At 41.2% G+C, this 288358-nt stretch overlaps 8 protein-coding genes and 1 long non-coding RNA gene across 9 annotated transcripts; 6 read left to right on the top strand and 3 right to left on the bottom strand.

Moving 5' to 3' along the window:
- Positions 1-1617: 1617 nt before the first annotated feature.
- On the top strand, positions 1618-24473 carry LOC139155684 (vomeronasal type-2 receptor 26-like). The gene is made up of 9 exons (XM_070730928.1): positions 1618-2190; positions 5215-5225; positions 8134-8425; positions 9602-10441; positions 13978-14226; positions 14434-14535; positions 20724-20942; positions 22721-22850; positions 23569-24473. Exons 1-9 carry the CDS (start codon positions 1618-1620, stop codon positions 24471-24473), a joined length of 3321 nt encoding a protein of 1106 aa, XP_070587029.1.
- A 27797-nt stretch (positions 24474-52270) lies between these two features.
- Positions 52271-65906, bottom strand: LOC139155683 (vomeronasal type-2 receptor 26-like). The gene is made up of 5 exons (XM_070730927.1): positions 65643-65906; positions 64449-65267; positions 61596-61787; positions 57493-57622; positions 52271-53175 (listed from the first exon to the last, which is right to left on the bottom strand). The coding sequence occupies exons 1-5, from the start codon at positions 65904-65906 to the stop codon at positions 52271-52273; spliced, it is 2310 nt and encodes a 769-aa protein (XP_070587028.1).
- A 16902-nt stretch (positions 65907-82808) lies between these two features.
- Positions 82809-102196, bottom strand: LOC139155682 (vomeronasal type-2 receptor 26-like). The gene is made up of 6 exons (XM_070730926.1): positions 101915-102196; positions 94546-95382; positions 92821-92916; positions 91040-91258; positions 84785-84801; positions 82809-83733 (listed from the first exon to the last, which is right to left on the bottom strand). The coding sequence occupies exons 1-6, from the start codon at positions 102194-102196 to the stop codon at positions 82809-82811; spliced, it is 2376 nt and encodes a 791-aa protein (XP_070587027.1).
- A 5964-nt stretch (positions 102197-108160) lies between these two features.
- On the bottom strand, positions 108161-135311 carry LOC139155681 (vomeronasal type-2 receptor 26-like). Its single transcript, XM_070730925.1, has 6 exons — positions 135048-135311; positions 133953-134105; positions 133391-133448; positions 114271-114314; positions 114021-114150; positions 108161-109065 (listed from the first exon to the last, which is right to left on the bottom strand). The coding sequence occupies exons 1-6, from the start codon at positions 135309-135311 to the stop codon at positions 108161-108163; spliced, it is 1554 nt and encodes a 517-aa protein (XP_070587026.1).
- A 19454-nt stretch (positions 135312-154765) lies between these two features.
- LOC139155686 (uncharacterized) lies at positions 154766-158174 on the top strand. Its single transcript, XR_011557111.1, has 3 exons — positions 154766-154841; positions 157153-157279; positions 157770-158174. It is a non-coding gene; the product is annotated as an uncharacterized lncRNA (long non-coding RNA).
- Positions 158175-166167: 7993 nt separating this feature from the next.
- LOC139155680 (vomeronasal type-2 receptor 26-like) lies at positions 166168-173628 on the top strand. The gene is made up of 4 exons (XM_070730924.1): positions 166168-166284; positions 168781-168999; positions 169573-169702; positions 172724-173628. Exons 1-4 carry the CDS (start codon positions 166168-166170, stop codon positions 173626-173628), a joined length of 1371 nt encoding a protein of 456 aa, XP_070587025.1.
- Positions 173629-181880: 8252 nt separating this feature from the next.
- LOC139155679 (vomeronasal type-2 receptor 26-like) lies at positions 181881-195279 on the top strand. Its single transcript, XM_070730923.1, has 4 exons — positions 181881-181997; positions 183802-184020; positions 187598-187727; positions 194384-195279. Exons 1-4 carry the CDS (start codon positions 181881-181883, stop codon positions 195277-195279), a joined length of 1362 nt encoding a protein of 453 aa, XP_070587024.1.
- Positions 195280-205942: 10663 nt separating this feature from the next.
- On the top strand, positions 205943-220981 carry LOC139155678 (vomeronasal type-2 receptor 26-like). The gene is made up of 4 exons (XM_070730922.1): positions 205943-206596; positions 217178-217396; positions 218969-219098; positions 220077-220981. Exons 1-4 carry the CDS (start codon positions 205943-205945, stop codon positions 220979-220981), a joined length of 1908 nt encoding a protein of 635 aa, XP_070587023.1.
- Positions 220982-247636: 26655 nt separating this feature from the next.
- LOC139155677 (vomeronasal type-2 receptor 26-like) lies at positions 247637-281766 on the top strand. Its single transcript, XM_070730920.1, has 8 exons — positions 247637-247764; positions 248459-248599; positions 274688-274979; positions 276908-277087; positions 278630-278848; positions 279199-279254; positions 279401-279504; positions 280862-281766. Exons 1-8 carry the CDS (start codon positions 247637-247639, stop codon positions 281764-281766), a joined length of 2025 nt encoding a protein of 674 aa, XP_070587021.1.
- The last annotated feature ends 6592 nt before the right edge of the window (positions 281767-288358 follow it).

Raw genomic sequence — 288358 nt, 5'->3', positions numbered from 1 at the left:
AGAGCATCTTAGTTTATTGAGCTAAACCTACCTTCCCCCACAGGCCAAATTTCCTGCCCTTAACTAATGTAATGCAGGGTAATTTCAATAAAGAGCTTTTGGGAAGCCTTTCTTTCCCTAAATAAATCACTCCAAACTCGATTGCAGAAAATAACTTTAGCATCAGAATAGTCAATGCTCGGAATGCACTACCTGACTCTGTGATTTGTGCCCAAATCCCCCAAACTTTAACCTTAATCTACTTTTGACCTCACCCCATTGCTAAGAGGTCTGTTAGGGGTGTGCATACGTTCACCAATGTGGCTACCATCCTACTGTCCCCATTTATTTGTATCCTTATCCTGTATTCATAATCACATTTATACTTATATCTGTTATCTTATAAATGCTTGACAAACAAAAAAATAATATGGAGACTGTAGAAAGAGTGCAGAGAAGAACAACAATAATGATTAGGGGACTGGATGCCAAAAGATATGAAGAACAGTTGCAGAAACTAGGTATGTATAGTCCAGTGAAGAGAAGGTTTAGGGGAGACATGATAACAGTGTGCCAATATCTGAGGGGCTGCCACAAAGAAGAGGGAGTTGAACTATTCTCCAAAGCACCTGAGGGTAGAACAGGAAACAATGGGTGGAAACTAATCAAAGAGAGAAACAATCTAGGACTAAGAAGAAATTTCTGATAGTTAGAACAATTAATCAATGGAACAACTTGCCTCCAGAAGTTGTAAATGCTCCAACGTTGGAAGTTTTTAAGATGTTAGATAACCATTTGTCTGTAGTGTTGTAAGGTTCCTGCCTAAACAGGGGGTTGGACTAGAAGACCTCCGAGGTCCCTTTCAAATCTGTTATTGTAAACTTATAAAAAAAATAGCAAGGTTCCTGGCTTACAAAGCTATCAGAATTCTGGAGGATTCAGTATAAATTGGGTAATAAACCATATTTCATAATTTCTCTCTCTCTGAAATGTACAGTAGGCATTGGTGTGTGTATTGATTGGAGAGACACTTTATACCAGAGCAAACTGATCAAACAGCTGAACCTGAACAGATTCTTGTCTCTAACTTCTCCTCGGTGTCATCATGAAGGATTATTTGCCCTTTTTGTGCCCTTATATAAAAGACAAAGTTCATTCCATCACTGTGGGTTGGTCACAGCAGAAAGGAGGTGGTCATATCACCCTGAAAGGAAGGATAATACTTATAGCAGATACCTCTGAAATTTTAAACAAATATTCTTGATCCCAGATTCAGCCCATTGTGACCTCTGCCCAGAAGACCGATACCCCAATGAGTACAAGGACCACTGCATTGTCAAGAGGATCCACTTCCTTGCCTATCAAGAGACCCTGGGATACACTTTATTATGTCTTGCTCTTTTCCTCTCTATGATCACATTGGCAGTCCTGGTGATTTTCCTGAAACATCATGAAACACCAATTGTCAAGGCCAACAACTGAGATCTCACCTACATCCTCCTGGTCTCCCTCCTGCTCTGCTTTCTCTGTTCCTTCCTCTTCATTGGAAAACCAAGAAGGTTCACCTGTCTCTTCCGACAATCTGCCTTTGCCATTCTCTTTTCCTTTGAGGTTTCCTCTGTTTTTGCAAAAACTGTCATGGTGGTTCTTGCATTTATGGCCACCAAACCTGGGAACAAGACAAGGAAACTCTTAGGAAAACCACTGACCAACTTCATTGTGTTAGGCTGTCCCCTGATCCAAGCAGTCCTTTGCACCATCTGGCTGACAACCTCTCCCTCATTTCCCAATTTGGATTTCCACTCTTTGGTTGGAGAGGCTATCTTGGAATGTAATGAAGGCTCAGCTTTGATGTTTTATGCTGTCCTTGCCTACCTGGGTTTCCTAGCTCTTATCAGTTTCACAGTGGCCTTTTTGGCTAGGAAATTGCCAGATAGCTTTAACGAAGCCAAATTCATTACTTTTAGCATGCTGGTCTTTTGTAGTGTTTGGATTACTTTCCTCCCCACCTATCTGAGTACCAAAGGAAAATCCATGGTGGCTGTGGAGATCTTCTCCATTTTGGCCTCTGGAGCTGCTCTCTTGGCTTGTATCTTTTTCCCGAAATGCTACACTATCTTACTTAGACCCAATCTGAATTGTAGGGAAAATATAATGAAGCATAAAAAACTTAAATTTATATGGGATTTGGGAGCTTTTATTTTGACTTGGGTACATTTGGTCAATTGTCCCCCGAGAAGCCTTTGTGATATATATGGAAATCAACATTGAGATTAAATATATGGCTAAGAATTTTCAGCAGTACAATGTCTTCATTTATTTTTTTATCAAATCAGTTCTTAAAAAGGGTTGGATTCACTATCAATGTTTTTAAACATATTTTTTTCTGTTGATCTACAAGGTTTTGCTAAGTGCCCTACTAACATTTTCATTCGTTTGACTATTAGGGGTTTTTTAATTCTAGAATTTAAATGAGTCATTTTTACTCTATGAATAGATATGAATATTTCTTTGGACTGTTATTCTCACTAGTACGTGTATGACCAAGACTGTTTGTTGGGTTGTGGTATTTCTTAAAGTAAACTTTAACTCAACTTATTCTATCTGTGTGTGGCTGAATAATTATTCATAACTACTCTCATAAATGTTTCCATGTGCATATCAGAAGTCGGCTCGTACCGGAACGGTAAAGGACACTGCACCGGTAGCAAAAGTTGAGCTGCACACGCAGCTTCAGGTGTCTTGCATGCGTGCATGTGCGTCCCTGCATACTTTTTGCTTCTGCGCATGCACAGGAAGCAAAATCTCATGAGAGGTTGTGTACATGCATTAGATTTCAACCATTATTTTGCTCCTGCACATGCGCTAAAGCAATTATTTTTTTACCAAAATCTCTCGTGCGAGGTTTTCTTTACTGTGCAGGAGCAGAAGTAGAAAGACACTGGGACATGCGCATACGTATGCAAGGCCCCAAAAGCTGCACACACAGTGCACCAGTAGCGGCAGTAGAAGCAATCCACCGCTGGTGCATATCCTTGTTATTCAAAGGTTACTTTGCACATACATTAACAGCCTTGATAAGCAATTAATGTTTATTTAGCTGAATAAAGATGGGCCTCTCAAAGCAAGAAGGAACCCCGAACACTGTGACACTCATTTATTTTATTTTGTTTTTTGTTTGTTTGTGTGCATGTGTATGTGTTTATTACTTATTCATTCATTCATTCATTCATTCATTTTTTTTATTTTTTATTTTTTTATCTAATTTTCTATGCCACTTTTCCCCGAGACTCAAGGAGGCTTACAGCAAAAATTAATGCAAACATGTTAGAAATTTAAGTTAAAATGCAATGTTGCAACTTGGGTATGTTTTGGGTGATCCATTTGATTCCACACTGCATCCATTCTTGTTACTTCATCCAGTTTATACTGAATGATGGTGTCAATAATAATAATTTGATAATAATTATAATAATTTATTAGATTTGTATGCCACCCCTCTCCGAAGTCTCTCCGAAGTCAAGCATGTTCCATCCTTACCATTTAAAAAAGAAAGACCATCAACTCCATTTTTTAAATTAAAGGTTTACTTTTACTAAGGTCAAGTGGTGATAGCATAAGGAAAGCTGGCTTTGAATATTGCTAGGGAAGGATTACATTTTCCCCTTTCCTGGGTCCTCCTCCACTTGACAAGTCCATCACTGCCCAATGATCAGATATTTAGGGATCAGCTCTGAGGGTTGGCAATGCTTTGGTGGAGTTATACATTCCAATCTCACAGCTCCATCCTTGATCAGCTGGCCTGTTCCAAATTGATGCCTCTGTTCGTTACATCCTACTATTCCCCCCTTTACATTCCCCCCTTTACTTCACCAATCTCCATCCCCCCTTTTTGCTTTATGGCAGGATGTCAGTGAAATGAAAAAAGCTGAGGATTACGGACCTGACATATGATATTTTTAGATAGATGTCTTCAGCTGACTACCTGGAGTTTACAGTGAGGTGTTGGGGTTTTTTTTTACTTCCCCTTGGATTTTGCTTTCGAGATTTCTGTTCTTGTGCAAAGAGCATGTATCCTATTGCCTTTGGTAGGGATTATTTAGGAGTCATAGCTGGCTCTATGGGTTGTCAGAGCTACATTTGGTTGAAATTAGGAACATGATGCAATGTTCCTAGGTGATTGTGCAATTTAGTGAGCACTGTGTCTTACTGGGTTAATCCTATTATGTCCTGAAGAATTATACCTTAACCACATCTCCTGGAGCTGAAGAGCTTTTGTTTTGTAGATGGGATGGCCTGGTCTTTCTTAATGGGCACAAAATTGCCCCACTTTGGGCAAGGAGGTGGAATTCTGAGTTATTTTATTTATTTTATACCTCCATTCTCCTTAGACTCAGGGCGGCTTACAACATGTTAGCAATAGCACTTTTTAACAGAGCCAGCACATTGCCCCCACAATCTGGGTCCTCATTTTACCCATTTCGGAAGGATGGAAGGCTAAGTCAACCTTGAGCGGGTGATGAGATTTGAACCACGGACCTGCAGATCTCCAATCAGGTTCAGTGGCCTGCAGTACAGCACTCTACCTGCTGCATCACCCCGGCTCTTTCTTTCTGTCTCCCTTAAGATTTTTATTTTATTTTTAAGGGAAATATTTTATTCTGCCTTTTAAAATATTTCTCAAAATATTTCATTCTTCTAGGAGAGGGCTGACTTTCCCACAGATCATTGGAGAAGTTGGAAACTAACTTTTCATCCCTTGTCATGTGGTTACATAGTAACCACAATTCCATCCAAACATTCATAAAAGTGCAACTGTGTGTCATGTTCCCCCATGCCCCATTAGCATTCATACTAACTGAACAAACTATGGATCAGGACAAATTCTACCTTGTGAACAGGTGCTCACATTCATGTATTGACTCTCAAGTCCAGCTGCTCTGTGGATTGGCAACAAGAGACATAAATGTGCTTTTCCCTTTCTGTGCAAACAAAATGGAGTGCTAAGAGGCCGGGACTATTGCTTTCCCTTGCAATTATCAGGAGCACAATAGTTGTTAATATAGTCCTAGTGGATTTCAAGCCACGGCAATCTTCCAAGATAAAATCTACTTTAAAAAAATGCTTCGAGTTCTCCAGATGGGGGCAGGCAATGCTACATCACCTTGTCTTGCAAAGAGCTAATTCTTGGGTTTGAAGAGACTCAAATACCCTTAATTTTCTCTTTGGTCAAAGCCCAAACAAAGGTAAGAGGAAGCATGTTTGATATATTTTCCCCAAATTCATCCAGGTATCATGCCCTAGGTTTATCTATTAAAATTTAAAGTGATGCCTGCAATTCAACCTCTGCCTTCATTGATTTCTTGATTTCAAGATTTGCTACAAAGCACTACACATCAAGACAACTAGAGAGAAGAACAGTTTCTTCCCAAATGCCATCACTCTACTAAACAAATATTTCCCTCAACACTGTCCAACTTTTACTAAGTGTGCACTTCTATTTCTACTAGTTTTTTCTCATCATTCCTATCATCCTTTTCCTCCCACTTAGGACTGTAGGACTGTAACTTGTTGCTTGTATCCTGAGATTTTTATTAATATTGATTGTTTCTTCATTGCTTATTTGACCCCTCTGACAATCTTTAAGTGTTGTACCTCATGATTCTTGACAAATGTATCTTTTTCTTTTATGTACACTGAGAGCATATGCACCAAGACAAATTCCTTGTGTGTCCAATCACACTTGGCCAATAAAGAATTCTATTCTATTCCATTCTGATCTAGGAGGGGAAGTGAAAAGCATGATTTGGCTGCCTCTCCTGCTGTTGCTGCTCTTCTGGCTCCTGCCTCCAATTATTGCCAAGAGGATGCAAACCCTTTGTGTGCTGCCACAACATTACAAGATTGAGGAACAGTATTATAGGCCTGGTGATCTCATTATTGGTGGGAATCTGCATTTGGGGAACTATTGGGACCCTTACTTATACTTTAACAAAGACCCATATCCATTTTCTCTTCCCTATTTGTAAGTTTTTCCTGGAGCACAAGTATCTAGTGCTCTAGTTGCTGTGTTTTCTCAGGAATACTTTTGTGATATTTGAACTTTCCAGTGCAGTTTGGAAGGTTTTTAACTTAGTGATGAGGTTGAGGTACAATGCTAATTTGGACAGAATATCATGATGAAAGACTCAAGGAAATGAGTAACACTTTTCTGGAATGGGGTGCTGCAAAGATATAGACAAACAGGCAGGCAGGCAGGCAGGCAGGCAGAGAGATGCATATACATATGCAAAATTCAATTTTGCTTTAGAATAATGGTTCTCAGTAAACATTTTCTTTTTTCCCACTGGAGTCTTGTGTTCAGCAATGGTTGCCAGATGTGAAGAAGCTGCTCCAAAGAGAACAAAATTAGTTTACTTTGTCAAAGAAGAAATTGGATAGGATAGCAAACACTGAAGCAAAATGAAGAAATGGGTAATGATAGAAGCATAGAAACATAGAAGTCGGACGGCAGAAAAAGACGTCATGGTCCATCTAGTCTGCCCTTATATTATTTTCTGTATTCTATCTTAGGATGGATGGATATATGTTTATCCCAGGCATGTTTCAATTCAGTTACTGTGGATTTACCAACCACGCCTGCTGGAAGTTTGTTCCAAGGATCCACTACTCTTTCAGTAAAATAATATTTTCTCATGTTGCTTTTGATCTTTCCCCCAACTAACTTCAGATTGTGTCCCCTTGTTCTTGTGTTCACTTTACTATTAAAAACACTTCCCTCTTGGACCTTATTTAACCCTTTAACATATTTAAATGTTTCGATCATGTCCCCCCTTTTGCTTCTGTTCTCCAGATTATACAGATTGAGTTCATTAAGTCTTTCCTGGTATGTTTTCTGCTTAAGACCTTCCACCATTCTTGTAGCCCATCTTTGGACCCGTTCAATTTTGTCAATATCTTTTTGTAGGTGAGGTCTCCAGAGGGAGGGATATAAAATGGTCTATTCAGTGGTTCTCAACCTTTCTTATGCTGCGACCCCTCAATACAGTTCCTCATGTTGTGGTGACCCTCAACCATATGTCTAGTGCCAATTCTCTCAACAGAGCTTTAAGTTGATTGGCAGGAAGGTCAGAGGGAAACCCCCACTGTAAACGCCTGATAGGTCCAGTTGTAAAAATATATTCCAAGGCACCAGAATAGAAGCTTTAGTTCCTAACACCATTAAAAATTTGTCTTTTCCAATGATCTTAGGTGACCCCTGGGAAGCGGTTGTTCAACCCCCAAAGGGGTCACGACCTCCATATTGAGAACCATTGTATTATATAAGAGAAGGATTTAGGGGTAGCGATTTCTGACAGTCTCAAAATGGGTGAGCAGTGTGGTCGGGCAGTAGGAAAAGCAAGTAGGATGCTTGGCTGCATAGCTAGAGGTATAACAAGCAGGAAGAGGGAGATTGTGATCCCCTTATATAGAGCGCTGGTGAGACCACATTTGGAATACTGTGTTCAGTTCTGGAGGCCTCACCTACAAAAAGATATTGACAAAATCGAACGGGTCCAAAGACGGGCTACAAGAATGGTGGAAGGTCTTAAGCATAAAACGTATCAGGAAAGACTTCATGAACTCAATCTGTATAGTCTGGAGGACAGAAGGAAAAGGGGGTACATGATTGAAACATTTAAATATGTTAAAGGGTTAAATAAGGTTCAGAAGAGAAGTGTTTTTAATAGGAATGTGAACACAAGAACAAGGGGACACAATCTGAAGTCAGTTGGGGGGGGGAGATCAAAAGCAATGTGAGGAAATATTATTTCACTGAAAGAGTAGTAGATCCTTGGAACAAACTTCCAGCAGACATGGTTGGTAAATCCACAGTAACTGAATTTAAACATGCCTGGGATAAACATATATCCACCCTAAGATAAAATACAGAAAATAGTATAAGGGCAGACTAGATGGACGATGAGGTCTTTTTCTGCCGTCAGTCTTCTATGTTTCTATGTTTCTATATGGATAGGCAGCCTTTTCTTCTTTCTCACAAAGTCATCCACATTTAATCATTTTTTTTTAAAAAAACAACCATTAATAAACAAACAAAGAAGACAGCACACACAAGCTTAGGTGTAATGTTTCACAATGTTTGTCTCTCTATAGACCAACACCCAAAAACTACCTGCAGTTCCTGGCCTTGGTGTTTGCAGTGATGGAGATCAACAAGGATCTGGGTCTCCTCCCCAACATCACTCTGGGATTCAACATGTATGACAACGCCAACTGGAATAAGAGAGTTTCTTTGATCAGCTTCTTTCTGCTCTCTACACGGGATCAAATGGTTCCAGGCTATAAATGTGACCGGCGGGACATTCTAGTCTCTGTGATTGGAGGTGATGACCCCAAATACTCAATGCCGATGGCCTCCATCCTCAGTATCTTCAAGGTCCCACAGGTAAGGGGGCTTCTTGACTTAGGGAATTTATCTTATATTTGGACAGATTATTATATATTATATGTCAAAATGTAGTTGCATGATAATAGTTACATAATGTAATATTTCCATAGGAATTCCATTCTAATGTATTATTCATACCTGTATAGATACTCTTTCATTGCATTTTATCTTCCACATAAGATTTATGGGTTTTGTATTCTGACATATCAAACCAGTGGAAATATATTATTTGATAGCTCTTTCTAAGAAAGGAAGAAGATCATCAGTCAAAATAACTTAGTTTGACTCTTGGGGTGAATATTTATTTATTTTATTTATTTGTCAAGCATATATAAGATCACAGATAATATTATAAACATGATTGTGAATACATGAGATGGTTACAAATAAAAGGGAACATTAGGACAGGGACAGTAGATACATTGGTCCACTTATGCACATCCTGTACAATATAGCTGGGATTGCGCAGTGGTTAGAGTGCAGCACTGCAGGCTACTCCAGCTAACTGCTAGCTGTAGTTCAGCAGTTCAAATCTCACCACCGGCTCAAGGTTGACTCAGCCTTTCATCCTTCCGAGGTGGGTAAAATCAGGAGCCAGATTTATTTATTTATTTGTTTGTTTATTTATTCATTCATTCATTTATTCGTTCGTTCGTTCGTTGGTTCGTTCGTTCGTTCATTCATTCATTCATTCATTCATTCATTCATTCATTCATTTATTTATTTATTTATTTATTTATTTATTTATTTATTTATTTATTTATTTATTTGTTGGATTTGTATGCCGCCCCTCTCCGGAGACTCGGGGTGCCTAACAGCAATAATAAGACAGCGTACAATAATAATCCAATATTAAAAACGATTAAAAACCCATTAATATAAAAACCAAGCATACATACAGACATACCATGCATAAAATTGTAAGGGGCAAGGGGCAGAGGTGGGTTTTAAGTAGCTTACGAAAGGCGAGGAGGGTGGGGGCAATTCTAATCTCTGGGGGGAGTTGGTTCCAGAGGATTGTTGGGGACAATATGCTGATTCTGTAAAACACTTAGAGAGGGCTCTAAAAGCACTACGAAGCATTATATAAGTCTAAATGTTATTGCTATTGCTATAAAATAGTCACCATCCATCTTTACTTTTCTCTTTTAAAGATATTCTCACTTTTTCCAGCTCACTGTTGGCTTTGAGTTCATTCAGGGAGATAGAAGATTCTATCCTTCTTCCTTCCGGATTAATCCCAAGGAATTTCCTCAATTTGTGGGTTTAGTCTGGATGCTCCTGTATTTCCAGTGGAACTGGGTTGGGTTTATTTCCTGCGATAGTGACAATGGAGAACGATTCATTTCAACTTTGAGGTCAATGCTCATGGAGAAGGAGATCTGCATAGCCTTCACTTATATGGCGAAACATGATGCTTCTCATTTGGAAATCCGGAAATTCACTTTACATTCCAAAATGTGGGCTAATGTTGAAGTTATGCTTTCCTTTGCAGACCCTGACATTCTTGAAAGATTTCTAAGGACTCTGAACTTATTTGATAAAACTCCACTTCCAAAAGTATGGATCTTCACTTCCTTTTGGAAGCCACATACAAACCATCTTCAAGATGGTTGGAATGTTTTAAAGCACATCCATGGGTCCCTGCATTTGAGGGAACACACTAGTGATATCTCAGAATTCCACAATTTCCTCCTCTCTTTAGACCCTTTGAACCCACAAGGTGATATGATTCTCCCATTGTGGTGGGAAAAGGTCTTTCTATGTGAGTTCCTCAAACCAGGTAATTATTTGGATGGAAGAAATACTGTATGGAAGAGATACTGTACAGGAAAAGAGAATTTACAGCATCTGCCATCTTACGTGTTTCAAACAAGCATGACAGGTGAAAGTTACAATATCTACAATGCCGTTTATGCTCTGGCACGCACATTACATTCAATCTATGGATCTGGATTATTGCCAGCACTGATGAGACTTGGAAAGAGGATCTCAAATGTTAAATCTTGGCAGGTAATCTCTGTTCCTTTTTATTCAGTCCATAGATCTTAGAGTGGAAACTTCCCATATGTATTATCTGAAATATTCATGTCTATTTGTGCTGTAGCATATGCTTTACATGCAATGTATTTATTTGTTTATTTATTCATTCATTCATTCATTCATTCATTTATCTATTTGTTTGTTTGTTTATTTATTTATTTATGTATCTGTTTATTTATTTATTTTGTCCAATACAAAATACATATTAAAGAGAATAGATATGTAATCATATAAATAAAGAAAAGAATAGAAGAAAAGATATAAAAGTATAGGTGAACATATTTGAAAGGAAGAAAAGATAAATGAGATAAGGAGAGACAATTGGACAGGGGACGGAAGGCACACTGGTGCACTTATGCACGCCCCTTACTGACCTCTAGGGAACCTGGAGAGGTCAATCGTGGATAGTCTAAGGGAAAGATGTTGGGGATTAGGGGTTGACACTACTGAGTCAGGTAATGAGTTCCACGCTTCAACAACTCAATTGCTGAAGTCATATTTTTTACAGTCAAGTTTGGAGCGGTTAATATTAAGTTTGAATCTGTTGCGTGCTCTTGTGTTGTTGCGATTGAAACTGAAGTAGTCATTGACAGGTAGAACGTTGCAGCATATGATCTTGTGGGCAATACCTAGATCGTGTTTTAGGCGACGTAGTTCTAAGCTTTCTAGACCTAGGATTGATAGTCTGCTTTCGTAGGGTATTCTATTTCGAGTGGAGGAGTGAAGGGCTCTTCTGGTGAAGTATCTTTGGACATTTTCAAGAGTGTTGATGTCTGAGATGTGGCATGGGTTCCAGACAGATGAACTGTATTCAAGGATGGGTCTGGCAAAAGTTTTGTAGGCTTTGGTGAGTAGTGTGAGATTGCCGGAGCAGAAGCTGCATAGGATCAGGTTAACAACTCTAGAAGCCTTTTTGGCGATATTGTTGCAGTGGGCTTTGGCACTTAGATCATTTGATATTATTATTCCAAGGTCTTTTACTGAGTGGGGGTTGGCTGTGAGATTTTATTTATTCAGTTTATATTATGAGTTTATATATGTCTTAGGAGTTAGACCAGCCATAATGAATCTTGGAAAAAGGATCTCACATGTTCAGTCATGGTAGGTAATTTCTGTCACTTCTTGTTCAGTCAATACAGAGGGAATGTACTTGGAGTATTGTTTGAAATATTCTTTAAATACAGTATTTGTATACTAAAAGATGTTGAGACTCTAGAAAAAGTGCAGAGAAGACCAACCAGGATGATTAGGGGACTGGAGACTAAAACATTTGCAGAACAGTTGAAGGAACTGAGCATGGTTAGTCTAGTGAAGAGAAGGACAGGGGAGACATGATAGCACTCTTCCAGTATTTGAGGGGTTGCACAGAGAGAAGGGAGTGGGGGCAGGCTATTTTCCAAAGCACCTTAAGGCCAGACATAGAATAATAAGGAGGAAAGAAAGTAAAAAGGAAAGAAACAAAAAGAAAGGAAGAAAAACAGACAGACAGAAAGAAAGAAAGATGGTAGATAGGAAGGAAGACATACATAAAAAGAAATGAGGGAGGAAAGGGAAGGAAAGGGAGGGAAGAATAAATAAATAAATAAATAAAGAAAGAAAGAAAGAAAGAAAGAAAGAGGAGGGAGGGAGGGAGGAAGATGGTAGGTAGGAAGGAAGACAGAATAAGAAAGGAGGGAGGGGAGGAGGAAAGAAATACACTTTCTGCTGTTCCTTCTGATACAGTGAAAAAAGCAGTAACTGATTATCAGCAGTCTGCAGATTACTAAAACAATGCAGACTAATGAAAATAAATGATTTAGAAATTGATCAAAATGGACTTCTGGTTTCGTTGAGGACCGCAGCAGAGTCTCTTGGCAGGGCTCTGCCTTGAGACTCCTTTCACCCTCCCAGAGGTCGCCTCAACGCGATCGGATCGAGTCTGGATGGCTCGATCCTAGAACAGGGGATTTCCCTCTGTCCGAGGAGCCATCGCCGAGGCTCCGGGGGCAGGGGGTCTGTCCTGCAGCTCTGGAGCAGGGAGCACCGGTCCTCTCGTAAGAGGACGCGGCCATTGCGATCCCACCAAACCAGAGGGAAGCAAGAAACATCTGAAAAGTGAAAGCAGAGATTAAAGCAATCCTCATTGAAAAAGGAATACACTAAAGAAGCTACAATCAAGGTAAAAAGATTTTTTTTCTTCTATGTTTCATGTTAAATAAGAAGATTGAAGTAAAAGAAAGCAGAGAATAAAAAGTTTTAAAAAAAGGCGAAAGAGAAAGTTGTTGAAAAACATTGTATCCAGGCGCAAATCAACAGCCGGAACTTATTTTTACTACTTTCACTTATTTTCTTGAATTTGGACTTGAATTGTCAAATGCTTGAAAACAAGGGGAATTTAAAGGATTTCAAAATGAGACAATAAAAGGTTTAATATATATAAAATGACATTATTTGGCTGAATATTTTTTCACCTCTTGAAGCAATTGGTTACAAAAATATTAGAAAATGAAGTCCGGGCTCGGATTTTTCTAGCGGAAGAATTAAGACTGTTTACTATCTAGTCACAAAACTTGAATAAATATATAAAAAAAATATTTTCCTCCTATCTGGGATTTTTTATATTTGGATTATCTGATTGACCCTATTTGGATTACTTCGTTGGATTATTTCGTTTGGATTAACGGCGGTTTTGTCGGATTCGCAGCGGAGAGGCTTTACAATTTTCCTTAAGCTGCGAGAGACGGATCGACTTCATTCTAACATTGGATAATTAAATCGCAATCGTTTGGAAAACTGAGATTTTATAAATTTTGAGAAGATTAAACTTTACTGTTTCTATTTTTTAAATCAACGGGACCTTCTTTTAACCTACGCTAAAGTGTTTTCTAAAACAGATTAGATCTTCAATCAACAAAATCATTCCATTACGACTGGAATATTAACAATTGGTTTTTTTGCTTCTTCCTTCTTACAATTCTAAGTTTTGAATTTTAAACCCATATTACATTATAATTATCTTGGTTTTGTATATGCATTGTTAAAAATCCTTGGTCTCCTGCTCCTCCTTAATTGAATAATATTCTTTCTTTTCTTCTAGATTGCCCTCTTCTTTTTACTCTCCTTTTCTTTTTTTTTCTTTATCTCCTTTCTTCCTCCTTCTCCTTTGGTTTTCCTTCTTTCTTTTCTTCTCCTGCTGTGCCAAACCAATTTCTTCTTTTTTGATATAATTTTGGACTTAGAGTAATAAGAATTTACGAGTTATATCCTGAACATTGAATTTTAATCGCATTTGTACTTGAACTATATTCCAAATTTCAGTTTGTATTTGAATTTTTATTGTGGTTTGCCTAGGGTAATTAATTGTGTAGGTTTGGAATTTATAGCAATTTTCTACATACTGCTAACATAAAATAATATTAATTTCAAATTTTAAAATGTCAAGTACTTCTACCTACACCAAAACAATCAAGAAGCAGACATCTGTTGCATCGTCCCCCCAAGGCTCGCCTCATCCATCCCCCGCACAGCCGGTCTTATCAGCAACTATGTTTACCAAGGAGAAGGACAAAGAGAAACCACAACAACCTTCCCTGGCCTCAATCCAAGAGACACTAACTGCATTAAATGATTTTATGCTTCAATCTCAACGCGATGCAACCCAGCAGAGAGACGAAATAAAAGCAGAAATGGCTGACATGAAAGTAGACACAGGAGAGATGAAAGACCAGATGAAGGAGATCAAACAAGCCTTGAAAGATAGTGAAGACCGAATGAAAGTAGCTGAAGAAAAGGCGGAGAAAATGGAGAAAAGAATTGATCACCTTGAGGACAGAGCGGATTCACGCTACAGAAGATATGATGAATCAATCACACATCTGGAAATGCAACGTGCGTCATATGGGCTACGATTTCAAAATATAATAGAAGAAAAGGATGAAGACTTAAAGGCCATTATGGCTGACATTATTGGGAAAATCCTCAAGATGGACCCACTTGAAATAATAAAAGAAATCGATGAAGCTTTCAGAACTTCGAACAGCTACATACGCCGTTTCAACCTTCCACGAGAGATTCACATCAAATTTGTAAGAAAAACCTTGAGAGATGACATATTGCACTGGTCAAGAACTGGTCAATTACAACACAAAGGTAAAGAAATAAAAATATTAAAACAAATTCCAAGACGTGTTCGAGAGACTAGAAGAGACTACCATTTTTTGACCAAACTCTTGATCAAAGAGAACATAACTTTTCGCTGGCTCATTCCACAAGGACTGTCATTGACATGGAAATCAACAAGATATAAGTTGGAGAATCTGGACCAAGCAAGAGACTTCTATGAAAATAGTGGAATAAGCGAAATGGAACAGTTAACAAGAGAACTGGAAGCAATGCAGGCGGAAGCCATGGGGGCATCTGCACAAGCGGAGGAGCAGGACCACGGGGCCAGAAGAAAGCAACCCCAGCGGGAAACCAAGAAGCACAATAAATGACCACATTGAGAGACTTAAAAATTTTCTCTGTAAATGTCAATGGACTAAATGAACCAAAAAAAAAGAAAACAAATATTTTCTAAAATTAAGAACCAAAAGGCTCAAATTGTTATACTTCAAGAAGTACATATAAAAAAAAGTAATCAGAACTTATTGCTAAATAATAAAATTGGAAATATGTATGCTGCATTAGCAGATCAAAGGAAAAGAGGAGTAGCAATGTATGTTGAGAGTTCTATAAATTCCAAACAATTATTTAGTGACAATGAAGGTAGAATTTTGATTGTCCAGGTTAATATTGAACCTAGACCTCTTGCTATTGTTTCTATATATGCCCCAAATGATGATCAAATTGCATTTTATAAAAAACTACACTAAAAAATTATAGAGTTAAATTTGGAAAATATGTTAATTATTGGAGATTTTAATGCCATAACAAACAGGCAATTAGACCCCTCGGGGGAGAAGAAAAATAGTAAAAAGAAAAAAAGGAATTTACTACCCTCCACTTTTCAAAAAATGAAAGCAGAACTGTTATTGAATGATATCTGGAGGGAACGACATCCTCAAAGAAGGCAATATACTTTTTACTCAAACCCCCACAAAATTTGGACTAGAATAGATATGGTGTGGGCTCCTAAAACAACAGCAGAGTATATACAAGAGGTGGAAATAGATGTTAATACTTGGGCGGACCATAATCCAGTTATAGTCTACATGAGAAATAGTAAAAAGCATTACAACTGGCAAATGAATAGAAATATTTTGAAAGAGAAAGAATATAAAGAATGGATTGAAAAGGAATTAAAAATATTTTTCGAAATTAACAAAAATACAGATACTACTCCCCAAAATTTATGGGACGCAACTAAAGCATACATAAGAGGATTAACAATATCCTACACAGCAAAATATAACAAAGAAAAGAAAAGAAAATATGAACAATTAACGAATGAATTAAAACAATTAGAATTTATATCACAACAAAATATGAAAAATAAGGATTTGGAAAAAAAAATAAATTTAATCAAACATAAAATTATACTGGAAGAACAAAACCAGACACTGGAAAAAATAAAAAGAGCTAAGCAACAATATTTTGAACATGCCAACAAACCAGGTAGATGGTTAGCATATAAACTGAGAAAACAGAGACAATCTAAATTAATTAAATATTTAGAAGACAAAGACGGAACAATAAAATATGACACAGAGGGAAAAGCAAACATAGTACAATTTTTTTTTAAAGAATTGTACAAAGATGATAATATCGAGGAAGATGAAGTATTTAAATACTTAGAGAGTTCAGAGTTACCACAATTAACAGAAGAACAACAGGAGAGGATGGAGAGTCCCATAACAATGGAAGAACTCCTTATAACTATTAAGAAGCAAAAAAACAACAAAGCCACAGGGCCAGATGCTATCCTAGCAGAGTGGTATAAAATAGAAAATGAAACATTAAGAAATAATATGCTGCAAATCTTTAATGAATGCAGGTTAGATGGTAAAATTCCCAAATCATGGTCTGAATCTTTGATAACTTTAATTCACAAATCAGATACAGCAAAGGAAAAAATTAAAAATTATAGACCAATATCATTATTAAATGTAGATTATAAAATATTTATTGCAATATATGCAGACAGGTTGAAAACGGTAATAAATAGTAAAATCCACTCAGACCAAAATGGTTTCCTGCCAGGTAGACAAATTAAAAATAATCTTAGAACAATTATTAATGTATTAGAATACTATGAGCAACGTTCAGATAAAACATTATCATTAATGTTCTTAGATGCTCAAAAAGCTTTTGATAACGTTAATTGGACATTTATAAAGATGCAACTAAATAGAATGAGATTTGGCCCTAAATTTGTTAATTTAATAGACGCTATCTATTCAGAACAAACAACAAAAATTATATTAAATAACGAGCAATTGGAAGTGTTTAAAATAAATAAAGGAGTTCGGCAAGGATGTCCTATTTCACCCCTCCTGTTCATTATGACTTTAGAAACACTATTAATAAAAATAAGAGCAGATTCAAAGATAAAAGGGTTAACAGTTGGAAAAGAGATATATAAAGTCCAGGCTTTTGCAGATGATCTGACCTTTATAATGGAAGACCCGATAGTCACAGCACCAAGATTAATCCAGACAATAGAACAATATGGTAAGGTAGCAGGTTTGAAAATAAATAAAAATAAAACAAAATTTATAACCAAAAACATGAATAAATCACAAGAAAGTAATTTAGAATGTATTACTGGAATACAAATAGTTAAAAAAGTAAAGTATCTGGGAATATGGCTAACAGCCAAAACAATAACATTAAAGAATGATAATTATATAAAATTAATTAATGAAATTAAAAAGGATTTAGAAATATGGAATAACTTAAAAATATCCTTTCTGGGAAGAATTGCTACAATTAATTATCTTACCTAAGGTATTATTTTTATTTCAAGTGATCCCAATAAATCCAGGGGCAAATTTTTTCAAAAATCTAACAAATGTGGTTAGAAAATTTTTATGGCAAGGAAAAAAGGCAAGAATTAAGATAAATATGTTAGAAGATATAAAAGAGAGGGGGTTTTTTGCCCTCCCAAATTGGAAATTATATTACCAGGCAGCCGCCTTAACATGGATTAAAAATTGGATAACCCTAGAGGACACGACAACATTAAAATTAGAAGGACATGATCTTATGCTTGGCTGGCATGCCTTCGTTTGGTACGATAAAGACAAAAATCATTCTTATTTTAAAAGACATACATTAAGAAAATATTTATTTGATGTATGGAAAGATATAAAGAAAAACCACTTCTTAACAAATTCCATCAAGGATACAAGAAAAATAAGATATAAAGATTTGTTAGATGATCAAATGAAATTAAAAACTAGAATTAAATTACAAGACGAAGGGATACAAATCGATTGGTGGCACTATGCACAGATTAGATCTAGATACCAGAAAGACAATATACTTTATATATTCAATAAAAATAAAAATTTGTTAAGTGATTTAATTACTAAAAATCAAAACAGGGTAATTGGGAAAATATACACATATCTGATTGCTCACAAGAATATTGATTTAACATTAAAAGATAGTATCATACTGTGGTGCAGAAATATAGGCAAAGAAATAGATTTAGACACATGGGAGAAAGTTTGGATGTGCAATTGGAAGATGACAAAATCAGTTTCTTTGAAAGAGAATCAAATTAAAATGTTCTATAGATGGCATCTCCCACCAAGTAGAATAGCAAAAATGTTCCCTAAGACATCACCTTTGTGTTGGAAATGTAAGAAAGAAATAGGATCCTACTACCACCAATGGTGGACATGTAATAAAGCCAAAATGTATTGGAAAATGATAGAGAAAATGACAAAAGAGATTACAAAGCAAAAAATAGAAATTACCCCGGAGTTCTGTTTACTAGGAATTACTAAACCAAAATTACAAAAAAGAAATCTTGTACTTAATCATACATATTTTTACAGCGGCAAGGATTATTTACGCGCAAAATTGGAAAGGGGAAAATATCCCCAAAGAAGAGGGAGTTATTACAAAAATATTAGACTGCGCGGAGATGGATATGATGACAAGACGCTTGAATGATCAAGAAGAAACGAAATTTTATGAAACATGGAACAATGTTTATGAATGGATAGATAAGAAAAAAAATAGAAGATTAATAATAAGTATAGATATTTTGGTTTAAATCTTTCTTTTCTTTTTATTGAGATTAATATTAGATTTAGTTTATATACATAGAATTGACAAGATTGTTTGACTTTATATTACTTATAACTATTTTTCTTTTTTATAATATCACCTTTTCCTTACTAGATATTTTTGTATTAGTAGTATTGAATTACGCATTTAACCATGTATTCCTTTTTCTGTATCTGCATTTATACTTTTGAGAAAAGCGGGGATGATACATCCCCACATTCTATGTTGAATGTTTGTAAGTCTGTCTGTTATTTTAAGAAAATTAATAAAAAAATATTGAAAAAAAAAAGAAATTGATCAAAATGACTGAACTTTAGCTTCATTTACTTCCATTGTGCGATTTACAGTAATGAAAGTTTGCGAGCCCATGATAACCAATTGTAATTCTGCAACCCTGTGAACAAAGCATTAACAAATACAGTTGCTTAAACAAATGTTATCCCCAGACAATTCACTACATAATATCTTCAGTGTTGTGTCCAGCTGCCTTGGACACAAGACTGAGGAACATGATGGAGTTACAAGTCTTAGGTAGGATGCCCGTCTCATGGTGGGTGCAATTTTAGGATGACCGATTGGGTGGGGTGGGGGCTGAGAGGGCCATGAGATGGGTGTCCTACCTGGGACTTGTAGCTCCATCGCATTCCTCAGCATTGTGTCCAGAGTAACCCATTCTAAAAGAAAAGTCTCAAGAGTTCAATCAAGCTTTTCTTTTAGAACAGGCTACCCTGGATGCACAATGCACAACATTGAGGAACATGATCGAGTTACAAGTCCCAGGTAGGATGTCCGTCTTGTGGTCCTCCCCACCGTGAGATGCCCATAGCAGGAAGGAGGAAAATCAGGACAGGTAGAAGTCGCTGGGTAAAAAATGCTTGTCCAGAGTGGCCTCTGCCCTGGCTGGATTTGGAAGCTGAAGATCCAGAGCATGGGGCAAAGAAAGAAAAACCTCTGCTGCTTTCCTTCCATGCAGCCAAAAGTAAATGCAGCAGAAGTTTAAGGGGCTACGGTCTAATGGCTCCAAGCCTGGGGGCACAAATAGGTCTTCAAACTTTTTGTTTTGTTTTGTTTTGTTTTGTTTTGTTTGCTTTGGTTTGCTTTGGTTTGCTTTGGTTTGGTTTGGTTTTTATTCGATTTTTATGCCGCCCTTAGAAACATAGAAATATAGAAGACTGACGGCAGAAAAAGACCTGATGGTCCATCTAGTCTGCCCTTGTACTATTTCCTGTATTTTATCTTAGGATGGATATATGTTAATCCCAGGCATGTTTAAATTCAGTTACTGTGGATTTACCAACCCCTTCTCCTTAGACTCAGGGCAGCCTTCAACATGTTAGCAATATCACTTTTTAACAGAGCCAGCATATTGCCCCCACAATCCGGGTCCTCATTTTACCCACCTCGGAAGGATGTAAGGCTGAGTCAACCTTGAGCCAGTGATGAGATTTGAACCGCTGACCTACAGATCTACAGTCAGCTTCAGTGGCCTGCAGTACAGCACTCTACCTGCTGCACCATCCCGGCTCATAATAATTGTTGTTGCTGCTGCTTTTGTTGTTGTTGTTGTTGTTATTATTATTATTGTTGTTGTTGTTGTTATTATTATTATTTATTAGATTTGTATGCCGCCCTTCTCTGAAAACCCGGGGCGGCAAGGGGGGGTATTACCCACTTTAGGAACCACTGGTTTACATCATTCTCTTGCTATATTTCTCTAGAAATGTAGTTATTACTTATATGTAGTGCAACTCCACCTTCTCTTTTATTAGTTCCATTTCTTAAATCTCTCTAGTTGTGTATTCCATGCATGGGTTTCATTCCACCAAGTTTCTTTAATGACAAAAGTATCACATCTATTTTCATGTTATTGGATTTCTCATTCAACTTGTCCCTCCTATTTTGGGCATTGACCCTCTGTTTGTTTTCTACATAACCTGTTTCATGTCTGAGAGTCGACAAAATGATAGAAGCTGGGATGCCTTATGTGTGGTTTTCAGCCTATGATTCCAATTTCTGAAGGTCTCTTTTGTTTCAGCTTGTTCCTTACTTGATGAATGTCCAGTTCAATAATGGTATTGGAGAGGAAATTTCCTTCTCAGAAACAGGCCTGGGATCTGTTCGTTATGACCTTCTCAATTGGGTTCTTCTCCCCAATCGATCAATTGTCCTTGAGAAAATTGGGCAAATAAATCCCAGCGCTCCTCCAGATCAGGTTGTCACCATGCGCTCCAATGCAATTACCTGGCCTACAAAGGTGAGGTTGAAGATTCATTCTCTCTTAGAGTTGCAGAACTTCTTAACTAAATTATTGAATCAGGACATATGACATTATGACATTTGGCGAAAAACCTGCTTTTCATGTAAGACATTTGAGATAGAAACATAGAAACATAGAAGTCTGACGGCAGAAAAAGACCTCATGGTCCATCTAGTCTGCCCTTATACTATTTCCTGTATTTTATCTTAGGATGGATCTATGTTTATCCCAGGCATGTTTAAATTCAGTCACTGTGGATTTATCTACCACGTCTGCTGGAAGCTTGTTCCAAGGATCTACTACTCTTTCAGTAAAATAATATTTTCTCATATTGCTTCTGATCTTTCCCCCAACTAACTTCAGATTGTGTCCCCTTGTTCTTGTGTTAACTTTCCTATTAAAAACACTTCCCTCCTGGACCTTATTTAACCCTTTAACATATTTAAATATTTTGATCATGTCTCCCTTTCCCTTCTGTCCTCCAGACTATACAGATTGAGTTCATTAAGTCTTTCCTGATACGTTTTATGCTTACGACCTTCCACCATTCTTGTAGCCCATCCTTGGACCCGTTCAAAGATCAGATTTTTGTTAGGATTAGAAAGAACTTCTTGTAACTGAATTGGTCATTAGGCAACAGTGATTTCTATGGATCATTCCCATTGTTGAATCACACTTAAAATCAATAAATGAGGCTCAGTGTAGTTTTAACATGTTAACAGATTTTGAAAGGATTTTGCAAGTCATCTAATCCAACCCACTGCCCAAACAGGAGACCCTACACCTGTCTCTGCCATAGATACAACTCACAACCTCTTGATTGTGAGGCAAGAGCTCCAGTTTTAGGACACAGCAGCTGGGTGGTAGTTGTTGTTTTTATTTATTTATATAAGAGTATGTCCTCCAGGAAGCGATAGGATACACTCTTACTCAAACATTTCAAGATAGATGGAGTTCTAAATGATAGTCATAGCTACAAACAGGTAATAGAATATGTAAGCATAGATATTCATAATTGATAAAATCAAATGTATTCCTAGCCCTTCTACTGTTACTATACTCAATAAAAATGTATTATAGCATTGTATTAATAAAAGAAACATTATCAACAGAGACATTGCTAAATCACACTGAGAACCAAGTTCTTCATGGTTGCCACAATTATCAGAAATTTCTTCTACGTTTCTAATTTGCTAACACATTCTAATTCTTCCAAAAGGTTCTTTTCTACACAGGCAGCAAAGTTCTGTCTGTTCTGTCAAGTTTCCAACTGATGCCCTGATTAACTCATGAGCCAAATTTCTCAGTCATCCAGGTCATGGTTGTCCCAAAGGTGCTTTTTCAAGAGGCAATGGACTTTCTGGATTTTCTTTGGAGACATTTCACTTCTTATCTAAGAAGCTTCTTCAAATGAGAAGTGAAACGTCTTCCAAGAAATGTCTTCACAGAAAACCCAGAAAGTCCAGTGGCTTCTTGGAAAAGCACCTTTGGGTTTCCAAGAACTTGTTTTTTTCACACCGTTCACTTGGATCCTTGTGTGTCATTGTTTCATAGCAATTCAGTGTTATTCATTTTCATGTCCATGCCAATGTCCTAGTTTCAATCTCCAGCATCCACTGGTGGGTCAGGAATGCCACTGAACTGAATCTCCCAGGAGCTGTTCTTAGTTTCTGATAGACCATGCTGGACCAGATCTGGTCACCAAATGTGGAAATGGATAAAAGAATAATTCTCAATGCTTGATTTGTCTACAGTATTTCTCTTTTCTAATTTAGAAGGCACCCTTTGGCAGGTGTGGCAAGAAGAGATGCCATGGAGGAGAGAGGAGGAGTGTCCCAGAGGGCAAGCAACTTTGCTGCTACCGATGTACCCCTTGTTCAGATGGGAGCATTTCTGATCAGACAGGTAGGACATCCTTCAAATATAGGGTTTCCAGAATAAGTGAACCATTCCCTAAATCAAAATATTGATTTTTAAAAAAAACATAATTCATACACTAGACAGGTTTCAAAGTTTCAGGGTAAAACTTATGGACTTTCCATGTAGATCACTTTTTTTCTCTTTTCAGAATACTTGGTGCATAATTGTATATCCTTCTTCCTGTAACCAATTCTTTATAAATCAATTTGGATCAATGAAAGATGGTATTCTCTCTCATGACATTCAGTGTGTCTTTTTATATTTTCTCCGTTGTATTTTGGACATTCTCAGGATCATGAAAAGATAATGTATGAATGCCTAAAAGAACAACGTTTCTGGCAGATAAATAAAGCAGTCTTTTGTAGTTATAGTATCAAGTGGGGAAGACCATCACTCTGTCATTGAAAGCCACAGTAGCCATGGAAATTCCCAGTGAATGGAAAGCACCTTTTTTCTATAGCAAACTGACCAGCCCAGCTTGAGATGAACAGATGCGTGTTGTTGGCAAATGTATCACTGGATCATTAATAATGAAGAAGGGTTGGTCTTTTTTGATCCACCATGAAATGCACAGTTGTTCATTCCATTATTTCCATTGGAAACTGGCCCTAGAATAAAGGGGACAGCAAAGTCACCTCTGAAGGTGAAATAACATTCATGGTTGATGACTCTTAAATACTTACATAAAAACTCTTTATTTCAGATGCAGCTGAATGTGATCCTTGCCCACAAGGTAAATACCCCAACAAGAATAAGGTCCACTGCATTGCCAAGAAGCCCCACTTCCTTGCTTATGAAGACCCCCTGGGATATGCTTTATCCTCTTTAGCTCTTTTCTGTTCTCTGATCACAGTCGCTATCCTCATGATTTTCCGTAAACATCATGACACACCAATTGTCAAGGCCAACAACCAAGATCTCAGCTACATCCTCCTCATCTCTCTCCTGCTCTGCTTCCTCTGCTCCTTCCTCTTCATTGGTCGACCTGGGAAGCTCACCTGTCTCTTTCGACAAACTGCCTTTGCCATGGTCTTTTCCATTGCAGTTTCTTCTGTGTTGGCAAAAACTGTCATGGTGGTTCTGGCGTTCATGGCCACCAAGCCAGGGAACAAGACAAGGAAACTCTTAGGAAAACCACTGACCATCTCCATTGTCTTAGGCTGTCCTCTGATCCAAGCGGTTTTGTGTGCCACCTGGCTGGTAACTTCTCCCCCATTTCTCAACATGGATTTCCACTCCTTGGTCAGAGAGACCATCATAGAATGTAAGGAAGGTTCAATTTTAATGTTTTATGCTATCCTTGCCTATCTTGGTTTCCTGGCTCTTATGAGTTTCACAGTGGCTTTTATGGCCAGAAAATTGCCTGGCAGTTTTAATGAAGCCAAGTTCATTACTTTTAGCATGCTGGTCTTCTGCAGTGTTTGGATCACCTTCCTCCCCACCTACCTGAGCACTAAAGGGAAATCCATGGTGGCTGTTGAGATCTTTTCCATCTTGGCCTCTGGGGCAGGTCTCTTGGTTTGCATCTTTTTCCCCAAATGCTTCATTATCCTATTGAGGCCCAATCTGAATCGGAAAGAGAATATAATGAGGCAGAACAATTGCTGATTTATGTGGAGATTAAGTAGCCACTGCGATTTTGGGATACTTTTGTATTCAATCTGATTTCTAAAATAAATCATGAAATCTGAGGAGGTGTTGTCCATTAAATAATTGGAAATAAACATGATATGACTAATCATAAAGTATTTTAACTGAATGTTAGCAAGCAAAACAGATGTTGCCCGTTTCAGCAAGAAAAAAAATCAAAATTATTTTATTCTGTATTTTATTTTCTCATATACACAGCATACCAAAAATCATTCCCCTTATCAATTGTGTCAGGTAATTTACATAACAAATTATCTATGGGACACCTGAATTTGGAACAGTGCACAAACAGACTTACAGGCAAACACATATAAACTGTATATGTGCCATTCCGTATGTCTATTCTATTCTTACACTCCCCTTTTCTCGAAAAAAATATATTTTCCTTATATAGCCTTAAAACTCATATGCATCTTCTCCCCATTCCAAAAATGTCATTTTCAGTGGTTTGTGTGATATGTTCAGAACAATTATCAATGCTACCTGCTATTCCTCCATTAGCTCATCTGCTGTAGCAGATTATCTAAATAATAAAGGCAGGATATAAACAAAGTAATAAATAAATTTGTACATCAGCTTTTTGCCAATATTCATTTTTTAAAGATGCTGTTTTGGGGATCAGTACTCTCTCTGCTGATGAAAAAGTAGCACATTTTGCGTGTCTCCATCCTGATTTTCTTTCATGTAAAAATCAGAATAAACCCTGGTTTAGATTCTGCCCATTTAGGTAACCTGGTAAAGTGGGGTTGGACCCATGGAAATGAGAGCAAAAAATTCCACAAGTGAATCACTGGTTAAAAGGTTGGTGTTGCCAAAAAAACTTTGGATTTGTATATCATGGACTACATTACCTCCAAGATGGGCTTTTAGCAAGAGAAGGGTTACACCTCACTAAGACTGGGAAGAATCACCTTGAAAACCAACTGGCCCAACTTTTCAGGAAACAGGATGAACTGGAAATGTTAATGCACAAAGTTGAACATGACATAGTTGGAATAACAGAAACCTAGTGGGATGAAACACATGATTGGAACACAACAATAGTTTACTATAGGCCACAAAATCCAACAGAAACAATGGGCAGCTCCTTTACTAACCAGCTAACACACATATGTAGGAAACACAACACAGTAATAATGGGAGACTTTAAGTACCTGGACAACAATTCGAAAACTATCTCTGCACCAAGTGAGAAATCAAACAGATTCCTAACCCACATTGCAGACAACTTTGTTGCCAAAAAGTGGAAGAGGGAGCTAGAGGGACATCCATACTTGATGTAATACTCACAAACAGAGAAGAAGTGATAGAAGGAGTCAAAACTATAGAGCTTCTGAATGAGAGTGACCACGTCATACTAAAATTCAACATAATGCAAACACAAACAATTGGACCCAACAATACCAAAGTCCCAGACTTTAGAAAATTGGACTTCACTAAACTCAGAAAAACTGGGAAAGATTCCTTGGATGGAAGTCCTAAAGGGCAAAACTACACAAGAAGCTTGGGAGACTGAAAAACACAATCACAAAATCCCAGAACAAAACAATTCTGATGAAAAAGAAAAACATGAAAACCAAAAAGAAACCAGTGTGGCTACACAAAGACCTCACAGACAAACAGATTTTTTTTAAAAAAGGACAAATACAAAAAATGGAAAGAGGTACATATAACAAAAGCAGAGTACCAACAGACAGCCAGAATCTGCAAAGAAAAAAAATCATGACAACAAAGGCCCAGTACAAACAAAGTCTTGCAGCAAAAGTCAAAGGCAACAAAAAAGTTTCTCCCAATACCTAAACAATAAGAAAATAAATCAAAGAAACAGTTGGTCCACTAAAAAGAGAAGATGGAAAAGAAATAAATACAGCAGAGGCAAAACAGAACTGTTGAACATATTCTTTGAATCAGTCTTCACACCAAAAGAAATTGCAAACCAATCAATCTGCAACACAGATGCAAAAAAGCCAGAACTGAAACAAAACTCAATATAAACAAATACAAAGTAAGAGGACACATGTAGGAACTTAAGAAGTACAAATCACCAGGACCAAATGGACTACACCCCAGTCCTAAAGGAACTGGCTGATGCCATCTCAGAAACACTGTAACTCATCTTCCAAACATCCTGCACCATAGGAGAACTACCAGAAGATTGGAAATGAGCCAACGTGGTCTCAATCTATAAAAAAGTCAAGAAAAGCAGACCCAGGTAACTACAGACTAATCAGCCCGACATCGATATCTGGTAGGAGAGTACCGGAAGACTGGAAACGAGCTGATATAATCCCCATCCACAAAAAAGGTAAAAAGACTGACCCAGGCAAGTACAGACCAATCAGTCTGACTTCTATACCTGGAAAAATATTGGAGAAAATAATTTTTAAAAAACTTTGCCACTACCTAGAAACAAACAACATTATATCCAACAGCCAGCACGGGTTTGTCAGAAACAAATCATGCCAAACCAACCTCATATCATTTTTCAACACCATAATCAAATCAGTGGACCAACGCAACACAGTAGATCTCATATCCTTCAGCAAAGCTTTTGATAAAGTTGACCACAATCTCCTAATCCACAAATTAGAAAAAAAGCGGGGTAAATAACAACACATGCAGATGGATAAACAGTTGGTTGACCAACTGCACCCAACGAGTTGTCCTCAACAGTTCCAAATCTACATGGAAGAAGGTAGGCATTGTGGTACCAAAGGATTCTGTCTTGGGCCCTGTACTCTTCAACATTTTTCATCAATGACCTGGACGAGGGCGTAGAAGGGGAACTAATCAAATTCACAGACAACACCAAGCAGGCGGGGGTAGCCAACACCCTAGAGGACAGGCTCAAGATACAGAAAGATCTGTACTGTCGATCTGGCTGCTGATCAGTTTCCGGTCACAATTCAAAGTGTTGGTTATGACCTATAAAGCCCTACATGGCATCAGACCAGAATATCTCTGAGACCGCCTCCTGCCGCATGAATCCCAGCAGCCGATTAGGTCCCACAGAGTGGGCCTTCTCTGGATCCCGTCGACCAAACAATGTTGGCTGGCAGGACCCAGTGGAAGAGCCTTCTCTGTGGTGGCCCTGGCCCTCTGGAATCAACTCCCTCCAGAGATTCGAATAGCCCCCACCCTCCTTGCCTTCCTTAAGGGCAGGAAATTTGACCTGTGGGGGAAGGTGAGTTTAGCTCAATAAACTAAGATGCTCTGCTGAAAACTATGAATACTTTGAAGCATGTCAATCCTATCAAAAATTAATCGGAAACTTCAGATCGTGCAGAATGCAGCTGCGAGAGCAATTATGGGCTTCTCTAAGTATGCCAATGGAGATTGGGGATTGGAACGCGGAACTCAGTCTTGAGAGAAAGAGGAAAACCTTGAGCTTTGTTTTAAAAAAATATTCATGAGGATCCAACTGAACAGGAATGGTCTATGGAAATTGTTCTTGTCTCCTCCAATTGCATCCTGGGTTTCAAGCAGAAGGTTTTTCCAGTCCTGAACCTTTGAAGATCTGCCACATGTCTGACCTCAGTTGTGTTACATGCAAAGAATATTTTCCACCAAATGTCTGCATGTTTTCAAATTCAATAGTTCCATTTCCAGTTAGAAGGTTATTCTGCATCCCCAGGAAAGAATAAATCTTTCCCTGAATTTAAAGCAATTCCTTCCATCTCACCTTTGTGGCCCAGATGATTGCATCAGACCGGATGGTGAAATCTTGACCTAGGGGAGCCCCAGGATCTATTTGCCCAACTTTCATAGGGACAAAAGATTGATTGGAAAAGAGAACGGCAAAAGCAATTTGTCGTAAGAGACAGTTGAGCATCCTGGGTCGACCAATGAAGAGGAAGGAGCAGAGGAAGCAGAACAGGAGAGAAACCAGGAGGATGTAGGTGAGATCTCGGTTGTTGGCCTTGACGATTGGTGTGTCATGATGTTTATAGAATGTTACCAGTACTGCAGATGTAATCAGAGAAAGGAAAAGAGCCAGAGAAGCCAAAATGTATCCCAGGGTGTCTTGATAGGCAAGGAAGTGGATCTTCTTGGCAATGCATTGGTTCTTGTCCTTGTTGGGATATTGATCTTCTGGGCATGGGTCACAATGGGCTGCATCTGAAAAGAAGAGTTTTTGTGTCAGGATCATTTACCATGAGCATTATCCCTCCTGAAGGATTGACATGTCGGTCCCTATTTTGCTCTGGCTAACCCATAAATGATGTGGGTTGTGATAGAATCATTAATCTTTAATCTTTTTCTCTTGCACTTGAAACTGAAACCTTCAGAAGATGACTGGATCTATCAGTCAGGAATTCTATTTTACGTTTGTTCATTGTTGGTTACCTCTTGCTCTGTAGGAGAAGACCAGGCTGAGTTGGAAAAAGGGGTCAAATTCATCATTAAGCTGTCTTCTCATATCCACAAGAGATCTAAGTCCAGGTTACCTTGAATTCCACGGACTCTTATCTAGCGCAAATTTGCTTTTACCTTTAGTAGTTCAGCTTTTTGTAGGGAGCTTAAGATTGCAGTTATATTGCAATCTTTATATAAGTGGTGAAATCCATTTTTTTTTTACTACCGGTTCTGTGGGCGTAGCTGCTGGACATGTTGTGCATGGCATAGAAAGGATACTGCAAGATCTCCACTCCTGGAGAAAGGATCCATGTGCAGCAGCAGCCAAAAAAGCCAATGCAATCTTAAATTGCATTAACAGAGAAGCACAATCTAGGACTAGGGATGTACTAATACCTCTCTATAAAGAGGTATAGACCACAAATATTGCATCCAGTTTTGGTGATCACACTACAAAAAGACATTGAAACTGCAGGAGAGAGCAACCAGGATAATAAGGGGACTGGATATGAAGAAAGTTTGCAAGAAGTGAGCATGGCCAGTCTGGCAAAGAGAAGGACTGGGGGTGACATGATAACAGTGTTCCAATATTTAAGGACCTATCACAGAGGAGAGGGGGTCAGGCTGTTTCCCAAACACCAGAACGCCCGAAAAGAAATAATACATGAATGCTGATTAAAGAGAGATTTGACCTGGAAATAAGAAGGAACTTTGTGATGGTGAGAGTGATCAACCAGTGGAATAGCTTGCCTGCAGAGGTTGGGGGGGGGGGGGAGTGCGGTAACCTGCCTGATTTCCATTGTTTACTGCTGTTTAGCTTCTGAGGAAAATCAGGTAAGTGACAGGTGGAAATTGCATATCCTTGTGTTATATTTGGCTTCTGTGCATGCATGTGGAAATCGCGTGTCGTGCATATGCTAACACAGAACTGCCAATACAATACTCAGATTGACGATTCCTTTTCCCCAAGTGCATTATTTTACATTTGGAAACATTAAACTGCAGTTTCCATTGCTTTGACCACTTATCTTGTAAAGCTAAATCATTTACCATATTACAGACGCCTCCAAGAATATCAACCCTATTGCACACTTTAGAGTCATCGGCAAATAAGCAAACCTTCCCTATCAAACCTTCCCCTATGTCACTTATAAACATATTAAAAAGAATAGGACCCAGAACAAACCCTTGTGGCACACCGCTTGTAACCTGTCTCTGCTCAAAATACTCGCCATTAACAATAACTCTCTGATGTCTACGCTTCAGCCAGCTGGAAATCCATTGAACTATCCAGGGATTAAGTCCAATCTTCACTAATTTATCTATCAGCTCTTTATGTGGAACCGTATCAAAGGCTTTGCTGAAGTCCAGGTAGGCAATATCCACGGCACCACCTTGATCCAACACCTTTATGACATAGTCAAAGAAATAAATGAGATTAGTCTGACATGATTTGCCTTCAGTGAAGCCATGCTGATTTGGGTCCAATAAGTTATTGTGTTTTAGGTGCTGATTTATCCTCTTTTTGAGTAGAGTCTCCATCATTTTAACTACAACTGAGGTCAAGCTAACTGGCCTGTAGTTACCAGGTTCTTCTCTACTGCCCTTCTTGTTGATAGGCTCAACACTGGCCATTCTCCAATCCTCAGGAACATCTCCTGTTAACAGGGATTGGTTAAACAAATCAGTCAGGGGGGTAGCAATGACAGATCTGAGTTCTTTAAGAACACAGGGGCAAACACACATCACCATTCCATGTTAACAGCCCACCTCTGGTTCCCATGCAGAATGTACAAGTCTATTAATTCTCTATGAAACCGATAATTCATTAATATACATCAGCTGAAACCACATTCCCTCTTTGTGTGCTGAAATCGCATTCCTTCTCCTAAGTGTCTACCTCCATTGTTGGCCAGATCCTGTGCACAGAGATCATTATGTTGTACACAGAGATCATTATGTTTATATGAATTGTGAAGCTAATATTATGAATTTTTTCCACATGCATCTAATGTGAAGTTATTGTACTGATTGACTATAATAGTATTTGTGCAATTGGAAACAGGCCATTTCTGGATGTGAGAAACTATAAAATGAGACAGACTTTCAGTGATTAACCATGTACATTACCATAAACACTATGCAAGTATTTTAATATTACAGACTTGCAGTATTATAAGTGATACCTATATAACAATTCTAATTAAGAAGTACATTGAATAAAGATAACTTTGAGTTTCAAATAACAATAGATTTGTTTTTGCCTTGGGTGAGACCTGTGAAACAAATTCAGGTGCTCAGGCAGGAAAAAGTGTCCCTTGGACACTATAATTTTTCGCCTGTCCTGAAAAAAAATTAGAGAGAACATTGCTTCCAACTCTAATAATTGAATCTAATCGAATCTAACAAAAATGAAAAAAAATTAACACCTTTTCTATTGAATGGCTTCATTGATCCTGGAAGGTTGATATTCGAAAGTTGCTCTACCTGTCTGATTAGAAAATGTCCCCTCTGGACAAGCATCACATTCATAGCAGCAAACCTGCTTGCCCTCTGGAACTCTTCTCCTCTCTCCTGCATGGCACCTTTTCTTGCCACACCTGGCAAAGGGCACCTTCTGAAAGAGAAAAGAGAAAGAGAGTGTTATTATTAATCATGTCGTTGCAGGGGTTCTGCACTGCAGTGGCCATAATTTTGAGGACCAGGCATAACTAACATTCAGTTAGTGCTTAAATAACTTCAAATCACACCTGGTAAATGGCATCTTTTAAGAGAGAAAAGGGAACTGATTGCAGTAACCTAGGCAAAGAATAAACCTCATTTCCACATTCCTGTTTTTCTGTTGAGAATGTCTAAACTTTGGATCTTGAACCACAATGTGCACAGGAAGGCTTTGAGCTAAAGCTTTTCTAAAACAAAGAACGATGACGATCTAACTCAACAGGAAAGGTCCATAGAAATCACTTCTTATTCTAATTGCATCCTGGTTTGAGCATACGTTCTTCCTTTTCCAACCCATTGCTGGACCCTTCACAAATTAGACCTGATACTTCACCAGAAGAGCCCTTCACTCCTCCACTCGAAACAGAATACCCTACGAGATTAGACTTTCAATCCTGGGCCTAGAAAGATTAGAACTAAGACGCCTTAAACAAGATCTAAGTATTGCCCACAAGATCATATGCTGCAACGTCCTGCCTGTCGGCAACTACTTCAGCTTTAAACACAACAACACAAGAGCACACAACAGATTTAAACTTAATATTAACCGCTCCAAACTTGACTGTAAAAAATATGACTTCAGTAACCGAGTTGTCGAAGCATGGAACTCATTACCGGACTCCATAGTGTCATCCCCAAACCCCCAACACTTTACCCTTAGATTATCTACGGTTGACCTATCCAGATTCCTAAGAGGTCAGTAAGGGGCGAGTACAAGTGCACTAGAGTGCCTTCCGTCCCCTGTCCTATTGCTCTCCTATATCTCCTATGCCTTTCTTCTATTCCTACATCTCTTCTTCTATTCTTTCATTGATATGTTCTATTACTATGTCTTCTTTTCTATTATTTCTTAGATATATTTTACTATGAGTATCTCCTCTATAACCTTCATCATGTATTTTACTATGTGTATATAGATATATACCCACTAAAACCCTCATTGTGTATTGGACAAAATAAATAAATAAATAAATAAATAAATTTATTTATTAACCTCAAGTGTAGGAAATTCACCAAATTCCAAAAGTATTCCTGATTTCATAGACCCGTTTTCACTTTAGCAGGATGTTCAGCACCCCCAAGAGAAAGTAATATATTTACAGAATTTATTTATTTATTTATTTTTATGGAGTTGTATGCCGTCCCTCTCTGAGGACTCAGGGTGGCTCACAACATGTACAAAAAACAAGAATCAATAATAGCAATCCAATTAATACATTAGGAAAACAGTCTTTAAAATTCTAATTAAAAAAGAAGAAAAATTTCCATTTCCTTTCAGCTTACCTCTGAGACCCAGACAATTGAACCAGAGTTAAGGGTGAAATCCTGGCCTGGGGCAGCCCTGGGATCCTTGTGCCCAACTTTTACAGTGACTAAACATTTATAGGGGTGGGCAAGCCAGTTGACGATATCATAACGAGCAGATCCCAATCCACTTTCTGAGAAGGAGACTTCATCTCCGGCACTGTTGTTGAAGTGGACATTCCTCAAATAGGGAAGAATCTGAAATGAAAGAGCTCTTTGGAAATTGGCTCAATTAGCTGAAAGGCAGAAATGAGACATCATGGCTTCTGTCATTTTGTGGTGGCCATCATCTTAAGAAACAGGTGTATATCTGAAAAGCTCCGGTTAGTCCCTTGGTTGAAACATGAGCAGTCAGGGTAACACCAAATATTTGGCTAATTTGACATAACAACAAAATATTCTTGTTATCATTGAACATTTATATTTTGGCTTCCACAAGTTTTAACTGAAGATAGAATTTGCTACATACATAAACTTTAAGCCCATATTCCAAATTTTTATTGTACAGGTTTCCTCGTGTGATATTTGACTGTACAGTATATTTTTTTAAATGGACATTTAGTGGCTTGTATATAACAAGTGAATAGTTTGAATGATTAAATAATTTATTATTATTATTATTATTATTATTATTATTATTATTATTATTATTATTATTATTATTATTATTATTTATTGTTGTTGTTGTTGTTATTATTGTTATTATCTTTATTATTATTATTATTATTGCACCAAACAATATCACAACATATTTTATTACAAGACAATAATATTTCATGCAATGAGTCCAATCTTTGCACGGAGTCTCTCGAAGCTTTCTCTTGGAAGTGGCTTCGTCAGCATGTCTGTAGTCATCTGGTCTGTCGGACAATATACAAGTTCAACAGTTCCTTCGTCACTCAGCTCCTTCAGGCGGTAGGCTCTCACCCCAATGTGTTTCATCCGGCAGCCAATTTTCTCATTTTGGATTAGCTTGATGCAGCTTTGATTGTCCTCATACATGATGATGGTTCTTATCTCACCTAGCCCAAAGTCTAATAGCAGTTTGTCCAGCCAACACATCTCTCTGCTTGCTTCGCTGGCAGCACAGAATTCGCTTTCTGTGGAAGAAAGACTGACCAAACTTTGTTTAACAGTAGCCCATGAAATAGGTGCTTTGCCATACATAAAACAATACTCACTAGTTGATCTATATGTTCTTGGATCACCACCCCAATTGGAATCTAAGTACTTGTGTTCCACTGGAACTTGTGCCGGAACTACCATTTACCAGTGGCAAAGAACTGGTGGGATCATAAGCCCGAAAAAGTGGTCGAAAATGAGCAAGCAAAACTACTGTGGGACTTCCAACTTCCGACTGACTGAATTCTGAAGCATAACACACCAGACATCTTGATTGTGGAGAAAAAGAAAGTATGGATCATCAACATCGCAATCCCAGGGGACAGCAGAATTGAGGAGAAGCAGCTAGAGAAATTAGTGAAATACGAAGATCTAAAAATCGAGCTGCAACAACTCTGGCATAAGCCAGTGAAAGTGGTCCCAGTGGTACTTGGCACGCTGGGCGCAGTGCTAAAGGATCTTTAAATTGACAAAATCTCCATCTGTCAATTGCAAAAGGCCGCTTTACTGGGATCAGCAAACATAATTCGCCGCTACATCATGCAGTCCTAAGTGCTTGGGAAGCACCCGATTGGTGAAGAAATACGAAATCCAGCATAGTGATCTCGTTTGCTGAGTTGTATTGACATAATAATAATAATAATAATAATAATAATAATAATAATAATAATAATAATAATAATAATAATATAATAATAATAATAATAATAATAATAAAATAATAATAATAATAATAATAATAATAATAATAATAATAATAATAATAATAATAATAATAATAATATTTGTATACCTCCCTTCTCCGAAGACTTGGGGCGGCTCACAAGATACAAGAGTGTACAATTCTGCTGATTTTCTCTAGTATACAAGAGAAAATAATGCAGGAATCAGGTATGACCCAGTGGGGTCCTCTGCAAGCAATTACCAGGCCTGAATCCTCTCTTCACTTCACACTCAGATCCAATTTTTAGCTGGAACAATGCAGCATTTTTTGAAGAATTTCAGACCAGGGACTCATTAAGTGCACTTTGAGTCTGTTCTATCAACTCAGGTTAATGAAGGTAAATGTCACCAAGAAAACAGGACAAGACGCAATTGATGGGAAATAACCAAGGAGAGAAAAATATAAAATAAATGTTAAAATCAGAATACATTCTTCTGAAGGCAAGTTGATCCACAGGTTAATTGTTCTCACTCTTAGGCGGTTCCTCCTTAATTCCAAGTTCTTCTCTCTTTGATTAATTTCCATTCTTGCCCTATGGTGTTTTGGGAAATAAATTGTAAGATTTTCTCCTCTTTGTGGAGAAATTTACTGAGAGTGAGAACAATTAATTAGTGGAATGACTTGCCTCCAGAAATTGTGTTTGCTCCAACAATGGAAGTTTTAAACAGAAGCTTGGACAGTCTTTTGTGTCAAACTGCCAGTCAGAATTCAGACAAATAAAACTCAGAGTAATAATAATAATTAATAATAATAATAATTTATTGGATTTGTATGCCACCCCTCTCCGTAGACTCAGGGTGGCTAACAACAATAAAAAACACAACATGTACAATCCAATAATAAAAAAACAACTAAAAACCCCTATTATAAAACCAAACATACACGCAAACATACCATGCATAACTTGTAATGGCCTAGGGGGGAGAGCTATCTCAACTCTCCCATGCTTGGCAGTATAAATGAGTCTTGAGTAGTTTACAAAAGACAGGGAGGGTGGGGGTAGTTCTAATCTCTGGGGGGAGTTGGTTCCAGAAAGCCGGGGCCGCCACAGAGAAGGCTCTTCCCCTGGGGCCCGCCAAATGACATTGTTTAGTCGACGGGACCCGGAGAAGGCCAACTCTGTGGGACCTTATCGGTCGCTGGGATTCGTGTGGTACCAGGCAGTTCCGGAGGTAATCTGGTCCATTGCCATGTAGGGCTTTAAAGGTCATAACCAACACTTTGAATTGTGACCGGAAACTGATCGGCAGCCAATGCAAGCCACGGAGTGTTGAAGAAACGTGGGCGAATCTTGGAAGCCCCACGATGGCTCTCTCTGCTGCGTTCTGCACGATCTGAAGTTTCCGAACACTTTTCAAAGGTAGCCCCATGGAGAGAGCCCTTTTATAAAGGTTCAAAAGTGAATTTATCCAAATCAGAACTTGAAGCATCGAAAGAAAAGAAAAGTCTGAGGAAAATGCTGCAATACAACATATATCAAAAAACCCTTTTCCACCCCCTGTTGGACTTTAGCCCAATCTCCGTTGTCCAGATTCATCAGGTGGCACATGTTGCCCCTCCCGTCACTCTTCAGGAATTTTCCATCTAACGGTCTCCTCCTGGCACCTGCACGCTTTCCCCCCCCCTGATCTCTAATATGACCCTGTCTCTATGACAACCAAGCGAAAGGATGCAGCAGCATAGCGAAGGTTGGCACTTTGTCTGAAATGGGATAGGGTCTTCCACATGAGCAAAAGATTGGACTAGAAGACCAATTCTTTGAGGTCATATAGGAAACAGAAAAGAATGTAAAAATGAATTGAGCTGAATATTTTTTGGTTAACAGCTAAAACAATAACTATAAAAAATGAGCTGAATATTTTTTTACAGGTTGAGTTCAGGCTACCTATTGAGGGAAACTGAGGAGATTCTACAAATATGCCCATTAGGAGGTTGACTGCCCTGGAAACATCTTGCACAAATGTACTCTGATCATCTTCTTATGGGGTGAACTCTCCCGGATGCCCTGCTGAATCCCAGGGAAGTGTTGAAGACCTTTCAGGGCCGTATGTGAAGATTTTTCCTAAATAGTTATTGTGCACAATTGGTTTAAGTTACTTATATTGCCCCCACCTTAAACAAAATGTTTTTAATTTATGTTATTATTTTTTAGAAAAATAAATGTTGCTTTAATCTGTTCCAAGATATACACATAAGAAATATTGATTTATGGACTGGATAAAATGTTGTAGAGATTACCTGCCATGGCTCCACATTCGAGATCCTCTTTCCAAACTTCAGCATGGCTGGTCGTGCTCCTGATCCATAAATTGCATGCAGTGCGTGCGCAACAGCATAAATGGCATTGTAGATATTGTAACTCTCACCTCTCATCTTTGTTTCAAAAATAAAATCTGGAATATACTCAAAACTCTCCTTTCCTGTACATTGTTCTACCCCTTTCAGAGGGTCCTTGCCTGGTTGGGGGATATGGCAGTTAAAGAGTGTTTCCCACCAAAACAAGAGAAAGCTGGCCTCTTCTTTGATCAAATGGTATAAAGAAAAGATGAAATGTCTGAATTCTGAGACCTCACCACCATGTTCCCTAAACTGCAAAGCCCCATGCAAAGTCTTTAAACCTTCAGAAAGGTCTCCAACCACACTAAATTTCCAATGAGATGTTAGGATCCAAACAACTTGAAGTTGTATCTTTTTATATTTTACACAAGAATTAAGAAATGACCAAAAATTTGCAATATCAGTGGAGTCTCCAAACAGAATAATAACTTCAGCTTTAAACAAAATTTTGAAAATTAATTGCTTTAATAAAACACGAAGTTGATCAGGTTTCAGCCTTTCAGTGAAGGCCAGGCAGATCTCCTTCTCCTTCAGCATTGGCTTCAGAGTTCAGAGGAAATGTCCTCCACTGTCATCTTCAGAGGTCACAAGCCCAACCCAGTTCCACTGGAAATGCAAAAGCAGCTGAACTAAACCCACACACTGAGTAAAATCACTGGGATTAATCTGGAAGAAGGAAGGATAAACTGCTCTGTATTCTCGAGGGACCTCAAAGTCAACACCAAGCTGGAGAAAGAGAGATTCCGCTTTCAAAGGCAAAGTAACATTTTGTGCAGACTTTAAGGAGTCACGATTGCATGCCTTTCTACCTATCAGTCAGGCAGATTGACTTGGATGAACTTCTTCTCTTCCTAGGAAGAGCTGCTAGTTCCATGTTTTTTCTGACATGTCAGAAGCCGAACAAAGAACCCTGCTGTGCTGTTCGGGTCTGTGCGACCCGAAATCAAATTTTGAGACCCTGTAAAAAAATTTCCCTGCATATCTGAAACTTGAAATTTCATGACATTTCATCATTTCAGGAGTTCTCTCTATGAGAATTTTTTAGAGGGGTGGGGGTTTTCTTTCTTGCTGAAAAAAAAAAGTCACACTTGTACTGTTCCCGGGTCACCCTGACCTGGACCGAAAACTCTTCATTTGAAGTGCTTATTTTTGGGCAAATTGAAAACTTTTTTCACTTGGAAAGTAGTCTGAACATTTCTGCACACAATGATATGAAACTTGAACGGAAACAAATTATGCATATTGCTTTATTTTGATTATAAAAGGCAGACACACACACCCCATTTTTGTGGATTTTTTTTCAATTTACAGATAGTTTAGCTTGCAAAATGTGTTCAATTTTACTAAAGTTGGTGTGGGCTTGGTAGTTTGAACATTTCTGAATCTAAGAAAAATATAAATGAACTGAAAGAAATGATTCTTATTGTTTTTTTAAAAATCAGAAATAAGCCCCCCCCCCCCCCCTGGCTGCTTGCAACCATTTTCACTTTATATATTTTTAGGCTCCAAATCCGAAATATTTTTAATATCTTAGGCATTCATTTACTCAATTTAACATTGCTGATCATCATAAAAATATTTGTGGGGGTGGGGGCTAATTTTTTTCTGGGCAAAGATAAAAATCATGTTGAGTCTGTTTCGGGTCGTATACGAACCGGACCAAAATGATTTTTTTAGGTACTTGAATTTGGTCTTTTTGAAAACTTTTTTCACTGGGAAACATGTGTGAACATTTCTGAACATAATGATATAAAAATTGAACTGAAAAAATTGAGGCTTATATTTTTATTTTGATCAAAAGGCTCCCCATTTTTTCTGAAATTCGTGTAAATTTATATTTTTTTAGGCTACAAATCTCTAAGGAATTTCCCCCCAAAAGTTTTGATATACTAAATTGAACATTCCTGATCATACGAAAAATAGAAATGAACTGAAAAAATGATTTTTGTTTGTTTATTTTGGCCACAAAAGGGCCACCCCCTCCTTGCTGTGTCATTTTCACTTTTTATATATATTTGGCTAGAAATATTTGGAATATCCTTTTGAAAAGCAAGCACATGATAGCCAGACAACTACTTTTATGAAAGAAATCCATTTTACTAAAAACAAGTATGTAAGTTTGAAATTAACAATAAATAAATTGAAATAATTGAACACGGGGGGGGGGGAGAGTTTTATGTGCAAAATAAACAAATATGCATCAATTTTTCCAGTTCAATTTTCATATCATTATGTTCAGAAATGTTCAAGCTACCAATCCCACACCAACTTTAGTAAAATAGAACGCATTTTGCAAGCAAACCTATCCATAAATTGAAAAATATTTCACAAAAACAGGGGGGGCGGCGTGCATTTCATCAGCAAAATAAACCAATATGCATCAATTTTTCCAGTTCAATTTTCATATCATTATGTTCAGAAATGTTCAAGCTACCAATCCTACACCAGGTTTAGTAAAATAGAACGCATTTTGCAAGCAAAACTATGCATAAATTGAAAGCAAATTCACAAAAACAGGGGGGGGTGCACATTTTATTAGCAAAATAAACCAATAAGCATTACTTTTTTCATTTCAATTTTCATTTCAATGTGTGCAGAAATGTTCAAACTTGTTTCCAAGTGAAAAATGCTTTCAAAAAGACCAAATATAAGTACCTAAAATGATCAATTTGTGGTCTGGGTCAAATAGACCCGGGAACATACCATTAGGGTGTTTTTGTGAATAGCACAGCAGGGTTACACTGATAAAAAGTAATAAATTGCAATGAAATGCTGCTAAACTTTTATGAAAGTTAGAAATTAATTCTCGGCAAGTACAGCATTACAGAATCATTTCATTATCCATCTGTTTGGATTTATTTTTATTTATTTATTTTGTCCAATACACAATGAGGGTTTTAGTGGGTATATATCTATATACACATAGTAAAATACATGATGAAGGTTATAGAGGAGATATTCATAGTAAAATATATCTAAGAAAGAATAGAAAAGAAGGTATAGTAATAGAACATATCAATGAAAGAATAGAAGAAGAGATATAGGAATAGAAGAAAGGTATAGGAGTTATAGGAGAGCAATAGGACAGAGGACGGAAGGCACACTACTGCACTTGTACTCGCCCCTTATGTATGAAAATATACATTGAAACATAAAATATAAAAATCAGTTCAATTGTAGAATATCCCCTTCAGTAACATTGTTTTCATTCTTGACTTGTGTGTGAGCTTCAATGGATCTCCCTTACCTGTGGGACCTTGTAGATGCTGAAGATGGAGGCCATCTGCCTTGAGAATTTGGAGTGGTCACCTCCAATGACAGAGAGCAGAAGGTCCTGCCTGTCACATTTATAACGTGGAATCATTTGGCCCCATGTGGAGAGCAAGGAGAGGCTGATTAAAGAAATTGCCCTCTCCATCTGAATATTGTTACAAATGTGGAAGCCAAGGGTGATGTTGGGAACGAGAGCCAAATCTTTGTTGATCTCTGTGATTGCAAAAGTTAATGCAAGAAACTGCTCGTACATCTTGAGTGTGGGTCTATAGTAAAGAAAACATTGGGAATATTACAGAGAAAATGTGGTGTGCTTTTTAAATTTGCCTGGGCCATATTTTGATGGGATTTGGAATAGCAAGTCCCAGATTTCATTGAAATTTTTTCATAGATGCTTTTTGATTAAACTTGTATGGCTTAATGACAAAGAAGAAACACAAGCTGTTCCATTGGTTAATTGCTCTCATCATTAGGAAATTTCTTCTTAGTTGTAACTTGTTTTTCTTGTGGTTAGTTTCTAACCACTGTTTTTTATCTTCATTCTTTGGAATATAGCTTGATCCCCTTTTCTGTGTAGGAGCCCCTCAAATATTAGAACTGTGTTATCATACTCCCCACCCCCAGTCCTTCTTTTCATTAAATAGATATAACTCAATTCCTGTAACTATCCTTTTAGCCTCCAGCCTCCTAATCATCTTTGTGGCTCTTCTCTGCATGCTTTCAAGTGTCTCAAAATCTTTTTTGTTTAATTATGATGATCAGAACTCATCACCACAATACAAAATTGATCTTATTATAAAACCATACCATGAAAAATGACTAGGGTTTTCTTTGAGCTTTCTACTATGCTTTTCTGTCTGTATTAACATTACGTCAATTTTGGGGGGTTAGCAGAATTTCAAATTAATTTTCCCTTCTCACTTTTTATTGTGGCCTATTTTCTTCCTGATGTAAGATTACAATGACTATTACAATTCTAGCCTGTTTTTATGATCAAGGACAAGAACTATCCCTGAATCAACAAGACAGTAAAAAAATGAATGCATCTTTCCCTGCCAGGTGAAACTTACAAAGATTGATAAAAAAGCCCAAATGGTTTTTTCTGGAAATCAGGATCAGAAGAGAACATAAAAGTTTCCAGGGGTAAATTCCCACCAATAATGAGATCACCAGGTCTGTAATAGTGCTCTGTTCCTTTAGGCTTGAAAAATTCCCTCAACACACATACAGTTTGCCTCCTCTTAGCAGTAGTTGGAGGGAAGAGGCAGAAGAGCAGCAGCAAGAAAGGCAAGGCAGGCATTATTGTCCTTCATAAATCAGAAATCAAGATTCGTGGAGAAGCTGAATTGCATGCATGAACAAAGAGAAAAGTGAGGAGAGCTGAGTCTCAACAAAGCCAAGCATGATTCTTTTCAAGACAAGACAACAGAACCTAGGAACATATTTTCAAAGCAGGTTTTGTCCTGGAATAATTTGAGGGACAGAAATCCAGAGGGATTCATTAAGAATTGCTCTTTTGATAATTGTAATTCATAGGTATTGTGCAAGAAGTGAAGTGCTAACACGGAGACAAAGCTGGATTTAAAATTGGGTCACTTTATTAATTAACATTAATTAATTAACAATAACTGGGACCTGCAGAGGTCAGTAAAAATTTCGGGGCGGAAATGTCATAAAACCTTCCTTGGCAACTATGGACGTAGCTCCTTGCTGATCTAGGTGAAGGGACCACGCCCTCACCTGGATCTGAGCCATGCTACGCATGTGGGGAGGCTTGCTGTCCAATCCCTGGCTGGGAATTGGCTGGGACGAGACCCAGGGGCAACCCCTCCCCAATCGCTTAGGCCGGTGGTGACACCATGAGCTCTTGGAGAAAGTCTGCCCTTCGTCTCCAAAGATACCTAAAGGAGAACAAGCAATTGCTAACCACCTCCCAATTTCCACCACTAACCTGCCAAGGAGGGGGGCAAGGTCTCTATCTTGGCCCCCTGACTCCCCCCTCAACCTGTGCCAGCTCTCACAGGGAGCCCTGCAGGTCCTGAAAAATATGGTGTTACCTTTCTCAGACAGGTTTACACCATCGGCACGATAAAGCCATGGCTTTTGAACACTAATACAGGGGTGGGGAACAACTACGCCACCCAACTCTAAAACAATTTTGCCTACGGACTTATTCATCTTCCTTCGGACCCTGTGAATAGCCCTCGGGGAAATGGCATCTCTCCAAATGATCCTCGGAAGGATCTCAGACCAGACCACTCGCGTGGATGCCCAAGCAAGAGAGAGAGCCCGCTGATCCTCACGGGCCTGACAAATCAATGCCAGGCCATCCAAAACACAAGACCAAGCACTTGGTGCAACCACATTGTGGCGCCCGCCCAAAGCAGGCCTCTCTTTCTGAGCCAGATGACGTTGACCCAATAGCCCAAAGACAGCTGGGTCCCAATGGTTGATCTTGCCGCGCTCCATCCAGCCCAGAACACCATGCTATGGCCGCACAGCAGCGCTGAGGGCTTTTCCCTGAGAGGTCTATCTAAGGGTAAAAAAGAAGGTTAAACATGTTCGGTGTCCAGGTCCCTGTGAGCTGGCATCCGTACATAAGTTCTAAAGGCTGCAGATCGCCAACAGCCTATAGCCTGGATCCTGGAATCCTGAAAACCTGATATGGCCGCTGTAGTGATGGCTCCAATCTGGAATGAATGAGTTCTGTATAAGGCAGGATTGAGCCCTATCTCCCTCAGCACCCGTGATGTAATGGCCCCAAAATTGATATCTAGTCGGGGGGAACCATCTCTATGGCTAAAAAGGTATCCCGGCTTGTTCCCCGTAACCTATAAAAAGAGGCAAGTGCTACCATAGGACAGACAGACTGATCCGAGTCGGCTGAAAGTAATACCTTAATTCCTTTGCCTAACTGTCTTGGACCTCCTAACTAACAGGGATACCCCAGCTCCTTCAAAAGTGACATCAGAAAACTGTAGGGCCCGAAGTGACCCATCTGCTCGGGAGGAGGTGAGGACCTCACTCACACGGAATGCCCCCCAAAACAACTGTGGCTGCTGCATGAAAAAGGTGGGCCTTGAAATCAGAGGCACATAAAGCTTGGGTTAGTCTTACTAAGGTCAACGAGCTGCTGCAGTGACAGCACTTGCCTGCCATCTACAGGGGGCTCCACTTGTTCTCTCACCCAACCCTCTAACATCTTTCTAATATGGAAATCCCCTGAAGAGTCAGGAAAATCCCTGAGACTTGGTGATAAATGCCAATCCTGCAAGCCTGCTCCTGATCGTTTTGACTGAAAGACCATGCTGCTTAAGCAGGATGCAAAATTCAAGTAGGTGGTCAATGTGGATGGGCCAGGTGTGGGTGTAGCCCTTTGCCTGACGAAAATCCTGAAACTCCTTACCTGAGTTTTGGTAGTACTAGGCGCTAAGGAGAGGGACAAAGCCCTACCTGCCTCGATCCTCCAGTATTCAGAAGCCCACCTAGGCTCCATACATGCTGTGGGAATGCATCTGGTGCCCCTCGAGCCCCCGCAGCCAGTGTCTGGAACCTGGACAACTGACCACGTGACAGGGCGTCAGCTTTTCCATACTCCAGCCCAGGGACGTGGTGGGCCAAGAACAGCATATTCAATATCAATGCTCCTTGCACAAATTGGCGAACCAGGTGCATGACCCTATCACTCTTGGAGGTCAATAAATTGACCGTGTGTACTACAGCAGGATTATCGCACCAAAAGTGCACGATTTTATCTTTATTTTTTTAAAAAAATATTTTTATTATTTTCAAAAATAAAGACAAAACAGTACAAACAAACAAACAAACATGAAAAGGAGCTACAATTGCTCTGCTCAGGATAGAAGTCTTCTTAATACAAAAAGGAAAAACTATTTTAGGTTAGATCAATTCAGAGCAATAAACTCATCTATTACAAAACTCTATCTAAGAACATTCCAGTATAATACATTTAACTATTATTTTAACATCATTAAAGAATGTGATATCATTAAGCATTTTTTTTGTTCCATGCCAAGCATGGGCAGCTGTGTGTGATGACTAGGTGTACTTAGCTCACCTGCAGTTGTAGATGCACTCCCAGGTGTTCTCAGGGGTGGTTCCCCTGATGAAGCCACTGCAGCTGGGGAAGACACCCCACTAAGACTCGGTTGAGACTCCAGTTCACTGGGAGGCCTGCCCAGGGAGCCCGAGGCCTGGGACGGTGTGCCCCCTTGCCTGTAGACTGACCTCCAATGGGCGCTCAATGATCCTAGACCAGGAGTGAGCGGGTAAAGTTGAGTCAAAACCGGGTTTCCTCCTGGGCCTACGGCCGGCCCTTTTGGCCCGATCTCAAGCCTCCTCATTTGCTGCCCAGGTCCTGGCCGAAGGCCTCACAGCCCATCTAGGCCTAGGCACCAGCTCAAAGGGGTAGATTAGATTAGATTTATTGGATTATATGCCGCCCCTCTCCGCCGACTCGGGGCAGCTCACAACAATGGTGAAGAACAGTACATAGTAACAAATCTAATATTTAAAAATCTAGATTACAGTTTTAGATTAAAAAGTCCAAAAAAGAAACCCCAATATATAAAAAAACAACACACAATCGAATCATACACAAAAACTACATGGGCAAGGGGGAGATGTTTCAATTCCCCCATGCCTGATGGCAGAGGTGGGTTTTAAGAAGTTTGCGAAAGGCAAGGAGGGTGGGGGCAATCCTGATCTCTGGGCGGAGCTGGTTCCAGAGTGTCGGAGCCACCAAAAAGAAGGCTCTTTCCCTGAGTCCTGCCAGACGACATTGTTTAGTCGACGGGACCCAGAGAAGGGGGAGATGTTTCAGTTCCCCCATGCCTGACGGCAAAGGTGGGTTTTAAGGAGTTTATGGAAGGCAGGAAGAGTAGGGGCAGTTCTAATCTCCGGGGGGAGTTGGTTCCAGAGGGTCGGTGGGTCCCGCCAACCGACATTGTTTAGTTGACGGGACCCAGAGAAGGCCCACTCTGTGGGACCTAACCAGTCGCTGGGATTCATGCGGCAGAAGGCGGTCTCGCAGATATCCTGGTCCAATGCCATGAAGGGCTTTATAGGTCATAACCAAAACTTTGAATTGTGACCGGAAACTGATTGGCAGCCAATGCAGACTGCAGAGTGTTGGAGTAACATGGGCATACTTAGGAAAGCCCATGATTGCTCTCGCAGCTGCATTCTGCATGATCTGAAGTTTCCGAACACTCTTCAAAGGTAGCCCCATGTAGAGAGCATTACAGTAGTTGAGCTTCAAGGTGATGAGGGCATGAGTGACTGTGAGCAGTGACTCCTGGTCAAAATAGGGCCGCAACTGATTCACAAGGCGAACCTGGGCAAACGCCCCCTTCGCCACAGCTGAAAGATGTTTCTCTAATGTGAGCTGTGGATCGAGGAGGACGCCCAAGTTGCGGACCCTCTCTGAGGGGGTCAGTACTTCCCCCCTCAGGGTAATGGACGGACATATGGAGTTGTCCTTGGGAGGCAAAACCCACAGCCACTCCATCTTATCAGGGTTGAATTTGAGTCTGTTGACACCCATCCAGGTCCCAACAGCCTCCAGGCACCGGCACATCACTTCCACTGCTTCATTGACTGGACATGGGGTGGAGATGTACAGCTGAGTATCATCAGTGTACTGATGATACCTCACCCCATGCCCTTGCATGATCTCCCCCAGTGGTTTCTTGTAGATATTAAATAGCAGGGGGGAGAGGACCAAACCCTGAGGCACCCCGTAATGGAGAGACCTCGAGGTCAACCTCTGACCCCCCACTAACACCGACTGCGACTGACCGGAGAGGTAGGAGGAAAACCACTGAAGAACAGTGCCCCCCACTCCCAACCCCTCCAGCCGGCGCAGAAGGATACCATGGTCAATGGTATCGAAAGCCGCTGAGAGGTCAAAAAGCACCAGGACAGAGGATAAACCCCTGTCCCGGGCACGCCAGAGATCCTCCATCAAAGCGACCAAAGCAGTAACCCTCTGCTTCTTAGGAGCCATCCCAAAGGAAACATGGCTAAATGTAAGATAAATTAAAAACCACCCTCACCCTATGACTTGAAGGGCCAGAAATGGGCCCAGTAAAACCCCTAGGGAAGTAGGCCTCAATAAGCCTCGAGGAAAAAATCCCTTTCCTAAGACGTTAAAGAAGCGAGGGGGGGGGGGCGTGGGCCTAAAGGCCAAAGAAAAAGGCCGAAGGCCTAAGAAATAGCCAGGGCCTACAAAGGCTGGTCCTAGCCTAATCAGGCTTTGAATAGGGGGAAGCCCGAAGCAGGCCCAAAACAGGCCTAGGCCAAACCGATCATTGGGCCTGATAGGCCGCGCCATGTGGCTCCCACTTCAGCAGCTGGGGTGAAAAGGAGGCCCAAAAACTGTGCAGCAGGTGGGCCCACCCCCGACTGCATCATTGGCATGCACCAGTCACACGAGGCCTGGGGCCGGGATCTTGTGAAATCTCATGAGATCCGGGCCAACAAGATACAGCTATGCCAAAAGCTGTGTTCCCTGGCTCCAGCGCAAATCCCAGCCAGCCAGTATGTCGGCCAGCAGGTAATTCTACTCAGCAATAGATTTTATTTACACATCTGAATGAGAAAAACATGAGACTTGAGATTCAAGATGAAATTGGGTATTTGACCTACATGAAAGTTTGTCCCTGGATGCAAGATGGAGTTTGGTCTGAGCCATAGGTTTATTTGGATAGTATTGAGACCTAATGGAGTGTACTGGCACAGGACAATCAGTTCTAATAGGTTTGAACTATCATTCCAAAATTTATACCAAATATCTGGTTTAGTTTTACTTGGCAGGGGGTGAAATTAGAAACTAACTTCTTCCATTGAACTTAAGAGAATTATTTATTGGCCAAGTGTGATTGGACACACAAGGAATTTTTCTTTGGTGAATAAAATAAGTAGGTGGTGCATGAAAATAGGTAGAAAGATCTCTCAAAATGCAACAGTAATTTAAACTTGTTTGACCCAGATAATGTGTTCTGCTATATTTTGCTGAAATGAATCACAATTCTACAAAGCCTGGGAAAAACGGGTCACCTGGCTAGACCAGAAAAAGGATCTCAAAACCTGACTGAATGACAAAAGAACTTAGAAACGTTCGCATATGATTTCGAAACCATACAGAAATGATTTTCTAGACAACTCTAGGGGGATAAAGCTTTAATCTTAGAAATTGAATTTTCTTTTATACAAACCTATGACCCCAAAAACTTCAATGATCAACCGAAACACAACAAGACTATAATGGCTGTGAGAAACAGAAGTCACCAAAGATGTTGACTTGTCTCTCTTGTATATATGTACAGTTGCTTTTCATTTTTTTCCTCTTCTTTTCCTTTTTCTTCTCTTCTTCCTTTTTACTTTCCCCCTTTTTATTATACCAAGTTCTAATGCAAAAACTATATATCCGTATGTTTGCTTGTCTTTATATATTCTCCATGTTTAAATTTTTCCTTTATGATTTCTACTTGTAGATACATTTGTACTGTGGTGTTGTTCTTTCTTTAATTAAAAAATATTTATTAAAAAAAGAAAAAAAAGGAAAAGGGGATTAAACAGAATCTTGCGGTTACTTTCTGATTGATACCAAAGAGTGACACTAACTTCTACAATAGAGCAATGGACAATTATGAAATCATAGTTACAATTTCTGCAAAGGAATTTGGATTCCTTTGCTATTCATTTTTATTTTTGTCTTCTGCACTTTGCCCCCCCTTGCTTTGATTCTTTTACTTTTTTATATCTGGTGTTTGCTTTTATATATGCATAAGTTTTAATGAAAATATTTTTAAAGGTAGAGGTCAAACGATCAAGGAAACTAGGGGAAGAGGGAAAAAATACAAGAGGTGGGGCTAATGGTTTCTGATTGGCAGGGATCCCTCCACCAATCAGGATGTCCAGCCCAATCAGGGGAAGAGAAACATGTTGGAGGGGAAGATAAGCATGAGAACAGGGAGCCACTGGCCCCCCTCCCCCCCACACAAAGGGATTTCCAATTAACATATCTAAAGTGTCCATTTGATGTAGTGGTGAAAGTACCAGACTAGAAACAGGAAGATCATTAATTTGTAGTTTGGCTCAGGCATGATTGGTTGACTTTGGGCCTGTCCCTCTCAGGCAAGGCAAGGAGAAATAATTTCTGAAAAACTTGCCTAGGAGGACTACAGGGACCAGCAGTTGCCAGACTCAGGACTGTCTCCTGGCAACAGACAAGAGTCATAATAATATATGCATGCTAAGACTAGCCTGAATGTGCCATAATTCTATGGAGCTAGGAGACTCTTCATCTGGGCCTGTTTGGTTGCAAAAGAACAGAGACTTACAACCACCTGATGCTTTTGCAATTAATAAATCATAAATTTTGTTTCTCTCTGCTTATTGTCTCTATTAAGTGAGCTTTCACATCAGGATGGAAACTTGGAGTTCATTTTGCATTGAGGTCCTCAGATCCCCACAGGTATCAGGTCAACATCTGACAGCTGTGGCTAAAAATTCCCCTGGCTGCCCTGGTTAGGTGAAACAGTTTGGATCTGTGCCAAAGAAGGAATAAACATGGTTAGCTCAGTCCATAAGCAAGAGTCTGCTGCAGGTGCACAAATAACTTTTTCTCCTGTAACATGTCCAAGGAGCTTGGAACTGTGCCAGAATTTCTCACCTCTATAATTAAAACAACACTTGGGTGTTTTTTGCTGCTGTAAACTTGGCCAGCTGGCACCGTAGGGATTAAAGTAGAGAACTAAACTCTCCTTACTCTCTTCCAGGCTGTCAACAACTGATTTCTCTGCATCCTCTTAATTAATACTCAAAATAATACTTACTTACTTACTTACTTACTTACTTACTTTATTATTTATTTATTTATTTATTTATTTATTTATTCATTCATTCATTCATTCATTCATTCATTCATTCATTCATTCATTCATTCATTCATTTATTTATTTATTTATTTGCATGCCACCCCTCTCCGTGGACTCGGGGCAGCTAACAACAGTGATAAAAACAATATGTAGCAATCCAATAATAAACAACTAAAAACCCTTATTATAAAAACCAGACATACATACTGACATACCATGCATAAACTGTAGAGGCCCAGGGGGAAAGAACATCTCAGTTCCCCCATGCCTGACGGCAGAGGTGGGTTTTAAGGAGTTTACAAAAGGCGAGGAGGGTGGGGGCAATTCTGATCTCTGGAGGGAGTTGGTTCCAGAGGGACTGGGCCGCCACAGAGAAGGCTCTTCCCCTGGGTCCCGCCAAACAACATTGTTTAGTTGACGGGACCCGGAGAAGGCCCACTCTGTGGGACCTAATCGGTCGCTGGGATTCGTGCGGCAGAAGGCGGTCCCGGAGATAATCTGGTCCGGTGCCATGAAGGGCACAGTATAATTCTGCCAGGGTGGTGCAGCAGGTAGAGTACTGTACTGCAGGCCACTGAAGCTGACTGTAGATCTGTAGGTCAGCAGTTCAAATCTCATCGCCGGCTCAAGTTTGACTCAGCCTTCCATCCTTCCGAGGTGGGTAAAATGAGGATCCAGATTGTGGGGGCAATATGCTGGCTCTGTTAACATATACTTTGTGATTAATCATATCATGTTATTTCCAATTAATCAACAACAAGCACAACAACCACAACAACAACAGAGTTGGAAGGGATCTTGGATTTCTTCTAGTCTTCTAGTCCAATCCCCTGCTTGGGCAGGAGACCGTACACTACTTCAGACAAATGGTTATCTAACATCGTCTTAACTTCTTAATCATTCACAACTTCTGGAGACAAGCCATTCTACTGATCAATTGTTCTGCATAAATTTTCTCCTTAGTTCTAAGTTTCTTCTCTCCTTGATTAATTTCCACCCATTGCTTTCTGAATTTTGAGCCTGTCCTCTAGGGTGTTCACTACCCCCACCAGTTTGGTGTCACCTGCAAATTTGATTAGTTCCCCTTCTATTCCCTCATCTAGGTCATTGATGAAAATGTTGAAGAGCACAGGGCCCAGGACAGAACCCTGTGGTACCCCACTGCCATGTGGATTTGGAGTCATTGAGGACAACTCGCTGGGTGCAGTTGGTCAGCCAACTGTTTATCCATCTGCATGTGTTGAAATCTACCCCGCTTTTCCTAATTTGTGGATTAGGAGATTGTGGTCAACTTTATCGAAGGCTCTGCTGAAGTCCAAGTATATGAGGTCTACTACGTTGCGTTGGTCTACTGATTTGGTTATGATATGAGATTGGTTTGGCATGATTTGTTTCTGACAAACTCATGTTGACTGTTGGATATTATCTTGTTGATTTCTAGATAGTGGCAAAGTTTTTTTTATTATTTTCTCCAGTATTTTTCCAGGTATAGACTGATAGGTCTGGAGTGGCCTGGATCAGTCTTTTTACCTTTTTTGTGGATAGGAACTACGTCAGCTCGTTCCCAGTCTTCCGGTAGGTCTCCTTTGGTCCAGGATTTTTGGTAGAAGAGGAGAAGTGGTTCTGCTAAGGTGTCTGCCAGTTCTTTTAGGACTCTGGGGTGAAGTCCGTCTGGTCCTGGTGATTTGTACTCGTTGAGCTCCCACAATTAGTCCCTTGTTGTGTTTTTGTCTATGTTGAGTTCGGTTCCGGGCCTGTTTGTTGCAGTTAAGTTGCAGGTTGGTTGGTTGATGGTTCCTTTTTGTGTGAAGACTGATGCAAAGTAGGTATTGAGCAGCTCTTCATATGCTTTAGCCTTCAGTTCCTTAATCATATTTGTGCTCTTCTGTGCACTCCTTCCAGAGTCTCAGCATCGTTTTTGCATTGTGGTGACCAAAACTGAATGCACTATTCCAAGTGTGGCCTTACCAAGTCTTTATAAAGTGGTATTAACACTTCATGTGATCTTGATTCTATCCCTCTCTTAATGTAGTCTAGAACTGTGTTGGCTTTTTAGGCAGCTGCTGGGCACTGCTGGCTCATATTTAAATTGTTGTCCACTAGGACTCCAAAATCCCTTTCACAGTTACTAAAGTTGAGCAAGGTACCACATATACTGTACCTGTGCATTTTGTTTCTCTTCCCTAAATGTAGAACCTTACTTTTTTCACCACTGAATTTCATTTGGCTTGATAGCACCCAATATTCAAGTATGTCAAGATCCTTCTGAATCTTGAGCCCATATTCTGGAGAATTGGCTATTCTTGTCTGTTAGATTGCAAATAAGCACAGACACCATTCTAACACGATTCGTTTTATTAGGAATCGGTAACAAAATAATGAAGAATAAACAGTAACAAAGTAGTAGATAAGAATAACTTGCTCACGGCTATGCTGCACTTTTTAACTTTTTTTCAGCTAGAGGCGTGGCTTAACAGCCTCTTGAATTTCCAGGCTGTGGTATAACCAATCTGGGGCCAGTATGCATATTAACTCATTTCCATAACTATTTAAATATTCTATTTACATACACAACAGTTTGGTGTCATCTGCAAATTTGATGAGTTCCCCATCTATCCCTTCATTGATGATGAAGATATTGAAGAGTGCTGGGCGTAAAATACAGCCTTGGGGGATTCCACTGCATACTTCCCTCCCTCCAACAGAATCAGTTCTGTTGAGCACTACGTGCTGAGTGCAGTTGGTTAGCCAGTTTTCAGCCCATCTAGCGTTGTTGCTATCTAACCCACATTTTTCAACTTTATCTAATAGTAGGTTATGGTCTACTTTATCAAATGCCTTGCTGAAGTCTAAAGAAATTAAAACAACAGCATTTCTCTAGTCCACTAATTTAGTCACTTTGTCAAATAAATACAATTTAATGGACAATATTCTTTTTGTCATGATGTACTTTGGATATTAGGTTGACTTCAAAAATACCCCAGAATGACAGTGCCCAATTTTAAATTGCCCAATCAGCAATTCTTCTGCCTCATTATATTCTCTTTGCAATTCAGATTAGGCCTGAAGAGGATAATATAGCATTTGGGGAAAAATATGCAAACCAGGAGACCAGCACCAGAGGCCAAGATGGAGAAAATTTCCACAGCCACCATAGACTTCCCTTTGGTGCTCAGATAGGTGGGTAGAAAGGTGATCCAAACACTGCAAAAGACCAGCATGCTAAATGTAATGAACTTGGCTTCGTTAAAGCTGTCAGGCAATTTCCTAGCCAGAAAGGCTACCATAAAACTGATGAGGGCCAGGAAACCCAGGTAGCCAAGGACAGCATAAAACATTGAAATTGAACCTTCCTTACATTCTATGATAGTCTCTCCTACCAAGGAGTAAAAATCCATGTTGGGAAATGGGGGAGAGGTTACAAGCCAGGTGAGACAAAGGAATGATTGGACCAGGGGGCAGCCTAAAACAATGGAGATGGTCACTGGTTTTCCTAAGAGTTTCCTTGTCCTGTTCCCTGGCTTGGTAGCCATGAAGGCCAGAACCACCATGACAGTTTTTGCCAAGACAGAGGAAACTGCAAGGGAAAACATGATGGCAAAGGCAGTTTGTTGGAAGAGACAGGAGAGCTTCCCAGGTCGATCAATGAAGAGGAAGGAGAGGAGGAAGCAGAGCAGGAGGGAAACCAGGAGGATGTAGCTGAGATCTCGGTTGTTGGCCTTGACAATCGGTGTGTTATGATGTTTACAGAGAATCAGCAGGACAGTAATTGTGAGAAAAGAAAAGAAAAGAGCTAAAGAGGATAAAGCATATCCCAGGGGGTCTTCATAGGCAAGGTAGTGGAACTTCTTGGCAATGCAGTGGACCTTATCCTTGTTGGGGTATTGGTCTTGTGGGCAAGGATCACATTTAGCTGCATCTGAAATCAAGAGTCTTTATGTAAGCATTTAAGAGTCTTCTGCCAGGAGTACTATCTCATGCTTAAGGATAATTAGATAGACAACAATATAAAAAAATATAGTTAACAATAAAAAGAAGTTAGGGATGACATGAATATCCCCTTAATCCTATGGCCAGCCACCTATGGAAGTATTGGAATGAACCTCTGTGCATTTCAAGCCTCGGTGGTGCAGTGATTAGAGTGCAGTACAGCAAGCGACTTCTGCTGATCACCAGCTGATCATTGAGTGGAGTCATATGTGAGTGAATATGGCCATTTGTTCCCAAGAGATTGAATTTTGGAAGGGATAAATGAAGGGGAAGCGGCAGAATGGATTGCTGAACTACACAATGAGGTGGGTCCTGAGCTTGATGATGTGGCTGATTTCTTTGAACTGATGAGGATGAGATTCCTTGATGTTGCAAGCCAGCAGGGAAGAGGGGTTTAAAAGTATTTTATTCTATTGTTTCTGGAGTTGCTTCTTTGTTGCGAAGGGGGGCAGCCTGTCAGGCCGAAGCCATCATTTGGAGTTAGAGACTTTGGCCTGCCACAGTAGAATAGTATTATGGGAACTGGGAGGGGTATTAGCATGAGAGAGAAAGTTACTAGCCACAACAAATCCCTTTCTTAGAGTCCAAGGTCAACCTTTGCTCTGCACCAGCGGATGTAAGAAGGAGGTTGTGAAATCCCTGCACTCAGACTAGTCCTCATGATGAAGTTGTGGGTATGGGGATGGGGGATGAACCTTAACCTGGATGTGGTACTGGAAGAAAATTAGTATCGGGATGGCAACGGTGTGACCAACATGGCTCTGATAATAAATCAAACTTTGGATAAGAGAATTGGAGTGGAATCTGATTTATTTCTCAGATGCTATTTGGGGAGCTGGCAAACTGGGCCTGAAAGTAGACTGATAAGGGTCTAGATAATCAGTTTCATCCAAGGACTGCAGGAACTGGAGCACCACCAACTTCTGAACAACTTTCTCTAAAAAGAGAAGGTTGGAGACAAGATGATACCTATTCAAAATAGCCGGATCCAGGGAAGGCTTCTTGAGGAGGGGGCACACCACAATCTCCTTTAATGGGGATGGAAAGAACCCCTCTCTCAATGAAGTGTTGATCACCATCTGGATCCAGTCTCGATTCACCTCCCTACTGGCCGAAACCAGCCAGGAGGGACACAGGGCCAATAAACAGGTGGAGGAATTAACATCTCCCATGACCTTGTCCACTTCATCAGGCATCACCAGATCAAATTCATCCCACATAACCAGACTAAGACTTGCTCCAGTCATCTCTGTCAATACTGCCCAGTCAGAGTCCAGGCCTTTCTGAATCTGAGCGACTTTATCTTTGAGAAACTGGCTAAATTCCTCAGCTTTACCCTGCAGGGGCTTGTCCACACCTCCTGTATCCAAGAGGGTTGAGTCACCATAAACAGGGCAGCTGGATGAGATTCTGCAGATGCAATCAAGGCGGTAAGATGCAAACATCTTGCCGCCTTGATTGCCAATAGATAAGTCCTAATAAAGATCTTAATAGTGTCTGGACAGATCCAGATTTACTGGCTCTCCAATGCTGCTCTAGACATCTCTTTTGGGGTTTTATCTCCCACAGCTCCTTGAACCAAGGAGACTTCCTGGGTCAACTGCCACAGAGAGGTTTGCAAAGGCACAATCCAGTCCAGAGCCCCTGCTGAGACCTTATTCCAGGCCATTACCAGGGACTGTGTATAAGCGAGTCCAGTATTTCCTCAAGTGCTCTCTGAAACCCTTCTGGGTCCATTAGGTGTCTGGGGCAGAACCACCTAATCAGTTCTCTCCCCCTGCGGTGGAGGTTTGGCACCTGGAAGTCAAGCTGTAACCGAAAATGATTTGACCATGACAAGAGCAAGATGTCTAAGCCCCTTAAATTCAGATCATCACTCCACTGTCCTGAGAGAAATACCAAGTTGAGTGTGTGCCCCCCTTATGAATAGTACCCCATATTACCTGGGTTAGGTCCATGGTTGCCATGGAAGCCATGAACTCCTGTGCCAACGCCAAGGATTCACCAAGCATTGGTACTGAAGGAGTCTCCCAAGACCATGAGTCTGGGGAAGTCGACCACCAGCCTGGCTACCTCCTTGAGTAGCACATGCAGGGCTGTGGCAATGCACATGGGAGGCAGGTACATAAGTAACAAGCCCACCTGAATCCCTAGGTTCAACTTCAAAAGGAGAGACTGACAATCGACTATCTCAGGAGGAGGGTCCCTGGGTGGGCTGAGAGTCATCTGGGCTATAACTGCTACCCCTCCACCACCGTTCCCTGTAAGCTGCGCGCATGGGCACGCATGCACCCCAAAATACCCCCGTGCACCCTTTTTGAAGGGCGTGCAAGGAGCGGGGCATTGGAGTTGGGGGCGGGGAGCAACGAAAGTGTGGAGGCGCCGCGCTCACTCACCATCCCCCTGCCAGCCCAAAGGGACTGCCGCTCAGACACTATGCTTTTCCACCCACACCGAAAAAAAATTAGAGGGAACACTGCCCTCCACCCCTTCCCTGGGATTGTGGCTGGTGCAGAAACTGAAACCTGTCTGGGCACATATCTGAGAGGGGAACACACACACACCTTTGGGACCCAGCCTGGTCTCAGTCACACATGCCAGGTCGGTCTCCTCATCCAAAGGTGAATCTTGGATAAGGCAGGCTTTATTCATAACCAACCAGGCATGAGGCAGGAGCAGCCTAAGCCCAGGGTCCATACTTTGCCTATCACCAGTTATACGGGTTGAGCTAGGTGACTCTGAGGAGCCAGAACAAGGAATCACTTTTACCCCCTGGCTCCCATGTATCTGCCTTTCCCAGTCAGAACCAGTATGCTCTGGTCCTCTCCCATGCCAGAGATAGTATCCCCCACCCACCTCCCAGGTTTCACTCATACTTGGCAGATCAGTACCATTCATACCAAGCCAGCGGTTATAACTGGATCCTCACTGCCTCCGCATGCATATTTTTCAACTCACTCTTCCATATAATCACTCCCTAACTCACAGTAACATAGTAATAAAAATGATTTAAAAATATCCATCAATATATACAATACAGTTAATCTAAACAGCTGCAACCACCCTTGGAATGGTGTAAGCATACATAGGAAGATCCATAGTCATTAAAAAGCTGTTGATACTTGATACTGTTGATGTGCTGAGATGGATGAAATGACTAGAGATATTAAGGGCATAAAAGTCAATTAAACAGATCAACCATGGGAAAAATGGTACAAATGGATCCAAAATAGAACAATTCAAAGAAATATCAAGAGAAATATTCAAACTTAGTGTACATACAAATATATACAAGACTCTCTCATTAAGATCTGCACAAGTAAACATATAATAATATAAAGTAATATACCCTTTTAAAGTCTTTTATCAATTTCATAATGATGTGTTTGTAATCAATAGAGATGTAAGAAATATACAAAACGAATCTGAAATGGGCAATGATCTGCATATTATTATTGAGATTTTTTTAATAGAATTGAAAATTTTAAAAAGGTGGGGTTTTTTTAAAAAAAAGCTGTTGATCCTTATTTCCCCGCTTTAGGACTTTAAAGTCCTCTCCAGGACTTTAAAGTATCATAAGTTGTTCTTATCCTCCTAATGAGAATAATCAGCAGAGGGATATTCTTAAAATGGTCCTCTGCAGGGATCCTTTATAGTTCAAGATAAGACCAGTAATCCAAGCATAAAATATTGCCCAGTCTAAAGAAAAAGGCTGTCTCCTGCTGTTGCTTCCCTTACTAGTGTCTGCAGTCACCAATGGAGATTAGAAGTCTGAGTCCCAACAGTCTCAAAAATCCCAAGAGAAAGGAGGCCCCTGGCATACTGAGAGTCTTCCAATTGTCCCCAGCATCCCAAGATCCTAGGTTGTTTCCTTCCAAACAACCTGAGCTCAGTTTGCTGTGGAAAAAAGGCACTTTCCATTTACTGGGAACTTCCATGATTACTGTGACTTTCAATGTCAGAGTGATGGTTTTTCCCCACATCATACTGGAACTCTCAAAAAGACTGACATATCTTTCAGCCAGAAATTAGTTACAAGGAAAAGGATATAGAATTATGCTCCTAGTATTTTGAAAAGTGAAAGAAGGGATTTACAGAGAAAATCCATAAATTGTGCTCTGAAATGCAGAACAATTATTCTATGTAGAATTATTATTCTATGAATATTTATTTTTAAAAAATCAATATTTTCATTTACGGAATGGTTCGCTGATCCTGGAAGATCTACATTTGACGTCTGCTCTACCTGTCTGATCAGAAATAGTTCCTTCTGGACAAGGGGCACATTGGTAGCAGCAAACCTGCTTGCCTTCTGGGACTCTTCTCCTCTCTCCTGCTTGGCATCTCTTCAAGCTACACCTGGCAAAGGGCATTTTCTAAAAGACAAAAGAAAAATGTTTCAGATGACTAAATTAAGCAACAAATCCATTTCTTCGTTTCCATATTTTGTTTCCATTTTCAAATACTATTATTATTATTATTATTATTATTATTATTATTATTATTATTATTATTATTATTATTTATTCTTTGTCCAATATACAATACATATGAAAGGGAATAGACATTAAGTGATATATAAAAGATAGGAAGTGAAGAGGAAGAGAAGTAGGTGGGAAGGAAAGAATATATATGATAAAATGGAAATAAAGACAATTGGACAGGGGACGAAAGGCACATCAGTGCACTTATGTACGCCCCTTACTGGCCTCTTAGGAACCTGGAGAGGTCAATCGAGGAGAGTCTGAGGGAGAAATGTTGGGGGTTGGGGGTTGACACTATTGAGTCAGGTAATGAGTTCCACGCTTCGACGACTCGATTGTTAAAGTCATATTTTTTACAGTCAAGTTTGGAGTGATTAACATTGAGTTTGAAGCTGTTGCATGCTCTTGTTTTGTTGCGGTTGAAGCTGAAGTAGTCGTTGACCGGAAGGACATTACAGCGAATGATTTTGTGGGCAATACTTAAATCTTGTTTTAGGCGCCGCAGTTCTAAGCTTTCAAGATCCAGGATAGTTAGTCTGTTTTCGTAGGGTATTCTGTTTCGGGTAGAGGAGTGGAGGGCTCTTCTGGTGAAATATCTTTGGACGTTTTCGAGAGTGTTGATGTCTGAGATGTGGTGAGGGTTCCAGACAGATGAGCTATATTCCAGGATGGGCCTGGCATAGGTTTTGTAGGCTCTGGTCAGTAGTGTGAGATTGCCAGAGCAGAAGCTACGTAGAATCAGGTTTACAACTCTGGAAGCCTTTTTGGCAATATTGTTGCAGTGGGCTTTAGCACTTAGGTCATTTGAAATTAGTATTCCGAGGTCTTTTACTCAGTGTGGGTTTGCTGTGAGAATTTGTTTGTTCAGTTCATATATGAGGTTTGGGTTCTTTTTGCCGATGTGCAGGGTTCGCCACGGTCTACAATGATCCCTCACCATTTCGTGGTCCACCACTCACGGCTTCAGTGCATTGCGGGTCAGGGGCTCGTGGTGTCTGCCAGGATTCTAGGGCTGTCCGGAGGTCGAGAGGATGTGGTGGAGCTGAGAGGGAGGTGGAAGGCTCATGGTCCTCTGCCTCGGTGCGTAAGAATGAAATAGGGGGTCGGTGGCAGGGGTGGGCTACTGCCCGGATGGGGGAGAATGGGGTAGTGAAAATGGAGTTCCACACCAGAGCATCCAATTTGCACTTAAAGATTTTGAAAGAAAATGCAGGGTGTCTTGCATAAGCCACGCCCACAGTGTGGTAGTAAAATTTTGGTATCCCTTCACTGGGTGGCGGGGAGGTCTTGGCGGCTGGGATTCTAGGGCTTCCTGGGGGTCAGGAGGCTTTGGCGGAGCCAAGGGGGAAGAGGAAGGCTCACCGTCCTCTGTCTTGGTGGCTTTACTACTCTGGACGGGATGAAGGGAAGCAAGTTTGCGGAGAGAGGCAACATATAAATCCAATAAATCTTTCCCTCGGGATCCCTGTGTGCTTTCAAGGAGGCGGTTGCAGCGGCCAGGGGCATTGATACAACAAGATTTCTCATTTCTCATCTCATCTCTGCCTTCAGAAGACCCTTTAATATTTCAAAAAAGTCTCATCCCTACTTTGTGGTTTTTCATTTATCGTGGGTGGTCCTGGAACACCCATGCTAAATGAGGGATCACTGTACCAGAAACCAAGTTCCTATGATCTTCAGTTCAGTGGTATTCTTGGCCCAACAGTTTGTTTGTTTGTTTGTTTACTTACTTACTTACTTACTTACTTACTTACTTACTTACTTACTGTTGTGGTTCAGCCTGAGGCTGCTCAGAGACCAGCTGTGTCTCTGCTGGCTCCATGCCCGGAGGAGGAGGACAGCGAAGAGGAGGGGGCTGAGCAGTCGGACGGGGGAGGGGAAAGTCAGGAATGGGATGAAGGAGAACAGCATGAGAGCCCTGAGGGGAGGCTCTCCCCAGCCAGTAGCTTGGAGTCATTAGGGGATGAAGCAAAAGCCGTCATTGACTTGCCACAGAGACATTCAGATCAAAGAAAGGAGCAATTAAAGAAGTATTATCAGCACTGAATTAGGAACAGCTGGGCTTGGGTGTGGTCCTCCTTAGCAGGGTTTAAAAGGCAGGCAAGCCCTTGACGCCATGTGGAGTGTTATCAGTTGGAGTTACGGTGACCTGCTTTGTTCTCAACGTCTCTGTTCCTGGCTTGTGGCCCAGCAGTTTGGAAGACCCGTGGGAGGTGTAGGTCTGCTATCTACAGCCTCGTCTTCGCAGCAAGAATCCTGTATTGCTGCATGGACTTTTGCCTTGGTGGATATATTTGAAGATACAGCGTTTTCCTGTTTGTAAGGACATTTTCTGTTACCTGTGTTTTTCTTGAATTTTATAAACTGCCTTTGCCTTTTACCGGTGTGTCTGGCTTCTCTTTTTGGGTTGGTCTTGGCTTCCGGAGTGACCCAGACAGAACACTTACTTAATTACTTACTTACTTACTTACTTACTTACTTACTTACTTACTTACTTACTTACTTATTTATTTGATTTTTATGCCGCCCTTTTCCTTAGACTCAGGGCAGCTTACAACATGTTAGCAATAGCATTTTTAAACAGAGTCAGCCTATTGCCCGCACAATCTGGGTCCTCATTTGACTCACCTCGGAAGGATGGAAGGCTAAGTCAGCCTTGAGCCGATGATGAGATTTGAACCACTGACCTACATATCTACAGTCAGCTTCAATGGCCTGCAGTATAGCACGGTACCTGCTGCACCACCTCAGCTCTTGGATACAGGAGATTGGAGCACAGACTTTGGCATGCAAAGAAAGACTCATGACATTGAGCTACAGCTATTATTAAAAAAATAAAACATATCAATCCAACTGAACAGTGTGAAGAAAACAAGTTATTGGAAGAATTAGTGTATGTTAACAAAGAAGAAATTTGAGGGAGTTGAAGCAACCATGAAGAAATTGGTTCACAGTACGATTTAACAATGTTTCTGTGGCATATAATTTTTTTAAATTAATACAATACAATAATATAGTTTTTATTGAGGATAGTAACAGAAGGTTGGCTGGTAATAAACTAGAGTTTACCATTTATGAATATCTATGCTTACATTTTCCCTCATCTGTTCATAGGTATGATTGCATCATCTGTCTTGAAATGTTTAACGAGTGCACCATATGGCTTCCTGGAGGAAATGCCTCAGGTGCAAACAACTTATTTTAAAGTCCTGTCTTTTGAATTGGTAAATTTACTGTTAATAAAATAAATTATTGCAGTGAGCCCTGAGAATAGAATAGAATAGAATTGAATACACTGCTCAAAAAAAATAAAAGGAACACTCAAAGAACACATCCTAGATCTGAATGAATGAAATATTCTCATTGAATACTTTGTTCTGTACAAAGTTGAATGTGCTGACAACATGTGAAATTGATTGTCAATTAGTGTTGCTTCCTACGTGGACAGTTTGATTTCACATAAGTTTGATTTACTTGGAGTTATATTGTGTTGTTTAAGTGTTCCCTTTATTTTTTTTTTTGAGCAGAATAGAATAGAATAGAATTCTTTATTGGCCTAGTATGATTGGACACACAAGGAATTTGTCTTTATTGTATATGCTCTCAGTGTACATAAAAGAAAAGATACATTTGTCAAGAATCATGAGGTACGACACTGAATTATTGGGATTTGGGTACTTAGAAATCACTGTTGTCTGCTCTAATGGCCAATTGGATTACAAGACGTTCTTCTCCATTGTGAAGACCTCAAGTGTGTTCCATGCAAAGCACAATTTTCACCCAATGTCATGTTTCCTTGTTCAATAGTTCTATTTAAAGTGAGGATGTTCTGCATCCCCAGGAAAGAGTGAATCTTCCAGCTCACCTTTGTAGGCCAGACAATTGCATTGGAATGAATGGTGACATCCTGGCCTGGGGGAGCCCCGGGATTTATTTGCCCAACTTTCTGAAGGACGGTTGATCGATTGCGGAAGCGAACCCAATTGAGAAGATCATAATGTGCAGATCCCAGACTTTTTTCTGAGAAGGAGACTTCTTCTCCAACACTGTTGTTGAACTGGACATTCATCAAATAAGGAAGAAGCTGAAACAAAAATGACCTCTGCAAATTGGAGTAGTTGGTTGAAAATCAGATATAAGGCATTCTAGCTTCTACTATAAGGCCTTTACAGGAGCAGCTCTGGCACAGCTGGTTAAGACACGGACTAGAGGGGAGAATATTCTAGATTTAGTTTTTCCGAATGGGAATTGGGTTTCAGAGGTTAAGGTGGGAGAACATTTAGGTTGCAGTGACCATCTATGTTTGTATTTTGATGTAAAAACTGATTGTGAGCAATTCCATACTGCAACCAAAGTATTGGATTTCAGAAAAACAAATTTTAATGCAATGGGGGAATATTTAAATAATGAATTAAAGGGGAGGGATAAAATGGCAGGAGTGAGCACCCAGTGGACTGTATTAAAAAGGCCATTTTAAAAGCTACTGGACTGTAGGTAAGGCAAATGACTAAAGGTAAAAGGAAGAAGAAACTGCTATGGTTTAGCAATGATGTAAGGGCTATAGTCAATGAAACAAATTACGGTACATAAAAAACAAACACAGGGTCAGTCAAAAAGTTTCAAATGCCATTACACCAATGCCCAAAATATGAGGGATAAACAGGATGAATGAGAAATCCGACAACATGAGGCAGATACGATACTTTTGCCATCACAGAAATTTGACGGATGAACAACTGAGGGGATTTAAGAAGCAGAGTTAATAAATGAGAAAGTGAAGTTGTTCTACATAACTATATCTCTACAGACATACAAAAATATATTGATGAAATCTGTCTTGAATGCACTTGGATCGGGGTAAAGGTACAACGTGGCTTAGAAACAGAGAGGAGCACTGCTGCCTAGATTCGAGAATGACTAGCATGTATGTTTGAGGGGAACTTTTACCTAAAAGTAAAAAAAAAGAATGACATTGAAAAGGTGTGTACTTCAGGCCAGCCAACTAAACAGAATAACTTTTTGTCAGAAATTAAATAAGGTATGTTGGAAGTACATCACCATAATCATGGGGGTACATCACAATTTCTGCACCTACTGGAAGATCAAACACATTCTTAGCAGACAAACTTTGTCTACCCTAAGGTAAAGAACTAGAGGGTCAGACATACAGGACTCACACTAAGACATGATATGATAGAAGGCATTGAATTTGCAGGAACCTGGAGTGGAGTGACCATAAAATATTGGAATTCTACATTATGAAAGCTCAAAAAATAGAACAAAATAAAAACAGAAGGTTGTTGAAATTAATTAATTCCATACTCTTAGAGAGAGTTTGAGAAGGATTCCATAGATGAGAATCTTCAAAGGGAAAACAGAACTTGGGAAATTTTTCAAAAATGAGATAATAAAAACTGAATTAGAAAAATCCCAATGAAGAACTAAAATAAAGAGGTCACAAAAGAAACCAGCATGACTACACAATGGATTCTGGTAAACTGAAAGACCAAAAGGACTTGTATAAAAAGTCAAAAGAGGGGCACATATCTAAGGGAGAATAGTAGTAAATAGCCCAAAGTCTGTAATGTTTAACTTGACAAGCTAAGGTTCAAAATGGAGAAATGCATGGCCGACACTTTAATATGCCGGCCGAAATTGACCCGGAGCTGGGCGATGCTGCCTGGAGCTCTGCGGAGGTCCGAACTTCCAGTTTCTGGTGAAACCGGAAGTTCAGCTTCTGACAGCGTGCCAAGGTGGCACACTGCCTCCTGGGCCTTGGGGGAGGTCCTAGACCACCCTATTTAAGGGCGGTCCAAAGCGGACCTCCTCCTTTCCCTCGGGCATCCTGAAGAAGCGAACACCCGCCTGCCCTCCTCTATCATGCAGTGTGCCTGAAGGGGTCACTTTGGGGCCAAATAGGAATTTTTTGCAGCCTCTCCTACGGGGGCGGCCATTTTTTCACCTATTCCACACTGATGGTAAGCATGGACTGGTTAGGGGGTGCGGCGCTATGTAGATATACATTCAATCAATTTGGCTTCCCTCTGATCACTGGAGTTGGCAGGTTAAGCGTGGAAATGGGCAGTAGGAGCAACTGTGCATTGTCCTTTTGGGCATCTTTTCAAAAGATGATGGACCGCCTCTCTCCATGAACTATAGGTTGGTGCAACTTCGGGGATTGGAGAGAGGATGCCCATGGGACTCACCGGATCCAATTTCCCTCGGGGATTGGAGGGTGAGCTCCTCCCACATGCTTATTGGCGTGGCTCGGATCCAGGTGAAGGTGGCTACCTTCACTTGGTTCAGCAAGGAGTTATGCCCAATAGTTGCCTAGGAAGGTTTTGATAGGAATTTCCGCCCCATTAGTTTTTGGCCTCTGTAGGTCCTTTGTTTACAGTTGATTGACGTTATTTAAATTGATGTTATTTAAATTGATGTTATTTAAATTTATGCTAATTTAATAAAGTGACCCTATATTAAAATCCATATACTGTCTCAGCGTCTTTACTCCGCTTCCAGGGCAAAGACCTGACACAAAAGTTTTGTAAAACTGCTTTTCTCAACATGTAAAAAACAAGAAAATGGTCAAGGCAACAATTGGTTCATTAATTGGAGAAAATTGTAAGAAAGGAGACTGTCACAAAGCTGTTTAACTTATTTTCTGCATCAAAAGGAAAAACAGTGCAAACTATCAAAAATAAAGAGTGATAGAAATTACCTGCCATGACTGAATGTTTGAGATGCTTTTTCCAAGCCTCATCATGGCTGGTCTCACCCTGGAGCCATACATTACATGTAGTATGTGTGCCACAGCATAAACGGCATTGTAGATGTTGTAACTTTCACCTGTCATGCTTGTTTCAAACACGTAAGGTGGTAGATTACGTAAATCCTCTTTTCCTGTACAGTATTTTCGAAAAGAGTGGCCCGGTTTGCGGAACTTACAACCAAAGACCCTTTCCCACCACAATGGTAGAATCCTATCCCCTTGTGGTTTCAAAGGATCTAAGGACAGGAGGAAATGGCTGAATAGTGAGATATCACCAGTGTGATCCCTAAGATGCAGAGATCCACGTAAGTGCCTTAAGGCTTTCCTTGTATTTAGAAGATGGGTTGTATGTGGTTTCCAATATGAAGTTAAGATCCAAACTTTTCGGCATGGACTTTTACCAAATGTCTTAAAGTTCAGAGCCAAGAGAAATGTTTGAACAATGTCAGGTTCTGCAAAGGAAAGAATAACTTCAACATTAGCCCATGTTTCCGAATGTGAAGTGAATTTGAACACGTCCGCATCAGAAAAATCATGTTTCACCATTTGAGTGAAGGCCAGGCAGATCTCCTTCTCCATCAGCATTGGCCTCAGGGTTGAGATGAATTCTTCTCCCCTCTCAGAGGCAATAAACCCAACCCAGTTCCATTGGAAATAAAGGAGCAACCGGACTAAACCCACAAATTGAGGAAAATCCTTGGGATTAATCCGGAAGGAGGAAGGATAAACTCTTCGGTCTCCCTGGATGTATTCAAAGCCAATACTGAGCTGGGGGGATAAATGAAAATCTTCTTTAAAAGACAAATGTAAAGATTGATGGTGACTTTAAGGATTCCCATTCTGCAGTTTATGGACTCCATCAGTCAAGCTGAGTCATTTTGAGAAAATGCAAAAAGCACCAACACTTCTGTCAATAATACATTAAGAAGGAATTCCTCTTGGCAAATACAGAAACATGACATTATGTACCTCCTAGAAGTTATATAAAATATATCTTGACCCATAAAATATAAAAATAAATCCAACTGTAGTATCAATTCACTATGTCATATGCTATTGATGTCCCCACTCCCTTTTGGTGTCATCTTGGACTGCTTCTGTAGTTTGTCTATTCCATAAGTGAACCTAAAGGAGCCTTCTTACCTGTGGGACCTTGAAGATGCTGAAGATGGAGGCCATCAGCATTGAGAATTGGGACTGGTCACCTCCAATAGCAGAGAAGAGAGTGTCCTGCTGGTCGCATTTATAACCTGGAACCATTCGGTCACGGGTGGAGAGCAGAATGAGACTGATGAAAGAAACCCTTCTCTTCCAATTGGCATTGTCGTACATGTTGAAGCCAAGTGTGATGTTGGGGAGAAGAACCAGATCCTTGTTGATCTCTGTCACTGCAAACACCAGGGCCATAAACTGCTGGTAGTTTTTGGGTGTGGGTCTACAGAGGGAAACATTGTGAAATATTGCCACAAAACGTGCGAGGGCTGGTGTAGTTTGGCTTGTCTTATTTATTTGTGGCATTTTCTTTGGAGCAGGAAGTCTCTAAGTTTAATGGTTTTTTTTTTTTAGAAGATGCTTATTGTTTTGATGGATTTTTGCCTGTCTGTCCATATCATGGACTATTTTATATCCCTCCATTATCCCTCCCTTCTTCTCTTTGCTTCAGTACCTGTAATCCTACCCATGTCAGGACGAAGCCAGAATGCTTGGAGGTTTTACCTTGCCGCATCATGCTATGTTCTTTTGGAATATTTCTTGCTGTGGGAACTTAGGGGAACTTAGGGGACGGCTAAATATCAAAGAAAAATATAGGAACCCCCCCGTTGAGTCAGCAACTGCTTTGAAGTTCTGGGGAGGCGAAGTGTCCCCGTTTCCAGAAATCCTAGATTCGGCGGTGTTCGTGGCGGTGGCGAGCTGTTTGGCCACGAACACGCCTGGAGTCGGGTTGGCGGAGACACGGAGGAATGGCGGCTGCTATTTACAACTGAGCCGCGCTGCCGAGAGTGAGTCGGGTGAGTCGGAGAAGGGAAGAGTGGAGGACCGTGACGGCCAGGGAGAGGGAGAGGGAGCAAACCAAGAAACAACTGGCTTGGATGACCCAGACTCCGGGGGAAGCCTTTTTTGGAGGAGGTCTCCTGAAGCTGATGGTCCCCTGGAGGGGTCTCGAGTGTGCAAGGAAGGACAGCTGACGGGAGGAGAGAACGTGCACCGAGAGGAAAGGAGAGAGGGGAGAAAGAGGGGCGACGTCTGAAATTGCCCTCCCCCCACTGCATAGACCCGAGACGCCAAGGAGCTGTATGGTGGGAGCACCCGGCGCCGGAGGGACTATGGAGGAATGAACTAGTGGGAGGAAAGAGAGGAAAGAAAGAGGAAAGAAAGAGGAAGGAGGAAAGAGGAACTGAGACTGAGGCAGTGCCTGAAGCTCGCCCCATTGAGCCCACATGGAGTTTCTATTAAGACCTCATAAGACTGCAGAGGGTCTGGAGACCTGGAAGCATTGTAAGAGCAGAGGAGACGAAGTGACTGAGAACCCAGAGAAAGACCTGAGAGTGCCAGCCAGTGGCAGTGGCTGGCACCAAAAACTTAACAACAATATGCCAAGATTTCTCCCTCAACAACATTTTTCCCCTGATCAATTCTTTTTCCCCCCAGAACTCACCTTTAAGAACTGGTGTCAGTATTGCTGGCTTGATGGATAGTTGATTTTTAATTATTTCCTATATTTTTAGCACTTTAGAACTTTGCACTTTACCAACTTTAATTAATAGCTAAGCTCTGATTTTATATTATTAACTATTAATCTATGAAATTTTTATTCCTATTTTATATTGTGATATATATTATTAGTATTTTAATTATTATTAATTTAATTCATTTTAATATCACTAGGGGGTTTTGTAATTAATGGATGATTGGGGTAAATATAGGACGAATGATTGGTATGAATGCAATGGTTGGGGCGGGTGGGATTATGGTATGAATGTGATAAATGGAAGCAGTATGAGTGATAGACTTGGCCCACCTGACGCCGGAGAGGCGGGAGGGGAGGGGGCACTAATCTCTGGGGTGACAGAGGGTCAGAATATTCCTGTGTTGCTGGGGAGAGGCAGATATGGCGGGGGCCGCGGAGTTAGCCATTCCAGGGGAACGAGGGACCGTTGCTTAATAACGATCCCTTGTTCTGGCTCCGTGAGCCCAATCTTGGGTACTGGTGATGAGTGTAACTCTGGCCCTGGGCTCAGGTTGCTGCTGTTTAATGCCAGGTCGGTGGTAAATAAAGCTCTCCTCATCCGGGATCTGATCCTGGATGAGGAGGCCGACCTGGCATGTATTACTGAAACCTGGCTGGGCCCAGAGGGAGGTGTTCCTCTCTCTGAAATCTGCCCAACTGGGTTTCAGATATGGCATCAACCTCGACCCCAGGGAAGGGGGGGAGGAGTGGCTATTATAGCCAGGGAGAGCCTTTGCCTACGTGGACTCATTGCTCCGGAAATTGCGGGTTGCGAGTCACTCTTGATGAAGTTGACTTAGGGGTTCAGGTGGGCTTATTTCTCACGTACCTGCCTCCCAGCTGCGTGTCAAAAGCCCTGCCTGTGCTACTCGAGGAGGTAGCCGGGTTGGCGGTGGAGTTCCCCAGACTTATTGTCTTGGGGGACTTCAACCTGCTGTCACTCGGCGAAACCTCTGGGTTGGCACAGGAGTTCATGGCCACCATGACAGCCATGGACCTGACTCAAGTAGTACAGGGTCCGACTCATGAGGGGGGGCACGCACCCGACATGGTATTCCTTTCCGAGCAATTGAGTAATGGTCTGAGACTAAGGGGCTTAGAAGCAGTGCCTTTGTCATGGTCAGACCATTTTCTACTACGGCTTGACTTCCTGGCTCCAATCCTTCCCCGCAGGGAGGCGGAACCAATTAAGATGTTCCGCCCCAGACGCCTGATGGACCCAGAGGGCTTTCAGACGGCGCTTGGGGTTATTCCAGAGGCACTTGTCCACAGTTCAGCAGAGTCTCTTGCGAAAGCCTGGAACGAGGCTGCAGCAGAGGCTCTTGACCGGATTGCGCCTTTGCGACCTCTCCGTGGCGCTAGACCCCGTAGAGCTCCATGGTTCAACAAGGAGCTCTGGGAGTTGAAACGCCAGAAGAGACGTCTAGAGAAGCGATGGAGGAAGAGTAGGTCTGAATCTGATCGAACACTTGTAAGAGCTTTTATTAAGACTTACAAAGTGGCGCTCAAGGCGGCAAGATGCGCGTACCATGCCGCCTTGATTGCATCAGCGGAATCCCGCCCGGCCGCTCTGTTTAGGGTGACCCACTCCCTTCTTAATCAGGGGGGAGTTGGGGAGCCCTTGCAGAGTAGTGCCGAGGACTTTAACACGTTTTTCGCTGATAAAGTCACTCGGATTCGGGCCGACCTCGACTCCAATTGTAAAACAGAGTCGACTGACAACGAGTCAGTCGAGGTGACTGGGGAACGTACTTGTCCACCTGTCTGGGAAGAGTTTGATCTGGTGACACCTGATGAAGTGGACAAGGCCATTGGAGCTGTGAGTTCCGCCACCTGTTTACTGGATCCGTGTCCCTCCTGGTTGGTTTCGGCCAGCAGGGAGGTGACACGGAGCTGGGCCCAGGAGATTACCAACGCTTCCTTGGGGAGGGGAGTTTTTCCATCACTCTATAAAGAAGCGCTTGTGCGCCCCCTCCTCAAGAAGCCCTCCCTGGACCCAGCTGTGCTGTCCAGTCTCCAACCTTCCCTTTATGGAAGAAGCCGATTATCTAGGTTCCCAGCAGTCGGGTTTCAGGCCCGGTTACAGCACGGAAACTGCTTTGGTCGCGTTGATGGATGATCTCTGGCGGGCCCGGGACAGGGGTTTATCCTCTGTCCTGGTGCTCCTTGACCTCTCAGCGGCTTTCGATACCATCGACCATGGTATCCTTCTGCACCGGCTGGAGGGGTTAGGAGTGGGAGGCACTGTTCTTCAGTGGTTCTCCTCCTACCTCTCTGGCCGGTCGCAGTCGGTGTTAGTGGGGGGACAGAGGTCGACTCCTAGGTCTCTCCCTTGTGGGGTGCCTCAGGGGTCGGTGCTCTCCCCCCTGCTATTTAACATCTACATGAAACCGCTGGGCGAGATCATCCAAGGACATGGGGTGAGGTATCATCAATATGCGGATGATACCCAGCTTTACATCTCCACCCCATGCCCAGTCAACGAAGCGGTGGAAGTGATGTGCCGGTGCCTGGAGGCTGTTGGGGCCTGGATGGGTGTCAACAGACTCAAGCTCAACCCGGATAAGACGGAGTGGCTGTGGGTTTTGCCTCCCAAGGACAACTCCATCTGTCCGTCCATTACCCTGGGGGGGGAATTATTGACCCCCTCAGAGAGGGTCCGCAACTTGGGCGTCCTCCTCGATCCACAGCTCACATTAGAACAACATCTCTCAGCTGTGGCGAGGGGGGCGTTTGCCCAGGTTCGCCTGGTGCACCAGTTGCGGCCCTATCTGGACCGGGACTCATTGCTCACAGTCACTCATGCCCTCATCACCTCGAGGTTCGACTACTGTAATGCTCTCTACATGGGGCTACCTTTGAAAAGTGTTCAGAAACTTCAGATCGTGCAAAATGCAGCTGCGAGAGCAGTCATGGGCTTACCTAGGTATGCCCATGTTTCTCCATCACTCCGCAGTCTGCATTGGCTGCCGATCAGTTTCCGGTCACAATTCAAAGTGTTGGTTATGACCTTTAAAGCCCTTCATGGCACTGGACCAGAATATCTCCGAGACCGCCTCCTGCCGCACGAATCCCAGCGACCAATTAGGTCCCACAGAGTGGGCCTTCTCCGGGTCCCGTCAACTAAGCAATGTCGGTTTGCGGGCCCCAGGGGAAGAGCCTTCTCTGTGGCGGCACCGGCCCTCTGGAACCAACTCCCCCCGGAGATTAGAACTGCCCCTACTCTTCCTGCCTTCCGTAAACTTCTTAAAACCCACCTTTGTCGTCAGGCATGGGGGAATTGAAACATCTCCCCCTGGGCACGTTTAATTTATATATGGTATGCTTGTGTGTGTGTCTGTTAGTATATGGGGTTTTTTAAATCTTTAAAATTTTAAATTTTTGATTACTTATGATTTGTTTCTACATGTTGTGAGCTGCCCCGAGTCTTCGGAGAGGGGCGGCATACAAATCCAAGTAATAAATAAATAATAAATAAATAAAACTTGGCTGCATACCGTGACACATCCCAAAAGGTCAGCTTTTGTTTAGCAGCTGGCTGGAAGCTGCTGGATGTTGTAGGATATGCTAGCAGAAAGTGTGTGGTTCATGTGCTAGGCTTGTGGGAGAAGATCAGGGTTGGGCTGCTGCTCGGACCTGAGGGGTTGGGGTACGCAGTAGGGTAGCGAAAATTGAGTTCTACCCCAGAGCACCCAATTTGCATTGAAAGATGTTGAAAGAAAATGCAGGGCATCCTGCATAAGCCACGCCCACAGTGTGGTAGTAAAATTTTTGATAGACCTTCACTGGAGGAGATGCAAAGAAATGAACTCTAACCCTAGTGGAGGTATCTTTGTAACTTTAGAATCAGGTTTCTCCAGTTGTGCTAGCATAGCTCTGTTAATAAATTGGAATTTTGAAGAAGGTGAAGTCTTGGACTCTGATTTATTTGTCGGATGCTATTTGGAATTGTGACAGCCCAATTTTTCCTCCAGCAACCTACCGTAATCAATTTAGATCTTTCTTGGAGCAGCTTCTTCAGATCCGAAGCAGAAGACACCAATGGAAAATATACCAAATATTTATTGACGGCTATTATTCATAAACATTGCTGATTCCAAAACTGAATTTTACATTTTGTGCAGTACCTTACACCGGAAAGGTGTTGCTCTTTTCCTTGAACTTTCTATTTCATTTTTAATTCTTATTTATTATTACGGTTGGAAGCGCCTTTGTAGGTCATCTAGTCTATCATGTAGGTCATCTAGTTCTATCATGACATTATGTCCAAATTAACATTTGAAATCAACTTCTTCACTAGGCTAGTAAAATTCCTAAAGTGTTGTCGCTGCTTACTCTTCATGTGGTTTGTTGTGAGGGATTTATGTCCAAAGCATCCAAGGGTAGGATAAGAAGCAATGGGTAGAAACTAACAAAGGAGAAATAGCAATGGGCGCTATCTAACAAAATGAAATTCAGTGGTGAAAAAAGTAAGGCTCCACATTTAGGCAAGAAAAACAAAACACACATGTGCAGTATATATGGTACATACCTCAACAATAGTAACTGTGAGAGGGATCTTGGAGTCCTAGTGGACAACACCAGGTCTTATACACCAAAAAATACAGAAAATAGTGAGTTGGACTAGAAGACCTCCAAGGTCCCTTCTAACTCTGTTGTTGTTGATGTTGTGATGGCTATTATTATTATTATTATTATTATTATTATTATTATTATTATTATTATTATTATTATTAACTTAGCACTAAGGAGAAATTTCCCAACAGTTATAACAATTAATCAGTGGAACAACTTGCCTCCAGAAGTTGCAAATGCTCTAACACTGGATGTTTTTTTTAAATTAATATTTTTATTGATTTTTATAATATAAAACACACACACAACATATAACATATAACATGTGATCAGTGATTGTGCCCACCAGCAGACAATCAATCATACCCCACCACCAGTTGGGGGTATTTTTTGTATAAATCATTTAAACCCAAGAGTGAAATATTTCTTTACATATTATAGAATGATTCCAACTTGTTTCTTATAGCTTGGTCTCAGATCCTACTCGCCATATATCGTCTTACCTTGTCCCATCGCCCCATCAGCTGTTGCTAATCAGTTTCATTCATCAAATTCATCCTTTTATCCATAATCTTGAATTGAATGTGGTCCACCATATACCTATACCAATTTTGTATTGTCCATTTTGTTGCGTCTTTCCACTCCAAGACTCTTACCACCTGAGCGCTTTCTATTGCTGCTTGTTTTATTTCTCTGTATTCTCTCATCTCACTACTTTTTACTAATACTGCCATTTCCTTAGTAATCGTCCATCTTATATTTAATATCCTATTAATATCCTCTTGCACTTTTTGCCAAAAGTTCTGCACCACTGGGCATTCCCAGAGCATATGCATAAACACTCCTTTATCTTGGCACCCATGCCAACAGATACCTTTAACGTTCTGCTGAAAGTGTGCAAGTTGAAAGGGTATGTAATACCACTTATGTAGTATTTTTCTTCTCATTTCCCTAACTCTTGTATTCTTGATTTTCCTTATATTCTGTACTGTATTTTCCATCTCTTGCACCTCTACTTGTATCTCATTTTGCCACCATTTAGTCAATCCTTGGATCACATCCCTGTCTGACTTCACTAACATTAAATTTATTTGACTCTATTTGGATTTGTACAATTTGTTTATGCTTTGTTGTGAGCCGCCCCGAGTTCGCGGAGAGGGGCGGCATACAAATCTAAATAATAAATAAAATAAATAAAATAAACATCTTATATATATTGCTTGCTTGCGCCTTAGTTCCCTCAGTTTCTTCTCTTATTATTTTCTCTAGCTCTATCTCCTCCCTAAATAGTGCTTCTTTATTCTCCCTTTCATTCAGATATTTACATATTGCATTTATTTGTAGCCATCTTCTCTTACCCAGCCACCATTCTATATGATTTCTACTTGGCCTCCCATCCTTCTCATATAACTGTTCTATCTTAGTTATCCCTCTTGCCTTCAACTCTCCTATACCCCTATTTAAATTTATTTCATTATCTTTATTTATTACATAAATCAATGACAGTTTTGATTTATATAATCCTATTTTCCCCTGCCATTTTTTCCAAATTTCCATAGTCCCTTTCATGGGACTTATTAGTTTATTTAAGTCGCTCCTATTCCACTTTATAAAGATTAGTTCTCTATTCTTCATCCTGTTTATCTGTTTTTCCAGTTTCACCCATTTATTCTCGAAGAATTGCAGCTCCATTAATCTTTCAATTTGAAATGCTCCCCTATACAACTCCAAACAAGGAATTCCTCATCCACCCTCTTTTTCGTTCGCTATTAAGCACTTTTTTTCTTATTCTTGGTCTCTTATCTTCTTCAACCCAGTAATTAGGTTTTTTATCCCACTCTCTAAACATGGATGCTGATAGCCCCCCCCCTCCCAGCAGTACCTGAAACAGATACATCATTTTGGGAATTATCATCATTTTCAAGGCTCTTATTTTAGAGATTCTCCTTAGCCTTTTCTCTTTCCAGCTGTTTCAACATTTTCCTCTATATTAATCTATAATTCACCTCCTCAATTTTCGCTGGATTTGTCAATAACCAAATTTCCAGATATTTAATTTTCTTTAGTCCTAACTTCAACCCTGATTCTTTCCTAGTTTCTATCTGCTCTCTTGGACCTGTATTTAAACACATAATCTCTGATTTTTCCATATTGATCAACAATCCTGATTCCTGTTTAAACTTTTGTAGAATATTTCTTATACCTTTAATCATCTCCATCGGGGTCTGGGTCAATATAATTGCATCGTCTGCAAATAGGTTTAATTTCATTTCTATTTCCCCTATTTTTTATCCTGCCCAAGTGTTATCTTGTCTTATCCTATTAGCTAACATCTGTATTGCTATTACAAATAACATTGGAGATAAAGGACATCCCTGCTTGGTGCCATTTAGTATTTTAATTTTCTGCGTTCTTTGTCCATTCACCCTTATATACACTTCATTCTCTTTATAAATCTCTTTTATAGTTTCACAAAATATATCCCCCATATTTAATTCCTTACATAGTTTATATATGGATTTGTGAAACACTGGACATTTTTAAAGAAGAGATTGGATAACCATTTGTCTGAAATGCTACAGGGTTTCCTGCCTAAGCAAGGGGCTGGATAGAAGACATCCAAGGTCCCTTCTAACTCTGTTATTCTATTCTAATCAGTGTGGTTCTTTATTGAGAAAAGCACAAAGATTTGAACTATACTGGGAAGTTCAAATACTGCAAAAAGAAATATTTCAGAGCAAGCACAGTGGTCACCTAGATATTTGTCTTCCAGCTAAAACTTACAAATAGGGGAGATAAAATGGGTATGGGTCTTTGTTAAAGTCTAAGTAAGGGTTCCAATAGTTCCCCAAATGCAGATTCCCACCAATAATGAAATCACCAGGCCTATAATAGTGTTCAGGAATCTTGTAACGTTGTGGCAACACACAAAGGGTTTGCATCTTCTGAGCAATAATTGGAGCCAGGAGCCAGAAGAGCAGCAGTAGCAGGAAAAGATGCAGTCCAGTCATTCTTCTTTCTAGATCAGAAATCAAGATTGTGCAGGAGCTAAATTGCAGACATCACTTTAAACTTTACCCTAGTTTAACAGGATAAACATAGCACATGCCACCTGGATGGCTTCAAGTCATTTACAACATACAACCATACAACCTGGGAGAAACCCCGCTTAGCAGTAGCGACTGCGAAAGAGACCTCGGAGTCTTGGTGGACAATCAACTAAACATGAGCCAACAATGCGCAGCAGCAGCTAAAAAAGCCAACACAATCCTAAGCTGCATCAACAGGAGAATACACTCCAAGACCAGGGAAGTCATAATACCACTCTACTATGCCCTGGTCAGACCACACCTGGAGTGCTGTATTCAGTTCTGGTCACCACACTTCAAAAGAGACATTGAAACTCTGGAGAAGGTGCAGAAAAGAGCAACCAAGATGATTAAGGGATTGGAAACCAAGACTTACGAAGAGAGACTGAGGGAACTGGGCATGGATAGCCTAGAGAAAAGGAGGGCCAGAGCGGACATGATAGAAGTCTACAAGTCTACGAGGGGATGTCACAGAGAGGAGGGGATCACTTTATTCTTCAGGGCACCAGAGGGCCAGACGAGGAACAATGGCTGGAAGCTGACCAAGGAGAGATTCAACATGGAGATAAGGAGGAACTTCCTGACGGTCAGAGCGATCAACCAATGGAACAACCTACCAGCGGACGTTGTGAACTCCAACACTCTGGACATTTTTAAGAGAAGATTGAACTGCCACTTGACTGGTGTGCTATAGGGTTCCTGCTTGGGCAGGGGGTTGAACTCAATGGCCTTCATGGTCCCTTTCAACTCTAACAATAAATAAATATCAAATACCTTCCTCTTACCTGTGTTTGGGCTGTGACTAAAGAGAAAATGAAGGGCAGTTGAGTCTCTTCAAATCCAGGAATTAGCTTTCTCTGCAAGACAAGGTGAGGTGAGGTGAGGTGAGAACTCCAAGCACATTTTTGAAATAAGGTTTTATCTTTTCGTGGCTTGAAATCCACAGGGGATATATTAAGAATTGCTGTTATTCTGATAATTGCAAGGAACAGGCCTCCATTTTGGTTCTTCACCAGAAGGGGAAAAACAATCCTATGTCTCTTGTTGCTAATCCACAGAGCAGTTGAACTTTAGAATAGTTTGAAGTGACAGTTTACCATCACTCATCATAAACCTCTGGGGTGGGTTAGGGTTAGGGTTACAATGGACGCATGCTGTGGAATCAAACAGAGGGCCCAAAATAAATAACCAGCATGTGCTGGCTGGACTCCTTCCAAATACAGAGAGAGACCCCACCCAATTAAAGGATGCACTCATACATCTAAGAACTGCAGGGGAGACTAATACATAAGCAATAGAGGATGTAAGGATACATATTCATAGACAGGGATTCAGAGGTGGGTTTCAATTTTTTTACTACCGCTCTGTCGGCATGGCTTAATTTTGTGGGAGTGGCTTGGTAGTCATGTGACCGGGTGGGAGTGGCTTGGCAGTCATGTGACCGGATGGGAGTGGCTTCATGGTTATGTGACTGAGTGCGTGTGGACAACTCAATGTCACTCATGTAAAGGGGTGACTTGCCTGGCCCCTCCCATCCATTCCTTGTCACACCCAGCCTCAACATATCTGTAGGTCTGTAAAAATGTTGTTCACTCTTTTCAACTTTATTATCTGTACACTACAGATGGTCTTTCATGAACTACTGAAAGGAGGAAATGAGGCCTTCTGGAAGCCAAAAACACCCTCCCAGACTCTCCACATAAACCAAAAATCAACTGGCTGGCATGCACATGCATGGTGGAGCTAAAGTCAGGCAATGGCTCATATGCCAGCAGATATGGCTTCATCAGCGATGGGCTACAAGCCGGAACACCAAATTGTGCTCGCCGCTGCAGCTCGTAAGTTATTGCGAACTTACGAGCTGCAGGTAGCAAAATTGTGAAGGTAGCAAAATTGCACCTGTGTTTCAGCGAGGTTTTACCTGCGGCTCCATGCGCGATTTTGCTATGTTCACAAGTGCAGCAGCAAAATCGTGCTGGTCCCGCAAAAACTTATGAGCCGAGGTGGCAAATGCAATTTAGCATTCCAACTTGTAGCCCACCACTGGTTCCAACCTATCTCACTCCTGGTTTGTTCCTTCCCTCACTCAGTACATGGGTGTGCCTCGTGGGTGCGTGGATGTTCAGTAACAAAAAATCTGGGGGGAAAACTAAACAGGAATAAAAGGTGGCCACCACATTCTGCGTATGCTCAGAATAATTAAAAAAATAAAAATAAAAAGATGGTGGCATCCACGGACCTCAATATAACGGGTCTAAACTGGAAGGAATCCACTCCTGCAGGGATTTCAAGGGGCCATAATTAATGGAGTTCAGCTTATTCAGTGAAGGGCTACCAAAATTTTTATTTACCACACTGTGGGCATGGTTTATGCAGGATGTCCTGCATTTTCTTTCAACATCAATTGGGTGCACTCAATTTATTGCACTCAACTGACAAGTGATATTTGGCATGTAACCAGTGATGTGCTACCATAAATTTTACTCTCACACTGTGGGTGTGGCTTATGCATTTTGTTTCAACATCTTTCAGTGCAAACTGCGTTCCTGACTGTTCCCGTAGGAGCCCATCACTGCACGTAACAGATGTACAATTTCTGTGGCCACCCTTTGGCCCATTTCCTAGAAGACGTTCAGTGATATGAGACCCTCTTGAGCTTCAGGAAAATGAAAAAGGTTTATCTCTTATATAGGAAGAGGATGTGTTGTAATTGAAGTGGGGTGCCCCTTATGTAACTGTAGTTAGAATTGAAGTGGGGCACTTCAGGTGTTGGAGATGTGCAATACCTTGAATTATTTGTAAAAATTAACAAAGGCAAGATACAAATAAATAAACATCTAAATATATTTTGTGGGGGTTACCTTGATATTAGAATATGTATTTGGTGTTATCAAGCCTTTATTTGATAGGTTGAAATTGTTAGCTGGGCAGAGACTTTGGGAGGGGCCAACATACAAGCAAAGTAAATAGAAAAATATTTCATGAGTGTTGAACAGAAACACTATTTGACTGCTAAAAGAAACTGGGGCCGAGGGAATTGGCAGTCCAGAAACAAGACATTTCAAGCTTACTGCAGCCAGTCTGAAAGGAAGCTTTGTCTATCAGGAATTTGTATTTATTTTGAAGTACGGCTTGGCTTATACCCATTAATATCAAAATGATGCAGAACTATTTTTGCAATGTCCAAATATGTCCATTGCTAATGAAGACAATTGTAAAGTTTGTTTGTTTGTTTGTTTATTTGTTTATTTATTATTTTTTCCAATACATAATACACATTGAAGAGAAAGATATGTAATAATATAAGTAAAGAAAAGAATAGAAGAAAAGATATAAAAGTATAGGTGAACATATTTGAAAAGAAGAAAAGATAAGTGAGATAAGGAGAGACAATTGGACAGGGGATGGAAGGCACACTGATGCACTTATGCAGGTCCCTTACTGACCTCTAAGGAACCTGGAGAGGTCAATCGTGGATAGTCTAAGGGAAAAATGTTGGGGGTTAGGGGTTGACACTACTGAGTCAGGTAATGAGTTCCACGCTTCGACAACTCGGTTGCTGAAGTCATACTTTTTACAGTCAAGTTTGGAGCGGTTAATATTAAGTTTGAATCTCTTGCGTGCTCTTGTGTTGTTGCGATTGAAGCTGAAATAGTTTTGCCTCATTTTACTCGCCACAGTTGTTTAGTGAATAATTGCATGATTTATGTGTCAGGAATTAAAAATCCTGAGATAATCTCTTAATGCAGAAGGTAGGCCTCTGTTGAGAATGCTGAGTCATTCTGAGGCAGCTGAGCATGCAGCAACCTAGTAATTATGTAAATAGTATTTAACTATGCAAGAGCTTTCTGATCCTGCTCTGTGTCAAGTGTGCCGTGAAGCTATTATATTGCTATATTGATCTGTTGGTTCCTGTGAGTTATTATAACTGAGATAGTTGTAGTGATACTAATGAAATACTAGTATGTATAGTAAAGGAAGAATACAGTTAGTAGTGTAAATCAGAAGTAAATATATTTTTCCAAGACTTCCTACTCCTGCTGTATTTCATTGAAGACTTCATATCTACTGGTCTGTGGCTGGCTGTTTGGGCTGGTTTTCTGCTTGGGCTGGCTAGTTTCTGCAAATGCAGCTCTGCTATTATGTTAGTGACATGGTTATTAAGAGAATCTGGCTTCCCCAATGACTTTTCTCATCAGAAGGTCCCACAAGGGGTTCCCATGACCATCGTAGATACGGGCAAGTTGCCAAACACCAAAATTTTGATCATGTGACTATGGTGATGCTGCGATGCTCATAAATGTGAAAAATAGTCATAAGTCACATTCTTTCAATGCCGTTGCAACTTTGAGCAGTCACTCAATGAATGATTGGAAGTCAAGATCTACCCATAAATACATACTGCAATGAAAACATAAAGATGTGAAAACGATGTAAGAAAAACCCCAGAGTTCTGTACCATAAAAAACTTTATTGTCAGTTATTTTCAAAGAAGCTTCAAAAAATACAGAATAAAGAAAAATACAGGGGGGGAGGGGAAGAAAAGAAAGAAAAGGCCGATTATTCATAAAAGGGACGTTGGATCAGGCTTGCTGATTCTGAGACATCTTGGTTACAAAGGATCTGAATATATATAGTGTTTTAAAATATAAAAACCTCCTATTTCCGCTTCCCCATATTTGGAGTTGTTTTTCACATAACATTATTTCATTCTGATATTTCGCCATCCTTTCTTGGGGGGTTTCCATATTATTATTATTATTATTATTATTATTATTATTATTATTATTATTATTATTATTATTAATATTATTATTATTATTTATATTTGTTTGCAACCCCTCTCCGAGGACTCAGAGCGGCTCACAATATCATCTATCATGTTGTTTTCCTCTCTCTTTTGAATGTTTTCTGGCTCAATTTTGGAAGTCAATATGCCCTTATCTTAGTATCAAAACTATTCTTTCTTCTCTGTCAACAAGATTATGAAAAATAAGATATGCCTGAAAGATAAGTCTGCGGAGAGGGGCGGCATACAAATCTATAAATAAACAAACAAACAAACAAATAAACAAACAATCTCAGATTTAAATGTTTGGAGTTTGGGGAAGAAACCACAGAGTCAGGTAGTGCATTCCAGGCATTGATCTCTCTATTGCTGAAGTCATATTTTCTGCAGTCAAGTTTAGAGCAGTTTACATTTAGTTTGAATCTATTACATGCTCTTGTATTGCTGTGATTGAAGGTGAAGTAGTCATTAACAGGAAGGACATTTTGGTATATGATTTCATGATCATGTAGACCAGATCAGAGGAGACGTAGTAGTAAATTGTCTAATCCCAATATTTCAAATATGGTGGAATAAGATATTTTGTTGTGAGCGGAGGAGGGAAGGACTCTTCTTATGGATTATTTCGTGTCTCTCTCAATTATATTAATGTCTGATATGCAATGTGGGTTCCAGACAGGTGAGCTGTATTCCAGAATTAGTCTAACAAATGTTTTCTAAACTCTGATAAGCAGATTAATATTGCCAGAGAAGAAGCTACATAAAATTAGTTTAACAACTCTTAGTGCTTTTTTGGAAATGGTGCTACAGTGGGCTCTCGCAGTTAGATAATTGGATATGAGTACTCTAAGGTCTTTGACAGAATGAGGATCATCTACAAGTTCATTTCCTCCAAGTTTGTATTTTGTATTCTGATTCTTTTTGCCAATATGTAAGACAGAGCATTTGTTGGTTAAGATTTGAAGTTGATGGTTGTTTGATCATTGTGCTACATGATCAAGGTCTTTTTGAAGGGTAGTAGCATTGTCAGTGGTGTTAAATACTTTAACATCATCAGCAAAGAGAACGCAGTTGCTTATAATATGATTGCAAATATTGTTTATGTAGAGTATGAAGAGTGTTGGTTCTAAAACACTGCCTTGAGGGACACCACTATTTAGCCACCCTGAGTCCTTCAGGATTTGGCACCATAGAAGTCGAATGAGTAAGTAAGTAAGTAAGTAAGTAAGTAAGTAAGTAAGTAAGTAAGTAAATAAATATTGACGTATGTTTATTTTGTTGTGAGCCACCTTGAGTCCCTAAGGCAGTGATGGCGAACCAATGGCATGGGTGCCACAGGTGGCGCATGTGCCAGAGGTGGCACATGGAGCCATATCTGCTGGCATATGAGCCGTTGTCCTAGGTTAGCTCCAACATGAATGTGTGTGCCAGCCAGCTGATCTTTGGCTCGCACAGAAAGTCTGGGAGGGGTTTTTTGGCTTCCAGAGAGCCTCTGGGGGATGGGAAGAGGTTTTTTAACCCTCTCCCAGCTCCAGTGAAGCCTTTGGAGCCTGAGGATGGAAAATCATGAGCTTACTTAGCCCACCAGAAGTTGGGAATCATGCCATTTACTTTTGGGAGAGTCCAGAGGTTATTTCTTTCAAGCAGGTTTACCTTGGAAAAGTTTTGTGAGTAGAAATACATAGGTGTCCTTGAGGTGGACTTGAGAGTCAGGGTGCAGGTGCTATTCCAGGTTCCTAACAGGCCAGTAAGGGGCATACATAAGTGCACTGGTGTGCCTTTCGTCCCCTGTCCAATTGTCTTTCCTTTCTTTCACCTATCATATATAATCTCTTCCTTTCATATATCCTCTCCTCTAAGTTCACTTTTACCCTTATATATATTACCACATGTCTATTTTTCTTCCTATGTATTTGTGTATTGGACAAATGAATAAAATAAATAAATAAATAAAATATTCAGCCTACTTGAAACTGAGCATCACAGAAACTGTGACTTGTGCCACAGTTTGTTCAGATGAGTGAGGGCTGAGGGCCAAGTTGCTAGCATGTTGATCAATTGTAGCCTCATAAGCAGTGTTCCCTCTAATTTTTTTTTGGAGTGGGCGGAAAAGTATAGTGTCTGAGCGGCAGTCCCTTTGGGACTGGGCAGAACAGAAATAATAAACAAACAAACAAACAAACAAATAAAAAACCCACCCTGTTTTGCCTCAGAGAATTTCAAAATAAAATACAGTACTGTGTGTCTATAACAGTGAGTTCATAATAGGGCAACTCTATCAATATCAAAATGCCACTTAAATAGTTGAGCTAGTTTCAAACTAGATTTTGATTTTCTTTCTCTCTTCCTTACTCCCATTCTTTTTCTTTCTCTTTTCCTTCCTCCCTTTTTTCTATCTGTTTCTCTCTCTTCCTCTCTTCCTCTCTCTCTCCTTCCCTCTCACTCTTTCCCTCTCGGCTTCTGGGCAGGTTTGGAAAACTCTGAGTTGATGATGATTTTTAAGTGAGCGATTGCTCACTGCTCAGCTTAGAGGGAACTATGCTCATAAGTGTGATCAATAAAATCAGTTTTTATCTGGAAGAACTGATTTATTCTTGCATGTCAAGGAATGATATTAGAGCTCATTTGTGATCCCTTCAAAATAGAGAGGTGTGTTATTCAAGATATGAAGCTAATTTAAACTTTGCACGAGTATTGCCTAACAATTGATTAGAGCCTGATAAATTTGTTTGCTCTAAAGCATTTTTTTAAAAATTCTAAAAGCCAATTGAATGTAAATCTTAGCACAAAATTTAGGAAACCTCAGGAAAACTGCTGAAAAATACCGATAGTGAACCCAAATTAAAATACTTTTAATGACTCTTTTGCTTACAATAAATAAAGTGTGAAACTTCATGTTGGAATATTATCCACGTTTATTTAATTTTAAAATAGAATAAAATATTTCCAAGTTGACCCTAGGATACTTTCTGGGACAATTAGCCTTAATGAAGGATAACAATTGGACAATTGTTACTGATTAATAAATACTTGGTGATCACATCACATTATTTCCAAATTGATAAGTCCTTGTCTCCTTTTGGATCAAAAGCAAAAATGTCCTAAAATCAAAGTTTCCAATTCCTCAATCACAGGTTCTTTTGCCTCATTATATTCTCTTTACAATTCAGATTGGGTCTCAGTAGGATAATATAACATTTTGGGAAAAAGATGCAAACCAAGAGACCAGCCCCAGAGGCCAAAATGGAGAAGATTTCCACAGCCACCATGGACTTCCCTTTGGTGCTTAAGTAAGTGGGAAGAAAGGTGATCCAAACACTGCAAAAAATCAGCATGCTAAAAGTAATGAACTTGGCTTCATTGAAACTGTCTGGCAATTTCCTAGCCAGAAAGGCTACTGTGAAACTGACCAAGGCCAGGAAACCCAGGTAGGCAAGGACAGCATAAAACATCAAAGCTGAACCTTCCTTACATTCTAAGATGATCTCACCAAACAATGAGTGGAAATCCAAGTTGGGAAATGGTGGAGAGGTTGTTACCCATGTGGCACATAGTACTGCCTGCACCAGGGGACATCCAAAGACAATGGAGTTGGTCAGTGGTTTTCCTAAGAATTTCCTTGTCCTGTTTCCTGGCTTGGTGGCCATGAAGGCTAGAACCACTATCACAGTTTTTGCTAATACTGAAGAAACTGCAAGGGAAAACAGAATGGAAAAAGCTGTTTGTCGTAAAAGACAAGTGAACTTCCCGGGTCGACTAATGAAGAGGAAGGAACAAAGGAAGCAGAGCAGGAGGGAGATCAGGAGGATATAGGTAAGATCTCGGTTGTTGGCCTTAACAATCGGTGTGTTGTGATGTTTATGGAAAATAATTAGAGTTGCCAGACTGATTACAGAGAGAGAAACAGCTAAAGAAGCTAAAGTGTATCCCAGGGTATCTTGATAGGAAAGGAAGTGGAGCTTCTTGACAATGCATTGGTCCTTGCCCTTGTTGGGATATTGGTCTTCTGGACACAGGTCACAGTGGACTGCATCTAAAATCAAAAATCTTTCTCTAAGATCAAAACAAGCAAATATTTTTAATGACGATTCAACAAATAATGAGAAATTCAAAATGGCCCAAGACAAGGAATAACGGAATACCACAGTTGGAAGAGACCATGAAGGTCTTCAAGTCCAACCTACTTCTCAAGCAGGAAACCCTTATTTTGAAACCTGGAACAATATATAATTAGATAAAGAGGAGAACCAAGATTAAAGGCTAAAAGTATGAAGGACAAATTATAAATAAATTAAAACTCAAGAAGATATTGGAAAATTAATAGGGGGAGGGAACAACTAATGTAAATACTGAATAGACTGTAATCTACTCTCTTTTTTTGTTATCCGTCTGTATTATGTTATATTTATTTACTTATTATTTATTTATTTATTAGATTTCTCTGCTGCCCTTCTCGAAACAGCTCATGTTGATATTCTTATCACTTGGAACCTTGACACCTGCTTTAAGTTAGTGAGAAAAGGAAAAAGTTGCCCTTTTGGGCAGAACACTTCAGATCCATGGCTAAAAGTTTGTAAAGATTCTCAATCATCTGAGTCACAATTGTCCCAAAAGTGCTTTTTCAAGAGGCAACTGGACTTTCTCGTGTTTTTTTTCCTTTGCAGATGTTTTGTTTCTCCTCCAGGAAGGAAGCAAATCTAAAAGTTAGCAAAATTACCAGCAGTTTGCAAGGTATATAAATCCTTCCATTCCGCATGATCCAATCAGACCTGAAGAAGATTTTTGGATGAGAAGCGAAATATATTCAAAGTAAAAAACCAAGAAAATCCAGTTGCCTCCTGAAAAACTTTAGATCCATGAACTGAGAGGATCTTCTGAGAACTATGAATGTTTTAAGCATGTCAATCCTATTAAAATTACAGAAATTAACATTTTAATGTACTGGATGGCTTGCTAGATGCTGGAAGTTGTACATTGTAAGTATGTGCTACCTGTCTGGTTAGAAATGGTTCCTTCTGGGCAAAGGGCACATTGGTAGCAACAAACTGGCTTGCCCTCTGGAACTCTTCTCCTCTCTCCTGGATGGCATCTCCTCATGCCACACCTGGCAAAGGGCACCTTCTAAAAGAGGAAAGAGTAATGTTTGAGATGGCTTAAGTAATGGACATGCTTCATTTATTCTTTTACATATTCTTATCTCCACATTTAGAATGCCTCCAAAAGCAATTATTCAACAGGGTCTATCAGGAGCAGGAAAAGCTCTTGAGAGATTCAGGCCAGTGGCATTCCCAACACACCACTTAGATGCTGGAATTTGGAACTGGAATTTTAGAAAACCTCAAACCTTTGTGTGATTGAGCTATAACTTTTTTTAAACAAAGAACCATGAGGATCCAACTGCATGCGAATGATCCATCGCACTCACTGTTGCTTGTTCTAACTGCATCCTGAATTGGCAGCAAAATGTTTTTTTCTCTTTGTGGTCCTGCCACAAATCAGACCTCAAATGTGTAACGTGTAGAAAGTTAGCATGAAGAATGAAATTATCTATCGGCAGAGCTCATCACATGGCATAATCAAGCCGTCTTATTACATCAGCCCAAGGTTCAAACAAACCTGATTCGGACAAGCATGACTCCACATGGGAATCTGACAGACAAAAATACATGCCCTTGACACAGGAACAGGAAGCTCAAGTTCAAAGCCCAAGAGAGGGTGTAAATAGCACTCACTCTCCACTCCATGTGGTCAGCTACCCAGGATTTTAAACTCATCTGCTCCTATTTTGCAGTAAACCATCTTTCCAAGCAGCCTCCCTGTTTCCAGTGTATTTCTCCCCACTTGGAACTCAACCAGATAGATATTTCTTCTAACACATACAAACTCTTATATTTTTCAACAAATGCCTGCCATGTTTTCTGGCTATTTTTCATGTCAAGGGGATGTTTTGCGTCCGTGATTCGGTGATGTTTTTTGCTTCCTTGGGAAGCAAAAACACTCACCCAAATGCACTCATCCCTGTGCGCGATTTTGCTACCAGCACAAGTGCAGGAAGCATAATTGAGCTCAATCCCGCACTTGCATTCCAGAACCATGGAGCTGCATGCAATTAGGCGTTCTGGCAGCATCTCACCACTGCATATGGCCACCAATCAATAATTCCGTTTTGTTCACGCAGCTCTTCTCTACTTTTAAGATTTCCACTCCCATCTAAAATCTCCTTATACCTTTTTCTTTATATCAATTGTATTTGGATAAATCATTGCTTCCATTGTTGAAAACCAATTTGGAATTTTAATATAGTGGATTTTTTTTCTCCAACCAAGTTATAATTAATGTCTCCCTAATATTTAGGATTTTTTTTCTTTATTCCATAGGAAAGAGTGCCAGCCAGTTAATAAATTGTGACCTTCTAGTGTCAGGAGTTGAGTATTGTTTAGATTTACCCAATCTCTTACCCATACCAAAGTTGCCACTGTTTGATAGTGTTTCCAGTTGGGGAGTCCAAGGCCACCCCTACTTCTAATAATCTTGTAAATCTATCTAGATTCTATTTGTGGAATCAGCTTTTGATAATTATTCTCTTTTATTTTGAGCATTTATTTGTTAGGTTGATACTTAAGTATTTGATTTTTTTTTAAACTATTTATACATCCAGTTCTCTCTCCAATTTCTCTTCTTGTTGGGATGTTATGTTTTTTTCTTAATAATTTAGTTTTTTCTTTATTTATTTTAAGGCCTGCCACTGAGCCATATTTTTTTCTAATTCATTAATCAAGATTGAGTCCTTCGGAATTGGGCGGCATAGAAGTCAAATAAATAAATAATAAGATTGGGCCTGTTTTGTGTGGGTCCTCTACAAAAAATACTAGGTCATCCGCAAAGGCTTGTAGTTTATAGTCTTCCATGTTAACTTTTCGTATCTTTGATATCCACATAGAAACATAGAACATACAAACATAGAAGACCGATGGCAGAAAAAGACCTCATGATCCATCTAGTCTGCCCTTATACTATTTTCTGTATTTTATCTTAGGATGGATATATGTTTATCCCAGGCATGTTTAAATTCAGTTACTATGGATTTACCAACCACGTCTGCTGGAATTTTGTTCCAAGGATCTGCTACTCTTTCAGTAAAATAATATTTTCTCACGTTACTTTTGATCTTTCCCCCAACTAACTTCAGATTATGTCCCCTTGTTCTTGTGTTCACTTTCCCATTAAAAACACTTCCCTCCTGGACCTTATTTAACCCTTTAACATATTTAAATGTTTCTATCATGTCCCGCCTTTTCCTTCTGTCCTCCAGACTATACAGATTGAGTTCATTAAGTCTTTCCTGATACGTTTTATGCTTAAGACCTTCCACCATTCTTGTAGCCCATCTTTGGACCGGTTCAATTTTGTCAATATCTTTTTGTAGGTGAGATCTCCAGAACTGAACACAGTATTCCAAATGTGGTCTCACCAGCACTCTATATATCGGGATCATAATCTCTCTCTTCCTGCTTGTTATACCTCTAGATATGCAGTCAAGCATCCTACTTGCTTTCCCTACCGCCTGAATGCACTGTTTACCCATTTTGAGACTGTCAGAAATCACTACCCCTAAATCCTTCCCTTCTGAAGTTTTTGCTAACACAGAACTGCCAATACATTATTCAGATTGAGGATTCCTTTTCCCCAAGTGAATTATTTTACATTTGGAAACATTAAACTGCAGTTTCCATTGCTTTGACCATTTATCTAGTAAAGCTAAATCATTTACCATATTACAGATGCCTCCAGGAATATCAACCCTATTGCACACTTTAGAGTCATCGGCAAATACGCAAATCTTCCCTACCAAACCTTCCCCTATGTCACTCACAAACATATTAAAAAGCATAGGACCCAGAACAGACCCTTGTGGCACACCGCTTGTAACCTGTCTCTGCTCAGAATACTCGCCATTAACAATAACTCTCTGATGTCTACGCTTCAGCCAGCTGCAAATCCATTGTCCCTTATTTTGTTTAGCAGTATTACAAATATGACATTCCTAATAAATTCATACTTTGAGGAAACCCTGGGCTGCGGAGTTTTGATTGTTCTGGGTTTGTTACTTGGAACCCTGACAGAATGACAACATTGACTTTCTTTTTTAAAATACTTTTTATTGAATTTTTTCCACACTAAAAAGACACAACATAATTTCACTAATACAGTTTGTTGCTATCAAATGTATTTTCTTCATTCTACATTTTCCATATCTAAGGATATTATTCTTAACTTAAACATTCTTATTTCTATTTACAGTTTTATACTTGTTGTGTATTACTTTATATCTATTTGCATTTAGATTTATTTTGATACATCATTTTATATTACTTTACACATTAATTTTACTTTCCCTTTCAAGCCAATCATACCAAGCCAATGTATTTATAATACATTGTTTACTCTCTCTCTCAATTCCATTGTTAATTTACTCATCTCTGTGTATTCTAGCACCTTTTTTTTTATAATTGTTGAGTTGGAGTTTTTTTCCCCTTTCTTCCAGGTTTGGGTGAATGTGATTCTCGATGCAACAACTTTGCAACATCCTTGTGAAGTTGGATTCAGGGGTTCAGGTGGGCTTGTTACTCACGTACCTGCCTCCCAGCTGCGTCTCAAAAGCTCTGCCTGTGCTGCTCCAGGAGGTGCCCGGGTTGGCGGTGGAGTTCCCCGGACTTATTGTCCTGGGGGACTTCAATCTACCGTCACTCGGCGGTTCCTCTGGATTGGCACAGGAGTTCATGGCCACCATGACAGCCATGGACCTGACTCAAGTAGTTCAGGATTCTACTCATGAGGGTGGACAAATACCCGATATGATATTCCTCTCGGGGCAATTGAATAATGGTCTGAGACTAAGGGGCTTAGAAGCATTGCCTTTGTCATGGTCAGACCATTTTCTACTGTGGCTTGATATCCTGGCTCCAATCCTCCCCCACAGGGAGGCGGAACCAATTAAGAAGTTCTGCCCCAGACGCCTGATGGACCCTGAGGGCTTTCTGAGGGTGCTTGGGGCTTTACCAGATTCACTCATCCACAGCTCGGTGGAGTCTCATGCTGAGGCCTAGAACAAGGCTGAAGCGGAGGCTCTTGACCGAATTGTGCCTTTGCGGCCTCTCTGTGGCACTAGACCCCGTAGAGCTCCATGGTTCAACAAGGAGCTCCAGGAGTTGAAACACCAGAAGAGACGTCTAGAGAAGCGATGGAGGAAGAGTAAGTCTGAATCTGACTGAACACTTGTAAAAGCTTTTATTAAGACCTACAAAGTGGCGCTCAAGGTGGCAAGATGTGCGTATCATGCCGCCTTGATTGCATCAGCGGAATCCCGCCCGGCCGCCCTGTTTAGGGTGACCCGCTCCCTTCTAAATCAGGGGGGAGTTGGGGAGCCCTTACAGGGTAATGCCGAGGAATTTAACTCGTTTTTCACTGATAAAGTCGCTCGGATCCGGGCTGATCTCAACTCCAATTGCATAGCAGTATCGGCTGACAATGAGTCAGTCGAGGTGACTGGGGCTGAACGTCTTTGTCCATCAGTCTGGGGGGAGTTTGACTTGGTGACACCTGATGAAGTGGACAAGGCCATTGGAGCTGTGAGTTCCACCACCTGTTTGCTGGATCCGTGTCCCTCTTGGTTGGTTTCGGCCAGTCGAGAGGTGACATGGAGCTGGGTCCAGGAGATTGTCACTGCCTCCTTGGGAAGGGGATCCTTTCCGGCCCTTTATAAGGAGGCACTTGTGCGCCCCCTCCTCAAGAAACCTTCCTTGGACCCAGCCGTGTTTAATAACTACTGTCCAGTCTTCAACCTTCCCTTTATGGGGAAGGTTGTTGAGAAGGTGGTGGCGCTCCAACTCCAGCGGTCCTTGGAAGAAGCCGATTATCTAGGTCCTCAGCAGTCTGGATTCAGGCCCGGCTACAGCACGGAAACTGCTTTGGTCGCGTTGATGGATGATCTCTGGTGGGCCCGGGACAGGGGCTTGTCCTCTGTCCTGGTGCTTCTTGACCTCTCAGTGGCTATTGATACCATCGACCATGGTATCCTTCTGCGCCGGCTGGAGGGGTTGGGAGTGGGAGGCACTGTTCTTCAGTGGTTCTCCTCCTACCTCTCCGGTCAGTCGCAGTTGGTGTTAGTGGGCAGTCAGAGGTCGACCCCTAGGTCCCTCCCTTGTGGGGTGCCTCAGGGGTCAGTCCTCTCCCCCCTGCTATTCAATATCTACATGAAACCACTGGGTGAGATCATCCAAGGGCACGGGGTGAGGTATCATCAATACGCCGATGATACCCAGTTATACATCTCCACCCCATGTCCAGTCAATGAAGCAGTGGAAGTGATGTGCCTGTGCCTGGAGGCTGTTGGCGCCTGGGTGGGTGTCAACAAACTCAAACTCAACCCAGACAAGACAGAGTGGCTGTGGGTCTTGCCTCCCAAGGACAATTCCATCTGTTCGTCCATTACCCTGGGGGGGGGGGAACTACTGACCTCCTCAGAGAGGGTTCGCAACTTGGGTGTCCTCCTCGATCCACAGCTGACATTGGAACATCATCTTTCGGCTCTGGCGAGGAGGGAGTCATTGCTCACAGTCACTCATGCCCTCATCACCTCGAGGTTTGATTACTGCAATGCTCTCTACATGGGGCTACCTCTGAAAAGTGTTCGGAAATTTCAGATCGTGCAGAACGCACCTGCGAGAGCCAGCGTGGGGCTTCCAAGATTCGCCCACGTTTCTTCAACACTCCGTGGCTTGCATTGGCTGCCAATCAGTTTCCGGTCACAATTCAAAGTGTTGGTTATGACCTATAAAGCCCTACAGGGCAATGGACTAGATTACCTCCGGAACCGCCTGCCACCTCACGAATCCCAGCGACCAATAAGGTCCCACAGAATTGGCCTTCTCCGGGTCCCGTTGACTAAACAATGTCGTTTGGCGGGCCCCAGGGGAAGAGCCTTCTCTGTGGTGGCCCCGGTCCTCTGGAACCAACTCCCCCCGGAGATTAGAATTGCCCCCACCCTTCCTGTCTTTCGTAAACTACTCAAGACTAATTTATACCGCCAGGCATGGGGGAGTTGAGATAGCTCTTCCCCCTAGGCCATTGCAAGTTATGCATGGTATGTTTGTGTGTATGTTTGGTTTTATAATAGGGGTTTTTAGTTGTTTTTATTATTTGATTGTACATGTTGTGTTTATTATTGTTGTTAGCTGCCCCGAGTCTGCAGAGAGAGGCGGCATACAAATCCAATAAATTATTATTATTATTATTATTATTATTATTATTATTATTATTATTATTATTAACAAAATTGCAACATTAACCTTCAACTTACCTTTGTAGCCCACACAATTGCATCAGAGTGAATCATGAAGTCCTGATCTGGAAAAGTTTTGTGATCTATTTGTCCAACTTTCATGGGGACAAAAGATTGATTAGGGAAGAAAATCCAGTTGAGAAGATCATAAGAAGCAGATCCCAGTCCATTTTCAGAGAAGGAGATTTCATCTCTGGCACTGTTGTTGAACTGGATGTTCCTCAAATAGGAAAGGATCTGAAAGAAAAAGAGACCTTCAATCATTGATGTAAAATAAGATGAACGCATACAGAGCACACCGAAGAAAAAGGAAGGCAGCAACCAATCATAAAATAGATTGCCTCACCCAGCAACCAATCATAAAATAGATTGCCTCATGCAGGAGCCGGCACTCTCAACCAATCAACTACAACTGGCGATCTGGACCATTGTACACTTAACAGATTTAATTTAATTTAATTTAATTTAATTTAATTTAATTTAATTGTTTAGTTTAGTTTAGTTTAGTTTAGTTTAGTTTAGTTTAGTTTAGTTTAGTTTAGTTTAGTTTAGTTTAGTTTAGTTTAGTTTAGTTTAGTTTAACGTAATGTAACTTAATGTAATTTAACTTAATTTAATTTAATTTTATTTTTATTTAATTTTTTAATTTATTTTTTTAATTTAATTTTTTAATTTAATTTTTTAATTTAATTTAATTTAATTTTTTAATTTAATTTAATTTTCTAATTTAATTTAATTTTTTAATTTAATTTAATTTTCTAATTTAATTATATGCCTTCGAATCCCATAGGATTCAGGGCGACTTTAAATTCAATATATTAAGTGGTCAGTTGAATACAAAGATGGAAAGCCTTATGTACTGAATATATAGTGCATGCTTCTACAAATGTCAGACCGTTCAGATAATTCATTATTTAAAATTATCATTTGTATACGTCTGACTTTTGTTATATTACGGGTATGAGAAAATATAATAGAAAATAAAATATTTATTTATTTATAAAATGTATTTATTTATTTATAAAATGTATTTATTTATTTATAAAATTTACTTATTTTTTTATAAAATTTACTTACTTTTAAAAAAGGTATAAATGTTAAAATCCTGACCTGTATTCAAATTGCTTTAGGCAGGGGGATGGAGGACCAAGTCTCACAGCTGCAGTGAGGAAATCACACTACACTCAAAACAAAAGCACATTCCATCCATCTCTATGTCAAGGCATCTCCACACCTACCTACAGTGGCCAGAGGGTGAGAGTCTACAACCTGCGAAATTGCTTTGTTGGGGAATGTGACTGATGATATACCTTGAGGGGAAGGGGAAACAGGGTCAGAGTCAGGGTGTGATTTAATGGAGGTCAGAATTGGCTTCACTTAGAACATGTTGACATGAGGCTCCTAATAAATAAGTGTATTTCTTTCAAAGCTTGGCCCAAGGCTCATTATTTTATTGGGGCATCAGTCATCTACCTCTTTAAAAAATATACGTAATTTACATATTATTGTTTTAATAATTGCTGTTTAATCTAGAAAATCAGAACAGAGCTGGAAAATCAGAATAGATCTGGACCTTGGAGGTCATCTAATTCAACCTCCTTCTCAAGCAGGAGATGCTATGCCAATGATGGCTAACTTTTTTTGGCTCACATGACAAAAGAGGGTGTGTGGGCATGAAAGCATGAGTTCATGTGCCCACCCTCTTTTCCTCCCCTCACACATGTGCATCCCCCAAGCTGCCCCCCCCATGCATGCACACAGGCCTTTCTTAAACTCCAGAGGCAGTGGTGGGTTCCTACCAGTTTGGTCCAGAGAACTGCACCGATAGGAACCCACTGATGATATTTGGTGATTTTTTTCCCCACCGTCTCCTGAAAAGGAGCTCGACAGCTGTGCTTTGGATGAAGAATAAAGGTCAACATTAAGATGAGGGTATACAGGAGGGCTTCTTCAGACACAGAGAAACTAGGGGGGGGGGGGAGAGAATCACCAAAAATTGCATCAGTGAGTTCCTACTGATGCAGCACACTGGACCGCACCAGTAGGGACCCATTAATGCCTGGAGATGAAAAAAAAATCACCAAACGGACTAACCAGAAGTGCGCGTTTCCAAACTTCCAGTTTGTCCATTGTGTTCTGCCTGGCCTCAAGCCACCCAGGGACAAAGTAATTAATCTAATGCTCACGCAGAGATTTGTAAAAATCAAACAAGGAGTGTTCTTTATATTCAAAAAACCTGCAAACCACGGAGTTTCAGAGCAAGGCTAGTTTAAGTAGTCCATAGGTCAGAGTTAATTTCTCCAGTCAGTGCAGGAGCCTTTCAGGCTTACATCTGTCAGAAATAACTCACAAATTGAATGGCAAAATGTCCAGAAATCCACAGCAGACACCAAACCACCATTCATCAAACTTTCTTCAACGCTGAATGACTCCCACATAAATCACTGCAACCCTCCCCTTTTTCAAGGTTGCAGCAGCATCATTAAGTCTTATCACCTGTGACCTATAATTTGTTTCTGCATTTGTGCAGCTGCTCTTGTCTTCCCAGCATTCTCTGCACCCGAGCATTCAGAATAGGGTTGTTCATTAACTCTTCCCCTTCTGATTCAGGTGAACCTCTGGCTGGAGATCTGACTGACTCCCTTCCCCTCTCTGTCTCTCCAGTCCCTTCCTGCTCCATTTGTCTCACTGTCTCTGCTTCTAGTTCACTGTCTGATTCGCCCTCCAGCCAGACTGGTCTTCTGTAACAGACGGCTCCCACTCCTCTGTCAAAATCAGCAGCCACAGGAGCTGGACTGAAGCCAACAATATGTATGTATGTATGCATGTATATGTGTGTGTATGTATGTATGCATGTATGTATGTATGTATGTATGTATGTATGTATGTATGTATGTATGCATTTTTTATTGTTAAACCTGTAAGGGATAGTAATAGTTTGTATAATCATAAAATAAATAAAAAGTAATGATAAAAGAGGGCAATGGAAGAACAGGAGAGGGACGGTAGGCATAGTGGTGTTCTTATGTATTCTGCTTACAGATTTCTTAGAAATGGGGAGAGAACAACTGTAGATAATCTCAGATTAAAATTTTTGGAGTTTGGGGAAGAAACCACAGTCAGGTAGTGCATTCCAGGCTGCCGCCGTCTGCACCTCTGTCCTGCAGTTCTGGCTTGCAGCCGACCACCCTGCCGCTGCCCGGCGGCTACTGCCCGGTGCCGCTGCTGCTGCCTCCCTCCTACTGCCGCCGCCCTCCCCCCGGGCCCCAAAGCTCACTTGCTACCGCCGCCAGGGAAGCTCCAGCCGGGCGGGGCGTTGCAGCTGCCGGAAAACATGGAAGGCGCGAAGAAGGAAGCTCAGCTTCCAATCTCACAACTTTTTGCTCTTCGCACTCTCAGCAAAAAGTTGCGAGACCAGAAACTAAGCTTCCTTCTTCGCAGCACACCTGACTGTGTCGCGGCACACTGGTTGGGAAACACTGCTCTAAGGATCTATGGACTGGATCAAAAGTCCCAGAGATTACCTTCCTTGATTGGACATTTGAGATCCCCGTTCCGTCCCACATCATGGCTGGCCGTCTTCCTGATTCATACGTTGCATGTAATGCATGTGCCAGAGCATGAATGGCATTGTAGACATTGTAACTGTCACCTGTCATGCTTGTCTCAAATATAAATGCTGGCAGATTGTGTAAATTCTCCTTTCCCATGCATGTGTTGCCTTCCACTTTAGAAACTTTGCCTCGTTTGTAGAACTTGCAGTCAAAGACCCTTTCCCACCATTGCAGAAGAAAGATGTCACTCTGTGAATTCAAGGGATCTAAAGACAGGAGGAAATGGTTGAATTCTGGGACATCCCCAGTGTGGTCCTTAAAATGCAAAGCCCCATGGAAGGGCCTCATATATTCCAGTGTATCTAGAGATCCCATTCCACTAAGTTCACAATGGGAAGTTAATATCCAAACTTTGCCATATGATGTTTTTTTCCATTGCTCATAAGAATACAGAGCAGTCTGCAAACTTGCAATCGCTCTGTAGTCTCCAAAGAGAACAATCACTTCACCTTGAAAGGAATATGTTAAATGCCAAAGGAATCTGAGCATTGTATTTGAAAGATAGTCCGATTTCAACGTTTTAGTGAAGGCCAAGCAGATCTCCTTCTCCTTGAGCATTGGCACCAGGGATGAGATAAAGCGTTCTCCACTGTCATCTTTAGAGACCAAGAGCCCAACCCAGTTCCACTGGAAATACAGGAGCAGCTGGACTATACCCACATTCTGAGGAAATTCCTTGGCATTAATCCGGAAGAAGGAAGGATAAACTTTGCTCTCTCCCTGAGGGAACTCAAAGCCAACACCGAGCTAAAGAAAGTGAGATTCTTCTTTCAAACACAAAGTAAATGTTTTATGGTGCTTTTAGGGATCACCATTGTGTGGTTTATTGTCCCACCAGGGAGCCTGACTTGCTCTGAGTGGCAAGACTAAGTTCTTCCCTTCTAAGGAAGATCCACCAGATACAGATTAACAGAGTTAGAAGGTACATAGAAACATAGAAGATTGACTGCAGAAAAAGACCTCATGGTCCATCTAGTCTGCCCTTATACTATTTCCTGTATTTTATCTAAGGATGGATATATGTTTGTCCCAGGCATGTTTAAATTCAGTTACTGTGGATTTACCAACTACGTCTGCTGGAAGTTTGTTCCAAGCATCTACTACTCTTTCAGTAAAATAATATTTTCTCACGTTACTTCTAGTCTTTCCTCCAACTAACCTCAGATTGTGCCCCCTTGTTCTTGTGTTCACTTCCCTCCTGAACCTTATTTAACCCTTTAACATATTTAAATGTTTTGATCATGTCCCCCCCTTTTCCTTCTGTCCTCCAGACTATACAGATTGTATTCATTAAGTCTTTCCTGATAGATTTTATACTTAAGACCTTCCACCATTTTTGTAGCCTGTCTTTGGACCCATTCAATTTTATCAATATCTTTTTGTAGGTGAGGTCTCCAGAACTGAACACAGTATTCCAAATGTGGTCTCACCAGCGCTCTATACAGCGAGATCACAATCTTATAGGTCCTTATAGGTCATTTATTTATTTATTTTATTTGTTTGTCATACAAATATAGTATTGTAGTATGTTTAACATAATATAAGTATAAAGTAGAGATAGAAAAGACAAAAAGACATTAGGACAGGGACGGTAGGCACAAAAGTGCACTTAAGCACCTTCTAATCTAATCTAGTCCAACCCCCTGCTCAAGCAGGAGACCCTGTCACGCTGAATATTGCCAGCCAGAGACATTTAGTAATTAAAGAGTTAATATGTGTGCCTTTATTAATCTTCTCCTATTTTTGATGTAGCATCCTGCCTTGTCATTTCCGCCTTCTTGCTCCGTTCTCCTTCTCTGCCTTAAGACTCCATGATGTGAGGTATTTGTTCTTTTGTCTACTCAGACAATGCTTATTTTTACATTCATAATAAAAGAAATATTGTTATGAATAAATGTTTTGGGGCTCTTAAATCCATCACCTCCACGATAAAGTTCAAACGGACTTTTACAATCGTGACATGGCAGCAGATGGCTGGCTGTCTTAATTAATTAAGATTGATATGCCTACTAAGAAACGAAAGTTTTATTTTTCAAACGCTCTGACATCAGGCATGTCTAACCGGGAAGTGCACCATTTCTGACCACTAACAGTCCAATTTCTTCTTGAAAGCTTCCAGTGATGAAGCTCCCATAACTTTCAAAAGCAACTTCTGTTCCATTGGTTGATTGTTCTCACTGTCAGAAAGTTCCTCCTTATTTCGAGGTTTCCATCCATGTTTATTTATTTTATTTATTTATTTTGTCCAATACACAATGAGGGTTTTAGTGGGTACATATCTATATACACATAATAAAATACATGATGAAGGTTATAGAGGAGATACTCATAGTAAAATATATCCAAGAAATAATAGAAAAGAAGATAAAGTAATAGAACATATCAATGAAAGAATAGAAGAAGAGATATAGGAATAGAAGAAAGGTATAGGAGATATAGGAGAGCAATAGGACAGGGGACGGAAGGCACTCTAGTGCACTTGTACTTGCCCCTTACTGACCTCTTAGGAATCTGGATAGGTCAACCATAGATAATCTAAGGGTAAAGTGTTGGGGGTTTGGGGATGACACTATGGAGTCCAGTAATGAGTTCCATGCTTCGACAACTCGGTTACTGAAGTCATATTTTTTGCAGTCAAGTTTGGAGCGGTTAATATTAAGTTTAAATCTTCTGTGTGCTCTTGTGTTGTTGTGGTTGAAGCTGATGTAGTCACCGACAGGCAGGACGTTGCAGCATATGATCTTGTGGGCAATACTTAGATCTTGTTTAAGGCGTCTTAGTTCTAAACTTTCTAGGCCCAGGATTGAAAGTCTAGTCTCATAGGGTATTCTATTTCGAGTGGAGGAGTGAAGGGCTCTTCTGGTGAAGTATCTTTGGACATTTTCAAGGGTGTTAATGTCTGAGATGCGATATGGGTTCCAAACAGATGAGCTTTATTCGAGGATGGGTCTGGCAAAAGTTTTGTAAGCTCTGGTAAGTAGTGTGAGATTGCCAGAGCAGAAGCTACGTAGGATTAGGTTTACAACTCTTGAAGCCTTCTTGGCTATATTGTAGCAGTGGGCTTTAGCACTTAAATCTTTTGTTATTAGTATACCAAGGTCTTTAACTGAGTGGGGATTATCTGTGATAATTTGATTATTCAGTTCGTATTTGGAGTTCAGATTCTTCTTCCCAATGTGTAGGACAGAGCATTTGCTAGTTGAGATTTGGAGTTGCCATGTGTTAAACCACTCAGAAAAAGCGTCAAGGTCTTTTTGGAGAGTAGTTGTGTTATCGGTGGTGTTGAAGAGTTTTACATCGTCGGCGAAGAGGACACAGTTGCTTGTGATGTAATCGCAAAGGTCATTGATGTAGAGAATGAAGAGCGTTGGTCCCTTGTCTGGCCTTCAGGTGCTTTGGAAAATAGCTTGACCCCCTCCTCTCTGGGCAACCCCTCAAATATTGGTAGATTGCGATCTTATCTCCCCAGGTTCTTCTCTAGGGGAGAACTCGTCATGCCCATTTCCTGTAACCATTCATCATACACTTGAGCCTTTAGTCCCCTAATCCTCATGGTTGCTCTCCTTTGCACTTTGTTTAGAGTCACAACTTCTTTTATGTATATATAGATGCGATATGGAGCTAGCCGTTCCAGGGGAAGGAGGAATCGCTGCTTAGTAGCGATCCCTTCTTCAGGCTCCATGAGCTTAACTCAAAGCACTGGTGATGAGTGTAATTCTGGCCCTGGGCTCAAGTTGTTGCTACTCAATGCCAGGTCGGTGGTAAATAAAGCTCTCCTCATCCGGGATCTGATCCTGGATGAGGAGGCCGACCTGGCTTGTGTGACCGAAACCTGGCTGGGCCCGGAGGGAGGAGTTCCTCTCTCTGAAATTTGCCCAGCTGGGTTTCGGGTATGGCACCAACCTCGACCCCAGGGAAGGGGGGGAGGAGTGGCTATTATAGCCAGGGAGAGTCTTGGCCTGCGTAGGCTCATTGCTCCAGAGGTTGCGGGTTGCGAGTCCCTCCTGGTGAAGTTGGACTTAGGGGTTCAGGTGGGCTTGTTACTCACGTACCTGCCTCCCAGCTGCGTGTCAACAGCCCTGCCTGTGCTGCTCGAGGAGGTGGCCGGGCTGGCGGTGGAGTTCCCCGGACTTATCGTCCTGGGGGACTTCAATCTGCCGTCGCTCGGCGGTTCCTCTGGACTGGCACAGGAGTTCATGGCCACCATGACAGCCATGGACCTGACTCAAGTAGTTCAGGGTCCGACTCACGAGGGTGGGCACGCACCCGATATGATATTCCTCTCTGAGCAACTGAGTAATGATCTGAGATTAAGGGGCTTAGAAGTGCTGCCTTTGTCGTGGTCAGATCATTTCCTACTGCGGCTTAACTTCCTGGCTCCAATCCTTCCCCGCAGGGAGGCGGAACCAATTAGGAGGTTCCGCCCCAGACGCCTGATGGATCCAGAAGGCTTCCAGATGGCGCTTGGGGTTATTCCAGATACACTTGTCCACATTTCGGCAGAGTCTCTTGCTGAGGCCTGGAACAAGGCTGCAGGGGAGGCTCTTGACCGGATTGCGCCGTTGCGACCTCTCCGCGGCACTAGACCCCGTAGAGCTCCATGGTTCAACGAGGAGCTCCGGGTGTTGAAGCGCCAGAAGAGACGTCTGGAGAAGCGATGGAGGAAGAGTAAGTCCGAATCCGATCGAACACTTGTAAGAGCTCATATTAAGACTTACAAAGTGGCGCTCAAGGCGGCAAGATGCGCGTATCATGCCGCCTTGATTGCATCAGCGGAATCCCGCCCGGCCGCTCTGTTTAGGGTAACCCGCTCCCTTCTTAATCAGAGGGGAGTTGGGGAGCCCTTGCAGAGTAGTGCCGAGGATTTTAACACGTTTTTCGCTGATAAAATCGCCCGGATCCGAGCAGACCTCGACTCCAATTGTGAAACAGAGTCGACTGACAATGAGTCAGTCGAGGTGACTGGGGCTAAACGTCTTTGTCCATCTGTCTGGGAGGAGTTTGACTTGGTGACACCTGATGAAGTGGACAAGGCCATTGGAGCTGTGAGTTCCGCCACCTGTTTACTGGATCCGTGTCCCTCTTGGCTGGTTTCGGCCAGTCGAGGGGTGACACGGAGCTGGGTCCAGGAGATTGTCAACGCCTCCTTGGGGAGGGGGTCCTTTCCGCCACTTTATAAGGAGGCGGTTGTGCGCCCCCTCCTCAAGAAGCCTTCCCTGGACCCAGCCGTGCTTAATAACTACCGTCCAGTCTCCAACCTTCCCTTCATGGGGAAGGTTGTCGAGAAGGTGGTGGCACTTCAACTCCAGCGGTCCTTGGATGAAGCCGATTATCTAGGTCCTCAGCAGTCTGGATTCAGGCCCGGCTACAGCACGGAAACTGCTTTGGTCGCGTTGATGGATGATCTCTGGCGGGCCCGGGACAGGGGCTTGTCCTCTGTCCTGGTGCTCCTTGACCTCTCAGCGGCTTTCGATACCATCGACCATGGTATCCTTCTGCGCCGGCTGGAGGGGTTGGGAGTGGGAGGCACTGTTCTTCAGTGGTTCTCCTCCTACCTCTCCGGTCGGTCGCAGTCGGTGTTAGTGGGGGGTCAGAGGTCGACCCCGAGGTTTCTCCCTTGTGGGGTGCCTCAGGGGTCGGTCCTCTCCCCCCTGCTATTTAATATCTACATGAAACCGCTGGGTGAGATCATCCAAGGGCATGGGGTGAGGTATCATCAATATGCCGATGATACCCAGTTGTACATCTCCACCCCATGTCCAGTCAACGAAGCAGTGGAAGTGATGTGCCGGTGCCTGGAGGCTGTTGGGGCCTGGATGGGTGTCAACAAACTCAAACTCAACCCAGACAAGACGGAGTGGCTGTGGGTCTTGCCTCCCAAGGACAATTCTATCTGTCCGTCCATTACCCTGGGGGGGGAATTATTGACCCCCTCAGAGAGGGTCCGCAACTTGGGCGTCCTCCTCGATCCACAGCTCACATTAGAAAAACACCTTTCAGCTGTGGCGAGGGGGGCGTTTGCCCAGGTTCGCCTGGTGCGCCAGTTGCGGCCCTATTTGGACCGGGAGTCATTGCTCACAGTCACTCATGCCCTCATCACCTCGAGGCTCGACTACTGTAACGCTCTCTACATGGGGCTACCTTTGAAAAGTGTTCGGAAACTTCAGATCGTGCAGAATGCAGCTGCGAGAGCAATTATGGGCTTCTCCAAGTATGCCCATATCACTCCAACACTCCGCAGTCTGCATTGGCTGCCGATCAGTTTCCGGTCACAATTCAAAGTGTTGGTTATGACCTATAAAGCCCTTCATGGCACCGGACCAGAATATCTTCGGGACCGCCTCCTGCCGCACGAATCCCAGCGACCGGTTAGGTCCCACAGAGTTGGCCTTCTCCGGGTCCCGTCGACTAAACAATGTCGTCTGGCGGGACCCAGGGGAAGAGCCTTCTCTGTGGGGCCCCCGACCCTCTGGAACCAGCTCCCCCCTTTGATTAGGATTGCCCCCACCCTCCCTGCCTTTCGTAAACTCCTTAAGACCCACCTTTGCCGTCAGGCATGGGGGAACTAAAACACCTCCCCCTTGCCCATGTTGTTTTGTTGATTGAGTGACTGTGTGCCTGTTTTTTATATATACTGTTTTTTTATGAGATTATTAATTTCAATTGGAATCTGGATGGGTGGGCATTGGATTTGGTATTGTGTACTGTACTGTTTTTTATTATTGTTGTGAGCCGCCCCGAGTTTGCGGAGAGGGGCGGCATATAAATCCAATAAACCTAAACCTAAACCATAGTGTGGTGACAAAACTTGATGCAGTGCTCTAGGTATGGTCTTACTAGTACTTTATAGAGTGGTATTCATATCTCACTTGGTTTGAGTTAATGCAATTTACTGCATTGGATTTTTTTGGCTGTCGCCGCACATGGTTTGTTTATATTTAGCTGGTTGTCCACTAAGACTCCAAGATCAGTTACAAAATTTGCATGGTTTGTCAAGGTAACAAACCATCAAGAATCTACTGCACTGAATAGGTGGCTACACTTTTATGAAGAATCTATGAGAAAGGAATTATCTCGAGAACTTCATCATTTAGGACATATCTCATTATTTATATCTTGGGGGTTATATCTTGACACATCAATACCTAACAATGAATTCAACTGCAGGATGGATATGCCTGATTTGATCTTCTCCTCCAGCCCCCTCCCCCAAACAACATTTCATCTTTGGCTTATATCTGTGCTTCTGTTGTTTCTCTATATACTGTATTCACCTTACCTGTGGGACCTTGAAGATGCTGAAGATGGAGGTCATCTGCCTTGAGGATTTGGAGTTGAGACCTCCAATGACAGAAAGCAGGGTGTCCTGCCTGTCACATGTATAACCTGGAATCATTTGGCCTCGTGTGGAGAGCAAGGAGAGACTGGTTAAATAAATCCTCGTCTCAATCTGGTGATTGTCATAGATTTGGAAGCCAAATGTGATGTTTGGGAGGAGAAGAAGATCCTTGTTGATCTCTCTGATTGCAAACATCAAGGCCTGGAACTGCTGGTACTTCATGGGTATGAGGCTATAATAACAGCAATAGCAATAGCACTTGTATATACCGCTTCACCATGTTTACAGTCCTCTCTTAGCAATTTACAGAGTCAGCCTATTGCCTCCAACAATCTGGGTTCTCATTTTACCAACCTCAGAAGGATGGAAGCGTGAGTCAACCTTCATTCAGTCAGGATCGAACTCCTGACACTGGGCATAGCTAGTCTCCAATACTGCATTCTAACCACAGTGCCACCATTCAGAAAAGCTGGTGTCTATTGTTGCCTTGCTTTTTGTGCTGTGCTTTGGAGCAATAAGTGCCATATCTCATTAGGTTTTGATTTTTTAAAGGAAGTTTCTTGATGAAACTTGGATGGCTTTGTGAGAAAAGAGAAAAAAATTAGTCTGTCCAAATCAAGGATTTCTCTATTGTCCCTCCTTTTTTCACTTTGTTCCAGTGTCTGAAATCATCCCTAATTGCTCCTCTACTCTGATCAATTTGGTCCTTTCTTGGAGCAGGTCTGTTTAACATTGCTAATTCCTGTAGGGTCACATCGTTGATTTACTCAAGGCCCTTATGAATAAGCACAGCTAATTCCAAAACTGATTTCTTTAAAAAAAAAAACACCCCTGGAACAGAATTGGGTTTTTATTGGAGTTTTCAACCAAGACTTTTTCCACATTAAAATTATAAAATAAATTATTCAGTAGATCAATTTCTTAGATATGATCCCTGATCATCCATATGTTGTTTACTGTGTTCCTGATTAGGGTTCCACTCAATTTATAAACGTGGCTATTTATTGAGAAAAGCACAAAGATTTAGATTACTGTATTTTTCAGACTATAAAATGCACTGGAGTATAAGATGTATATTAGTTTTGGGGGAAGAAAATAGGAGGAAAAAAATCTCCCTACCAGGTATTCATCTGGCTAGTGTCCTTAATCTCATCGGCTTCTCCACATTATTTATCCCCAGGTTAGAGCTAAAAAAAACCCTTATTTGTAGCAAGTAGCAATGAAAAAAGCCTGCAAAGACTTAGGGCTGAAAAAAAAACATTCTGCAGAGGGAGTAGCAATGAAAAAGACTGCAAGCCAGGAAGATTGTTAGCACCTCATTAGGGCTGGGGGGAGCTTTAAAAAAGCTTCATTCATAAGCTGCACCCAAATTTTCAGCCTCTTTTGGGGGGGGGGAAGGTACATCTTATTCTCCAAAAAAATATGGTACACCAGGGCATCACAACATCACTAGAAAAAGCATTTCTGAAAATGGTCCCTGGATCCAAAACAAATGCATGGTATGTCTATATGTATGTTTCATTTTACAATAAGGGTTTTTAACTGTTTTAATATTGGATTGTCATATGCTGTTTACTACTGTTGTTAGCCGCCCCGAGTCTACGGAGAGGGGCGGCATACAAATCCAATCCAATCCAATCAAACAATCATCTACATCTTTTGTCTCCAGGCAGAACTTACAACAGTTTGAAAAGAGGCAGGGATGGATGAGTTTTAAAGTCTGGGAAGTTGGAGGAAATAATTGTTTTCAGGAGCAAGTTCCCACCAATAATGAGGTCGCCGGGCTTGTAATAATCTCTTGGAATCCGGAAAGGGTTTTTCATGACACATACGCTTTGCATCCTCTTAGCAGTAATTGGAGGTAGGAGCCAGAAGTGCAGCAGCAGGAGAGACATCCCATTCATTCTTCTCACCTTCCCTCCTAGATCAGAAATCAAGGTTGTTGCAGAAGCTAAATTACAGGTAGTATTTGAATTCTCATCAGAGTTTTAGGACAATAGAGAAGAGCCATGCCACCTGGTTGGCCTCAGAGTGCAAATTGGTACAACTATGCTCCTTCTTACCTGTGTTTGGGCTGTGACCTAAGAAAAACCAGTAGCCAGTTCAGTCTCCCTCAAACTCTTCGTTCTTTGCAAGACAAGGCAACATGGCCTAATCCCATCTGGAGAATTCAGAGCATGTTTTTTAAAAGCACTTTTTAAAAATCTTGGAAGATGTATTTGGGATAGAAATCCATAGGGGATACATTAGCAATGACTGTACTTGTGATAATTGCAGTGAAAAACAATTGTCCTGCCCGCAGAGTAATAGATGTTGTTTGCACATCAAATAGGGGGAAACATGTTTGTATCTCTTGTTGTTAATCCAAAGACCAGATGGAGTTGAGAGTTGAGGTGAAGTTGGATATTTGACCTCTGTGACATTAATACAGAAGATGGAGTTTGACTTGCACTATAGTTTTCTCAGATACTGTGATGGCCCATGGTGGCACATGAAAAACAGTTGTACCCTAGTAAGTGTGAGCAATCACACCAATGCTTGGATGGTGTCAACCCTAAAGCTGACCTGACAGAAGCCATTTTGGAGCTTTAGTGTTGCCACATTGGAGCTGAGGGATGGTGAGGGGAATAGACATAACTGGGGTTTTGTAGTCGAAACACAATACTTTCTTTTGGGAACCCAGGACATTCTCACACCTGGTCAGAGGAAGGAGGGGAGATGTCACCAGGCAACCAGATGGAACATTAATTGGACCATGTGACTGATTGTTTGGGCAGGGAAAAACGTTTTCTTTTTACGAGGTGAAAACCTCGGAAAACTTCAAAGTCTCAACAGCTAATCATCACCCATTTGCGTAGCTACCAAGCCTGAGGCAGGGGGCGATGGGAAACACAAAGCAAATTGCAACCCCAGAAAGTGACACTAATGAGGTAGTAAGTCAAGGAGTTAACAATTCACTTGAATGATGATCGTTCAAGTCACTCCCACCTGGTCACATGGCCGGCAAGCCACCCCTACCCAGTCACATGACCACCAAGCCACACCCACAAAATAAGCCACATCCACAGCTTGGCAGTAAATATTTTGGCTGTCCATTACTGGATATTTCCAAATAAAATTGTTATTTGAGGAATCTACCTGCCTCAGAGTTTTATTCACTATGGGTGTATTACTTGGAACTCTGACAGATGGAATAACTGGTATATTTATAAACACATAACAGGATAAAATTAGAAACTGGGATAATAAGAATAAATGCAGAGTGTTATATGATTGTCTGCTCTGTAGCTGGTTCCTGTCATTATTGGTTGGAGATGAGAAACTGAGTCCAACTTTTTGCCAAGGTGCCTCAGTCAGAACTTCTCAGTTCCAAGTCGGCTATCATGTCAACCCTGAAGCCATTTTGGAGTATCATCAGGGCTACCACAACAAGGCTGGTGTCAAGCCACTGCAGAAGTTGGTGATAAATTAATGGCTTGCCACATTATCTATAGAAGAACTGATGTTTGGGGGAACTTGGGAGGGGTAATTTCAGGAGGGAACAGATTGCAGCCACAAAGCATTCTTTCGAATGATTCAAGGCCATCCAATGCCCACCCACCTGAGTAGAAGCGAAGGAAAGACTAGCCACATTCACAATCTGAATGGGCAATGTGACAGGTTTGTGGGTGGGGGCAAGGGATGTGAACTTTCAACTGAGTGGGAAACTCAGATCTAGGTTTCCCTGCGTATGTGCCAGAATGGCTCCGGAATTAAATTGGAACTTTGAGGAATACTTAGATTCAAATTCTGATTTAGTTGGGTTGTTACCAGGAACCTTGATAGCTGGTCAGAGCTGTGGGAATGGGAGAGGGGAGTAGAGATAGCTGGGGACTTGTAGCTGTTCTGCCGGCCTGTCCCAAATGCCTGTAATTGTCGCGGTTTGGAGAATTGATTAAAGTCCATTAGAACCTTAACCCCGCGGAGTCGATGGATAAAAGCCTTAGTAATTTGTTCAAAACAAGATATCTTTATTATAAAAACAGAAATAAAACATGTCTCGAGGGACAACTCAAATATACTTCTTTACATAATGGACGATAGAAGAGAAGAGAGTAAGGAATTGGAGAAGAAGAAGGAAGTGATGTGAGATTGGCAGGATATTACATCATAATAGGAGGATCTTAGAAGGCACACACAGTTAACTCTTTCATTACTAAATGTCTCTAAGGGGCTGGCAAATATTCAGCGTGACACCCCTTCTTTGGCAGTCATCATTGACATTGTTCACGTAAGGCACATTTTCTTGCATAGGTATTTGTGTTGGTCAGCTGGCAGTGGTTTATTCAGCACATCAGCAATTTGTTCAGTTGTGCACACATAATGTAGTTTCACAAATCCTTGTTTCACATATTGTCTGGCATTCTTATATCTTATATCGATGTGCCGTGAACCCGCTCCAATATATTCAGTTTCAGTTATGAAGGTAACTGAAACATTGTCCTCCACAATAACAATTGGTCAACGAGAGCAGAAACACAGGTTAAAACATTTCAACAGTCAGAAACACAGGCATATTCTGACTCAGTAGAAGAACAAGAAATAAAGTTATGCTTTCTAACTTTCCAATAAATTGGACAACCATTTAAAAACATTATATAACCAGAAGTACTTTTTCGTGTTTCTTTGTCACCTGCCCAATCAGAGTCTGCGTAGCAAACTAACTCAGGAAACTTGTTATGGCTTGGTTCTAAGAACAACGTCCTGTCTTTTGTGTGCTTCATGTATGTCAGTAATCTCTTTATGCATGTCCAATGAAATCTAGTTGCTTTGCCAACGTACCATGACAAAAGATTGACACTAAGTGAAATGTCGGGTCTTGTCCAACTGCTAATGTATAACAGTGACCCAATGACTGAACGATAAAGTGTTTGATCTTCAAATTCAGGACTACTCTGTTGTGTCAACTTGTAAAAATCTGTTTGCATTGGAGAGCGACATGGATGTGCGTCAGTCATGTTGTAATTTTGCAAAAGTTGATCAATTTTGTTTTCTTGTGAGAGGCTAAACCCCTTCTGAGTTTTTTCAATCTGAACACCTAGGTAACCATGAATGTGTCCTAAGCTTTTCAATGTAAAGTGTCTCTCTAAACCTTTTGCAAAAATTTCACTCATTCGTTTGTTTGGACCAATATACATAATGTCATCAACGTATACAAGTATGATTTCCTAAACATTACCTTGCCCTTTTATAAACACGCATTCATCAGAGTCGGACTTAATAAAGCCCATTGAATTTAGCTTGTCAATTAGACACCTGTGCCACATTAAAGCAGATTGCTTCAGACCATAAAGACTCTTTTGCAGGTACCAGACATCTCCTTCTCGATCTCAGAAACCGGGTGCACCCTTCACGTAGATCTTTTCATTTAAATCAGCATTCAGATAAGCAGTTTCAACATCAAATTGGAAAACTTCTCAATTCAATAGCTGTGGTTAAGGCAATTTTAACACTTTCATTTTTAACTGTAGGTGAAAATGTATAGGTGTCATCTTTAGAATAAACGTGGGAGTAACCTTGTGCTACTAATCTTGCTTTGTATATTTTCTCACCATTTGGTTTTTGTTTAATTCTGTAGACCCACCATGTACCAATAATCTTCTTGTTTGTTGGAGGCTCAACATATTTAAACACTTTAAGTTTCTTTAAACTGTCCAGTTCAATTTCCATTGCCTCATACCATCTTTCTTGTTCAGACTCAGGTAAATGTCTTATTTGATAAAAAATTTCAGGAGGAAGTGTAACATTGTTGCAAAGAAAAGGAAAAGATTTTTGTAATATTTGCTGTTGGTATCTCTTTGGAGGAATTCCTTGTGTGGTTCTCTTGGAACGTCTTAGAACTGTAGTCCATCCTTCATCTTGTCCTAAGATTTTTATTAATATTGATTGTTTCTTCATTGCTTATTTGACCCCTATGACAATCATTAAGTGTTGTACCACATGATTCTTGACAAATGTATCTTTTTCTTTTATGTACGCAGAGAGCATCTGCACCAAGATAAATTCTTTGTGTGTCCAATCACACTTGGCCAATAAAAATAAATACAATTTAATGGACAATATTTTTTTTTGTCATGATGTACTTTAGATATAAGGTTGACTTCAAAAATACCCTAGAATGACAGTGCCCAATCTTAAATTGCTCAATCAGCAATTCTTCTGCCTCATTATATTCCCCTTGCAATTCAGATTAGGCTTCAAGAGGATAATGTAGCATTTGGGGAAAAATATGCAAACCAGGAGACCAGCACCAGAGGCCAAGATGGAGAAAATTTCCACAGCCACCATAGACTTCCCTTTGGTGCTCTGGTAGGTGGGGAGGAAGGTGATCCAAACACTGCAAAAGACCAGCATGCTAAATGTAATGAACTTGGCTTCATTAAAGCTGTTGGGCAATTTCCTAGCCAGAAAGGCTACCATAAAACTGATGAGGGCCAGGAAACCCAGGTAGGCAAGGACAGCATAAAACATTGAAATTGAACCTTCCTTACATTCTATGATAGTCTCTCCTACCAAGGAGTGAAAATCCATGTTGGGAAATGGCGGAGAGGTTACAAGCCAGGTGAGGCAAAGGACTGATTGAACCAGGGGACAGCCTAAAACAATGGAGATGGTCACTGGTTTTCCTAAGAGTTTCCGTGTCCTGTTACCTGGCTTGGTGGCCATGAAGGCCAGAACCACCATGACAGTTTTTGCCAAAACAGAGGAAACTGCAAGGGAAAACATGATGGCAAAGGCAGTTTGTTGGAAGAGACAGGAGAGCTTCCCAGGTCGATCAATGAAGAGGAAGGAGAGGAGGAAGCAGAGCAGGAGGGAGACCAGGAGAATATAGCTGAGATCTCGGTTGTTGGCCTTGACAATCGGTGTGTGATGATGTTTACAGAAAATCAGCAGGACAGTAATTGTGAGAAAGGAAAATAAAAGAGCTAAAGAGGATAAAGCATATCCCAGGGGGTCTTCATAAGCAAGGTAGTGGATCTTCTTGGCAATGCATTGGATCTTATCTTTATTGGGATATTGGTCTTGTGGGCAAGGATCACATTTAGCTGCATCTGAAATCAAGAGTCTTTATGTAAGCCTTTAAGAGTCATCTGCCAGGAGCACTATCTCACGCTTAAGGATAATTAGATAGACAACAATATATTTTTTAAAAAACAGTTAATAATAAAAAGAAGTTAGCGATGACATGACTGCCCCCTTAATCCTATGGCCAGACACCCATGGAAGAAATAGCGATGGATTTCATTGTGGAACTCCCCAAAAGCAAGGGTAACACCATTATTTGGACTGTCATTGATTAATTCTCTAAACAAACTCATTGTTCGGGACTACCCATTGGTTCTAGCCAAGCATTTAACTTAGATTTCCACCCTTCTACAAATGGAGCCACTGAAAAAACTAACTGGAGGACCAAAGCCGCTAACTCCACATGATGATTTCGGCCTGACACTAACACCCTAGTGGAACAATACCGCAGATGTTATGTGGGCTACCAGCATGATAATTGGGCTGAACTGCTGCCTTTTGCGGAGGTAGCATACAACAACTCTGTACACAGCAGAACGGGACTAACTCCTTTCCAGGTCACCAGTGGAGAAGATTTCATCCCCATGCCTGAATTACCTAAAGAACCTCCCTCATCCATTACGTTGGCAGAGTGGCTGGAGAAACTAACGAGAGGATGGGAGGACATGAAAAAGGTGCTTGTTGAGGCAGCAGAAGCCTACAAGAAGCAAGCAGACAAACATCAATCACTCCAACCCCCTTTTAGAGTAAGGGATAAGGTTCTCCTGTTAACCAAGTACATTTGGTTAGGTCCAAAATTTCTAGGCACTTTCCCAATCATGAAAGTGATCAACCCAGTCATGGTGCAGCTTGCATTACCTAGAATCCTAGGTAAGATCTGTTCTGTATGTGGCCCTTGGATTGACCCCCAACTCAGAAATCACTTATTTTATGATAAAATCCAACTATTTATTTAAACACAAACATGCATAATGAAACACAATGTTTTAAAATGGTACAGAAGAAGTTATTTTTCTCTTTAGAGATAGCTGTAATCTATGTCCAGGAAGAGCACCAAAAACTCGGTCTTATCTGCATTTCTTAGATAGAGTCCATTCATTACTTAAACATATGCTTCTGCTCACCGAAATCTTCCAACAAAGAATGTATTTTATGGAAGCAGAAATCATGATTTTTAAGCCTTGTTCAATCACACCTCCTAGCCTCACATCTCTTCCAATGAATGGCATTGATTCTCCACACCCCATTTCCCACAATCCTTTTCCTTTATACTATCTGGAAGTTACATCACACCTCAAAGAGGCTGAGCCTGTAAGCTAATAATTTTTACTCTGTAACTCCTCTCGCCTCTGGAGCAATCTTCTATCAAACCTTGGATGAGAGAATTGGACTTGAATTTGATTTATTTCTCAGGTGTTATTTGGGGTGCTGATAGAGGGTCAATCCAATGATTTTCCACTCTCATGTCTTCTTCACTCTCTGACTGGGACCACTCCCACATTGTCACATCAGCCCCCTCTAGTGGTTCCTCAGTCTCACTCAAGTAACTTTCTGCCTCATTCTCGCTATCTACTTCATCTGGCAACCCCTCTGGCCCAGGGTATCCAGAGGGACTTGGCTCATCCTCCTCAGAATCTGACATGATCTGAGGTGGGCAATGAGCACCCACAACAAGATCCATCCTGTATTCCACTACAGTCTGCTAAATCCAGTGATCAGGTCCAATATTTGGCAACTTACACAAGTCCCCCCCCCCCGTAGTCATACATGGGAAACCCCACTATGAAGTGAAAAAGATTTTTGATTCCCGCATTTTCTGGGGGCAATTACAATACTTAATTCATTGGAAGGGGTACCCTTTATTTATTTATTTATTATTTAGATTTGTATGCCGCCCCTCTCCAAAGACTCGGGGCGGCTCACAACAAGATATGACAAATCATAAATAATTCAGATAGCTTTAAAATATTTAAAAATTTAAAAGAACCCCATATACTAACAGACACACACACAAGCATACCATGCATAAAATTGAACAAGCCCGGGGGAGGTGTTTCAATTCCCCCATGCCTGATGGCAAAGGTGGGTTTTAAGGAGTTTACTGAAAGCAGGAAGAGTAGGGGCAGTTCTAATCTCTGGGGGGAGTTGGTTCCAGAGGGCCGGTGCCGCCACAGAGAAGGCTCACAGAGAAGGCTCTTTGTCAGAGGCTCCCTGGATTAAGAGTTGGGATATCAAGGCTGATTGGTTAATTAAACGATTCCAAGAAAAATACCCAACCAAGCCTAAGAGTCCCCCTGGGGCTGGGAAAGAGGGAGTTAAAAGTGATACTAACCTCTGTGTGTTTTATTCTATTGTTTCTGGAGTTGCTTCTTCTTTGCGAAGGGGGGGGGCACCTGTAAAGCCAAAGCCATCATTTAGATTTAGAGACTTTGGCCTGCCACAGTAGAATAGTATTATGGGAACTGGGAGGGGTAATTGCATGAGAAGAAAAGTTACTAGCCACAACAAATTCCCTTCTTAGAGTCCAAGGTCATCCTTTGTTCTGCACAGTGGATGTAAGGAGGAATCCCTGCACTCGGACTGGTCCTCATGATGAACTTGTGAGTGTGGGGATGTGGGATGAACCTTAACCTGGATGGGGTAGTGGAAGGAAGTTAGTGTCGGGATGGCAACGGTATGACCAACATGGCTCTGATAATAAATCAAACCTTGGATGAGAAAATTAGACTGGAATCTGATTTATTTCTCAGATGCTGTTTGGGGAGCTGGCAAACTGGGCTTGAAAGTAGACTGATAAGGGTCTAGATAATTGTTTTCATCCAAGGACTGCAGGAGCTGGAGCGCCACCACCTTCTCAACAACATTCCCTAAAAAGAGAAGGTTAGAGACAGGATAATAGTTATACATATTCCAGGTATCTAATAGTGACCTTCTGATCAGATGATATTTAAAATAAGAATGTGTGGCGGCCTTATTATCCCAGATGAAGCTATGCCAACCGGTCTGTATGTCGTGACCTTCCAGGGCTAGCAATCTTATATTTTTGAGTTGTATCCATTCTTTGACCCATGATAGAACTGTGGCTTGGTATTATAATTTAAAGTCGGGTAAGCCCACCTTGTTTTGGGCTGTCTTGGACCCATTTGAATCTGATTCTTGCTTTTTTGCCTTGCCATACGAATTTTGATATTAATTTCCCTAAATTTTTAAAGAAGATTCCTTCTAATTTAATTGGGATCATTTGGAGAAGATATAGAAATTTCGGTATTATGGATATTTTTATTGTTGCAATTCTTCCCAGCAATAAAATTGGAAGTTTGGCCCAGGTTTCTAATTGCAATTTTGTTTTACTTAGTAGCAAATCATAATTATCCTGTTTTAGGGTTATGCATTTAGCTCACATATTAATTCCTAGGTATTTAGTTCTTTCGGTAGTTTCCAATTCTAATTCTCTAGCTAGATGTTCTTTATCTTTCATTGTCATATTTTTAGTCATAATTTTGGTTTTGGATTTATTAATTTTTAATCCTGCTAAAGCTCCATATCTATTTCTTCCATTAATTTTATGCCCGTTTGTGTCGGATTTTCAATGATAAAAGCTATGTTGTTGGCAAAGGCTTGTAATTTAAATTTTTGTCCCTTAGACTTGAGACCTGTTATCTCTTTATTATTGCGTATTTGGTTTAATAGGGTTTCAATACAGAATATGAAGAGTAAGGGTTACAGGGGACATCCCTGGCGGACTCCTTTGTATATTTGAAATATGTCTGTTGTATTTCCATTGATTATTATTTTAGCTGTTTGTTTTGAATATATTGTTTGGATTGTTCTAATGAAGTTTGGTCCAAATTTCATCTTGGTTAACAATTCAAATAAAAATTCCCAATTTAAATTGTCAAATGCTTTTTGAGCATCCATAAATATTATTGCCATTGCTTTTTCTGGATGTGACTCGTAATATTCTAGTGTGCCAAGCATTATTCTAGTATTGTTTTGGATATGTCTGTTAGGGAGAAACCCATTCTGATCTGGGTGTATCCATTTATTTAAGATCAGTTTAAGTCTATTGGCTATTATGGCACAGAAAATTTTATAGTCAGTGTTCAGTAATGCTATGGGTCTATAATTAGCTATTTTTTCCTTTTCATGTTTTCTTTGGGAATTAAGGTTATCAAAGGGTCTGTCCAAGAATTTGGAATTTTGTCTGGAGTTAATACTTCATTGTATGTTTCTAACATCAAATTATTTAAAATGTTTCCTAATTCTTTATAGCATTCTGCCGATATTCTGGGGTTTTATTATTTTTTTGTTTATGAATAGCAATTTCTAATTTTTCCTTAGTTATGTTTTTTCCTAACAGTTCTCTATCTAGTTCTGTTATCTCCTCTGGGTTACATTTATCTAAGTAATTATTTATATCTGTTTCACTTATTTCTTCTTTCTGGTATAATGTTTGATAGAATTCCATAGCTAATCTTCTTTTTTTTCTGTTAATGTAAACTGTGTAACTCCCTTATTGTCTTCTAATTGTTGAATATATTTGTTTTCTTTCTCTCTTTTTAGTTTGTATGCCAGCCATTTGCCTGTTCGAAATGGTTTTGTTTTACTCTTTTTATTTGTATGGCTATATCCTCTTGTATAATTAAATTGAGTTTATGTTTAAGTTTGTCTTTTTCTTGACCTATATGATTACTGTGACTTTCAATGTCAGAGTGATGGTTTTTCCCACATCATACTGGAACTCTCAAAAAGACTGACATATCTTTCAGCCAGAAATTAGTTAAAAGGAAAAGGATATAGAATTGTGCTTCTAGTATTTTGAAAAGTGAAAGAAGTGATTTACAGAGAAAATCCATAAATTGTACTCTGAAATGCAGAAGAATAACTATTCTATGAACAATTATTTTTTTAAGAAACCAATGTTTTGATTTACGGAATGGTTCACTGATCCTGGAAGATCTACATTTGAAGTCTGCTCTACCTGTCTGGTCAGAAATAGTCCCTTCTGGACAAGGGGCACATTGGTAGCAGCAAACCTGCTTGCCTTCTGGGACACTTCTCCTCTCTCCTGCTTGGCATCTCTTCATGCTACACCTGGCAAAGGGCATTTCCTAAAAGACAAAAGAAAAATGTTTCAGATGACTAAATTAAGCAACAAATCCATTTCTTCATTTCCACATTTTGTTTCCATTTTCAAATATGGTTTACCATGGTCTACAGTGATCCCTCACCATTTTGCGGTCCACTGCTCGCAGCTTCGGTGCATTGCGGGTTTCTGTGAGAGGTATGTGCACGATCAGTGTCTTGCAGTGTTTGCTGGGATTCTAGGGCTGCCCGGATGTCAGGAGGCTGTAGCGGAGCTGAGAGGGAAGTGAAAGGTTCACTGTCCTCTGCCTTGATGGCTTTTCTGCTCTGGATGGGACATCTCCTTTCTTCCCCTCTGGATCTTCCCATCTGGATCCCTGAGTGCTTTCAAGGAGGCGGCTGTGGTGGCCAAGGGCATTTATGCAACAAGGCTTTGCTGTTTCACATTTCTCATCTGATCTCTGCCTTCAGAAAACCCTTTAATATTTCAAAAAAGCCTCGTCCCTACTTTGCGGTTTTTTGTTTATCGCAGGTCGTCCTGAATCCTAACACCTACGATAAACGAGGAATCACTGTACCAGAAACCAAGTTCCTATGGTCTTCAGTTCAGTGATATTCTTGGCCCACCAGTGAATGCTGGAGTTTAGAGCACAGATTTTGGTATGCAAAGAAAGACTGATGACATTGCGACTGCGAAAGAGACCTCGGAGTCTTGGTGGATAATCAACTAAACATGAGCCAACAATGTGCAGCAGCAGCCAAAAAAGCCAATACAATCCTAAACTGCATCAACAGGAGAATACACTCCAAGACCAGGGAAGTCTTACTACGCCCTGGTCAGACCATACCTGGAGTACTGTGTTCAGTTCTGGTCACCACACTTCAAAAGAGACATTGAAACTCTGGAGAAGGTGCAGAAAAGAGCAACCAAAATGATCAGGGGACTAGAAACCAAGACTTACGAAGAGAGACTGCGGGAACTGGGCATGGAAAAGGAGGGCCAGAGCGGACATGATAGCAGTCTACAAGTATACGCGGGATTGCCACAGAGAGGAGGAGATCACTTTATTCTCCAGGGCACCGGAGGGCCGGACGAGGAACAACGGCTGGAAGCTGACCAAGGAGAGATTCAACCTGGAAATAAGGAAGAACTTCCTGATGGTCAGAACGATCAACCAGTGGAACAACCTACCAGCGGACGTTGTGAACTCCAATACTCTGGATATTTTTAACAGGAAATTGGACTGCCATTTGGCTGGGATGCTGTGGGGTTCCTGCTTGGGCAGGGGGTTGGACTTGATGACCCACATGGTCCCTCCCAACTCTAACAATAAATAAATAAATAAATAAACTACAGCTATTATTTAAAAATAAAACATATCAATCCAACTGAACAGTGTGAAGAAAACAAGTTCTTGGAAGAATTAGTGTATGTTAACAAAGAAGAAATTTGAGGGAGTTGGTAAATCCACAGTAACTGAATTTAAACATGCCTGGGATAAACATATATCCATTGTAAACATGCCTGGGATAAACATATATCCATTATATCCATTGTAAGATAAAATACAGGAAATAGTATAAGGGCAGACTAGATGGACCATGAGGTCTTTTTCTGCCGTCAGTCTTCTATGTTTCTTTTTTTCTTTTTAATATTTTTTATTATTTTCAAAGTAAAACAAACAAAGACATACAACATTGAACATTTAAGGAGCTACTATTGCTCCGCTTATCATAGAAGTCTAACTAATACAGAATAAAAAAAACTCTAACTATTACAAGATCTAAGCAGAAAAGCCACTCTTGAAGATTACATTATCGTTAAATTTAATTATAGTTTTTTAAAATTAGGATTGTTGATTAAGTTTCTTTGTATATTTTTTTAAAACAAAAAATAATAATAATATACTTATATGTATATATATATATCAAAGAGCAATAAACAAATTATTAGTAATACAGAAAGAAGATAATATAAACACTTCTAAGTTAGTTATAATTATTATTTATTATTATTATTATTATTTATTCGATTTGTATGCCGCCCCTCTCCGAAGACTCGGGGCGGCTCACAACATGTAACAACAAATCATAAATAATCCAACAGTTTTTAAAATGTTTAAAGATTTAAGAGACCCCATATACTAACAGACATACACACACGCATACCATATATAAATTAAACATGCCCAGGGGGAGATGTTTCAATTCCCCCATGCCTGACGACAAAGGTCGGTTTTAAGGAGTTTACGGAAGGCAGGAAGAGTAGGGGCAATCCTAATCTCCGGGGGGAGTTGGTTCCATAGGGCCGGTGCTGCCACAGAGAAGGCTCTTCCCCTGGGGCCCGCCAACCGACATTGTTTAGTTGACGGGACCCGGAGAAGGCCCACTCTGTGGGACCTAATCGGTCGCTGGGATTCGTGCGGCAGTAGGCGGTCTCGGAGATATTCTGGTCCAGTGCCATGAAGGGCTTTAAAGGTCATAACCAACACTTTGAATTGTGACCGGAAATTGATCGGCAGCCAATGCAGACTGCGGAGTGATGGAGAAACATGGGCATACCTAGGTAAGCCCATGACTGCTCTCGCAGCTGCATTCTGCACGATCTGAAGTTTCCGAACACTTTTCAAAGGTAGCCCCATGTAGAGAGCATTACAGTAGTCGAACCTCGAGGTGATGAGGGCATGAGTGACTGTGAGCAGTGAGTCCCGGTCCAGATAGGGCCGCAACTGGTGCACCAGGCGAACCTGGGCAAACGCCCCCCTCGCCACAGCTGAGAGATGTTTTTCTAATGTGAGCTGTGGATCGAGGAGGACGCCCAAGTTGCGGACCCTCTCTGAGCGGGTCAATAATTCCCCCCCCCAGGGTAATGGACGGACAGATGGAATTGTCCTTGGGAGGCAAAACCCACAGCCACTCCGTCTTATCCGGGTTGAGCTTGAGTCTGTTGACACCCATCCAGGCCCCAACAGCCTCCAGGCACCGGCACATCACTTCTGCCGCTTCGTTGACTGGGCATGGGGTGGAGATGTAGAGCTGGGTATCATCCGCATATTGATGATACCTCACCCCATGTCCTTGGATGATCTCGCCCAGCGGTTTCATGTAGATGTTGAATAGCAGGGGGAGAGGACCGACCCCTGAGGCACCCCACAAGGGAGAAACCTAGGAGTCGACCTCTGGCCCCCCACTAACACCGACTGCGACCGGCCAGAGAGGTAGGAGGAGAACCACTGAAGCACAGTGCCTCCCACCCCCAACCCCTCCAACCGGTGCAGAAGGATACCATGGTCGATGGTATCGAAAGCCGCTGAGAGGTCAAGGAGCACCAGGACAGAGGATAAACCCCTGTCCTGGGCCCGCCAGAGATCATCCATCAACGCGACCAAAGCGGTTTCCATGCTGTAACCGGGCCTGAAACCCGACTGCCGGGGACCTAGATAATCGGCTTCTTCCAAGGACCGCTGGAGCTGGAGCGCCACCACCTTCTCGACAACCTTCCCCATAAAGGGAAGGTTGGAGACTGGACGATAGTTGTTAAGCACAGCTGGGTCCAGGGAGGGCTTCTTGAGGAGGGGGCGCACGAGTGCTTCTTTATAGAGAGATAGAAAAACTCCCCTCCCCAAGGAGGCGTTGGTAATCACCTGGGCCCAGCTCCGTGTCACCTCCCTGCTGGCCGAAACCAACCAGGAGGGACACGGATCCAGTAAACAGGTGGCGGAACTCACAGCTCCAATGGCCTTGTCCACTTCATCAGGTGTCACCAGATCAAACTCTTCCCAGACAGGTGGACAAGTACGTGCCCCAGTCACCTCGACTGACTCATTGTCAGTCGACTCTGTTATACAATTGGAGTCGAGATCGGCCCAGATCCGAGCGACTTTATCAGCGAAAAACGTGTTAAAATCCTCGGCACTACTCTGTAAGGGCTCCCCAACTCCCCCCTGGTTGAGAAGGGAGCGGGTCACCCTAAACAGAGCGGCCGGGCGGGATTCCGCTGATGCAATCAAGGCGGCATGGTACGCGCCTCTTGCCGCCTTGAGCGCCACTTTGTAAGTCTTAATAAAAGCTCTTACAAGTGTTCGATCGGATTCAGACCTACTCTTCCTCCATCGCTTCTCTAGACGTCTCTTTTGGCGTTTCAACTCCCGGAGCTCCTCGTTGAACCATGGGGCTCTACGGGGTCTAGCGCCACGGAGAGGTCGCAAAGGCGCAATCCGGTCAAGAGCCCCCACTGCAGCCCTGTTCCAGGCCTCCGCCGAACTGTGGACGAGTGCCTCTGGAATAACCCCAAGCGCCGTCTGAAAGCCCTCTGGGTCCATCAGGCGCCTGGGGCGGAACATCTTCATTGGTTCCGCCTCCCTACGGGGGAGGATTGGAGCCAGGAAGTCAAGCCGTAGTAGAAAATGGTCTGACCATGACAAAGGCAACACTTCTAAGCCCCTTAGTCTCAGACCATTACTCAATTGCTCGGAAAGGAATACCATGTCAGGTGCGTGCCCTCCCTCGTGAGTCGGACCCTGAACTACTTGAGTCAGGTCCACGGCTGTCATGGTGGCCATGAACTCCTGTGCCAACCCAGAGGTTTCGCCGAGTGACGGCAGATTGAAGTCCCCCAAGACAATGAGTCTGGGGAACTCTACCGCCAACCTGGCTACCTCCTCGAGTAGCACAGGCAGGGCTTTTGACACGCAGCTGGGAGGCAGGTACGTGAGAAATAAGCCCACCTGAACTCCTAAGTCCAACTTCATCAAGAGAGACTCGCAACCCGCAATTTCCGGAGCAATGAGTCCACGCAGGCAAAGGCTCTCCCTGGCTACAATAGCCACTCCTCCCCCCCTCCCCTGGGGTCGCGGTTGATGCCATATCTGAAACCCGGCTGGGCAAATTTCAGAGAGAGGAACACCTCCCTCCGGGCCCAGCCAGGTTTCAGTAATACATGCCAGGTCGGCCTCCTCATCCAGGATCAAATCCCGGATGAGGAGAGCTTTATTAACCACCGACCTGGCATTCAGCAGCAGCAACCTGAGCCCAGGGCCAGAGTTACACTCATCACCAGTACCCAAGATTGGGCTCACAGAGCCAGAACAGGGGACCGTTATTAAGCAACGGTCCCTCGTTCCCCTGGGACGGCTAACTCTGTGGCCCCCGCCATATCTGCCTCTCCCCAGCAACACAGGGATATTCCGATCCCCTGCCACCCCAGAGATCGGTGCCCCTTCCTCTCCTGTCTCCCGGGCGTCAGGTGGGCCAGACATATCATTCACACTTCTATCGATACACTCATCCATACCATACCCCCCCACCCCCACCCATCCAATCGTACCAGTCATTCCATTCGTAACCACAAGTATGTTTATCCCAGTCATCCATTACTTAAAGCCCCAATTACGTTAAAAAATCAATTAAATTAATAATAGTATAAAAAGACAGTTAACAGCAATTTAAACACTAAAAACATTAAAATATAAATATATAAAATATACGCTAAAATTATAAATTAATATAAAATTGATATCGATGGTGGTAAAAACAGATCTTTAAAAACTCTTCAATCATCAGAAGTTAGTCAGTCCAGGCATGATGTTCTTCTGGTCTTCAACGGTCTTAGGTCTTAATCTAATTTAAAAAAGTCTTGGTCTTAATTTTCTCTCTTCCTGATGTCTTTTTTAAAACAGTCCACAAGGACTGTTTATATAGTTTATATAAACTATATAAACTATATAATTCTATCTTACGATTTTTAAGTAGTCATTTATTCTTATATATTTAATTTTTAATACTATTTTTAACATTCCACCAATCATATACTTTATCCCAAATTTTATAAAATTCTGTTTCAGTTTGATTGTTCAACCTTTTAGTCATCATGCCTAGTTCTGCACACTCTATAATTTTTTTAAACACCTCAGTATCTTTCGGTATCGTCTTTTCTTTCCATTTCTGCGCGAATGTTATTCGTGCTGCCGTCAATATATGTATTATTAAATAGTAAATTTCTTTTTTGTACTTTATGTTTGAAATACCCAATAGAAAAAATTCAGGAGATTTTTTAATCTTCTCCTTTGTTATTTCATTTATCCAATTCTCTACTTTATTCCAAAATATTTTGGTCTCCGAACAGGTCCACCATACGTGGTAGTATGTGCCAACTTCTTTTTTGCATTTCCAACAAATGGGCGATACCGAAGGAAACATTTTAGAGATTCTGTATGGTGGAAGGTGCCATCTATAAAACATCTTAATTTGATTTTCTTTAAAAGAGATTGATTTTGTTATTTTCCAATTATACATCCATATCTTTTCCCAAGTATCTAAATCAATCTCTTTGCCAAAATTTTTGCACCAACTAATCATATTATCTTTCAATATCCAACCTATCGTTCTATGATTTAGTAAATATTTATAAACATTTCCAATTGTCTTAGTTTGATTTTGGAATAATAATTTGCCCAGTACATTATTTTCTATGTATCTATGAGTTGAGGCAACCATGAAGAAATTGGTTCACAGTACGATTTAACAATGTTTCTGTGGCATATAACTTTTTAAAATTAATACAATACAATAAAACATATTTTTATTGAGGATAATAACTGAAGGATGGATGGTAATAAACTTGAGTTTACCATTTATGAATATCTATGTTTACATCTTCCCTCATCTGTTCACAGGTATGATTGTATCATCTGTCTTGAAATGTTTAACAATGAGTGCACCATATGACTTCTTGGAGGAAATCCCTCAGGTGCAAACTATTTTTTAAAAAACTCCTGTCTTTTCAATTGGTAAATTTACTATAAAATAAAATAAATTATTGCAGTGAGCCCTGAGAATGGAATAGGATAGGATAGGATAGGATAGGATAGGATAGGACAAGACGGGATAGGATAGGGTAGGGTAGGGAAGGGAAGGGTAGGGTAGGGATGGGTAGGATAGAATACACTGCTCAAAATAATAAAGGGAACACTCAAAGAACACATCCTAGATCTGAATGAACGAAATATTCTCATTGAATACTTTGTTCTGTAAAAAGTTGAATGCATTGACAACATGTGAAATTGATTGTCAATCAGTGTTGCTTCCTACATGGACAGTTTGATTTCACAGAAGTTTTATTTACTTGGAGTTATATTGTGTTGTTTAAGTGTTCCCTTTATTTTTTGAGCAGAATAGAATAGAATAGAATAGAATTCTTTATTGGCCTAGTGTGATTGGACACACAAGGAATTTGTCTTTGATGTATATGCTCTCAGTGTACATAAAAGAAAAGATACATTTGTCAAGAATCATGAGGTACAACACTGAATTATTGGGGTTTGGGTACTTAGAAATCATTGTTGTCGGCTCTAATGGCCAACTGGATTATTGGATCTCGATTGTGAAGACCACAAATGTCTTCCACGCAAAGCACATTTTTTACCCAACATCATGCTGTCATGGTTCCTGATTCAATAGTTCTATTTTAAAGTTAGGATTTTAAAATAGTTCTATTTTAAAGTTAGGATCCCCAGGAAAGAGTGAAACTTACAGCTCACCTTTGTAGGCCAGACAATTGCATTGGAATGAATGGTGACATCCTGGCCCGGGGGAGCCTCGGAATTTATTTGCGCAACTTTCTGAAGGACAATGGATCGATTGGGGAAGTGAGCCCAATTGAGAAGATCATAACGAGCTGATCCCAGACCTTTTTCTGAGAAGGTGACTTCTTCTCCAGCATTGTTGTTGAACTGGACATTTGTCAAGTAAGGAAGAAGCTGAAACAAAAATGACCTTCAGAAATTGGAGTAATTGGTTAAAAATCAGAGATAAGGCATCCTGGCTTCTATCATTTTGAGGCTTCTCAGACACAAAAAAAATACAGGGTCAGTCAAAAAAATTCAAATGCCAGAACACCAATGCCCAAAATATGAGGAATAAACAGGATAAATGAGAAATCAAAGAAGATATGATACTTTTGCCATCACGGAAACTTGATGGATGAAACAACTGAGGGGATTTAAGAAGTAGAGTTAATAAATGAGAAAGTGAAGTTGTGCTACATTCTTCAGAAATGCAGCAAGATATTGATGAAAATTGCCTTTAATTTAGAAAGTCAATTAGGTCTTAAAGTAGCTAAAACAGTCAAATATTTAGGAATCATACTTTCTGCAAAAATGTAATTCACTCAAAAAAGACAACTACGATAATTTAATCCAGAAAATTAGTAAGGACCTAGGACTTTGGTCTAGGCTACAGCTTTCCCTGTTGGACATATATATGTGTGTGTAGATTGTTCTGAGTTCGGGTTTTGCCCTGTGTAATATTTTGCATGTTTATGCGACGTTTCGGTGAAATCACATCCACCATCATCAGGCTGAAGTTTCCAAACTTCGTGCTGTTGTAAAATGGAATGTTTGCAACTGTCATTTCTTCCTAGTATATAGTGTGGGGGTGGAGATTTGGTTTGAATGTAGCAAATAGATTGGGTGATTATGTTTCAGTGATCTGATTGGTTGGTGTAATCATAATTATTAGAAGGATTGACATGGTGATTTTTATGAAGTGTTTTTTGTTTAAGGTTGGTTTCCAAATTTCAAAATTCTAAATTCATAATTATTAGAAGGATTGACATGGTGATTTTTATGAAGTGTTTTTTGTTTAAGGCTGGTTTCCAAATTTCAAAATTCCAAAATCATAATTATTAGAAGGATTGACATAGTGATTTTTATGAAGTGTTTTTTTTTTGTTTATTTTGTTTAAGGCTGGTTTCCAAATTTCTGGTAGGCGGGACGTGTCATCTCTTTTATTTATGCAAAGGGGTCTCCTCTCAATTTCTATGGCTTCTAGAGCAATTCTTCTATATAAATTCTCTGTTTTGTGAAGTAATTTAGTTTTTTCAAAGTCAATTTCTGACCTGTTTTTTTAATGTGCTGGACAAGGGAGGAAGTATTTTCTTCTTTTTTAACTGCATTCACATGTTCTGCAAGGCGTGCACTTACTCTTCGGTTGGTTTGTCCAATGTATGTGGCTGCACATGTTTTGCAAGGGATTTCATAGATTCCTTGGTATTCCAATTGGATTTTATCTTTGGGGCTCCTTAGGATATTAGATATTTTTTGGTTGGTGCAAAATGAAGTTTTGATGTTATGTTTGTGCAGAATTTTACTAATTTTGTCTGTGGTGCCCTTGATGTAAGGGAGGATGGTGGTACCATTGTCCTGTTCTTGATCTTGTTTTTTGGGGGGTGTCTCTTTTTTGATTAGGTTTGTGATTGTTTTCTCTTCGAATCCATTAGAAATTAATACATCTTTGAGTTTGTTCAATTCAGTTTTTAAGTGCTCATGGTCAGCTAAGCGTTTGGTTCTGGTGATGAGAGTTTTGGCCACTGAGGTGATTTGTGCGGGGTGGTGGTGTGAGTGTGCATTTAGATAACGGTTGGTATGGGTTTTCTTTTGGTAGATAGTGTGTCCTAGGCTGCCATTGGGTTTTTTATAGACCAGTACATCTAGAAAGGGAAGTTGATCATTGATTTCTGTTTCCATAGTAAACTGTATTTTGGGGTGTAGGCTGTTAAGATGTGTGAGGAAATTGTCTAGTTTTTCCTTACCATGTGGCCAAATTACAAAGGTATCATCAACATATCTCAGCCAAAGTTTAGGTTTGTATTTGGATTGCTCTAATGCATTATTTTCGAAATATTCCATATAGAGGTTGGCGATGACCGGTGAGAGAGGTGATCCCATGGGGGCTCCCTCTATCTGTTTATATCTTTGTTCATTATAGATGAAGTATGTATTGGTCAGGCAGTGGTTGGTAAGGTCTAGGATATATTTGGGGGGTTTGTGTTTGTCCTGGATAGCTGTCAAGGCTTCTTTAATAGGTATTTGTGTGAAAAGGGACACGACATCAAAACTTACAAGTAGGTCATCGGGTAGTAGGTTTTGTTTTTTGATTATTTGTATAAAGTGGAATGAATTTTGAACATTAGTAAAATTCTGCACAAACATAACATCAAAACTTCATTTTGCACCAACCAAAAAATATCTAATATCCTAAGGAGCCCCAAAGATAAAATCCAATTGGAATACCAAGGAATCTATGAAATCCCTTGCAAAACATGTGCAGCCACATACATTGGACAAACCAACCGAAGAGTAAGTGCACGCCTTGCAGAACATGTGAATGCAGTTAAAAAAGAAGAAAATACTTCCTCCCTTGTCCAGCACATTAAAAAAACAGGTCACGAAATTGACTTTGAAAAAACTAAATTACTTCACAAAACAGAGAATTTATATAGAAGAATTGCTCTAGAAGCCATAGAAATTGAGAGGAGACCCCTTTGCATAAATAAAAGAGATGATACGTCCCGCCTACCAGAAATTTGGAAACCAGCCTTAAACAAAATAAACAAAAAAAACACTTCATAAAAATTATGATTACACCAACCAATCAGATCACTGAAACATAATCACCCAATCTATTTGCTACATTCAAACCAAATCTCCACCCCCACACTATATACTAGGAAGAAATGACAGTTGCAAACATTCCGTTTTACAACAGCACGAAGCTTGGAAACTTCAGCCTGATGATGGTGGATGTGATTTCACCGAAACGTCGCATAAACATGCAAAATATTACACAGGGCAAAACCTGAACTCAGAACAATGTACACACACACACACACACACACACACACACACACACACACACACACACACACACACATATATATATATATATATATATATATATATATATATATGTTTTCGTAGATTTTCACGGGTACAGGTATGATGGTCTTGGTATATTCGGGTTTCTTCCCGTGTAGGATTTGGAAATTTCTGGCGACGTTTCGATGAGGTCTCCCTCATCATCTTCAGGCTGGTGTTTCTCTCCTTGATCTCAAGTGAGCACTGCGAGACCTGAGCTGCATTCCTTCTATAAATACTGGTGGCTGGGTGTGGTTTGATGGCTCAGCAATTGCCTGCTGTGTAGAAACTTCCTGGTGAGTCAGAGGGGTAACAATTGGGGTCGTTGATGTAGCTGAGGTATGCTGATTAGTTAATGGTTGTAGATTAGGCGTGATGTCCTGAGTAGTTGGGACTTGCAGGTTACTTGATTGCTTTACAATGTGTGTCCTGAGTCTGGTTTCTGTGGCTGGGATACGTTTGAGGGCTGGTTTCCAAATGTCTGGTAAGCGAGAGGTATCATCTCGCTTGTTCATATTTTGGGGATGTTTTTCTATCTCGATGGCTTCCATGATTATTCTTTTGCTGTAGTGTTCTGTTTTGGAAATTAATTTGGTACTGTCAAAATCAATTTCATGTCCTGTGGTTTTGAAGTGTTGGAAAAGGGAGGAGGTTTTTTCTTTTTTCTTTAATGCATTCTTATGTTCTGCAACACGTGCATTTACTCTCCTGTTTGTTTGTCCAATATATGTGGCTGGGCAGATTTTACATGGTATTTGATAAACTCCCTGGTTTTCAAGTTGGATATTGTCTTTCGGGTTTCTTAGGATGTTGGCTATTTTTTTATCTGTACCAAAGGCTGTCTTGATGTTGTGTTTGCGGAGAATTTTACTGATTTTATCTGTGGTGCCTTTGATGTAAGGGAGGAGGGCGATGCCATTGTCCTGCTCTGTGTCTTGGTTCCTGGGGGGTGTCTCTTTTTGGATTAAGTTGTTGATAGCCTCTCTTTGGAATCCATTGGAAATTAATACATTAGTGAGACTGTGTAATTCAGGTTCCAGGTGGTCTTTGTCTGCTAGGCGTTTGGTTCTGGAAATGAGGGTCTTGGCTACGGAATTGATCTGTGCGGGGTGGTGGTGGGATTTTGCGTTCAAGTAGCGGTTGGTGTGTGTCTTCTTCTGGTAGACGGTGTGTCCTAGGGAGCCATCGGGTTTTTTGTAGATTAGGACGTCCAGGAAGGGAAGTTTGTTGTTGGTTTCTATTTCCATGGTGAATTGTATTTTGGGGTGTAGGCTGTTGAGATGTATGAGAAAGCTGTCTAGTTTTTCTTTCCCATGTGGCCAAATTACGAAGGTGTCATCTACATATCTAAGCCAGAGTTTGGGTTTGTATTCAGATTTGTCCAAGGCATTGGTTTCAAAATATTCCATGTATAAGTTTGCGATGACAGGTGACAGGGGTGATCCCATGGGTGCTCCTTCTATCTGTTTGTATCTTTGTCCATTGTGGATGAAGTATGTATTCATCAGGCAGTGGTTGGTCAGATCTAAGATGTGCTTCAGGGGGTTGTATTTGTTTTGGATGGCTGTCAGGGCTTCTTTGATAGGCACTTGGGTGAAGAGAGATATGACATCGAAGCTTACGAGAAGGTCACTGGGTTGTAGGTTTTGTTCCTTTATGATTTCTATGAAGTGGAATGAGTTTTGTACATGAGACATGATGGATTCTGCATAGGGCTGGAGTTGTTTGGCGAGAAATTTGGCAAGATTCTGTAGGGGTGAGCCTATGGAGCTGACTATGGGTCTGAGTGGTGTTCCTTCTTTGTGTATCTTGGGGAGGCCATAGAGCTTGGGGCATCTGGATGATTTTTCTCTGGGGATGATTCTTTGCTGGATTTCTTGACTGATGGGAGAAGCTTTTATTTTGGATTTGGTGGTTTTTTCCAGGTAGATGGTAGGATCTGTGCTTAGAGGTTTGTAGGCGGGGTCTTGGAGTAGGTTGGATAGCTTGTCTTGGTAGTCAGATGTGTTCATCACCACAGTGGCATTGCCTTTGTCTGCTGGGAGGATGATTATGTTATTGTCTTTCCTCAAGTTGGTGAGTGCTTTTTGTTCATCTTTATGTAAGTTGCTTCTGGGTGGAATGCTGGAGCAGAGGACATTGGTGACTTCGAGTCTGATTTTGTTGGCTTCATCTTGGTTGATTTTAGTTAGGGTGGCTTCAACTCCGCATATGATATTTTCAGTGGGGAAAATATACGAAAACAAATATCTTACCTCTACGGGGAGGATACCTTCTTGCTGACCAGGACCTACGAGAAACTCGAGGTTCAAAGAGCTACCATCCTATGTGACCTCAAATTTCTACACAACTGCCGAGACAGAAACTTGATCCCCAAATGCTGCCAACTAAAATTCCATTCTAAAACCCCATCCACTGAACGGATCCTGAAAAGAACTGAATTAGCCCTAATTAGAAATGAACTCCACAGAAAAAGATTCCTACTAGACCAAACCAACAAAGACCTACTCAGTCTTCACCTCAAACTCAGCAACAGAATCCACCCAATACTCTGGGACAAATCCAAACAACTAGCCTTCTGGAGAGCTGAAACAGAAACCTCCCTCAATACAGACATACACACCAGGAAACTCCACAATTTGGAAAAACACCAGAAGCCCAAACCTTTTCCACAGCAACTCATGAAGAATACAGTACATAATATATTGGACAGGACCCTCACCACAGCAGAAACCAACGTCCTCTCCAAAGGATTCAACTTTGCAGTCGCCCCCAAACGCATCCCCACTGAAAATATCATATGCGGAGTTGAAGCCACCCTAACTAAAATCAACCAAGATGAAGCCAACAAAATCAGACTCGAAGTCACCAATGTCCTCTGCTCCAGCATTCCACCCAGAAGCAACTTACATAAAGATGAACAAAAAGCACTCACCAACTTGAGGAAAGACAATAACATAATCATCCTCCCAGCAGACAAAGGCAATGCCACTGTGGTGATGAACACATCTGACTACCAAGACAAGCTATCCAACCTACTCCAAGACCCCGCCTACAAACCTCTAAGCACAGATCCTACCATCTACCTGGAAAAAACCACCAAATCCAAAATAAAAGCTTCTCCCATCAGTCAAGAAATCCAGCAAAGAATCATCCCCAGAGAAAAATCATCCAGATGCCCCAAGCTCTATGGCCTCCCCAAGATACACAAAGAAGGAACACCACTCAGACCCATAGTCAGCTCCATAGGCTCACCCCTACAGAATCTTGCCAAATTTCTCGCCAAACAACTCCAGCCCTATGCAGAATCCATCATGTCTCATGTACAAAACTCATTCCACTTCATAGAAATCATAAAGGAACAAAACCTACAACCCAGTGACCTTCTCGTAAGCTTCGATGTCATATCTCTCTTCACCCAAGTGCCTATCAAAGAAGCCCTGACAGCCATCCAAAACAAATACAACCCCCCGAAGCACATCTTAGATCTGACCAACCACTGCCTGATGAATACATACTTCATCCACAATGGACAAAGATACAAACAGATAGAAGGAGCCCCCATGGGATCACCCCTGTCACCTGTCATCGCAAACTTATACATGGAATATTTTGAAACCAATGCCTTGGACAAATCTGAATACAAACCCAAACTCTGGCTTAGATATGTAGATGACACCTTCGTAATTTGGCCACATGGGAAAGAAAAACTAGACAGCTTTCTCATACATCTCAACAGCCTACACCCCAAAATACAATTCACCATGGAAATAGAAACCAACAACAAACTTCCCTTCCTGGACGTCCTAATCTACAAAAAACCCGATGGCTCCCTAGGACACACCGTCTACCAGAAGAAGACACACACCAACCGCTACTTGAACGCAAAATCCCACCACCACCCCGCACAGATCAATTCCGTAGCCAAGACCCTCATTTCCAGAACCAAACGCCTAGCAGACAAAGACCACCTGGAACCTGAATTACACAGTCTCACTAATGTATTAATTTCCAATGGATTCCAAAGAGAGGCTATCAACAACTTAATCCAAAAAGAGACACCCCCCAGGAACCAAGACACAGAGCAGGACAATGGCATCGCCCTCCTCCCTTACATCAAAGGCACCACAGATAAAATCAGTAAAATTCTCCGCAAACACAACATCAAGACAGCCTTTGGTACAGATAAAAAAATAGCCAACATCCTAAGAAACCCGAAAGACAATATCCAACTTGAAAACCAGGGAGTTTATCAAATACCATGTAAAATCTGCCCAGCCACATATATTGGACAAACAAACAGGAGAGTAAATGCACGTGTTGCAGAACATAAGAATGCATTAAAGAAAAAAGAAAAAACCTCCTCCCTTTTCCAACACTTCAAAACCACAGGACATGAAATTGATTTTGACAGTACCAAATTAATTTCCAAAACAGAACACTACAGCAAAAGAATAATCATGGAAGCCATCGAGATAGAAAAACATCCCCAAAATATGAACAAGCGAGATGATACCTCTCGCTTACCAGACATTTGGAAACCAGCCCTCAAACGTATCCCAGCCACAGAAACCAGACTCAGGACACACATTGTAAAGCAATCAAGTAACCTGCAAGTCCCAACTACTCAGGACATCACGCCTAATCTACAACCATTAACTAATCAGCATACCTCAGCTACATCAACGACCCCAATTGTTACCCCTCTGACTCACCAGGAAGTTTCTACACAGCAGGCAATTGCTGAGCCATCAAACCACACCCAGCCACCAGTATTTATAGAAGGAATGCAGCTCAGGTCTCGCAGTGCTCACTTGAGATCAAGGAGAGAAACACCAGCCTGAAGATGATGAGTGGGACCTCATCGAAACGTCGCCAGAAATTTCCAAATCCTACACGGGAAGAAACCCGAATATACCAAGACCATCATATATATATATATATATATATATATATATATATATATATATATATATATATATATATATATACACATACACATACACACACACAGTGACACCTCAAGATACGAACCCCTTGTCTTACGAACAACTCGTGATACGAACCCGGGGTTCAGAAAATTTTTGCCTCTTCTTGAGAACTTTTTTCAAGTTACGAACCGGCGTTCGGAGACTGCTGGGAAGCCGCGCGGCTGTTTTAAAAGGTGACAGCCGGGCAGCGGGGCTTCCCAGAAGCCTCCCGAACGCCGGTTCGTAACTCGAAAAACTTTCATAAGAAGAGGCAAAATTTTTCTGAACCCCGGGTTCGGTTCGGGAGGTTGCTGGGAAGCTCCCCAGGCCGGCAGTGACCTTTTAAAACAGCCACGCCGCTTCCCAGCTGTCTCCCGAAGCCGGACACGGAAGTTCGGCTTTGGCGTTTGGCTTCGGGAGACAGCTGGGAAGCGGCGCGGTTGTTTTAAAAGGTCGCAGCTGGCCTGGGGGGCTTCCCAGCACCTCCCCAACCCCGAACCCGGGTTCAGAGGGGTGCTGGGAAGCCCCCCAGGCCGGCTGTCACCTTTTAAAACAGCCGCGCGGCTTCCCAGCAGTCGCCGAAAGCCCTTTTTTTGTGGGGGGTTTTTTGGTTGCACGGATTAATTGACTTTACATTGTTTCCTATGGGAAACAATGTTTCGTCTTACGAACCCTTCGTCTTACGAACCTCCTCCTTGCACCAATTAAGTTCGTATCATGAGGTATTACTGTATATATATATATATAGTCCAATAAGGAAAAATCACTATGGTTCTCCGCTACAGAAGCCATATTCCACCCAAACACCTTAGATACATCCAAAACCATAACATACAGTGATACCTCAAGATATGAACTCCTCGTCTTACGAACAACTCGTGATACGAACCCGGGGTTCAGAAAATTTTTGCCTCTTCTTACGAACTTTTTTCGAGTTACGAACCGGCATTCGGAGACTGCTGGGAAGCCACGCAGCTGTTTTAAAAGGTGACAGCCGGGCGGCGGGGCTTCCCAGAAGCCTCCCGAACGCTGGTTCGTAACTCGAAAAACGTTTGTAAGAAGAGGCAAAAATTTTCTGAACCCCGGGTTCGGTTCGGGAGGTTACTGGGAAGCCCCCCAGGCCGGCTGTGACCTTTTAAAATAGCCGCGCCGCTTCCCAGCTGTCTCCCAAAGCCGAACGCGGAAGTTCGGCTTTGGCGTTCGGCTTCGGGAGACAGCTGGGAAGCGGCGCGGTTGTTTTAAAAGGTCACAGCCGGCCTGGGGGGCTTCCCAGCACCCCCCCGAACCCCGAACCCGGAAGTTCGGCACAAGTTTGGAGTTCGGGGGGGTGCTGGGAAGCCCCCCAGGCTGACTGTGACCTTTTAAAACAACCGCGCCGCTTCCCAGCTGTCTCCTGAAGCCGAACGCGGAAGTTCGGTTTTGCCGTTCGGCTTCAGGAGACAGCTGGGAAGCGGTGCGGGTGTTTTAAAAGGTCGCAGCCAGCCTGGGGGGCTTCCCAGCACCCCCATGAACCCTGAACTTGTGCCGAACTTCCGTGTTCGGGGTTCGGGGGGGTGCTGGGAAGCCCCCCAGGCCGGCTGTCACCTTTTAAAACAGCCGCGCGGCTTCCCAGCAGTCGCCGAAAGCCGTTTTTTTGCGGGGGGGTTTTGGTTGCACGCATTAATTGACTTTACATTGTTTCCTATGGGAAACAATGTTTCGTCTTACGAACCTTTCGTCTTACGAACCTCCTCCTTGCACCAATTAAGTTCGTATCATGAGGTATTACTGTATAATGTATTAACAGATGAAAATTAACAACTTTTTTTCAAAAGAAATACTTCAAAATAAAGCTATAAACCTAGACTGGTACCATTACCTAAAACCAATTGAGATATAACAAAGATAAGGCAAAATACGGCTTCCAAAAAATAAATACCCTAGATAAAATCTTAACTGGCACAGATAAACAAATAATCAAAACTTTATAGCTTTTCATTACAATTTGAACTCTTTGATGAACAAGTTAAAGGTAACATGATTGCCTGGGCCCACAATTTTGGACATCCAGTAACCTTATCAGAATGGAAGAAAATTTGGACACTAAATTACAAATTAACTCAAGCATTGAAAATCTTTATAAAATGTTTTATAGGTGGCATCTCCCCCTCCACCTGTCCTGTTTACATCCTTGTCCCCAACTTGCTGGAAATGCAAGCAGGACATAGGATCTTACTACCACCTTACTACCACTTGGACCTGTCCCAATTCAAGCAGGACATAGGATCTTGACAGTGGACCTGTCCCAATTCAAAAGCCTTCTGGCTAAAAATAAAAAATTGTTTGGAACAAATTATTCTAAAACCTATCCCATTCAACCCAGAACTTTTCCTTCTAAGTATAATCAGGCACCAAATTAATAAAGAAGGCAGGTATCTGTTAATAAACTTTTTAACTGTGGCAAGAGTAGCCTTTGCTCAAAATTGGAAACTTGACCATACCCCTACGATTTGACAGTTTATTAATAAGACAATGGAGTGTGCTACGTTGACAAAGATGACCCTGGAACTTCAAGACAAAGAAGAATCACAATTTTACAAAGCCTTTTTTTCCTCCTCTTTTCCTTTTTGTTCTCTTTTTCTATTCTTCCTTTTTATTTTTCCCCTTCTTACTATATTAAGATCTAATGCAAAAATGATTTATCTGTATGTTTGCTTATCCTCATATATTCTCCATGTTTAATTTTTTCCTTTGTAGAACATTTGTATTGTGGTGGTGTTCTTTCTTTAATACAGCAACTTTTATAAATAAACAAAAACAAAATTATTTTTAATGCATTTGGATCAGTGTAAAAGTACAACACGCCTTAGAAATGGAGATGAGCACCATCCCATGGAGTCAGGAATTTTGAAAAATGAGGTTATAAAAGCTGAGTTAGAAAAATTCCAATGAAGAACTAAAATAAAGAGATCAGAAAAGAAACCAGCATAGCTACACAATGAATTGTGGTATACCGAAAGACCAAAAGGACTTGTATCAAAAGAGGGGCACATATCTAAGGGAGAATAATAGTAATTAGCCCAAACCTGCAATGATTAACTTACAAGTTAAGACTCAAAATGGAGAAAGATCTGAGACAAACGTTTTAAAAAGAATAAAGCTTTTTTCAATATGTAAAAAACAAGTAAACAGTCAAGGAAACAATTAGTTCTTAACGAGAGAAAATGACAAGAAAGAAGACTGTAGCAAGGCTGCTCAAATTATTTTTTGCATCAAAAGGAAAAACAGTCTGAACTATCAAAAATCTGTGCCAAATCAGATTCCTGATAAACCTAGAAGACAAGTGGGCAACACACGCAACCTTTGAAAACCTTTCAGGTTCTTATATGAAGTTATTTTCTCTATAGATCTTACAGATAACTGTTTTGCAGTCCTCTTCCCTTTCTTCCCCCTTTTCAACCATGTATATACTATATTCAGATTATTTTAAAATAATTGTTTTAATATGTTGTGAAGTACAATATATTGATACAGAAACTGTATTTAATGGATATTTCAAATAATACATATGGGAAGCTTCCTACCTAAAATCTATGGACTTAATTCAAAGTGACAGAGCTTACCTGCCATGACTGAATACTGGAGACTTTCTTTCCAAGCTTCATCCTGGCTAGTGTTGATCTAGATCCAAACATTCCACATAACGCATATGCCAGAGCATAAACGGCATTGTAGACATTGTAACTTTCACCTGACATGCTTCTTTCAAAGACATAAGAGGGCAGATTCCATAAATTCTCTTTTCCTGTACAGTATCTCATCCATTGTATAAAATGGTGACCTGCTTTGTGGAACTCACAGTCAAAGACCCTTTTCCACCACAATGGGAGAATTTCATCTCCTTTTGGGTTCAAAGGATCTAAAGACAGGAGGAAATTTCTGAATTCTGAGATATCTCCGCTGTGGTCCCTAATATGCAGAGATCCACATAAATGCTTTTAAGGCATTCATTTTATATAGAAGATGGGATGTATATGGTTTCCAATATGAAGTTAAGATCCAAACTTTTGGACATGGATTTTTACCAAGTGACTTAAAGTTCAGAGCCAAAAGAAACTTTTGAACAATGTCAGGTTCTCCAAAGGAAAGAATAACTTCAACATTAGCCCATATTTCCGAATGTACAGCGAATATGAACACTTCTACATCAGAAATATCCTCTTTCACCATTTGAGTGAAGGCCAGGCAGATCTCCTTCTCCATGAGCATGGGCCTCGGGGTTGAGATGAATTCTTCTCCCCTCTCACTTTCAGAGGCAATAAACCCAACCCAGTTCCACTGGAAATAAAGGAGCAACCGGACTAAACCCACAAATTGAGGAAAATCCTTGGGATTAATCCGGAAGGAGGAAGGATAAACTCTTCGGTCTACCTGAATGTATTCAAAGCCAATACTGAGCTGGGGGAAAAATGAAAATCTTCTTTAAAAGACAAATGTAAAGTTTGATGGTGACTTTAAGGATTCCCATTCTGCAGTTTATGGACTCCATCAGTCAAGCTGAGTCATTTTGAGAAAATGCAAAAAACACCTACACTTCTGTCAACAATACATTAGGAAGGAATTTCTCTTGGCAAGTATAGAAATGTGACCTTATGTATCACCTAGAAGTTATATAAAATATATCTTGACCCATAAAATCTAAAAATGAATCCAAATGTAGCATAACATTTAATTCAATTAAATTCAGTTTATTAGATTTGTATGCTGCCCCTCTCCGAAGACATTCACGGTGTCATATGCTATTGGTGTTCTTGTCAAGGATTAGTTCAATCCTGATTGGGCCAGAGCATTATAAAATGCAAAGCAACTTCACAATGGTTGTTAGCTATTGGCTGTTTATGTTGGCTGGCTGGAGCAGTTTAAGCGCGAGTTAATTATTGAATTAGAGCTGTAGTATTTATACGGAGAAACCTGGATTGGTTTAGTATCTACATATAAGTAAGCTTTAAGCATATAGTTAAAGCAAAGTTTGTTCCTCTAAATAGAAGACTAAGACAGAAGATTGCACTGAAGAGTAAAACGGTTTACTACTGTTTTCTACAAACGTGTTGTTGTTATTTTTTTGCACTGGTTCATAAATTGCCACACTATAAATTCTGGTATTTTGTCAAGTCCTGCCGCATAGCTCTATCTATCCAGACAGTCCTCCTTTCCTTGGACTTCTGTGTGTACTTCTGTAGTTCATCTATTCCATAAATGTATCTAAAGGAGCCCCCTTACCTGTGGGACCTTAAAAATACTGAAGATGGAGGCCATCAGCATTGAGAATTGGGACTGGTCACCTCCAATAGCAGAGAAGAGAGTGTCCTGCTGATCACATTTATAACCTGGAACCATTTGGTCACGGGTGGAGAGCAGAATGAGACTGATGAAAGAAACCCTTCTCTTCCAATTGGCGTTGTCATATATGTTGAAGCCAAGTGTGATGTTGGGGAGGAGAACCAGATCCTTGTTGATCTCTGTCACTGCAAACACCAGGGCCATGAACTGCTGGTAGTTGTTTGGTGTGGGTCTACAGTGAAAGAAACATTGTAAAATATTGCCACAAAGCTTGTGAGGGTTGGTGGAGTTTTACTTGTCTTATTTCTTTGTGGCATATCCTTTGGAGCAGGAAGTCTCTAAGATTAATAGTGGTTATTTTTGAAGATGATTATTATTAAATTGTGATGGATTTTTGACAATGGAGAAATGCTTTTTGACCATACATCCCTCCATTATCCCTCCCTTCTTCTCTTTGCTTCAGTACCTGTAATCCTACCCATGTCAGGCCAAAGCCAGAATGATTGGAGGTTTTGGCCTATCACATCATGCTATGTTCTTTGGGAATGTTTCTTGCTGTGGGAACTTGGAGGAGGTTGGCTGCATGCCGTGACACATTCCTTTTTAGATTCCCAAGATTAGCTTTTGTTCAGCAGCTTGCTGGAAGCTGCTGGGTGTTGCAGGATACACAGGCAGAAAATGTATGGTTCATGTGATGGGCTTGTGGGAGGAGTTGCAAGGAAATGAACTCTAACCAGAGTGGAGATTCCCTCGCGACTTTAGATTCAGGTTTCTCCAGCTGTGTTAACATGGTTCTGTTAATAAATTGAAGAAGGTGAAGCCTTGAATTCTGGTTTATTTCTTGGATGCTATTGGAAGGCTGACAACCCATTTTTTCCTCCAGCAACCTAATCAATTTGGATCTCTCTTGGAACAGCTTCTTCAGATCCAAAGCAGAAGATACCAGGGGAAAATATAGCAAATTTTTATTGATGGCCACTATTCATAAGCATTGCTGATTCCAAAACTAAATTTTACATTTTGTACAGTGTTGCTCTTTTCCTTGGGCTTTCTATTTTTTAAATTTTTATTTATTATTACAGTTAGAAGGGATCTTGTAGGTCATCTAGTCTATCATGACTATGTCCAAATTAACATTTTAAGTCAACTTTTTCACTAGGGTAGTAAAATTCCTAAAGTGTTGTCCCTCCTTACTCTTTATGTGATTTATTGCTTTCCTGTTGGGAAAATTTAAAATCTAACCTATTTAATCAGTTAATTCAAATTATTATCCAAAGAACCCGAAGGTACAACAATAAGCAATGGGTGGAAACTAACCAAGGAGAGAAGCAACTTAGCACTAAGGAAAAATTTCCCGACAGTTAGAAAAACTAATCAGAACAACTTGCCTCCAGAAGTTATAAATGTTCTAACACTGGAAGTTTTAAAAAAGAGATTGGATAACCATTTGTCTGAAATCCTACAGGGTTTCCTGCCTAAGCAGAGGGTTGGACTAGAAGATCTCCAAGATCCCTTCCAACTCTGTCATTCTATTCTAATCAGTCTGGCTCTTTATTGAGAAAAGCACAAAGATTTGAACTATACTGGGAAGTTCAAATATTATAAGAAGAAATATTTCAGGGCAAACACAGCAAACAGTCAACAAGATATTTCACCTCCAGCTGAAACTTACAAATAGGGGAGAGAAAACGGATATGGGTCTTTGTTGAAGTCTACGTAAGGGTTCCAATAGTTCCCTAAATGTAGATTCCCACCAATAATGAGATCACCAGGCCTGTAATAGTGTTCAGGAATCTTGTACCGTTGTGGCAACACACAAAGGGTTTGCATCTTCTGAGCAATAATTGGAGGCAGGAGCCAAAAGAGCAGCAGCAGGAGTACAAGATGCAGCCCAGTCATTCTTCTTTCTAGATCAGAAATCAAGATTGTGCAGGAGCTGAATTGCAAGCATCACTTTAACAGGATAAACCCAGGACATGCCACCTGGATGGCTTCAGGGCATTTATATCAAATATGCTTCCTCTCACCTGTGTTTAGGCTGTGACTAAAGAGAAAATGAAGGGCAGTTGAGTCTCTTCAAATCCAGGAATTAGCTCTGTGCAAGACAAGGTGAGGTGCCTCCACCTGGAGAACTAAAAAAGATTTTATCATTTTCATGGCTTGAAATCCACAGGGGATATATTAAGAATTGCTGTTTTTCTGATAATTGCAAGGAACAGAGCTCCTTTTTGTTTCTTTACCAGAAGGGGAAAAACACTCTTATGTCTCTCGTTGCTAATCCACAGAACACTTGATCTTTAGAATAGTTTGAAGTGACAGTTTATCAGCACTCATCATAAACATCTGGGGTGGGTTAGGGTTAGCGTTACAATGGATGCATGCTGTAGAATCAAACAGAGCAAATAACCAATAACCAATAACCAAAGCAAATAACTAGCATGTGCTGGCTGGACTCTTTCCAAATACAGAGAGAGACCCCACCCAAGTAAAGGATACACTCATACATCTAAGAACTGCAGGGGAGACTAATGCATAAGCAACAGAGGATGTAAGAATACATATTCATAGACATGGATTCAGAGGTGGATTCCAATTTTTTTGCTACCGCTCTGTGGGCATGGCTTAATTTTGTGGGAGTGGCTTAGCAGTCATGTGACCTGATGGGAGTGGCTTCATGGTTATGTGAGTGAGTGCGTGTGGCCCACTCAATATCACTCATGTAAAGGGGTGATTTACCTGGCCCCTCCCCTACCAGCCATTCCTTGTCACACCCAGCTTCAACAAATCTATAGGTCTGTAAAAATGTTGTTCACTCTTTTCAACTTTATTATCTATACTTTATTATTATTATTATTATTATTATTATTATTATTATTATTATTATTATTATGTCAATACAACACAGCAAACGAGATCACTCTGCTGGATTTCATATTTCATCACCAGTCGGGCGCTTCCCAAGCACCTAGGACTGTGTGATGTAGCGGTGAATTATGTTTGCCGATCCCAGTAAAGCGGCCTTTTGCAATTGACAGATGGAGATTTTGTCAATTCCAATGGTTTTCAAATGTCCGCTGAGATCCTTTGGCACTGCGCCCAGTGTGCCAAGTACCACTGGGACCACTTTCACGGGCTTATGCCAGAGTCGTTGCAGCTCGATTTTTAGATCTTCGTATTTCACTAATTTCTCTAGCTGCTTCACCTCAATTCTGCTGTCTCCTGGGAGATAATAATAATAATTATTATTATTATTATTTATTAGATTTGTATGCCGCCCCTCTCCATAGACTCTGGGCGGCTCACAACAACAATAAAACAATTCATGAGAAATCTAATAATTTAAAAACATTTAAAAAAAACCCCGTTATACATTATAGGTCTTTCATGAACTACTGAAAGGAAGACATGAAGCCCTCTGGAAGCCCAAAACACCCTCCCAGACTCTCTATGTAAACGAAAAATCAACTGGCTGGCATGCACGTGCATGCTGGAGCTAAAGTAAGGCAATGGCTCACGTGCCAGCAGATTTGGCTTCATGTGCCACCTGTGTCATGCGTTCCATAGGTTCGCCGTCACTGGTGTAGGGTCTCCTGCTTTATCAGGGAGTTGGACTAGATGACTTACAAGGTCCCTTCCAACTCTGTTAATCTGTTAATTTAATTTAATTTTCCAAAGCACTAGAAGGCAAAACAAGAAGCAATGGATGGAAACAAAGAGAGAAAGCAACCTAAAACTAAGAGGAAACTTCCTGATAGTGAGAATCAATATAGGTGCTAAAATATTTCAGTCATAATTCCACATATAAAATAGCCATTTGTGTAATAAAACCTACATATTACACCATACAGGGAGTGGACAAAAAAATGGAAACATCATAATGTTTGAACATGTTCAAATCAATCAAAACTTGACATATTTTAATGGTTTTATAAAATTCTGTTATTTGATATGTTTTTATAAACTAGCTTTTTTTTTTTTACAGAAATTTAAGGAAATTGGTTGTAAACTTCTAGAAATGGCAGACCTCTCAGACTTTCAAAGAGGCCAAGTTGTTGGTGCTCGAATGGCAGGTGCTAGTGTAACAGAAAGTGCCCGAATGTTTGGCGTTTCAAGAGGTCATGTCTCAAAAGTAATGACTTCTTTTGAAAGAGAAGGGAAAACTAGAGGTATAACAAGCAGGAAGAGGGAGATTATGATCCCACTATATAGAATGCTGGTGAGACCACATTTGGAATACTGTGTTCAGTTCTGGAGACCTCACCTACAAAAAGATATTGACAAAATTGAACGGGTCCAAAGACGGGCTACAAGAATGGTGGAAGGTCTTAAGCATAAAACGTATCAGGAAAGACTTAATGAACTCAATCTGTATAGTCTGGAGGACAGAAGGAAAAGGGGGGACATGATCAAAACATTTAAATATATTAAAGGGTTAAATAAGGTCCAGGAGGGAAGTGTTTTTAATAGGAAAGTGAACACAAGAACAAGGGGACACAATCTGAAGTTAGTTGGGGGAAAGATCAAAAGCAACATGAGAAAATATTATTTTACTGAAAGAGTAGTAGATCCTTGGAACAAACTTCCAGCAGATGTGGTAGATAAATCCACAGTAACTGAATTTAAACATGCCTGGGATAAACATATATCCATCCTAAGATAAAATACAGAAAATAGTATAAGGGCAGACTAGATGGACCATGAGGTCTTTTTCTGCCGTCAGACTTCTATGTTTCTATGTTTCTATGTTTCTATGTTTCTAAAACGTCCTCAGCCAAGCACAGGGGATACCTTTTTAGCCATAGAGACGGATCCCCCCTGGCTAGATTGCCACGCTGTGTATTGCCAGCCCCAGAGACATTCAGTAATTAAATAGTTAACATTGTGTATGTTTGTTAGCTCCACCCATTATGATGTAAAATCCTGCCATGTCATACTTGCATCATTTCCTTTCTTCTCCAAAAACTCCATCTTCTCTCTTTGTCTTCAACGATGTAGCATGCATAGAAGATGCCTCTGATAGGCATTAGCTATATTTTCTTATTTTCATAATAAAAGTAACTTCGTTTGAAAGCTGTTTCTCTACTTTAATCCATCGACTCTCAGATTTGATTTATTGTAGTCCACGCGGACTATAATTTATCTACTAAATCTGTCATGGTAGCAGGAGTTTGGTTGATCCTTTAAAAATAGCTACCACATTTTTGTTATACCTGCAAAACGAAAAAATAAACAGCTTTTCTCTCAGTTAGACATTAACCAGATGTCTGATGAAAAATTTCATCACTTGATGACCCTCATGAATAAATCTAAGGAGCAACGGAATCTTACAATGCAACAGCATCAAGCAAGCAGCCAAAGCGGAGAAAATTATTTCCTTTCAACAGAACAGTCTGCCTGTGAAGAAAAAGTAAGTTCTCAAATTCTTTTACAACTAGAGGGGAAACAAATGATTTATGGTGAACAAGTAATAAAACCATCAGAGGTTACTGGCCATCAAATTTATGAGGAAAGTAATTTGGAAGAAGATACCTTAGTTCCGTCTGACTCTGCCAGTATGGGGATCTCTGAAAGCTCTGAAAGGTTTCTGCCCCCCCCCCCCCCTTAAAGGCTAAAATGAAAACAAAGCACTGTGATGACAAAAAATCTGTTACAAGCTCTACTGGGAGCTGTGAGTCAGTTAGTGATTCAGACAGAATAAGTGCTATGATCACTCATCTTGAACAGTCCATTCAAGACACCCAGGGCTACTGTGCCCATCTAGATGACCTTGGAGATTCCTTAACAGTAAAACAGAAACAGCTGCATGATAAATGCATAGATGATCTTATATAGAGAGAAGAATTAAAAGGACTCAGAGAAATGCAAATGAATATTTTAAGAAGTGAGTTCGCAGTTTTTTCTATTCACCAAAGAGAGCATGCACAACAAGCAGAATATGCAAAGGGGGAAAACAAAACTTATAATGCTAATGCCACGTCTACAGAGCAGGCAGTGGAATTTTCAAAAGGAATGTCTGTGTCAGATAAGCACATTCCACAAGAGGCCCATCCCAGCCATGCACTTAAGGAAGTAGAAACTCTCAAAAGTTATCCTGCAGTGACCTCTAGTGGATTGCATGATTTTAAATTTAAATCAATGACTAGTTCTAAAGATTTGTCTCAAGTTTTTAGAGATGAAAGAAGGCATATGCAAGGGATTGTGTTTAATCAACCTTCAGTTAAACTACAAGCATTGCAGGCAAGCCAAGCTGCACAGGACCAGCGCTCACAAGTTCCAGTCCGTCCTGCACAGCAACCAGTCCAACCACCGTTGCCAGTCCAACCACCATTGCCAGTCAGGCGCCTCAACCAGTCCAAGTGCCACCAGTCCCAGTACCTCAGGTACTGCAACAAGCAGCTGTGCCAGCTGCATTTACAAGGCAATCAGTCACCTCAGCAACATTGAAAGGTGAGTCAAGATTAAAAAATAATGGACAAAATTATAAAACCTGGCTACATGAAATGAGATTGATTTTAATTGCTGAGAAAGTGGATCAAATGGCTTTTGATCCTCCAATTAGACAATGGACTCAGGAAGAAAGGGAATCAAATATTTGTGTCACGTTGCTCATTCTTATGTCTTTGGACACTGATTTATTAGTTAGATTCCCACATGATTTTTATTTATTTATCATTTAGATTTGTATGCCGCCCCTCTCGGCAGACTCGATATTACTGCATACTGCATATGAATTATTAGAGTCCTTAGATGAACTGTATAGACCAGTTTCAGAAGAGGGAACATACTTGTTGTTCTCTGATCTTTTTTCTACAAAATTAAAGCCTGGAGAGAAAATTGCTCCACATTTATCTAAGATGCTAGCAATGCAAAAGGACTTAACAGAGCGAGGCTATAATATAGACCCAATGCAAGTAAATACTGCTATAATAAATTCCCTCAATCATGAATGGAAAGAAGCTGTCTTTAAATACAATAGCATGCTGTTAGCGCAACGTACTACCCCCCGACTCTGCAAACTGTTAACTGAAGAAGGGCTCATGCACACTAGACTCAGACCTACATCATCCGCATACAAACCTACATCTGGTAGAGGCTATCAACAAAAGGGCTACACTTCGAGATATTCACGTCACAATCAACCTAAAAGAGATGACTTTCAACATTCTCAATCCAATGATCCTCAAAGCTCTCAATATGGTGATTCTCAATCTCCTCAATATCTTACTCTGCCCAAAGGAACACGTTCAAGAGGCTCCAGGAGCCGAGGCTCCAGCAACTACAGATCATCGCAATGAGGTTCGAAAGGTGAGCCACGTCCTTATGTCAATTCTTTCCTCCTCAACAATGTTCCAGAAAAGAGTCCACAGTATGACATTCAACATTTATGGACATTAGACAGCGGAGCAGCCATTCACACCGCCTACCAGAAAGAACTTTTCACAGATTTTCATAAGACTGACATCAAAGAAGTGCATGCTGTATCCGATCACTTATGCAAAGTTGAAGGAGAAGGAACTGTCTACATAAAATAATTGGATCAATTCATCTCACGTGTTTTATATGTTCCAATTGCTACAAGCAACATACTTAGTGTATACCGCCTGAATGAAGACTTAGGGTCTGAAGTGACTCATAAACTAACAGAAGCTTACATCATTAAGGATGGCAAAGTTCTTGCTACCGGTGTTCCTATTAGGGGTGTTTACTATTTAAAGCCAAATCCTCCTGCAAAGGTTGATGTAAGTATAAAAGTTCCAAAGAGCGAAAACACAGGTCCAGAGAGAAAACCTGTTGCCACTATTGATAAAAAGGCTCCTAAAGCCAATGAGGTTCAAGAGGTTCCCAATGATGTTTCAAATGTTAAACCTGTATTAACAAACAAATCTTTTCATTTCAGGTGTGTTCATAGATGACACCATCGTTTGGGCCACGCATCTTACCCAGTTTTAGCCAAGATACCTGAATATGTAAATGGTTTTAAAGTTGATAGTAATTGCAAAGTTCATTTAGACTGTAAGATTTGCAACTCTGCCAAGTCCAAAGCAGCTCCTATTGCCAAACATGCTATAGGTTTGTCTACATGCATTTTTGATTTGGTCCACACCGACATTGTCGGTCCATTTCGGCCTACTAAAAGTAACTGTAAGTATTTCTTGACTATTGTTGATAGTTATTCTAGATATGGGTATGTGTACCTAATGAAACAAAAATCTGAGACCTTTCAGATCTTTAAAGACTTTGCTGCAGAAGTACTCACTCAACATGGTGTCCGTATCAGAAGAATACAAAGTGATCGTGGTGGAGAATTCATGTCGGAACAATTCCAAGGATGGATGAAGAAAAATGGAATCCATCATCAGAAGTCAACCACAAGCCACCACCGACTCTCAGAAGGTCACCAAGGCACCTTATACGCTATGCTCTGTTCACTTCTAGAAGATGCTGACATGGACAATCTATATTGGGGCGAAGCACTCAGGTATGCTAATTACATTGTTAACCGTACATGGAGCAGTGTTATACAATAGACTCCTTACTACTTGCTTCATGCAAAGAAGCCTGATATTCAAAACCTCCACATTTTTGGCTCATACGCCATGGTTAACATTCCACTAATTCAAAGAAGAAAAGGAGGTCCAGTGTCAGATTTATAGGTTTTAATGAAAGTTCTAAGTACTACAAATTTGCTGACACTTATCACAGAGCTGTTGTTTCTAATTCAGCTAAATTTGAGGAAGATACAAATTGGTCCAGAATACACAGTAATGATACTTCAGTTTATTTTCCTAAAGATGATGTTGAAGGTTCAGCGCAACCTGATCCACAGGGAGCTGTTCCAGATGATGCACAGTCTTCAACAGTCGCAGATGATGTTCCTAGCGATGCAATTGGAGACGGAGATAACCAAGATGAAGGATGGACCACGGTTCCAAGACGTTCGCAGAGAACCACGAAAGGAATTCCTCCAAAGAGATACGAACAGCAGGTATTACACAAACCTTTTCCTTTCTTATGTAACAATGTTACACTTCCTCCTGAGAACTTTTCTCAAATAAAACATTTGCCTGAATCTGAACAAGAAAAATGGTATGAGGCTATGGAAAATGAACTGGACAGTTTAAAGAAACTTAATGTGTTTCAACAAGTTGAGCCTCCAACGAACAAGAAGATTATTGGCACACGATGGGTGTACAAGGTTAAACAAAAACCAAATGATGAGAAAATATACAAAGCAAGACTAGTAGAACAGGGGTACTCACAGGTGTATCCTGAAAACTACACAGATACATTTTCACCCACAGTTAAAAATGAAAGTGTTTATGTCGATGATATTGTTTACATTGGTCCTAACAAACGTATGAGTGAAATTTTTGCAAATGGTTTAGAAAGACATTTTACTTTGAAACGCTTAGGACATATTCATGATTATCTAGGAGTTCAGATTGAAAAAACTGAGAAGAGAGCCTTTCAAAAGAGAGCAAGGTTGACCAACTTTTACATAATTGTAACACGTCTGATGCACATCCATGTCATTCTCCTATGCAAACTGATTTTTACAGGTTGACTCAACAAGAGTATCCTCAATTTGAAGACCAAACGCTTTATCAGTCAGTAATTGGGCCACTGTTATACATTAGCAGTTGGACAAGACCTGACATTTCACTGAGTGTGAATCTTTTGTCAAGATATGTTGGCAAAGCAACTATGTTCCATTGGACATGCATAAAGAGACTACTGAGATACATGAAGTACACAAAGGACATGAAGTTGTTCCTAGAGCCGAAACACGATAAGTATCCTGAGTTGATTTGTTATGCAGATGCTGACTGGGCAGGTGATATAGAAACAAGAAAAAGTACTTCAGGTTTCAGTGATCCCTCGAGTTTCGCGATCTCGATCTTTGCGAAACGCTATATCACAATTTTTCCACCCGATGACATCACTCCCTTCCTTTCTCATCTTTCTTTCTCTCTCTCTTTCTCTATCTTGCTTCTTCCTCTCTCACACTCTCTTCGTCCCTCTCTCATCTCTTTCTTTCCTTCTCTCTCTTTCTCTATCTCTCCCCCTCTTGCTCTCGAGCGGCGGGCGGCACCCAGGGAAGGTTCCTTCGGCCGCCCAGCAGCTGATCTGCTTGGCAGCGCAGTAGCAGCGAGGAGCCGAAGATGGGGTTTCCCCTTTGCGTGGGCAACGGGGAAACCCCATCTTTGGCTCCTCGCTGCTACTGCGCTGCCGAGCAGATCAGCTGCTGGGCGGCCGAAGGAACCTTCCCTGGGTCTTCAACTCCCAGAATTCCCCGCCGCCCACGCAAATGGGAAACCCCGATCGTGCACCGAGTGGCGGACAAGCGGCGGGCGGACAAGCGGCGGACAAGCGGCGGGCGGAAAAGCGGCGGCCGGACAAGCGGCGGACAAGCGGCGGGCGGAAAAGTGGTGGGCGGAAAAGCGGTGGGCAGGCGGGCAGGCAGGCGGCTCCTCAGCTGCTGGGCGGCGGAAGGAACCTTCCCTGGGTCTTCCCAGGTGCGGAAGTAAAAACACCATCTGCACATGCGCGGCCATGGAAAAAGGGGCGCGCATGCGCAGATGGTGTTTTTACTTCCGCACCACTACATTGCGAAAAATCGAGTATCGCGAGGGGTCTTGGAACGTAACCATCGCGATACTTGAGGGATCACTGTATATGATATTTTTAAATGGTTGTCCAATTTATTGGAAAGTTAGAAAACAGAAGTTTATTTCTTGCTCTTCCACTGAACCTGAATATGCGTGTGTTTCTGATTGTTGTAATTCATTAACCTCTGTTTCTGCTCTCATTGACAGTATTTGGGGAAATCCCATGAAAGCAATTGTTATTATGGAGGATAATGTTTCAGTCACGTTCATAGCTGAAACTGAATATGTTGGAGCTCATTCACTGCACATTGACATAATATATAAAAATGCAAGAGAATGCGTAAACCAAGGATTCGTGAAATTACAATATGTGCCCACAACTGAACAAATTGCTGACTTGCTGAATAAACCACTGCCAGCTGATCAACACAAATACCTATCCGAGAAAATGTGCCTTATGTGAACCAATGTCCCTGATGACTGCCAAAGAAGGGGTGTCATGCTGTGTATTGCCAGCCCCAGAGACATTCAGAGACATTCAGTAATTAAATAGATAACAGTGTGTATGTTTGTTAGATCCACCCATTATGATGTAAAATCCTGCCATGTCATACTTGCATCATTTCCTTTCTTCTCCAAAAACTCCATCTTCTCTCTTTGTCTTCAACGATGTAGCATGCATAGAAGATGCCTCTGATAGGCATTAGCTATATTTTCTTATTTTCATAATAAAAGTAACTTCGTTTGAAAGCTGTTTCTCTACTTTAATCCATCGACTCTCAGATTTGATTTATTGTAGTCCACGCGGGCTGTAATTTATCTACTAAATCTGTCATAGATATCAATTTTGGGGCCATTACATCACGGGTCCTGTTGTGGTTGGCTCTGGCCCAGCTCCTGCCCCAGGGAATGTGGAGGTGGAGGCAGGGGAAACGTCAACATGTCCTAGGCTTGTTTTGTTGCCGGCAGAGTCAGGGAGTGCAGTTTCCTCAGACGAAGAAGATGGTGTACCCGTGAATTTTTGGGAGGCTTCTACCAGAGAGCCCAGCAGAACAGGTGCTGAGGTAGATAGGGCTCAATCCTGCCTTATACAGAACTCATTCATTCTGGATTGGAGCCGCCACTACAGTGGCCATATCAGGTTTTCAGGATTCCAGGATCCAGGGTATAGGCTGTTGGCAGTCTGCAGCCTTTAGAACTAGAGTTGGGTGGCATAGTTGTTCCCCATCCTCGTATTAGTGTTCAGAAGCCATGGCTTTATCATGCCGATGGCGTAAACCTGTCTGAGAAAGGTAACACCATATTTTACTGGACCTGCAGGGGTTCCTGCGAGAGCTGGCGCAGGTTGATAGATAGAGATCTGGGCCCCCTCCTTGGCAGGTTAGGGGTGGAAATTGGGAGTTGGTTAGCAACCACTGTTCCCTGCAAGCTGTGCGCGCGTGCATGCACACGCCCCAAAATACCCCCCCAAACCTTTTTCCAAGGGTGCACAAGGAGCCAGGCATTGGAGTTGGGGGTGGGGAGCGACGAAAGTGCGGAGGCACCACGTGCGCTCCCCATCCCCCTGCCAGCCCATGGGTGGAAGGAAAGGGAGCCACAGCCACCCCCACTTCCCCACGGTGCCTCCGGCCCCCTCACACTCCTGGCCTCTCGCCACTGCCCCACCCGATCTGCCCCCTCTCCGGCTTTCTTCACCTTCCGCCTTGGGGCATGACTTCTCCTGCGGCGGTGGCGGCGGCAGCGGCGGCAGCTTCTCCTCATCCGCGCTCCCAGCCAGGTAGAGGTTTCTCCGCACGCTTCGGGAATGCCCGCCCCGCCCCTCTCGCAGCTCCTTCGGTGGGAGCGCTTTCGTCCCAAGCTTTCAGCAAGGGGGCTGCAGTCGAGGCAGGGCAGGTGTTCCCGAAGCGCTTGGAGAAAGCGCTCTCGCAGCCCCCTCACTGAGAAAGAAAGAGCAACAGACAGAGCAAGATGAAAAGAGAGAGGGAGAAAGAAAGTGAGAAAGAGAGAGAAAGAGAAAGAGGGGGAGAGAGATAGCAAGAGAGAGAACAAGAGAGAGAAAGAAAGCAAGAAAGATAGAAAGAGTGAGAGAGAGAGAAAGCAAGAGAGAAAACAAGAGAGAGAGAGAAAGCAAGAGAGAGAGAAAGAGTGTGTGTGAGAGAAAGCAATAGAGAGAGAGAGAAAGAAAACAAGAGAGAAAGAGTGAGAGAGAGAGAGAAAGAGAGAGAGAGAGCAACAGACAGAGCGAGATAGAAAGAGAGGGAGAGAGAAAGTGAGAAAAAGAGAGAGACAGCAAGAGAGGGAGAGAGAAAGAGAGAAATGACTCTTGATTTAAAGCATATGGTAAAAAAGCACCCAAATAATAATGGAGAAAAAAAACCCAGCCTCGTGTGTTGAACCATTTCCAGTAGCCCTCACCTATTATTGGAAATGGTTCAAGAGTTCACATACACGCACACACACACACAAGGGGAGGAGGAGACAGAGATGGAAACAGAGAAGAAGATAGTAATAATAGTAATAGATTTTGGTTTTGTTTTATTATTAATTTATTTTAATAAAAAAGAATGGAAACTTTTTCTTGTTTGTTTGTTTGTTTATTCATTATGTATGTATGTATGTATGTATGTATGTATGTATGTATTTATTTATTTATTTATTTATTTATTTATTTATTTATTTATTTATTTATACTTCTATGCCTCCCAGTCCCAAAGGGACTGCTGCTCAGGCACTATACTTTTCCACCCACATCGGAAAAAAATTAGAGGGAACATTGTTAGCAACTGCTTGTTCTCCTTTGGGTATCTTTGGAGATGAGGGGCAGACTTTTTCCAAGAGCTCATGGTGTCACCACCGGCCTCAGCGATTGGGGAGGGGATGCCCTTGGGTCTTGCCCCAGCCAATTCCCAGCCAGGGATTGGACGGCAAGCCTCCGAGTCTACGGAGAGGGGCAGCATACAAATCTAATAAATCATAATAATAATAATGCATAGCATGACTCAGATCCAGGTGAGGGTATGGTCCCTTCACCTAGATCAGCAAGGAGCTACGCCCATAGTTGCCAAGGAAGGTTTTATGACATCATTTCCGGCCCGAAATTTTTGCTGACCTCTGCATTTCCCAGTTATTGTTAATTAATTAATAATTTAATTAATTAATTTATGTTAATTAATAAAGTGACCCAATTTTAAATCCAGCTTTGCCTCAGTGTTACCACTTCACTTCTGGCGCAATACCTATTAATTACAATTATCAAAAGAGCAATTCTTAATGAATCCCTCTGGATTTCTATCCCTTAAATTATTCCAGGACAAAACCTGCTTTTAAAATATGTCCCTAGGTCCTCCACTAGGGGCAGGTTCTGTCACCTTGTCTTGAAAAGAATCATGCTTGGATTTGTTGAGAGTCAGCTCTCCTCACTTTTCTCTTTGTTCATACATGCAATTCAGCTTCTCCACAAAACTTGATTTCTGATTTAGGAAAGACAATAATGCCTAGCTTGCCTTTCTTGCTGCTGCTCTTCTGCCTCTTGCCTCCAACTACTGCTAAGAGGAGGCAAGCAGTATGTGTGTTGAGGTATTTGTTCAAGCCTAAAGGAACAGAGCACTATTACAGGCCTGGTGACCTCATTATTGGTGGGAATTTACCCCTGGAAACTCTTACGTCCTCAACTGTGCCTGATTTTCAGAAAAAATCATTTGGGCTTTTTTATCAATCTTTGTAAGTTTCACCTGGCAGGAAAAGATGCATTCATATTTTTTTTTACTGTCTTGTGGATTCAGGGATTTCTTTAGAAATCCTTGTTCTACTGTTCTTTTTTAAAAAAAAAATAGTTTATTGACTTTTACAAAAGAATAAAGGGAGGAGAAATAGGGAAAAAAGGTCCAAGGAGTGAAAAGGATGTACAAAGGTAAACAAATAAATACATCATAATGCAAAATAGATAACAGTTTAAAGTATACAGAAAATTAACAATATCTTTGAGTATTTGTTTTATAATATTACTTTTTATATTATAAAAAGAGTGTATAAAGTGTATATACATAATCCATACTAGTAGGTATTCTTATAGAGGACCCAAAAAGGGGGAAAAGATGGGAATAACAAGTAAAGAATAAGGAGGTATAAGGAGGAATAGGAAATAGGAAGGGGGATGAGGGGGGATCTGCAGAGCTGCAGACGATTTCAGGATATGCAACATATTAATAGAATGAATTAATTGGAGTATATAATAAAAGAAGGTAAAGCTTCATTATAGAATTGAAACAATAATAAATTATTGTATTAAAAATATGTAATTTAGTTCTCATTTCAAATAGGTATAGAGAAAAGAGAGAGGGGAAAAGAAATTATGTTACAAGGATTTTGTCTACAAAGTCAAATTAATTATTTTCAGTACTTGGATTCGTTGTGTTGGTATCTAATATTTTCACTTAGAACGTTCGAAGATGAGGTGAATTAACTGATTTTAAGTGATAAAAGATTGGTATTTTTTTTCCTGTGGTCCATCGATACCATTTATCCCAGATCTTATAAAAATCGGATTCTTTTTTATTTTGAATTTCTATAGTAATCTCAGCGCATTCCATAATATTAAAAATAACTGTTATAATCGAGGGAGTTATCTCCTGCTTCCAAACTTGGGCATAGGAAATTCTGACAGCCCCTAATATCTGTAAGATAAGATATTTTTCTTGAAGTGTACGTTTTTGTCTAAATATCTCTAAAAGGAATAATTCAGGTTTAGATGTGAAGTCTATCGATAAGACTTGGTCAATTCGAATTTTAATGTTTTTCCAAAATTTTTTAACATAGGTACAGGTCCACCATAAATGTTCCCGGTTTTGTTTTGCCTTTCCAGCATTTGGAGGATAGGTTTGAGAACATTTTGGATAGCCTAGCTGGAGGAAGGTGCCATCGATAAAACATTTTCAGTTGGTTTTCTTTATATGACATTGCCAGGGTCATCTTATAATTTGTAGTCCATATATTTTCCCATTCTGGAAGATTAATGGTATAACCGAAATTCTGGCACCAGGCGATCATGCAACCTTTAACTTGCTATTCAAAATGATTGTGTGCTAATAAGTAATTGTATAATTTAGAAATCATTTTTACAGTTGGGCCATGGAAAATTAAGTCAATTGTATTATTTTTTTGGAAACCGTCTTTTTTTGTGGTCATTATATTTAGAATTGATTTTGTAAGTAGGTTAACCAGTCCAAATTAATCCCTATATCGTGTAGTAGTTGTCATGTTAAGATAATATTGTTTTCATCAAGTAATTGTTGATATGTCAGTAGTCTGGAAGGAGAAAAAAGGTTAGGGTAAGTAATTAGTTTGTTAGGTGATATCCATCTGGGTATGGAGTGGTAATAATTCTTTTTGATGTGTTTGTTCTACTGTTCTAATGTCTTGTCCTTGATCATAAAACAGGCTAGAATTGCAATAGTCATTGTAATCTTACATCAGGAAGAAAATAAGCCACAATAAAAAGTGAGAAGGGAAAATTAATTTGAAATTCTGCTGACCTAAAAAAAATGACACAATGTTAATACGGACAGAAAAACATAGTAGAAAGCTCAAAGAAAAGCCTAGTCATTTTTCATTGAATGGTTTTATAATAAGATCAATTTTGTATTGTGGTGACGAGTTCTGATCATCATAATTAAACAAAAAAGATTTTGAGACTCTGGAAAGCATGCAGAGAAGAGCCACAAAGATGATTAGGAGTCTGGAGGCTAAAAGGATAGTTACAGGAATTGAGTTATATCTATTTAATGAAAAGAAGGACTGGGGGGAGTGGGGTATGATAACACAGTTCTAATATTTGAGGGGCTCCTACACAGACAAGGGGATCAAACTATATTCCAAAGAATGAAGATAAAAAACAATGGTTGTAAACTAACCACAAGAAAAACAAGTTACAACTAAGAAGAAATTTCCTAATGGTGAGAGCAATTAACCAATGGAACAGCTTGTGTTTCTTCTTTGTCACTAAGCCATACAAGTTTAATCAAAAAGCATCTATGAAAAAGGTTCAATGAAATCTGGGACTTGCTATTCCAAATCCCATCAAAATATGGCCCAGGCAAATTTATAGCCCAGGCACACCACATTTTTCTCTGTAATATTCCCAATGTTTTCTTTACTATAGACCCACATTCAAGAAGTACCAGCAGTTTCTTGCATTAGTGTTTGCAATCACAGATATCAACAAAGATTTGGTTCTCCTCCCCAACATCACACTTGGCCTCCACATTTGTAACAATATTCAGATGGAGAGGGCAATTTCTTTAATCAGCCACTCCTTGCTCTCCACATGGGGCCAAATGATTCCAGACTATAAATGTGACAGACAGGATCTTCTGCTCTCTGTCATTGGAGGTGACCACCACAAATCCTCAAGGCAAATGGCCTCCATCTTCAGCATCTACAAGGTCCCACAGGTAAGGGGGCTTCACTGGATACAGTATGGAAGCTCACACACAAGTCAAGCATGAAAACAATGTTATTGAAGGGGATATCCTACAATTGAATTGACTTTTATATTTTATCTTTCAATCTATATTTTTATATACTGTAACTCCAAACAGATTGATGATGAAATAATTCTGTAATGCTGTACTTGCCAAAAATTATTTTCTAACTTTCATAAAAGTTTAGCAGCATTTCATTTCAATTTATTGCAATGTATCAGTTTAATCAGCAATTTCTTTGCTCGGCTTCGGACATGCCACAATCAGAAAAAACATGGAACTAGCAGCTCTTCCTAGGAAGAGAAGAAGTTAATCAAAGTAAGTCTGCCTGACTGGTAGGTAGAAAATGCATGCAATTGTGACTCCTTAAAGTCTGCACCAGCAGGTAGAGTGGGTGTAGAGCCGGGGTGGTGCAGCAGGTAGAGTGTTGTACTGCAGGCCACTTAAGCTGACTATAGATCTGAAGGTCAACGGTTCAAATCTCATCACCGGCTCAAGGTTGTCTCAGCCTTCCATCCTTCCGAGGTGGGTAAAATGAGGAGCCAGATTGTGGAGGCAATAGCCTAGCTCTGTTAAAAAAGTGCTATTGCTAACATGTTGTAAGCCGCCCTGAGTCTAAGGAGAAGGGTGGTATAAAAAAAAATCTAATAAATAAATAAAAGTTACTTAATCTTTGAAAGAGGAATCTCTCTTTCTCCAGCTCAGTGTTGGTTTTGAGTTCCCTCAGGAATACAGAGCAGTTTATCCTTCCTTCTTCCGGATTAATCCCAGTGACTTTCCACAGTGTGTGGCTTTAGTTCAGTTGCTCCTGCATTTCCAGTGGAACTGGGTTGGGCTTGTGACCTCTGAAGATGACAGTGGAGGACACTTCCTCTCAACTCTGAAGCCAATGCTGAAGGAGAAGGAGATCTGCCTGGCCTTCACTGAAAGTCTGAAATCTGATCAAGTTACTATTTTATTAAATGGATTAATTTTCAAAATTTTGTTTAAAGCTGATGTTATTCTTCTGTTTGGACACTCCACTGATATTGCAAAATTTTTGACAGTTCTTAATTATTGTGTAAAATATGTAAAGATATCACTTAAAATTGTTTGGATCCTAACATCTCATTGGAAATTTTCTCTGATTGGAGACTTTTCTGAAGGTTTAAAGAATTTGCATGGTGCTTTGCAGTTTAGGCATCAAAGTGGTGATGTCTCAGAATTCAGACACTTCATCTTGTCTTTATACCATTTGATCAAAGAAGGGGCCAGCTTTCTCTTGTATTGGTGGGAAACACTCTTTGAGTGCCATATCCCCCAACCAGGCAAGGTCCATCCAAAAGGGAAAGAACGATGTACAGGAAAGGAGAGTTTTGAGGATATTCCGGATTTTGTTTTTGAAATAAAGATGAGAGGTGAAAGTTACAGTATCTATAATGCCATTTATGCAGTGGCACATGCATTGCATGCAATTTATGGATTAGGAGCACGACCAGCCATGTTGAAGTTTGGAAAGAGGATCTCAAATGTGCAGCCATGGCAGGTAATCTCTACGACATTTTATCCAGTCCATCGATCAATATTGAGGAAGATTCTTGTATGTCTATCTTAAATTACTGTTGAATTATCTCTATTTAAGAATTTGCATGGGGCTTTGCAGTTTAGGCATCACAGTGGTGATGTCTCAGAATTCAGACACTTCGTCTTGTCTTTATACCATTTGATCGAAGAAGGGGCCAGCTTTCTCTTGTATTGGTGGGAAACACTCTTTGAGTGCCATATCCCCCAACCAGGCAAGGTCCATCCAAAAGGGAAAGAACGATGTACAGGAAAGGAGAGTTTTGAGGATATTCCGGATTTTGTTTTTGAAATAAGGATAAGAGGTGAAAGTTACAGTATCTATAATGCCATTTATGCCATCACTGAATCTCAGAACAGATTAATAAAACATTTATTTTTGTAAATAATAATAATATAAATTAAAAATAACATTTTATTTAAAGTGGGGATAAAAGTAAAGTACCATATTTTTCAGAGTATAAGACTCACGGGAATATAAGACACACGTTAATTTGGAGGGAAGAAAAGAAGAAAAAAAGAATTCTGCCCCTGCCTACCAGCATCATGGTTAGTGTGGTCCTCACTTCCACTGGGACTTTGATAACAAGCAGCACAGATATTTTTTCTCTGTTCTAACAATAAAAATGAATTTTACTTTCTAAAATTATGAATAAGAAATTACATGTAGTCATATATGATTGTATAATCTTCTGTGTTTTTGTATCATTAATAAAACATGAGTAGCAGATATAGAAGCCACAATGTCTAATTTCTGACTTTCAGCTAATTGTCCCAATTTCCAAATATATCTTTTGTTTCAGATTCTTTCTAACTTGAGGAATGTTCGCTTCAACAACAATGCGGGAGATGAAGTCTCCATCTCAGAAAATGGACTGGGATTTGCTCGTTATGAAATCGTCAACTGGGTTGTCCACCCCAAGAAAGATTTAGTCCCTGTGAAAGTTGGGCACAAGGATTCCAGGGCTGCCCCAGGCCAGGATTTCAGCATTAACTCTGATGCAATCACCTGGGCCACAAAGGTGGAAGGAAATGTTGTAAATTCAGTAAATGAATCACTTATGGGTGCTGAACATCCTTCTCAGGTGAAAACATGTCTATAAAATCAGAAAATACTTCTGGAATTTGGTGGATTACCTGCATTTGAGGTTAACAAATTTTGCAGATCTAATTTGTGGAAGGTCCAACTGGGTGGGAATAGAAAGAACCTCTGCTGAAACCAGGATACAATTAGATTAGACACTGATTTTCATGGGCCATTCCATGGACCATTCTTCATCATTCCTGGTTTTATAGAAGTTGTATCTCAATGTAACAAACTTTGCTATGCACTCTGATGTTCAAGATCCAGAGTTTAGACAATCTCAACAGAAAAAATTATTATTATTATTATTATTATTATTATTATTATTATTATTATTATTATTATTATTATGTCAGTACAACACAGCAAACGAGATCACTATACTGGATTTTGTATTTCATCACCAGTCGGGCGCTTCCCAAGCACCTAGGACTGCATGATGTAGCGGCAAATTATGTTTGCCAATCCCAGTAAAGCGGGGATTTGCAATTGACAGATGGAGATTTTGTCAATTCCGATGGTTTTCAAACGTCCGCTGAGATCCTTTGGTATGGCGCCCAGTGTGCCAAGTACCACTGGGACCACTTTCACTGACTTATGCCAGAGTCGTTGCAGCTCGATTTTTAGATCTTTGTATTTCACTAATTTCTCTAGCTGCTTCTCCTCAATTCTGCTGTCTCCTGGGATTGCGAGGTCGATGATCCATACTTTCTTTTTCTCCACGATCACAATGTCTGGTGCGTTATGCTTCAGAATTCAGTCAGTCTGAAGTCAGAAGTCCCACAGTAGTTTTGCTTGCTCATTTTCGACCACTTCTTCAGGCTTATGATCCCACCAGTTTTTGCCACTGGTAAATGGTAGTTCCGGCACAAGTTCCAGTGGATCATCTGTGCCACAGCATCATGTCTATGCTTGTAGTCAGTCTGTGCAATCTTTTTGCAGCAGCTGAGTATGTGATCGATTGTTTCATCTGTTTCTTTACAGAGTCTGCACTTTGGATCGTCTGTTGATTTTTCAATTCTGGTTTTGACAGCATTTGTTCTAATGGCCTGTTCTTGTGCTGTCAGTATTAGACCTTCTGTCTCCTTTTTGAGTGTTCCACTTGTAACCATGACCAGGTCTTTTCCTTATCCACTTTGCCTTCAATCTTCTCCAAGAACTGGCCATGCAATGCTTTGTTCCACCAACTGACAATACAGCATTGAGTTACAGTTTTTCTGTCCTGGCCTTTAGTTTGCTTCACCTTGAGAAGCTTCCTATTGTTGACCTCCATCAATGCTGAATCTTTGCTCCCCTTCACATAGTCAGCTAGTGCATGCTTCTCTCCTTCCACTGTCTGCTTCACTTGCAAAAGTCCTCTGCCGCCAATTTTCCTTGGTAAATACAGCCTGTCAACGTCACTGCGGGGGTGTAGCGCATGATGGATCGCCATTAATTTTCTGGTTTTCCTGTCCAGGTTGTCCAGCTCTGCTTGAGTCCAGTTCACTATGGCAGTTGTGTATCTAATGAGAGGTATGGCCCAAGTATTTATAGCCTTGATAGTGTTGCCACCATTCAGTTTGCTCTTCAAAATTTTTCTGGTCCCCTGGATGTACTCTTTGCTGATCACAGTTTTCACATGGCCATGCTTGATATTATCCAGTTGCAAGATGCCCAAGTATCTGTAGGCTGCTGGCTGGTGGCACTTGATGGTTTGACCATTTTGCATTTCAATACCCTCACTTTCAGTGATTTCCCCCTTTTTCAGTGCTACTGTGGCACATTTATCCAGGCCAAACTCCATGCTGATGTCATTGCTGAAGATCCGCACAGTGTTGGTTAGTGACTGTATCTCAGTTTCTGATTTTCCGTACAACTTCAGGCCATCCATATACAGCAGGTGTGAAATTTTTGCTGAATTCCTAGCAGTTTGGTAGCCAAGGTTTGTTTTCTGTAGGATGAGTGACAGCGGGATTATAGCGATGATGAATAGCAATGGGGACAAAGAATCCCCCTGGAAGATGCCCCTTCTGATGTTGACCAGTCCTTAGCTTTCATTCCCAACATAAAGCTCAGTCTTCCAATATTTCATCGTCTTTTCTATGAATTTCCTGATATTTTCATTGACTCCAATGACTTCCAGACATTTTATGATCCAGCTGTGTGGCAATGAGTCAAAGGCTTTATTATTATTATTATTATTATTATTATTATTATTATTATTTCAGCAATAACAATGTTACTTACGTCTGATCCTCAAAATTATGGCCAGTACAGACCCCCTGCAATCATGTGATCAAATAACACTATCATTCTCTTTTCTCTTTCAAAAGGTGCCCTTTGCCAGGTGTGGCATGAAAAGGTGCCATGCAGGAGCGAGGAGAAGAGTTCCAGAGGGAAAGCCAGTTTGCTGCTATGAGTGTGATGCTTGCCCAGAGGGGACATTTTCTAATCAGACAGGTAGAGCAACCTTCAAATATCACCCAAGACAACAACAAAATTAATGTTATTTGAAACTCAAAGTTGTCTTTATTCAATGTACCTGCTTAATTAAAAATGTTGTATATGACTATCACTTATAATATTGCAAGTCTTCAATATTAAAATACAGTGGTACCTCTACTTAAGAACTTAACTCGTTCTGTGACCAGGTTCTTAAGTAGAAGCAATTTTTCCCTTAGGAATCAATGTAAAAGCAAATAATGCGTGCAAACCCATTAGGAAAGAAATAAAAGCTCAGAATTTGGATGGGAGGCAAAAAAAATCTTGAGTATCCGATTCTTATCTAGAAAAGTTCTTTTTTTTTAACTTTTATTGATAAAAAGGATAGTTCATACAGTTGTACATCATTTATGGGTTGGCCAGAGCAAAAAAAGGACCGACATGTCAATCCTTCAGGAGGGATAATGCTCATGGTAAATGATCCTGACACAAAAATTCTTATTTTCAGATGCAGCCCACTGTGACCCATGCCCAGAAGATCAATATCCCAACAAGGACAAGAACCAATGCATTGCCAAGAAGATCTACTTCCTTGCCTATCAAGAGACCCTAGGATACATTTTGGCTTCTCTGTCTCTTTTTCTTTGTCTGATCACATCTGCAGTACTGATAATTTTCTATAAACATCATGTCACACAAATCGTCAAGGCCAACAACCGAGATCTCACCTACGTCCTCCTGGTTTCTCTACTGTTCTGCTTCCTCTGCTCTTTCTTCTTCATTGGTCGACCGAGGAAGCTCACCTGTCTCTTACGACAAACTGCCTTTTCCATTCTCTTTTCTCTTGCAGTTTCCTCCATCTTGGCAAAAACTGTCATGGTGGTTCTGGCCTTCATGTCTACAAAGCCAGGAAACAGGACAAGGAAATTCTTAGGAAAACCATTGACCAACTCCATTGTCATAAGCTGTCCCCCATTTCCCAATTTTGACTTCCACTCCTTAGTAGGAGAAGCCATCTTGGAATATAATGAAGGCTCAACTTCAATGTTTTACACAGTCCTGGCCTACCTGGGTTTCTTGGCCCTCATAAGTTTCATGGTAGCCTTTTTGGCTAGGAAATTACCTCGCAGCTTCAACGAAGCCAAGTTCATTACTTTTAGTATGCTGGTCTTTTGCTGTGTTTGGAACACCTTCCTTCCTACCTATCTGAGCACCAAAGGAAAATCCATGGTGGCTGTGGAGATCTTCTCTATCTTGGCCTCTGGGGCTGGTCTTTTGGTTTGCATCTTTTTCCCCAAATGCTACATTATTCTCCTAAGACCGAATCTGAATTGTCGAGAGAATATAATGAGGCATAAGAATCTCTGAAACTTTTAATTTTTTTTTATGTTTTTTATATTTGATCTGATTTCTAAAATATATAATAATAGGAGAATAGCCATTAAGTAATTGAGAATCAAGTGATGTTATTAATCATATAGTTTCTATTAATCAGGAACAACCAGTCACATTTTTGTTTTTCAATAATTAAATTTTTCCCAATTGAGGTTCTAGCGATGCAGTTCAAAACTAGATATTAAAAATATGGATATTCATTTTCTACCAGATAGTTGACTAGTTTACTTGTTTTCATCAAAGGATTTTTTGGTATGTTGAATTTCATTCACTATCAGTATTTATAAGTAGATTCATTTCTTTAAATCTTTGATGATTTTTAATTTCTTTTGCATTAAGTCAATTATTAAACATTTTTTAAGGTTGAGTTTAAATGAACTACATTATTTTAGTTTCAGTTAGTTGAGAGACAATCTTTATTATTAAGTAATATCATATAATGTAGACATAAATGATTCTTCCCTATCCTTGTATTCTTACTAATTAATTATTATTTTTCAATATTTATGAAGAAAGTGGTGGGCACGTAGATGGAATAATGAAATGAAGGATGGGTGAGAATAAATGACTAGTTTTTATTGAGAAGGGAACATTGTGGAATAGTCTCTTTCTTGGTTAATAAACCTATATATAAAAGTGCAAGAAATGCTTTAAAAATTGGTTGTTTGGGAAACAATATGTATGTGTAATATAAAGACAACAATAATATAAAGTCTGTAATCTCAAATCATTTGCAACAAATGTATGGTTAAAGAATTGTGTATAAAAGACAGCTGTGTTTGATGAAGAAATCAACTTTCCGCACAACAATTTGAATTTATTAAGTATTGAAAATGTGTTTGATTGTTTGTTTTACTCCAAAATTCACTGGCTTTATTAGGCATTAATAAAGATTCATATTGAATTAAATTTGCATCAATCCTGGCTCTCAGGGGTGGGTTCTAACTTACCTCACCGCTGGTTTCTTTTCTCTTGCATCATGTGTGTGTGTCTTACGGGCAGGCACAGTGCCCAAAACTCCCCCCACCTGTTGGATTGTGTTCACCCTCAATGTTTGTATTGTATAAGCAGATGATAACCTATTACCACATGTTCAGTGACTATTTGAAATTGGGACAGCACTCAACAAAGAAAGTTCCAAACTGTGCCCAAAATTACAACCATTGTACCACCTCCACAGACCTGTTGTCAACCCTGAATCTGGCCAGACTGAGGCCATTTCCTTTCCTGTTGCTTCAGGGCTAACACAGACTGGAGCTGAGGGGCAGAAAGGGGGGAAGTAGAGATAACTGGGCTACTGTAGCCAAAATAAAATTATTTCTCTTGGGAACGAAAGACATTCATGAATGTGTCCAGAAAGAGGAGACTGGGATCAAATGGACTGTGTGCTCATTGGACCTTGTGACTGATGACTTTGGGGAAGTGACAAAATTTTTACTTTTAATTAGGTGTGATTCATCAGGTTCTGACCAGGTCTGGAGAACTGGTAGTGGAAAATTTGAGTAGATCGGAGAACTGTTAAATACCCTGTGGCCACCCCCACTCCCATCTCTTCTCAGCCTCCCAAATCCCAAATCCCATCTGATCACGTGAATATTTGTTTGTTTGTTTGTTTGTTTGTTTGTTTGTTTCTTTATTTCTTTATTTCTTTATTTCTTTATCTCTTTATCTCTTTATCTCTTTATCTCTTTATCTCTTTATTTCTTTATTATTTCATTTGACTTTTATGCCGCTCCATTCCAAAGATTCAGGGTGGTTTACAACATATAAAAAACAAAATATAACATCAAATCCAATGAATATAAAAGACACTTAATCTAAAACCCCAATAATTAAAATCAATCACTGCCAATCACACAGAAAACCTACATACATTCATTTGGCCAGGGCCTAGGATCTAATCGGCTCAAAGCCTGGCAGCGTAAATGAGTATTAAGGCTCTTACAGAAGGCGAGGAGGACGGGGACAGTACAGATCTCTGGGGGGAGCTGATTCTACAGGGCTGGAGCCCCCACAGAAAAGGCTCTTCCCCTAGGCCCCACCAAGTGACATTGTCTTTTTGATGGAACCTGGAGAAGACCAACTCTGTAGGACATCTCCAGTTTCTGGGATTCATGTGGCAAAAGGTGGTCTTGCAAATAATTTGGTCTGATGCCATGTAGAGCTTTATAGATCATAACCAGGGGTGGGCTACTGCCTGGATGGGGGGTGGGGACGCAGTGGGGTAGTGAAAATGGAACTCCACGCAAAAGCAACCAATTTGCACTCAAAGATGTTGAAAGAAAATACGGGGTGTCCTGCATAAGCCTTGCTTGCATTGTGGTAGTAAAAATTTTGGTAGCCCTTCACTGGTCATAACCAACACTTTGAATTGTGTTTTGAAACCAATCGGCAACCAGGGCAGACTGCAAAGTGCTGAAGAAACATGGGCACATCTGGGGAATCCCATGACCGCTGGTGTTGCTGCTTTCCGCATGATTTGTAGTTTCTGAACATTTTTCAAAGGGAGCCCCATATAGAGAACACTGCAGTAGTCGAACCTCAAGGGCATGAGTGACTGTGAGTAGGGACTCCCTGGAGTGGAATGGGAATGGAGATTTGACAGTATCATTTCCCTGCAACACTCACCAAGCCATACCTACCAAGCCATGTCCACACAACAGGTAGTAAAAATAATTAATCCACCACTGTTGCGGCAGCCATTACTTCTTCTCAGCTTGCCACAAAACCAGTGTGTGTGTGTGGCGATTTGAATATCACTTCAAGAAAGCAACAAGAAACAAGGCCTCAAAGACAGCTGCCCCTCCACCTGGGATCAGATGGAAGGCCCCAGCTATGTATCTGCTTCTGATCCTGCTTTATTTATTTATTGTTAGAGTTGAAACGGACCATGCAGGTCATCAAGTCCAACCCCCTGCCTGAGCAGGAATCCTATAGTACCCCAGGCAAATGGCAGTCCAATCTCCTCTTGAAAATGTCCAGAGTTGGGGAGTTCACAACCTACACAGGGAGGTTGTTCCACTGGTTGCTTCTTCATCATAGACTTCCAATGGTACAAAATTTGGCCCAGGCTCCCTGTCAATCTCCTCCTTGAATGCTGCTAGCTGTGCTGGTAGCCAACAGGTCACAACAACATCACCAATAATTAGAACTATTTATAGAACATAGTATAGATAATGTAATCAATGGACCAGTTTGACTGCATAAGTTTTGGATCCTCCAACACCGTAGGATTTTAGGAAGAGAGTGGTATAGGTTTCCTGCTTGAGCATGGGATTGGACTGAAAAATCTCCAAGATTCTCTCCAACTCTGTTATTGTCCCACAGAGTGGGCCTTCTCTGGGTCCCGTCAACTAAACAATGTCGGTTGGCGGGCCCCAGGGGAAGAGCCTTCTCTGTGGCGGCCCCGGCCCTCTGGAACCAACTCCCCCCGGAGATTAGAACTGCCCCTACTCTCCCTGCCTTCCGTAAAGCTCTTAAAACCCACCTTTGTCGTCAGGCATGGGGGAACTGAAACACCTCCCCCGGCCACGTACAATTTATGTATGGTATGTTTGTGTGTGTGCTTGTTAATATAGTGGGTTTTTAAAAAAAAACTATTTTAAATACTTAAATTTATTGAATTTATTTGGATTTGTACGATTGTTTATATTTTTGGGTGTGAGCCGCCCCGAGTTCGCGGAGAGGGGCGGCATACAAATCTAAATAATAAATAAATAATAAATAAATTGTGTTATCCAGGATCAAATATGAAAAGTACCCAATATTGGGAGAACCAAGCATCCACAGTTTCTTTTTTTGATTTCTCCTATGATTAAATATGAGACACATGACCCACTGTGTCACATGACCCCTAGCCACACCTAACCAGTTTTTATAGCTCTGTGTTTTCTTTTCTATGATTGATACCCCATATTCTCTTTGGGCAGCCCTTCTTCCCTCTCGTGACTCCATGGCTGGCTGTTGTGCATGCATGGAGACCGTCCTCAACCAAGCGCCAAACTGCAGCAAAGGTGCACGCAGATGGCAGGCAGCTTCTCGCTTAAGAAGGGTCTTTGGATGCAGCTTCTCTTCTGCCCTAAGGATCTGGCCATTACCTTGCTATGTCCCATCCTGTCCCCTCCCCCACAGCATTTCAGCTGAGTGGGATCAGCATGAGCCCAAAGCAGCAGGAAGCAAAGGCTGCCTTATGTGCAAATTTGGTATGAATGTGGCAACAGGGCCATTTCTCTACTGTCTGCAGCATCTAGCCATTGCCTTGCCATGCCTTCCCCACCTGCATGAGAGGAGAAGGAGAGGGAGGAATGTCAACGGAATGAAGGCAGCCTTTGCTTTCTGACCAACCAGCTTGGCTGAAAAGCTGCTGGATGGGAAGACAGAAGACGGCAAGGCAATGGCCGGGTCCTTTTGGCAGGATAGGCACTGCATCAAAAGACTGAATTTGGCACTCATTTGAGGGTCTCCCCGTGCATGCATAACCTCTTGGCCCCACCACAACCAGCCAGGGAGTCAGGAGAGGAAAGGAGGGTCACCAAAAGGGAAACCTCCGTCAGAGTTGGCTATGTTCCTTAACCAGAACACAATCTCTGGGTTGAACAAGTTTAAATTACTGTTACATCTTGAGAGATTTTTCTACCTATTTATATGCACCATGTATCCCTCTAATTATTTCATTCACCAAAGACAAATTTCTTGTGTGTCCAATCACATTTTGGCCAATAAATAATTCTATTAGATTTAATGAAAGAACTTAGTTTCTAATTTTACCTTCTGCCAAGTATAGCAAAACCAGTAATTTGGTATATATTTTGGAATGATTGCTCAAACTTACTAGAATACAACCGATTTTCCTGTACGATAATAATAATAATAATAATAATAATAATAATAATAATAATAATAATAATAATAATAATAATAATTATAATTATTATTATTATTATTATTATTATTATTATTATCTATTTATTTTTTTTAAAAAAAATCTGTTCATGGCTTACAAGTAGAACACTCAAAAAGGAGACAGAAGGACTAATACTGGTGGCACAAGAACAGGCCAAATGCTGTCAAAGCCATAATTGAAAAATCAACAGACGATCCAAAGTGCAGACTCTGTAAAGAAACAGATGAAACAATCGATCACATACTCAGCTGCTGCAAAAAGATCACACAGACTGACTACAAGCATAGACATGATGCTGTGGCACAGATGATCCACTGGAACTTGTGCCGGAACTACCATTTACCAGTGGCAAAGAACTGGTGGGATCATAAGCCCAAAAAAGTGGTCAAAAATGAGCAAGCAAAACTACTGTGGGACTTCCAACTTCAGACTGACCAAATTCTGAAGCAAAACACACCAGACATTGTGATCGCGGAGAAAAAGAAAGTATGGATCATAAACATCGCAATCCCAGGAGACAGCAGAATTGAGGAGAAGCAGCTAGAGAAATTAGTGAAATAAGAAGATCTAAATATCGAGCTGCAACGACTCTGGCATAAGCCCGTGAAAGTGGTCCCAGTGATACTTGGCATGCTGGGCGCAGTGCCAAAGGATCTCAGCGGACATTTGAAAACCATTGGAATTGACAAAATCTCCATCTGTCAATTGCAAAAGGCTTCTTTACTGGGATCGGCACACATAATTCGCCGCTACATCACACAGTCCTGGGTGCTTGGGAAGCACCCGACTGGTGATGAAATACGAAATCCAGCATAGTGATCTCATTTGCTGTGTGTACTGACATAATAATAATAATAATAATAATAATAATAATAATAATAATAATAATAATAATAATAATAATAATTTATATTTGTATGCGGCCCCTCTCTGCAGACTCCTTTAGCTCTCAATACTATCCAAATAAACTTATAGCTCAGACCAAACTCCATCTTGCTTCCAGGGACTCACTTTCATCTAGGTCAAATACCTAATTTCATCTTGATTCTCAAGGCTATTTGCCCTAGGAATTAAACAAGAGACACAAACATGTTTTTTTCAGCCAGGTGTTTTAATAAAATCTTTTGCTGAGTAGATAGGAGAATACCTATTCTTTACAATTATCAAAAGAGTAATTCTTAATGTATCCCTCTGGATTTCTGTCCCTCAAATTATTCCAAGATAAAACCTGCTTGAAAATATGTTCCTAGGTTCTCCACTAGGGGCAGATTCTGTCATCATGTCTTGAAAAGAATCATTCTTGGTTTTGTTGAGACTCAACTCTCCTCACTTTTCTCTTTGTTCATGCATAAAATTCAGCTTCTCCACAAATATTATTTTCTGATTTAGGAAGGACAATAATGTTTGGCTTTATTTGGCAGCGTTTGCCTTTCCTGCTGCTGCTCTTCTGCCTCTTGCCTCCAACTACTGCTGAGAGGAGGAATTTTTTCAAGCCTACAGTAACAGACCATTATTACAGGCCTGGTGACCTCATTATTGGTGGGAATTTGCCCCTGGAAATTTGGTCCCGCAGTTTCCCTGATTTTCAGAAAGAACCATTTCAGCTTGATTTTTATACTTTGTAAGTTTCACCTGACAGGGAAAGATGCATTGTTTTTTTTAATTGTATTCTGGATTCAGGGATTCCATTTAGAAATCCTGTTCCAATGTGTAGTGTACTTCTTGTCTTTCATCATAAAACAGGCTAGAATTCTCACCTCATTGTAGTCTTACATCAGGAAGTTGATAGGCCACCAAATAAAGTGAGAAGAGACAACAAATTTGAAATTCTGCTGACCTAAAGAAATGACATAATGGTAATATGGACAGATAAGCATAGTAGAAAAGTCAAAGAAAAATCTAGTCATTTTTCATTGTATGGTATTAGAATAAGATCAATTTTGTATTGTGGTGACCAGTTCTGATTAAAAAAAATGAGACTCTGGAAAGCATAAAGAGAAGAGCCACAAAGATGATTAGGAGGCCGGAGGATAAAACATACAGAGGACAGTTACAGGAATTGAGTTATGACTATTTAATGAAAAGAAGTGGGTGGGGGGCATGATAACACAGTTCTAATATTTCAGGGGCTCCTACACAGACAAGGGGATGGAACTATTTTCCAAAGAACCAAAGATAAGAAACAATGGCAGAAAACTAACCAGAAGAGAAACAAGTTAGAACTAAGGAGAAATTTCCTAATTGTGAGAAGAATTGACCAATGAAACACCTCACCTTTCTCCTTTGCCTTACAAGTTCAATCAAAAAGCATCTATGAAAAAAGCTCAATGAAATCTGGGATTTGCTATTCCAAATACCATCAAAACATGGCTAGGCAAATTTAAAAAGCACACACATTTTCCCTGTAACATTCCCATTTTTTTTTTACTGTAGACCCATACTGAAGAAATACGAGCAGTTCTTAGCCTTAGTGTTTGCAGTCACAGAGATCAACAAAGATTTGGTTCTCCTCCCCAACATCACACTTGGCTTCCACATTTGCAACAATGTTCAGATGGAGAGAAAGATTTCTTTAATCAGCCTCTCCTTTCTATCCACAAGAGATCAAATGGTTCCAGGTTATAAATGTGACAGGCAGGACCTTCTGCTCTCTGTCATTGGAAGTGACCAACCCGAATCCTCAAGGCAGATGGCCTCCATCTTCAGCATCTACAAGGTCCCACAGGTAAGGGGGCTTCATGGAATACAGGATTAAAGCTCACACAGAAGTCCAGGATGAAAACAATGTTATTGCAGGGGTTATCCTAGAATTGAATTGATTTTTACATTTTATGTTTCAATATATATTTTTATATAACTCCAAACAGATAGATAATGAAATAACTCTGAAATACTGTACTTGCTAAGAAGAATTAATGTAACTAATGTAACTTTCATAAAAGTTTAGCCACCATTTTATTCCAACTTATTACTTGTATCAGGTTCACAACTTCTTTGCTCAGCTTCTGACATGTGGCAACCAGAAAAGAATACGGAAGTTGCAGTTCTTCCTAGGAAGAGAAGAAGCTAAAGCTTTCTTTAATCAAAGTAAATCTGCCTGACTGATAGGTAGAAAGACATGCAATAGTGACTCCTTAAAGTCTGCACAAAATGTTGCTTTGACTTTGAAAGAGGAATCTCCCTTTCTCCAGCTTGGTGTTGGCCTTGAGTTCCCTCAGGAATACAGACCAGTTTATCCTTCCTTCTTCCGGATTAATCCCAGTGACTTTCCACAGTGTGTGGGTTTAGTTCAGCTGCTCCTGCATTTCCAGTGGAACTGGGTTGGGCTTGTGACCTCTGAAGATGACAGTGGAGGACATTTCATCTCAACTCTGAAGCCAATGCTGAAGGAGAAGGAGATCTGCCTGGCATTCACTGAATGGCTGAAATCTGATCAACTTAGTGGTTTATTAAAGCAATTAAGATTCAAAATTTTGTTTAAAGCTGAAGTTATTATTCTGTTTGGAGACTCCGCTGATATTACAGTTTTTTTGACAGTTCTTAATATTGGCGTAAAAAATGGAATATCACTTAAAACTGTTTGGATCCTAACATCTCATTGGAAATTTACTTTGATTGGAAATGCTGCTGAGGTTTTAAAGAATTTGCATGGAGCTTTGCAGTTTAGGGAACACAGTGGTGAGGTCTCAGAATTCAGACCCTTCATCCTGTCTTTATACAATTTGATTGAAGTAGGGGCCAGCTTTCTCATGAATTGGTGGGAAACACTCTTTCACTGCCATATCCCCAAACCAGGCAAGGTCCCTCCAAAAGGAAAAGAACAATGTACAGGAAAGGAGAGTTTTGAGGATATTCCGGATTTTGTTTTTGAAATAAGGATGAGAGGTGAAAGTTACAGTATCTATAATGCCATTTACGCTGTGGCACACGCATTGCATGCAATTTATGTATCAGGAGCACAAACAGCCATGCTGAGGTTTGGAAAGAGGATCTCAAATGTGGAGCCATGGCTGGTAATCTCTACATTTTATCTAGTCTATAAATCAATATTGAGGAAGATCCTGATATGTATATCTGAAATTACTGTTGAACTAATACATTTATTTATTTGTTTATTTGTTTATTTGTTTATTTGTTTATTTATTTACTTATTTACTTATTTACTTATTTACTTATTTACTTATTTACTTATTTACTTATTTACTTATTTACTTATTTACTTATTTATTTACTTATTTACTTATTTACTTATTTACTTATTTACTTATTTACTTATTTACTTATTTACTTATTTACTTATTTACTTATTTACTTATTTACTTATTTACTTATTTACTTATTTACTTATTTACTTACTTACTTACTTACTTACTTACTTACTTACTTATTTACTTATTTATTTATTTACTTATTTACTTATTTACTTATTTACTTATTTACTTACTTATTTACTTATTTACTTATTTACTTATTTACTTATTAGATTTGTATGCCGCCCCTCTCCGTAGACTCGGGGTGGCTAACAATAATAAACAGCAGCATATAAAAAATCTAATATTTAAATTACTAAAAGCCCTTATTAAATCCAAACATACCTACAAACATACCATGCATAAATTGGTTCCAGAGAGTCAGGGCCGCCACAGAGAAGTTTCTCCCCTGGGTCCCGCCAAATGGCATTGTTTAGTTGACGGGACGCGGAGAAGGCCAACTCTGTGGGATCTAACTGGTCGCTGGGATTCATGCAGCAGAAGGTGGTCCCGGAGATATTCTGGTCTGATGCCATGAAGGGCTTTAAAGGTCAAAACCAACACTTTGAATTGTGACCAGAAACTGATCAGCAACCAATGTAGACTGCGGAGTGTTGGTGTAACATGGGCATATTTAGGGAAGCCCATGATTGCTCTCGCAGCTGCATTCTGCACGATCTGAATATAGCCAAATATTTGGTGTTACGCCTGACTGCTCACATTTCAACCAATGGAAGGCTGACTCTTACCTCCCTACCCAGATGGTCCTTGGCAGCCAGCGCAGGCACTTCCGACACATGCACATGTGCGCCTCATGTGAGATTTGGCTTCTGTGCATGCGTCAACTTGAGCTTTTCAGGTATACACCTATTTCCTAAATTGATGGCCACCAGAAAATGATAGAAGCCACAGTGTCTCATTTCTGCCTTTCAGCTTATTCACCCAATTTCTAAAGATCTCTCTTGTTTCAGATTCTTTCCAATTTGAGGAATGTCCACTTCAACAACAGTGCTGGAGATGAAGTCTCCATTTCAGAAAATGGACTTGGATTTGCTCATTATGATATCGTCAACTGGGTTGTCCACCCCCAAAAATATTTAGTCCCTGTGAAAGTTGGGCACAAGAATTCCAGGGCTGCTCCAGACCAGGATTTCACCATTAACTCTGATGCGATCGTCTGGGCCACAAAGGTGAACTGGAAGGAAATGTTGTACATTCAATCAATGAATCACTTTCTCTTGGGGGTGCTGGACATCCTTCTAAGGTGAAAATAGGTCTATAAAATCAGGAAATACTTTTGGAATTTGGTGAATTACCTGCACTAGAGGTTAACAAATTTCAGATCTAAATTGTGAAAAGTCCAACAATAGGTCGGAATAGGAAGAACTTCTGCTGAAACCAGGATGCGATTAGATCAGACACTGATTTCAATGGATGATTTCATGGACCATTGTTCATCATTCCTGGTTTTATAAAGGCTGTATCTCAATGTAAGAAGGTTTGCTGTCCACTCTGAAATTCAAATCCAGAGTTTAAACATTCTGAACAGAAAAACAGGAATGTGGAAATGAGGTTGATCCTTGGCCTAGGTTACCTCAAATAGTTCTCTTTTTTCTCTTAAAAATGCCATTTGCCAGGTGTTATTTGAAGTTATGTCAGCACTAACTGAATGTTAATTATGCCTGTTCCTCAAAATTATGGCCACTGCAGAACCCCTGAAATCATATGATCAAATAACCATCTCTTTCTCTTTTCTCTTTCAGAAGGTGCCCTTTGCCAGGTGTGCCATGAAAAGGTGCCAGGCAGGAGAGAGGAGAAGAGTTCCAGAGGGAAAGCCAGTTTGCTGCTATGAGTGTGACGCTTGCCCAAAGGGGACATTTTCTAATCAGACAGGTAGAGCAAACTTCAAATATCAACCTTCCAAGAGCAAGGAAGCCATTCAATAGAAAAGGTGTTGATTTTGTCACTTTTGTTAGATTTGATTAGATTCAAATATTAGACTTGGAAGGCAATGTTCCCTCTAATTTTTTTCATTGTAGATAGAAAGTGTAGTGTTTGAGTGGTACATTTTCATGCCTGGGCACCTGGATTTTTTTCAAAGATGTCACCCAAGACAACAACAAAATTAATGTTATTTGAAATTCAAAGTTATCTTTATTCAATAGACCTGCTTAATTAAAATTGTTAGATATAAGTATCACTTATAATACTGCAAGTCTGCAATATTACAATACTTGCATAGTGTTTATGGTAATGGTAAGAGCCGGGGTGGCGCAGCAGGTAGAGTGCTGTACTGCAGGTCACTGAAGCTGACTGTAGATCTGAAGGTCAGCGGTTCAAATCTCATCACCGGCTCAAGGTTGACTCAGCCTTCCACCCTTCCAAGGTGGGTAAAATGAGGACCCAGATTGTGGGAGCAATATGCTGGCTCTCTTAAAAAATGCTATTGCTAACATGTTGTAAGCTGCCCTGAGTCTAAGGAGAAGGGCATCATAAAAATTGAATGAATGAATGAATGAATGAATGAATGAATGAATGAATGAATGAATAAATAAATAAATAAATAAATAAATAAATAAATAATGTATATGGTCAATCCCTGAAAGACAGTCTCATCTTACCGTTTCTGAAATCTAGAGATGGCCTGCTTCTGACTGCACAAATACAATTATAGTCAATCAGTATTATTACTTCACATTAGATGTATGTGGAAAAGCTTCATTATATTAGTTTCACAATTCTTGCAAACATAATGATCTTTGTGCACAATTGTTTCAGGATCTATCAAACCATGGAGGTACACTCCTTGGAGAAGGAATGTGATTTCAACGCACATAGATGGAATGTATTTTCAGCTGATGTATATTAATGAATTATCAGTTTCATACAGAATTAATAGACTTGTACGTTCTGCATGGGAACCAGAAGTGGGCTAACTTGGAATGGGGACATGTGCTCACCCCCGTGGCTCTGAGTGGTAACGGAGTCCAGCACAATTATGCTAATGCACATGGGCAGGTAGCGAAATCGCGCACGGACATGCAGGTCATGTCTGCACGTGATTTCACTACCTACCCAAGTGCAGTAGTATAATTGTGCTGGACTCTGCTACCACTCAGAGCCACGGGGGCGAGCACACATTACCATTCCACCTAAGCAGGCGAGCTCTGGTGTGAACATTGCAAAGACGGCAGAGAAAAATAAGGAATGTTATTCTTTCCTCTCTCTATGACCCATTAAATAGGCTGTATAAAATGTTGCAAAATTATGTTCCCTACAAATTAAGAATTACTACTGTGGAAGGAGATGCAAAAGATTATTTCTGCATATGTTTAATATTAACCACACCTTAAGAACTATCAAGACATTAGGGATTAATGCAGTATTCCACTTCTTACTGTTCAATCATAAGAATGCAAAGATGGTAAAAATGTCTGCTTTGCCTAAGGCAGGGATCCCCAAACTTGTCAATTTTAAGTCTTGTGAACTCAAATTCCAAGCATTCTCCTGTCAGCTTTGCTGCTGCTGCACATGGAAATGGAGATTTTTCAGCATCCTTTCTCCAGGAGTGGACACTTTGTAGTATCTTTTCCATGCCATGCTGACCAAGACACACCATGTCCACAAAGCTACGCCCACAGAACCAATAGTAAAAAAAAATGGATTTCACCACTGATATAAAGATTGAATTATAACTGCAGCCTTAAGCTCTGTACAAGAATCTGAACTACTAATGGTCAAAGCAAATTGGTGGTAGATAATAGCCAGACCCATGCAGCTTAGAGGAAACAGTGTTTGGTCATGTAATCCAATCCCACCCCCACCCTGCCCAAGCAGGAGTCCCTACACCAGTTCAGACCAATGGCCATCCAGTCTCCTCTGGAAAGACTGGTGTTCCACTGGTTGATCGCTCTCACCATCATAAGTTCCTCCTTATTTCCAGGTTGAATCTCTCTTTGGTGAGCATTCATGCATTATTCCTTGTCTGGCCTTCTGGGGTTTGGGAAAATAACTTGACCCCCTCCTCTCTGTGATAGGTCCTTAAGTATTGGGACACTGTTATCATGTCATCCCTGATCCTTCTCTTTACCAGACAGGCCATGTTCAGTTATTACAACCTGTCTTCATATCTAGTCCTCCTATTACCCTGGTTGCTATCTCCTGCTGTTTCTCTAGAGTTTCAATGTCTTTTTTGTACTATGATCACCAAAAATGGATGCAATATTTGTGGTCTAACTAAGGCTTTATAGAGAGGTATTAGGACCTCCCTAGTCCTAGATTTGGTCCCTCTGTTAATCAATTTAAGATTTCATTGGCTTTTTTGGCTGCTGCTGCACAAGGAAATGGAGATTTTGCAGTATCATTTCTCCAGGAGTGGAGATTTTGCAGTATCCTTTCCATGCCATGCTAACCAAGACACACCATGTCCAAGAGCTACGCCCACAGTACCGGAAGTAAAAAAAAAAATGGATTTCACTACTGATATAAAGATTGAAAAAACCCTGCAATTTTAAGCTCTCTACAAAAACCTGAACTACTAATAGTCAAAGCAAATTGGCGGAAGATAAGAGTCCATGGAATTCAAGGTGGGCTGGACTTAGATCTCTTGAGGATATGAGAAGACTCCAGATTGATGATGCATTTGACCCCTTTCTCAGCCTCAGCCTGGTCCTCTCTTACAGAGCAAAAGGTAACCAACAATGTACAAACATAAAATAGAATTCCTGACTGATCCATTCATCTTCCGGAGGTTTCAGTTTTAGGTTGAAAAGAAAAAGATTAAAGATGAAAGATTCTCTCACAACCCACATCATTTATGGGTTGGCCAGAACGAAAAAGGGACCGACATGTCAATCCTTCAGGAGGGATAATGCTCATGGTAAATGATCCTGACACAAAAATTCTTCTTTTCAGATGCAGACTACTGTGACCCATGCCCAGAAGATCAATATCCCAACAAGGACAAGAACCAATGCATTGCCAAGAAGCTCCACTTCCTTGCCTATCAAGAGACCCTAGGATACATTTTGGCTTCTCTGGCTCTTTTCCTTTCTCTGATCACATCTGCAATACTGGTAATTTTCTACAAACATCATGACACACCAATTGTCAAGGCCAACAACCGAGATCTCACCTACATCCTCCTGGTTTCTCTCCTGTTCTGCTTCCTCTGCTCCTTCCTCTTCATTGGTCGACCCCGGAAGCTCACCTGTCTCTTGCGACAAACTGCTTTTTCCATTGTCTTTTCTCTTGCAGTTTCCTCCATCTTGGCAAAAACTGTCATGGTGGTTCTGGCCTTCATGGCTAACAAGCCAGGGAACAGGACAAGGAAATTCCTAGGAAAACCATTGACCAACTCAATTGTCATAGGCTGTCCCCTGGTCCAAGCAGTTCTTTGTGCCACCTGGCTGGTAACATCTCCCCCATTTCCCAATTTTGACTTCCACTCCTTGGTAGGAGAAACTATCTGGGAATGTAATGAAAGTTCAGCTTCAATGTTTTACACAGTGCTGGCCTACCTGGGTTTCTTGGCCCTCATAAGTTTCATGGTAGCCTTTCTGGCTAGGAAATTGCCTGACAGCTTTAACGAAGCCAAGTTCATTACTTTTAGTATGCTGGTCTTTTGCTGTGTTTGGGTCACCTTCCTTCCTACCTATCTGAGCACCAAAGGAAAATCCATGGTGGCTGTAGAGATCTTCTCTATCTTGGCCTCTGGGGCTGGTCTTTTGGTTTGCATCTTTTCCCCCAAATGCTACATCATACTCCTAAGACCGAATCTGAATTTTCGAGAGAATATAATGAGGCAAAAGAATCTCTGAAACCTTTACTTTGGTTTGGCCATTTTTGTATTTGATCTGATTTCTAAAATATGAAATAAGAGGAACATTGCCATTAAGTAATTGAAAATCAGGTGATGTTATTAATCATAAAGTTTCTGTTAATCAGGAACAATCAGTCACCTTTTTGTTTTGCGTTAATACAATTTTTCCCAATTGAGGTTCTAGTGATGAACTATGAAACTAGATATTAAAAATATAGATATTCATTTCCTCCCAGATAGCTGACCACTTTAGTTGTTTTCATCAAAGGGGTTTTTGGTATGTTAAATTTCATTCACTATCAATGCTTTTAAGTATATTCATTTCTTTAGATCCCTGAGGTCTTTGATGGTTTTTACTAACTTTTGCATTCTATCAATTATTAAACATTTTAAAGGTAGAGTTTAAATGTACTACATTATTTTAGTTTCAATTAGTTGAGAGACAAACTTTGTTATTAAGTAAGATCATATAATGTAGACATAAATCATTCTTTTCTCTCCTTCCTATTCTTACCAATTAATTATCCTTTTCAATAATTATGAAGAAAGAGGTGGGCAAGTACATGGAAGAATGGAATGAAGGATGGGTGTGAATAAATGATCAGTTGTTATTGAGAAGGGAACAAGACATTGTGGAATAGTCTTTTTCTTGTTTCATAAACTTACACATAAAAGTACATGAAATGCTTAAAAATCGGTTGTTTGGGAAACAAAATGTATGTGTAATTTAAAGACAACAATAATATAAAGTCTGTAATCTCAAATCATTTGTAACAAATGTATGGTTAAAGAATTGTGTATCAAAGACAGCTGTGTTTGATGAAGAAATCAACTTTCAGTACAACAATTTGAATTTATTAAGTATTGAAAGTGTGTTTGATTGTTTGTTTTACTCCAAAATTCACTGGCTTTATTAGACGTTAATAAAGATTCATATTGAATTAAATTTGCATCAATCCTGGCTCTCAGGGGTGGGTTCGACCTTACCTCACTGCTAGATTGTTTTCTCTTGCATCATGTGTCTGTGCCTTATGGGCATGCACAGTGTCAAAAACTCCCCCCACCTCAACAAAATAGAGCTGGAAACAAGATGGCAGAACATGCACAGCGCTGGAAATGTGGCTTCTTCATGTGCATAGGAGAAAAAAACAGCAAAAAAATACCCACCCCTTAAAATATTCTGATTCTTATTTCTTTAATAAAGAAATTTCTTTAGTAAACCTATCCATGTCTGCGCACTCTAAGAGTCCTCTCATGTATATTATTGTTCTGTGCAAGTGTTACTTTTGCTGCTATGATAATATGTAGACTTAAATATTGAGGTTTTTTATGTGGTTCCCTGTAAATAACCTTAGGAAGAATAGTTCCAGTTTCATTTCTATATTTTGATTTGTTATTTCTTTCTCCTTTGCCAGTATTGCTTTACTTTGGGACAGGACCACCACATGTAGTGGTATGTTCCTGTATTATGTTTACCTTTCCAACATTCTGGCAATGTGTTGGAGTTCATTTTTGCAATCCGTGCTGGTGGAAGGTGCCATCTGTAAAACAGTCTGAAGATGTTTTCTTTATATGAGATGCACCTTTGTCATTTTATAGCTTTTGCTTCAGACCTTTTCCAATTCTATGTTAGCATCAAAGTTTTGTGCCCATGTTATCATCACCTCATCCATCATTTTATTTCTTATTAATTCCATTTGTCCCCACCAAGTTACCAGTGATCTACTTAGGAATAATCATTGATATTAAAGATTAGGATGTAGTTTGCAACAGTACAATTTCCCATTTTATTTGTTTTCATCAAAAGAGTCTTTCAAAATATGTTGGGTTGTGTTCACCCTCAATGGTGGTATTGTACAGGTAGATGATAACCTATTTATTTATTTATTTATTCATTCGTTCGTTCATTCATTCATTCATTCATTCATTCATTCGTCCAATACACAAATACATAGGAAGAAAAATAGACATGTGATAATATAAAAGAGGGTGAAAGTGAACTTAGAGGAGAGGATATATGAAAGGAAGAGAATATATAAGATAGGTGAAAGAAAGGAAAGATAATTGGACAGGGCACGAAAAGCACACCAGTGCACTTATGTACGCCCCTTACTGGCCTCTTAGGAACCTGGAGAGGTCAATCGTGGAGAGTCTAAGGGAGAAGTGTTGAGGGTTAGGGGTTGACACAATTGAGTCCAGTAATGAGTTCCACGCTTCGATAACTCGATTGTTGAAATCATATTTTTTACAGTCAAGTTTGGCGCGGTTCGTATTAAGTTTGAATCTGTTGCGTGCTCTTGTGTTATTGTGGTTGAAGCTGACGTAGTCATTGACTGGTAGGACGTTGCAGTATATGATCTTGTGGGCAATACTCAAATCATGTTTTAGGCACCGTAGTTCTAGGCTTTCTAGGCCCAGGATTGTTAGTCTATTTTCGTAGGATATTCTGTTTCGAGTGGAGGAGTGAAGGGCTCTTCTGCTGAAATATCTTTGGACATTTTCAAGGGTGTTCAGTGACTATTTGAAATTAGGACAGCACTCAATAAAGAAAGTTCCAAACTGTGCCCAAAGTTTCAATCATTATGCCACCTGCATTGACATGTTGTCAACCACCTACGCTGACATGTTGTCAACCCTGGAGTAAACTTCCAGACTGAGGCCATTTCCTTTCCTGTTGCTTCAGTGCTAACACAGACTGGAGCTGAGGGGCAGAGTGTGTGTGGGGGGGGGAGTAGAGATAACTGGGCTGTTGTAGCCAAAATAAAAGTATTTCTCTAGGGAACCAAAGACATTCACGCAGGTTTTCTGAAAGAGGAGAATGGGATCATGAGGCAAATGGACTGTCTGCTGATTGGACCTTGTGACTGATGACTTTGGGAAAGTGACAAATTAGGTGGAAACCGGTGGGAAACAGAGCCAGTTTTCACCAGGTTTGCACCAATATGATATATCCCAATACATTGTTCTTTGAGGAATATGCCTGTCTCAGACCTTTTTTTGCTGTGGATGTATTACTTGGAGCCCTGAGACATATGATTCTGTCAATTGTCTCAAAGGTGCTTTTCAAAAGGCAACATGACCTTCTGGGTCTTTTCCTTGAAAACTTTTCACTTCTCATCCAAGAAGCTTCTACAGTTCTGGAAGAACGTTGAGGAATGGATTTATATTCCTTAATAGTCATTGTTAGCACTCTGAAAGTGTGGAGCTCTAAGACCTGGTGACCGACCTTCAAAGTGCTAACAACCAGATGTTTGCAAAGAATATAAATCCTTCTATTACTCACCATTAAGCCAGAGCTGAAGAAGCTTCTTGAATGAAATGTTTTCAAGGAAAAACAAAGTCCATTTGCCTTTTGAAATGCATGTTTGGGACAACCATGGCTTGGATGATTGAGAGTCTCCATAGAGATGCTGGCATTTGCATTGTTGCTTCACTTAACACTGAAGTTATCACAACTCTCTCCCTCACCTATCTCCCCCATCCATCTAGGCTGCCCTACATGTCAGCACGTAGCTGCAGCAGTGGGTCTGGGCCTAAGGAGAGGTCCAAGACCTTCAGAAGCCTCAGCCAGCTGCCACTAACCCCAGGCCACTATGAGAAAACTAGAGCCATAACTGCTACTGAAAGATGCGACGAAGCACCATTCTGCAAAGTGTTCTAGACTTGGGGTATAGTATGAATGTTCCTATTGCTCAGATTTCCCAAGGATCGGCCTGTCAAGTTTCAAAGTATGCTTATACCATCGTAGCTCAGAGATGGGATTCATCAGGTTCTTACCAGTTCTGGAGAACTGGTAGTGGAAAATTTGAGTAGATCGAAGAACTGGTACATACCACCTCTGACCACGCCCACCCCCACCTCTTCTCTGCCTCCTGTGTCCCAGCTGATAGGGTGGTAATTAATTAATTAATTAATTTGTTTGTTTGACTTTTATACCATGCCTCTCCAAGGACTTTGGGCGACTTACAACATATAAAAACCCCAATATAACATCAAATCCAATTAATATAAAAGGCAATTAAATTAATCTAAACCTGCTTGAGCATGGGACTGGACTGAAAAATCTCCAAGATTCTCTCTGTTGTTTTGTTATTTATTTATTATTTAGATTTGTATGCCGCCCCACTCCGCAGACTCGGAGGTTATCCAGAACCAAATATGAAAAGTCCCAATATTGGGAGAACCAAGCATCCACAGTTTCTTTTTTTGATTTCTCCTATGATTAAATATGAGACACATGACCCACTGAGTCACATGACCCCTAGCCACCTCTAACAAGGTTTTGTAGCTCTGTGTTTTCTCTTTGGCTGTTGTGCATGCAGGGAGACCCTCCTCAACCAAGCGCCAAACTGCAGCAAAGGTGCACACAGATGGCAGGCAGCTCCTCACTTTAGGAGGGTCTTTGGATGCAGCTTCTGCCCTAAGGATCTGGCCACCATCTTACTATGTCCCTTTCTGTCCCCCCCTCCTCACAGTTCTTCGGATGAGTGGGGTGGGTATGAGTTTAAAGCAGCAGGAAGCAAAGGCTGCCTTATGCGCAAATGTGGTATGAATGTGGGAACAGGGCCGCTTCTCTCCTGTCCACAGCATCCTGCATGAGAGGAGAAGGAGAGGTAGGAATGTCAACAGAGTGAAGGCAGCCTTTGCTTTCTGCCCACCCAGCTTGGCTGAAAAGCTGCAGGATGGGAAGACAGGAGATGGCAAGGCAATGGCCGGATCCTTTTGGCAGGATAGACACTGCATCAAAAGACCCTCCTGAATTTGGCATTCACTTGAGGATCTCCCCATGCATGCACAGCCTCCGTCAGAGGTGGCTATGTTCCTTAACCAGAACAAATTCTCTGTGTTGAACAAGTTTAAAGTACTGTTACATCTTGAGAGATTTTCATTCCTATTTATATGCACCACTTATCCCCCTACTTATTTTATTCACCAAAGACAAATTCCTTGTGTGTCCAATCACACTTGGCCAATAAATAATTCTATTAGGTTTAATGGAAGAAGTTAGTTTCTAATTTCACCTTCTTCCAAGAATAGCAAAACCAGTAATTTGGTATATATTTTGGAATGATTGCTCAAACTTACTAGAATACAACTGATTTTGCTGTACCAGAATAATAATAATAATAATAATAATAATAATAATAATAATAATAATAACAACAACAACAACAACAACAACAACAACAATATATCTTGCAACTGGATAATATCAAGCATGGCCATGTGAAAACTGTGATCAGCAAAGAGTACATCCAGAGGACCAGAAAAATTTTGAAGAACAAACTGAATGGTGGAAACACTATCAAGGCTATAAATACGTGGGCCATAGCTGTCATTAGATACACAGCTGGCATAGTGAACTGGACTCAAGCTGAGCTGGACAACCTGTACAGGAAAACCAGAAAATTAATGACGATCCATCATGCACTACACCCCCGCAGTGACGTTGACAGTCTGTATTTACCAAGGAAAATAGGCGGCAGAGGACTTTTGCAAGTGAAGCAGACAGTAGAAGAAGAGAAGCATGCATTAGCTGACTACATGAAGGGGAGCAAAGAGTCAGCGTTGATGGAAGTGAACAATAGGAAGCTTCTCAAGGTGAAGCAAACTAAGGACCAGTACAGAAAAAATGTAACTCAATGTCGTATGGACAGTTGGCGGAACAAAGCATTGCATGGACAGTTCTTGGAGAAGATTGAAGGCAAAGTGGATAAAGAAAAGACCTGGTCATGGCTTACAAGTGGAACACTCAAAAAGGAGACAGAAGGACTAATACTGGTGGCACAAGAACAAGCCATTAGAACAAATGCTGTCAAAGCCATAATTGAAAAATCAACAGACGGTCCAAAGTGCAGACTCTGTAAAGAAACAGATGAAACAATCGATCACATACTCAGCTGCTGCAAAAAGATCACACAGACTGACTACAAGCATAGACATGATGCTGTGGCACAGATGATCCACTGGAACTTGTGCCAGAACTACCATTTACCAGTGGCAAAGAACTGGTGGGATCATAAGCCCCAAAAAGTGGTCAAAAATGAGCAAGCAAAACTACTGTGGGACTTCCGACTTCAGACTGACCGAATTCTGAAGCATAACACACCAGACATTATGATCGTGGAGAAAAAGAAAGTATGGATCATCGACATCGCAATCCCAGGAGACAATTGAGGAGAAGCAGCTAGAGAAATTAGTGAAATACGAAGATCTAAAAATTGAGCTGCAATGACTCTGGCATAAGCCAGTGAAAGTGGTCCCAGTGGTACTTGACACGCTGGGCGCAGTACCAAAGGATCTCAGCGGACATTTGAAAACCATCGGAATTGACAAAATCTCCATCTGTCAATTGCAAAAGGCCGCTTTACTGGGATCGGGAAACACACTACATCACGCAGTCCTAGGTGCTTGGGAAGCACCCGACTGGTGATGAAATATGAAATCCAGCATAGTGATTTCATTTGCTGTGTTGTACTGACATAATAATAATAATAATAATAATAATAATAATAATAATAATAATAATAATAATAATAATAATAATTTATATTTGTATGCGGCCCCTCTCTGCAGACTCCTTTAGCTCTCAATACTATCCAAATAAACGTATAGTTCAGACCAAACTCCATCTTGCTTCTAGGGACTCACTTTCATGTAGGTCAAATACCTAATTTCATCTTGATTCTCAAGACTATTTGCCCTAGGAATTAAACAAGAGACACAAACATGTTTTTCTCAGCCAGGTGTTTTAATAAAATCATTTGCTGAGTAGATAGGAGAATACCTATTCCTTACAATTATCAAAAGAGTAATTCTTAATGTATCCCGCTGGATTTCTGTCCCCCAAATTATTCCAAGATAAATATGTTCCTAGTTCCTCCACTAGGGGCAGATTCTGCCGTCATGTCTTCAAAAGAATCATTCTTGGTTTTGTTGAGACTCAACTCTCCTCACTTTTCTCTTTGTTCATGCATGCAATTCAGCTTCTCCACAAACCTTGATTTCTGATTTAGGAAAGACAGTAATGTCTGGCTTTATTTGGCAACGTTTGCCTTTCCTGCTGCTGCTCTTCTGCTTCTTGCCTCCAACTACTGCTAAGAGGAGGAATTTTTTCAAGCCTACAGTAACAGACCATTATTACAGGCCTGGTGACCTCATTATTGGTGGGAATTTACCCCTGGAAATTTGGTCCCGCAGTTTCCCTGATTTTCAGAAAGAACCATTTGAGCTTGATTTTCATGCTTTGTAAGTTTCACCTGACAGGGAAAGATGCATTATTTTTTTAATTGTATTCTGGATTCAGGGATTCCATTTAGAAATCCTGTTCCAATGTGTAGTGTACTTCTTGTCTTTCACCATAAAACAGGCTAGAATTCTCACCTCATTGTAGTCTTACATCAGGAAGATGATAGGCCACCAAAAAAGTGAGAAGAGACAACAAATTTGAAATTCTGCTGACCTAAAAAAAATGACATAATGGTAATATGGACAGATAAGCATAGTAGGAAACTCAAAGAAAAATCTAGTCATTTTTCATTGTATGGTATTAGAATAAGATCAATTTTGTATTGTGGTGACCAGTTCTGATCATCACAATTAAATAAAAAAATGAGACTCTGGAAAGCATAAAGAGAAGAGCCACAAAGATGATTAGGAGGCTGGAGGATAAAACATACGGAGGACAGTTACAGGAATTGAGTTATGACTATTTAATGAAAAGAAGTGGGTGGGGGGCATGATAACACAGTTCTAATATTTCAGGGGCTCCTACACAGACAAGGGGATGGAACTATTTTCCAAAGAACCAAAGATAAGAAACAATGGCAGAAAACTAACCAGAAGAGAAACAAGTTAGAACTAAGGAGAAATTTCCTAATTGTGAGAAGAATTGACCAATGAAACACCTCACCTTTCTCCTTTGCCTTACAAGTTCAATCAAAAAGCATCCATGAAAAAAGCTCAATGAAATCTGGGATTTGCTATTCCAAATACCATAAAAACATGGCTAGGCAAATTTAAAAAGCACACACATTTTCCCTCTAACATTCCCAATTTTTTTTTTTTTACTGTAGACCCACACTGAAGAAATACGAGCAGTTCTTAGCCTTAGTGTTTGCAGTCACAGAGATCAACAAAGATTTGGTTCTCCTCCCCAACATCACACTTGGCTTCCACATTTGTAACAATGTTCAGATGGAGAGAAAGATTTCTTTAATCAGCCTCTCCTTTCTATCCACAAGAGGTCAAATGGTTCCAGGTTATAAATGTGACAGGCAGGACCTTCTGCTCTCTGTCATTGGAGGTGACCAACCCGAATCCTCAAGGCAGATGGCCTCCATCTTCAGCACCTACAAGGTCCCACAGGTAAGGGGGCTTCACGGCATACAGGATTAAAGCTTACATAGAAGTCCAGGATGAAAACAATGTTATTGCAGGGGTTATCCTAGAATTGAATTGATTTTTACATTTTATGTTTCAATATATATTTTTATATAACTTCAAACAGATAGATAATGAAATAACTCTGAAATACTATACCGGTACTTGCTAAGAAAAATTAATGTAACTAATGTAACTTTCATAAAAGTTTAGCCACCATTTTATTCCAACTTATTACTTGTATCAGGTTCACAACTTCTTTGCTCAGCTTCTGACATGTGGCAACCAGAAAAGAACACGGAAGTCGCAGTTCTTCCTAGGAAGAGAATAAGCTAAAGCTTTCTTTAATCAAAGTAAATCTGTCTGACTGATAGGTAGAAAGGCATGCAATAGTGACTCCTTAAAGTCTGCACAAAATGTTGCTTTGACTTTGAAAGAGGAATCTCCCTTTCTCCAGCTTGGTGTTGGCTTTGAGTTCCCTCAGGAATACAGACCAGTTTATCCTTCCTTCTTCCGGATTAATCCCAGTGACTTTCCACAGTGTGTGGGTTTAGTTCAGCTGCTCCTGCATTTCCAGTGGAACTGGGTGGGGCTTTTGACCTCTGAAGATGACAGTGGAGGACATTTCATCTCAACTCTGAAGCCAATGCTGAAGGAGCAGGAGATCTGCCTGGCATTCACTGAATGGCTGAAATCTGATCAACTTAATGGTTTATTAAAGCAATTAAGATTCAAAATTTTGTTTAAAGCTGAAGTTATTATTCTGTTTGGAGACTCCACTGATATTGCAGGTTTTTTGTCAATTCTGAATTATTTTGTAAAACATGGAAAGATATCACTTAAAACTGTTTGGGTCCTAACATCTCATTGGAAATTTACTCTGGTTGGAGACATTTCTGAAGGTTTAAAGAATTTACATGGGGCTTTGCAGTTTAGGGAACACAGTGGTGATGCCTCAGAATTCAGCCACTTTATCTTGTCTTTATACCATTTGATCAAAGAAGGGGCCAGCTTTCTCCAGAATTGGTGGGAAACACTCTTTGAGTGCCATATCCCCCAACCAGGCAAGGTCCCCCCAAAAGGGAAAGAACAATGTACAGGAAAGGAGAGTTTTGAGGATATTCCGGATTTTGTTTTTGAAATAAGGATGAGAGGTGAAAGTTACAATATCTACAACGCTATTTATGCTGTGGCACATGCATTGCATGCAATTTATGGATCAGGAGCACGACCAGCCATGCTGAAGTTTGGAAAGAGGATCTCAAATGTGGAGCCATGGCAGGTAATCTCTGAGACATTTAATCCAGTCCATAATCAATATTGAGGAAGTTTCTTATATTTATATCTGAAATTACTGTTGAACTAATATAGCCAAATATTGCTATACCCCTGATTGCTCACATTTCAACCAGTGTTGGGCTGCCACTTACCTCCCTATCCAGACGGTCCTTGACAGCCAGCGCAGGCACCTCCCCCACATGCCCAGGCATGCCTCATGCGAGATTTGGCTTCAATACATGCACAAAAGCAAAAAACCAGCGATTTTTGCCATTAATTTGTCGGTTCTGCCATTCCTGGGTCATTTCCACTACCCAGACGGTTTCCTCCCTTTGTGGAGGGAGGAGCCCCTGACTGGTTTCAACCAAAGCACCAACTGGAGCTTTTCAGGTATATATATATATATATCTGTTTGCTAAGATGATGACCTCAGAAAATTATAGAAGCCACGATATCTCATTTCTGCCCTTCAGATAATTCACCCAATTTCTGAAGATCTCTTTTGTTTCAGATTCTTTCCAATTTGAGGAATGTCCGCTTCAACAACAGTGCAGGAGATGAAGTTTTCATCTCAGAAAATGGACTGGGATCTGCTCATCATGATATCGTCAACTGGGTTGTCCACCCCAAAAAACATTTAGTCCCTGTGAAAGTTGGGCACAAGGATTCCAGGGCTGCTCCAGGCCAGGATTTCACCATTAACTCTGATGCGATTATCTGGGCCACAAAGGTGAACTGGAAAGAATTGTTGTAAATTCAGGAAATTAATCACTTTCTCTTCCATGGACCATTCTTCATCATTCTGGGTTTTATAAAAGCTGTATCTCAATGTAACAATCTTCGCTGTGCACTTTGAGGTTCAAGATCCAGAGTTGAGACATTCTCAACAGAAAAACAGGAATGTGGAAATGTGGTTTATTCTTTGCCTAGGTGACCTCAAACAGTTCCCTTTTTTCTCTTAAGCTGTTCTGTTCGGGTCGAATGTGACCCGAAGTCACGTTTGAGACCCTCTAAAGAATTTCCCCTGCATATTTGAAACTCAAAACCTCATGACTTTTTATCACTTGAGGGGTTCTTTCTTTGAGAATGTTTTTTGAGGATTTGGGGGGGGGGGGGGGCCTTAGTTTTTGCTGGGCAAAAAAAGTCACACTTGTACTGTTTGGGTTGTATATGACCTGGACCGAAAAAGGTTTAATTTAAGTACTTACATTTGGTCTTTTTGAAAGCTTTTTTCACTGGGATACTAATTTGAACTTTTCTCAACACAATGAGAGTAAAATTGAGATGAAAAAATTAATGCTTATATTTTTATGAATGCCCACCCCTAGCATTTTTGCAAAAATTCCCCAATTTATAGATAGTTTAGCCTGCAAACTGCATACAATTTTGCTATAAAAATATTGCTTATTTGTTTATTTTGCTCATAAAAGCCTACCCCTAGCACTTTGTGCAATTTTGTTCATTTTTATCTCACTCCTTTGACCGAGAGGTTGCCAATTCAAACCCCCTCCCCCCTTTTTGCATTTCACCATTAACTCTGATGCGATAATCTGGGCCACAGAGGTGAACTGGCAAGAAATGTTGTAACTTCAGTAAATGAATCACTTTCTCTTGGGGGTGCTGAACATCCTTCTAAAGTGAAAACAGGTCTACAAAATCAGGAAATTTGGTGAATTACCTGCACTTGAGGTTAACAACTTTGCGTACAATTTTGCTATAAAAAATCATTACTTATTTGTTTATTTTGCTCATAAAAGCCCACCCCTAGCGTTTTTGTGCAATTTTGTTCATTTTTATCTCACTCCTTTGACCGAGAGGCTGCCAGTTTAAACTCCCTCCCCCTTTTTGCATTGGATCACAATTTTGAAAATCCCTAATCATTAGAAAAATAGAAATGAACTGAAAAAAGTTATGCTTATTGGGGGGGTTTTGCTCAGAAATAGGGCCTCCCCCCCCCCATCTGTGTGCAATCATTTTCACTTTACCTTTATTTTAGGCTCTAAATCCTTCCAGATGCAACCTTTTGAAAACTTTTTTCACTGGGATACTAATTTGAACATTTCTGAACATAATGATATGAAAATTGAACTGAAACAATTGACGCTCATTTGGGATTTTGGCTCATAACAGCCCCCCCCCCATTTTGGGTGATTTTTTTTAACAGCTTTTTATTTTTTTAATCTCAAAAACATTATTCTCCCTTGGTATTGATAAGATACATTGAACATTTCTGAACATAATGATATAAAAATTGAACTGAAACAATTTCATTTCATTTTATTGGATTTGTATGCCGCCCCTCTCCCTAGACTCGGGGCGGCTACCAACAGTGGTAAAAACAACATGCAACAATCCAATACTATAGTAGCTAAAAACCCTTATTTTAAAACCAATCATGCATACAAATGTACCATACATAAATTGTAGAAGCCTAGGGGGAAAGAATATCTTAATTCCCCCATGCCTGACGACAGAGGTGGGTTTTAAGAAGTTTACGAAAAGCAAGAAGGGTGGGGGCTATTCTAATCTCTGGGGGGAGTTGGTTCCAGAGGGCCAGGACCGCCACAGAGAAGGCTCTTCCCCTGGGTCCCACCAAACGACATTGTTTAGTTGATGGGACCCGGATAAGGCCCACTCTGTGGGACCTAATTGGTCGCTGGGATTCATGCAGCAGAAGGCGGTCCCGGAGATAACCTGGCCCAGTGCCATGAAGGGTTTTATAGGTCATAACCAACACTTTGAATTGTGACCGGAAACTGATAGGCAACCAATGCAGACTGCGGAGTGTTGGTGTGACATGGGCATATTTAGGGAAGCCCATGATTGCTCTCGCAGCTGCATTCTGCACGATCTGAAGTTTCCTAACACTTTTCAAAGGTAGCCCCATGTAGAGAGCATTACAGTAGCCGAGCCTCGAGGTGATGAGGGCATGAGTGACTGTGAGCAGTGACTCCCGATCCAAATAGGGCCGCAACTGGTGCACCAGGTGAACCTGGGTGAACGCCCCCCTCGCCACAGCTGAAAGATGTGTTGCTTATTTGGTTTTTTTGCTCAGAAATAGGGCTGCGGCCTTGCTGTTTTCCATTATTTTCAGTTTTTATATAGATTTGGCAGAAAATATTTGGAATATCCTTTTGAAAAGCAAGTACATAATGGCCAGACAGTTCATTTTATGAAATAAATCCATTTTACTAAAAACAAGCATGTAATTTTGAAATTAACAACATAATTTTTATATAACCTGAAAAAATTGAGCACACCCTGTTGGGGTCCGTTTCTGAGCAAAATAAACCAATAAGCATCATTTTTTCCAGTTCAATTTTCATTTCATTATGTTCAGAAATGTTCAATCTAGTAATTCAATGCCTAAATTATTGAAAATATTTTTATTTAGGGGCCTAGAAAAATTTATAAAGTGACATGCTTGAAAAAATGGGGGGATGGGCTGCCCATTTATGAGCAAAATAAACAAATAAGCATCAATTTTTTCAGTTCAATTTTCATTTCATTATGTTCAGAAATGTACAAACAAGTAATCCACCACCAAATATAGCAAAATTGTATGCAGTTTGCAGGCTAAACTGTCTATAAATTGGAAAAATGTAGCAAAAACGATAGGAGCGGACATTTACGAGAAAAATAAAAATATAAGCATTAATATTTTCATCTCCATTTTACTTGTATTGTGTTCAGAAAAGTTCAAATTAGCATCCCAGTGAAAAATGTTTTTAAAAAGACCAAATATAAGTACCTAAAATAAACCATTTTTGGTCCAGATTGTATACGACCCGAACAGTACAAGTGTACAGTAGTCCCTCACCTATCACTGGTGTTACGTTCCAGACCTGGCCGTGATAGGTGAAATCCGTGATGGGGAATTTATCGACTGATAGTACTTATTTAAGTATTTATATTGTAATTGTTTGGTAAGTTTTCATTGTTTTAAGTGTTTATAAACCCTTCCCACACAGTATTTATTTTAGATACAGTATTTAAATACAGTATTTACAATTTTAGATTTTTATTTTTTTTTAAAAAAACCTGCTGATCGAGTTCGGCGGGCTGTTTAAATCTGCCGATCGACTTCCTCAGAAACCTGCGATGAAGTGAAGCCGCAGTAGGTGAAGTGCGGTATAGCGAGGGACTACTGTATAGTCATTTTCAACAGAACCATTTGCCAGGTGTTATTTGAAGTTATGTCAGCACTAACTGAATGTTATTTATGCCTGATGCTCAAAATTATGACCAGTGCAAACCCCCTGCAATCCTGTGATCAAATAACCCTCTCTTTCTCTTTTCTCTTCCAGAAGGTGCCCTTTGCCAGGTGTAGCATGAAAAGGTGCCAGGCAGGAGAGAGGAGAAGAGTTCCAGAGGGAAAGCCAGTTTGCTGCTATCAGTGTGATGCTTGCCCAGAGGGGACATTTTCTAATCAGACAGGTAGAGCAACTTTCAACTTTCAAATATCAACCTTCCAAGAGCAAGGAAGCCATTCAATGGAAAAGGTGTTGATTTTGTCGCTTTTGTTAGATTCAATTAGATTCAATTGTTAGACTTGGAAGGCAATGTTCCCTCTACATTTTTTTTCAGGGTAGGCAGAAGGATTTAATGTCTGAGCAGCATTAAATCCTTAATTTGTTTCTCAGATGTCACCCAAGACAACAACAAAATTAATGTTGTTTGAAACTTAGTTATCTTTATTCAACGTACCTGCTTAATTAAAATTGTTATATATAAGTATCACTTATAATACTGCATGTCTTCAATATTTGCATGGTGTTTATGGTAATGTACATGGTTAATCACTGAAAGTCTGTCTTATCTTATAGTTTCTCACATCCAGAAATGCCCTAGATCTGACTGCGCAAATACTATTATAGTCAATCAGTACAATAACTTCAAATTAGATGGAAAGTGGTATCTCTACCTAAGAACACCTCTACTTAAGAACTTTTCTAGATAAGAACCAGGTGTTTAAGGTTTTTTTGCTTCTTCTTAAGAACTATTTTCTACTTAAGAACCTGAGCCCAGGAAATTTGAGAGTGGCACGAAGGCCCAGCCAGTTTCCTGCCATTCCCCCTTTAATCCCAGCCATCTCAGGCTTTTCTGGGCTGCCAGAGGAGCCTTTCAGTGGTGCTTAAGGAGGCTTTGGCAGTCCAGACCAAATGAAGCATTTTCCTTTCCCTGGGTACTTGGAGAAGAAATAAACCTCTGCCAGTGCCCAGAGAAAAGAAACGCTCCCTTCACTCTGGAAAGCCAAGAGTGAACAGATTGTTTCCCTTTCTCTGGGTACTTGGAGAAGGAATAAACCACATCGCTGTGGTGACTCCCTCGCGCTGCCTCCCATACACCCTGCGTGAGGTTGCTTCCCGGAGCATCTGGGTGTGGAAAGGCAAGGGGGGGGGGCGCTTCACCCTGGCTGGATCAACTCGGCTTCAGCCAAACCGAGGAGTCAACGCAGTGAAGGAAAGGCGCCGACTACAAAGTGAGTGAGCGAGAGGAGATGGGATCCCTTCAGCATGGGAAGGAAGAGGAAGCAGGTCGCAGGAGCAGCTGCCTTTCGGTCAAAGGAGCGGGAGGTTCCCCCCTCTCGCCCGCCTGTGTTTCTCTCTCTGGCACAATGTATGGGAGGCAGCCTATTGTCGGGTGTATGGGAGGCGAGTCCTCCTTCTCCTTCTCGCTGCCTCAGAGTCCCTCTTTTTTTTTAAGCCTTAAAGTTTTGGATTTTTTTGATTCCCCTCACCTCACCTTCTTCCTTTGGCAGCGACTGTCCTCCTCCTCTTTTTCCTCCTCCTCTCCCACCCAAATTCCGAGCTTTTATTTCTCTTCTAATGGGTTTGCATGCATTATCTGCTTTTACATTGATTCCTATGGGAAAAATTACTTCTACTTACAAACCTTTCCATTTAAGAATCTGGTCATGGAACGAATGAAGTTCTTAAGTAGAGGTATCACTGTATATGGGAAAAAATTGGCTTTACTGAAGGCAAATCATGTCAGACTAATCTCATTGATTTCTTTGACTATGTCACAAAGGTGTTGGATGAAGGTGGTGCCGTGGATATTGCCTACCTGGACTTCAGCAAAGCCTTTGATACGGTTCTACATAAAGAGCTGATAGATAAATTAGTGAAGATTGGACTTAATCCCTGGATAGTTCAATGGCTTTGCAGCTGGCTGAAGCGTAGACATCAGAGAGTTATTAACGGCGAGTATTCTGAGCTGAGTCAGGTTACAAGCGGTGTGCCACAAGGGTCTGTTCTGGGTCCTATTCTTTTTAATATGTTTGTGAGTGACATAGGGGAAGGTTTGGTAGGGAAGGTTTGCCTATTTGCCGATGACTCTAAAGTGTGCAATAGGGTTGATATTCCTGGAGGCGTCTGTAATATGGTAAATGATTTAGCTTTACTAGATAAATGGTCAAAGCAATGGAAACTGCAGTTTAATGTTTCCAAATGTAAAATAATGCACTTGGGGAAAAGGAATCCTCAATCTGAGTATTGCATTGGCAGTTCTGTGTTAGCAAATACTTCAGAATAAAAGGAATTAGGGGTAGTGATTTCTGACAGTCTCAAAATGGGTGAACAGTGCAGTCAGGCAGTAGGGAAAGCAAGTAGGATGCTTGCTGCCTAGCTAGAGGTATAACAAGCAGGAAGAGGGAGATTATGATCCCGCTATATAGAATGCTGGTGAGACCACATTTGGAATACTGTGTTCAGTTCTGGAGACCTCAGCTACAAAAAGATATTGACAAAATTGAACGGATCCAAAGACGGGCTACAAGAATGGTGGAAGGTGTTAAGCATAAAACGTATCAGGAAAGACTTAATGAACTCAATCTGTATAGTCTGGAGGACAGAAGGAAAAAGGGGGACATGATCGAAACATTTAAATATATTAAAGGGTTAAATAAGGTCCAGGAGGGAAGTGTTTTTAATAGGAAAGTGAACACAAGAACAAGGGGACACAATCTGAAGTTAGTTGGGGGAAAGATCAAAAGCAACATGAGAAAATCTTATTTTACTGAAAGAGTAGTAGATCCTTGGAACAAACTTCCAGCAGACGTGGTAGATAAATCCACAGTAACTGAATTTAAACATGCCTGGGATAAACATATATCCATCCTAAGATAAAATACAGAAAATAGTATAAGGGCACACTAGATGGACCATGAGGTCTTTTTCTGCCGTTAGACTTCTATGTTTCTATGTTTCTAAAATTCATAATATTAGTTTCACTTTTCCTGTAAACATAATGATCTCTGTGCATAACTGTTTCAGGTTGTGGAAAACAATGGAGATACAAACCTAGGAGAAAGAATGTGATTTCTGTGCACATTGAGGGAATGTGGTTTCAGCTTATGTATATTAATGAATTATAATTTTTATAGAGAATTAATAGACTTGTATTTTCTGCATGGGAACCAGAAGTGGGCTGCTAATGTGGAACAGTGACGTGTGCTCACCCCCGTGACTCTGAGTGGTAGCAGAGTCCAGCACAATTATGCTAATGCACATGGGCAGGTAGCAAAATTATGCGCAGACACGTAGGTCATGTCCGTGCATGATTTTGCTATCTGCCCAGGTACAGTAGCATAATTGTGCTTGGCTCCGCTAGCACTCAGAACCATGAGGGCAAGCACACATCACCGTTCCACCCTAGCAGCCGAGCTCTGATGGGAACATTCCAAAGATCACAGAGAAAAATAAGGAATGTTATACTTTCCTCTCTCTATGACCCATTAAATAGGCTGTACAAAATGTTGCAAAATTATGTTCACCATAAATTAAGAATTACTACTTTGGAAGGAGATGCTTTATTTAAGTCAGATATCCCCAAACATCACAATTTTAAGACTTGTGAACTTCAACTCCCAGAATTCTGGAAGCTGACGTCCAAAGATCTTAAAATTGCCAAATTTGAAGACCTCTGGATTAAAGTTTTAAGTATTCTATAGTTTTGCTTATTCATGCAGTGGGTACATGGAGTAACTTGCATACTACATTTTTAAAAAATGAGATACTGTACATTTGCTGGTCAAATTACTTCGTATGAGGTTCGAAAGAAGTCCAAACAAACAAACAAACAAACAAACAAACAAACAGAAAGACAGACAAACAGACAGACAAACAAACAAACAAACAAACAAACAGGAAACTCTCATAGAAACATAGAAGATTGACGGCAGAAAAAGACCTCATGGTCCATCTAGTCTGCTCTTTTACTATTTCCTGTATTTTATCTTAGGATGGATATATGTTTATCCCAGGCATGTTTAAATTCAGTTACTGTAGATTTACCAACCACGTCTGCTGGAAGTTTGTTCCAAGGATCTACTACTCTTTCAGTAAAATAATATTTTCTCATGTTGCCTTTGATCTTTCCCCCAACTAACTTCAGATTGTGTCCCCTTGTTCTTGTGTTCACTTTCCTATTAAAAACACTTTCCTCCTGAACCTTATTTAAACCTTTAACATATTTAAATGTTCGGATCATGTCCCCCCTTTTTCTTCTGTCATCCAGACTATACAGATTGAGTTCATTAAGTCTTTCCTGATACATTTTATGCTTAAGACCTTCCACCATTCTTGTAGCCCGTTTTTGGACCCGTTCAATTTTTGTCAATATGTTTTTTTAGGTGAGGTCCCCAGAATTGAACACAGTATTCTAAATGTGGTCTCACCAGCTCTCTATATAGCGGGATCGCACTCTCCCTCTTCCTGCTTGTTATACCTCTAGCTATGCAACCAAGCATTCTACTTGTTTTCCCTACTGCCTGACCACACTGTTCACCCATTTTGAGACTGTCAGAAATCACTACCCATAAATCCTTCTCTGCAGTTACCATTGCTTTGACCATTTATCTAGTAACCCTAAATAATTTGCCATATTATAGACGCCACCAGGAATATCATCCCTATTGCACAGTTTAGAGTCATCGACAAATAGGCAAACCTTCCCTACCAAACTTTCCCTTATGTCACTCACAAACATATTAAAAAGAATAGGTCCCAGAACAGCCCCTTGTAACCAGTCTCTGCTCAGAATTCTCGCCATTAACAACAACTCTCTGATGTCTACGCTTCAGCCAGCTGCAAATCCACTGAACTTTCCAGGGATTAAGTCCAATCTTCACTAATTTATCTATCACCTCTTTATTTGGAACTGTATCAAAGACTTTGCTGAAGTCCAGATAGGCAATATCGGTACGTATAATTCAGCTTTTTCAGTTTGACAGGGGCAGCGCAGGGAAGAGGCAGACCTGGTCACACAGCCTTGCAGCTTACAGGAAACAGTGATTGGAAGGGACCTAGTAGGTCATGTAATCCACCCCCACCCTTCCTAAGCAGGAGTCCCTACACCATTTCAGACAAATGACAGTCTAGTTTTCAGACCCAAAGTCATATTCCACCCTGAGTCTATGGAGAGGGTTGGCATACAAATATAAATAATAATAATAATAATTTTGAGAAGTCCAAGTTTGGCCTGACACAGCTTGAGAGTGAGAGAGAGAGAGATGCCTCCACACATTCCTTTCTCCAGATGCCATAGTAACAAACACAGGAAGGAATCAGGAGAGCTTTATTTACCACCGACCTGGCATTGAGTAGCAGCAGCCTAAGTCCAGGGCCAGAATTGCACTCATCACCAGTACCTTGGGTTGAGCTCATGGAGCCGGAAGAAGGAATCGCTACTAAGCAGCGATCCCTCCTTCCCCTGGAATGGCTAGCTCCATGCCCCCCCCAATCCTGCATAGGATTGGCCCTCATGACTGCACTTGTGGGTGTGGGGATGTGAGATGGGGCTTTGACCTGGATGTAAGATAAGGGACTCAGGCTTGGAATGATTCCAGTCAAATCCAGACATGGTCATTAATAAATCCTACTCAGTGAGAAGCACAGGCATGGAATTGTTTTATTTCTCAGAATGCCATTTTGGTTAGCTAACACTAGTCTCCTCTTGAAAGATTCAAGTGTTGGAGCTCTCACAACCTCTGCTGGCAAGCTGTTCCACTGGTTGATCACTCTCACCATCATAAATTCCTCCTTATATCGAGATTGAATCTCTCTTTGGTCAGCATTCAGGCATTATTTATTTATTTGATTTATTAGATTTATTAGATTTTTATGCCACCCCTCTCCGCAGACTATTCCTTGTATGGCCTTCTGGTGTTTGGGAAAACAGCCTGACCCCCTCCTCTCTGTGATTGGTGCTTAAGTATTGGAACACTGTTATCATGTCAGCCCTGATTCTTCTCTTTGCCAGACTGGCCATGCTCAGTTCTTGCAACATTTCTTCATATCCAGTCCCCTTATTACCCTGTTTGCTCTCTCCTGCAGTCTCTCTAGGGTTTCAATGTCTTTTTTGTAGTGTGATCACCAAAACTGGATGCAATACTTGAGGTCTAACTAAGGATTTATAGAGAGGTATTAGTACCTTCCTAGTCATAGATTGTGTCGCTCTGTTAATGCAACTTAAGATTGGCTGCCGCTGCACATGGAAATGGAGATTTTTTAGTATCCTCTCTCCAGGAGTGGAGATTTTGCAGTATCCTTTCCATGTCATGCCGACAAAGACACACTATGTCCACCACACCACGCCCACAGAACCAGCAGTAAAAAAATTGGATTTCAACACTGATATAAAGATGGCAATATAACTGCAATCTTTAGCTCACTACAAGAATGTGAACTACTAATGGTCAAAGCAAATTGGCGGTTGATAGGAGTCCATGGAATTCAAGGTGGGCTGGACTTAGATCTCTTGTGGATATGAGAAGACTCCAGATTGATGATGCATTTGACCCCTTTCTCAGCCTCAGCCTGGTCCTCTCCTACAGAGCGAGAGATAACCAACAATGTAAATGTAAAATAGAATAATAAAATAGAATTCCTGACTGATAGATGCATTCATCTTCTGGTGGTTTCAGTTTCAAGTGAGAGAGAAAAAGATTAAAGATTAAAGATGCTGTCACTACTCACATCATTTATGGGTTGGCCAGAGCAAAAAGGGACCGGCATGTCAATCCTTCAGGAGGGATAATGCTCCTGTACACAAAAAGTAAATGATCCTGACACAAAAATTCTTATTTTCAGATGCAGCCCACTGTGACCCATGCCCAGAAGATCAATATCCCAACAAGGACAAGAACCAATGCATTGCCAAGAAGATCCACTTCCTTGTCTATCAAGAGACCCTAGGATACATTTTGGCTTCTCTGGCTCTTTTCCTTTCTCTGATCACATCTTCAGTACTGATAATTTTCTATAAACATCATGACACACCAATTGTCAAGGCCAACAACCGAGATCTCACCTACATCCTCCTGGTTTCTCTACTGTTCTGCTTCCTCTGCTCCTTCCTCTTCATTGGTCGACCCAGGAATCTCACCTGTCTCTTACGACAAACTGCTTTTTCCATTCTCTTTTCTCTTGCAGTTTCCTCCATCTTGGCAAAAACTGTCATGGTGGTTCTGGCCTTCATGGCTACCAAGCCAGGGAACAGGGCAAGGAAATTCTTAGGAAAACCAATGACCAACTCCATTGTCATAGCCTCTCCCCTTGTCCAAGCAGTTCTTTGTGCCACCTGGCTGGTAACCTCTCCCCCATTTCCCAATTTTGACTTCCACTCCTTGGTAGGAGAAACTATCTGGGAATGTAATGAAGGTTCAGCTTCAATGTTTTACACAGTGCTGGCCTACCTGGGTTTCTTGGCCCTCATAAGTTTCATGGTAGCCTTTCTGGCTAGAAAATTGCCCGACAGCTTTAACGAAGCCAAGTTCATTACTTTTAGTATGCTGGTCTTTTGCTGTGTTTGGATCACCTTCCTTCCTACCTATCTGAGCACCAAAGGAAAATCCATGGTGGCTGTAGAGATCTTCTCTATCTTGGCCTCTGGGGCTGGTCTTTTGGTTTGCATCTTTTTCCCAAAATGCTACATTATTCTCCTAAGACCGAATCTGAATTGTCGAGAGAATATAATGAGGCACTAGAATCTCTGAAACTTTTATTTTGGTTTGGCCTTTTTTGTATTTGATCTCACTTCTAAAACATGAAATAAGAGGAGCATTGTCATTAAATAATTGAAAATCAGTTGATGTGATTAATCATAAAGTTTCTGTTAATCAGGAACAATCAGTCACCTTTTTGTTTTGCATTAATACCATTTTTCCTGATTGAGGTTCTAGTGATGAACTTTGAAACTAGATATTAAAAATATAGATATTCATTTCCTCCCAGACAGTTGACCACTTTAGTTGTTTTCATCAAAGGATTTTTTTGGTATGATGATTTTCATTCACTATCAGTGTTCACAAAACTCTGTAGCTTCTTTTGTGTATGTGGGGCCCATTCGTCTCCTTCTTTAATTTGAACCCGGTAGTACACCTCAAGTAAATCTAGTTTATTTATTTATTTTTATTTATTCGATTTTTTAATGCCGCCTTTCTCCTTAGACTCAGGGCGGTTTACAACATGTTAGCAATAGAACTTTTTAACAAATTCAGCCTATTGCCCCCACAATCCGGGTCCTCATTTTACCCACCTTGGAAGGATGGAAGACTGAGTCAACCTTGAGCCGGTGATGAGATTTGAACTGCTGACCTACAGATCTACAGTCAGCTTCAGTGGCCTGCAGTACAGCACTCTACCTGCTGCACCACCCCAGCTCTAGTTTGGTTAAAAAAAAATCCCTTTCCCCATATAAGCCAACATGTCCTTCATGATGGGCAGGAGATATACATTTTCCATGCAAATCGCATTCAGGCAACATTTCAATACTACAGAAAAAATGGCATGAGAGATGCCTATTACAAAGTAACCCCAACACTCCCCTTGGCAATTCACCCAATCCCCATTGTCCATCTTCGTCAGGTGGATGCATCTTTGCCGGCACGTCACGTTCTTGGAATGTCTGGCTTAATGTTTCTCTGTTGATAAGCGTAACTGTGCCAGCTTGCAGCTGACCCCTTTCATCCCCCCCTTCTCATGAGAAACAAAACTTTCCCGGCCTCCTCCAGCAGACTCCCCCCTTCCAATACCCAAACACCTCCCTCCACCACCACCCCATTGCTTATGACAGCTGAAGCACAGTTGAAGATAGGAAGAGATGCAGCTAGGCTGACACATTAGTTATATATAAGATGTAAACAATTTAATATGAACTGATATTTCATTTTTGAAAATAAGTAATGTGGGGGCATTTAATTTTGAGAAAATAGGGTTTAAAATGAATGATGAGTAAGAAGTAAGGGAATAAATGGATTAGATTTATTAAGCAAGAGAAAACAATTAGCAGAGGAAGTAAGCAATTGTGTTAAAATTTAATTGGAGAATGAAATAATCTGTGTAAATCAGGTGACGAAATTAGAGAAAGGAGGTAGTATAAGATTAATAACATATGCTGAGAGTAATAGATATGAAATTAAGTATTAATAATATTCAGGAGATGATATATATTTACTAAGTTGTATTGATGTATGTGATGTATGTTTTTTAGCGGGGGAAAAAATAATAATTTTAAAAATGTGATTAGAATTATATAATGGATAATTAGATAACTAGACTGTTAAATTTATCTGAGTCTTAAGAGCCGGGGTGGCACAGCAGGTAGAGTGCTGTAATGCAGGCCACTGAAGCTGACTGAAGATCTGTAGGTGTTTGGTTCAAATCTCATCCCAGCTGAAAGTTGACTCAGCCTTCCATTCTTCTGATGTGGGTAAAATTGAGGACCTGGATTGTGGGGGTAATATGCTGGCTCTGTTAAAAAGGGCTATTGCTAACATGTTGTAAGTCACCCTAAGTCTAAGGAGAAGCGAGGCATAAAAATCGAATAGATAGATAGATAGATAGATAGATAGACAGACAGACAGACAGACAGACAGACAGACAGACAGACAGACAGACAGACAGACAGACAGACAGTGGCATAGAAGTCAAATAATTAAACTAAACTGAACTAAACTAAATTCAATTAAATTATCCGCTCACGATTTGGTGGGCATAAGAGGAAGCAGGAAAGAAAGAAAGAAAGAAAGAAAGAAAGAAAGAAAGAGGAGTGAGTAGAAGGAAGAAAGAAAGAGGGGGAGATGGTAGTAAGAAAGGGAGAGAAGGAGTAAAATAGTAGGTACTAGAGGTGGAATAGCTTCCTGAGATAGAAAGAGGGGAGTGGAGAGAGGAAAGATTAAGATGGATTGAATAATAAAATTAAAATTGGAATGTAATTTAATTTATTGTACTATTATTTTTAAGCAATAATATATGTATATTGACTTCTATTCAAGTTATATGTGATATTATGTATGTGTTTGATATGGAGGAAAAAAAACTTTTACTATGAAATTGATCAACTGCCAAAAATTAAATAATGGGAGAACATGATGTATGTGGCCATGTGTGCTTGAGTTAACTTATGGTCTTTGTTCTGTCCGGCTCTCTGCTAGAATCCTCCCGAAAATTCACAGGTACAAATTTCCAACACACACACGTTTGAAAATTCAAAACAATGTTCTTTATAATGAAAATTCACTTAAACTAAGCCCTCTTTTTGTATAGCAAAGAGCACTCGTCTCCAAACAAACTGGTAATTTATACAAGTCCCTTATCAGTTCTGTGATACTTAGCTTGCAGCTGTGAGGCAATTCACAGTCCTTCTTCTTTCACAAAGTGAAACACACTTTGCTCTGGTTTAGTTTCAAAGTGGGGAAAAATCAGCACACAAAGGTCAAAGTCAGCAAAGCAGGCATGAAACACAATGATCAGATAATCCTCCACAATGGCCAAACCCACAGGCTGCTATTTATAGCAGCCTCACTAATTACCACAGCCCCACCCAACCACAGGTGGCCTCATTTTCTTTGATAATAATCTCTCAGTTGTTGCTGCCTATGCATCGCTCTCCTCATGAATGACTGTATCATTAACTCTTGTTCCGAATCCAAGGAGGAGCTAGATAATTGATCTCCTTCTGAGCTGTCTGCCACACTCTCCTGCTCCCTGTCACTCATGTCTTCTTGGTCAGAGGAGCCTTCATCAGCAGATTCCACCAGGAGCAAAACAGGCCTGCAGCATGTGGATGTCTCCCCCACATCCACAGTCCTTGGGGCAGGAGCTGGGCCAGAGCTAACCACAACAGTCTTAATATAATAGCAGAATTGGAAGGGACCTTGGAAATCTTCTAAACCAGTGATAGCGAACCTTTTTTCCTCAGGTGCCGAAAGAACATGCAGGCACACTGTCATGCATGTGAGAGTGCCCACACCCATAATTCAATGATTGGGAAGGGCAAAGACAGCTTCCCCAGCCACCTGGAGGCCCTCTGGAGGCAAGAAATGGCCTGTTTCTCAACTTCTGGTGGGCCCAGTAGGCTCATGTTTTTCCCTCCCCAGCTCTAAAAACTACCCTGGAGCAGGTGGAAGGTTAAAAACGCCCATCCCCATTGGGCCGGAGGCTTTCTGGAAGCCAAAAACACCTTCCTATAGCCTCTGTGCATGCCAAAATTCAGCTGGATGGCACACACATGCACATTGGAGCTGAGCTAGGGCAATAGCTCGTGTGCCAGCAGGTATGGCTCCTCGTGCAACCTGTGGCACCCGTGCCATAGGTTTGCCATCACTGTTCTAGACCAATTCCCTGCTTAGGCAGGAAACCCTACACCACTTCAGACAAATGGTTATACAACATCTTCTTAAAAATTGCCATGATTGGGGCATGCACAACTTCTGGAGGCAAGCAGTTCCACTGATATCCTGTTCTAAGTGTCAGGATATCTCTTCTTGTTTCTCGGTTACTTCTATCCTTGATTATTTTCCACCCGTTGCTTCTTGTCCTACCCTCAGGTGCTTTGGAGAATTGTTTGACTCCCACTTCTTTGTGGCAACCCCTGAGATATTGGAAGACTGCTATCATGTCACCCCGTCCTTCTTTTCATTAAACTAGTTTCAAGTTTCAAGTTTTTTAAAAAAATAATATTTATTGATTATATACAAATATAAAAAACAATACAAAACCATGTTTTATTGGATTTATATGCCGCCCCTCTCCGAAAACTCGGGGCGGCTAACAGCAATCATAGACAGTATACAATAATAATCCAATACTAAAAGCAAATTAAATATACAAAACCAAACATACATACAAACATACCATGCATACCATTATAACGGCCTAGGAGGAGAAGAAATCTTAATTCCCCCATGCCTGGTGGCAGAGGTGGATTTTAAGTAGCTTACGAAAGGCAAGGAGGGAGGAGGCAATTCTAATCTCTGGGGGGAGTTGGTTCCAGAGGGCCAGGGCCGTCACAGAGAAGGCTCTTCCCCTGGGTCCTGCCAAGCGACATTGTTTAGTTGACGGGACCCGGAGAAGACCCACTCTGTGGGCCCTAACTGGTCGCTGGGATTTGTGCGGCAGAAGGCGGTCCCTGAGGTAATCTGGTCTGGTGCCATGAAGGGCTTTATAGGTCATAACTAACACTTTGAATTGTGACCGGAAACTGATCGGCAACCAATGCAGACTGCGGAGTGTTGGTGTGACATGGGCATATTTAGAGAAGCCCATGATTGCTCTTGCAGCTGCATTCTGCACGATCTGAAGTTTCCAAACACTTTTCAAGGGTAGCCCCATGTAGAGAGCGTTACAGTAGTCGAGCCTGGAGGTGATGAGGGCATGAGTGACTATGAGCAGTGACTCCCGGTCCAAATAGGGTCGCAACTGGTGTACCAGGCGAACCTGGGCGAACGCTCCCCTCACCACAGCTGAAAGATATTTCTCTAATGTGAGCTGTGGATCGAGGAGGACGCCCAAGTTGCAAACCCTCTCTGAGGGGGTCAATGATTCTCCCCCCAGGGTAATGGATGGACAGATGGAATTGTCCTTGGGAGGCAAGACCCACAGCCACTCTGTCTTGTCTGGGTTGAGTTTGAGTTTGTTGACACCCATCCAGGCCCCAACAGCCTCCAGGCACCGGCACATTACTTCCACTGCTTCGCTGACTGGACATACCCAGTTCCAGAAATCATTCTTTATATGTTGTATCCTCGAGTCCCCTAATCATCTTTGTTGCTGTTCTCTGCACTCTTTCTAGAGTCTCAGTCTTTTTTACATCATGACAACCGAAACTGAATGCAGTAACTTACAGCTCCCCAAATGATAATGTAATTCAGCAACAAATAGCAGGATTTCTGACTAAGAGTTTAGTCAAACCTCTTAAGTTTTCCTTATAAAATGAGGGGGGGAAATCATGTGTCAAACTTTCTCTTTCACACACAAAATAATCATGCAAGTGCCCAGTGATTGGTGAGTGAGACATTCCAATCTCTGAGTAACTGATCCACCAGGACAATTTTAAATCAAATATTGTTTGCTTTTTACCATAAACTACCAGGCAACATAAGCTACCTAAGGAGTGCTTCTATCATTTTGTATTTGATTTGGGTCCTATAGAAGGGAACCATCCCAGGGATTCTGTGTGGGAGGCATAGTAATCACTATAGATGACACTAAAATGTTTAAGCAAAGACTCTCCATTTCAGATGCACCTCATTGTGACCTTTGCCCAGATGACCAATACCCAACAAGGACAGCGGCAATTGAATCCACTTCTTCCCATAGCAAGACACCCTGAGATACATTTTAGCTTCTCCAGCTCTTTATCTGCGGAGTCTGCGGAGAGGGGCAGCATACAAATCTAATAAATTATTATTATTATTATTATTATTATTATTATTATTATTATTATTATTATTATTATGTCAATACAACTCAGCAAACGAGATCACTATGCTGGATTTCGTATTTCATCACCAGTCGGGTGCTTCCCAAGAACCTAGGACTGCGTAATGTAGCAGCGAATTATGTTTGCCGATCCCAGTAAAGTGGCCTTTTGCAATTGACAGATGGAGATTTTGTCAATTCCAATGGTTTTCAAATGTCCACTGAGATTTTTTGGCACTGCGCCCAGCGTGGCAAGTACCACTGGGACCACTTTCACTGGCTTAAGCCAGAGTCGTTGCAGCTCAATTTTTAGATCTTCGTATTTCACTAATTTCTCTAGCTGCTTCTCCTCAATTCTGCTGTCCCCTGGGTTTGAGATGTCGATGATCCATACTTTCTTTTTCTCCACAATCAGGATGTCTGCTGTGTTATGCTTCAGAATTCGGTCAGTCTGAAGTCGGAAGTCGGAAGTCCTATAGTAGTTTTGCTTGCTCATTTTTGACCACCTTTTTGGGGCTTATGATCCCACCAGTCCTTAGCCACTGGTAGTTCTGGAACATGTTCCAGTGGATCATCTGTGCCACAGCATCATGTCTATGCTTGTAGTCAGTCTGTGCGATCTTTTTGCAGCAGCTGAGTATGTGATCGATTGTTTCATCTGTTTCTTTACAGAGTCTGCACTTTGGATCGTCTGTTGATTTTTCAATTATGGCTTTGACAGCATTTGTTCTCATGGCCTGTTCTTGTGCCGCCAGTATTAGTACTTCTGTCTCCTTTTTGAGTGTTCCACTTGTAAGTCATGACCAGGTCTTTTCTTTACCCACTTTGTCTTCAATCTTCTCCAAGAACTGGCCATGCAATGTTTTGTTCCGCCAACTGTCCATACGACATTGAGTTACAGTTTTTCTGTACTGGTCCTTAGTTTGCTTCACCTTGAGAAGCTTCCTATTGTTGACCTCCATCAATGCTGACTCTTTGCTCTCCTTCACATAGTCAGCTAATGCATGCTTCTCTTCTTCCACTGTCTGCTTCACTTGCAAAAGTCCTCTGCCGCCTATTTTCCTTGGTAAATACAGCCTGTCAACGTCACTGTGGGGGTGTAGTGCATGATGGATCGTCATTAATTTTCTGGTTTTCCTGTCCAGGTTGTCCAGCTCTGCTTGAGTCCAGTTCACTATGCCAGCTGTGTATCTAATGACAGGTATGGCCCACATATTTATAGTCTTGATAGTGTTGCCACCATTCAGTTTGCTCTTCAAAATTTTTCTGTTCCTTTTGATGTACTCTTTGCTGGTCACAGTTTTCACATGGCCATGCTTGATATTATCCAGTTGCAAGATGCCCAAGTATCTGTAGGCTTCTGGCTGCTGGCACTTGATGGTTTGACCATTTGGCATGTCAATGCCCTCACTTTCAGTGATTTCCCCCTTTTTCAGTGCCACTGTGGCACATTTATCCAGGCCAAACTATTATTATTATTATTATGTCAGTACAACACAGCAAATGAGATCCCTATGCTGGATTTCGTATTTCATCACCAGTCGGGCGCTTCCCAAACACCTAGGACTGCGTGATGTAGCGGCAAATTATGTTTGCCGATCCCAGTAAAGCGGCCTTTTGCAATTGACAGATGGAGATTTTGTCAATTCCAATGGTTTTCAAATGTCCGCTGAGATTTTTTGGCACTGTGCCCAGCGTGGCAAATACCACTGGGACCACTTTCACTGGCTTATGCCAGAGTCGTTGCAGCTCGATTTTTAGATCTTTGTATTTCACTAATTTCTCTAGCTGCTTCTCCTCAATTCTGCTGTCTCCTGGGATTGCGATGTCAATGATCCATGCTATTTTTTCTCCACGATCACAATGTCTGGTGTGTTGTTATTATTATTGTTGCTGTTGTTGTTGTTGTTGTTGTTGTTATTATTATTATTATTATTATTATTATTATTATTATTATTATTATCTCTCCACAATCACATCTGTAGTCCTTACAATTTTCCTTAAGCATCATGACACACCAGTCATCAAGGCAACAACCGAGATCTCACCCCATCCTGCTGGTTTCTTTCCTGCTTTGCTTCCTCTGCTCTTTCCTCTTCACTGGTCAACCAGAGAAGTTCACCGGTCCCTTCAGACAAACAACACAATAAGTTTTTGTGTTGGCAAAAAATGTCATGGTGATTCTTGCCTTCATGGCCACAAGCTAGGGAATAGAACAAGGAAAGTCTTAGGAAAATAATTGACCATCTCCAACTGCAATTATCAGAAGAGCAATAATTCTTAATGTATCCCCTGTGGATTTCTAGCCTCACAAATCTTCTAAGATAAAACCTTCTTCAAACAATATGCTCTTAGTTTTAAGGTGGGAGCAGGACATGTTAGCATGTCTTGGAGACAGCTAGTTCCTGGGTTTGGCCAGACTCACCTTTCACTTTGGTTAGAGCCCAAACAGAGATAAAATGATGGATATAAATTTGTCCAGGTGGCATAGACAACTTCTATTATGCTAAAGCTCTGGTGAGATTTTAATTGCTATCTGCAATTGAACAACTAGGCAAAACCCTTGATTTCTGATCTAAGAGTGAAGGTGAGCAGAATGACTGGGCTTCTTCACTTGTTGCTGTTCTTTTGGCTCCTACCTCCACCTGCTGCTAGAAGGATGCCAGCTGAATGCATAGTGACAACTCCTTTCCAGATTATGGAAAAAAGGAACTATTACAGGTCTGGTAAACTCATTATTGGTGGGAATTTTCTCCTGTCAACCATAATTTCATCCAACATCCCAGACTTTCAAAAACGCCCAACTCTGCTTCATCTTAAACTTGTGTAAGTTTTTATCTGAAGAGGAAATATATAAATCACTATTTGTTTTGTTTTGGACTCAGGGACTACTATCAGAAATACTTGTTCTGATGATGTTACAAATGTCCTTGGAAGGAACCTTGGAGGTCTTCTAGTCCAACCAGCTGCCCAGGCAGGAATCCTTATAACATTTCAGACTAATAGTTTTCCAAACTCTTCTTTAAAACTTCCAGTATTGGAGTTCCTGCAATTTCTAGAGGCAAGTGATTTCAATGATTAATTATTCTAACTGTCAGGAAATTCCTTCTTAGTTCTAGGTTGCTTCTCTACTGGTTTAGTTTCCATCCATTGCTTCTTCTCCACCTTTTTTCTATCCTGGCATAGTGCAAATCTTTGTGCTTTTCTCTATAGCCTGACAAGCTCATAAAATTCTCAATCTTTCCAGAACTCTACAATAGGAAAACGATAAGCCACTAAAAAGTGTGGGAGGACCATGCTATATTATATTGTATTGTATTGTATTATCATAATATTAAAAAATAAAAAAATAAAGGGAACACTCAAATAACACATCCTAGATAATATATATGATATGATATGATATGATATGATATGATATTATAATATTATTATAATATGATATGATATGATATGATATGATATGATATGATATGATATGATATGATATGATATGATATTATATTATATTATATTATATTATATTATATTATATTATATTATATTATATTATATTATATTACATTATATTACATTATTATATTATATTACATTATTATATTATATCATAATATTAAAAAAATAAAGGGAACACTCAAATAACACATCCTAGATCTGAATGAATGAAATATTATCATTGAATGCTTTGTCCTGTACAAAACTGAATGTGTAAAGAACTGATAAATAAATAGCGAGAGACCAGGATAGATCTATTTCAAGCTTTTTAACTCTCCTCAGCTAGCCATACCCTTATAGCATTCAAACCTGAGTGGGGCTAAGAGGCAAAATGGCGTGCAGGTTATTTTGGGGGTAGGGCTTATATTGAAAGCATCTTGAAAAATCATTCTAGAATTTATTTTCTGGTTGGATCTTATTTTCAGGGAAACAGGGTAACACACACAATTTCCTATAGTGCTTTCCTTTTGTTGTTGCTGTTGTTCACTCTAGATTGATAGCCAAGAACTATCAGCACTTCATGGCTTTAGTGTTTGCAGTCACAGAGATCAACAAGGATTTGGTTCTGCTGCCCAACATCACCCTTGGCTTCAATATCTATAGCAATTCCCAGATTGAGATGTCAATTTCCTCAAACAGCCTCTCCCTGCTCTCCACACGAGACCGAATGGTTCCTGGTTATAAATGTGATAGGAAGGGCTCTCTGCTCTCTGTCGTTGGAGGTCTCAACTCCAAATCTTCTAGACTGATGGCCTCCATCTTCAGCATCTTTAAAGTCCCAAAGGTAAGGAGGCTCCATTGGATGCCCTATGTAATAGACAAACAACAGAAATAGACACAGAAGCCAAAGATAAAGAACAAAAGCTTTGAGGTAGACATATGAAGAGTATGTGACTCAGACAAATCTACACTATAATTGAATTCATTTTTGTATTTTATCTGTCAATATTTTTTTTTATTTAACTGCCAAAGATACTGATAGGTTTTTCAAGTGCTGCACTTGCCAACAGGAATTATTTCCTAACTTATTCTTCATAAAAGTGAAACTTTTTAATGAATTTGATTTGGTCAGGTTGATTTGAGTCAATTTGAATAATTTGTTCTATTGACTTTTGTCATGTCATAAGTAGGCAAAATATGTAACTGGTAGTTCTTCATAAGAAGGGAACAACCTTAACACTGAGTCTGACTCATGGGACAAGACAGGAGAAGACAGTGATTTCCCCTTAAATCTCCACAAACCTTTATCGAGAATCCCACTTTCTCCAGCTTGGTGTTGATTTAAAGTTCTCTCATGAAGACAAAACAGTTTCTCCTTCCTTCTTCCAGATTAACCCCAGTGAAACTCCTCAGTATGTGGGTTTAGTCCAGCTGCTCCTATATTTCCAGTGGAACTGGGTTGGGCTTCTGGTCCCTGAAGATGACAATGGAGAACATTTTGTCTCATCTCTGATGCCAATGCTCAAGGAGAAGGAGATCTGCCTGGCCTTCACTGAAAAGTTGAAATCAGACATCTTTGCTACTACACAATCAAAGTTGTTTCATGTTTTCAAGACTTGGTCTAAAGCTGAAGTTATTATCCTGTTTGGAGATTCCAGTAGCAGTGCACACGTGCAGGTGGCTGCGTATGGTCATGAAGTCATGAGAAACACACCATTTCAGAAGGTTTGGATCCTGACTTCCCATTGGAAACTTAATGTGGTGGGATCTAAAAACATATTGCAACTTATAAAGCCGTTCCATGGGGCTTTGCATTTTAGGCATCACACTGGAGATGTTTCAGATTTCAACCATTTCCTCAAGTCTTTAGACCCTCTGGACCCACAAGGGGATCTTTTCCTCCCTCCATGGTGGGAAAGGCTCTTTGGCTGCATGATTCACAAACCAGGAGAGAGGCCTAAAAAGGGGAAAAAAACATGCACGGGAAAGGAGAATTTAGAGAACGTGCCGACTTACATCTTTGAGACCAGCATGACAAGTGAAAGTTACAATATCTACAATGCCATTTATTCTGTAGCGCACGCGTTGTACGCAAGGCTTGGATCAGTAACCCAACCAATCATGAAGAGGCTTGGAAAAAACATCTCAAATGTCCAGTCATGGCAGGTAATTTCTGAGATTTTTTAAAATAAAGTCTATAGATCCTTAGAGAGGGTGATTTCCACATGCATTTCTTGAATTACTGATCAAATATATTATTTTATTTATTCGATTTTTATGCCACCCTTCTCCTTAGACTCAGGGCGGCTTACAACATGTTAGCAATAGCACTTTTGAACAGAGCCAGCATATTGCCCCCACAATTTGGGTCCTCATTTTACCCACCTCAGAAGGATGGAAGGCTGAGTCAACCTTGAGCCGGTGATGAGATTTGAACCGCTGACCTGCAGATCTACAGTCAGCTTCAGTGGCCTGCTTTACAGCACTCTACCTGCTGCGCCACCCCGGCTCATATATCTGTATTGTGAGAAGTCAGGCTGCCTATAAAATAGCCAACAACTTTAAGACCTCTCTCTAACCAGCACAGGAACTAGTGGCTATGAAAACTGAGCAGAGGCAGCTAAGGGTTAAGTGTTGTGATTGGTATGTCATGGTCTGTGGAAATAAAGCAGCCTGAAGCACCTTGAAGCAACCTAAAGTGGGTGGAGAAATATACTGTTCTCCAGTGGTAGGACTTAAAAGTATAATAGTTGGTGGAAAAGTGGTGAAGTATAGAATAAGGTGACCAGATGTCCTGCTTTGAGTGGGACAGTCTCACTTTTTCATCAGTGAGAGAGAAAAAGAAATAGAATGGGAGGAAGAGAGAAAGAGAAAGAGAGAGGGAGGGAAGGAGGGAGAGAGAAAGACAAATAGAGGGAGGAAGGAAGAGAGAGAGGAAGAGAGAGCAAAAAAGAGAGGAAAGAAGGAAGAGAGAAAGAAAGAGGGACAGAGAGAGAAAGAGGAAGGAAGGAAGAGAGAAAGAGGGAGGGAGGGAGAGAGAGAAATAGAGAGAAAGGGAGGGAGGCACAGAGAGAGAGAGAGGCAGAGAGAGAAATTTTTTTGCTCTTTTTTTGCGAAACTTTTTTTAGCCCCCCCTCCCCCACTCAATGGTGTCCCTCTTTCCCAATCTTAAAATCTGGTCACTTTAATATAGAAGAAATGGGAAAGAATGGAGTAGTGAGCAGGAGGTACTCTCTCTTGAGAGACAAGGGACTTGTGTGGTTGTGTTGACTCTTTTGGGTTTTGGAGTCCACTCACTTGGACATGCAAAACAGAACCTGTGACAACGTGGTGGCAGTAGTGGGATATCTAAAAACGTCAGTATATCCCAAAAGTTGGGATATACAAAAAGAGAGAAATTGCATTTTAAAAGTGGAGATATCTAGAGGACTTCCGGGGTGGACCCAGGCTGAAGCGACGTGCAAATCAGTAGCTCCTGGTTTGTACTCGAGATTTCTCGCTTAAAAGACTACTTAGTGGTGTTAATTCTTCCTGGTGAGAAGATTTATAGTTAGGGGAAGCATCCGGTTACGGGGGGTCGCAACCCCTCCCTTAACGGGTGGTAAACCCCCGTAGTTGAGCGGGGGGAAAAGTCGGGGTTTGTCCTCAGCCCGAAGGCCTGGCTTACTGAGCTGTCATCAGGGAAGTTAAAAAAATAGAGCGGCGGCAGCAGCGGTTTGGAGAAAGAAAAAAAAAAACACTACTTACCCAGAAAGATCTAGAGGTGCAAAACAACGGCTTTGTGAGAACTCATATAGTCTCCTGTGATTAACGAGCAGCGATTGAGGAGAGCGGAGCTTTTCATTTTTTTTTTGAAGGAAAAAGTAAGTTGCTGATGGTGGGCAGAAGTAGTCGCAGCCGGTTAGAAAGTTAAAAGAGGAAGTTCTGTGTGAAGGAAGGAAGATAGTTTGACGGAGGATCTGGAGCTGTGTGGCTGGTGTGGTCGGTGACAAAGAGAGGAGAAAGAGCAGAGGCGAGAACGGTTATAGAAAGTAGTATATCGTGAACATCTGCAGCTGCTGCAGCGAGCGGAGAGCAGAGAGCGGAGACCGGGGAACGGTGCGAACCAAACGAGACGGGAGGCCTAGACCGGTCGGAACGCAACGGAGCCGAGGTGTGAAGGATCCTCAACAGCCAAATATCTACATGGAGGAGACAAGTAAGACCAGCGGCGGAAGATTTGAGACAACCGCCGCTTGTTCTCCGTCCTTTTTTTTTGTTATTCGCCTTTCCTCTCCCCCAGCGCATCCAGCTACTCTTAGTAGACGGAGGAGAAAAGAAGCCCAGCTGGGAGACAGAGGGAGAGGAAGTGAAGGAGGGTTAAAGGCCTGTGGCTTTGAGAATGGTCTGTGGGGGTTTCATAATTTAATGCGACCGAAGGAAGGAGAAGGAGAGAGAAGGAGAGAAGACACCTTTTTCTTTTGCATGCCTGCAGGGAGATCTGAGAAACCGTTGCTGATAAACCAGGATACCTCGATCATTGGTGAATAACATTGACTGAACTGCTGAGCCTTATTTAAAGTGAACGCTGCGAATTTTTTTTTTTGAGCTGACTGGAACGTGTTGCAATACTAAAAGCTAATCGCCTATTCTTCATTCTACTTTATTGTTTCCCTTTTTTCTTTTTCTTTTCTTTTCTTTCTTTTACTGTATTAATCTCTTTCCCCCCTCCTCCCCCTCTCTTTCCTCCCTCCCTTTTCTAATCAAGATTTTTTTTAAAAAGAAAAACCCTTCTTTTTCTATTTAAGAATCAAAAGTGATTAATTGATTAATTGACTAGTTGTTATATTAAGATCTTTAAATTAATTGACAATTGACAACTGATATTAATTTAAACTATCTAAGATTAATTATTAATTATTAATTATAGTGTTTATAATAATACCTATAAAGTGTTTTAAGGATTTTAAGATTTGCTTAGAAACAACTTAAGTTAGATTTACACTATTTAAGCTATTTATTACTATTTATTAACTGTTAACTATTAACTAAGTAATTAATTCATTTAACTACCTAATACTACTTGACAGTATATTAATTATTTACCTTAATTGTCTATTCAAACTCTACTTCTATCTATACCTTATTTATATGTTTATTGAATACTGTTATTTACTATTTATTTAATTGATTAATTGATAACAATTGATAATAAGTGACTAGTTAAGAAAGAGATAGACATATAGTCAATCAGAAATCAGTAATTAGAAATTTTATATTTGACTACTCTTATCCTAAATATTGGAGAATTTAGTTACATTAGAACGAATTTAATTACTCCAACTTACCAAGTGAGACTAATCTTGAAGTGTGATTCAAACAACAACTCCTCCTTTACTAACTAATTGCATACGTGGAAAGGATATTATCTCGGACAATTTGTTAATCACTCTTATCTGGAAAGGGGGTATGACAACCAATTTCTCTAAATACCAAAAAAAACCCCACACCAGGAACACCGACGACGCAAAGCACAAAATCAAATATAGAAATGGCAACTACAGTGATCCCCCGATCATTGCGAGTGTTCGGTTCCAGGACCCCTAGCAATGATCGGGTTTTCGCGAAGTAGTGCTGCGGAAGTAAAAACACCATCTGCGCATGCGCAGATGGTGTTTTTACTTCCGCAGCGCTAGCGAGGAGCCGAAGATTGGGGTTCCTGGGAAGGGGACTCAGCTGGGAAGCGGCGCGGCTATTTTAAAATGTCGCCGCCGGCATGGGGGGCTTGCCAGCACCCCCCGGACCCGCAACCCGGGTTTGGGGGGCTGATAGGAAGCCCCCCATGCCGACGGTGACATTTTAAAACAGCCGCGTGGCTTCCCAATGAGTCCCGAAGACAAACGCGGAAGTTCGCCTTTGACGTTTGTCTTCGGGACTCAGTTGGGAAACCGCGCGGCTGTTTTAAAACGTCGCCGCCGGCATGGGGGGCTTCCTAGCAGCCCCCCAAACCCGGGTGGCCGGGCGAGCAGCGAGCGAACGGCGGGTGGCCGGGCGAAGGGCGGGCGAGCGGGTGCTGGGGGGGGGCTTCTCGCCCTCCCGCCAGCAAGAGGGGGAGCGAACGGTGTGGGCGGGCGAGCGTCAGCGAGGAGTTTGCGTGGGCGGTGGGGAAACTCCTCGCTGATGCCCGCCGCTCATCCTCCCACCAGCAAGAGGGGGAAGACCCAGGGAAGCCGCCCAGCAGCTGATCTGCCCGGCACCATCTACGCATGCGTGGCCATAAAAAAAGGGCGCGCATGCGCAGATGGTGTTTTGACTTCCGGGTTGAAAAATCGCGATTTAGCCCGTTCGCAATGATCGGGATCGCGATACCCGGGGGATCACTGTACTGACAAAACTTCTCTGCAATCGATCCAGGCCTCATTAAACCTGATTCAAGAGTTCATGGTCCACAGCCAAGAGGCAGCTACAGTTACCCAAGAAACCATAAGACAAAACCACAAGGAAAAAAAACAAAACTTTGAAAAAGTGTCTGGAAAAATTGAAGGTTTGGAAAACCAAATGGAAGGTATACAGGAAATTATAATTAACCATGAACAGAGGATACAAAAAATTGAAACAGACACAAAAAGAATCGATGAGAGAAGAATCGAAGCGGAAGGAAGATTAATTGCGGCCAATAACGAGCTCGAAAACTCAATCGCAATCCTGGAAATGGAGAAAGCAGCTTACTTTCTCCGCTTTCAAAATATCCCCGAAAATGCAGACGAAGATCTATTCAATAAACTAGCGCAGCTGATCACTGATAACACACAAATTGAGCTAGACGAGGTCAAAGACCACATCGATGAAATTTACAGAATTCAAACAAATTATGCTAAGAACCACAGATTACCCAGAGAGGTCCACGTAAAATTTACTAAAAAATCTATTAGGGACGAAATATATAAATCAACAAGAAATGGGAAAATCATGTATCAAGAAAAGGACATAATAATTCTCAAACAGATCCCGAAAAGAATAAGGGAGAAAAGGAGAGAATTCCACTACTTTACAGCAAAGCTATTGAGAAGGGGAATCCCATTCCGATGGCTAATTCCAGACGGTCTCCTGGTAATGTGGAATGGGGAAAAAATCAAAATAGACTCGTTCGAGAAAGCAGATTATTTTATTCAAAAACATCTAGAACAGGACCCAGAGAACCACCAAACTATAGAAGAACTATCACAGGAGGAGAGACGGACGGAGGATAGAAGAGAGGAGGAACAAGACAAGGAAGAACAACAAAAGGAACAAAGAGTTACAACAAGAGCGGCGGCTAAATGTCAATAAAGGAAAGGAAAGCAACCGGGAAAAAAAGGGAAGAAAATGACACTAAAAACACTTGAGTTAATCTCTGTAAACATCAATGGATTGAATTCTCCGATAAAAAGAAAACAGACAATGACGAAATTAATAAAACAAAATTCAGATATATTATGCCTTCAAGAAGTACATATCAGAAATCAGGATCGTAAACTCCTAGAAAATAAAAAAATAGGTAAACTATTCACAGCTCTAACAGACTCAAAAAAGAGAGGGATTGTTTTGTACATTAGGGACATATACCAACCGGAAAAAATTTACTCAGATGAAGATGGAAGAATACTGATTGTAAAAATTAAAATAGGATATAGAGAAATAGTGATAGCGGCGATTTACGCTACAAACACAAAACAGAAACAATTCTACAAAAAATTAGCTGAACAGCTAGCACATATACAAAAAGGGGACATTTGTATCATTGGGGATTATAACGCAGTGAGTGACATTAAAAAAGATTTTAAATCTATGAAGAAAAAATTGAAAGATAGAAAAACACTACCATCAGAATTCCAGGAAATAGCAAGGGAATATAGATTGGTAGATATTTGGAGAGAAAGACACCCAACTGCCCGGGAATACACTTTTTATTCACCGCCCCAAAAGTCATGGTCCCGAATAGATATGATCTGGACAGACCAAAACTTTGGGAAATTAATCCACGAGATTGAAATAGGCCCAAACATATGGGCAGACCATCAACCAATATTGATGAAAATTAAAATACCGACCCCAGGACAACACCGTTGGTCCATAAACCAACTATTATTCCAAGATCAGGATTATATTAAACATATTAAACAAGAACTCAAGCTATTCTTAAGAGACAATTGGAACACTGACACCACTATTCAGAACATCTGGGATACAACAAAACCATTTATCAGAGGGATAACAATAGCTTACCTAGCAAAAAAAAAGAAACATAAAGATAGGAAACTAGAGGAATTTAAGAGTAAACTAAAACACTTAGAAATAGAAGCTCAAAAAGACCCCCAAAATGGAAAAATAAGAGAAGAAATAGATACAATAAAACATAACATTAATCTAATAATACAAGACGAAATTGCCATAAAATTAAGGAAGACCAATCAATACCAATTTGAAAACGCGAATAAAATAGGTAGATGGCTTGCTTATAAACTAAAAAAACAGGAAGAAGAGCGATACATACAAACTTTAGAAGATAAAAATGGGGAAATACAACATATACTGGAGGAAAAAAAGAACATAGCAGTGGAATACTATGCCCATTTGTATCAAAAGGAAGAAACAAACCAAGCCCAACTAAATATATACTTAGAGGAAGCGAAAGTACAAAAGATAGCAGAATCAGATGAAACTATACTAAATAAAGAAATAACCATATCAGAAGTTGAATACGCAATAGCTAAACAAAAGAATAGCAAAACTCCAGGCCCAGATGGGATACCGGCCGAATTTTATAAAGAACTAAAGGAGTCTTTACTTGAAATTCTAGTAATAATATTTAACGAAGTATTAGGAAAAGGTTTGCTACCGACATCTTGGACACAAGCCTTAATAGGTTTAATCCCGAAAGACCCGGGAAAAAAAAAACACATACAAAATTATCGGCCAATATCCCTTCTCAATGTCGATTATAAACTCTTTATGACAATAATAGCTGAAAGACTTAAACCAATCTTAAATAAAATAATAAAAGAGGATCAAAATGGCTTCCTCCCAGGTAGATACATAAGAAACAACACAAGAACAATACTCAACACTTTAGAATATTACGAGACACACTCAGAAAAACAATTAGCACTAATATTTTTGGACCCCCAAAAGGCTTTCGATAACCTAAGATGGGAATTTACTCTTGAACTAATTAAAAAAATGCAATTTGGCCCAAAAATGATAAAAATGATTCAAACTATATATAACACCCAATCAGCTCAAATTATACTTAATGGTGAATTAACGAGGTCTTTTCAAATCTCAAAAGGAATCCGACAAGGATATCCTTTATCTCCGCTTCTATATATTTTAGCAGTAGAAACACTATTAAATCAAATAAGAATCAATGCGAGAATCACAGGTCTCACGATAAAAAAACAGGAATTTAAAGTCCAGGCTTATGCAGATGACTTAGCATTTATTTTGGAGGACCCAATAGAAGCAGGGGAACACCTATTGAGAGAAGTACAACGATATGGAGAGGTAGCTGGTCTAAAAATCAATAAACAAAAAACCAAAATCATAACCAAAAACATGGACATCAAACAAGAACAGGAACTAGAAAAATTTTTAGGAATCCAAACCGTCAAAAAAGTAAAATATCTGGGCATAATACTAACTAAAAGGTGTGGCACAATTCAAAAGGATAACTATGATCTACTTACCAAAAAAACAGAACAACAGTTAAATAGGTGGAATAAAATTCACATCTCATTATCAGGGAGGATAGCTACAATTAAAATGTCTATCTTACCTAAATTTTTATATTTATTCCAGACTATCCCGATAAAATTGAACAAAAACTTTTTCACCAAAATAAATACAATTATCTCAAAATTCATCTGGGCGGGGAAAAAACCAAGGGTGAGATTTAAAGCTTTACAAGACAGAGTAACACAAGGCGGATTTGGATTACCAAACTGTCAAGTTTACTATGAAACATCGGTTCTTCTATGGGCAAAAGAATGGATAACCCTCCAAGACCAGAGAATTTTGGCGTTGGAGGGACACAACATTCTCCAAGGATGGCATAGTTTCCTATGGAATGAAAAAGAGAAAATACCAGTATATTTTAGAAACCACATGATCAGGGACTCCTTAATAAATGTATGGTTAAGAATCAAAAAAGAACACTGCTCCAAAATCCCAAGGTGGTATTCCAGCCTTGAAGCCCTTAGACACCCTAATTTATTTCAAACACAAAAAGTGCTGAATTATAATCATACATTAGATGAGAAAGGAGTTATAAAAACTAGACAACAACTACAAAACCAAAATATCAATATTGATTGGTGGTCTTATGCTCAAATTTTGACGAAATGGAATAAAGACAAAAAGAAAGAAGGAATCCAAGAAAAAGATAGTATAATTGATAAAATATTATTAGGATATGAAAAAAAAATTATAACCAAAATGTACAATTATATAATGGGGTATACTATGGAAACTGAAATAGTAAAAGATAATATGATTACTTGGGCCAAAAATATAGGTCATAACATCTCTATAGAACAATGGGAACAAATGTGGAAAAACCTGAAAATCACTAAATCAATACCGTACAAAGAAAATCTACAAAAAATGTTTTATAGATGGCACTTACCCCCAACTTGATTGGCTAAGATCTACCCCAGCCTAAAACCAAACTGTTGGAGATGCAACAGCATAACTGGATCCTTCTATCACCTATGGTGGACATGCCCATGCATAAAAAAACTATGGAAAAAAATTCAAATATGGATACAACAAATCACAGCAATTTCACTAAAACTTAGACCAGAAATATTCCTCCTGGGCATAATGGATTCGGAAAATAAAGAAGATCTATACCTAATACAACATGTAATTACAGCTACAAGAATCACAATAGCACAAAATTGGAAAAAAGACAATACACCAAGTGAAAGAGAAATTATTAAAAAAAATTATGATTGTGCAGAAATGGATAGGCTCACCCAAAAACTTAAAAATAAAGAAGATTCGAGATTCCATAAGAATTGGGAAAAATTTTACGACTGGGTAAAAATTAAAAAACAAATGGAGAAAGAAAAGAAAGACAAGGAAATAATACAAATAGTAGATCAAAAATACATTAACGGATAGTGGAGAAATCTTTATAGCGACATAACATAAAACTCTGAACGGTTTTATCGGATTATTATGAATACCTTGATCAATCCAAAATGACTTTATCTCAAGTGTAATTTAGAAATGTATTGATAAAAATAAAACAACAACAGAAAAACAAAAAACAACAAAACCGCGGCACCCATATGCCGCCCAATTAATAATTTAAAGCTTTCAGAACTGTCACAGTTCATTGGGGGGAGGGGGAGGGAAGGAAGCGTCAGAAGACTTAAACGATAATGAATTTTCCATAATTGGTTCTGATTTTGATATGTATACTGACTGGATAAAGTTTAATTGAACAGAATAATCATATTATATTTGCGAGTATAGGTTATCATAATGATGTAAATTAAGATATATCTACTCTTCCTCCCTTTGTACATACTTTTTTTTTGTAAACCAATAAAAATTATTTTCTTAAAAAAAAAAAAAAGTGGAGATATCTAACACAGAACAGGGACAAACCAAGATAGGCACTTCCTTTCATGTGCCCTCCCCGACCCCATCCACACGCAACCCAGTCATACCTGTTTTGTATGTTTTCTATGTTCCCTTGTCTGATTGTCAGAAAAAGTCAGTGCAATTGGAATAGGTTCCAATTCTATCACTGTTCTGATAGAAATAATTTAATCATTCCCCAAAGTCTTGGTCCAAAGTAAACGTTTAAAAATGTGCATAACCAATTATTCCAGAATAAAACCACACAATTAAATTTGTAGTATGCATTGCAATTTTCCAGTTTAGATATCAGTAAATCTGGACTTAGAAAAAAACATCCTACAAATGCCCAGTGTAAAGAGAAACTTTTGTACTGTTAGAGAAAGAGTAAAATATTTGTTTTTACTCTTGATTACTCAGGTCTCCATCAATGTAACTCTTGCTTTTTATTCATATACACATATCCCAATACGATGGCCACCACGGAATGATAGAAGCTATGATGGCTGCATAGCTAGAGGTATAACAAGCAGGAAGAGGGAGATTATGATCCCGCTATATAGAGTGCTGGTGAGATCACATTTGGAATACTGTGTTCAGTTCTGGAGACCTCACCTACAAAAAGATATTGACAAAATTGAACGAGTCCAAAGACGGGCTACAAGAATGGTGGAAGGTCTTAAGCATAAAACATATCAGGAAAGACTTCATGAACTCAATCTATATAGTCTGGGGGACAGAAGGAAAAGGGGGGACATTGTCGAAACATTTAAATATATCAAAGAGTTAAATAAGGTTCAGGAGGGAAGTGATTTTAATAGGAAAGTGAACACAAGAACAAGGGGACACAATCTGAAGTTAGTTGGGGGAAAGATCAAAAGCAACATGAGAAAATATGATTTTACTGAAAGAGTAGTAGACCCTTGGAACAAACTTCCAGCAGACGTGGTAGATAAATGCACAGTAACTGAATTTAAACATGCCTGGGATAAACATCTATCCATCCTAAGATAAAATACAGAAAATATTATAAGGGCAGACTAGATGGACCATGAGATCTTTTTCTGCCATCAGACTTCTATGTTTCTATGATGTCCTTCAGTACAGTATTCCAATTTCTGAAGGTTTTTTCTCCCCCAGATTCTTTACTATTTGAGGAAGGTCCAATTCAACAACAGTGCTGGAATTGAAGTCTCATTCTCAGAAAATGGATTGGGATCAGCTCAATACGATCTTCTTAACTGGATTCTCTGTCCCAATCAATCTTTTCCCCCCATAAACGTTGGACAAATAAATACCCGGGCCCTCTCAGGCCAGGATTTCACCATTAACAAAGATGCAATTATCTGGGCCACAAAGGTGAGGTGGAAGGAAACGTTACTTCATGGAAAGATTCATTCTCTTATGGGAATGTAGAACATCCTACCAACTGGCCAACAGATCTATTGAATTTGGAAACATGGCAGCTATTTGGTGAATAAAAAACTGATTTGCATGTAACACATTTGAATTCTGACTTGTGTCAATCTACAAAGGGTTGGGCTTATGAAGAACTTCTGCTTGAAACCCAAAATGCAATCAGAGACAGGAACATTGATTTCTAGGGACTGTTCTTGTTCAAATAAGGTAAAGAGCCAGCACTCTCCCAAGGTGTCTCCATGGTCATGTGGCCAACATGACTAATGCCAACAGTGCACATGGAATGCTGTTACCTACCTACCAAGGTGGTCTCTATTTTTCTACTTGCATTTTTACATGTTTTCCAACTGCTAGGTTGGCAGAAGCTGGAACAAGTAATGGGAGCTCACTCCATTACACAACGCTAGGGACTCAACCTGCCAAACTGCCAAATTTTCTGATTGACGAGTTTAACATCTGAGCCACTGGGCCACTGCATCCCTCTTTTCCTGTTCAAATAAAACCTTCTCTGTGGGGCCCCTGGCCCTCTGGAATTAGCTCCCACCAGAGATTCGTACTTCCCCCCACACTTCTCACCTTCTGCAATTCAAAGTGTTGGTTATTACCTATAAAGCCCTTCATGGCACCGGACCAGGATACCTGCGAGACCGCCTTCTGCCGCATAAATCCCAGTGACTGGTCAGGTCCCACAGAGTTGGCCTTCTCCGGGTCCCGTCGACTAAACAATGTCATCTGGCGGGACCCAGGGGAAGAGCCTTCTCTGTGGCGGCCCCGACCCTCTGGAATCAGCTCCCTCCAGAGATTAGAATTGCCCCTACCCTCCTTGCCTTTTGTAAACTCCTCAAAACCCACCTCTGTTTTCAAGCGTGGGGGAACTGAGACATCTCCCCCTGCCTATGTAGTTTTAGTGCATGATATGACTGTATGAATGTTTTTTATATTGGGGTTCCTTGTTTTTAGATTTTTTAAATGTATAATTGCTATTTTAGATTTTAAATTGTTAGATTTGTCAATACATGTTGTTCTTTATCACTGTTGTGAGCCGCCCCGAGTCTACAGAGAGGGGTGGCATACAAATCTAATAAATCAATAAATCAATAAATCAATAAATCAATAAATCAATAAATCAATAAATCAATAAATCAATAAATCAATAAATCAATAAATCAATAAATCAATAAATCAATAAATCAATAAATCAATAAATCAATAAATCAATAAATCAATAAATCAATAAATCAATAAATCAATAGAGTCTTAAGACTCACCTGTGTCACCAGGCCTGGGGTAATTAGATCCCAATTAGATCCCAATTTCAATGTCCAGCAACCAATTTATGGATTAGAAATGGCACATGCCAAAGTCCAGCATGAGCCGTTATTGGTTTATGGTAGACCCTGGCAAACCTTCTTTATTGAAGACATTCTGAAGAAGGAAATAGAATTATGGAGAGCAATAAATAAAGCCCGTCAGTTGCTTAGTCATCTTAAGCATTTCTGATTTCTCTTTAAGGAAGTGCCCTTTGCCAGATGTGGCTTGAAGAGGTGCCATGCAGGAGAGAGGAGAAATGTTCCAGAGGGTGAGCAGGTCTGCTGCTACCAATGTGACCCTTGTCCGGAAGGGACCGTTTCTAATCAGTCGGGTAAAGCAGACTTCAAATGTAGATCTTACAGGATCAAGCAATCCATTTAATAGATCAAAATATTTATTGTTGTCATTTTTGGTAAGATTTCAAAGCATTCATATTTTTCAGCAGAACCTTTCAGTTTACTTGTCTAAACATTCCTCCCCACTCCCCCTGATAAACTTTCTCATTTCTCATTAATTTAATGAAGTGCAGTTTGAGCACAGAATTCATTGGTACCACACTAACCTATTTGATGTAAAATCAAATTGGGAAAATAAATTTCCGGTCTTTTCCAGAAGTAAAGTTTGTGCTACAAACTATTTATGTGTGTTTCTTTTGTCAGCTGAGAAAAATTATAATTTCCTAAGAAATTATTAGACCTGTCTGAGAAAGAGAAGATCTGTCTGGTACTCATCATTAATTGGTTCCAGGAGGCATGAAGAGTACCAAAAACAATGAGTGCCCTCCACCAAAATTCCCATAAGGAATTATGTAGTGAGTCACAAGGCAGCCAACAAATTTTAGGTTGTGTGTTGAGTATCAAACAAACAAGGGCATAATTTTGCATCAAAATGTGTTGAGTATCAAATTAGATGAGTTTCAAACCAATTGAGTACTAAGGTACCACTGTAGTAGACTTCCTGGATGATGGATCTAAGAGTCTTTTGGGGGTTCCAGTATAAAACTAACTATTACTGGTTATGGTTTACAGTAGACAATCTCTCATACTGAAGGCCCCAGTAATTATGAAAATTTCTAGTGACTGGACAGGGTATTCCCCCCCCCCCCAGCAAACTGTTTTTTGAAGTGATAGTGATCTCTAGCTAAACTATACACTAGGTCATCATGAAGGATGCACCAGTGGGTCATTCCTCCATTACAGTTGTGGGTTGGACACAGTAGAAAGGGGATAGTCACATCACCACAGAGGGAGGGACTGATACTCATGGTAGATGTGCTTGAAAACCTTTAAAAAATGATTCTTGATTTCAGATGCAGCCCATTGTACGCCTTGCCCAGAAGACCAATACCCCAACAAGGACAAGGACAACTGCATTGCCAAGAAGATCCACTTCCTTGCCTATCAAGACACCCTGGGATACACTTTAGTATCTTTAGCTCTCTCTCTCTCTGTGATCACATTTGCAGTTCTGGTGGTTTTCCTTAAGCATCATGAAACAGCGATTGTCAAGGCCAACAACCGAGATCTCACCTACGTCCTCCTGGTCTCCCTACTGTTCTGCTTCCTCTGCTCCTTCCTCTTCATTGGTCGACCTGGCAAATTCACATGTCTCTTTCGACAATCTACATTTGCCATTCTCTTTTCCCTGGCAGTTTCCTCTGTGTTGGCAAAAACTGTTATGGTGGTTCTGGCCTTCATGGCCACCAAGCCAGGGAATAAGACAAGGAAACTCTTAGGAAAACCACTGACCAACTCCATTGTGTTAGGCTGTCCCTTGATCCAAGCAGTCCTTAGCACCATCTGGCTGGAAACTTCTCCCCCCTTTCCCAACTTGGACTTCCACTCGTTGGTAGAAGAGGCCATCTTGGAATGTAATGAAGGCTCAGCCTCAATGTTTTATGCTGCCCTTGCCTACATGGGTTTTCTGGCCCTCATCTGTTTCACAATGGCCTTTCTGGCCAGGAAGTTGCCTGACAGCTTTAATGAAGCCAAGTTCATTACTTTCAGTATGCTGATCTTTTGCAGTGTTTGGATCACCTTCCTACCCACCTATTTGAGCACCAAAGGGAAATCCATGGTGGCTGTGGAGATCTTCTCCATCTTGGCCTCTGGAGCTGGTCTCTTGGCTTGCATCTTTTCCCCCAAATGTTATATTATCCTACTTAGACCCAATCTTAATTGCCAAGCAAATATCATAAGAAATAAGAATTTCTAATTAACGCAGCGATAGACTACATTTGTATTTATTAGTGGGGAATGTTTACAATGTAATAAGATTTTAAGATGAGTTTTTAGATGTAGTTTCATATATAATAAGATGTATCTTTTAAAGCCTCCTTGGTCTTTGTACTGTTATTGTAAAAAAAAATCTTGATGCTCTCTCATGGCAGAAAAATTCAGTTGAATTTTTAAGAGGAGGTACCATACCACTAGTCAAAGAAGAATCCATGCTGGCCCAGCTCTACTACTGAATCTAATCCCAATACCTGAGACTTCCTGTCACTTCTCTGCCCTTCTTGTGGTTTATCAGATTCTCCACAGTTCAAGATCATCCCATTTAACAAACTGAAGCTTTACAAAGACCTTCCTGCCACAAATATTACCTGAGCAGGAGATGGTTGACTAGGAAGACCCCCAGCATTCTCCACTTAAGAACACCTCTACTTAAGAACTTTTCTAGATTAGAACCAGGTATTCAAGATTTTTTGCCGCTTCTCAAGAACCATTTTCTACTTAAGAACCCGAGCCTGGAAAAATTTCCCAGGAAATTTTAGAGCGGCATGAAGTCCCAGCCAGTTTCCTGACATTCGCCCTTTAATCCTGGCCATTTCAGGCTTTTCTGGGCTGCCGGAGGAACCTTTCAGTGGCACTTAAGGAGGCTTTGGCAGTCCAGAGCAAACAGAGCATAAAACTACTTCAATGTGGTGACTCCCTTGCACTGCCTCCCATATAACCAGTGCGAGGTTGCCTCCCGGAGTGTCTGGGCATGGAAAGGCAAAATGGGGTGCTTTGCACCAGCAGGATCAACTTGGCTTCAGCCAAACCAAGGAGTCACCACAGGCACCAGCTACAAAGCAAGCGAGTGAGAGTGGAGGGGAGCCCTTCAGCATGGGAAGGAAGAGGAAGCAAGTAGCAGCAGTTCCCCCCTCTTGCCCACCTGGGTTTCTCTCTCTGCCACAATGCATGAGAGGCAACTTCGTGCCGGGTGTATGAGAGGTGTGTGTTCCTCCTCACCACCTCAGAGACCCTCTTTATTTTTAAGCCTTAAAGTTTTGGATTTTTTTGATTCCCCTCACCTCACCTTCTTCCTTTGGCAGTGACTATCCTCCTCCTCTTCTTCTTCCTCCTCCTTCCACCCAAATTCCAAGCTTTTATTCCTTTCCCAGTGGGTTTGCATGCATTATTTGATTTTACATTGATTCCTATGGGAAAAATTGCTTCTACTTACAAACTTTTCTACTTAAGAACTTGGTCACGGAATGAATTAAGTTCTTATGCAGAGGTACCACTGTACTTCTAAAACTAAAATCGTATGGCATTTCTGGATCCTTGCATATAGCTGCATTCCTATCAAAGAGGAAACATGTAGTCAAAATAGGACGTTCTCTATCAAACCCTGCACCAGTTAACAGCAGTGTTCTGCAAGGCAGCATTTTAGGACCCACACTCTTTATACCTTACATAAATTACCTTTATGATCAGATTATAAGCAACTGTGTTCTCTTCGCTGATGATGTACAATTATTCAACATCACCAATAATGCTGTTACCCTACAAAAGGACCCTGACTATCTATCAAAATAGCCAAACAATTGGCATCTCCAAATCTCAATGAACAAATGCTCTTTCTTACACATCAACAAATAAACAAACAAATAAAAACAGAACACCAAATACAAGCTGGGTGAATATGACCTCATAGATGACCCCCAGTCTATCAAGGACCTTGGGGTACTGATCTCAAATTATCTAAGTGCCAGAGCACACTGTAACAGCATTATCTAGGCCCTCAACAGTCAGGGTTGAGGCCCGGCTACAGCACGGAAACTGCTTTTGTTACGCAGAAGGATGATCTCTGCCGGGCCCGGGACAGGGGTCTATCCTCTGTCCTGGTGCTTCTTGACCTCTCAGCGGCTTTCGATACCATCGACTATTATTATTATTATTAGACTCAGAGTGGCTAACAACAGTAAAAAAAAAACATCATATAAATCCAATACTAAAACAACTAAAAAACCCTTATTGTAAAAACCAAACATCCCTACAAACAAACATAGCATGCATAAATTGTAAAGGCCTAGGGGGAAAGGATATCTCAGTTCCCCCATACCTGACGGCAGAGGTGGCTTTTAAGGAGCTTACGAAAGGCAAGGAGGGTGGGGGCAATTCTAATCTCCGAGGGAAGTTGGTTCCAGAGGGCCGGGGCCGCCACAGAGAAGGCTTTTCCCCTGGGCCCCGCCAAACGACATTGTTTTGTTGATGGGACCCGGAGAAGGACAACTCTGTGGGACCTAACCGGTCACTGGGATTCATGCGGCAAAAGGCGGTCTCGTAGATACCCTGGTCCGGTGCCATGAAGGGCTTTATAGGTGATGACCAATACTTTGAATTGTGACCGGAAACTGATCGGCAACCAATGCAGACTGCGGAGGGTTGGTGTTACATGGGCGTTATTGGGAAAGCCCATGATAGCTCTCGCAGCTGCATTCTGCACGATCTGAAGTTTCCAAACACTCTTCAAAGGTAGCCCCATGTAGAGAGCATTACAGTAGTCGAGCCTCGAGGTGATGAGGGCATGAGTGACTGTGAGCAGTGACTCCTGGTCCAGATAGGGCCGCAACTGGCGCACCAGGCAAACCTGGGCAAACGCCTCCTTCACCACAGCTGAAAGATATTTCTCTAATGTCAGCTGTCAGTCGAGGAGGACGCCCAAGTTGCGAACCCTCTCCGAGGGGGTCAGTAATTCCCCCCCCCAGGGTAATGGACAGACAGATGGAATTGTACTTGGGAGGCAAAACCCACAGCCACTCCGTCTTATCCGGGTTGAGTTTGAGTCTGTTGACACCCATCCAGGCCCCAATAGCCTCCAGACACCGGCACATCACATCCACTGCTTCATTGACTGGACATGGGGTGGAGATGTAAAGCTGGGTATCATCAGCATACTGATGATACCTCACCCCATGCCCTTGGATGATCTCACCCAGCGGTTTCATGTAGATATTAAATAGCAGGGGGGAGAAGACCGACCCCTGAGGCACCCCACAAGGGAGAGACCTCGGGGTTGACCTCTGACATCCCACTAACACTGACTGTGACCGACCGGAGGGGTAGGAGGAGAACCACTGAAGAACAGTGCTTCCCACTCCCAACCCCTTCAGCCGGCACAGAAGTTTACCATGGTCGATGGTATCGAAAGCCACTGAGAGGTCAAGGAGCACCAAGACAGAGGATAAACCCCTGTCCCAGGCCCGCCAGAGATCATCCATCAACGCGACCAAAGCAGTTTCCATGCTGTAACCGGGCCTGAAACCCGACTGTTGGGGACCTAGATAATCGGCTTCTTCCAAGGACCGCTGGAGCTGGAGTACCACCACCTTCTCAACAACCTTCCCCATAAAGGGAAGATTGGAGACTGGATGATAGTTATTAAGTATGGCTGGGTCCAGGGAAGGCTTCTTGAGGAGGGGGCATACAAGTGCCTTCTTATAGGGTGTTGGAAAGGACCCACTCCCCAAGGAAGCATTGACAATCTTCTGGACCCAGCTCCGTGTCACCTCCCTGCTGGCTGAAACCAGCCAGGAGGGACACAGATCCAGTAAGCAGGTGGCGGAACTCACAGCTCTAATGGCCTTGTCCACTTCATCAGGTGTCACCAGATCAAACTCTTCCCAGACAGGTGGACAAGTACATGCCCCAGTCACCTTGACTGACTCATTGTCAGTCAACTCTGCTTTCTAATAGGAGTCGAGGTCCGCCCGGATCCGAGTGATTTTATCAGTGAAAAATGAGTTAAAGTTCTCAGCACTACTCTGCAAGGGCTCCCCAACTCCCCCCTGGTTAAGAAGGGAGCAGATCACGCTAAACAGAACGGCTGGGTGAGATTCCGCTGATGCAATCAAGGCGGCATGGTACGCGCATCTTGCCGCCTTGAGTGCCACTTTGTAAGTCTTAATATGAGCTCTTACAAGTGTTCGATTGGATTCAGACTTACTCTTCCTCCATCGCTTCTTTAGATGTCTCTTCTGGAGTTTCAACTCCTGGAGCTCCTCATTGAACCATGGTGATCTACGGGGTCTAGTTCCACGAAGAGGTCGCAACGGCGCAATCCAGTCGAGAACCTCTGCTACAGCCTTGTTCCAGGCCTCCGCAAGAGACTCTGCCGAACTGTGGATGAGTGTATCTGGAATAACCCCAAGCGCCCTCTGAAAGCCCTCTGGGTCCATCAGGCGTCTGGGGTGGAACTTCTTAATCGGTTCCGCCTCCCTGCGGGGAAGGATTGGAGCCAGGAAGTTAAGCCGCAGTAGAAAATGATCTGACCATGACAAAAGCAGCACTTCTAAGCCCCTTACTCTCAGATCATTACTCAATTGCTCAGAGAGGAATACCATGTCGGGTGCGTGCCCCCCCTCATGAGTCGGACCCTGCACTACTTGAGTCAGGTCCATGGCTGTCATGGTGGCCATGAACTCCTGTGCTAGCCCAGAGATTTCACCGAGCGACAGCAGATTAAGGTCCCCCAAGACCATAAGCCTGGGGAACCCCACTGCCAGCCCGGCTACCTCCTCCAGCAGCACAGGCAGGGCTGTTGACATGCAGCTGGGAGGCAGGTATATGAGCAACAAGCCCACCTGAACCCCTAAGTCCAACTTCACCAGGACAGACTCGCAACCCGCAATCTCTGGAGCAATGAGTCTACGCAGGCACAGGCTCTCCCTGGCTATAATAGCCACTCCTCCCCCCCTTCCCTGGGTTCAAGGCTGATGCCATATCCGAAACCTGGCTGGCCAAATTTCAGAGAGAGGAACTCCTCTCTCTGCACCCAGCCAGGTTTCAGTCACACAAGCCAGGTCGGCCTCCTCATCCAGGATCAAATCCCGGATGAGGAGAGCTTTATTTACCACTGACCTGGCATTGAGTAGCAACAGCTTGAGCCCAGGGCCAGACTTACACTCATCACCAGTGCCTTGAGTTAAGCTCATGGAGCCGGAATAAGGGATCACTACTAAGCAGCGATCCCTCCTTCCCCTGGAACAGCTAGCTCCATGGCTTCCGCCATACCTGCCTCTCCCCAGCAAAACCGGGATATTTTGACCCTCTGCCACCCCAGAGATAAGTGTTCCCCCACCCACCCCGTTCCATCTATCACCCCCGTTCCATTCATTTCCATTCACAATATTACATTCATTCCAATAATTACTAACATAATCCCATTCATTCATACCATAGATACATTAATCCCTAAAAATAGTTAAAAAGTTAAAAATATATAATACATATACCAGAAATATAAAAATAGCCTAGATGTAATTGATTTGCTGATAGTTCTTAAAAAGAAGAATTAAAATATGGCATTAAAATACAAGTTAATACTAATTAATTATCAATTACTCTAAAACTAGTACTAGATGTCAAATTATTAAATATTTTTTAAAATCCAAAATACGGGGGGAAAATCAGTTAAAAATCAATTAGTTAGCAGTTCTTAGATCATCAACAGCTAGGTGGTGCCAGACTCTGAATCAATTAAGTTCTGGAAAAGTCCAGCATAAATGTCCAAGTCTTTAAATAATGAGTCCCTGGGGAAAAAAAATATCTCTTTAGTGCCGTCCGCTGCCACCGCCTGGCACTCCCAGTTCGTAAATTGTTAGTGGGGGGACAGAAGTCAACCTCTAGGTTTCTCCCTTGTGGGGCTCCTCGGGGATCAGTCCTTTCAACCCTGTTATTTAATATCTACATGAAACCACTGGGTGAGATCATCCAAGGGCATGGGGTCAGGTGTCATTGGTATGTGAATGACATCCAGTTGTACATCTCCACCCCAAGTCCATTCAGCGAAGCACTTGAAGTGATGTGCCGGTACCTGGAGGCTGTTAGGATCTGGATGGGTGTCAACAGGATCAAACTCAACCCTGACAAGATGGAGTGGCTGTGGGTTTTGCCTCTGAAGGACAATCCCATCTCTCTGTCCATTACCCTGGGGGGGAATCCTTAACCTCCTCAGAGAGGGTTTGCAATTTGGCCATCTTCCTCGATCGACAGCTAACATTAGAACACCATCATTCGGCTGTGGCGAGGAGGGCACATGTTTGTACAGGTTCGCCTGGTGCACCAGTTGCATCCCTATTTGGACAGGGAGTCATTCCTCACAGTTGCTCATGCCCTTACCACCTCAAGGTTCGACTACTGCAATGCTCTCTACATGGGGCTACCTGTTCTGTCACCTTGGCCTCAACCCGGGGCTCTGGTGATGAATGTAATCCAGACCCTGATTCAACTGTGGGCCTTGCCTCCAAAAGACAATTCCATCTGTCCATCCATTACACATGGGGGGGAATTATTGACTGCCTCAGAGAGGGTCCGCAACTTGGGCGTCCTCCTCGATCCACATCTAACATTAGAGCACCATCTTTCAGCTGGGACAAGGGGGGTGTTTGCCCCGTTCTGCCTGGTGCACCAGTTGCAGCCCTATCTGGACCGGGACTCACGGCTCACAGTCACTCCTGCCCTTGTCACCTTGAGGTTCGACTACTGCAATGCTCTCTACATGGGGCTTCCTTTAAAAAATGTTTGGAAACTTCGGATCGTACAGAACGGGGCTGCGAGAGCTATCATGGGGCTTCCAAGATCTGCCCACGTTTTGCCAACACTCCGCAGCCTGCACTGATTGCCGATCAGTTTCCAGTCACAATTCAAAGTGCTGGTAATGACCTATAAAGCCCTACATGGCATCGGACCAGAATACCTCCGGGACCGCCTTCTGCCGTACGAATCCCAGTGGCCAATTAGGTCCCAAAGAGTTGGCCTTCTTCGGGTCCCGTCGACTAAACAATGCCGTTTGGCAGGACCCAGGGAAAGAGCCTTCTCTGTGGCAGCCCCAGCCCTCTGGAATCAACTCCCCCACTTCTCTTCCCGCTTTCCATAAGATGTTGAAGACCTATCTATGTCACCAGGCATGGGGGGAATAACTATCTTGTCCCCCCAGCACCACTTTTTTTCTTTCTGTAATATATGAGATTGGTATGATTGTGTAGTAATGATTGTTTTTTTTAATATTTATGGGTTTTAAATTGCTTTTAACTTATATTGGATTTGTACTTTGTATATTGTATTGCTGTTGTTGGGAGTCGCCCCGAGTCTTTGGAGAGGGGCGGCATACAAATCTAATAAAACTTAAACTTAAACTTTAAAGAGTGTTTGGAAACTCCAGATCATGCAGAATGCGGCCACTAGAGCTATCATGGGGCTCTTTAGATTCGCCCACATCTCGTCAACACTCCGCGGCCTGCATTGACTTCTTATTAGTTTCCGGTCACAATTTAAAGTGTTGGTAATGACTTATAAAGCCCTACATGGCATCGGATCTGAATACCTTCGGAACCGTCTTCTGCTGCACGAATCCCAATGGCCGATTAGGTCCCACAGAGTTTGCCTTCTCTAGGTCCCGTCGACTAAACAATGCCGTTTGGCAGGACCCAGGGAAAGAGCCTTCTCTGTGGCAGCCCCAGCCCTCTGGAATCAACTCCCCCACTTCTCTTCCCGCTTTCCATAAGATGTTGAAGACCTATCTATGTCACCAGGCATGGGGGGAATAACTATCTTGTCCCCCCAGCACCACTTTTTTTCTTTCTGTAATATATGAGATTGGTATGATTGTGTAGTAATGATTGTTTTTTTTAATATTTATGGGTTTTAAATTGCTTTTAACTTATATTGGATTTGTACTTTGTATATTGTATTGCTGTTGTTGGGAGTCGCCCCGAGTCTTTGGAGAGGGGCGGCATACAAATCTAATAAAACTTAAACTTAAACTTTAAAGAGTGTTTGGAAACTCCAGATCATGCAGAATGCGGCCACTAGAGCTATCATGGGGCTCTTTAGATTCGCCCACATCTCGTCAACACTCCGCGGCCTGCATTGACTTCTTATTAGTTTCCGGTCACAATTTAAAGTGTTGGTAATGACTTATAAAGCCCTACATGGCATCGGATCTGAATACCTTCGGAACCGTCTTCTGCTGCACGAATCCCAGTGGCCGATTAGGTCCCACAGAGTTTGCCTTCTCTAGGTCCCGTCGACTAAACAGTGTCGTCTGGTGGGCATCAGGGGAGGAGCCTTCTCTGTGGTGGCACCTGCCCTCTGGAATCAACTCCCCACGGAGATCAGAACCGTCCCCACCCTCCTTGCCTTTCGTAAGTTACTGAAGACCCACCCATGTTGTCCGGCATGGGGATGTTGAGCCCACGGGTTTATATTATTTATATATGGTATGTGTTGTATGGTTTTAATAATGGGTTTTTAGATGTTTTTTAAATGTATTTGATTTGCTTACATTGTTGTTATTGTTGTGAGCCACTCCAAATTTTTGGAGAGGGGGGGCATCCAAATCTAATAAATTAAATTAAATTAATTAAAATTAAAATTATTCAAGTGTTAAATGCTTTGCACAGACCCTTAGGGATCGCAATAATACACATCAGAGTTCACCAATGAGGACAGAAAGAAGGTGTTAGCTAATGCAGAGGCCCAGTTAATAAGATTAGAGGAACCAGAAGAAAAACTTTTAATTTTGGTACCTGAAGCGGAAGAACCTGAAGAGCCTGACCTATTTTCACTGAAAAAGAAAAGGAGAAACCTACACAGTTAGGGGGTCAAGAAGGGGGAAATGGGAAGTGGTATTTCTGACAGTCTCAATATGGGTGAGCAGTGTGGTTGGGCAGTAGGAAAAGCAAGTAGGAGGGTTGGCTGCATAGCTAGAGGTATAACAAGCAGGAAGAGGGAGATTGTGATCCCGCTATATAGAGTGCTGGTGAGACCACATTTGGAATACTGTGTCCAGTTCTGGAGACCTCACCTACAAAAAAATATTGACAAATTGAACAGGTCCAAAGATGGGCTACAAGAATGGTGGAAGGTCTTAAGCATCAAACCTATCAGGACTTCATGAACTCAATCTGTATAGTCTGCAGGACAGAAGGAAAAGGGGGGACATGATTGAAACATTTAAATATGTCAAAGGGTTAAATAAGGTTCAGGAGGGAAGTGTTTTTAATAGGAAAGTGAATACAAGAACAAGGGGACACAATCTGAAGTTAGTTGGGGGAAAGATCAAAAGCAACATGAGAAAATATGATTTGACTGAAAGTGTAGTAGATACTTGGAACAAACTTCCAGCAGACGTGGTTGGTAAATCCACAGTAACTGAATTTAAACATGCCTCGGATAAACATAGATCCATCATAAGATAAAATACAAAAAATAGTATAAGCGCAGACTAGATGGATCATGAGGTCTTTTTCTGCCGTCAGTCTTCTATGTTTCTATGTATTTGCCAGATATTGAATCAACCATAATAATGGAAAGATTGCATGAGGGAAGTCCTTGGGGAACTCAGGGCCTGATTGACGCTGTGTTGAGAATTTTTGCAAGGATCAAAAATGTATAAACGTGCAAAATTGATTTCACAGAAATTCCCAGGTGGAGAGGCTCAGAGATTTGTTAAGAACTGTAATTAGGTTTTTGTTAAAACAGGTCATTCTCAGATATGATTGGTGCAGAGAATTGATTCAGACGGGGAATATAATTTAAATTGAAACAAGGAATTAGGAGGACATTTGGGGATTTATTGGGACTTTCACAGCCCTTGATATCTTGCCAGTTCTGGGGAAAATTGAAACGATGGACAACAAAATAAAACATTGATTAACGAAGATATACATGGAGACGTGAATAAAATGGATTAAAAGATAACCTACAGCTTTGTTGGGAATTAGAACTCAGCCCTAGGGACACAGGGTTGAATCATTATGAACAGATGTTTCATATGCCTGTTTAAGGGGGAGGAAATTGAAGAAGGTATTTGGCCTACCAAAGACAAGGGATTGATTAAGTATTTGCAGCCAATGTCTAAATCTTTTGAGGTTTACAGATCCAGTAGCTTGTCATTGCGAATACCTTTATTGAAGTTTTAAGGCAGGGGTCCCCAAACTTTTTACACAGGGGGGCCAATTCACTGTCCCTCTGTTGGCGGGCAGGACTATAAAAAAACCCCTATGCACAAAGCCCTATGCAAACTGCACATAACTTATTTAAAGTAAAAAACAAAATGGGAACAAATACATTATTTAAAATGAAGGAGGAGTAATTAAGTAATTAAGTAATTTATACTTCTTTATTAACAAGTAAATTTAAACTTAAATCAACAAACTCCCTCCATTTCTCCTCCCTTCCTTCCCTCCTTCCTCTCCACTTCTCTCTTCCCTCTCTCTTTTTTCCTTCTCTCTAATTTCATTCATGTTCCTCTTCCTCGTTCTTTCTCTCCATCATTTTCTCATTTTTCTTTCTCTTTTTTCTCTTGCTCACACTCTTTCCATCTATCCCCCTTTCTCTCTCCCTCTCTATCTCACCCTCTTTCTTTCTCTCTGTCACTCTCTCTCTTTCTCTCTCTCTCTTCTCTTTCTCTCTTTCGCCCTCTCTCTTTCTCTCTTCCTCTCACTCACTTTCTTTGTATGTCTCCCTCTTTGTATGTCTCCCTCTTTCTCTCTCCCTCTCTCTCTATCTCTCCCTCTTCCTTTCTCTCCCTCTTCCTTTCTCTCTCCCTCTTTCTCTCTCTCTCCCTCTCTTTCTCTCTCTCTCACTCTATTTCTATCTCTCCCTCTCTCTTTCTCTCCCTCTCTATCTCTCTCTCTTTCTCTCCCTCTTGCTTTCTTTCTCTCTCACTTTCTTTCTCTCTCACTTTCTTTCTTTCTCCCCTCCTTTCTCTCTCTCTCTTTCTCTCTTATACACCATGCCAGCAGCAGAGAGAGAAAGAGAGAGGGAGAGCAGAGGGCGGCTTGCCGGTCCACGCCCCCCTGGATGAGAGGCTCTCATGGCCCCATCAGTGGACTTCGCCATCACTTCTGGCCCCCTCCGGCTCTCCAGCTAAGAAGCAGCAGCCACGTCCACCCCTTCGCCCTCCATGGCACCCAGCGCCCAGACCCACACTGCCGCCTCCTCCCGGTAGTGCGCTCGACCTCTACCTCCAGGAACATGGTGGCGCTTGAAGGCCACCACGGCACTGTTGTCATTGTCAGGGTGCAAAGCCATGCAGTCCGGGATCGTTCACTTCTCCTGCCAACAAAGCCAGCTGCCTAGGAAAGCAGCGTACTTTTAAAACGCACGCTTTTCAAATATGTTGCTTTTCCAGGCAGCCGGCTTTGTTGGCCGGAGAAGCGAGCAATCCAGGACTGTGTGGCTTTGCACCGCAACAATGATGACAACGACGCCATGGCGGCCTTCAAGCATGGCCCTTTGCCGCCCCACGTGCATACTGGGAGGCGGAGGCGGCGTGGGTCCAGGCGCTGGGTGCCATGGAGGGCAAATAGGTGGATGTGGCTGCTAGCTCTTAGCTGGAGAGCCGGATGGGGGTGGAGGTGACGGCGAAGTCCGCTGCTGGGGCCATGCGGGGCCGCTCATGCAGGGGGGCGTGGACCAGCAAGCCGCCCTCCGCTCTGTTTCTCTCTCTGTTGCCAGCGCGTGCCCGCGCAGCTTAGAGGTAACAGTGCCTGGGGACAGCAGCGGAGCTCGGAGGCTGCAGCAACGCAGCGCCGAGAAGGACTGGCTGTTGGTCCCTTTGAAACCGCCACCGCCGCCTCTGTTCGGGCGAATTCAGGGGGGTTCCTGAATCTCCGGTCCACTCACCACGGAGGAGAAGTTGGGGAAAAGGTGGTGGAAGGCAAGGGGCGGGGAGGAAAGCAGGCCTGCAATTGGCCCCTTTCTTTCTTGCCTTTAGGGTGAGGAACTGTTGCTGCTCTGCCATAGGGCAACAACAGTTTCTCTCTCTAAAGGCGGCAAAGAAAGGGGCCACTTGTAGGTCCGTTTCCTGCCCGCCCCTTGTCTTCCACTGCCTCCTCGCTCAGCAGCAGACCGCGGTGAGTGGACAGGAGATTCGGGAGCTTATTATATCTATTGATAAAATCTCGTACGCTGCCGTGGGCCGGATAAATGGCCTCCACAGGCCTTCTTGGAGGTCCCTAGTCCCCTTATTGTCATAGGCATTTATTAGGCCTTTTACCACCTTGGGCCCTCGGCCTCTCTTCTTTTTTAGGCCGGGGTTTGGCCTGATCCACCTGCTCTTGTGTGGGAGGCATCAGGTCTTCTGCGCTTTGTTCACTTGGGGCTAATACCTGGTGGGGCTCGAGGCCTGTGCGGCCTACAGCCCTCTTGGAGGTCCCTAGCCCCCTTATTGTCATAGGCCTTTATTAGGCCTTTTACCACCTTGGGCCTTTGGTCTCTCTTCTTTCTTGGGCCGGGGTTGGGCCCGATCCATCCACCCTTGGGTGGGAGGCCTCAGGCCTTCCGGGCCTTGTTCATGTAGGTGTATTGTAGCGGCCCTCCCTCCTGAAGAGGCTTGGGGGATGGTCACTGAGGGATTAATACCTGGTGGGGCTTGAAGCTTGTGCAGCCTACAGCCCTCTTGCTACCCTTGATCAGGGATCCTTGGTATTGGGTTTACAGCTATTGCTTGGTTTACCAACTTTACGGGTTTGAATCTATTAAGATAGCTGTAAAGGCAAAGCGGAACTGGGCTTCAGTAATCTCCATTCCAGTTTTGGCTTTGGCCTGGCCCCCTTTCTGGCCTTGGCACTCTATCCTTGATATCTTGGGTTTCGACGGGTGGGGACCCAAGGTGCTGGCTTTGGTTGGGCGTCAACTACTGAGGCCTAGCTATTGAGAGGCCAGCTCACCAGCTCTTTATCCAGCCTATTCATTGGGAATTCTAGACTAGGCCTGAAGGCCTATATTAGTGGTCCAACTCTTGCCATGGCTCCTAAAAGGAAAACTTCAACCCCTGCTTCCCCTGGGCCTCATCCCAGAAGAGCTGTAGCTCTTTCAGTTAGGGCCAGGAAGGCTGGGGAAATGACCCCTATGCCACATGGGAGGGTCTCGTGTGGGCCTAGAGGGTTGAGGCGTGCTGGACCATCTATTCCCGCACGTTCTCTCTCTGCTATTCTAGACCGTTTGGACCAGATGGACGAATGCTGGGAGTCTGCATTTGGATTGAACTCCAGACCAGCAAATAGAATAGAATAGAATAGAATAGAATTTTATTGGCCAAGTGTAATTGGACACACAAGGAATTTGTCTTGGTGCATATGCTCTCAACGTACATAAAAGAAAAAGATATGGGCTCTCTCGCAGGCCCTCCTCTGTCTCTTCTCCTCCTGAGTGGCAGCAGTGTGTCTGGCTCTCTGAATCTGGGCTGCCAATCTTTGGACACATGGCTGCCACTCGGGAGAAAAAGAGAGAGAAGAGGCGCTTGGAGAGAGCCCGCTACTCACATTCAGCAGCTCATTCAGAAGTTATTCTCAACCTTGGAGTTTCCCTGCAAAGACCAGCCGAGAGTGAGTAGTGGCAGAGAGAAGAAAGGTGCTGGTAAGATACATGTTCTCCCCATCCACTGCCTCACCTGTCACCCCCAAATGGTGCCTGAATATCTTACCAGCCTATGGCAGCTTTACCGCTTCTCTTTCTCGGCAGGTCTTTGCAAGGGAAACTCCTTGAAATGGAAAGAAAAACTTCTCATGTGCCAGAAGTTGTCAATTGCTTTCACTCGTGGGAAGTTTTTCTTTCATTTTCTATTCTTGACATTTCAAGGAACTGCAAAGACCAGCTGAGAAAGAGAAGCAGAGAGCTGCCAGTCTCTGGGAAGATGTTCGGGCACAATTTGAGGGTGGCAGATGGGACAGGGGGTCCATGTAGGTAGTTGGGGAAGGGGACCTATTTGGGTGGGGGTGTTATTTCAACACATATCCTGAAAAGGCCTGTTGGGCTTATTATAAGGATATGTCTTATTATAGGGGAAACACAGTAATAATTCTGTACCCTTCTTCTTCCTCCTCCTCCTCCTCCTCCTCCTCTTCTTCTTCTTTTTATCATTATCATTATCATTATCATTATCATTATCATTATCATTATCATTATCATCATCATCATCATCATCACCACCACCACCACCACTACCACCACCATTATTATTATTATTATTATTATTATTATTATTATTATTATTATTATTATTATTACTATTACTATTACTATTACTATTATTATTATTGCTTTTATTCATTAAACATGAAACTCAGTCCACTGAACCTTTTAAAAAGTGTCCCGAAGACCACTGACTGGTGCTCAAGGTTGACATGGGTTGCTTCCAGTGTCCGAGGTATCAACCAGATATATTCTTGACATACAAGGTTCCGAGTAGCGCAGTTTTTGAAGTTCTGCTGGTGTTATTGCAGAAAGCTGCAATTTCTTGATGTGTTTTGCGACATTCCAAGTGGTACCAAGTTCCAGGATGACAAAGGGTATCAGTTACATGTTTTATCCATAGCTGTGTAGTTTCGATGGCCAGGTTGCGATATTTTGTAATTTATTCAAGTCCTTTGTCTTCGATTCAGGTATCTTCTGTTACAGCGATATCAATAAACTGTATTCTTCGGCCCTTGACAACCGTGATATCTGGCGTATTGTGTTCCAAATGACAATACACCTGTATTCGAAAGTCCCATGAGATCTTCACCTCTCATTTTCAGTTACTTTTCCCACTTTGTGCTCGCATGACTTTTCGGATACAAGAATGTCGTAATTTTTTTACATCATGACCAGTGAAGTAATTTAGCAACTGGATCATATCTAGCTTTGCAACCACTTTGCATGATATTGCTGCACTCACATATTAAGTGTGAAACTGTTTCAAATTTGTCATTGCAAACTGGGAAGTTTGGATTGTCAGGCGATTTCTGTATCTTTCCTTTCATGGCAATTATTATTATTATTATTAATAATAATAATAATAATAATAATAATAATAATTTGTAGTGCCTGTTCTTGAGCAGCGAATATTAAACCTTCTGTTTCTTTCTTGAAGGTTCCCATCTTAAGCCATGGCCATGTAATGTTGTCGTCACATTTTCCTTCAATGTTTTTCCAGCATTGTCCATGCAAAGCTTTGGTTTTCCATCTATTTAATCTGACAACAACCAGTTGTTTTTCCTTCTATTCTGCCTTCGTTTCTGTTGTTTTCATAATGTTCTCTCTTTTCACAGCTTGCAGCATTTTTTTCTGTACTTTGGTCATATAATCATTCAAACTTCATTTTTGGAGAAATATGAGATATAAAAACGGAACCAAAATGTTGTTAGCCAAATGGTAAGATAAGAATTGGTGGTAGCACTATACAATGATATGACACAAATTCAGCTATTAATAAGAATTTAAACACAGAGAATTTCCTAATATAATCTGTGTGATATATGATAAGAAATACTCTAATTTTTTTTCTGTGTGGGCGGAAAAGTATAGTGTCTGAGCGGCAGTCCCTTTGGGACTGGGCAACATAGAAGTATAAATAAATAAATAAATAAATAAATAAATAAATAAATAAATAAATAAATAAATAAATAAATCTATCTATCTATCTATCTATCTATCTATCTATCTATCTATCTATCTATCTATCTATCTATCTATTTATTAGATTTGTATGCCGCCCCTTTCCATGGACTCGGGGTGGCTCACAACACAATAAAACAGTTTATAACAAATCTAATAATATACAATTTAAAATTTAAAATAGTTAAAAAAAACCATTTTTAAGCAGACATACCTACAAACATACCATACATAAATTATATAGGCCCGGGGGAGATATCTCAGTTCCCCCATGCCTGATGACAAAGGTGGGTTTTGAGGAAAGGCAAGGAGGGTAGGGACAATTCTAACCTCCGAGTCTGCGGAGAGGGGCGGCATACAAATCTAAATAATAAATAAATAAATAAATAAATAAATAAATAAATAAATCTCTGGGGGGAGCTGGTTCCAGACAGTCGGGGCTGCCACAGAGAAGGCTCTTCCCCTGGGGCCCGCCAACCAACATTGTTTAGTTGATGGGACTCGGAGAAGGCCGACTCTGTGGGACCTAATCGGTCGCTAGGATTCATGCAGCAGAAGACAGTCTCGGAGATATTCTGGTCCAATGCCATGAAGGGCTTTATAGGTCATAACCAACACTTTGAATTGTGCCCGGAAATTGATCGGCAACCAATGCAGACTGCAGAGTGTTGGTGTGACATGGGCATTCTGCACGATCTGAAGTTTCCGAACACTTTTCAAAGGTAGCCCCATGTAGAGAGCGTTACAGTAGTCGAGCCTCGAGGTGATGAGGCCATGAGTGACTGTGAGCAGTGAGTCCTGGTCCAAATAAATAAATAAATAAATAAATAAATAAATAAATAAATAAATAAATGAATGAATGAATGAATGAATGAATAAATAAATAAATAAATAAATAAATAAACAAGAAAAAATTCCCTTCTTTTTTATTAAAAGAAATTAATAATAAAACAAAACCAAAATCTATTACTGTTATTACTATCTTCTCCTCTTTTTCCATCCCTGTCTCCTCCCCCCTTGTGTGTGTGTGTGTGAACTCTTGAACCATTTCCAATAACAGGTGAGCCATTGGAAATGGTTCAAGAGTTCACACACACACACACACAAAGGGGGAGGAGACAGGGATACCAGAATTGGGGATTCCTAGAATGTAAGAGGGCTGAGAGTCCAATCCTGTGTGGTGAGATGGAGGAAAGTGAAATCGAGGGAAACTGCCTGTTCCATGTTGGGCAAAGTCATAAGTCTCCACCTTCCACTTGTGAGAGAACCAGAGGTATTTATGTGGCGACTGCACATCTTGGAGTGACCTTCATCTGAATCATCAGAGCTTTTCTTATCTCCTTAAAATGGAAGTTGCAAAGGGATTCCATTCGCTATTAGGAGCCATTTTGAGACCTAAACATTGATTCCCAATGGATCAGCAATCTGGGTGGTTGGAAAGCAGGACAGTTTTCATGGGTGCCTCTTCCCGAAATCTATATGTTCCTACAAGTGATGAAATTCAGCCCGTTCACACCACTTCAGGAGAACCGGTTGTTAACTTTCTGAGCTATTCATTCATTCATTCATTCATTCATTCATTCATTCATTCAATCAATCAATCAATCAATCATTCATTCATTCATTCATTCATTCCTTCCTTCCTTCAATCATTCATTCATTCATTCATTCATTCTTTATTGTTTGATTGACTGACTGATTGATTGATTGATTAGATTTGTATGCCGCCCCTCTCCATGTACTCGGGGCGGCTCACAACAGACATAGAATACATATTAAATCAATTCAATCCAATTAATTACAATTTTAAAAAACTTTAAAAGTTCCTACAAACTTTAAAAACATTCAATTTATCATCCACTCAGTAATTCACTCTAAGCACCTTCGTTGGTCAGGGTGGAGGAGATCTAGGGACCGCAGGCCTAGCGGCAAAGATAAGTTTTCAAACTTTTTCGGAAAGCAAGGAGGGTGGCGGCAGTGCGAATCTCTGGGGAGAGCTGGTTCCAGAGGGCCAGGGCCCCCACGGAGAAGGCTCTTCCCCTAGTTTGGGAAAATGGTTGTTGGAAGAAATCAATAGGGCAGAGAACAGGTTTTTAAATTAATTGAATCCCATCCCTGGTTCCCACCCTTATTCACCCCCTTTGTAGACTTGGATGAATATTATGCAGGACTGAACTTTTGTGACCTGTCTTTAGAGAGGATCCCTTCAACCTCCTCCTGGGAAGATTCTCAAGGTCTCCATTCTCTGCACATCTTCTCCAGCACTTCACAGACAAGACAAGCTTGGAAGAGGAGCAGAGTAAATGCTCTAGGCAGAAATTGTAGAGTGGAAAATTAAAACACCGGGAAACTGCTATTTTATTTCTCTGCTTGAAAGAAAAAAACACACTGGACATTTCATTAGAAACTTTATTTTTTAAATTTACTTTTTTTTTTTTTTTGGTGCGAAGTACAGAAAAAAATAATAATGCCAAATTGAAATCCTAAAGAAAGAAATAATTATATAACAGGGATGAAGATTTCCCTTCCAAGCTGAGAACCGATCAAACATGACATTTCACATCATTCTGGCATTCTCACGGAGAGGATCAGGCAACCAGACTGGTACTTGGTCCCAACAGCTTCGTCCTGACCTCTTTTCCTGCTCATTCTCTCTCACAAACACTTTTAGCTGCTAAGAAGTGCCCACATTATTATCTATAAGCATTAACATTCAGGAGCTGTTGCTGAACAGCTGAATTCCTCTGAATTTTTCAAAGATTTCTTTAGCAAGATTTATTGAAAGGGGACGGAGCTGCAAGAATTCCCATTGTTCAACAATTTCCCATTTTGAAACATATAAACATGGTTTTATTTGACTCTTGCATACTATCTAAATGGAAATAAAATAAAAGTCAGTAACATTTTTGCCAACATCACAATAGTGTAATATATCATGTTTTTACATTTGTTCTGGCTGTGAGATGCTCCTTTGTGTTCAGGTCTGGCCTCAGAGTGATAATGTAGCACTTGGGGATGAAGATGCAGCCCAGCAGACCAACACTAGAGGCCAGGATGGAGAAGACCTGCACAGCCACCATGTATTTCCCTTTGGTGCTCAGGTAGGTGGGCACGAAAGTCACCCAGACACTGCAGAAGACCAGCATGCTGAATGTGATCAGCTTGGCTTCGTTGAAGGCCCCAGGCAGATTCCTGGCCAGGAAAGCCACCGTGAAGCAGATGGCAGCCAGGAAGCCCATGTAGCTGAGGGTGACGTAGAACATGACAACAGCCCCTTCATTGCATTGCAGGATGATCTCTCCATGCTGGGAGTGGAGATCAGATTCAGGGAAGGGGGGAGAAACTGCCAACCAGATGGAGCAGATGAAAATTTGGACAGCAGCAGAAGAAAGGATGATGGAGTTGGCCAAGCTCTTCCCCAACCATCTCTTCATTTGGTTTCCTGGCTTTGTGGCCAGAAAAGCCAGAACGACTGTGATGGTTTTGGCCAAGAGAGAAGAAACAGCAACTGAGAAGATGATGCTGAAAACTGTCTGTTGGAGAAGGCAGGTGGCTTTCCTTGGTTGACCAATGAAGAGAGTAGAAGACAAGGAGCAAAGCAGGAGAGAGACGAGGAGGATGTAGGAGAGGTCCCGGTTGTTGGCTTTGACAATGGGGGTTTCTCAATATTTAATGAAGATGATTAAAACAAGGTCTGTGATTAAGAACAACAGTAGGGCAAAAGAGGCCAGAATGATGCCCAGAAAGTCTTCATAAGATAGGAAGGTTATAACTTTGGGGATACATTGGACACTGCGCTCATTAGGATATTTATCATCTGGACACTTGGTGCAATTTTTAGTATCTAAAAAATAAAAAGCAATATTTCTTTTATAGATTTTTTACATTACAATAAATATTTTTTTGGACAACACCTAATTCCAGGAACATTTTTCAGTAAGTATTTCTGAACTATTTCATTAAAAAGAGCTAAGAAGGGTATTTTTAAAAATGTATCTAGGTATATGAAATTGAGGGGACTCATATGATATTAATTATATTCTGTGTAGTGTGTAGAATCTTCATAGGAACCTACATTATTAGAGGTTAATAATGTATTATATAATGTTTTAGTCAAACATCCTGGGTCCTGCCCCATGGAAGTTAAAGGGACTTGGAGAATGCCTAGAGTATCCTATAACATCTGGAAGCAATATGCAATTAAGGAGAAACTTCCTAACAGTGAAAACAATTAACCAGTGGAACAGCTGGCCTCCAGAGGTTTTGTGTTCTTCAATATTGGAGGTTTTTAAGAAGATATTGGACAGTCACTTGTCTGAAATGATATAGATCCATGATGGCAAACTACGGCATGGGTGTCAGAGGTGGCATGCAGAGCCCTCACTCTGGGAATCTGTGCCATTGCCAACTGATCTTCTGATTTCCAATGCAGGCAGTGGAGCACTGAGAAACAGCCTGAAAACAACCTGGAAAATGGTCCAGAAAACAGCCAAAAAAAGACAGTTTTCACGTCATTTTTCGGACCAAAATTGACTTGAAAACCAGCCAGAAACAGCCAGAAAATGGTCCCCAAAATGGCCAAAACAGGCATGTTCACGCTGGCTAGCTAGTCTTTGAGTTTCCAATGCTCCAGCATGTGTATCTGCAGGTTCTGGTTTGGGCGCTCGGTTGGCCAAAAAGGTTCACCATCACTGGTATAGGTTCTCCTATTTGAGCAGGGGGCTGGACTAGAAGACCTCCAAGGTCCCTTCCAGCTCTATTTTCATTGATCAAAGGATCGATATGGTGGGCAGAATATTTGTGTAAGGAGTTTTCCCCAAAACTATCCATAACACCACATGATGGACCTTCTCAGTGATCCTCAAGGGGAGGCCAATATACAGTGAATTGCAAGGTCTTTCAGAAGGTGGGCCTAGAAGAATTCATCAAGTTTCAAAGATCTCAGATGGTCCTAGAAAGGTAAACTTAGCAGCAGTTCTCCAAACTCAAAAGCAGAAGAGATATTTCCTCTGCTGTTAGTAAAGATTGACCAATCTGCCACGCCCTCCTCCCGTCTCTTCTCAACCCTCCTTCAAAGTCTTTTTGATTTACTTTGATTTACTTTATTGCGTAGGTTACAAATAAAGAAAAAAAACACGTTTGCTCCAATCTGCCTTTTAACTTGCACTTTCATGAAAATGTTCTGGATGGACCAAGTTCCACAAAACCTCCCATTTTCCTCAGGGTCACCCACCTTCCTGAGTGGAGAAGGTCCCCTCCGGACAAGGAATGCGGTCATAGCAGCAAACTGGCTCTCCTTCTTGAGCCCTCTTGACAAATCCAGGATGACATCTTTCCGCACATTTGGACTCAGGCGGGGACTGAGCAGAAAAAAGAGAAAGTGTTAGGAAATACGTTAGGACTCTCCATCTATAGAAAATGTAGGTAAAAATGGCAGGAGACAATTAGCCTCTGGTCTTAACTGAATTAAATATGAAATCTCTGATTTCTTCTAAACAGATGCAAGAGGTATTACAATGGGCAGATTCTTCATTTAATTCCTCCCTTTTGCTTTTGTAATTCAACATTACCATAAAGTACTTTTCTATTTAATAAAGTCTGATGGGATGGAATTGCAGAAAAAAGATTTAAGGAAGAGGATATATTTATATTAAAAGTGAGAATAAAGTTTACTCTAAAAGGTTTAGGAAACTTTTATTTCATTCAGGTTTTTTTAATGTAGAATTAAACTGTGTTGAGGAAAGAAACCTCTGACCAGTAAGATCTTGAAAGATTTCCATGAAACATGGCAAAGTTGCTCCACTTAGGTCCTATCTATTGAAGAACTTCCATTAAATAATGCCAACTGGCATGGAAGGCCAACCATCCTGCAGACTCTAGGCTTTCCCCACTTGAAATGGGACCTCAGGCTTTGGAAAACAGAGAAAAGACAGCAAAATTTCTCCCACCTTATTGAGCAACTTTAGCCGTGAAAGAGCAACTTGGTCGATAAAAAGTCTCTGTCTTATAAAATCCGCCAGATCCTCTGTCTTGACATCCCCCTTGGGGAGAACCAAGTTGCTGACAATGAACAGATCTGCTTTTATCTCTCCATTTTGGTCCAAGTACAGTTTAGTTGTGAAATATTCCAATGTTCATTCTTCTCCAGAAAGGGATGAAACTAGAATGGAAACATCCAGGAATTTGAAATACAGAAAACATGGTTTCTTATCCCACATTCAGTCTTTCTTCTATAATTGTCTAATCTCCAAATATGGTTAAATAAAACTGCCATTATGTTCAAAGGTGAATGAAAAAGTTTGTCACTCATATACTGACAAAATATAGAGAAAATATAATTAACACAATTCGTCAATTATAGAGAAGATTCTAGAGCAGATGAGAAATAAAATGAAAAAAATATTCATAAACTCTTTAGAAACCACAGGTAGATTCCCAGACAGCATGGGGGTTTATCAAGAAGAAAGGTGTCAGGCTAATCTTCTCTGGTCATCCTGATGGAAAACCCCTCCAGATGTGGCAATTCTACTTGATGGTAATGTGACATTAACCAAATGTTGCAAATCTGAAACAACAAATCTCCCACCAATTTTTTTTCAGTTTGAAAAGTTAGCCAGGATCCTTTCTGAGTTTCTTTCTCTCCCACTATGCAGCTGCAGGATTCTCCCCTCTGATCTGATCCTTCCCTAGGCAGCTTCTCTTCTCCAGTGGGCAGAGCTATCCTCCAATAGATTGGGTTATGATTGTCTTGTGACGTGATAGGACTGAATCAATTACTTAAAAGGGAAGATCCCCCAAAACCACCCCCTCTTCGATTCAGTCCGTGACTCAGGACGCGTGCTTTCTCTTTCACTGGACTACAGGCTTAGGCCTAACATTGCATTACTTTCCCAATACTTGAACTACTACACTCAAGGATCAGAAGATTCTGGACATCAGGCATTATCAACAGCAGCACCAAGCCGATCGGTCCAGCAGGACTTTGAGAGTCGGCAGGGTCTCCCCTCCCCTAGTGCTTCCAACGCAGCAAAAGTACGGTAAGCCCACGCTGAGGAGGGGATGGAGGAGCGATATACCCTGAGGGACGGCACAACTAAATTCCTACACCTGCCCCTCACCCATGGGCCGAGCTATTGGGGGTAGTCAAAGTTTGCCACCCACCCCCCTCTTCAGTTTGCCGGCCACACTTCTCTCTTGGACTGAGACCGGTTGGGGGGGGGGGAATAGAAAAAGAAACGCTCGCTGCCGCTTGCTGCTACACCCGGGGGGGAGGAATCGTTCTCCTGCATTTCCCCCCCTCCACAATTCTTCCTATGCTGTCGCTTCACCGCCCATGTTTTCCCCATCCTGGATCATGCTGGGCACACAAGCATGGAGCGCTATGCTCTCTTTCACTTTCCTCACCGGGGTCCAGAAGACTGTTTAAATGCCCGCGGAGGCGTTGCCAGAATCAGCCTCAACCAGCCTCCAATTGGCTGCGTTTTCTCAGGATCACCTGGTGGCTTGGCAATTTGCCATTAAAAGGGATACGTTTTCCTGCTCCACAGCGTCTTCTGGGCGTTAGTATGCTGGCATAAAAAATGGGGGGAGTTTATCCCAGCAAAGCCTCAGATCATTTGCTTCAGGCACCTTCTCCCCCCCCCTCCTTCCCATGCTTGGTTTTTTCCTCTAGAATTTCCTTTTCCTCAACCATGAGGTCGCTGAACCGGATGTTACTGGGGGAGGGAGGAGGGGGCAATCACAAAGGGGATGACTGGGTGGATTACCCACCCACTTCCTTTCCCATGCCTCCTCCCCCCCGCATACCCCTCCTTCCTCCAAGTAGGGAGGAGACAAAGGGGAGTAAAACTTTTAAACTGCAGCAGAGGCTTGGAGGAATAACCCCCCATCTTCAGGATCAGCATAGGGGATGCTGATAGGATTGTTTTCTCTACTGCTTATGCACCTTTTACATCTACAGCCTCCCTTGATATGGAACATATTATTTCATATGGTTATTCATTTTATATGTTTATTTTAAACAGAATCATTAAAATGAGGAAGAAATCCCTTTTGGCTATTTTGAGTAACCTTTGGATTGGACAAAGGAGAGGGGAAGACAGAGGATAAATGGGGAGAATTTCACCTTATTCCTGCAGCATGGGGGCCCCCAACATACCCCCCCTGGAGGATGAAGCAAGGCTACTACCTCCCTTTTAACCCTATGCCTTTTGTCTCACAATATGTGTCGACAAGTCTACACGCGCTCATTCAGATCCCGCGCATAAGCATGGCTTACAGAGGGACACGCCAAGGCAAGGCTAAGGCCAAATCTCTCAGGCAGGACATGGAGATTACCCAAGATGGGGCTGAGGTAGCAACAGGGGCCCCAACAGGGGCCCCCACAGATCATTCTCCGACACCATCAGCATCAGGAAGCCGGGGGAGATACAGCACCGGCTCATCAGGCAACAATACTCCCTCGGACATCCTGTCCATGGGCAATCTAGCCCTGGGTCTGGGAGACACAGACCTGTGGGAAGGTCCTTTGGCAGATGAAGGGCCCCAGATCTAGCTCCAGTCTCAACCAGTCTTCAGTCAGGCAAGCCCGGGAGACAAATCATGTATTAATGAAGCTATTAGAAGGGGCATTGAGGCAGCGGTCAGGGCCCCCTCTAGCAACAGGGGGACCCGCCTATGAGGAGGCTTCAACCTCCACTGGCCAAAGGGAAACCTACGGCTACCCATCACCTGAACAGGGAACATCAGATCCCCTGTCTGACCTAGAAGAGGGCCAACTTTGGGAAGACAGTTCCCAAGAGAGCCAACTAGACCTAGAATTCTCGGAGGATAAGGCACTGGCCCCAGAGCTCCCATCCTCATCAGGGCTCTTTCACCCGTCATTATTCCACCTTCTTCTACACAAGGCAAGGGTCACAGCCAACCTAAAGTCCGCAGCCGTAGAGCCCAAGACACTGGATTCCCAATCTGACCCTGTCTTTGAGGAAACTAAGGCCCCAGTGCAGCTGATACCCACCCCGCAGCTATTCCTGGATGCCATTGATAGACAGTGGCAGAACCCAGTGGTGGGGCCCCTTCCTAGTGCGTTAGACAAAAAATATTTTTTGGTAACTCCGCAATTGGACCAGAAACTCCAGATGCCCAAAATAGATGGGGCAGTCCTAGCCCTCTACTCCAGTACCCAGATGCCAGGGGATGCAGAGGAGCTGCTCAAACCAGACGAACGGCGGACAGACATCGCTCTTCAATGAGCTCATCAGTCAGCTGCCTGGGCGATCAAAGCTTCCACCTCAGCCTCCTTCTTCACCCACACATCACTGAAGTGGCTATCGACCCTACAAGAGCACATCCCAGCATCCAACGTGAGGGCCCACCAGGACCTGAACAAGCTCCTGGCTGCTGCCAGGTATTCAGCAGACATCACCCTGCAGGCAACGCGCTTCGCGGCCCGCTCGATGGGCAATGTGACAGTGGCCAGACGTCTCAACTGGCTCCGCTCTTGGCCAGGGGATGCCCGTACCAAGTGGAAGCTGGCAGCAGCACCCCTGCAGGGTCAGTTGCTGTTTGGCTCCTCGTTAGACACTCTCCTCATCGAGACTAAGGACAAAAAGGTTTGCCCACTAACACTCGTAGGGCAGCAGCCAGGCCTAACCCCTATCCTAAGAAGGGGTATAGGCCCCACAACTTCAATTACAACCGTTTCCACTCAAACTACAACAGTTTTCCCTCCCACTACAACCATAAGACCAAGAACGGGGGTGACAAGAACCCCCATAGGGGTAATCAGTTCAAACGCCCCTTTCGAGGGGCAGGTGGTCGCCCCTACCGCCAAAACCACTAAAGAGGTTTGCCCTCCCATCGGGGGTCGTCTGGCAGCCTTTGCCAGCCGGTGGGAGGCTACGACCAGGGACCACTGGGTCCGGGAGACCGTATCCAAGAGCCTAGTGATAGAATTCCTCACAACTCCCCCAGACTTCTTCGTGGGCTGCCCAGAGCCAAAAAACCTGGCCCAGAGGGAAATCATGGAAGAAGCCATCCAGCACCTTCTGGACATAGCAGCCATCCAAGGCCCAGAGAGGACAAGGATTCTACTCCATCTTGTTTGTCGTGCCAAAATCATCTGAGGGGTGGCGGCCCGTTTTAGACCTAAAGCGGTTGAATGAGTATGTTAAGTACCGGAGGTTTAAGATGCATACCTTCCAAACCATCCTGGGGGGAATCAGGCAAGGTGACTACCTCACTTCTATAGATCTCTTGGGAGCCTACCTCCACATCCCCATCAGACTCCCACTGCCGTTTACTCAGATTCGCATATGGGGGTCAGCACTATGAATACAAGGCCCTTCCCTTTGGCCTTTCCTCAGCACCCCGGGTTTTCACCAAGGTCCTTTCGGTGCTAGTGGCATACCTCAGGACGGTCCCAGTCAGAGTACAGTGCTACCTCGATGATGTCTTAGTTCAGTCAGTATCCAGACAGCGAGCCCTCCAGGACATCGCCATTACTCGGGAGGTATTGGAGGGCCATGGGTTCATGATCAATCAAAATAAGTGTCAGTTGACCCCAAACACTTCCCTAACCCACCTGGGGGTGGTGATAGACACTGTGTTGTGCATGGTGTCCCTATCAGAGGAAAGATGGCACAGTCTCAGGGATTTGACCAGGGCAGTAAGGGATTCCCCAGTATCACAGCTCCATATATTGTCCTCACTGCTGGGGAAGATGATTTCAGCTATTCACATTGTTCCCTGGGCATACCTCCACTCGAGGGGTCTCCAGTGGTTTCTTCTCCCTTTTCAGCGAGCAGGATACGGAGCGTCATCGCTCAAGGTTCGTTTAACCAAAGAAGCTCAGTCGTCGCTGTGCTGGTGGGAATCAGGAGACATCGACAAAGGAACCTGCTTCCTGGAACCAGACAGAGTGACTGTCACAACAGACGCAAGTACTCTGGTGTGGGGTGCTCATCTGGGGAACATGGTGGCTCAAGGCACATGGTTCCCAGAGGAGGCGCTCTTCAGCATCAACCTGCTGGAACTGCGGGCCATTGCATTGGCCTTGGGTCACTTTGAGTGAACTCTGAAGGGGCATCATGTACTGGTGCTAACAGACAACATCACAGCCAAAACACACATCAACAGACAGGGGGGTACTGTGTCCAAACAGTTGATGGCAGAAGCCATGTCTCTAGGCCTGTGGGCGGAGGCACGGCTCCTTTCAATCATGGCAGAACATATTTCTGGGGTGGACAATGTGACGGCGGATTGGCTCAGCCGCCATGACATCGACCAGGCGGAATGGTCCCTGGATCCAGGGGTGTTCAAGCAACTCACCTCCAGATTCGGCCACCAGTAATGGATCTCTTCGCCACGCCTCTCAATGCTCAGGTCCCCAGATTTCTTTCTAGATTCAGGTCCCACGGGGCAGAGGGCATAAATGCTCTTCGCTGTTCCTGGCCGAAGGGCCTTCTATATGCCTTCCCACCCCTTCCAATCATCCCCAGGGTGGTCAGAAGGATTGTACAAGAGCGGGCAGAAGTGGTACTACTGGCCCCACACTGGCCCTGGAGGACCTGGTTTGCGGATTTAGTGGCTCTGTCAATAGTCTCCCCCTGGAGGATCCCAGTGACAGAGTGGTTGCTGTCTCAGGGCTCCATCCCACATCCAGATCCCAACTGGTGGCAACTGATCGCCTGGCGCTTGAGCAGCTCACGCTAAAGCTACGCAGGGTCCCAGAGGACATCTCAGACATTATGCTATCAGCCAGAAGGCTGTCTACAGAGCACATATACTCTTCAACCTGGAGGAGCTTCTGTAAATGGTGCACGGAGATGGCTCGATCCCCCTTGGATCTCTCTATAGTAGACATTCTCAAATTCCTAAAGCAAGGCGTAAGCTTAGGCCTGTCCGTCAACACACTCAGGCATCAAATAGCAGCACTGTCAACAGACTTGAAGTGTCACCCGTTGGAATCGCTGGCGGGCCATGATCTCATTAAGCAATTCTTTAAAGGGATTTCTAAGCTACGCCCTCCTACTGTGCACAGGTTCCCTAACTGGGACTTGGCACTGGTGCTCTTGGCTCTCACTAGGGACCCATTTGAACCAGCAGAGAGCATATCCATCAAGAACTTGACACTCAAGGTGTCCTTCCTCGTGGCCATCACTTCGGCCCGTAGGATCTCAGAGTTAGCAGCCCTCTCAATCAGAAGGGACCTCTGTACGTTTTTCCCAGACAGGGTAGTTCTCCGTCTAGATCCCACCTTTACTCCGAAGGTAGACTCCTCCTTCCACCGAAAGCAGGAGGTGATTCTCCCTTCCTTCTGTGAGAACCCGGGCTCAGAACAGGAACTCTCCGGGCACACACTAGATGTTAGGAGGGCCTTATCCATATACATAGAATGAACAGCAGCTTCCCGTAAATCAGACGCGCTGTTCATTTCCTTTTGCCCGGCCATCTTGGACTGCAAAGCCTCATCCACTACTGTGGGAAGCTGGCTGCGGAACACCATTTCCCTTGCATACCAGCTGGCGGGGTATCCCCCGCCGCAGGGGGTCACAGCTCACTCAACTTGTAGTGCTGCCACCTCGGCAGCATGGCTGTCTAGCATTCCCATTGAGGAGATCTGCAGGGCAGCTGCATGGGCATCGCCCACGCCATTCATTAGACACTACAAAATAGATGCCTTTGCTGAGAAGGACTCAGGATTCAGCCGTGGGGTACTCCGACATGTTTTTTCCAATGAGGGGTCTCTTCCAGGCCCTAGTATCCCGCCCATAGAGAATCCTTAACTTTGGTATGTCCCAATCTATTGGAGGATAGCTCTGCCCACTGGAGAAGGGGCGTTGGTATACACTGATATGCCCTTTCTCATGGGCAGAGCTATCCTCCAAGGCCCACCCTGATCTAGGGCCAGCCGTTGCACACGGTTTTTCGGACTATAAGTCTGGAGATAGCACGCAGAATCGTTACTTCCCTCATCGAAGAGGGGGTGGTTTTGGGGGATCTTCCCTTTTAAGTAATTGATTCAGTCCTATCACGTCACAAGACCATCATAACCCAATCTATTGGAGGATAGCTCCGCCCATGAGAAAGGGCATATCAGTGTATACCAACACCCCTTCTCCTCATCCTTAAAGTCATTCACAGATACCATTAAACTTCCTAAATACCATGTTACTGATAATTCACCCACAGCTTTGGTTCTTCCCATATATAAAGTACATCCACCCAATTGGTTGCTGAACAATTTTTGTAGCTTTCCTGTGTGTGGATACATATGCACAAGTGTGGCAAGAAGCAATTCAGTTTGAATTCTCCTTCCAGCTTAAAATCCCAAATAACTAAAAAGAAGGAGGCTGGTCTCCCCTCCCTTCCCTGGCCCCCTCCCCTGCTGGCAGGCACGCACAGCTCTGCAAAGCCAGAAGCCTTTGGCTGGGACCGAAGGGGAAGGATCCACGTGGGCCCCTAGAGAGGAGAAGGGGGAGGGCTTGATTGACAGCTTCTCTCAGCCTCTCATGACTTCTGTGCTCTGTGATCAGGAGTTATTTTGAAGGAAATCCTTTTTCTTTCATTCTTTTTTAATGGCCTCTTTCAAAGAGCCTGAAGCTGCTGTTGTAATGAAGTTAGGCAAGTGGCAAGGAAGTTTGGGCTCTTTTTCCCTTTGGAGGGGGAGGTCTTATTATTATTAATAATAATAATAATAATAATAATAATAATAATAATAATAATTTATTAGATTTGTATGCCGCCCCTCTCCGAAGACTTATTAAGTAAATAGATTCCTCGGAGTGAGCAAGTACAGCTCAGGAAGGAGAAAGAGAAAAAAATTGGTGTGTTACATTGGCCATGCCCACCCAGTCACATGACCATCAACCTGGTCCCGCCCCCAGCCATCTGAAGGACTGTGAATCGCCCACCTATGTTTGAGGACCCCCATTATAGTATTCAACTAAGGGACAATATAAAGTATGTGTATGTGAGTTTGTCTGTTTTTAAATATACAATTTTAAAAATATGTTTCAACTACTTTTGTTTTGTCTTTGCAATAGTTCAATTTTTTGAAGCTTGTTTTTTACCTTTTTAAATAAGAGAAAATTTAAAGTTTGCAGAGAAAATATGAATGATTTTCACAGAGAGAAGGGTGCAGGAGTAAAAAGCAGTAGAAAAATCATCTTGATATGCATGTTTGTGAAAATGACCTCAATATTCTGGAAACAGAATATGAATCAGCAGGGAGATGTTCTTGGAAAGAAGGCAAAGGCAGCTGTAAGAATCCCAGGAAGTGGATGTTCTGGCTTGGGGAGACATCAACTCAAGGACCTGGTCCCCAAGCTTGGAGGAGAATTTGAAAAAAAATCTACATCAAGTTCAGGGAAGGACAAATACAGTATTTCCGAGTCTTGCAGAGAGGGGCGGCATACAAATCTAATAAATTATTATTATTATTATTATTATTATTATTATTATTATTATTATTCGGATAGAAGATGTTCTGAATTATCAGATGCACCTAACTTTTTGGGGGAGGAAAACAAGGGGAAAAAATCTGCCTCCCAGAAATTTGCCTCCTTGCAGCAAGCTTGTTTCAGCTTTAGCACAGCCTGATTAGAAAAAAGCAGATAATTGTTGGTTGGATCGGCCTCATCAGCTGTTTCAGGCTGCAAAGATTGCCATAGGCTATTGCCACTTCTGCACGCTCCATTTTCTGGGTGGTGGGGATCAGAATGAGTGGAAAATGGGGCACACGGAGGCAGCAATGTGAATCTCTCAGCCTGAAACAGCTGAGGGTCGTGTGGATGCTTGTGTTCATCAGGCTGTGCTGAAACTGAAACAGGCTGTTTACCATTAGCTGCAAGGAGGCAAATTGCTGGGAGGCAGAGGCCAAAGGTTGGGGGCTGGTAGATGGGTGGGTCTACATTGAGTCTGTAAGATGGACCCAAATTTTCACCCTCTTTTTGGGGTGGAGCAATATTGGGTTGCTACCAGTATGGAAAAGGGTGGCGTATTGGTAGCATAAGTTGAGCTGTGCATGTGTGTCACAGCAAGATTTTGCTTGTGTGTGTGCAGAATGGGAATCCGCCCCAGGTGGGGGAGAGTGCATCTTATACTCTGAAAAAATCAACTGTGGCGAGGGGGACGTTTGCCCAGGTTCGCCTGGTGCACCAGTTGCGGACATATCTAGACCGGGACTCACTGCTCACAGTCACTCATGCCCTCATCACCTCGAGGCTCGACTACTGCAATGCTCTCTACATGAGGCTACCTCTGAAAAGTGTTCGGAAACTACACATCATGCAGAATACAGCTGCGAGAGCAATCATGGGCTTTCCCAAAAATGCCTATATTACACCAACACTCCGCAGTCTGCATTGGTTGCTGATCAATTTCTGGTCACAATTCAAAGTGTTGGTTATGACCTATAAAGCCCTTCATGGCATCAGACCAGAATATCTCCGGGACCACCTTCTGCCGCACGAATCCCACTGACCGATTAGGTCCCACAGAGTTGGCCTTCTCCGGGTCCCGTCAACTAAACAATGTTGTTTGCTGGGTCCCAGGGGAAGAGCCTTCTCTGTGGTGGCCCCAACTCTCTGGAACCAGCTCCCCCTGGAGATTAGAACTGCCCCCACCCTCCTTGCTTTCTGTAAACTCCTTAAAACCCACCTTTGCCGTCAGGCATGGGGGACTTGAGATATCTCCCCCCGGCCTATACAATTTATGTATGGTATGTTTGTTTGTATGTATGTCTGATTAATAATGGTTTTTAAAAAAATGTTTTTAAATTATTAGATTTGTTATGAATTGTTCTATTGCTGTTGTGAGCTGCCCCGAGTCTACGGAGAGGGGTGGCATACAAATCTAATAAATAAATGAATGAATGAATGAATGAATGAATGAATGAATGAATGAATGAATAAATAAATAAATAAATAAATAAATAAATAAATAAGGTAAGGCAAGGAAGAGATCAAAGGAGCAGCTCGTAGCCTTGAGGAAAGAGAAGAAGGAGGAGAGCTGAAGATCGGGAGGAATCTGGGAGCCCCTTTTCCAACGGACACCATCTCTCAATTGAGGAGGGGAGGTTGCTGCCCTCTTCCGATCACTGACACACGTCACACACCAGCCTAAGATCTGCTCACTGTTACTCCATGGTGTCAGACATAGAAAAATGAACTCAGTTACAGGAGAGGAGATGTTAGATGAACGAGAGAGAGAAATATCCTAAAAGGATGAGCTCTTTTAGAGCTGAGCCACAAAAGCAGAGAAATTCAGTCTCCCCTTTGTGGAATCTCTGGATGCAAAGATGGAGCCACCATCAGTCAGAGAAGCTTTAACTGGGATTGCTGCAGAGAGAAGGGGTTGGGCTAGATGGTCTCCAGGGTCTCCTCCAAATTCATAAAGGTCAAATTCCACAATGCTAATCACAAACCTATACAGCATTTTCAAATTAACAGTGTTTAATAATTGTTACATGACATGACCAGCAAGCATCACCTGCTGAATCACATGACCATGAAGCCATCCTCCACCTGGTCACATGGCTAATAAGCTCCTCCCACCCAATCACATGACCATCAAGCCATAGTCACACAATAAGCCACACCCACAGAGTGGTAGTAAAATACTTGGGAAACACACACAGACACACGCACGCACACACACACACACACACTGCTTTGGAACCATTATTCCCTGAGTAATTAAATTGAGCAGATCTGTTGAGGTGGTTCCCCTCCTTCTCCTCGGGATTCCTCCTCCAAAGAATCTGAGATTCATGGATTCCTATCGGGACCCCCTACCTGCCACGGCTGCAGCCTTGGAGACCCCGACCTCTTTTCTCCCTCCTTCCTTCTCCTCCTCGATCTGGGAGAATAGGCGGCATTCAAGACATGGGCCAAAGTCTTCATGAGGGTGTAATACTCATAGTAATTTGGGACCTGTATTCTGTTCCTTTTCCTCTGGGTCTCCAGTGGGGCTTTCTGGGTGCATCTTCTGTAGCCTTTGACAGAAAAGACGTTCTTTGAAAGAGAACAGAGAAGATAAAGATCTTGAAAGTTTTCTTCCACAAAGAAATGGGGTTCAAAGGCTTCATCTTTTGGCCTTTCTTTGGGCAGATAACCAAAGTTCACAATACTGTGGATGTATTTGAGAAGTCTGCGCTTGTCCATTGGATACCCTTCAAAATTTGTGATGATCCAGACTTTCTCTTCAATGAGTCCTGGCAAGCGCAAAAATGTTAAATGGAAAGGAAGAATTCTGTCCCAAAGGAAATCATTTTCCATGAAGTGAACAAAGATATTGACTTGTCTCCACTTAGAGAGGGCATCCCTGAGATGGGCTGTATATCCTGTTGGTGAGAATTGTTGTGATAGAACCACACAAATTCCATTCCTGACAAGCACAGGAGGGAAAGTCCTCATGAAATTCTCTCCCTTCTCTGTGTCTGAAGCAAAGAGGCCAATCAGGGTCCATCTGAAATGGAGGAGCAGTTGGACAATGGCTGGGTAGTGGATCCCTTCTTTCTGTTGCGTCTGGTGGAAAAAGGGGAATTTGCTTTTATCACTCAGAGCCTCTGAAGCAATTCCAACTTTGATCTGAAAAAGCAATGAAAATGCTGTGTCATATTTGGGGTCAGATCAAATCCAAAATATTAGATTTTAATAAATCCAACCTGCTTCTCATGAATGTATTAGAACAATTTGTAGTTAGACATTGTTTGAAATATTAAAGACAGAATATTAGCCAGATTGTATAATAAAAATGAAAAAGAATAAATTTTAAAAACTATAAACATTGTGAATAATATTACAGTACCACCTTCACAATTTACCACAATTAGATTAAGATATTGAAATGCTGACTGAAGTATTATATTCCAATAAGGGGCATATTATAATTTTTGAAAATTGGTGCATCTTTTTCTGTTTCTGTATCCCAGATTTTTTCTGGAGGACTTTTTTTAGCTTTTTCTCCAGTTATACAAGAAACAGGGAGACGTTATTTCCTAAAACAATTTGTCAGTTGTATAATCCAAGATTTCTCTTTAATTGAAATTTTGTCTGTTTTCGGAGACAGACAGTTTTCGTAGATTAGAATTTATGCCAATATCCATATTTTCTGAATTTAGACATAGCAGAAATTGTATAAATTCCCAATACAACTGTGAGGGCAGTAGCTGGAATTCTTTTACTCACCCCAAGACCTCAGAGGCCATGATGGGTTGGTTCTGCTAGAGATTCCTCTCTGAGGGTTTAGGACTTTTTGCCTCCGCCAGTTGGACGAATCTCATTCTTCTGCTGCAGCTGATCGGCCGCTGCCTTCTCTCCCTCACCCAAAGGCCCCTAGCTCTTGGCCCCAGCCCTTTCGTCACACACATCCACCTTCAGCCACTGCCTTTTGGCCACATCGGACACTTCGCCACCATCCAATCAGAACGGTTCTTACAAAATGCTACTTTGGGAAGGAAAGAATGGGACAGTTTGCTCTTTCATACATACACACACACACCAGTTGAATGATAGAGATGGAAGGGACCTCAGTGGCCATCTAGTCTGACCCCCATTCTCATTCAGGAGACTTACAGAATGATAGAGAGGGAAGGGACCTCAGTGGCCATTTAGTCTGACCCCCTTCTCATTCAGGAGACTTACAGAATGATAGAGATGGAAGGGACCTCAGTGGCCATCTAGTCTGACCCCCCTTCTCATTCAGGAAACTTACAGAATGATAGAAAGGGAAGGGACCTCAGTGGCCATCTAGTCTGACCCCCCTTCTCATTCAGGAGACTTACAAAATGATAGAGAGGGAAGGGACCTCAGTGGTCATCTAGGCTGACCCCCGGCTCAAGCAGGAGATTGGAGGGAACCTCAGTGGCCATCTAGACTGACCCCCCTTCTCATTCAGGAGACTTACAGAATGATAGAGAGGGAAGGGAACCCAGTGGCCATTTAGTCGGCCCCCCCTTCTCATTCGTCCAACTGGTGGAGGCAAAAAGTCCCATCCCCCTCTCTGAAGCCCCAAACATCAGATGGATGTAAGAGCATGGGGGAAACCTTGGCCTCTTATGCTTTGATAGTTGAGGGTAAGGAAGCTGGAGAGCTATGAGGTTTCCATTTAAGCACCACTCTCACTCAGGCCCTTTCTCTGACTGAGCTCCTTTGATGAAGAGGGTCCCAGATTCAGTCTCAGAGAAAACAACCCCAGGTAAAGAAAAGTATTACACGCTCTATTGGCTGACCAACTTGACTACCATGTCATTTCCCAAAGACCGTAACTTTTGAACTTGATTGATTAATTATCAGATAATTATTATGACAAAATAATCCAAGACTTGTTTACAGAGTATACAATCCAATGTGTAAGTATGATAATATCATTTGTTAGTGGAAATTAGTGAGTTCCAATAGGTATTTAGCATGCTCAACATGTGTACCTATAACAGAAGTTAAAACACAATAAAAGAATTGGAAGGGACCTTGGAGGTCTTCTAGTCTAACCCCCTGCTCAATCAGGGGTCCCTATGCTATTCCAGACAAGTAGGTGTCTAGTCTCTTTTTAAAAACTTGCAGTATTGGAACACCCACAACTTCTGGAGACAAGTTATTCCACTGATTAATTGCTCTAAGTGTCGGGAAAGTTCTCCGTAGTTCTAGGATTCTTCTGTCCTTGATTAGTTTCAATCCATTGTTTCTTGTCTTATTTTCCAGTTTTGGGAAAATAGGTGAACCCATCCCCCCTATTCTTTGGGGCAGCCCCTGAAATATTGCACACTGTTATTATGTCACTGTGAGAAAAGGAAAAATAATGACACAGGAGCCAGGTGAACAGGAACAGACGTTTACTATCTCGTTAATCAAGGAGAGGCCAACTCAGTTAGAGAATCACCCCTGAAGAAGGCAATTGACATCTTCACACCTTCATTTTTATACCAAATCGACAATTCATACATGATTCCCAGTATACTGGACACTCCCATAACTCATGATGTGAGCAATGTCATATGTTCTTCATGTGGTTTTTCCTCTTACTTAGGGACTAGCCCCAGTTTCATATCCTGTTTTTCACACAATGAGCTAAAAATACAATATGTGTTCATAATACTGCTTCACACTCATGGTGATATAATGATACAGAGGGAAGGTCATTTGAGTATAAAAGACAACTTGATATCACAATATGGCTCCGCTTTGATTCCCTTCTTTACACAAAAGAAACCATCTTTACATTTTCCTCTCAGTCACTCAGTCCTTTTCATTCAACTAAACATATTCAATTCCTGCAACCGTTCTTCACATGTTTCAGTCTCCAGACCCTTAATCATCTTAGTCTCTGCATTTTTAAAATAATATTGTGATCAAAATGCAGTATTCCAAGTGTGGTCTTACCAAGGCATTATAAAGCGATACTATTACTTCACATAATTTTATCCATCTGTTGATGCAAATGTTTTGGCTTTTTTGGCTGGTGCCAAACATTGTTGGTCCATTTGTAAGTGATTGTCCACTAAGACTCCAAGATCCCACTCACAGTTACTACAATTGAGGCAGATTTCACCTAATCTGTAAGTGTACATTTGGTTTCTCTAACCTAAGTGTAAAACCTTACATTTCTCTACATTGAATTTCATCTTGTTAGGGTTCAAGTCTATTTAGATCCATCTGGATCTTCACCTTATCTTCTGGGGTGCTGGCTATTCCTGCCACTTTAGTGTTGTCTTCAAATTCGATGATTTTCCCATATCTCCCCTCATACAAATCATTTGTGAAGATGTTGAAGAGTCCTGGGGCTAAAATGGAACCTGGGGATCCTCCACTGCTGGTTTCCCTCCAGGCAGACATAGTTCCATTGAGGACCACCGGCTGACTCCATCTGGGCATCAGACTGCCTATCTCACATAGTTTTAGCTTACCAAGAAATAGGTTGTGGTTTACAGTGAGAGGAAGTACAGGTTGTGGTTTACAGTGAGAGGAAGAGGGAAGAGGCAGCGACTGCAGCTCCTTGGAGGGGAGATTTTCTGAGAGAAAAGCCATAAGAAATTGCAAAGAAACCATAAGGAATTCCAAAGATCCTGAGGGGAGAAGTTCTAACAACTGAATACTGCAGAGAAAAGCAAAGAATCGGTGAGTTTTAGCGTGCTACAAATATAGCAACGTGTACCCATTTCCACTCACCTTCTCCTAGCTGCTCCATAACAAAACAAAGAATCTTAGCAGCCAGCATCTGAGGTATAAGAATCCGGATACTTTTTTTCCCCTTAACTCCAGAAAATCTCTTTCCCTCTTCCAAAGCTTAAACTCAAATCATAAGCTAAGAGACTTAATTAACTTCAGGAAGTTTCAAGAAACTTTAAAGAGGAAAAGTTCTTCTCTCCCCCCCCGCTCCCCTCCCCCCTAGCCCATCTCAATTTGCATATCAAAGGCCTTTTCTGAGAGAAAAGCCATAAGGAATTGCAAAGAAACCATAAGGAATTGCAAAGATCCTGAGGGGAGAAGTTCTAATGACTGAATACTGCAAAGAAAAGCAAAGAATCGGTGAGTTTTAGCATGCTACAAATATAGCAACGTGTACCCATTTCCACTCACCTTCTCCTAGCTGCTCCATAACAAAACAAAGAATCTCAGCAGCCAGCATCTGAGGTATAAGAATCCAGATACTTTTTTCCTTAACTCCAGAAAATCTCTTTCCCTCTTCCAAAGCTTAAACTCAAACCATAAGCTCAGAGACTTAATTAACTTCAAGAAGTTTCAAGAAACTTTAAAGAGGAAAAGTTCTTCTCCCCCCCCACTCCCCTCCCCCCTAGCCCATCTCAATTTGCATATCAAAGGCCTGAAGAAAGGAAACTGACTTTTCAAACACCCAGATGGTGCTAGGAGCTGGTAGGCGCTAATAATACTCCAACAAAAGGAATAAACAAACCAACTTACTAACAAAGAATTGCCTTCAACCCAACAGTAAATTCTCTGATTTTCCAATTTTTACTTACTCAGCATTAGGAATCCTGACAATAGCGAAAGGACTCTGAATAAACTTTAAAAAGAGTCCAGCTGTTGCAAAGGACTTGGGAAGACGCCTGACCCCCAGATGTGTAGAGCCATCATTAATTACCCGACCTTAAAATTCCTAACTGAGACCCTCAGTGGTAGGAGCCCAGCCTGCAGTGAAAGACCCTGCTAACACCAGAGTCTAGCTGCTAGTGAAGGACCCTGGAAGACGCCTGATCCCCCCTAGTGGCTGTATAATAACACAGCAACCTTTCTCATTCAAAAGCTATAAATCTCTACAGGTCGCTCCAACACCCCTAGTGGCTGCAAAGGAACCCAGCAGTCTCATTCAACCAGCAGCTATGCCGTCCAAGAAAAAAATACAAGCAAATCAAGTAAATGAGTCTGTTAACATCTGCTTCATATGTAACAACACTATTAATACACAAGAAGGATTTATAAAATGTCACTCCTGCAAAAAAAATTAGCTCATCATACCTGCCTTAACATAAATAAGCATGTCGCCACTTTTCTTCAAGATAATCCTTCTTTCTACTATTGCTGCCCATCCTGCACTCCCAAACCAGACTCCCTTGGCAATCTATCTGATGTAATCCAATCAGCAGTCTCTAAAGCCCAACTATCATGCTCAGAAAGCATGGAACTACGGTTTGCCTCCATAGAAAAAAACATCCAAGATCTGATACACACTATAACACCAAAACAAGCACCCTACACCACTCCACCACCACCACTTTATACTCCACCCAGGCCACCACTACCTCTATCTTCAAACCCTACTACTGACATCTCCACCCTGATGCAAGATGCCATGGAACGTGGACAAAAACACCATAACGCCGTACTTTTTGGCCTAGAAGAAAACGGGGAAACCGATCTATCAAATATCCGTAGTATCATCCACAACCATCATCCTCAATCAATCACCCCTGATGATATCTTAGCGGTTTCTAGAAGTGGCCCTGTACTAAAGTACAGTGATGGAACAATGGCTCCCCGGCTGTGCAGAATAGTCTGCAAAAACGAAACTACCAAACAACAGTTCATCAGGACCATGAACTCCATCGCCAGAAATAACGCAAATTACAACAAACTCATATCCAGACCAGACCTAACACTACTCCAATGCATCCACTCTCGTGAACTACGGGCCAAACTACGGAGACGTTGTGACCAAGGTGAAACTAACCTCTACATTGACTACCGCTCTGATTGCATCAGGACCAAATCTCATAATCCTCCCTTCTTCCCCAAACCCATTGTCCCTCCTCAGCCATCTTCTCCACCCATCATCCCTCATCTTCAAACGGACCCCCCCAGCACTTCAAGCAACAAATAGGATAGTGCGCCTCTTACTACCTCATTCCAATCCAATTTCTACCCAACTCAGCCCAATCCCACCCTTGACCACGAACTCAATCTCAAATGTAAACTAATCAATGCAAGAAGCATAATCAACAAATTATCTGAATTCCTCATCCTACTTGACACAAACATATTTGACTTAATATTTGTTTGTTTGTGAAACATGGCTGAACTCTTCATATCCTGACTCCATCATCAGACAAAGTAACTACCTGGTCTTCCGGTCTGACCGCGACTCCCGCAGAGGGGGTGGTGTAGCCATATTCTACAAAAGCTCACTCAACCTAAAAAACATTCAAGTTACACAAGATCTCATCCTCCCTGAAAGCCTAGTTTGCGACATTTCCCTCAACACTACACTCCGTTTCCTTCTGTGCTACAGAGCTCCTAACTACGACATTACCCATGCAACTAAACTAACCTCCCTCCTAACTTGGGCAACCTCCTGCCCCCATCCCATTATCTTCCTTGGTGACCTCAACCTACCACACATCAACTGGTCACTAAACGAATGCTCCACTGAACCTATACATACTGCCATCTATAACGCCGTCACCAGCTTAGGACTAGAACAATTAGTATCAAACAACACCAGACTCAACAACTGTCTCGATCTCATATTCTGCAACAGCAAAAGTGCTATCTATGGACTGCACACAAAAGAACCTTTTTCCAACAGCGACCACAGCATGATCAACTTCAACCTCAACCTACATCATCTAAACACTCACATGAAGTATGCGGCCCCTAAGTACAATTTCAGGAAAGCCAACTATGAACTCATAGACGCCAATCTCTCATTTATTAATTGGCAATCCTTGTTCTCTAACTGCATCACCATTGATGACCTCTACAACACGTTCTTACACCAAATTAATAGACTTATAGATCTGCATGTTCCACTCACCTCTCCTAGAAGAAAATGAAAAAATAACGTACCAGTCTCGATAAAGAAATTACAAACAAAAAAAAGATCCCTCTGGCGTAGAAATAAAAAAGGCCCAGTAACCAACTTTAAAAGCCGCTACAGAAGCATATGCCAACAAATAAAAGTAGAATGTCTCAACAACAAACTTAACGACTCCAGACCTATTCCACCTCTCGTAGGACCCAACAACAAAGAATACCACGATGAACCATCCAAAGCTAACCTCTTCAACTCCTTTTTTGGCTCCGTTTTTGTTAACAGTAATGGCTCATCCCCCCTCTTCGCAAATCGCATTCCAAACTCATTAAAAAACCTAACCCAAATCATCTTCACTATAGACTACGTTGAAAAAGCAATCCGTGACCTCAAACCTTCCCTATCTGTCGGACCAGACGGTCTTTGTGCATACTTCCTAAGAAAACTTTCTTCTGCCATAGCTGAACCCCTAAGCGTTATCTTCCAAAAATTCTTCAGGACCAGCACTCTCCCCAAGCTGTGGTCAAAAGCAGTACTCATCCCCATTTTCAAAAAAGGAGACCCATCACTAGTTGACAACTACAGACTAATATCACTATGCTGTGTCCCTTGTAAAATCATGGAATCAATTATAAATCGACCAATCACCCTTTACTTAGAATCTAATAACCTACTATCAAAAAAACAATTTGGATTCAGAAAGAAACTATCCTGCAACCTACAACTACTTCACTGCAAAAACATCTGGACTACCCATCTTGATCAAGGAAAATCCATCGATGCAATTTGTATCAACTTCTGCAAAGCCTTTGACTCAGTGGTTCACGACAAACTTCTCCTAAAACTCAAATCCTATGGCATCTCAGGACTCCTCCACAACTGGATTACAGCATTCCTGTCAAACAGGCAACAAGTTGTCAAAATCGGAAGCGCCATTTCCACCCCCGTCCCTGTCAAAAGCGGCGTTCCCCAAGGCAGTGTACTAGGTCCTACTCTTTTCATCCTATACATCAATGACCTCTGTGATCATATCGCAAGCAACTGTGTGCTTTTTGCCGACGATGTGAAACTATTCAACACCACAGACAACACACTCACTCTCCAAAAAGACCTTGACTTTGTTTCAGATTGGTCTAACACCTGGCAACTTCCAATATCAACCAACAAATGCTCTACCCTCCACATCGGCAAAAAGAATCCAAACTTCGCATATGAACTGAATAAACAAATTCTCGCAGCCAACCCACACTCAGTAAAAGACCTTGGAATACTAATATCAAACAACCTAAGTGCTAAAGCCCACTGCAACAATATCGCCAAAAAGGCTTCTAGAGTTGTTAATCTGATCCTACGTAGCTTCTGCTCTGGCAATCTCACACTACTGACTAGAGCCTACAAAACCTATGCCAGACCCATTCTCGAATACAGCTCATCTGTCTGGAACCCATACCACATCTCAGATATCAACACTCTCGAAAATGTCCAAAGATATTTCACCAGAAGAGCCCTTCACTCCTCCACTCGAAACAGAATACCCTATGAAAATAGACTATCTATCCTGGGTCTTGAAAGCTTAGAACTGCGGCGCCTAAAACACGATTTAAGTATTGCCCACAAGATCATATGCTGCAACGTCCTTCCAGTCAACGACTACTTCAGCTTCAACCGCAACAACACAAGAGCACACAACAGATTCAAACTTAATATTAACCGCTCCAAACTTGACTGTAAAAAATATGACTTTAACAATCGAGTTGTCGAAGCGTGGAACTCATTACCGGACTCAATAGTATCTACTCCCAACCCCCAACACTTCTCCCTTAGACTCTCCACGATTGACCTCTCCAGGTTCCTAAGAGGCCAGTAAGGGGCGTATATAAGTGCACTGATGTGCCTATCATCCCCTGTCCAATTGTCTTTCCTTATCTCATATGTCATATATATTCTCTCCTTATCTATATCTATATATCTATATCTATATATATTCTCTCCTTATCTCTTATATCATATATATTCTCTCCCTCCCATCTACTTCTCTTCTTTTTACTTTCTATCGTCATATATATTACTTAATGTCTATTCTCTTCCATATGTATTGTATATTGGACAAAGAATAAATAAATAAATAAATAAATAAAATAAATAAATAAATACCTTGTCAAAGCCTTTCTGAAATCCAAGTACTGTATACTATGTGCACTGCCTTTCACTGGTCCACTAATTTAGTAAATGAAATAACATATATTTATGATCTATTTTAGTCCTAGTAAGTGATTCATATCTATACTGAATAAGAAGGGTTCAAATATGTATCTTTCCTTTCCCTGCTTGGTAAGCATAGATCCTTCTTCTCGTGGCCCCATTGAGCCCAAACCTCCCTCTCCAACAAAGGCTTGGATCAGGGCCAACAGGCTGAGCTCCATTTGGAGGGCAATCCATTTTCTCCATCCTATTTCTCTGTTCATTGAGTCAAATGCTGCACTGACATCTAGAAAGCCTGCAAACCTTGTTTTTCCTCACTGATATAGATTAGATATTTCACGACCTATTTAAGCCAATAGATGATCATTAACTTATGCATTGTTTCTTCTAAAATCTACATAACTTTTAACTCTACTGAAAACCTTCTGGTTCTTCTGCAAGGAATGCATTTTTCTCAAGTTTAACTAAGAGGATCATGGCATAAATTTTAGCCACAATATCTGCTAGTCCATTTGGTCCATAATTGCCAGAGTCCTTTTTATTCCATATTCTAGTTACATAAAACGCAACTATTGCCTACTTCAATCCGAGTGGATAGGGCAGGTCTTGTCTTCTAAAATGAAGATGCCAATAGGGGCCCCAACAACTAGAGATATTTTTGGATTGATTAACTAGTTGGTAGAATGTCTTCTCCAGGGAAGGTATTGCTTTCATCTCAGGCCTTTTATGAATAATCTCAACATGAACATAATGGGGTAGAACATTGACATTTTTGCTAATATGGAGGAAATCAGTTCCTGAATTCCATGCAGAAAACATGATTGCATCTATTGCTCATCTATCATCACCCACCACTTACTTTTTCCAGATGGAGAAAAGCACAAACAAACCTGTGGGACTTTGTAGGTGCCTCCTAACTTTGACATCTGGATGGAGATTTCCATGTGAGCTGAATCAAGAAGTCAGAAGGTTGTCCTTCCTTCCACAGCCGTAGTTGGGGACATTGGCTTCTCCAGTGGAGAGAATGTCCAGCAAGGCATCTGAAGTGTGGAAAGTGCTCCAATAGTTGTTATGGATATTGTAGCCAAGTGTAAAGTTGTGCATGAACTGGAAATTCTTGTTGATCAGTTGAATGTTGAAAATGAACATTGAGGTAGATAAAAAACCATAAATATCCCTATTGTAAAAAATATGTTATTAAAATCAACAGTAACAACAAATACTTCTTTTAATATATACTACTCAAATAAAGAAAGGCAACACTCAAAGAACCCATCCTAGATCTGAATGAATGAAATATCCTCATTGAACACTTGTTCTGTACAAAGTTGAATGTGCTGACAACAGCATGTGAAAAGCTGCTGTTGCTTCCTAAGTGGACAGTTTGATTTCACAGACGTTTGATTGACTTGCAATTATATTCTGTTGTTTAAGTGTCCCCTTTATTTTTTGGAGCAGTGTATAATCTTCCACATGCCTAGTGAACCAAAAGCAATGATCAGTTACACAAATATGGAAATCGACTGAGGTGCGGCAACTACAACTGATTCCCCAATTACTTTAAATAAAATTCATTATTCAAATGATAAATTAAGGATTGAACAGAGAGGGGGAAATAATCTGCAGCCCTTTCAGCTTTTTCTCAGACCCCTTTTTGAGTCTCTTTCACAAAAGCAAACAAAAACGAGAAACATAGAAACATAGAAGTCTGACGGCAGAAAAAGACCTCATGGTCCATCTAGTCTGCCCTTATACTATTTTCTGTATTTTATCTTAGGATGGATATATGTTTATCCCAGGCATGTTTAAATTCAGTTACTGTGGATTTATCTACCACGTCTGCTGGAAGTTTGTTCCAAGGATCTACTACTCTTTCAGTAAAATAATATTTTCTCATGTTGCTTTTGATCTTTCCCCCAACTAACTTCAGATTGTGTCCCCTTGTTCTTGTGTTCACTTTCCTATTAAAAACACTTCCCTCCTGGACCTTATTTAACCCTTTAATATATTTAAATGTTTCGATCATGTCCCCCCTTTTCCTTCTGTCCTCCAGACTATACAGATTGAGTTCATTAAGACGTGGACGTGGAAATAAAAATCATTCAGGAGATTAGACATATTCACAATATAGGAATAAATGAGGAAAAAACATAAAATAAGGAGAGTGTTAGAACGGAGGGAGTGAAACTCCATCACCCTGAATGACTTACGGATCAGGAAGAGAAGGAGCCACATTGAAAAGCAACTTTGTAAGCAGTTTTCCATATCCACTGCGGACTATACCAATGAGATGGTCTCCTGGGCTGTAAACGCTCTGTGCTTGTTTTCCATCCTGGTGCTCCAAACTCAGTGGGCATTTCCTTCTCAGCTTCCCAGAGACTGGATGGAACAAAAGCAGCACCACAACCAGAAGCAGGAGGACCATCATCCATGGAGTGACTCAATCAATCTCCTTCCTGTTCCTAAAGAAGAATTCAAAGGATTTTCACAAGGTGGGACATGATCCAGTTGCTTTCCTGATTGAAGCACAGTCTCACCTGGAAAGGAGAGAGACGTACATGCAAGAGACTCTGCCTGTCTCCAAACTCCCTATTTCTCTGCCCAAAGTCTCCCCTGGAGGATTCAGCCCAAGAGCAGAGCTGAAGCATTGATCGTAATAATTCTCCCTCTCAGGAGAGATCCCTGGATGATTCAACTTTGGCGGATTTTCTGGAGAGGAATGAAAGGGAAATAATCCCCCTATGGCACCTAATGGCAGGGGCAGAGATGGAATTAAATTAGTCATCTAGAATTGAGAGGTTTCGGAGCTCCGTGCTAGAAACTGACCCGGAGGGAATACACGGCAATTGTGGCTGAAGAAACAAATAAATCTGACATTTGTGGGCATGGAGACAAAATCCCAGGGGCCAGTTAATGCCAGAGCATCTCACAGGTCTGAAATAGCTGCCTGCTGAGTTAAAGCCAACATGCATTTAACTTTATTGTGAACGTTAAAGCTCAAAGGCTCCACACAAAAGGGCTGATGCAACTTTAGTGAAACACTAGTTACCAGAACTTTGCAGAGTTAAAAAAATCTTTCTGTCTCTCACATACACACACACAAAAGGGCTGATGCAACTTTAGTGAAACACTAGTTACCAGAACTTTGCAGAGTTAAAAAAACTTTCTGTCTCTCACATGCACACACACACACACACACAATGGCTGATGCAACTTTAGTGAACTTTTAAAAAACTTTGCAGAGTTTTAAAATAAACATTTCTCTCTCACATACACACAAACACACAGACACGCACAAACAAAGACATGCACAAAAATCAGAGAGGACTTAGAAAAAAACTGGCTAGCTTAGCAACCTGAAGATGAGTGGACTTCAACTCCCAGAATTCCACAGTCAGCACACAGAGACCTTCCTCCCCTGGGCCTTTCCATGATTTGCTGTCCTTCTTGTTGCCTGTAGGGGGAAGTCCGGGCTCTGGCCTTTAAATCCTAATTGGCCTCCTCAGGCAGTGAGATGGACAACTAAAGCTGGCAAAGACCCATCTGGGGTTTTTTTTAGGCCCTTTCGCACAAGGACTTTTGAACATGTTTGCTTGAAAATAAATGAATGAATGAATGAATGAATGAACGAACATAGGAATGTGCAGATGTGGGCACATGTAAAACTACATTACCCAGAGTGCCATTTCACTACATTTCCCCTAATGCAATATCTTTAATAAACATGTCTCAATTCAATCTGACTATTTCTACCTATGGTGACTTTTTGGGGTCCGAGGATGGCCACAGATTGGGGAGAAGGGGGGCCTTTCCCCCCCTCCTGCCTTTGTCCCTCCCCCTCCCTCTGGGAAGCATCTTGAAGGGCTTTGGGCCTTTGTGCCAACAACTTCCTTCCTGCCAACAACTACTTCATCTTCAACCACAACAACACACGAGCACACAATAGATACAAACTTAAAGCAAACCGCTCCAAACTCGACTGCAGGAAATACGACTATAGTAACCAAGTAGTTGATGACAGGGGGGGTTAGGTGATGATAGGTCAGGTAGTGAGTTCCTGTCATCAACTACTTGGTTACTATAGTCGTATTTCCTGCAGTCGAGTTTGGAGCAGATGATTTTATGGGCTATGCTTAGGCTACCGAACCAAAGGTCCTGGGATCCCCTTTTTCAGCCTTCCCACAAGCAGAGTCAACAGGGGAACCAGATTCACTCCATGACCCTGATAGAAATGGAACATGGTGAGAAAGGTTATAAAGTGGGGCAGAATTCACGCTACAAATATCTCCCTTCACAAAAGAAATGCTGCGTTCATTTGTGGTTGTAAGTCAAGGACTCCCACTAACTGCTTTTTTCATGCCGTGTCCTGGTGTCTGATCTTTGTCTCCTCCCAGCTCTGAACTCAGCCTAAAGGACCCTCTGATTTCCCTCTTCTCCTGATGGCCTCCTTCCTTCCTTCCTTCCTTCCTTCCTTCCTTCCTTCCTTCCTTCCTTCCTTCCTTCCTTCCTTCCTTCTGTAGTATCATCACCTAACCCCCGAAACTTTAGACTATCCACTGTTGACCTCTCCCAATTCCTCAGATGTCAGTAAGGGGTGTGCATAAGTGCACCAGAGTGCCTTCCGTCCCCTGTCCTAATGTTTCTCTCTTACTGGTATCATGTATATAAATATTGTCATATCTTTTTATACCACCAATACGTACTTGACAAAACAAATAAAGAAAAACAAATAAATAAATAGGCTGAATCCCTCCACTGCTCCCCCTCCTTTCCTCTTTCTTCCCCCCTCTCCTTCTCTCCTCCCCCCCAATCTTGCGAGAGAGAAATGAGCCTTCTCCAGCAGTCATTGGGAGCTACGACAGGAAAAGCAGCAGCCTGGTTGGGCAGAACTGTCCCGCTGCCACACACACGAGAATTCGGGACCAACTCCTCTTCTTTTGGGCATCCGAAGAAGGCTCGTTTCTCCCTCTCGCTCACATTTTTGGCCTCCATTTCGGCGGCAACCGCCAGCACCAGTGAGAGCCAGGGAGCCTTGTCTCAGGCCAAAGCACAGGTCCTTGCCACAGCTGGGATTCCCCGCCTCGGGACAAGCAAAAGGAGGAGGGGAATCCCGGCGGGGGCAGCAAGCAAATGGGAAATCTCGCCGGTGGCAGTCACAAGGCAGGGGAAATCCTTGCGGCAGTAAGAGAGCTCATGCACACTAAGAGAACACACATGAAGTAAGAGAGCCCATGCACAGAAGCTCGGGTTCGTAAGGTGAAAATGGTTCTTAAGGAGAAGCAAACAAATCTTAAACACGGGGTTCGTATCTCAAAAAGTTCGTATGAAGAGGCGTTCGTAAGAAGAGGTATCACTGTAATTTCTGGAACGTTGCACTTTGATATGGCCCAAAAGCTAATCAATCAAAACTCATGTTATGTCAAACCATGTCCATTATAGAATATTTGTTTTTTTGGGGGGGACTATTGAGAATTTAATATGAAATTCTGGAAGAAAAGGCATGGTTGCTATCTAAAATTCTCAGTAATTAGACTCCTTGGGCTTTTTTACCTGAAACACTTACATTTAATAATATTAAATATTATTTCATGTCTTTGTGTGTAGTTGTGCATATAAAAATCCAATTTTGCTATTTCTGCTCGGACGATCAGAAGCTTCTCCTTACAGGAAAAAAGGTGCAACCATTGATCAGGTAGATTAGAAATGCTCAGGGAAACTGACATATCAGGAAATGTTTACACAGCCATATTCGTCTACTTTCTGATTGTTATTTTTCCACCTAAAAGATTTCAAATAGATTTTCAGTTGAATTGAAAAGCTTGCTTGTTGTATTTAAGATTGCGGAAAAAGTGATTTATTTTGGTTTGATTTTTTTGAATTGGCATCTCAGAAACATCTCTGCAGACTTTCTATGTCCACCATGAAGGTGGTGCTTGGCTTGCAACTACAGTGGAGCCCAAATTATCTAAGCGAGACCGTTGTTAAGCAACTTTTGCCCCATTTTACGACCTATCCTGCCACAGTTGTTGAGTGAATCACTGCGGTTGTGGAGTGACTCACACGGGATGTGAAGTGAACCTGTCTTCCCCATTGACTCTGCTTGTCAGGAGATCCCAAAAGAGGATAATTTGTGTTCTGCTTGACGGGGCTCAGGCAGTAATTAAGAGTCCAGGAAAGAAGGTCAGACACACACGGGCAGTGATAAACAGCACAATTGTATTAAACACAAAAGGAAAAACTAAACAAAATGTCCTTATTCTTCAGGAGTAAACCACAGTGCTAAGCGAAAGTTCAGATAGATACAAAGTGCATGTGAAGTGAAAAAGCAACCAAATACAAAGTTCACATAGCAGGCAAGTTCCAGGAGTTCTCCGAAGTCACGAGGCAGGATAGAAGCCATGATTCACAGGTTTTCCAATGCCCACTTGCCTGAAAATGCTGGGTTGAATCCAAAAACACAGAGCAAAGATCTCAAAGCAGGGAAAAGCAAAGCCATCCAAACCACACAGATAAACGTCCACGGTTTGCTTCTGCCTCTGTTCCCTTTTGTAACTGTAGCCCTCATTATGGGGACCATACCCAGCCCTCATTCTGTGGACCACACCCAAACACAGGTAACACCATAATCACCTTGGATAATCCCATAATTGATCCCTATGTTGCATTGCTCTACAGCTACGCATATTGATTACCTGTTCAGCATTCGAATCCAGAGAAGAGAGGCTATCCCACGGGCTGCCTACCAAGTCCCCTGGGCTGTCTGCCAGCTCCTCTGGGCTGTCTGCCAACTCTTCTGAGCTATCTGCCAAATCCTCTGGGCTGCTGGCCAAGTTTTCCTGGCTGTCAGCCATGCTTTCACAATTGCTCTGTGACGCATCTCTCACATACGTGGGAGCAGCAGCCAGCCCAGGCCCAAACACAACAATGTGAGTCCCAGACACTGTGACCGTCACAAGTGTGAGTTAGCTGCAAAGCCTCGGAATGTCAATCACTTGACCCTGGGGATGCTGCAAGGGTCATAAGGTGGACAATGGTCCTGAGTCCCTTCTTTCTACAAACAGTCTCCAAGGGAACTGTCGTCAGTTGAGGGCCACCTGTATTGATGCCTCCAAGGCGCCTCTAGACGGAAAGGCCTTTTCCTCACAGAGGCCACAAAAAGCCCAAAGCCCTTCAAAACACTTCCCAGAGGGAGGGGGAGAGACGATGGCAGGAGTGGGGAAAGGCCTCCCTTCTTCCCAATCTGTGGCCATCCTTGGACCCCAAAAAGTCACCACAGGCAGAGATAGTCAGATTGAATTGAGACATGTTTCTTAAAGATATTGCATTAGGGGAAATGTAGTGAAATGGCACTCTGGGTAATGTAGTTTTACATGTGCCCACATCTGCACATTCCTATATTTATTCATTCATTCAATTTATTTTCAAAGAAACATGTTCAAAAGGCCTTGTGCGAATGGGCCTAAAAAAAAACCCCAGATGGGTCTTTGCCAGCTTTAGTTGTCCATCTCACTTAATACGAACCACTCCAAACGTGACTGTAAAAAATACGATTTCAACAATCGAGTTATCGAAGCGTGGAACTCATTACCAAACTCAATTATGTCAACCCCTAACCCCCAACATTTCTCCCTTAGACTCTCCACGATTGACCTCTCCAGGTTCCTAAGAGGCCAGTAAGGGGCGTACATAAGTGCACTGGTGTGCCTTTCGTCCCCTGTCCAATTGTCTTTCCTTTCTCTCACTTATCATATATATTTTCTTTCTTTCATATATCTTCTCCTCTAAGTTCACTTTTACCCTTATATATATTACTACATGTCTATTTTTCTTCCTATGTATTTGTGTATTGGACAAATGAATAAATAAATAAATAAAATTCTTGAAAATTCTTGAAAATTTATCACCAAACTCCATTTTCCTAATTAATAATTTCATATATTGCCAGTTCACATTATCAAATACTTTTTGCTCATCCAGGAAGACAAGACTTACCTGTTATTCAGAATGCTACTTGTAAGCACTATGTGCTTAGTCCTCAAGAGACCCTGGATACCCACTTTATGGTCTGTTTCTGTTGGTTCCCTGTGGCAGGAGTTTTCAAAATACCATATTTTTCAGTCTACAAAATGCATGGGACTATAAGTTTATTTATTTATTTTGTCCAATACATAATACACATTGAAGAGAATAGATATGTAGTAATATAAATAAAGAAAAGAATAGAAGAAAAGATATAAAAGTATAGGTGAACATATATGAAAGGAAGAAAAGATAAATGAGATAAGGAGAGACAATTGGACAGGGGACGGAAGGCACACTGGTGCACTTATGCACACCCCTTACTGACCTCTAAGGAACCTGGAGAGGTCAATCGTGGATAGTCTAAGGGAAAAATGTTGGGGGTTAGAGGTTGACACTACTGAGTCAGGTCATATTTTTTACAGTCAAGTTTGGAGCGGTTAATATTAAGTTTGAATCTGTTGCGTGCTCTTGTGTTGTTGCGGTAGTCAACTTCAACTGTCAATGACTACTTCAAGCTGAAGTAGTCATTAACAGGTAGGACGTTGCAGCATATGATCTTGTGGGCAATACTTAGATTGTAGGGTATTCTGTTTCAAGTGGAGGAGTGAAGGGCTCTTCTGGTGAAGTATCTTTGGACATTTTCAAGGGTGTTGATGTCCGAGATGTGGTATGGGTTCCAGATAGATGAACTGTATTCAAGGATGGGTCTGGCAAATGTTTTGTAGGCTGTGGTGAGTATTGTGAGATTGCCAGAGCAGAAGCTGCGTAGGATCAGGTTAACACCTAGATTTGGGGGAAGAAAACCAGAAAAAAAAATAGGTTTTGACTTCTGGTTTTAGCAGGACTATCAGATTCTGTAACAGCTTTGTTTCCTATGCAATTTGTCTGGTATACTTGCCAAGATTTGTTTTTCTGCCATGTACATGCATACAGCCAAACTAGATTGGGTTGTTTCTCTGTGTCACATAATATATGTGGGTATATGCATAATTTTGTATTTAGATTAGATTACATTAGATTTATTGGATTTATATGCCGCCCCTCTCCGCAAACTCGGGGCGGCTCACAACAATAATAAAAAACAGTACATAATAACAATCCAATGCCCACCAATCTAATTACAATTTAAAATTAGTAATTTCATAAAACAATCCCAATATATATATAAAAAACAGGCACACAGTCGATCAATCAAACGGCAAAACAACATGGGCAAGGGGGAGATGTTTTAGTTCCCCCATGCCTGACGGCAAAGGTGGGTCTTAAGGAGTTTACGAAAGGCAGGGAGGGTGGGGGCAATTCTAATCTCAGGGGGGAGCTGATTCCAGAGGGTCGGGGCCCCCACAGAGAAGGCTCTTCCCCTGGGTCCTGCCAGACGACATTGTTTAGTCGACGGGACCCGAAGAAGGCCGACTCTGTGGGACCTAACCGGTCGCTGGGATTCGTGCGGCAGGAGGCGGTCCCGAAGATATTCTGGTCCGGTGCCATGAAGGGCTTTATAGGTCATAACCAACACTTTGAATTGTGACTGGAAACTGATCGGCAACCAATGCAGACTGCGGAGTGTTGGAGTAATATTTATGTATTTATGTAGGTATTTACATATTTATGTATTTACATTTTCATCTATTTATGTATTTCTTTTGTCATGTTTATGTAGTGTATATTGGAGGTGTTATCCCTTTGAGAACTGTATGCAACGAAATTTTATTTTAATGTATGCCAATTAGTGTACATTCACAGTAACATTAAAGTTATTCTAAGTCTTCATCATATCTGAAAAAAGTATGACACAAGTGCTTAGTTTTATGCAGCTCAAACACCCAGCTCCATCTTGACTCTCAAGTCCATATGATCTGTGAATTAGCAACAAGAGATATAAACATGTTTTTCCCCTTCTAGTGCCAGGACAATATGTCAGAACAGTAATTGTGAATGTATCCCCTGAAGATTTCTACCCTCACAAATCTTTCAGGATAAAACCTGGATAAAAATATGCTCCTAGTTTTCCCAATGGGGACAGGCATGTCTGTCACTTTCTCTTGTCTTGCAAATAGAAATCCCTAGGTTTGCTGAGACACAACTTGTCATTGTTTTCTGTTTAGCCACAGCTTGAACACAGATAAGAGGAAATGTGGTGGATATAAAGTTTCCCTGAGGCCATCTAGATAGGTGTGTACTGTGCTAAAACCTTGGTGAGATTTCAAGTGCTGCCTGTAATTTGGCTTCTCCAAACACCTTGACTTATGATCTAGGAGGGAAGGAAAGAAGAATGACTGGGCTGCCTCTGCTGCTGCTACTCTTCTGGCTCCTGCCTCCAACTGCTGCTAAGAAGATGCAAACTGTATGTGTATTGAGGAACTATTTCCAGTCACAGGAAAGCTACTATAGGCCTGGTGATCTCATTATTGGTGGGAATGTGCACCTGGGAGTCATTATTCATTCCGTTGTTCCAGACTTCCAGCAAGACCCATTATTGCTTTTTGTGCCAAGTATGTAAGTCTCACCTGGAGAGATATTTATTTATTTATTGTTAGAGTTGAAAGGGACCATGAAGGCCATCGAGTTCAATCCCCTGTCCAAGCAGGAACCCTATAGTACACCAGTCAAGTGGCAGTTCATTCTCTTAAAAATGTCCAGAGTGTTGGAGTTCACAACGTCCGCTGGTAGGTTGTTCCATTGGTTGATCGCTCTGACCGTCAGGAAGTTCTTCCTTATCTCCATGTTGAATCTCTCCTTGGTCAACTTCCAGCCGTTGTTCCTCGTCCGGCCCTCTGGTGCCCTGAAGAATAAAGTGATCCCCTCCTCTCTGTGACAGCCCCTCGTATACTTGTAGACTGCTATCATGTCCGCTCTGCCCCTCCTTTTCTCTAGGCTATCCATGCCCAGTTCCCTCAGTCTCTCTTCGTAAGTCTTGGTTTCCAATCCCTTAATCATCTTGGTTGCTCTTTTTTGTACCTTCTCCAGAGTTTCAATGTCTCTTTTGAAGTGTGGTGACCAGAACTGAATACAGTACTCCAGGTGTGGTTGGACCAGGGCGTAGTAGAGTGGTATTAAGACTTCCCTGGTCTTGGAGTGTATTCCCCTGTTGATGCATCTTAGGATTCTGTTGGCTGTTTTAGCTGCTGCTGCACATTGTTGGCTCATGTTTAGTTGATTGTCCACCAAGACTCCGAGGTCTCTTGTGCAGTCGCTACTGCTAAGAGGGGTTTCTCCCAGGTTGTATGTGTGTCCAGGGTTTTTTCTGCCTAGGTGAAGGACTTTGCTCTTGTCGATGTTAAACATCATTTTGTTGGTGTGGGCCCACTGTGTTAGTCTGTCTAGGTCTTTCTGTAATTTGAGCCTGTCTTCTACGGTATTGGCTACCCCCGCCAGCTTGGTGTCGTCTGCAAATTTGATCAGTTGCCCTTCTATTCCCTCGTCCAAGTCGTTGATGAAAATGTTGAAGAGCACAGGGTCAGGACTGAACCCTGTGGTACCCCACTGCCTATGTACTTCCATGTGAATTTGGAACCACTGAGGACAACTTGTTGGGTGCGGTTGGTCAGATATGATGTAGATAAGTGTTTGCTTTATTTTAAATTCAGGGACTCCTTTCAAAAATACCTGTACTGGCATCTAGTGTAGTTAAAACCTTTGTTCCCAATGAAACATGGGACTTCTGACTCCAACCAACACACACACACACACACTCACTCACACACACATGCAAAAGGCAAGGCAAATTCAACAGCAAGATCTTTTCTGAAAATTTCCCCAATGATTTTTCTCATGATAGACTCATACCGAAGAGCTACCAGCAGTTCCTGGCAGTGGTATTTGCAATCAGAGAGGTCAACAGAGATATGGTTCTCCTCCCCAATATCACACTCAGCTTCCAAATATCTGACAATCGCCAGTTTGAGAGAAGTACTTCACTAATCAGCCTCTCCCTGCTCACCACAAGAGGCCAAATGATTCCAGGTTATAAATGTGACAGGCAGGACACTCTGCTCTCTGTCATTGGAGGCTTCATCACCAAATCTTCAAGGCAGATGGCCTCCATATTCAGCGTCTTCAAGGTCCCACAGGTAAGGGGATCCAGTGATGGATACTGACACAGACAAACAAGAGAAACACACAGAGAAACCAAATATGTTTACTGGCGTACCTCACAAATATGTAACTTAGAGAATCCACATGACAGTTGAATTTATTTTTATGTTGATTTGTCAAGATAATTTTTATATAACATGACAATCATTTCAATATGAGCCAGCTGTGTGCAGCAGCTGCAAGAAAGCCAACACAGTTCTAGGTTGCATAAACAGAGGGATAGAATCAAGATCACATGAAGTGTTAATACCACTTTGTAAGGCCTTATTAAGGCCACACTTAGAATACTGCATCCAGTTTTGGTCCCCATGATGAAAAAGAGATGTGGAGACTTGGGGGAGGGCAGAGAAGAGCAACAAAGATGATTAGGGGAGTGGAGGATAAAACATATGAAGAATGGTCGCAGGAACTAGATATGTCCAGTTTAATGAAAAGAAGGACCATGGGATACATGATAGTAGTGTTTCAATATCTCAGGAGTTGCCACAAAGAAGAGGGAGTCAATGCACCTGAGGGTAGAACAAGAAGCAATAGGTGGAAACTAATGAAGGAGAGAAGGAACTTAGAACTAAGGATAAATTTCCTGACATCTAGAACAATTAATCAGTGGGACAACTTGCCTCCAGAAGTTGTGAAAGCTTCAACACTCGAAGTTTTTAAGTAGATGTTGGATAACTAAACAAATAAGTCCCTCAACACTGTCAGACTTTCTACTAAATCTGCATTTATATTCTACTAGTTTTTCTCATCATTCCTTCTACCCATTTCCTCCCATGTTGACTGTATGACTGTAACTTGTTGCTTATATCCTAAGATTTTTATTAATATTGCTTCTTCATTGCTTATTTGACCCCTATGACAATCATTAAGTGTTGTACCACATGGTTCTTGACAAATGTATATTTTATGTACACTGAGAGCATATACATCAAAGACAAATTCCTTGTGTGTCCAATCACACTTGGCCAATAAAAATTCTATTCTATTCTATTCTAACCATTTGTCCAAAACCATTTGCCTGAGCAGGGTGTTGGACTGGAAGACCTCCAAGGTTCCTTCCAACTCTGTTATTCTATGATGGAGATAGATAATGAGATATTTCCTAAATGCTGACCATGCCAAGAGGAATTTTGTATGGAGAAATTGCTTCTTAACTAACTAATACTTCATAAATTGTATCCACCCTTTCAGTGAAATTTATTCCCTGTATCAGGTGGCTGGTGTGTTTCCTTTCCTTCTGGCCTGTCAGAACTAATCAAAATATATAACTTTTCGCTCTTCCTGAGAAAGAAGAATCTTAAACTTGCCATTTAGAGTGAATCAGACTGACTAGTGGGGCCATCGCCATACAATGGTGACCCCTAAAGTCACAATAAAATATTACTTTGCTTTGAAAAACAAATCTCACTTTCTCCAGCTTGGTGTTGGCTTTGACTTCACTCAAGGAGACAGAAGAGTTTATCCTTCCTTCTTCCGGATTAATCCCAAGGAATTTCCTCAGTATGTGGGTTTAGTTCAACTGCTCCTGTATTTCCACTGGAACTGGATTGAGCTGGTGGCCAACAAAGCTGACAGTGGAGAACATTTCATCTCATCTCTGATGTCAATGCTGAAGGAGAAGGAGATCTGTGTAGCGTTCACTGAAATATTGAAACTGGATGATTTTATTGATACATGGAAGGCATTTGGTCTTTTCTTAAAAAACTGTTGTCAAGCTGAAGTGATTATTCTCTTTGGAGACCCTTGTACTAATGCCAATGTACAGTCAGCTCTGCTTGTTTACATAAAGCCCACAAAGTCACCACCCCAGAAAGTTTGGATCCTAACTTCCCAATGGAAACATAATGTGGGGGCATTTAAAGATGCATTGCCAGTTATAAAGCCCTTCCATGGGGCTTTGCAGTTAAGGGAGCACCCAGGGGATATCTCTGAATTCAGCCAGTTTCTCATGTCTTTAGACCCTTTGAACCCAAAAGGGGACGTCTTTCTCCCGAAGTGGTGGGAAAAGATCTTTGACTGCAGGATCCAGAAACCAGGAAGGATCATTCCAAAGAAGAAGAAGAAATGTACAGGAAAGGAGAATGTAGAGAATGTGCCCACTCACATTTTTGAAATAAGCATGACAGGTGAAAGTTACAATATTTACAATGCCATTTTTGCCCTGGCACATGCATTACATGCAATGATTGGATCCAGAGCCCAACCATCCATGATGAGATTTGGAAAGAGGATCTCAAATGTCCATCCATGGCAGGTAGTCTATGTAACTTTTTATTTAGTTCACAGAACCCTGCAAAGAAAGTTTGCTATATGTATTTCATGAATTTACTGATTCAATATCTGTATGCTACTGTATCAGTCCATCTCAGAACAGCTTCAGATGATTTGAGGGGTTGCCACAGTGAGGAGGGGGTCACATTATTTTCCAGGGCACTAAAGGGCCAGACCAGGAGGAACGGATGGAAACTGACCAAGGAGAGATTCAACCTGGAAATAAGGAAGAACTTTCTTATGCTGAGAAAGATCAACCAGTGAAACAGCCTGCCAGCAGAGGTTGTGAACGCTCCATCACGTCACACATTCAAAAGAAAATTGGACTGCCATCTGGTTGGGGTGGTGTAGGGTTTCGTGCTTGAGCAGGGGGTTTGACATGACCTGCAAGGTTCCTTCCAACTCTAGTAATAAATAAATAAATGAATGAATGAATGAATGAATGAATAAATGAATAAATGAATAAATGGATAAATGGATAAATGGATAAATGGATAAATGGATAAATGGATAAATGGATAAATGGATAAATGGATAAATGGATAAATGGATAAATGGATAAATGGATAAATGGATAAATGAATTAAAAACAGTATTAAAATACAAAATAATTGAGTCCAAAATTTGCTCGTGGGTTTGGCCGTTGTGGAGGATTAGCTGATCGTTGTGTTTCATGAATACCTTGCTGACTCCGACCTTTGTTGACTTATCACTGCTTTGAAACCTAAGCAGAGCAAAGTGTGTTTCACTTCGTGGAAGAAGAAGGGATGTGACTTTCTTCACAGCTGCAAGCTAAGTACTTCCGAACTGATAAGGGACTTGTACAAACTACCAGGCTGTTTTGGGATAAGTGCTCTTTGCAATACAAAAAGAGTGCTTAGTTTGTTTTGAATTTGTGATAAAGAACATTGTTTTGAATTTTCAAACGTGTGTGTGTCTGAAATTTGTGCCTTTGAATTTTCGGTAGGCTCCTACCAGAGAGTCCGGCAGAACACAGAGGTTTGCCATCACTGGTCTAGTTCATCTTTTTAGCCAATCCCAATGTACAAAGTTGTTATAAGAACTTTGGGCTGGCAATTCCCACATGCCATGATCTCCCACCTCTGGTGGTGAGACAAAACAGATGTCTCAAGGGACATTTCCCCCCTTCTCAACTTTCCCAAAAGGTACATCAAAGCATACAAAGGAACAAAAGAAAACCCCATATAAACGTAGCTCCCAACCTTCTCCCTCCCACCAGAATGGTAAGTTCCTGATAGAGATCAATGGGACCTGACACAGAATGTTAGAAGCCATGATGTCACCTTTGTGATTTTCTGGTTGATTAATTTCTGACATATTTCTTTTCTTTCAGATCCTTGCCTATTTGAGGAATGTCCACTTTAACAACAGTGCTGGAGATGAAATTTACTTCTCAGAAAATGGACTTGGATCTTCTCAATACGATATTCTCAACTGGGTTTTCCTCCCCAATCAATCTTTTGTCCCTATGAAAGTTGGGCATATAGATCCTGGGGCTCCCTTAGGCCAAGATTTCACCATTCGCTCTGATGCAATCATCTGGGCCACAAAGGTGAGAAGGAAGGAAATGCTTTAAATTCAGAGAACAGGTTTATTCTTTCCTGGGGATGGAGAATATCCTTCTAATTGGAAACAGAACTATTGAATTTCAAAACATGTGGACATTTGATGGAAAACCTTCTTTGCATGTAACACAACTGAGGTCAGACATGTGGCAGATCTTCAAAGGTTCAGGACTGAAAAAACCTTCTTCTTGAAACCCAGGATGCAATTGGAGGAGACAAGAACAATCTCCATCGACAATTCCTGTTCAGTTGTATCCTCATGAATGTTTTTTTTTTAAACAAAGCTCAATGTTTTTCCTCTTTCTCTCAAGACTGAGCTCCACATTCCAATTCCCAGTCTCCAGTGATGGATCAGGAATGCTACTGGCCTGAATCTCTCAAGAGATGTTCCTGGTAAACCACGATGAACCATTTTTTCTGAAGTCCTTCTGAACATGGAAAAATAAATATGGAAATCAATAAAAGTGTATTCCTTGCTTAGGCCATCTCAAGGATTATTTTTTACTCTTTCAGAAGGTGCCCTTTTCCCGGTGTGGCAGGAAGAGGTGCCAGGCAGGAGAGAGGAGAAGAGTTCCAGAGGGCAAGCAGGTTTGCTGCTACCAATGTGACCCTTGTCCAGAAGGGACTATTTCTGATCGGACAGGTAGATGACACTTCAAAATTAGGTCTTCCATGATCAAAGACATCATTCAGCAGATATAAATGTTTTCATATTAATTAATTTTTGATAGGATTGACATGCTTCAGAGTATTCATAGTTCTCAGCAGAGCATCTTAGTTTATTGAGATAAACTCACCTTGCCCCACAGGCCAAATTTCCTGCTCCTAACCAATGTAATGCAGGGTAATTTCTATAAAGAGCTTTTGGGTAGCCTTTCTTTCCCTAAATAAATCACTCAAACTCGATTGCAGAAAATAACTTCAGCATTAGAGTGGTCAATGCTCAGAATGCACTAACTGTCTCTGTGGTTTCCGCTCCAAACCCCCAAAGCCTTAACCTGAGTCTACTTTTGACCTCACCCCATTACTAAGAGGTCTGTTAGGGGTGTGCATAAGTTCACCAATGTGCCTACCATCCTACTGTCCCCATTTATTTGTATCCTTATCCTGTATTCATAATCATATTTATACTTATATCTCTTATCTGATACATGTTTGACAAACAAACAAATAATATGGAGACTCTAGAAAGAGTGCAGAGAAGAGCAACAATGACGATTAGGGGACTGGATGCCAAAACATATGAAGAACAGTTGCAGGAACTGGGTATGTCTAGTCCAGTGAAGAGAAGGTTTAGGGGAGACATGATAGCAGTGTGCCAATATCTGAGGGGCTGCCACAAAGAAGAGGGAGTTAAACTATTCTCCAAAGCACCTGAGGGTAGAACAAGAAACAATGGGTGGAAACTAATCAAAGAGAGAACTAAGAAGAAATTTCTGATAGTTAGTTGTTCAATGGAACAACTTGCCTCCAGAAGTTGTAAATGCTCCAACGTTGGAAGTTTTTAAGATGTTGGATAACCATTTGTCTGTAGTGTTGTAAGGTTCCTGCCTAAACAGGGGGATGGAGTAGAAGACTTCTGAGGTCCCTTTCAAATCTGTTATTGTATACTTATAAACAAAATAGCAAGATTCCTGGCTTACAAAACTATCAGAATTCTGGAGGATTCAGTATAAATTGCGAAATAAACCATATTTCATAATTTCTCTCTCTCTGAAATGTACAGTAGGCATTGATGTGCCTGTTGATTGGAGAGACCCTTTATACCAGAGCAAACTGATCAAACAGCTGAAGCTGAACAGATTCTTGTCTCTAACCTCTCCTCGGTGTCATCATGAAGGATTATTTGCCCTTTTTGTGCACCTATATAAAGGACAAAGTTCATTCCATCACTGTGGGTTGGTCACAGCAGAAAGGAGGTGGTCATGTCACCCTGAAAGGAAGGATAATACTTATAGCATGTGCCTCTAAAATCTTTAAACAAAGATTCTTGATTCCAGATGCAGCCCATTGTGACCTCTGCCCAGGAGATCGATACCCCAATGAGTACAAGGACCACTGCATTGTCAAGAGGATCCACTTCCTTGCCTATCAAGAGACCCTGGGATACACTTTATTATGTCTTGCCCTTTTCCTCTCTATGATCACATTGGCAGTCCTGGTGATTTTCTTTAAACATCATGAAACACCAATTGTCAAGGCCAACAACCGAGATCTCACCTACATCCTCCTGGTCTCCCTCCTGCTCTGCTTTCTCTGTTCCTTCCTCTTCATTGGAAAACCAAGAAGGTTCACCTGTCTCTTCCGACAATCTGCCTTTGCCGTTCTCTTTTCCTTTGTGGTTTCCTCTGTTTTGGCAAAAACTGTCATGGTGGTTCTTGCATTTATGGCCACCAAACCTGGGAACAAGACAAGGAAACTCTTAGGAAAACCACTGACCAATTCCATTGTGTTAGGCTGTCCCCTGATCCAAGCAGTCCTTTGCACCATCTGGCTGACAACCTCTCCCTCATTTCCCAATTTGGATTTCCACTCTTTGGTTGGAGAGGCCATCTTGGAATGTAATGAAGGCTCAGGTTTGATGTTTTATGTTGTCCTTACCTACCTGGGTTTCCTAGCTCTTATCAGTTTCACAGTGGCCTTTTTGGCGAGGAAATTGCCAGATAGCTTTAACGAAGCCAAGTTCATTACTTTTAGCATGCTGGTCTTTTGTAGTGTTTGGATTACTTTCCTCCCCACCTATCTGAGTACCAAAGGAAAATCCATGGTGGCTGTGGAGATCTTCTCCATTTTGGCCTCTGGAGCTGCTCTCTTGACTTGTATCTTTTTCCCCAAATGCTACATTATCTTACTTAGACCCAATCTGAATTGTAGGGAAAATATAATGAAGCATAAAAAACTTTAATTTATATGGGATTTGGGAGCTTTTATTTTGACTTGGGTACATTTGGTCAATTGTCCCCAGAGAAGCCTCTGTGATATACATGGAAATCAACATTGAGATTAAATGTATGGCTAAGAATTTTCAGCAGTACAATTTCTTCATTATTTTTATCAAATCAGTTTTTAAAAAGGGTTGGATTCACTACCAATGTTTTTAAACATGTTTCTTTCTGTAGATCTACAAGGTTTTGATAAGTGCCCTACTAACATTTTCATTCAATTGACTACTAGGGTTTTTTTAATTCTAGAATTTAAATGAGTCATTTTTACTTTATGAATAGATATGAATATTTCTTTAGACTGTTATTCTCACTAGTACGTGTATGACCTGGACTGTTTGTTGGGTTGTGCTATTTCTTAAAGTAAACTTTAACTCAACTTAGTCTATCTGTGTGTGGCTGAATAATTATTCATAACTACTCTCATAAATGTTTCCATGTGCATATTGGTAGTCGGCTCCTACCGGAACGGTAAAGGACTCTGCACCGGTAGCAAAAGGTGAGCTGCACATGCAGCTTTGGGTGTCTTGCATGTGTGCATGCGCGTCCCTGTGTGCTTTTTGCTTCTGCGCATGCACAGGAAGCAAAATCTCATGAGAGGTTGTGTACATGCATTAGATTTCAGCCATTATTTTGCTCCTGCGCATGCGCTAAAGCAAATTTTTTTTTTACCAAAATCTCTCGTGCGAGGTTTTCTTTACAGTGTAGAAGCAGAAGCAGAAACACCCTGCGACATGCGCATACGCATGCATGGCACCAAAAGCTGCACACACAGTGCACCAGTAGCGGCAGTAGAAGCAATCTGCCCCTGGTGCATATCCTTGTTATTCAAATGTTACTTTGCACATACATTAACATCCTTGATAAGCAATTCATGTTTATTTAGCTGAATAAAGATGGGCCTCTCAAAACAAGAGGGAACCCTGAACACTGTGACACTCATTTATTTTATTTTGTTTTTTTGTTTGTTTGTGTGCATGTGTGTGCGCTTATTATTTATTTATTTATTCATTCATTCATTTATATATTTATTTATTTATTTATTTGACTTTTATGCCGCTCCTCTCCAAGGACTCAGGGTAGTTTACAACATATGAAAAACACAATACAGTGATCCCTCGATTTTCGCGATCTCGATTTTCGCGAAACGCTATATCGCGATTTTTCAAAAAATAATAATTAAAAAATACTCCCTGTTTTTTTTTGCTATACTGTACCACGGTTTTTCTCTTTTTTAAAAAAAATAATATTTATTGAATATATACAAAACTATACACAAAAACAATACAAAACAGTATGAACAGGACAAGGTGTTCTTATCATATGCGTCTAATTGTTATTTTCATTAAGGTCGAACAAACCACATTTAACACTAACAATAAACGTAGAACACCCCTTTTCCCTCCCCCCCCCTCTGCCAACCTGCAGTTATATTTGTATTTCATTTTTCCGGTTGTACTTTCAGCGGAATCCTGTTTCTTAAAATTTGCTTAATCTATTAGTCTAGTACTTCCTTTTCTAGGTGTTGTGTTTAAAATTCTAATTGTTATGTTTCTGGTATATTCCTTAATATTGAATAAATAAATAAAAGGATATCGGCGAGCAATCAAATAAGTTGTTTTGTCTTGTTCTTCTCCTCCTTTCTCTTTGTTCCCAATCTCTTTGTGATTTGTTCTCTTTTACTCAGTTTCCCTTCATTTCTGTCTCTCTCTCCCTTTCCTCGATCCAGTTATAGAACTTATCCCATGTGGTTATATTTTCTGTTTCTTTATTATCTTTCAGTTTTTGTGTTAGGGAATCATATTCGGCGCAGTCAAATATTTTTTTAATTATTTCTCTGTCTGATGGTACCTCCTCCCTTTTCCAGTTTTGAGCTATTGATATTCTGCTTGCTGTTATAATGTGTTGGATTATATAATAATCTGTTTTCTTTATTTTTGTATCTATTATTCCCAATAGGAAGGTCTCTGGCTTGAGAGGTAGATTTGTGCCCGTAATTTCGAATATCCAATGTTTTATTTTAGTCCACAATTTTTTTATCTTTGGACAGCTCCACCAAATATGGAAAAAAGTTCCCGACGGATTTGAACACCTCCAGCAGTTTGGTCTGGTTTTAGGAAAGATCTGTGCTAGTCTTGATGGCGACATATGCCACCTGTAGAACATTTTTATGATGTTTTCTTTGAATGATACTGACTTCGTAATTTTGTAATTTTTATTCCAGATTGTCTCCCATTGTTCTATATGGATATTGTAGCCAAAATTCTTTGCCCAGCTGGTCATTGGGTCTTTAGATATTTCCGTTTCCATTTCATATATTATTAGGTAACTATATATTCTTGTAATAAAAAATTTTTCACTTCCTAATATAAGTTTATCAAGGGGGGTGTTGTGTGCTGCTATTCCTTCTTTTTTAGTGTCTTTTTGCCATTTTGAAAATATTAGCCTATATGGCCACCAGTTCAGGGTTATATTCTGTTCTGCTAACTCTTCTTTCGTTTTTATATTTCCTTCTGTATTTAATAAGTGGTTATAAGTTATCATATTTTTTAATTCAATAGTGTTTGGGTGAGTAAGAGCTTCCAGACTGGAATACCATCTAGGTATTTTTGTATAATGATCTTTTTTTAATTTAAGCCATGTTGTTATTAAAACATCTCTGATCATGTGATTTTAAATTGTTAAAAATCAATAAATAAAATATTTAAAAAAAAAAAAAAGATCATGTGATTTTTAAAGTAAGTCGGAATCTTTTGGTGCTGATTCCATAGCATATTGTGCCAGCCGGAGAGTAAGTCATGGCCTTCTAGAGCTAGTGTTCTCTCTGCTTTAAGCTCTATCCAGTCTTTTATCCATAGCAAGTTACATGATAAATGGTAAATCTTAAAGTCCGGTAACCCCAAACCTCCTTGTTTGGTTCTATCTTGTAGCCATTTTAATCTGATCCTGGGTCTTTTATTGTTCCATATGAATTTAGAAGTGATTTTATTCAATCTGTTGAAGAAGTCGTTATTTAATTTTGTTGGGATTGTTTGAAAGAGGTACAAGAATTTCGGCAGTACTGACATTTTGATTGTCGCTATTCTACCTAGTAGTGAAATTTGCAACTTGTCCCAGTCTTTTAATTGTTTCTCAGTTGTCTTTAATAATTTTTCGTAGTTATTTTCTTTAATAGTACTACATTTTTTTGTAAGTAAGATCCCCAAATATTTGACTATTTTAACTATTTTGATTTTCAAAATTTCTTCCAGATCATTTTCCTGCTCTTTTGTCATATTTTTGGTTATAATTTTGTTTTTTTGCATATTTATTTTTAAGCCTGCTACCTCGCCGAAATCCTCCACCTCTTTCATAATATGTTTCCCCGATTCCAGTGGGTTTTCTAATATCAGGGCCAAATCATCCGCGTAAGCCTGTAATTTAAACTTTTGTCCTTTAGTTTTTAATCCTCTTATTTTAGAGTTGGCTCTAATTTGTCTTAGCATGGTTTCTGTAGTAAGAATATATAGTAATGGGGAAAGTGGGCAGCCTTGCCGAACTCCTTTTTCAATCTGAATTCTATCGGTTAAATCTCCATTTATTGCTATTCTTGTATGTTGTTTATGGTAAATTGTTTCGATCATTCTTATAAATTTGGCACCAAATTTCATATGTTTTATTAATTCTATCATAAATCCCCAATTTAGATTGTCGAAAGCCTTCTGGGCGTCTAAGAAAATAAGAGCTAATTGTTTATCTGAGTGTTTTTCATAGAATTCTAAAACGTCTAATATTATCCTCGTGTTATTTCTTATATACCTGCCGGGTAGAAAGCCATTTTGATCGGAATGTATCTTATTGTTTAAAACTGTTTTTAGTCTGTTTGCCATTAAACACATAAAAATTTTATAATCCACATTTAGCAGGGAGATAGGTCTATAAATTTGGATTCTATGCTTTTCTTCTTCATTCTTAGGAATCAGACTTGTGAAAGCCTCCATCCATGAGTTGGGCATTAAGCCTTTTTCTAGGACTTCATTATAAAGTGTTAATAGGAGGTCTCCTAACTCAGTGGAGAATTCTTTATAGAATTCAGAAATGATGCCATCTGGACCTGGAGATTTATTGTTTTTCAGGTTTTTAATTGTTTCCTCCAGTTCAGTTATCGTAATTTCTTTGTTCAATCTTTCCCTTTCGTTGTCCGTCAATTCTCCCGGTTCCGATTTTGTTATATACATGTTTTGTTTCTCTGGGATTTTTATTTCCCTTTTATATAATTCTATATAATAGTCAGTGGCAATTTGTTTTTTCCCTTCTAGAGTGGATTGTCTTTCTCCCCTGCTATCTTCTAGCGAATGAATATATCGTTCCTTTTCTTCTTTTTTTAGTTTGTGGGCAAGCCATCTACCCGGCTTGTTTGCATTTTCGAAGTAGTCTAATTTAGCTCTTTTTAGTTTCCCTGCTAATTCCTCCTGAGCCATTAGATTAATTTGGTGGGTTAATTTATCCTTTTCCTCTGTAAGTTTCTCATCTGAGAGATCTTGTTGTAATTCTATTTCTAATTGTTTAATTCTAACTAGATAATCTTTAATCTTTTGGTTTTTAATTTTCTTTACTCTAGAGGAATATGATATAGTGATTCCTCTTAAATATGCCTTTAAGGTGTCCCATAGATTTTGTACAGAAGTATCTTCATTCCAGTTATCTTTAAGAAAAAGAATTAGTTCTCTTTTAACCTGGTCAGTGTAATTTTTTTCTTTAAGTAATAATTGGTTCAAGGACCACTTTTGAAAGTTTTTCCTTGGTTCTTTTATCTTGATTGTGATTGGGTGGTGATCTGCCCAAATGTTGGGACCAATCTCCACTTGTTCTATATATTTATCCATGTTCAGGTCACCCCAGGCCATATCTATTCTTGACCAGGATTGGTGTGGGTTTGAAAAAAAGGTGTATTCACTATTCCCCTGGTGTCTTTCTCTCCATAGATCCAAAAGATTAAATTCTCTTGTTAGTTCAAAAAATTTGTTAGGTAGGATTTTCCTATCTTGAATTTTTTTTTTTGGTTGTTTTATAGTCCTTTTTTATCAGTGATCGCGTTGAAGTCTCCTAATATACACACATTTTTCCCTTCTAATTGTATTAATTGATCATTTATTTTTTGGTAAAATTCTGATTGGTTTGAATTTGGGGCATATATCACCATCAAGACTACAAGACTTTGACCAATTTTGATTTTCAAGTTGAGTATTCTTCCGTCGGGATCAGCAAAGATTAACTCTGGTTGTAGCCTCTCTTTTACATACACTGCTATGCCTCTTTTCTTTGTTTCTGCTAGCGCCGTGAACAGTTTCCCTAATTTTTTATTCTTAAGTAGGTTTTGATCTTGCGATCTAATGTGCGTTTCTTGTAAGCAGATTATGTCTGCTTCTTCCTTCTTCAATTTAATCATCGTTTGTTTTCTTTTTATAATTGAGTTTAGTCCATTTATATTAACTGAGAAGATTTTTAATAATTTCATATTTATTTATAAAGGATACGGGGAGAGAGAAAGAGAGAGAAAAAGAAAAAGGGAGGGAGTAGAAAAAATTTGCTTGCTCGCCAAAGCTCCCCCTTATTGTGTGTTATTTATCTAAGTGTGTGATCTATTATGGTTGGTGTTGTGTACTTTCCTTTCTACTTCCTTTTTGCTGTTGCTCTTGTTGTTACTCTGTTTTCTTCTCTAAAACTAAGATCCTTCTCGCTTTCTGCACTTTGTTGTCCTTGCTCGTTTTCTTCTGGTCTGGTCTGAGGGGCTCCTTCAGGGCCAAGTGTGTTTTCTCTTTCTAGATTTTGTATAATAAAATTGTCTGCTTTTTCGAAGGAGTCGATCTTGTATTTTTTTCCTTTCCAAGTCACCAACAGGCCTTCTGGGATCAGCCATCTATATGGGATTCCCCTTCTCATCAGTTTAGCGGTCAAGAAGTGAAACTCCCTTCGTCCCTCTCTAATTCTCTTGGGTACCTGTTTCAGTATGGTTATTTCTCTGTCGTTAAACAGAATTTGCTCATTTCTTGTGTTTCTATAGATCGCATCCCTTGCGGTTTTTTTCGTGAAACGGATATGTACCTCTCTTGGGACTTTGTTTTTTTTAGCATAGTTTGTCTGGATCCTGAAGACCTCGTCTATATGATTTTTTACTTCTTCTTCATCTATCTGCAGATTTTCTGATAAGATTTTTACCATTTTGGAAGTCAGATCTTCGTCCGCCTGTTCGGGGACGTTTTGAAAACGAAGATAATAGGAGGCTTTCTCCATCTCTAGAACCGCCACAGCCCCTTCCAACTCCTTATTTTCCGCCCTTAATCTTCCCTCGACAAGAACGATGTTTTTGTCTGTTTTTGTTATATTTTCTTCCATGTTTCTAATTTTCAACTCATGGTTGTTGACCGTTTCTTGGATTGATCCCATTTTTGCCTCTAGGCCTTCGATTTTGTCAGCCATCTTCTCAAAATTTTTGTTGGTTTCTTCTTGGTTTTTAACCATCGTTTCTTGTGTTGCAATGGAGGTCTCTTGGCTTCTAGCCATAAATTCTTGGAT

Source organism: Erythrolamprus reginae, unplaced genomic scaffold, assembly GCF_031021105.1.
Source record: "Erythrolamprus reginae isolate rEryReg1 unplaced genomic scaffold, rEryReg1.hap1 H_45, whole genome shotgun sequence".
In the NCBI taxonomy this organism is placed as follows: domain Eukaryota; kingdom Metazoa; phylum Chordata; class Lepidosauria; order Squamata; family Dipsadidae; genus Erythrolamprus; species Erythrolamprus reginae.
This window is presented reverse-complemented; position numbering and strand designations above follow the sequence as displayed.

Bases quoted from the DNA above. Each gene is read 5' to 3' on its own strand.
- LOC139155684 (XM_070730928.1), top strand. From the start codon at position 1,618: ATGGTGGTTCTTGCATTTATGGCCACCAAACCTGGGAACAAGACAAGG. The intron at 8,426-9,601 runs GTAAGGGGGCTT...CACTTTTTCCAG, and splicing joins GTATCTTCAAGGTCCCACAG to CTCACTGTTGGCTTTGAGTT. The intron at 14,536-20,723 runs GTAAGAAAAACC...CTTTTGTTTCAG, and splicing joins GAGAGATTCACATCAAATTT to CTTGTTCCTTACTTGATGAA.
- LOC139155679 (XM_070730923.1), top strand. From the start codon at position 181,881: ATGGTTCCAGGTTATAAATGTGACAGGCAGGACCTTCTGCTCTCTGTC. The intron at 181,998-183,801 runs GTAAGGGGGCTT...CTTTTGTTTCAG, and splicing joins GCACCTACAAGGTCCCACAG to ATTCTTTCCAATTTGAGGAA. The intron at 184,021-187,597 runs GTGAACTGGAAA...TTTCTCTTCCAG, and splicing joins CGATTATCTGGGCCACAAAG to AAGGTGCCCTTTGCCAGGTG.
- LOC139155681 (XM_070730925.1), bottom strand. From the start codon at position 135,311: ATGGCCCTGGTGTTTGCAGTGACAGAGATCAACAAGGATCTGGTTCTC. The intron at 134,106-135,047 runs GTAAGGGGGCTC...CTTTATTTCCAG, and splicing joins GTATTTTTAAGGTCCCACAG to TGGAACTGGGTTGGGTTTAT. The intron at 114,151-114,270 runs GTGAGGGATCAC...TTTGTCTTTTAG, and splicing joins GAGCAGTGGACCGCAAAATG to GAAATGCCCTTTGCCAGGTG.
- LOC139155677 (XM_070730920.1), top strand. From the start codon at position 247,637: ATGGCAGAACATATTTCTGGGGTGGACAATGTGACGGCGGATTGGCTC. The intron at 248,600-274,687 runs GTTAGCAGCCCT...TTCTCATGATAG, and splicing joins TCGGCCCGTAGGATCTCAGA to ACTCATACCGAAGAGCTACC. The intron at 279,505-280,861 runs GTAGATGACACT...TCTTGATTCCAG, and splicing joins GACTATTTCTGATCGGACAG to ATGCAGCCCATTGTGACCTC.
- LOC139155680 (XM_070730924.1), top strand. From the start codon at position 166,168: ATGGTTCCAGGTTATAAATGTGACAGGCAGGACCTTCTGCTCTCTGTC. The intron at 169,000-169,572 runs GTGAACTGGAAG...TTTCTCTTTCAG, and splicing joins CGATCGTCTGGGCCACAAAG to AAGGTGCCCTTTGCCAGGTG. The intron at 169,703-172,723 runs GTAGAGCAAACT...TCTTCTTTTCAG, and splicing joins GACATTTTCTAATCAGACAG to ATGCAGACTACTGTGACCCA.
- LOC139155678 (XM_070730922.1), top strand. From the start codon at position 205,943: ATGCCAATGCTCAAGGAGAAGGAGATCTGCCTGGCCTTCACTGAAAAG. The intron at 217,397-218,968 runs GTGAGGTGGAAG...TTTCTCTTTAAG, and splicing joins CAATTATCTGGGCCACAAAG to GAAGTGCCCTTTGCCAGATG. The intron at 219,099-220,076 runs GTAAAGCAGACT...TCTTGATTTCAG, and splicing joins GACCGTTTCTAATCAGTCGG to ATGCAGCCCATTGTACGCCT.
- LOC139155682 (XM_070730926.1), bottom strand. From the start codon at position 102,196: ATGAAGTACCAGCAGTTCCAGGCCTTGATGTTTGCAATCAGAGAGATC. The intron at 95,383-101,914 runs GTAAGGTGAATA...CACTTTCTTTAG, and splicing joins GCATCTTCAAGGTCCCACAG to CTCGGTGTTGGCTTTGAGTT. The intron at 92,917-94,545 runs GTAATCTCTGGG...CTTCATCCAAAG, and splicing joins CAAATGTCCAATCAAGGAAG to CACAGCTGTCGAGCTCCTTT.
- LOC139155683 (XM_070730927.1), bottom strand. From the start codon at position 65,906: ATGGCCCTGGTGTTTGCAGTGACAGAGATCAACAAGGATCTGGTTCTT. The intron at 57,623-61,595 runs GTGAGCTGGAAG...TTTGTCTTTTAG, and splicing joins CAATTGTCTGGCCTACAAAG to AAAATGCCCTTTGCCAGGTG. The intron at 53,176-57,492 runs GTAGAGCAGACG...TCTTGATTTCAG, and splicing joins AACTATTTCTGATCAGACAG to ATGCAGCTAAATGTGATCCT.